Source organism: Eubalaena glacialis, chromosome 7 (genome assembly GCF_028564815.1).
Source record: "Eubalaena glacialis isolate mEubGla1 chromosome 7, mEubGla1.1.hap2.+ XY, whole genome shotgun sequence".
In the NCBI taxonomy this organism is placed as follows: Eukaryota; Metazoa; Chordata; class Mammalia; order Artiodactyla; family Balaenidae; genus Eubalaena; species Eubalaena glacialis.
This window is the reverse complement of record NC_083722.1, coordinates 91,310,429-91,529,731: the sequence shown is the minus strand read 5'-3', so window position 1 is coordinate 91,529,731 and position 219,303 is coordinate 91,310,429. Positions and strand designations below refer to the sequence as shown.

At 40.1% G+C, this 219,303-nt stretch overlaps 1 protein-coding gene across 1 annotated transcript; it reads left to right on the top strand.

Annotated features, from left to right (window-relative positions):
• Positions 1–68,410: 68,410 nt before the first annotated feature.
• On the top strand, positions 68,411–193,682 carry TAFA4 (TAFA chemokine like family member 4). Its single transcript, XM_061197482.1, has 4 exons — positions 68,411–68,424; positions 73,635–73,750; positions 176,945–177,100; positions 193,531–193,682. Exons 1-4 carry the CDS (start codon positions 68,411–68,413, stop codon positions 193,680–193,682), a joined length of 438 nt encoding a protein of 145 aa, XP_061053465.1.
• The last annotated feature ends 25,621 nt before the right edge of the window (positions 193,683–219,303 follow it).

Sequence of the window (219,303 nt, the reverse complement as noted above, 5' to 3'; positions counted from 1 at the left end):
TAGATTTGGCCTACTCTAGAGATACAGGGATGGATGATGATACCTCAGGAGCAGAGTGTATCTTGGGAATATGTACAGGACCTGTGCTGAGGATAATGCTCGAATGGTTTTGGTCTGGGTGCCTTCTTTTGGCTTGCTCGACTCTGAGTCAGAGGAATTGAGTTTCTGAGTTGAATGCAGTAGCAGCAAATAGATTGCAAGTCAGAAAAAAAAAGGAGAAAAAAAAAACCTTTCCAAGTAAGAAAGCAGAATACTACTTGGAAGGTGCTATTTTGCTGCAATCCTGTAGAAATGTGGACTTGTGTATATTTTTAATTGCGAAGTGTAGAACATGTACCACCATCATGGCTGACATTTATCATGTCCCTGGTCCTCTCCCCACTCTTCCCTCCATTCCTAAAACCCCATCCCCTCCTTCGGCAAGTCCCTGTACCTGACCTCACCTTCCCAGTTTGATCCACCACGGAAACAGTGGCAGTGTTATTCATCAACCTGAAAAATGCTACACCGAGTCCAAGGGTTGTGTGCCATGGTCATGTCAGTGGGAACAATTCATTATTCCATCAAGCACCTGACATGTCAGTCAATGAAAAAATAGGTGCTTTAGACCTGACAGCTCAAAATAGTCTTTTCAGCAACTGGCATGCCAAGATCTTGATAGTATAATGAATTATTCTTTAAACCTATCATTTCAGGCCATCCATTTGGTCATATAGACTTTTCTTTTTTGGGGGGGGGGCAGGACTAAATTATAGAAGTTATCTAAAATAACAAGCAAAATAACTGCAACCTGGGAAGCAAAGACTGGAGCTTTGAGAAGTAGAATTAGAAAAATGTTCCTTGGGGAAGATAGTGAGGTAAACACAATTACAACTCACAAAAGTATAAGAAAAGTTCCCTGATGTTCTATGAATCTTGGGCATGAAAAATAGTTCCTTCTCATTGACCACTGGAATTTCATCCTCATTTTCCATAATAAGGCACTGGGAACCTATGAGATCGTTGATTATTCTGTTTGCATCGTGGTGCAAGCTCGCTGAGCAATATAGTTCCTGATTATTTAGGACGTGTGGATATTGATGGCAGTCTTGGATTGAATTTTGAGTTCACTTGGAAGGTCAGTTTTTCCCAGTCAATCTGTATATGTAGATTCCTTTTCCCACACTTGATGTATGGTTTTTCTTATACTCCTGTGGCTAATTAATTCCATTCATTTGCAAGTCTGAGCTCTCCAAAGATCTGCACCCATCTCCTCTCTGAGTATTTTGAAACCAGGGCTGAGAAATTGCACAGCCTGCTGGCTTTATGAGGAATGTTTAAGACCTTGGCATGTATTTTGGGTGACTTCTGAACATGGCACAAAGCACGTCGAGGTTTCAGCTGGTCAAATTGCTCTCATCCTAAAATGTCAGCTTTTTTTCTAGGAGCAGCAGCTGCCACAGACATTTTTTCCCCCTCAGATATCTCCGCTGAATTGCTTGATGTCAATGGTTATTTTTCTGTCCTGTTAAATAATGCCCTGTTGCTCCAGCGATGGTCATTTTAATACCGTCACAAAATAACAGCAATGTCAATTTGTTTTCAGGATTGGGTCTTAATTGCTCACCATTGTTTGAAAATAGAGAGCAGCCTCATTAATTCACTGGAGAATATTAAGCATTTCATTAAAATATTGCCTGGAAAGGAGAGTTACTTCAAATGCCCTTTACGTGTCCTTCACGGCCAGCAAAATGATCTATTCTGCATTCTTAACTCTCAACCTGGAGAAAAATTGGGGCATCCATGACCTTTTAATTTGTGCTTCAAAGAAAACATTTCTTAACGTTATGTAATAAATCAATCATCACTTGCTTAATAATCTTAATGCATATCTTTGAAGTCAGCAACCGACCAGAGAGGCTGGGATTTTTAAAAATTGACAACTCTCTGGTCATTTGATGAAAACCGTGTTTTATTGATCAGCTGTGGAACAGTACTTGATAATCAGCTGCAAGTAAAGGCATGTGATCATGGGGAACAATGAAAAATGAAGACTATTTTATTTGTGTATATATACTGATACACACGCATTTTTATATATAGTCTCTGAAGTACATGGGAAATAAGACTTTTTAATATTTTAGTATTTGAAATTTGTCAGATAATACTAACTCCCCTTAAGTCTATCTTACCTTTGTACATGAACATCCTAACATACACAGTATTTGTATATTTCATGGTTTCTGTAATCTTGAAGTGACAGTTTTTACAACCGTATTTTTTATGTATTCTAGAGAGCCGTTGTTTAAAATGCAAATTTACCCATGTTCCTTCAATCCTCTTTTGTCTATTTGCCTTGATTTCTTTTGTTATCTGAAGAATTTTTCAGTTCAGACATTTTTCAACTTAGAAATAAATCATATCCTCGTTACTTATTATTAATGCTCTGTTTATCATGCCAAAGAAAACCCAAAAATCCAACCCTGGATTTTTGTTTCATTTTGTAGATGAGCTTCAGATAACACAGTTGCAGATCCACTGCTACTTTAATGACTAACTGCTGAATTACAGGTTTCCTGATTTGAAGTGCATTTAGAAAGAGCAACAAAATGCAATTAATCTGATAGTAATAGGAACAGAAGTTAATATTGGCCAGAAGCTAGACTGCTCATTGTAAACATCTAGCCTGAATAATTGACAGTCACAAAGGCTCACTTCTGGTTCCTGAAATGGTCCTCTCATTACTGCCTGCATGACTCAGCTTGACCCCATTCCTCTTCAGAGAATTCTACCCAGACGTTACCAAGGTCCTATCTTGGTCACTAACACAACAGTGACCGTGCCTCTCTCTGAGCTTTCCTGGTTCTCTCTTCTGTCTGTCCTGGAGAGCCCCTGAAGGGTGGTGTAAAGGGAATACCTGGGTTCATAACCTCAGCTCAAGGCTCCCAGCTCTATGGCCTTGGACAAGGCATCGGACCCCCGGGGCTACCCTTTAGGAATGCCTACCTTCAGGGGTTGCTGTAAGGATCAGCAAATCATGCCTGGCTTATTATGGGAGCTCCAAAGAGCTCTGACACCCCCCCCCCAAAAAAGGGAGGGAAGATGTGCTACAATATTTCACGTTTTTTTTTTTTTTGATGGGGGCAGCACGTCCCATTCCCAGCTCCCAGCCTTGAGTTGGGCTGTTGTTACCAGTTGCAAGGTAAATCTTCGCTTTTCTCTCTGCTCCCTTCCACATTACCTTTTCCATCATTTCTATTCAATAATTAATACTGAAATGTTTTCTTTATTGAAGCAGTGCTCCCAAAAGGTTTTTTACATCTTCTCTGGGTTATTTCATTTTCCTTTTATCTGAACTCTTGAAAGACCTTGTCTGTTATTTTTGTTTCTTTTTTGTTTCTTATGTAGCTGCTAATGTTGATTGTAGAAATATATGAAAATACAGATAGGGGAAATATCACTTAAAGGAAATCATAGTATTTATCAATCCAGACCTAGGCTGTACGCACACCGCCAACACTCCCTCAAACACATACACACAAATTGTACACACACAGGTATATAGATATAACTTTATTCATGCTAAATTATAAATACATACATATTCATGCTATGTGTATTTCTGGATAACCTATTGTTTACTAACAGGATTTAAAGGACACCTCCCCATTACCATAAAAATATTTACATCAACATTTTTAGTGTCTGCAGGTAATTTCATGAAGCCAATCTTCATATTGTTGAGCAGTGAAACTCTTTCTAGCTGCTTAATATTATTAAGGAAAAAAATTGCCATGCCTTGACTATCCTTACACATAACATCTTTATGCATCTGTCCAACTCTTAGGATAAATTCCTAGACACAGCACTGCTGAATGTCAGGACATACTCATTTTTAGAGATATGATAACATACTGATAACTTGCCATCCAGAAATGTGGCACTTTTCATCTAACCCTTCAGCAGATATCTGAATGTGCAACTACCCCACATATTCCCAACGCTGGATAAGTTGGCAGAAGGGTTTTTAAGTAGAGTTGCGGAATAGCTTTTACACAAAAACACTGAGAGACGAGAACATATTGGATCAATCTGTGTTTCATATATTGAAACAATTCTGAGCACTCTGGTTAGGAAGACAGGTTACAATCCTGGTGTTGTGAGAAGGACCATGGCTGAATAGAAAGTGTCTCCAGTTTTGGAGAGCTGGACCACGCACCAGGAACTATTGTTTTGATTGAATAGACCCGATAAAGGAGCAGTGGTGAATATTATTTAGACAGCCTAGGTGGCTGTCACTTCTCAAAGTAGGTTAAGTAAAAAAAAGGCTACACAGGTTAATTAAAAGGTAACACCATGCAGTTGGACACAGCATTGGGTAATTGTTTGTTCCACTTGGACAAGTCTGCAATGCATATTACAGGGGTCTAGGAAAAAAATAAACTTGTGTGACAAAGATGAGACACTTGTACCTAAAGCTGGAGTGCTCTTCCGATATCCCCATATTAAGGTATTTATAAGCCTGGATGCATAATGGAACATTTTGAAATTACCTACAAACACTGAATGGCTATCCTGGTAGGCTTGGGTTGTTTTTAATTGTATGAAAAAGATGACATTTACAAAACCCTTTTTATTTGATAAGTTTCAAATATACACAGAAGTAGAGTAGAACAATGAATGCCCACGTACCCGTGACCCACTCACAATGATCATCAGCCACTCTTGTTTCATTTAAATCCTACCTACTTCAGCACCGAATTATATTGAAGCCAATCTTTGACATCATATTATTTTACTCGTAAATATTTCAGTGTATAAAGAGGTGATTTGGGGTGATGGGTCTTAATTAAATTTTCTGATTTAGCATTATCAGAATATCTTTGTAAAATACTCAACCTCAGCAAAATGACTTCTCTGAGCTGCAGATTCCTGTTCTGTAAAAGGGATACTAATAAGACTTGGACACGGTAGTGGTATTGGGGAGGATTACAGAAGATAGTTCAAGATAACATCAAAAACTGAAAAACTGTTAACTCATCATCATCGCCATTGTCGTCACTGGAATTCCGGTTTTATAAATGACACGGGAGCTTTGGAAAGCTGAGCGATGAGATATAGGGGCTTAAGAGGCTGCTGGGAAAGGAGATGATGGAAAATGTGACAATTATGTCAGAAAAAAAGAAAAGCAGGAGGTCAATGAAGAGGGGTCATCAACAGGAACAGCCAGTAGCCCAGGCATGTGGGACAGTGAGGGCATGGGTCTTCCGATCACTGTGGCCACATGTCTGTGTTCCATTTTTTGGCACCAGGATAGAAACTGCGAGAAGTGAAACAGCAGTGGAAGGTGACAAGGAGGAGACAGAGAACTTGAGTTTTTAAAATGTTAAGTTCTGTTAAAGGTCAAGTCAGACCATAGTAATAAATACTGTTACAATGTAGAAGTTGAGCTATATATGGAAATAATTTTTAAGTCTTGCCTGATGGGTCCCTAATTTCCAGAAATGATTGATACTGCAAATTTATATGTGAACAGCATATGTAAGTCATCCCATGGAATTTAGTTTTGGGGGATTTCATTGACTTTCTAGCTATGCCAGTCTTATTAAGTGAAAATGGTTGGATGATTTTCCACGTGATTTTGAAATTTTGGATCAAAGGTGGCTATCTCCACTGTTCCATTCATCGAACACTTACTTTTTGACTAATATTGATCAGTAATTTCTTCATCCAAAAAATGGCATACAGGATAATTTCACAATACAGCATCTCTCCAGATGCTTGATTTTTTAATATGTACATCAATAAGTTATTTTAATTGTTATGCATTAGAAATGACTCCAGGCAAACTTTGACAATGCTTGCTTTTTCCAGAACTTACCTATCCTGTGACCTATTCCCAAAGAATTGAATAGCCACAGAGATACTTTGATGAGTGAACCCCAATAGAGGAGTTAATGGCTGATATGTTAATTGGGGCCCCTCCTCTTAGATACTGTTTGCAATTAACAGACACTCCAGATGCCTTGACTGGAAGGAATGGATGTTTGGGACTTTTTACTGGCAATGCCAGAGAGAGAAATATTTGGGGGCAGGATGGCATTTGGTGTCTTCAGATTGAATCACACAAGAACAAAATTTGTAAATCACATTAAAGAGTTTGGATTTTATCCTTAACCGTATGTCTCCCAACTAAAATGGGAAGTGACATAATCGTATTTGTATTTTAGAAAGGTCAGTCTGGATTGTATGGAAGCAGGACGGGGATGGGGGCAGGGGAAATAGGAGACAAGTAGAGATAGGATACTATCTATAGTGACAGTGTGGATGGAGGGAAGTGGGCCCATATTAGGCATTAGAATCCATAGACCTTGATTATCAATTTAATGAAGAAACTGAGGATGAAGAGGTCAAGGATGATACTAAGGACGCAGATTTGGAAACCAGGGTGGATGATTGTGTCACTTGCTGCATCAGCGAAGCAGGGAGAGAGGCTGGTTTTGGAGGAAAGATGGTGAGTTCCATTTTGGATGTGCTGAGTTTGAGGTGCCCGTGAGGTAGAGGTATCCTGTGGGTATAGGAGTCTTGCAGCTTGGCAGAATAGATGCTCCCAGCATAGAAATGGTGGTTGAAGCCTTGGGAATAAATAGGATCAAAGACAGCCTTCAATCCGCAGAGAATACAAACAAGCACACAGGTGCTGAGCCCCGCTTGCATCAGCCCTCTCAGGTTGGTGAGTGAAGCTGCTTTGGATCCTGCAACCCAGCCAACAGCTGAATATCACAGAGCGACACTTGTGAGCCCAGTGAGTGCCACACGGAGCAGAATTGCTCAGCCAAGCTCCCCCTGGGGTCCTGTCCCACTAAGTTGTGAGGTACAGTGCAATGTTTACTGCTTTAAGTCACCGAGTCTGGGGTTGTTTATTTGGCAGTAGAACACTGGAAGAGTTGTCTGTGCCACACTCCCTCCTAATCCAACTTTGAAACATGATGCTATCAGTTGAGTATTCTCTTAAGCCAAAGGGACCTATACATTGGACTAAAACCTATGTTTTCATCTGTAAATCAAGATTGATAATACCTGCAATCCCTTTTGCTCGGAATTATTTTAGGGCCCAAGTGAAATAATATACGTGAATGCACTTCATAAATTATAAAGCACTCTACAAATATAGATGAATTTAAATAGAACTGTAAAGCACTCTATCAATACAGTTTAAATAGATTTTTATTGTGGAAAGTTCTAAACTGATATTACAAAAATTAAAAATGGTATTAAATATTCAATGTTAATGAGTGTACTTATCATTTTAAGTTACATTAGGATCATCAGAATGACTTTGACTTTCCATAAATTGATCTGGAAGCTTGTAACAGTTCTCCCTGTCTATTTAGTATTTTGGTTCTTTGTAAAAGGATGGGAGTTGATTTTCAGCTCTCCTTTCATCTTGTGTTGGTCTAAAAGGCTTTATTTACTTAAGGAAATTGAGCAGATTCATTTTGGTCGAGAGCAAGGAGTAAGATTGGATCCAAATTGATACCCAGAAGGAAGAGGCTTCCTTGGATGGCTTGATACTAGGTACAGCTGACTAGCTTTTAAACATTTGTCAATTACCTCTTTAGTAAATTACCAAATTAGCATCAGTTGCTCAGCAGTCTGGTGATCTGGTACCAGTTTTCTTCAGGGTAATTGAATTAATTTGTGTAATTTAAATGAACACCAATCTTGCAATTTTTCCATCATGATGCCTTTGAGAAAGTGGGTGGATGGAGAGTTCACATTGAATTGTGGTCCTTAATAGAAACACAGGGAGGGATGCTTTCCTGGGTTTATCTTTAGTTATTTGACATATGCCTGTAATAGCCAATTCAAAGTGAAAGCAAAATAAAATCAGATGTGATGTGGGGGTCAGCTGGGGTGACTCCTGTAGACTAGAGTTTCTTAATATTGGCACTACTGACCATCTGGGGTCAGATAATTCTTTGTGTGTGTGGCGGGGGGCAGGTTGGGCTATGCTGTGCCTTGCGGGATGTTTAACAGCATCCCTGGCTGCTACCCATTAGATGCTGTAGCCATTCCCGCCCCTCGTCGCAGTCACGGCAACCAAAAGAGTCTACAGATATTGCCAAAGGTCTCCTAGGGACCCAGTTGCCCCCTGCGAGAACCAGTGCCATAGACGATAGAGTGTGTTTCTCATAGTAGGAAGCAAAAATATTTTGCCCTGTACTCCTCCCTACCTCTCATCCCCAGCTCCGCAGCCCCAACCCACAGCTTTGTGCATCACATACATTTCTGTTTAATCGGCCCATCTCCGGGGGTGCTTTCCAGGGCAGTGATCTCTTGTTTATCTCCTTGATGTTTGACAATGGACTGCTCTTCATCAGACCTGCCCGGAAACTGACATCCACGTTTGAAGGTGATTTTTTAAAGAAGCCATCCTTTAAAAGGTCATAAAACACTTGGCATTAGGTTCTTAGAATGTGTGATGAATATTTTAATAGTTAAAACGTAGCCAGGCAGCAAGGAAATGATTTAATGTTGTAAATAAATCTCTTTGTGGGATTTAATGTGCAAAAATGGACAGCAATGGCTTTAAAAAATCATTCCCCAAATGACGGGATCTATACAATGGTGCACTCTGTATGTTGGATCCATATCTGGAGACAGTGTTCACTATATCTTTCTTAGATATGGGAGGAAGGCACTAAGATCATTTTCTCTCTTAGGACCTCTATTTCTTTTTCTCAAAAGGAGAAGCCCATAAGGTCAACTTTCTGGGAAATAGTACTGATATCAGACCCCTGGAGAATGTACTCTCCATTGCACTAATCACATTCTAATAGATAATAATCACAAATCATAACACGGAAGTAGTGATAATGATGTGCTAGGCACTGATGTAAGAGCTGTATATGTGTTAATAGTCTAACAACCCTGTGAGCGAATTCAGGAGTTGGTCAACTATGGCCCCATTGGCCACATTTGGCTGCTGCCTACTTTTGTACAGCCTGTGAACTAAGAATATCATTTACATTTTTAAGTGGTTGAAACAAGAAAATCAAAGGAAGAAGAATATTTCTTCACCCCTTAAAATGATAGGAGATTCAAATTTCAGTGTCCATAAATTTTTATTGGGACAGCCACACCCATTCATTTGCATACGGTCTGGGGCTGCTTTGACAGAGCGGAGCAATTGTGACAGAGACCATGGTACCCACAAAGCTAAAGGACTTAGTATCCAGCCTTGGATGGAAAAAGTTCGCTGACCCCTGAGGTGGGTGCCATTACTGCCCTCATTTTACAGAGGTGGAGACGGAAGTACAGAGAAGTAAGTCATTTGTTCAAAGTTACGTATCATATATGTGAGAGTCAGAACTTGAAGTTGGATAGTCTGGTACCACAGTGTGGTGACAGTAAAACTTGCCAGGACAGAACTCCTCCCTTTTTTTTTTTTTTTTTTAATTTTTATTTTATATTGGACTATAGTTGACTTACAATGTTTTGTTAGTTTCATAGTACAGCGAAGTGATTGTTATATATGTATCTATTCTTTTTCAAATTCTTTTCCCATTTAGGTTATTACAGAGTATTGAGCAGAGTTCCCTGTGCTATACAGTAGGTCCTTGTTGGTTATCTATTTTAAATTTTTTAAAAAAATTTATTTATTTATTTTTGGCTGCGTCAGGTCTTCGTTGCTGCGTGCGGGCTTTCTCTAGTTGCGGCGAGCGGGCGCTACTTTTTGTTGCGGTACGTGGGCTTCTCACTGCGGTGGCTTCTCTTGTTGCGGAGCACAGGCTTTAGGCCCGCAGCCTCAGTAGTTGTGGCTCATGGGCCCTAGAGCACAGGCTCAGTAGTTGTGGCTCACGGGCTTAGTTGCTCTGCGGCATGTAGGATCTTCCTGGACCAGGCCTCGAACCCGTGTCCTCTGCACTGGCAGGCAGATTCTTAACCATTGTACCACCAGGGAAGTCCCTCTATTTTAAATATAGTAGTGTGTATATGTCAATCCCAAACTCCCAATTTATCCTTCCCCCCAACCTTTCCCCTTTGGTAACCCAGAACTCCTCGTTTTCAACAAACTAGCAGAAACAACTTCCCAGAATTCAGCTCTTCTTTATTATACTTTACGGTCTGTTCATACTTTATTTTTGTATGTAAGTCCCCAAGCAGCAATTCCTGAATGAACTGAAGAGCATTTTGTGCTCCTTAGGCTGTACCTATACAATATTCCCTTCAAACTTTCGAAGGATAGCTGTTTATACTTTTATGCAGCAGGATTCCTGTCATATAAGGAAGCGCCCCTGAGGGCAGGGTCCTGAGGTCTGGGAATCCAGGTGGGTAACTGATTTCCTGCTACACAGGAACTTGAGTGGAAGGAGGAAATGTCAAGGGCAGGAGGACAGTTTCTAGGTCTGCAGTGATTGAAGTTTTAATGTCTATGTAGAACAGTTAGGAACTTAAAAAAAAAAAGAATCTCATCCAACAGTCTGGCCCAGAATTGGCCTTACTTCATTCAATTTCTCCATTTCAGAAGGTGAAAGGCTGCATCGTCTGCCAGGATTTAGTGTCCAGTCCCAGGGAATCATTGTGTTTCTAATCTGATGTTTGGGCCATGATGCCATCCCCTCTGCCTGCCAGTCAAGATCAGTTCCCGTTTTTTGTTATATTGTTAAAAGGCCCTGGACATGGACCAGTTTCAAACAGCTTTTGGCTCCATAGGGAACCAGCTCACAGGTCTTTGGTTTTATTTTATCCCTTTTGGATTTTACAGTGGAGTTCATTCCTAGTAGCAGAGGGCTGTAATCATCCTCATTTTAAAAACACAGCCCCACACACAAAAATTAAGAGTGGGGCATGTTCTAGATCTTGACTGGAGTGATGGTTCTATCAGTGTATACATTTATCAAAGCGATCCAACTGTATACTGAAGATCTGAGCATTTTAACCTCAACCAAAAGGGCATTAGAGGGGAAAAAAAAAGTGTGGAAACCAGATTTTTTAAAAAGTGAGAATAGTTAATTATAGCACCTGTGTGAGGCTGGGTAAACCCAGAATTACTCTCTAGTAATCACTTCTAATTCTTCAGATTTCTTGAATCCCGGATCAAGGTATGTCCTTGTGGGAGGCTTAAATTCATTCCCTCTAATTTGTGTTCTGCATTCCTTTGAAGGCAGTCATTCTAAGGCCACATAAGGATAACTGATATTTATCCCTATAAACAGTCAGTGTCAGAAAGGTAATCTTTATCTTTGAATTTCTTTATTATGCCACATTGGATTTACAATTAAATAAAGATAGAAAATCTACCTGGGATAGGGGGCAGTGAGTATATTTAGTGCTTATTTCCTCCAGCTTGTGAGGAAAATGAAGTGTAAAGATAAATACGACTTTAAAATAAAAAGTCTTTGGGTGGAATCATTCATCATGCCTCCGATACAGATTTCCAGCCTTAGATATCAATATTTCAGGATCAAGATGCTTTCATCTTTCTCTGCCTTGCAAGAAGGGAAGATTGGAAACAATCTTCCGTAAAGTAAGCAGCTTTAATCACTGTTTCTAAATCAACTGAACTGTGTTGGAAAAAAAGAAGCTGTAAGAATCCTTTAATCCCTGGTTTAGTTGTAATGAAATTGTCCAGGCTGAGAAGGGAAGAGATGGATTTTGATTAATTTCTACTAAGAACCAGCAAGTATCAACCTCAATATTCTTTATAAACTTGTCAGGGTAAATGTTATATAGGCCTAAGAGGATGAAGGAAAAGAAGATATAAAATATACATGAACTTGTAACTGGGTTATGAATAGTGAAGGGGCATATGCTTAAAAACACCATCTTCCGCAACACATCAAAATTGAGATTCATTGAATCAGGGCAGTTTTTTCAGAGACCTTTTCAGATTTAATTCCTTAAAAATAAAAGAGTTTGGTGTTTTTATTTGTCTTTTTAAATTTTTCCAAGAGAGGATTCATGGCCCTAAGTATTTAGCAAAGTGAGCAATTGCATATCATGGGCTTAACAGTAAGAAGAATGCAAACAAGATTCAGAGAGCTGAGAAGCTGTACCTCAGATTCGACATTTATGATTCCAGGATGATAAGTGAAAACAAAAATGAACTTTACCAAGACATAATTTGGAATGAACTTAAGACAATTCAGTTGCCACAGTTCATTAGTTTTATGGTTGATATTTAGGGTGCCGAGGGGCAAATTTTCAGCTTCCCCTGTCCTTTTCGGGACCTTCTCACTCCTCCAGTCTGTCAAAGAACGGACTGGCAAGGGGATGCAGAGAGATCCAGAGGCTTAGAGGCTTAAATTTGGCATTCACTTGAAATTAGAAATGATTAAAAAGAGGCGAAGTGAATCTGAGGTGGCACTGGTCCCACATTCGAGTAGGGTATGAAGTGTTTACCTCCAACAGAAAATCAATAACTTGGTCTTAGATTTAAAAATCCTTCTGCTGGGACTTCCCTGGTGGCGCAGTGGTTGAGAGTCTGCCTGCCAATGCAGGGGACACGGGTTCGAGCCCTGGTCCGGGAAGATCCCACATGCTGTGGAGCAACTAAGCCCGTGCGCCACAACTGCTGAGCCCGTGTGTCTAGAACCCATGCCCTGCAACAAGAGAAGCCACTGTGATGAGAAGCCCGCGCACTGCAATGAAGAGTAGCCCCCGCTCACCACAACTAGAGAAAGCCCGCACGCAGCAACGGAGACCCAACGTAGCCAAAAATAAATAAATAAATAAATTTAAAAAAAAAATCCTCCTGCTGTCTAGCTTTGTCTTCCCAGCATCATTTTACGTGGTCCATTTCTCCCCCCTGGGCTGTGAGGTGGCCACAGACTGAGAGCAGGCTAAGCAAATAGAATCCTAACTCTAACCTTCAGTATCGTCAATACTTAACCAATGACCAATGAAAGGCGATTTGTACCATCCAAAAACTCTCAGTTAAAGAGAAAATAAGCTCTAACCTTGCTCTTCAGTACTGGGAGCAAAACAATGGGTTCTTTCTGAGAACATATAGAAAAAGTTCTCTCCTTTACAACTATCAAGTGATAGATTTACATACGGGAATGTGAGGTTTATTGATAAAGTCTCTGATTGTTGTGTCATCAGGTCCTGGAATGTGGTGAGTAATAAATGAATTCGACATTAATTCAACACTAGATATTCCATTTCTTTCTGTTGTTATCATGTCATCATAGCTGTGACTTGGAAGTAGGATCTGCTTAGGGACAAGGGTGCTGGGTTTACTGTAACAGAAGCAGGCTGTTTGGGAAACTTGACCCAAGGATCATTATTTTAACTTGATAGATAGTAGCCTATCTACTTGGGAGCTTCTGTCCATTTTCTGCCTGTTAGGTCTGTAGGTAGAAAACAGCAGAAAACAACAAGGGCCAACTTCTCCATTAAACACAGCAAGCTGAGTGCCTGGGGCCCATGATACTCTTAGAAGCCCATGAAAATGTTTTAATTTCTTTTACAACCAGAAGAAAAAAAGTGGCTGTAATCCAGCCTAGATTATATTCATCTTTATATCAATGCAGTCATAAAATAAAAATTTTTAATAGTTTTTTATGGAAGAAGGAATTCACAAAGGTGGAAATGCCAAGGTCCATAAAAGTCATTGTGTGGACCTGGAAACTGATGGCAGACTCAAAGGTTTTTCACTGAAGAGAATGAGGTGAAGGGGCTCTTTGCAAAGGTGTGGTTTGGGTTAAGAAAACCAACAAGGGGGAGCAAAGCACGCAAGGACTAGTTACCATGGTAACCATCACCACCCGTGGGCCTGAACTGACACGGGCAGGTGACCACTGGCCAAACCCAACTGGAAGCCAGAAGAAAAAGTAACCCAGAGGGTCAGTCCACATAGGTCAGCCTTGCAGGGCACAGAGTAGGACAGGCAAGAGCAGAAAATAGATTGGGGTTGGGAGATGGGGTTGTCAACAAAGAATAACCAATACTAGGACTCATATTCCAATCACTTTCTGTCTCGAGAATTTTTAAGTGGGTGTAACTCCTGCTTCTGTGTAGCAGTGACAGGATCCACACGTGAATTATAGAACAAGGAACTTATTTTGTGCTTCAAAAATAAACAGATTTGAAAGGCTAGTATCCCATCAAGTGGCAAGTGACCCAAACTTTCTTGTGCATTTGCTTTAACTAGAAGCACCTGTCTTTAGGGTTCCCATCCCTTTGCATTAAGGTCTCAACCGCCTTTTCCAGCCCAATGAGGGGGCAGTTTGGAGAAGTGGTCAAGAAAAGACTTTTGAATCAGACTGCCTGGCCCAGCTTAGTGATCGAGTAGCTATCTGACCTCCCTGTGCCTCAGTTTCTTTATATACAAAAGTAGGATACTAGTGGTACATGTTTCAGAGGGTGGTAGTGAAGATTAAATGAAATGATAGTAACAAATATTTATATTACGAGCCAAACACTATTCTAAGTGCTTTATGTATGTTAATTCACTCAACCACACAGAGAAAAGCAGAGATTAAAACATAAAGAGAGACACATTTGTGATGGTATTATTTGGGTCTCAGGATACAGCTGTGCTTGAAATTCAGCCGTCACTGGACTTTTCATATATGTGAATCAGCAAACAGTCTCTAAATGTTTGGAAGGGTTCTAAACCCGTGAAATTGAATTTATGTCACTTGCAACAAAGACCGTTTCAACAAAATAGATGCTGTATTGATATGTACGTGTATATATATCTATGTATAGTGTATGTGTTTATGTATACATAAATATATATTTGTTGGCTAAATAAATCAATGAAGAAAAATGGTAGAATTCATAGGCATTGTCTTTAAACTTTGGGAGATGTTGCTATAGAGAAACTTCCATTAAGAGAACTGATGAAAATGACCTCAAATTTATTCAATACCTATGGTGCCAGCTGATTGTGTGTTATCTTATTTGAAATAGTTTTCACAACCACCCTACAAGGGCATTATTAAAACTATGCCCATTTTATAGAGGAAAATACAAAGCACCAGAGAGCTGGAATAACTTTCTCAAAGTCAATTAGCTGATGGGTTGATTAAGCTAGAATTCAAACCCAAAGCCATGCTCTTTTCTCATCATAGGCTGCCTCCCCGCTTTGCATTCAGAATGCAGGGAGGGATGGACCATGGGTCTGAGCCAGTGTGGTTTCTGCCATCTTCTTTTGTTCCATCAGAGAAGGCTGGGATAACTCAAGCGCAAGGCAAAGGATGATGGGGTGAGAATTGTGGTGATAAACACAGTTCGTAATGATAAATGAACACCATGCATCAGCTTTGAAAAGGCAGCTATCTCTCCTACAGAATAACGGAACCGATGGAGGTTTTCTTTTACCTGTTGCCCACGCTGTGTGTGCACTACTAGCAAAGCTCTCTGTTTACTTCTGCGGCAAACCATCTTACTGTGTTATGTGCTTTGGCAACAATAGAAGAGTCTGAAGTGGTACCCACTGGCCCAAATCCAGAAGCTAATTCCTTCCTAATGATTTCTATTTGTTAACAATCTTCCTGCCCTTATTGAAACAAAAAGCCGGTCCTAATGGTGGGTGGAGCTGAGTGGGTATCTGGTGGGAGTGAATGGTATTTCCCCGGACCCAGAGCCTATAGCCCCTTGGTTCCCCCAGAGTGGGCCTGGGGTAGGGGTCAGGGGGCTGATGAGTCTGTGGCCCACTCTAGCAGGCTCCAGACTCTGAAGGAGTCAGTCTTTCTCATGTCCTGCAAATCAGGAATGAAGAATGGAGAAACATCCTCAGAATTCTCCAAGCCCAAGATTCCCATCTCTTGGGACTAACACCAAGGATTGCCCATCAAACTTTCTCTGATTTTCCTTAGCCCCAACTCTTTCCTCCTTCCTCTGTACTTCCATAGCTTTAAGAGAGCACTTATATTTTTCTCTATTATTTTTTCATTAAAAATTCTTTCCCTCTCTATATAATATAAAAAGTCATTATATGCTAGACCACTAAAAAAAGAAAATACTCATAATTCCATCATCTGAAAAGAATCATTTTTAACATTTGTACTCTCTTCCTTTATTTAAAAAAATATGTTATTTTCTAGTCAAAAGCTTGTGACTCCACGAGGGCAGAGCTCTCTTTATTTTTTAGGTGGCTAGCACATAGAAGGTGCTAGGCAGTGTTTGCTGAATCTAGCTGGTTGAGGTGAACACAGATCCAGTATTGATTTTATCTTGTTTTTTAAAAAAATTTCCAATTAGTTATGTCAAAGTTGCTTGGAAACCGCATCAGTCAACTTACACCAATGAGGAAAGAAGCTTCTCTTAGTGACCGAGGTTCCTGCACCTCTCAGCCCTCTAGGTCTTTTCTTCTGACTCCTTTCTGTCTGCCTGTTTTTTGTTTTGTTTTGTTTTTTTGGGTTTTTGTTGTTTTTTTAAAAGCTTTATTGAGACAGAATTCATATACCATAAAATTCACCTGTTTAAACTATACAGTTCAGTGGTTTTAGTATATTGACAGAGTTATGCAACCATCACCACCACTTATTTGTGGAATATTTTCATCACCTAAAAGGAAACCCTCTATCCGTTTAGCAGTCACTTCCTGTTTCCCCTTCCCCCAGCCCCTGGCTACTGATCTACTTTCTCTTTTTATGGATTTGCCTATTCTGAACACTTCAGATAAATAGAATCATACAGTATGTAGACTTTTGTAACTGGCTGGTTTCATTTAATAATAGAATCAAACAATGTTCTCAAGGTTCATCTGTATTGTAGCATGTATCAGTACTTCATTCCTTTTTATTTTTGCTCTCCCTGCATTTTCCTGTCTGTTGATTCTTCACTTTTTTTGACAGCTCCCTCCCTAACGGTATATGCTATTTGATATTTGCCTTCTTTACCCAGGCAGTGTCACATCTAATGTATTGCTTTGTTCCAGACTCCAAGGATCAAGTAAAAACCATCTTAGAGTTTACCAGACTGCAAGAAACTCTGTTTATTTCAGGTTTGTGTAATGTAAATACATGACATTACGTTAGACACAATTAGATATCTAACTATTAGAAATCAAGTATGTTTGAAGGTAACAATCTTACAGACACACACACAGAGACAGGCACATACAGAACAGTTCCTAGGACTAGATAGGTGACCAGGAAAAGTAAAATAAAGTTTATAGATGAATCTGTTGAATACTTTTTAAAAAAATAAAAATAAAAGTACAAAGTTGCAAAAGAGTTTTAATTAGCTGGAGGGAGGATTGGCATCAACCAGGTTTTAGAAAATAGAAAAGTTATATGACATTCCAAATTGTGCTCATTTTCTAGGTATTATTAGAACCGAGGGAAATTGGTTCAAGGTTTATCTGGAGCTTTAAAGTCTAGCCCTCAAATCAGTGAGTGTCAATTACCTCCCCATATGCTGCCAAAATCACTTATTATTAATGGTAGTGAAATGGATCGCTGGGATGGTAGGATAATTCTTTGTTAGGAGTTCTGTCTCTGAGTACAGTTGAGTTATTTTCTTATCATATTTCAGAGGTCTCAGATTTCTGTATCTAGAATCATCGGTTTTTTTCCTCTGCATATTATTAAGGCATTCATTAGCCTTCGATGGCACTGCAGAAGTTGGCTTTGGTTTAAAATTGTGCCCATGGTAGAAGGAATGTTTCTACAAACCACTTAAAACATTATTAAGCTGTACTCTTTTCCCCCTCAGAATCTCATTAAACCTAAAAAATGGCTAGGCAGCAGGTAGCATTTTCTTTTTTCTTTTTTGTGAATCAAAACATGGAAAAGAATGCAAGCATTAAGAGGTAATGAACACTGGATGCACTCTGTATTCTAACTGTTCATAGTAAAAGCAATATAAAATACTTAGATATCATTATCTCAAATACTTATGATGGGGTTGTTTCTCCTCAATAAGAAATTAATTGGTAATAAATCTGTGTTAGAGTATAACTGGAAGTAAAAACAGACTGTACCAACATAATTTGGCTTCAGGGATAAAAAGGAAGCAGATGTTGGAATTAGCATCTTTAAATATTATCCCTCTAAGTCAGCATTGGGAGATGAGATGGGTTGTGGAATTTTGCATGGGAAGTGGTAGATTCACTCATCCAAGACTTCATAGCCTTGACTATGTTTTGGGACCTCTGGAACCTACACAAAATTGTACTTAGAGACAGAACTCATAACCAACAATTATTCTAACATTCTAGTGCTCACAAAATTGCACATCATCTGTGAACGGGGGACATTCTGATCTTCTCTGGATTATTTCAATTTTAGCGGTATATGTTTTACCAATGTGAGCAGTAACGAAAACCCAGGGCTCAGGTGAGATGGTGTTGCTCAGGTGTTGCTAAATAATTGTGTTGCTGTAGGCAATTCATTTAACTTCCGTGAGCACCAGTTTTCATACCAGTAAAAAGGGACAATTGGTAGCTGCCTTGCATACTTGGTAAAGTGGAAAGCACTGTGGAAAGGTAAAAGCACTAGAGGAATAAAAGGTATATTTTAAATCAGTAAATTATAACTTAAACCAGTGAAATAGTAAATATTATAGATACAACCCCCAAATATCAGTTTTCTCTGTTAAGAACTTTCCTTAGGAATTTATCTTAAGAAAACAAAGGAAAATATGAAGATGTTCATCAGAGCATTACCAATGATGGTGAAATACTAGGAGTAACCTAAATGTCTGGAAATAGGGGATTGGCTAATTAGATTATGTTATGAGTATGTTAAGGAATGCTATACCTCTAAGAAAATTCATGATATCTTGTTAAGTAAAAAAAGTGCCGATTACAAAACATATGTTTATATGGACCTACTTGGGTTATGTGGAAATACATATATGTATATGAAAAATTGTGTGCAGACAAAACATGAACAATAATGATTTCTCAGTGGGTAGAGTATAGATAATTTTGGGGGGGTGATTTTTTTGTGTGTTCTTACAGTTTTCTGTATAAAGAATATACAACTTTTTTTTTTATTAGAAAGATATGTGTGTGTGTATGTATGTGGAACCTCTCTCTCTTTCTCTATCTCATTGGTTCTCACCCATGAGCAATTTTTCTCCAGTCCCCCAGGAGAGTTTTGGCAATGTCTGGAGTTATTTTTGGCAGTCAAAACTTGGAGGTACTACCAGCATCTAGCAGGTAGAGGCCAAGGATCCTGCTAAATGTCCTACAGTGCCCAGGGCAGTCCCCCCAGCAAAGAATCTTCCAGCCAAAATGCCACTAGCAACATGGTTGAGGAGCCCTGTGCATTTCCATTCTAGGTCAGACTTCTGGTTGACCTCACACGACTCAGGGGCAGCTGTCCACAGCGGTCTCTCTCGGTAACGCTCACCCTCATCTGACTTTCTTCTTTTCGAACTATCTTCTCTTCTATCCAGAAGCTAGAGGGGAGGCTATTTTTTTCTCCAGTCTATTGTTCACGGTATGTTGTGGCTTTCTGATATTCAAAAACCTGGCTTCTGAGGCTCAGAAACCCTTTCACAACTATTATCTCTGGCATGGGTTTCAGCGGCCTATTTTGAAACTCACAAGCCATGGCTTTGTCTCTTTGTTCTCCGAGTTTGGCTTTGGTATATTTTCCCCTAGGGTGGTAAGCATATTGTCTAGCTGCTCAAATTTGTTTTGGGCGAGGATGGAGGTTCACAGCGTAAAAGGAAGCAAAGGGAATATTTTAAAAATCATCTCAGAACATTTATTTATTCCTTAAAATTTATGTCACTGTGTGCTAATAACCTTACAAAATAAAGTGCTGACATGATGAATCATACTTTATTTTGTGTCGCTTTAAAAAAATCTTATTAAAATGCTAGAATATCCTCAATTCACCAGGGGCAAAATCAACTCAATGTGGAACCTTGTTTATTAAGATTGGGTGGAAGTGTTGCCTTGGGGGGTCTCCATATTCAACCTGACACCCACTACTTGAAGTTCCTCCTCATTCTCTGCCATCTGGCCCTTTAGGCCTGTGCTAATTTGCAAGGCTTACTTAGAAATTCATGTGTAAAAGGGAGATTCTCTTGAATTTTTCAGACTGGGCACGTTGTGAGGATGAAGCCACCTAAGCATGGCAGAAAAATGACCAAGCCCTCAAAAACAAACTGTTAGAAGTCCCTTTCACCTTAGGGCACCTAGAAGCATGATCACTGTTATCTCCCACAATTCTGCCCCAATCTCTCTTTTTCTGGTAGAGTGCAGAACATATAGAACCTCAAGCAGTAAGCTGAGTCAGCAACGCTCTGAACTTGTCATTCAGAAGTGGTGTGGTCCCAGAGTCAATGTTTCTCTCTGCTCTGATCTCCAGTTTCTGTAGGCTGGCTTCTTCATAGCTTTAGCTGCACATTGCCTGTAATTGTCTGTCATGTCATTTAGTTCAACTGCCCCACCTAAATGTTCAGTCTCTTGGGCTCCCATTTTCAAATTCCAGGGGAAAAGCCTGATTAGCCCATGCCACTTTTCTAGCCAGGCCACACAAGTCAAAAGTATTGGATGGATGGACAGTTCTTGGTATAGGAGCCCAAACTAATCTAATCAGCTGTTGTTGTATGGGTTGGTCCATCAGGGCAGCAGGTAGGGCAGATTCCTGCCTGGACATTAGTTTTTATTGTTCAGCACTCTCTCTTTTGGAGGAATTTATAATATGATTATGGTGGGACTGCCATCTCCTCTGCCCAAACTGGGCATGTAGATGGGCTTATGAAACAAGTTGGGCCAGATTTCTTTAACCTGAAGCCAAAGAAGAATTCTTGTTGCATTTAGGATCATTTGGCTGGAAAAATACGGCACAGAGCTGTTGAAGGACTTCTTCCCTGCCTTTGGGAAGAAGCCTCCTCTTGGTTGGGGAGAATGAGGCCCATCCATGCAAAAACAAAAACAAAAAACAAAAAAACAAAGCCAAGAGATGGAGAAGATGTGCCCTCCCTTGAGTACCAGTATCCAATAACACTTCTGGAGCATCTCAGTTATGTAAACAGACAGTTACCCCTTTCAGCCTATGTCAGTTTGTGTTGAGTTTCTGTCACTTGCAATCAAGAGTTCTGGCTAGTATGCTTTCTCAGAAGGGGATGTTTGGCAGGCAGGCAAATGTCTAGTCCTTCACTGTCTTTAAATCCATGGGATTTGAGGTCTACTGATAGATTTGGCTTCCCTGGTGGGTAAGTCCCTGATCAAGGGTGTTCCAAATGTCAGATGTCCAAGTGAAGCCTTTTAAATCCTACTTTAACATTCATGATCTTTTACTAAATAATGTTCTTTTGAGGTAGAGGCAAAAAAAATTCAAGTCCAAAATTAAAAGTCAACTGGTGTGTGGGTTTTTTTTTTTTTTTGCATGTATTAAAATAGGGCAGGTGAAAAGAAAGTTGGAATAAAACCCAATACTTATTTTTCTGCTTTGCCCAAAACTTTGCACTAGACGTCTAGGAGAGTAAATAAGACAGGTAAGGATGGAAAGGTGATTATTGTTTCTACTGTTAGTTTGCTACAGTATCAATTTGCATGATACAAACTCAGCATGCTGAGAACCCAAGCACCAAAGATATTTGACCATCTTCCATTCTTCACCACCATCCTCCTCTGGATTGTGTCTTTTCAGAAGAAGCTGAGCTGGTGAATGGGGAAGGAAGAGAGTCATAGTACATGTCATCACTCAGTGTGATGTGGGGTGGCTGCCTCTAAGAGCTGCAGAGTTAGAAAGGGAGGAGAACGTGAACATTGGAGCCAGGCTAGGCCTGTGGTGGGATATAAAGGTGACTATAAAACCTGTATTTACCCAGAATATCATTCTCATCAGCCTATCATTGGTCAAGCATTTCTGCCAATAGAGTCACTCCTATTTTTACAAATGTCAGCTCTCTTCCTGATTTTGTTAGGTCTCACCTTCCTGATTCTGTCATATGCCTAAATTATTATTGTTATCATAACACTTTTCTTCAATTGGAATCACCTTTTAATTTAGCCTCATTCTAAATAACAGTTTTCAGGAAATCACAGATTTGATATTATCATTTAACTTTTTTTCCTAATATACATTAAAATAAGTTACAACTGTTAAAATAATTCTTCTGTGTTTTAGCTAAAATCATTTTGCAAACCATCTTTGGGATGCAAGCCACATTTTGGAAAAAACTGGATTAATATATTGTTTCTAATGTTACCACAGGTATATGTTACAAATATTGAAGGGATGACAGTTAGAAGCTTTATACTTGGGTATCACTAGTAGACTTCATAAGATCGTTCGTGAAAGAGTCTAAGTGAGAATGAGTAAATTTAGATGGAGCAGAGGAGTTAGAGAAACATTAATTTCTTGTTTATTATCTTTCTCTCCTGCTAGATTGGCAGCCCTGTGAGGACTGGGTCTGTGTCTATCTTGTTCACCAATGTATCTGAGCAGGTAACAGAGAGCCTATCACATAGTAGAAACACAATAAATATTCATTGGAGGGAGAAAGTATGAACTGAGTAAGGTATTTCCATCAGGTCATCATGGTATTCTTTTGTTAAGTTTTTTGAGGTCAGGGGTTATGGATGTCTTTTACAACTGTATCTAGATTGCCTGGTACAATGTCTAGCACACACACACAAAGATTAAAAAAATTTTTTTTTGTTTACATGAAAGTGTGTTTAGTCTAAGTCTGGTAAGTTGTGATACAAATTGAATCACATCTCACATTTTAAGCTTGAAAATTTTTCCATTTTAGGTTGATTTAGAAGAATTTCCACTAGGTTTGAAAAATTTTTTAAATTGTGGTAAAATACACATAAAATAAAATTTACTCACAACCAGTTTTTAAGAGTATAGTTCAGTGACAAAGTACATTCACATTGGTTGCCACCATCATCACCATCCATCCCCTGAACACTTTTCATCTTGCAAAACTGAAACTCTGTACCCATGAAACAGTAACTCTCCATTATCCCCACCACCTCTCCACTCCATTCTACTTTATGTTTCTATAAATTTGGCTGCTCTGGGTACCTCATACAAAAGGCATTATACAGTATTTGTCTTTTTGTGACTGGTTTATTTCACTTAGCATAATGCCCTCAAGGTTCATCCTTGTAGCATGTGTAAGAATTTCCTTCCATTTAAAGGTTGGATGATATTACATTGTATGTCTATATCGCATTTTGTTTATGCATTTATGGACACTTGGATTGCTTCTACCTTTTGGCTATTGTGTGTGATGCTACTATGAACATGGATGTACACATATGTCTTTGACAAACAAAAATTTTATATGAATTAATGAAAGAATCAATGAAAGGATGAATTAATGAATGACAGCAGCAGTCTTCTGCGTAGCTTGGGGGAGTATGACCACATTGGGAGATGCTGGGTCGAAGGGATGGGGAGAAGAAAGGGTACCAAAAGGAGCATTATTTCTTTGATGATTCTACCTGAGGCTGGTCCTGCCTGGAACTGGTTCATAATGCTCCATGCACCAGCTCTTGTTCGATCTCTAAAAATGCCTTCCCACTGTGGTTTCATAAATCCTTCTTATGCTAATTTACCCTGAAGTGCTGTGCTTTTCCAAGGCATAAATTATTGAAGGAGTTGTGGCTAGCAAAGGGAAAGATAGTGAAACCCACCTGAGCCTTCCAAAGTGAACGGCCAGATACCTTGTCCGAGTTCCGGAAGTTTAGAGCAACCCTGACCAAGCCATCCCAGGCAGGAAGTCATTGAAGTGAGAAAATGGCTGCCCACTCTCTGAGCGAGGCAGGGGAATCCAGGATCCAACAAGAGATACCTCACATCTTTTCACCACTGCAAGTTCCCCAGGCTTTCTCGCTGACCGGAACTGTGGGGAAGCCACGAGAATAGAAAGCGATTCACAAAGGCCAGCTGAAGCCATTTTTAGATGTTCACTCTCAGCCAGGAGGATCTATTAGTATCTGTGTAAAGAGGGCCAGAGCTGGCATCATGCATTGTGCACAGCATTTGGTCTGGCAGGGGGCACGATTTTCTCTCTGAGTTGAGCGAGAGGAGGGAAACTCTTGGTGATGGGGAGCTGTCAGTTTATGAGATACGGATGTCTGTCAAAGTAGGCTGACCTCTGAGAAGCTTGACTCACGTTTCCTCAGAGGATGCTGAAAAGCAGACAGGCTGAAAACAAAAAGTATATCTGTCGTTTCATTTATCAAAGTTCTTGCAGTTCCCGGTTTGAAGCAAGAGAAAGCAAAGCAAATATCTGGCTAGAAAAGTGAACTTGAAAGCTAGAGGGCTGACGTGTAAAAAAAAAAAAAAGTTAGAAAACAGTGCTTTGAACATTTCAAAGACAAATGCAAAAGAATAGACAAATGCTTTTTGCTTTCAGCTCATCCACCCTAGCGCAAGCCTCACAATGAAAGAGACCAGCTCGAGGCCTAAGTCTGCAATTCCATAGTGGTTTTAACCCTGGGCCTATTACTTTACCTTTTTTGATCCCCAGTTTTCCCATCTGTGAAACGGATGTTATAAAAAGAATTTCCCTTGTAGGGTGATGGAGATAATAATCCATGGGAAGCACTTAGTAGAGTGAGCCACATTCAAGCCCCCGATTAATGTTGTTATTCTTATTAGTCTCTTAAGTAAAAATTACCTTCAGAGTACATGAGCATTGCAAAAATTTAGAACTGAAGCTTCACTTGATAATAAGAGCATTTTAAAAATAGGCCTGGGAGATTCGGAATGTTCTTTCGGAGGCACAGTCACTCATCAGCATATTGATTAATCACCAGGACATGCCTGGTCATATGCTGGATGTTATACAAATGAGGAAGATAAACACAGTGTTCAAGTCACGTGATGTCACTACCTGTAAACACAGAGGCACATCATGGGATGTTTTGTGAGAGTGTGTGTGCAAAACCCTGTTGGTACGACCTTCATGGGTTCTTACATAAGAAGATAAATACTTTGACCCCATTTTTATGAAAAAGACATTGACTGATTTTGTACAACCTCAAAGGATGCAAAATGTGTAGCAAAGAGAGAAAGGAAGAGTGTTACAGAATAAATGGCATGGACGTTTTCTTAGAAGAGGAATTATTTCCGCCTGGAACAATTTTTGTCAGATCTTTGCTTGGATGGCCTTTGTCATGGAGGTCTTTGCTCAAAAGTCACTCCCTTCATAGGAACCTTCCCTGGGCAGCCAATCAAAACTAAACCCATCACCCTGTTCTTTTAATTCTCTAGCCTTATTTTATTTTCTTTTAAGCACTTATTCTCCTCTGGAATTAGCTTGTTTATGTTTGTTGATTTGTTTACCATCCAACTCTCACCATAATGATATACACAAGTCATATGAGAGCAGGGACCACGTCCGCCTTGTTTGTCACCATATCTCAGAGCCTGGCAGATAGCAGGCATTGGATAGTCGATGAAGAAATAATTGAATAATTGGGGCTCCTTTGGCTTTTTAAAAAATATAATTTGCCTTTTCTTGTGGTGGTTTGGTTGGTAAATCTCAACTCAGATCATTTTGGCTTCTTGCTATTACACAAAAGGCATAAGGTCATTGGAAATTTGTAGATGAGTCACTTAACAGTATCATCTTACCTTAGAAACATACTTTTATTAGTTTGTTAGGCTGCTGTAACAAAGTGCCACAAACGGGGTGGCCTAAGCAACAGAATTTTATTTTCTTACAGTTCTGGAAGTAGTCATTTTAGATCAAGAAGTTGGTAAGGTTGGTTCCCTCTGAGGGCTGAATTTGTCTGTCTCCAAATCTCCCCTTTTGATAAGGACACTAGTCACATTGGATTAGGGCCCACCCATATCACCTCATTTTAACTTGATTACCTCTGTAAAGACCCTGTCTCCAAGTAAGGTCACATTGCAAGGTACTGGGGGTTAGGATGTTAACATATGAATTTTGGGGACACAAACCCCTAACAACCTTAAGCATCCAGGATGGGAAAATATGATAGTAGGTTGAGCCACACAAAATCGCTTGCATATTTTTCCCCACCAGGACAAGAAAACTTCAGTCCAGGGAAACTTAGACCTATGAAATACAGCAGGACTTAAGTAAACACACAGACCCATGCCAGAACCATGCTTGACACACAGTACTCAGTCAATCAATATTTGGTGACTGAATGGCTGTAGAGTTCTTCCAAATGAGCTGCGCTCTCAGCTCTTCCAAATCTTTGTTCCCATGTTATCTTCTCAGTGAGTACTAGCCTGACCTCTGTATTTAAAAATCACGACCTCCTTGAGCTCATTTCCCTTTCTGCACTTTATTTCTGTCTGTGACACACCTTCTACCATACTCTGTACTTCACTTATGTATGGTTTTTATTGTCTGTCTTCCCTCACTAGAAGGTAAGCTCCATGGGAGGAGGAATTTTTACTGTTTCTTTTACTTCTGTTACTTCCGTATATACCAGCACCTGCTACAGTGCCTGACACAGAGTATGCCTTCAGTTTCATTAGGTGAATGAATGAATGCTGTCAGGAGAGACCTCTGGCATCTCCTGGCATGTAATTTCAGGCTTTCCTTGGATCTGCCCTGTCCTTCGTAGAATCTCAGTGTTGAGGGACTCCTCAAAGATCAAGCCCTGCCTCTGATGCTTGAATTCCCTCTTAGACTGGTGACATCTTGATAATATGACTCTCTTTGGCTGCAGAGCCCCAACTTTGAGACTAAAAGAGCAAACGACTGAAAAGGTTAAACGATACATAAAATCATATGGCATGACGTGTGTGTTGTAGAACAAAGGCATGGGGAACAGAGGCAGGAAGCCTGCAGTAGTTCAAGCTCAGAGAAGGGCAAATATATTTTGGAGTACAACTGGGGCAAGATGATGCATAATGATATGTCAATGCAGAGTAAGAGGACCAGAAGATAAGGCAAACCAATGACAGTGAACACCACAGTGATAGAGAGCAATGCTTCTCTCAAACTTTATGCAGATAATCACCTAGGGATCTTGTTAAAACGAAGATTCTGATTCTGGGTGGGGTCTGAAAGTCTTCATTCTTAACAAGTTCTCAGGGGATGCCTCTTCTGGATTACACTTTGAATATCAAAGAACATGGATTCTGCAACCAGACTTCCGGGGTTCAAATTACACAGTTACCACTGATTAACTGTGTGATCTTCAGTAAGTAATTTAATGTGTCTGTGCCTCAGTTTTCTTGTCTATAAAATGGAGATCAGATGAGGTATTCTCTGTAAATGAATACTATTTAAGTGTCGCAGATTATTGCTGTTACTTGGGGAAGGGAGAGGGAAGAGGATTTGGTATGGGGTGTGAGGCAAAGAAGTCTTAGCTGTATTTTCCTTTTTTTAAAATTTTATTTATTTATTTTTAAATTTATTTTATTTTTGCCTGCGTTGGGTCTACATTGCTGCACGCAGGCTTTCTCTAGTTGCCGGGAGCGGGGGCTACTCTTTGTTGCGGTGCGTGGGCTTCTCATTGCGGTGGCTTCTCTTGTTGTGGCTCCCGGGCTCTAGGCGCGCGGGCTTCAGTAGTTGTGGCACACGGGCTTAGTTGCTCCGCGGCACGTGGGATCTTCCCGGACCAGGGCTCGAACCCGTGTCCCCTGCATTGGCAGGCGGATTCTTAACCACTGTGCCACCAGGGAAGCCCTTAGCTGTACTTTCATAATTTTTAAAATAAGAAAGTATTTAGGTAATAACTGTGCGGATTTCCCTCCTTTTCCTTGCAAGTAAGTTACATAAGAAGCTGGATTAGTTATGCATGTGCTACGCACAGGGCTGCTAAGGAAGCCTGTCTGCAAACTGCTTTGGGTCCTCCGATGGGGGCACCATGTGTGGGGATTGTTTTCGATTGGGAGCGGAACCCTAAATTCCTCTTACTGAAGCAGGGCTCAGCGAGGCTCTCAGTTACTCAGAAAGAAGAGCTTTCCCCAGCACCTGGTGAGTGGTGGCCACAGCGAGGCGCTCGGGAGAGGCACCGGGAGTCCAGCGGTAGCAGCAACCTGACAGATCAGGGGTACGGGGCGGGGAGAGGGCCAGCCCACGTGGACCACCAGGCAGGGCGGGGGCGTGCGTAGCCAACCAGTCTGGCCAATCAGCGCGGCCCGCGGCGGCCCGGCCCCTCCCCGCGGGTGCGCTCGCCAGGCTCTGCTCGGCACTGCTGGCTGCTCGCCATCCTGGACGGGGCGCACGGGTTGGTGCGGTGCTGTAGCCAGACCGGAGGAGTGGAGTCGAAGCCGCTGCTTCAGCAGACGTTGGTTCTCCAGATGCAGTTTTGGACTTGTCTTCAGAGAGACTTGGGAGCGTCCTTTCACAGCGAGCCTGCGGAGACGATGGGCCACTCCCGGGACATCTGCTAGGAGGCGGCATGGTGAGCGTCCTGCGGATCCGGGGCGGAGATTGGTGCCTCGCCCTGGGCGCGCAGTTCCGACTTGGCTGCCGGCTTTAGTCGAAAAAGGAAGGTTGAAAGGGAAAGGCGGGGGTGGGAAGATGGGGTTGGGGTGGCTGTGGACCCCATGCTCAGTGTACGTCTCCTGGGCAGCAGCTGCCTCTCGGGCTGATACCTGCTGGACTCTGCTCGCCCGCTCATCCTGGCCCTCTGGAGTGCGGGAGTGACCTCCTGTGCGGTAGTTGCGGTGCACCCCGAAGTTGGAAGCGGCGCTGCGAAGTGGGGATTTGTGGCACGCTTCCAACTTCGGGGTTCGTGTCTGCTATTCAGAGATCCTGGGGGTGCTCCGTGGATGGGGGGAGAGATCACTTGATGGATAGATATGAGGAGGGGGAGGGCAAGCTCTTGTTTTGGAGAAGCCAGCCTTGGGGTTTCATCCCTTAGGTCTGAGCCGGCATCCTTATTAAGGGCCTGCAGGAGGGAGCAGGTTAGCCTATACCTGAACCCCTGGTTGTTGGGCTCTTGCTGGAAGGACGCTCCGTGAGCCCCGGGCACGTCTTCCAGCTGCGAGCGCAAAGCTTCCGTGCAAGTGGTGAACTGGAGCGGGTCTGGAAGTTCCGTCTCTTCCCACGTTAGGTACCTCGGATTTGTCCACCAAGCCGGCGTGTTTAGATTTCTTTCCCTCTTTTTCAGTTTCGTCCGCTGTTGCTTTATTTGCCCTGTCAGTCCGATCCTGGAAGGGAGGGCATCTTTAACCCTGAGCTATGAGCTCATCCTCGGGGAGGATGAAGTGGAAAGTCTGATATCCCGCACCTAGGGAGGCAGCCCCAGCCAGACACGGTGCCACTGGTGCGTTTTTCTCCTGAATCAGTATCACTTAACGTTTGGGGGCTCCACGGACCCCTGTGAGAGCCTTAGCCAAGCTATGAATCAACTGCTCAGCAAGATGTATATGCATAAGTTCATGGTTACTCGCTGAAACCTACCCATGTGCCCATCCCCCCACAGGATTTAAGGACCCCCTTGGCGAAGCGTCTGTATCCCTGTACTCGGTTCCCCTTTAACTTTTCAACGGCTGTGCCTCCGAGACGGGCAAGGTTGATATGATGTGACAGGCGATCCCGGTGTGTGGGAATGACATGTTCGAAGCCTCGGTCTGATTCTTTCTGTAATATCCGTGGTCTGGGGATTGTCCACAACAACCCGAAGCCCCTACCTGTAGACCCAGATGCCCAAACTTGTGCACGCTGATGGCTTATTTTTCTGATCATAGTGGCCCCCTCCAGGCCACTTGCTGAGGGGCAGTGAGGTGAGGGCAATTTGTCTGTGTGTCTGAGCCCAGTTCAGGCAGGGCCTGGATTTAAAAACAAACAAAAGTCTAAAATAATTTAAGAATGTCCATTTCCCAATATAATCTGCATTTTCCCCTCAGTCATTGGAGGACAGATGTGTGACTTGAAGAATTCTTCAACAGTTCGTTGTGGGTTTTACAGTGAGGAGCATTTCTGCTAAGTTTGTAGTCGTAAATCAGTGTGTAAGCCCAACACTTCCTTTTGACTGGAAATACAGATCTTAATAAGGCGGTGTGAGAGCAGTTTTCAGAATCATTATGGCTAATGATGACTTACGTCCTCCCAAACTGACCGTGTGAGTTGGCATTGCTCATTTGTGCAAAAAGCTTTCTTTATCTGTGTAGACATTTCTTGATCAATATTCTCATAGCCAAAAGCTGGATTTCAAGGTTTTCTTCCTCAGTTCTTCTGTCTCAGTTTTCAGCTTTGGATGACTTTGCTCTCTTTCCTCTATACCATCTTAACTACCCTTTGACACTTTGAAATTTATTGTAAGGTTTTAAGTCACGATTTGATGTGGCCAGTTTTCCCTGTTAAAATATAAGAAAATTGCTCTTCCCAGAAAAGCAGTGGCTGCCAATTCATTTATTTTTGAATGACTAATTTTTTTACTTCTCCCCCAAACACACACACACAAAAACCCTACAAATTATCTCAACTTGATTATTGAATATTTTTCATTGGCGGCAACCTTTCCATATTTCTAGTACTAGAATGTTCTAGGTCACTTGAATTTCAATATTCTTTTTTGGCTCTTTTTGGAGAGGTGTATTGTTTGATGACCTAGTTCCATTTAGTCACACACACACACACACACACAAAGATTCTTTGCTTTGTTTCCCTACCTACTTTTCAGTGGCACGTAGCCTTTCTCTAATAGCTGCTTTTATCTGCACAGCTCATTTGTTGGTACACTTAATAAAATACTTTGTTATGTAAATGATGTGTTGGTGCATATGATATTAAAACTGCATTCACTGGAGATTAACCCATGGGTATGACATCATCACCAGCCAATCGTCTATCTGATTTGAACATGCATTGACAAAATCACATTATCATATTCAGCAAGGGTTTCTATATTGCCTGTGATGAATCAGAAAAAGAGGGAAGTCCTTGGGCTCTTCCTAACTCTCAATTAATTGCCCAGTTGGAGAGTTTTGGGGATTTCTATACTAAGAAGCTTAACTTAATAATAAAATTCTCAGATTGCAGTTTTATAGATCTCTGTAGTATTTGCATAAGTACATTTCCCCTTACGCTTTCTTCCTCTTTGGGAGTTTTTCATCCTGCATTTTGGCTCTGTTTCTTTATAGATATGGAGAGACATCATAATAAATGGACTAACCTTTTGATTTTTTTTTTTTTTTGTCCTCGAGATAGATGGAACATCTAGGTGATGGACTTATTTGTTTGTGTACATGTGTGCATTTCATCAGGTGCTGGATATAAATCTGCTAAGGATTAACAACATAACTACAAGTCCTGAAGCCAATCATAAATGACTGGGAGATCGTACAGTGTACTTTATCCTAATTTGTTGAGAAGATACAGGATCGAGGGCAGGGGGACAGGCAATAGGAAAAAGATGTCCACAAAGGGGTTGGTGCAGTGATCTTGGCTACTGTAATGACTTCATAATTATTTGTTTTGAAAACATTATTAGAGAAAGCTCATGTCCTTCCTAGGCAGCCCTTACTTCTCGACGTAGGCTTGAATGGGTGTGTGGAGTTGGGCTTTGTAATAACAGCCCACTCACTTTGTGAACTCCAGCAACCCACCTCTCACAAGGTAAAATTAACTTTGGCTTTCCGTGTATTTAATATCTATTGAAAAAATAAAAGCAACTCTTCCTGTTTTACAGTGGCCATTCAAGTTAAACCCATTTTCCTCCATAAAGTCAGTTAAGAGGGCTCTTGTGTGTGTGTGTGTGTGTGTGTGTGTGTGTGTTTAACATTAAATTTAACTGTGCAATGTGGTTTAAGGAAAGATTCAAAGGCTCATAGAATTTTAAATCTGGAAAGTACCTCAGAGTTCAGTTTTCCAGAAGACCAAGTGTAGGAGGTGTTGTGACTTGCATCCACTGTGGGCTTAGAATCCCAGGGTCCTTACTCCTAGCCCACTGCCTTTTCCAACGAAGACCTACAGGGAATGGCTATTGTGATGTGCTAGGACCCCGCATTTCAGCTGTCTCCATGGAGGAGGACCACAGCCACTTCTTACATTATCAGGGCTCAGTTAGTTAGAACATTATGCTAGTTGAACCCAGCTCCGGATTTGGTAACTGTATGCACAGGTTAGTTTCGGTCACTTCCTGGTAGCTGTCATAGTATCTGCAGTTATAAAAGAGACATTTCGCTGGGAGGTGATGGTGGATGAGGATGGGGTAGGGTGACTCAATTTGGACCTATCTGAGCACAGGAAAAGGCACAGATGATAAAATGAGACATCATTTAAGATCTGAGAACTCAGAACATTCATTTATCGTGTGATAGATTCTTCTTTCATACTTTGTACTTTCTAGTTGTTGTAAAACCGAACCAGTGATTTGGAATAAACCTCTCTTTTCTAGCATGGTTGTGAATATTGATAATGGTATCCTACCTTTGCTGAACACTTAGTGTGTGCCAGGTATAGGATTAATAAATGGCTTATATAGATAAGCTACTGATTTTCAAAGATTCATGCATTTAAAACCAGGTTGAATCTTTTTTTGGCATTCTTTTTAATCCAAAAGATGTCAGGATCTTACAGTAGCAAGTCATTAGCATGAGCATAAATAATTTTAATCCAGAGATATGGTAGTGTCAGATATTAGGAAGCTCTTGTTAATAAAATGCCAAATAAAAGGAAGATGCTGTATTTAGAAAGATAGTAAAGGTGGATAATTTGTCTCCTTTTATGAGATTGTTCTTAGTATTGTTAGTGCAGAAGAGTAAAATATCCCTTTTAGAAAGATAGGAAGATGTCTTTGTATTTTTATAAAGTAAAGAGAGAACAGCAGGATTTAAAAAAAAAAAAAATACAGCATTGCAGGAAAAATAATCTATGTTGGCTTTGTTAGTGCTGTTAAGTTCATTCCAAACTAGAAAGCAGTTGAACATTTCTGCAGCATTTCACTTGTCTTAACTAAAGGTGGAACTGTCAAAAACTAGAGTTACTATTATTATTAGTTTTGTAACAAGCACTGTGTCTGCTTGAATTCTCTTAGTTTTACATCTGTGCCATGTGTCCTAAAGTTTTCTCTGAAAATTCATGTTTTTTATTTCTTTATTCATTTTCATATCATCCTGTGCTTAATGAATCATTAAAATATTGATGTGTCCTTGTTATAACAAAGGTACTTCCTTGTGCCTCATTGAGCCTAAAACTTCAGACTTTAGACACAGCTCCTAAAATAATCAAGGAAGGTTTCCAGCAAGGAAGAAACCTAAGGATCATCTAGGGCAGTGGTTCTCGACTGGGGGCAGTTTTGCTCCTCCGGGGACATTTGGCCGTGTCTGGAGTCATTTTTGGTGTTACAAGTTGGGGTGGCGTTAGGTGGGTCTCTAGTAAGTAGAGGCCAGGGATGCTGCTAAACATCCTATAATGCACAGCACGGCCCCTGCAGCAAAGAATACTCTAGCCCAAAATGTCAGTAGTGTTGAGGTTGAGAAATGCTGCTGAAGTGCAACTTTTTGGGCCCAGAGTCATGAAATGGCTTATCCAATGTCCCCAGTGCCTTATTGCTGGCAGGGAACCCAGGTCTCTAAATACATAAGCCAGGATTCTTTTAATCACTCTAGGCTTCTGTTTTGTAGAGTTCTCTGTTTCTCTCTCTCTTTTTAATAAATGTATAAAGATAATACATGTTTGGGGTAGAAAATTTAAACACTATAGAAGGGTATAAAACGGAAAGAAAAATGAACCCAACCCTGACATTGAGACAATTCCTCTTCATATTTCAGTAAATTTATTTCCAATTCCCTCCTTCTGCTTTTATCCACATACAGGCATTTAGACCAAATCATTTAGATAAATGGGGTCATACATCATATAATCTGTGTCCTGTTTTGTTTACTTGGCAAAGGGCTACTGGAGGGCCCTTGGTGAACCCACAGCTGGGAAAGGAGGCTGACGTGGTCAGGTGACATCCACGCTGTCAGGCAAAATCCCCTTGACTGTGGAGACCTCCTGTGCAGTGGTGACCATTTTACATGCATTCGTATGAGCTCAGATATGCTCTGGGGCCATTCTAGGAAGGATGATGAATCAGTGAAAAGAGCTATATGCCATTCTTTTTCTTTTTTAAAAATATTTATTTATTTGGTTGTGCAGGGTCTTAGTTGTGGCACGTGGGCTCCTTAGTTGCAGCATGCACGTGGGATCTAGTTCCTTGGCCAGGGATCGAACCCGGGCCCCCTGCATTGGGAGCCCGGAGTCTTCATGACTGTACGTTATGCTACTTAAAAATTCATCTTAATGCATTCCCCTTTGCCAAAGACAGCAAGTTTCATGATGTTAGTGTTGGAACGAGTCCTTGAGTTCTATCTTTTTTTTTTTTTTTTTTGGTGTCCAGTTTAAGATTTAAAGTACCTTGAAGGGCAAAAAAAAATTTATACAAAGAGGTGTTTGAGGCTATCCGAAGAAAATATTATTGGGGTGAATTCTCTGCATGTATCAGTGGGGCAACAAATCACAGGGACCCCTCGATCTTGCCATCTTATTATTTAAATCATTTGGCAGCTCTTCCAGAAGCAGCCAGATTATAATGTAAACATCTGTTACCTTTTCTCTGCTTTCAGAACTGATTATGCAAGAGGGCTTCACATCGGAGACACACAGCTTTCTTCATCTATATTTTTGGATTAATTCCTTCTCTCTCTCTGTCTCACACACATCCACACACACACATCCGCAGACACAAATCAAAAGAGCCATAAAATTGGTTACCATGAGCCCGGTCCTCCCAGGATAAAACTCCCATCTTTTTTGTGCTCTGTCCTGCTCTTTGCAGACCGTCGGGTCAGCTCAGGAGCACGGAGCTCCATTAAGCAAGCTGGGGGATGGCTGTGAGTCTGTCCCTTGGTACCAGTCTCGTTCCCTACGTGTGCTGAATTTCCACCACCTCAAAGCCTAGGGGCTGATGATCAGCTGAGGAGATTTGGGAAACTGGTTAACATTTAAACATCCCCAATAAGGGCATGGAGGGGTAGGGGTGAGTGGGGTGGGCAAGGAGACATTTAAATGGAGTTGGACATTTGATAGCAAATGTCTCTTTCACTAGAGTTTTCTGCTGGTACTTGCCATCTTTACATTAGGGAATGTTTGTTAAATATTTGCTTTGTTGACCTTTCAAAAAAGTATGGTAGCAACAATGGCTATCATTTGTTGAATAAGGATGTTGCTGGCTACTGCACTGAACATTTACAAAAATTGTGGTAAAATACAAATAACATAACATTTACCTACTTAAACATTTTAAAGTATACAGTTCAGTGGTATTAAGTCCATTCACATTGTTGGGCAACCATCACCACCATCTATCCACCAAAATCTTTTCATCTTGGAAAACTGAAACTCTGTACCCATTAAACTACAACTCCCCATTTCCCCTCCCTGCAGCCCCTGGCAGTTACAATTCTGTTTTGTATCTCCATGAATTGAGCTGCTCTGGCATCATACAGTATTTATCCTTTTGTGACTGGCTCATTTCACTTAGCATGATGTCTTCAAGGTTCATCCATGTTGTAGTGTGTGTCAGAATGTCTTTCCTTTTTAAGATTGGATCTATTCCACTGTGCGTATACACCACATCTTGTTTATCCATTTATCCGTCCATGGACACTTGGGTAGCTTCCACCTTTTGGCTATTGCAAATAATGGTGCTATGCACCTGGGTGAACAAATATCTGTTGGAGTCTCCGCTTTCATTTCTTTTGGGTAAATACTCAGAGGTGGAATGGCTAGGTCGTGTGGTAATTCTATTTTGAATTTTTTGAGGACCCACCATCCTGTTTTCCATAGAGGCTGTATTATTTTACTGCACTGTCTGAGTTAATCCTCCTTCAAGCCCTACAAGGTAGCTACGGTCATCATCTCTATCCTGTGCATGAGAAAAGTGAGGCACGTTGGCATGAAGGCACACAGGTAGCTTGTGAAAGAGCCATGAGTTGAACCCAGGCAGTGCGGTAGAGCCAAAGCTCTCAGTAGAGTATCCATTCTTCCAGTTCAGGAAAGATTGACTGGACTCCTACTGTGTATGGTCCAGGAAGAACGGGGGATAAGAGCTAAGTAACAAACATGTTGATTCCAAAGAGAAGCTCTAAAAGTCCTCATCCTGCCATACTGAAGAGTTTGAGTGAGACATGGGTCAAATACTCATTGAGAAGTTGATCTTTGATCAAAATAATAAGAAGCCAGTAAATACACAGTGTGGTTGTTTTGGCTGTTAATATTAGTGAGTGCCGTCTCAAGTCCTCTGGCAATTAGTAACCATGCAGCCTATGTTTTTATAAAATGCCATGCCGATTTTGTTACTCGTTGGAGGTGGTGGGTAGTGGTGGGTTGAGACAGTACAAGGAAATAATCAAGATCAGGATAAGCCTTAGGTCAGATCTGAGTGATGCTTGAGTTTTTACTTTACAGAGACAGTGGGCAGAGGACATGGGCATTTTTTTCCCCACCAAAAACACAGCTTAATGGAGTTACTGCAAAAGAAGGCACATATAGTCACTTTAGAGAATTAACAATTGATCAGTTTTGTGGTGCCCGGGTCCTTTATAAGCACCCCATGTTTATTCATTATTGTGATTACGCAGCGGAAGCAGCTCGGCTTGATGTGATGAGCCAAAACAAGATGTGAAGACATTTAAGTGTACTTGAAATTAACGTCTGCACCAGTAGATATCTGACGGGATGTTCTAATTTGATTCTAAAAGCCTAGAAATAAGGCTGTGTTTAGGTGGGGGGGGTGGTCCTCCTGGAATCCACAGTCAGATGTGTGTAGTTCATTTGCAGGGTTTCTGTGTTGTTTGAAAGGAAACTGGCAGTGTTGGAACACATCAGCTCCACGTTTTTCATGGGGGAGTCAGGGGAGCAGAGAGTACAGTAAGCTTTGCCATCGAAACTGGTCTACCATACTGGGTTACCCTTTTATGATGGGGCAGCAGGCTCTAGTGTTCTTGACAGCAGAGGGGGGGGCAGCTAGTCCTGACATATACACGACCAAAGTTCACTAATCCTCCTACAGAAGTATTAATCAGGAAAGGAAAATACTCTTCCAGTCTGAAAGTTAAGGTCACCCTGAGGAAAAGAGCTGGCAAGATTCCTGGAAGACTCATTTCTTCAAGACATTTTGATTCCGAATTGACTCTCTTCACATTTACAAAAGACTTGGGATCCCAGGTGTAAACTCAGCTTCTGGTTTGATGTGCAAATATTTCTGAACCATAGCATAAATAGACATGAACTTAAAAGCAGTTGACTACATCCGTATATGAGTTTCAGTGCCTTCATTTACTTAGAGGTAAATGAGGAGGGAAGATGGATATCAGGTTCATGTTGATTGCAGGTTTGTTTTTGTCCTCTGCAAATTTTGGATTTTTAAAAGTCTATTTCATATTATCAATCTTGCTTGGTATGGTTGCCCCCCAGTTCTGGTATTATTGCAATTCTTAATATTATCACTTAGAACAGTGCATAAGAATGACGTGGAGGGCTTTATTAAAATACAGATTCCCAGGCTCAGCCCCAGAGCTGCTGGTTCAGCAAGTTTGGGATGGAGCCTGAGAATCTGCATTGCTGACAAGTTCCCACAGAGCTCTGATGCTACCAAGCCTCAGACCACACTTGGCTGAACACCTCTTTTTACAGTTCATTTTTCAGAGTTAGCGTTTTTAATACAAAGATTTTCAGAAAACAAGGCTATGTTGATTAGGTGGTGGGTTTCACGTTTTGTAATACATTGATAAGCTTGTCTAAGTAGAATGATTCTGAAGATTGATTTGAGTTCCTGAGCCCAATATACACATTGGAGGTTGGTTGGATCGGTGTTATGGATGAGAAACTGAGGATGATTATGTCACTAAATTTCTTTTAGAGCATAAGATGCATTTTCTGTAGTTGAGGACTTTTAAACTAAGAATTGGATAGTTCTTTAAATGGATGTTGAGGAGGGTTTGCTGAACGGAGCACATAACTAGCATATTGCCTTCTTCTGTCATCTGGCTGATGTCTATATTGACTAGGGAAAAAATCTGGCTTCTAATTCCATATACTTTTGAGTCTGACTTAAACTGTAATCCTGTCGGCAGGTGACATACAGGAATTTCGTTTTTGTTCCCGCATAGTTAAGATTCAGCAGATGTTAAAAGCTGATGTGGATTTAAGGTTTCATCCGTTCTGGGAATAATTGAAGATTTAGTCAGGACCAGAAGATGGAGTTGTAGATAGAGTTATAGGACTTCAGGGGGTATGGAAAGTTTTTGCCGAGATGCCTTGCTTCTTGTGTTCTCCTGCCACTCGAAGGAATGAATTATCTTCTGTGTTTGCTTAAATGAAAAGCTTTTGGTGGATTTGACTTTGTCTTGCACTATTTAAAAAAATGTGAAGTTTGCAAACTGAAGTCTCTTCTGAATAAAAGACAAATGAAAGGGGCTTGATTTAAAAAAAAAAATCTTTAGTCATTTTTAAAAATTGGGGTTTTGTGAGATTTTTTAGAGATAGCCTGGCTTACAGAAATGTGTGGGTGTTGGCAGGAAGGGGAGAACTGGCAACCACCAAGAAGAGTGGATGGGCTGGGTCAAAGGCATTTAACCTCCTCTGTCTCCAGAGCTGTGTTTTGATTACATAGCTGGTTTGTGGAAGTGTGGTGCTTTCTCTAAGGCTGTGGCATGTTGCATATGACTAGATTTGTACTAACATTTTCTTGGGACCCATCAGTCAGTGTTGTCCCTTCGACAGGCTTTTACTTTGGTCATCTCTGCCCAACTGTCAAGATGCTACGGCTCTCCTCCTTGGCTGCCTGCCACTTTGCCCTTTGTCCGCTCCAGCGCTCAACTCCAGACAGTTAGAAGATGAGGCTTCCAAGCTGAGTGGCAGATGAGGGCACAGTGGAAGATAGCTTACATGGAAGACTAAACAGCAGAAGCATCCAAACAACGAAATTGCCCGATTTTTTTTTTTTTTTAAGAACAAATATCCACTTAGGAAAAACACATGGCATTTGATTTACTGTAGAGCCTGATGTGTGTAGACTGTGTCCTCTGCTGGCTGGGAATGGCGGGTCAGTGTTATTACAGCTGCTAGCATTGAATCACACGGACAAGGATGCCACTAGTCGTCATACAGGATCGTAGCGACTTTGTGGAAGCCCCGCTGGGAACACACGAGTTCTAAAACAGTATAAGTAAAATTAGAGTAAGATGAAAAGTACAGATCACCTTTAAGAATCTCTAACACCTTTCTATTCTTCACTCCCCGAATTCTATTAAGAGTTTGGCTTATATTTTTCTGCACATATTTAAAATAGTTAATATGCATTATCCAAATGTGAAGAGAAAATGTACTGATGATGTCCTAGTAGACTCTCTCTAACCATTTGAAGTTGATTTGTCAATGCTCACTGATCAACAGAAGTAGGAAGCATGTCTGGCATTTAACTTTATTTAAAATTTATAATGTGGAAACATCAAAATATATTAACCTGCTCTACTTATGTTATTTAAATTATGCATGTTTATGAAAGATACAATGCTGTGTGTGAATTTTTTTGCTTAAATAGTAACATACGGTTCATCTGGTTCAGTAATTTGCAATGTTCACTTATCATTGTCTTTGAGATCTATCCATGTTGATACATACATAGCGCTTGTCCATTTCTCTAACTGCCATTAATGTTCCATTATGAATGTACTACATTTTAATTAGCTCTTCTCCTGCAGATGGGCATTCATATTTTTTTCCAATTTTTTCTATTACAGAGAGTATCATGAGAACATTCTTGAACAAATTCGTAGTTGACATTAACTGAGACCCAGTGTTTACTGTTTAAAGCCCTCTCATAGTTACACATCTCTTTGTAGCCATGTGCACATGTTTTTGTGGAGTAGAGGTGGAACTGCCAGGTCAGAGGGTTATGTTTTAGAGCATCACGTTGCTTAAGGATGAATCTGGAAAATGTGGGGGTGCAGAAAGCCTGTTTCATCATTATGTTCTCTTGGAATTAAGATGTACAAACTCCTATTTGTAATGAAGTGGATGGAGTTAGAGTCTGTCATACAGAATGAAGTAAGTCAGAAAGAGAAAAACAAATACCGTATGCTAACACATATATATGGAATCTAGAAAAATGGTACTGACGAACCTAGTGACAGGGCAGGAATTAAGACACAGGTGTAGAGAACGGACTTAAGGACACGGGGGGAAGGGGAGACAGGGACGTAGTGAGAGAGTAGCACTGACATATATACACTACCAAATGTAAAATAGCTAGTGGGAAGCTGCCGCATAGCACAGGGAGATCAGCTCGGTGCTTTGTGACCACCTAGAGGGATGGGATAGGGAGGGTGGGAGGGAGACACAAGAGGGAGGAGGTATGGGGATATACGTATACGTATAGCTGATTCACTTTGTTATACAGCAGAAACTAACACAACATTGTAAAGCAATTATACTCCAATAAAGATGTGAAAAAAAAATAAAAGAGAAAAAAAAAGATGTACAAACTCCAGAACAGGTCAGGTCCTGGACTTTATAGATGAACAATTTTATAATTTCCAGTAGAACTTTCTGTGATGAGGGAAGTGTTCTAAAATCCATGCTGTCAGCTATCATAGCCACTAAGTGACTGCCGAGCACTTGAAATGTGGCTATTGTGACCAAGAATCTGAGTTTTAAATTTTATTTAATTTTAATTAATTTAACTTTAAATTGAAATAGCCACGTGTGTTTAGTGGCTCTCATTTTGGACAGTACAAGCGGGAGGTAGTCACCATTCTAGAAGTACAGCTACTGTTTTACTTCTGTCCCAAAATGTTTTAGAAGGTGACTCATGCAGAGATGGAAGTGTAGTCTGTTTTGTTCAATAAGAAGCTTAAGACCTTTTAACTGAAAATAAAGAGATGAATAATCTAATGAAAACAAGGTGCTGCCGTTAAGATTTATCATGCATTTTCTTCCCTCGTTTAGAGACTGTTGTCTACTCTGCCTGATTAGGCGGCCTGGTGGGAGCTGCACAGTTGTAGTGGAGCAGTTCGTAAAGTGAATTGATGGCTATGTAAATACAGCCATTAACCTTAAGCACCTCGGACAGCTCCTTGGGCGCTGCAGTTCTCTTGCCCTTGAAAATGTCAGTTGATGGATGCCAAGATATTTTTAAAAAATGGTTTTTCTTTTCCTCTAACTGGTTGAAGCAGTGGACCTTGCAAGTCACAGCCGAAGGAACCAGTGAAATTGAGGGCCTACTAGGTGTAAATACTATGACAGGGGTTGGGAATTCTGTTCTTGCAGAGGGATATTTTGAAGGTTTACTATTGATATATAAGAAGTAGGACTGTGTATTTGTATGCACATCTTATTTTTAAAAATACACAAATTGAGGTTAAAGGAAGTTTATGGAAAACCTGCTATTAAAGCAAATGGTGTCTTCTACTTCTGGAATTTTGTATGTATTTTAAAATTAGGCATGCTTTGCCATTAAAACGATATCTTCTCTTTCTTCTCTTGAAAGACAGTTTTTGCAGTAGATTGAGTGGGGATGATGGAGACACACAGATTATAAATAAGATTCCCATGTTGAAAACGCATTTGGTTGTAGGAAAAGCCAAAGCTGTATTAGAGGTAGTGTCAGAACATGATGGTCGCCAGTGTCTTGATTTTCAGTCTGATGTCATCTGAGACCTCTCCCCCTTGTTTTCTTTCCTGTAATGACACTGGCCATCCATCTTTTCCCCTAGAATGCACTAAACTTATTCCTTCTTCAGTGGCTCTGTACTTACCTTGGCATGTGCATCCCCTATTTTTTTCCCTTTTCTTTTCTGGTCAGCTCCTTCTCATCTTTTAAGTCTCAAATGTTACTTTGAGTACTTAGGTCTTTTACCTACTTGGAGCAACAGCAATCTGCCCTCTGTAAAGCATTGGTGGGTGTTTCCAGTTGCTATTATGTGGAAATCCTTGGAAAACTGCAGCTCAGTGTTTCAGGATGCATTGTCATTGTTCCTGAAGTTCTGCCAGAAGCCATGTTCCTTCTGCCAAGTTGTAGTGATCTGCCATAAGGCTGGGCATTGGAGTGAAAACTCAGAGGTGCTGAATTCAGAGTTTGGGTTTCTGCCTTCTCATCCCATCTTACGTAAATGCCATTGTTTCTCTGAACTCTTAGTCTTTTCCACATTGACGCACAGGGGTGTGTCAGAGGCAGAAGGCTTTAATTCTGTTCTTGGGTTCAGTGAGATAGAAACACCTATGGTTTTATCAATAAATATCACCGAAGACAAAACCTAAAAATTTAAACCATAGAACACGTTAGTCTCATGGTAAGTGCAGTCGTGGTACTATTTACATCTGAAATCTTTTATTATGTTAACATGATAAGGAAATATGCAATACTGAGAAATCTGAGAAGAAATGTCCAAACTGAGAAGAAATACATATAGTGGTGAATGCTGCCTTCCAGGGTGTTGGAATGCAGTCTTCTGGGAGGTTTCCCGAGGTGATGAAAGGCACCATGTTGGAGAATCTACATGTCTTTCATTTATTTAATTGTTGATGGTCATACATACAAAATGGACATATACAATACAGGCTTGTGGAAGAGATGCTATTTGCCTACATCTTTGCCCCTTCCTTCATCATGGAACCCTGATTTCTAGCCAGGCACATGCTTCATGGAATCAGGACTGTGTTTTACAGCCTCTTTCACCATGTGAGATAAACATAGAAGTATTAGGTGGTATTTCTGGGGTGTCTTCGTAAAATTGCTAGGGGAGCCCTTCCTGGATCTCTTAAATCCTGGAATGTGATGTAATAGTTGGTATTGCAGCAGCCATCTTGGACTATGAGGTGACCTTGAGAATGAAAGGCAGATGGCTGAAGAGAAAAATGGAAGTAGCCTGAGGCCCTGATGTGTGGAGCTGAGGTACCTGCCTTGGCCTGCTTACCATTTGACTTAATTTTTGTAAAAGAGCAAGGCTTTATTTTTTTATGTCACTGTTACATGCAGTGAGACGAAATGATACAGGTGCAATGCAGTGACAAGTAAGGTTAGAACTATCCTTAATGAGTTCATAATGCAGTAGAGGGATTTATAGTCTGTCAATCCAGAACACCCTTTCAAGTTATGTATAGACATAGCTTTGGTTCTGGAAAATCTGATTGATGGGAAGGCTACCCTATACAACCGATTTGGAAAAGGAGGAATGAATACTACACAGATAGATCGTGAGAGCCATTTCTGGGGAGAGTCACTCAGAGATACTCTGTGGTTTAAGGGCAAGAAGTGAGGAAAAGAGCCAAGGCTATTAAAAGCCATCAGAGACTTCTCCAAATTGCCAATATTGAAGTTAGTTACAACTCATTCTCAAATAAACTGAAGCCTTGTCCGTTTGATGTGTTTTGACAAGAAATATATATCTACTGCCTCAAATGATTCCAATTGCTGAGTTCCGCACCACAGTATTTCATAAATGATTAACATTAGACAGAGCTGGTAGGAACCTCACACATTTTCTTAAACAGCATTCCACAAGAAAGAATTTCTCAAGAAATTCACAATCACAAGGTATTTACCCTGTTTCCAAAAGTACACATTCACGCTGGTAGATTTTGAACTTGTCTGTCAAAAATAGCTCTTGCTTTTGCAAATGGAGAAGTAGTCACGTAAAATCTAAGGAGATGAGCAGATAAATTCAGCATATCTTGATCAATTCAGTATTTATTGAATGAGGATCGGACTTTCTCTTACAAGTTTCTTCCTTTCTCCATGTATTTCTCAAATGCTTATTTTGCATAAGGTGGTGGGCTGGGTATGATTCTTGATTCTAATATGGATTTCATACTCAGCGAGCTTTCAGGGTAGTAGGGGAGATTTAGCTACAGTGGAGCTAGAAGGAAGGATATTCCATGTGGCGGAAATACACCTACTGAAGTTTCAGAGATGGGAAAATTCATCTTCCCTCACCCTTCGACAGTTAAACTTTCTTATCAGCCAGTTAGCACCTCAATTATTTTCTATTGGTACGTTTCCAACAACAGCCTTAAATGGTTACACTATGAAGATACACTAATGACTTGAAAACAAGAAAAGGACTCTATAGTTGGTTGGGTTTTAAGCAAGAACTAACCTGAGGGCAGAGTAAACATTCCAGGAAAAAAATGGACAGTTTTACAATGAAACTAAAGAAACTAACTCTTAATATTTGCCCATGATAGTTTGAGACTGCATTGTCTTTTGTGGCTAAGATCTTCTCATAATGCTCTAGTTGTCATTGGGTCAGAAATCAGAGTTTAGACACATGCTGTGGCTTTATAAAGTCAGAATTTGGAGCCAAGGAGCTCATTATGGTGGGTATTTGAGGACAGCATCTAAGTGAGGAAAGATTAGGAGAGTAGGCAACTTTATGGGCAGCATCAGTGGCAAAGATGGAAATTAGCTACTAGAGCCAGGATCAGCAAACTTTTTCTGTACATGGCCATGTAGTAAATATTTTAGCCTTTGTGGGCCACATGGTCTCTGTTACAACTATTCAGCTCTGCCGTTGTAGCAGGAACAGAGCCAGAGACAATATGTAAATGAGTGAGCAAGGCTATGTTCCAATAACATTCTATTTATGAACATTGAAATTTGAATTTCATTTAATTTTCATGTGTCAAGAAATATTATACTTTTGATTTCCCTCAACCATTTAAAGATGTAAAAACCATTCTTAGTTTCCATGTTTTAAAAAACAGGCAGTGGGCTGGCTTTGGTCCTTGGGCGTAGTTTTTTTCGTTCTGGGATAGAATAAAGGCCCCTTTGACTTCCCTCCATAGGTAAGATGTGTACTGCTCACAGTCTAGTGATTTCCAAATTTCAGTCTTTGCACACTGCCTTTGAGAGATTTTGGGTTTTTTTTACCATATTTTTCCATATTTTTATTGAAATGGCCTTACATTCAGTCTCATCTTGAACAATTATATATTAATGAAATAAGGCTAACTGAACCACTGCTTAAATATTAATTACTAAAATGGAACATAAAATCACGTCACATACCATACTGACTCAGTCCCTTTTGTTAATTTTAAAAATTGAGGTGTAACTTGTAATAAAGTACCCAAATCTTAACCATTAGAGCTTAGTGAATTTGCACATATGTACTGTTGGGTGGCACCCCGCAGGCCTGCAAGCCTTGTAGTTGCCCAGCCTTGAGACTGAAGAAAGAGCCCCGAGACAGCGACAGAGACATCAATGGACATCCCATTATTGGACAAAGGATCTTAAGCAAAATGTTCTGGAGCAATACGCCACCATTGATAGCAGACAGTAGGCAGGACAGGGCAGGAATCTTCTCTACTCAAGAGAGAAAGAGGCTACCATTTATAGAGGGAATTGATGCAGATTGGCTCATCCGTTACCAGGGAAACCAGCATCTGGGGCAGGGGGTCCACATGTAGGCGGTTACTGATTAAGTTGTATAATTCAGAGGATTGGATAGTCATGTGAATGAAGCAGGGCCTGGTTGAGGAGGGGAGGTACAGAGAGCAACCAACTTGAATGGCATGACCATACACATACACACTCATGAAACCACTACCCCGACAGACTGCAAAAAGGAAGCTGGCCTCTGGCGTCACTTGCCTGGACCTTGCCTGAACCTTGGCTTCAGTCCTAACTATCTGTGCAACCCTTTCAGGTGTCCTCATCCATAAAACGGAGAAAATATCATGTGAGCATTAGATGGGAAATGTGTATACAGCTCACAGCATGGTGTTTGACATATAGGAAGTTTTCGTTAGATAGAATCAGCCGCTGTGTTTATTATTGGGTTGGCCAAAAAGTTCGTTCGGGTTTTTTCCAGAAGATGTTGCGAAAAACCCGAAGGAAATTTTTGGCCAACCCAATATTTATTTTGATTGTTATTCAAAATGAGTGTCATCAGGGCCGTTTCGATGAATGACTGGGCAGCTGAAAGTCTTCCCATATTAATTCCTCCAGGACAGACAATTCCTTAATAACCCCAAGAGTTGATCTTTAATAGTATAACCTGCCTGGGGAAATATTTGGGGGCTGGGTTCCCTCCCCTACTGCCTTCAGTCACGCCTTTCCCAGCACCTAGCCTGCATTAAGAACTTGGGTAAATACCTTGAACCCACAAAGTGAGATCCACAAGTGGTTTAACATCCACCCAGAGGAAAATATCTGAGAACCCAGAGTCTTTTCCTTCGACTTTGTTAATCTCCAGTGGTTTCCTGAAGCCGAGAGAGGGTATTCGTAGGGCTTTCCAATTTTCAGGCTCTAACAGAAGAACAGGTGAGTTTGAACTCTTGGGCCTTAAGAGAACAGCCATGAATCCGAGAGCACTTGAATGGGAGCCAGCAGCACCTTGGGCCCCTGGTTTTTAGCTCAACCCATTATTAATATTATTATTATTTTTAGTATTTATTTATTTATTTATGGCTGTGTTGGGTCTTCGTTTCTGTGCGAGGGCTTTCTCTAGTTGTGGCAAGCGGGGGCCACTCTTCATCGCGGTGCGCGGGCCTCTCACTATCGCGGCCTCTCTTGTTGCGGAGCACAGGCTCCAGACGCGCAGGCTCGGTACTTGTGGCTCACGGGCCCAGCTGCTCCGCGGCACGTGGGATCTTCCCAGACCAGGGCTCGAACCCGTGTCCCCTGCATTGGCAGGCAGATTCTCAACCACTGCGCCACCAGGGAAGCCCTCAACCCATTATTAGTTCTCTCAGAATGCAGGGGCACACACAGATGAGTAAGCGTTGATTAATGGCGTCCTGCTTACTTGCTCATCTGGTCCCAAACACTTTGAAAATACAGCGGGATGGGCGTGGGGGAAACCAGGGGTGTTCATTGTGCAGGAAACAGGAAAACCGAATAAATATCGTGCTGCTCGTCCCATTTCGCATAGTCGCTACTGTTTTGCATTGAATTAGTGGTCAGTAGTTAAGTCAGGCATGTTCTGTTTTGGTTGTGTCCTTGAGCTGCTGCAGTCTTTTAATCATCCCCCCCTTTCTTTTGAGCTACTATTCTGCAGGCAAATAAAAAGCCCCAAATTTGATTCGATGGGATTGGCAAAAGTGGAAGGGGGATTTGAGTTTGCAGGTCTTTTCTGATGTTTCATGATTAAAGGGGCCTTGTCAGGTGAAGGAAAGGAAATTGGCTTGTATACCCTTTAGGAGAGGGCTTCTCTTTAATGTCTTGGGAAGTGGGAAACAGACGGTGGGGAAAATAATAGAATGGCAATAATGGAATAAATGTGCAGGAAATATTCTGCGAGCCTGGACCAAAAGAATGAAGGAGAAGGATCAGTGATTCGCTCGAACGTAGCGGATGAAACATTGATCCAAGGGAGCTTACGGAAGGAGAGTGAGGCCTTGGAGGTGAGGTGCGGAGAATTGAAATGATTTCACAGCTCCTGGGCTGATGAGCTGGGTGCTAGAGCCCTCGGCGTGGGTAACAAACATATCACTACTAATAAGGGTTTTGAGCCAAGGCAGCCCCATCTGCTGACACATACATCCCAACATACAGACACCCTCCCCAGGAAGGTTTGTGGCATTCTATTTTTCTGTTTAACCTTGTTTGACATAGTGGTATAAATTAAGCCATCTTCCTTCCCTATCCCCCATCTGCTACCCCAAGATTACAGGTGAACTTGTATTTCTGGGTCTCCTCTGTTGATTGGTTCTCTGGTTTATTTACAAGCCATGCAGCAGGTGGGGTTGTCCAGCACATAGAAGACTTTCAAACATTTGTTGAACAGATGATTCGTTTTGCGGATTCTCCTGTGCTGGAGACATGCTCTGTATTAGGGGATCCTCTTCTGAGGGTCTAGCTTGCAGCTGCAGTTTGGTGTGTGTGTGTGGCTTTGGACAAACCATGAGACCTCTCACATCTTCTGTTTCTTCAGCTGTGAAATGGAGTTGCTCATACCCTTCACCTAGGGTGGATGTGAGCTACAAATGACCTAGCATGGGGACCCCGTCCAGCACAGTGTCTGACACATAATGCCTCTGTTATTGTCCCCTTTCTTTTTACTCTCTCAGTCCCAAATCCACAGGGAATGTTAATCTTAAAAAAAAAAAAAAAAAAAAAAGCATTTGGTTCTAATTGGACAGCACCTCCTAATTGTTGACGTTTTGTCTTTGTCTTATGAGATGATGGAGGCGTGGGCGAAAGCAGCAAGAAATCTCCAAGCCAACTCTTTAAGCCAGAGAAATACTTAAGAATTCTCAACCCATCACCCATCTATAGAACTTTGATAGTTATAAGCAGAATTCATTCAACATTCATTTATTCAATACATTTGAATGCCCAGACTTCCCCATGGAGATATTCATTTTATTCCTTCCTATGGACTAGCTCAGTGATTCTCAAACTTTAGGGCTAAGCACTCTTCTATAGGGTTGTACACAAAAATATTTTATGGGATTTTTCAGAGAGTAAATCTGACTATATGTGAGTTTTCTTTTACACATTTAAACACCAAATCCCACGTACAATCAGATTCCATTGTCCCAACCTCATAAGTTTGTCCTAATAAAACATCATTAAAAGGGTAACAACGCTTGGTACCTAATCGTTTGGTGAACATCAACTCTTACCTCCCCTTAAATTACTAAGCATGTAAAAAAGATCTGATGACAGTTTTTGCCTGAAATATTTGCTCAGTTTAATTTCACATTCCCAAAAAGAGGGTTTCATTCTGGTCTAACTAAGAGTATAAGTGAACTGTATCCCTTCTCTGGTTGTAAGTTATATACTTTTGTTAATGAAACATAAGATCAAAGTAACAATTTTAGCAGCCATTTTGTATTCCTCATTTTAAATTGAAAGTCCATAAGACATTTATGAGCAATCTTTACCCGGGTGATACAAGAGAGCAGTGTTTCTTATTTCCTGTAGTTGTCTACTTCTATTTTTAGACCCAAGCCTCATATTAATATTTTGCATTTACCTCTAGAGAATTTAATTTTGTTAGCGTTTAATGGAGTGGGTACTGTATTGGAATTGTTTCAACTTTGCTTCCAACATTTCAGAATCATTGTTATCCTTCCAAGCTTCAGTTCATCCTCAGATTTGGCAACAATTTGGAATGCTGGCAACACTGGCATCCAAGTTATTGATAAGAAGATGAACAGGACTGGGCTCTGGATGGAGCCCAGTGGCATACCATTAGAGGCTGCATTCTAAATGGACATAGATATAATTAAGCAGAAGAAAACTTTTAGTGAGTTATTCAGCCTACTTATTTTCATTATGTCTAGCCTATATTTCTTTATATTTTTGCACTGGAATTTTATGAAAAACCTAGTCAGAGTATCTTGCTGAATTCTGGATTTTATGACCATAACAGGCTCTTTTTTTTGTTATAAATTTTTAAAAAAATTGAAGTATAGTTTGGTTTACGATGCTGTGTTAGTTTCAGGAATACAGCAAAGTGATTCAGTTATATGTATATATTCTTTATCAGATTCTTTTCCATTATAGGTTATTACAAGATAATGAATATAGTTCCCTGTGCTATATAGTAGGTCCTTATTATCTTTTTTTTTTGGCCACGCGGCTTGCAGGGTCTTAGTTCCCCGACCAGGGATCAAACCGGTGCCCCCTGCAGTGGAAGCGCGGAGCCCTAACCTCTGGACTGCCAGGAAATTCCAATGTTTGTCTGTTTCATATATAGTAGTGTTAATCCCAAACGCCTGATTTATCCCTCCCTTCCCTACTTTCCCCTTTGGTCACCATAAGTTTCATAACAGTCTCTTGATCGTCAGTGTCAGTGAGTATGGAGAAAGGGAATGAGCATCACCTGGTATGAATTATTCTTAGTGAATCCATGCATATTGCACGTAATCATCGCTCCCTGTCCCCACCCCCCATGTTAATAATGGCGTTTGAAGAATTTTTTGGGTGAGATTAGCAGTTGCTTACTGACTTAAATTGGCAGAACCTCTATTTTCCTTCCTTTTCATTTGCTGGTATCTCCTATTCTCCAATATTCTTCGGAGTTTGCCAACAATGTTTTTGCTACCTCCCACCTCATGCCATCAGTAGCATGGAGTTTAATTCAGCAGGGCCAGGAGCCTCAGACTCGTTCAGAGAGGGCAGGCACTCTGACAATCGCAGCACCTATTTTGGACCTCAATTCCCTCTCATCAGTGTCCCCTGTTCTCTTTATGGGAAGCATCTCACCCCTCTTGACAGAACACGGATGCAGACCAGAGGCTGGGTAATTCCGCCTACTGTCACCTACGAGCGTCACACCACCCTCTCCGAGCAGGAGACCAATGTCTTGTTGTTGTTCTCCTTGCCCTGAGCGTAACAAAAATAGCCCTTTTGTAGTCCTGTGCGTTTTCTGCTGGGCTCAGCTCATTCCAGCCTTTTGCCTTCCTGACACTCCTATCAGAAGCTGGAAGATTTTTCATTTAAGGATCAAGACATTCTCCAAAGCAGATGACTTTAAAGGAGCCAGCAAGATAGAAAGCTATTATACTGAGAATGACAGCTGGTGCATATCTATGCCTCCACCTTCGGTTCAGACAATGAGCATTAATTTCTTGGACTACTTTGGGTATTAGCGGAGGATCAATTTCTCTAAACCTTCTCTCCCTTGCCTTTTTGTTAAAAAAGAATCTCTCTCTTGGTTAAAATCACTTTACTGAGACCCTTTCATGATGGGTGCAATATACTATGGGAAGTGGTTTCCAGATAAGACACAGGGTTTTCTCTATAGGCAGGCTTCCAGCACCTTCAAAATGCCATCACCACGGAAGGTCAGCTGTACCGTTCCCACGGACTTAACAAAGCCCTAGAGCTTGTGGTTGGGAGAGGGACTCTGGAGTCATACCCTGGCTGGTTCAAATCCCGGCTTCCCTACTTATCAACTTTATGACCTTGGTCCAGTGATGAACTTTGCTGAGTTTGAATTTCTTCTAAGGAGGTCCCAACCTCAGAAAGCTGTTGTTAAGACTCACGTGAGTTAATGTATGGAACAAGTTTTCAGCATCGTATTTGGCACATAGTTAATGCTAAATAAAAGCTCTCTAATGGCAGCAGTTAGGATTTGCCTACCGAGTTTCTCAAGGCTAAAAGGCCCCGAATAATTGAAATTAAAGGGCAGTCCTGTGGCAAGATCTTCAATTCTAACGCCCGGAGAGGGACACGTGAAATCAATACCTGATTTTCTGTTAACGCCAGTCAATGTATCATCACTCAGGATGTGAGAAAGGAATGGAGATGCAGAGTTGGCTTGGCCACTTTGAGGAAGGACACTCGATCCTTTGAGATGCCTCAAGCCCACATCCTGCTTCCTTATCTGGCCAGCTGTGTACAGAGAACGTTATTTTGGTCCACGGGTGTACTGATCCCCATTTGCTCCTTATCTTCCCTTCCTCAGATGTGAAAGTACTTTATGATTTACTTTTGTTCTCTTCTTTCCCAAATGCCCTGGGACTACGGGCAGTTGGGGATTTTCCCTTTGCTTCAAGCGTGGTCAACACTGTGAAACTCCAAGTTCAGTGATCCGTGGGTGAAAATGTGGTGAGAAAAACATAAAAAGGAAAAAAGAAAAGAAACACTTCGGTTTGGTTGGGGGTCTGCCTAAAGAGAGGACCCTGGGTATTGTCTAGAGCTCGTTACCATCTGAAAAGAGATTTCCCCAGTGCTTGCTCTCTGACAGAGGAGAACTCATTGAGGGTAATAAATGCTCCCCTCACCCACCCTGTGGGGAATTGCACTCACTGGTCCTCTAACTGGCTTCTTTGTACCTCAGGGTCTTTGCTTGTGCTGTGCTCTTCCTTTGCACGTCCCAGGGCTGATTCCTCACCTTTCAGGCTCCAAATCAAAATGCCGTTTCCTAGCTACCCTTGCTAAGTTATCCTCTCTGCCCTCTCTCCTCTGCTCGTCCTTCTTTCCCTTATCATCTCTTTCTGTCAGTATCTGGAATACCCATTTTTCAGATAGCTGCTGTCGGACTACAAGGTGTATGAGGGCACAGACCTCACCTGTCCTGTCCCTGCCATGTCCTAGCACTTAGAGGCAGTGCCTAGCGCATAGTTGGGGCTCACAGACATTTGGTGAGTGAATGAATTTTAAAATTCCATGCAGACATTGGTGAGGGAGACGAAGAGGTACAAACTTTACGTTACAAAATAAATGAGTCACAGGTAGGAAATGTACAGCATGGGGAATACAGTCAGTAACTGTGTAATATCTTTGTGTGGTGACATATTGTAACTAGACTTATCATGGTGATCATTTTGAAATGTATAGAAGTACTGAATTACCATGTGGTATACCAGGAACTAACATAGTGTTATAGGACAGTTACAGGTCAGAAATAAACAAAGTCATAGAAAAAGAGGTCAGATTTGTAGCTACCAGAGGCAGGTATTAGGGAGGAGGGGGAATTGGAGGAAGGCGGTCAAAAGGTACAAACTTCCAGTTATAAGATAAATGAGTACTAGGGATGTAATGTACATATATGTACATATATATGATAAATATAATTAACACTGCTGTACATTTTATATGAAAGTTAAGAGAGTAAGTTTTAACAGTTTTCATCACAAGAAAATGTATCCATTTTTTCTTTCTTTAATGTTGTATCTCTATGAGATGATACATGTTCACTAATTGTGGGCATCATTTCATGATGCATGTAAGTCAAATCATTATGCTGTAAACTCTGAACGTATGTGGTGTTGTCTGTCAACTATATCTCAAGAAAACTCGAAGAAAAAAAAGTTAACGCAGGGGAGGCTACTCTAGGAGAAAAAAGCTTAAATTCCACCTTTGCTGTGGGCAGCACGTAGCTCTGGTACCTCGTGTCCAAGCCCTCAGCTCCCCACAGCTGCAAAGGACCGTCCTGAGCAGGTTCAGAGGTGGCTCTGTGGGGAGCTGAGGACACGGGGTACCAGATAGGATGAACAGCTCATGTTCTGTCCCTAGTATTCGCCAATCGTCTTTCCACCTTTGTCACGGGGCCTTCTCTGTTGCAGTGGCGTATAAGCAGAGGCAGTGCAGAAGAATCGGGGAGTTAATGCCTCTGATGGAAACCTGATGTGCAAATGCCTCCACCTCCTGTCTTTAGGTGGATGATTCTGGGAGCCATTCTCTACGCTTCTTGGGAGGGCCTAGGGGAATCCAGTTGCCATTACTCCCATCAGCAACCCCATTCACATGCTCTTATCTTATGTCCTTGTCTCAGGCTCTGCTTTGGGGAGAACCCACCCTAAGACCCCATTCACACGGATAATTTCACTTTGTTGTTGCCTGTCCTTTGTCACAGCCTGCATAGACATTTACAGTATAAATTGGGAAACCTTTTATGAATGCCTTTATGAATGTTTGCCTGCTTATGTGTTTTATCTCTTTCAGGATGACAAGGGTCTCTTGGACTTCTGAGACCTGTTATCCTAAAGATCTAAAAACTTCGTCTCCTTTTTCTTACAGCTGTTTACTGAGCAATCCACCGGCCCCCAGCTCTCCTAGTTTCTTGAAGACACAGTCATGGGATCCAGCTTGCTGTTGCTTTCCCATGCGTATTTATAGCACTGGCTTTTAGATGGTGGGCCAACTTTCAGAGGTGCTTGCTTTGAAATAGACTTGCTGAAGGACCTCTGTGGAGATAATGAGGCCACTTCTACACTTGCAAGTTGGAATACATTACAGATAGTGGTTGCAAGAAGTACTTGAAATGATGGTGCTTTCTATACAGGGCAAATCGGTTTTTTTAAAAACCTTCTCCAAATCATTCTGCAACTGTTATCTGGTACTTTTGTGACTGGTTTATGCCCTGCACAGCAGTCATTACATCATCCGTCAGTTTTCTTTCAAACTTCTGTGTCAGTACCAGCAGAACTGATGGGTGAAAGTTTCAGCTTATATAGGGTGGGTGTCGGGGGAAAAGGGAGAAGGCAGCTGTGATATTGCACATTGAAGGATAGGGTTTTGCCATCTCCTAGGATGTAGATCCTTTAACCTCTTCTTTGCCATGGGTTCCCTGGGAGGCTCGGTGAAGCCAGTGGATCCTGTCTCAAAATAATGTAAAACACATAAAAGAAAGTTTGTAGGATTACAAAAGGAGCCAACTCTATACAAGTGTGGTCATCAAAACATTGACATTGTTCGTGATACAGAACATGCATGCTTCTGCATGGATGCATTAAACAACACGACCTACAGGCAGATCCATTAACTCTATAATCCATTAACTCTATAACTCTATAATGAGGTTGTGATGGGCACATGTTTTGAGGTATCTGCAACAGACTGTCACGTGACTTGAAAATACCTGTGGTTTCTGTTTGTGGTCAAGTCCTAGGAAGTGCTAACTGCCCCTCTGGTTTGTTGCTGACACTTATATTTGAAGGGAGTGATGTTTCAACTAGGAGTTAGTGAAAATGAAGATGTCATTTTTTTCCCCTCATCCCAGTTCAAGAATCCCCTGAATTCTATCCAAGGACTCCAAATTCAGAAGCCCTCTTCTCAGGATTGGCAGATGCTTTCAGGCCTGTGCCGAAGCTCTTGTTTGCTAGGTGGGTGGTGGCCTTTTGCTCCAGCATCTGCCTCACGAGAGATGCTTGGCAAATGTTGGTTGAAGGAAAGCATCGCCGAGCACTGTGCGTGCTCTTTTTTTTTTTAAATTTTATTTATTTATGGCTGTGTTGGGTCTTCATTTCTGTGCGAGGGCTTTCTCCAGTTGCGGCAAGCGGGGGCCACTCTTCATCGCGGTGCGCGGGCCTCTCACTATCGCGGCCTCTCTTGTTGCGGAGCACAGGCTCCAGACGCGCAGGCTCAGCAGTTGTGGCTCACGGGCCTAGCTGCTCCGCGGCATGTGGGATCTTCCCAGACCAGGGCTCGAACCCGTGTCCCCTGCATTGGCAGGCAGATTCTCAACCACTGCGCCACCAGGGAAGCCCTGTGCGTGCTCTTGTTACAGGTCAGGTGAATGTTAATAACGAGAGTGATGATGCTCGGTTGTTATCTCTCAGGATTCCTGTCTCTGCTTTTTTTTTTTTGGTTCCTTTCATCTATAATAGAAATGGCCATTGATTGGGAGAACCAATGGTGTCTGAAATTACTTATTAGATTGAAAATACTTTGGAAAGTGATTTTACTAACTTGGTCTGTCAGGTTTTCTCAGGCAGGATCTGTTTGCTGATTACTACTCTGCAGAATGTCGTAGAGTGAACAAGCCTGCTTTTGGTTTTGACATCAAGTGTTTTTGTGTCCTTAGTAAGCTTCGCATACCCATATACAAAATCTATATCTATATCTATGCATGAGGGAAAAATATTAGAAGAGAAAGCCCAAAAGACAAGATTATAACTGGACTGTGCATACTCAAAGTGAACTCTATAGGTATCAGCTGGAAAAAATGGTGGTGGGGTAAAAGGGAGGGAGGGGTGAATGCCCATTTTTAGATATTGGAAAGGCAGTGTACCCAGTAGTTGAGAGGGCAGCCTCTGGAACCTGGGCTCAGATCCCAGCTCTGCCACTTGGTACTTGGTAGCTGACCTTGGGTAAATCCCATCACTTCCCTGCATCCAAATTTCCTCCTCTGTGAGTGGGGATAATGATAGCAAACACCTCCAAGCACGTAGAGAAGATGAAGAGAGTTAATGCCTAGAAAACTCTTAGAGCAGAGCCAGGCATTAATATGGGTTCTGGAAGTGGTCGTAAGCTGCTGCTTTATTCATTAGAACAACTCATATTAGTACAGGAGCAGTCCACGGAGCCCTTCCCTGTACCATACCTCATTTGAATCCCACGGTAACCCTAGTAGCTATTTTAAAATCCATATTCGAGATGAAGATCTTGAGGTACAGAGAGGTTCAATGATTTGTCCACTGAAATGCTATGAAGCAGTGCAGACAAGTGCCCAAGCTTTGGGATGGTGAGACATATATCCAGGTTCCAGTGGGTCCCACTGCATTTGACAGAGTGGCTGAAGTGAGCCTTTGCAGTTCGTTTCAGATTTTACAAATGAAGAGGTTCGTTCCTTCAGGGATCCAGCGCCACCTCATCCAACTTTCTGCAGTGGTGGAGAGTTCCGTAGTTGGTTCATGTGAGAATTTTATTGTTTCTGCTCCCCTGGCCCCAGTTACCAAAAATACTTTGGCATTGACTATAATTGATGGGTTTTCAGGGGACTCTGTCATTTTAATTAAAAGGTGAAGGTCCTATAGGTCACGAAGATAAATCTGCATTTTGTGCATTTTTATGTTACACAGCAGATTATGATAATCTTTGTTTTCACACGCATTTCTCCCTTCTGGGGATGAAGAGTGCATTTGTTACCTGGAAGGTATAAACTGGTCCCTGGAAAGAGAGGTCATTCTTGCTGGCCTCCTGTGTTTTTCTGCTTTGAAAGTCTCCTAGGGCTTTCCTGGTGGCGCAGTGGTTAAGAATCCGCCTACCAATGCAGAGGACACGGGTTCGAGCCCTGGTCCAGGAAGATCCCACATGCCGCGGAGCAACTAAGCCCGTGTGCCACAACTACTGAGCCTGCGCTCTAGAGCCCGCGAGCCACAACTACTGAGCCCACGTGCCACAACTACTGAAGCCCGCACACCTAGAGCCCGTGCTCCGCCACAAGAGAAGCCACCGCAGTGAGAAGCCCGCGCACCGCGACGAAGAGTAGCCCCTGCTCCCCGCAACTAGAGAAAGCCCGCACGCAGCAGCGAAGACCCAATGCAGGCAAAAATAAATAAATAAAATAAATAAAAAATTAAAAAAATACTTAAAAAAAATAAATGAAAGCCTCCTAAAGTGTGGTGCATCTCTCGTGCACTGGAATTATAGGATCATGACCTAATATTTCATTAGGTCATTAGGGAGTACTTGCTGCCAGAATGTTTCCCTGATGCCCGAATGAAGTGTGATTAGTGAATTCTTGTATAGAAATGTGAACGAGACGTAGAAATTTCTTAGAACTCAGGTTCTGACTGTAATGCATTATAAATGTGAGCTGTGTCTTATTTAGAGCCTGAATAAGAGGAGTGGCCTCATAGGCCTTTATATGAGTCAGTGATGTCAAACCATGGGAGGAATTGAAGACAACTGCTGTGAAAGCCAAGAGATTTTCCCAAATGAAGAAACAAATAATCCAGAGTGTATTGTTGTCTATAGATAACAACTTGTGGTGATACCCATAGGCCTGAGTTTTGTTTTTAACTTTCATTAATGTATTTTTTTTAATCCGCTGTATCTATAATACTGTCATTTCAACAAGTAATTAATATTAAAACTTTAATGAGGGAGTTCTTTTTTGGTTCTAAGTCTTTATGATCCTATGTGTTTTTTTAATACTTAAGAGCGCATCTTAACTCAGATGGTAAATTTTCATTGGAAATGTTTGATAGGCATTTCATTTCTTTTGTAATGTTTACATCAGAAAAAGTGGATATGTGACTGAAATTATGTGATGTATTCCTTCCTCAAATATGGCCGGTTGTTTGGGGGACTCCATCTTTTTTAACAACTCCATTTTTGAACTGGGAGACGTTTTGAGTTGGATTTTCTGTACTGTGCAAATTCCAGCCTTGAAACAGCCTTGGCTGACCACTTTACACCTCCAGCCCGCTCTCTGGTTTTCCCAGACTTTTTCCTATTTTACCCTCCCTTTTCCTCCCAGCGTGGGGAATATCCCAGCCTAGTTTGGAATCCTGGGTCCACTAACTACTTACTTGTTTTGTGCTCCTGGGTAAGTGGAATTACGTATATTCTCCCACGTTAGAGATTTAAAACAAAATAAAGTAAAACTGTCCTATGGGTTGTTCTGAGGGTTCCATGAGATGAGAAGTGATGGTGTCTGATCTAATGCTTGGCTCAGAGTATCCAGCTGCTAAATTATTATCATGATGTTAGATTCCTTGATTCTCTTCTCTTGACTTAACTAAGGTACAGAACAGTCAGATATGGCTTTCTAGTGTTTTCTATGTCCTGTGAACACTTTTCTGGATTCTTAGATTATATATAATGTGATCTTAATATCAGAGGTAGTGATTGGTTATGAATCACCGCTGGCCGGGACTGATCTTTTTTAAATGTGTGTCCTCGGGTCCCTTTCCATCCCATCCTGTTTTCCCCTTGTCTTCCTCTGGGTCCCCTGACTGTGCTCACTTCCCCGTACTGCAGGCATTAGAGCTTGTTCCTCACATTCTTACTCACCTTAAACCAAACATTACCAAGTCCTTTGTCCCATTCATTCACATCCTGCAGTCTACCGAGAAATCCATCAGTGAATCCCAAAGTGATTCATTGCTTGTTAGTTTCTAGGCTGTGTAGTCTAGATAATGTTTTTCATTTTATTATTTGGAAATAATGCTTTTCCCTGAGGCAACCATGTCAAGGTGGGAGTTTTGAGTTTTGGTCTGGCAAGTAGAATGGGTAGAAAAAGGGGAAGTAGATGAAGAGACAGGTCAAGTTGGGCCTTTTAAGGCATACGGTGTCTTGTTTATATATTCATGTATGTGTACCTGTCCCCATCAAAGCAGACTTGAGAAAACTTAAAAATATTTTATGAAATTGGAGATAAAGAGAAAATAAGGACAACTAAGCAGAAGGTTATTATATGATATGCTTGGCGAAAGGTCCTCTTCACTTACTGAAGGTGGACTCTTAGTTTGGCTCTGAGCTTCCAAGCTGCCAAAGTGAAGAGTAAAAAACAATTGAGTATAAGATGTACAGTTCCATAAGCTCAAAACTAGTATTCTTGGTACCAGTACCTGACACTTGAACCTTGCAAGTTAGTTCAGTAGTTTGACTCCAGGTGGAGGGTCTAAGATACCCAGCGGTGTATGTTAAAAGAACTCTTGCTAAAGAGGCCTGACTTCCTTAGCTCTGTGCTCTTCAGACATCTGGCCAGATTCATTCTCTTGTACTTCTAGGCTGAGACCTTAGTCTGACCCAAGCAAGCAGATGATAAAATGTTTTGCCAGTTTTTCTTTTCTTGAGGGCCTAGATAAGGCAGCAATTTTGTTGCATTTACATGTCAGGCAGACTCCAGCCCTAGAGAGAATTAATGAAGGACTAATGGGAAATTGAAACATGGGAGTTTGTTCACCTGCTCATTTAAGCACTCACTCATTCATTCACAAATATTTATTAAAACGTGTTGTATGCTAGTCTCTGTTTTAGGCATAGGAACATCAATTTTTTTTTTTTTTTTGGCTGCCCCACGCAGCTTGCGGGATCTTAGTTCCCCAACCAGGGATCAAACCCGGGCCCTGGCAGTGAAAACGCTGAGTCCTAACCACCGGACCGCCAGGGAACTCCCCACATCAATTTGTCTTTGTTTCTTTTGTCGCCATCCTGCTTCAAGCCGTCGCCATCCGTTGCTTGGACGACTGCAGTAGTCTCTCATTTTCTACTCTTGCTCCGCAGAGGGCCTTCTCCACCCAGCAGCTGGAGGGCTCTTGTGCAAACCTAAACCATCTCCTATTTCTCTCCTGCTTACAAGTCTCACATCACATTTGGAACCAAATCCCAACTCCATACTGTGGTCTGCAAACTCCCGCGTGATCTGCTCTCAGGACCTCCCCGACATCACCCCCCTACCTCTCTTTGCCTCACTCACTTTCCTCGAGCCCCTCTGACTGCCTCTCTGCTCCTGACCACATCCAGCTTGTTTTGGCATTAGGCTCCTACAGGGCCATGCTGTTTCTCTATCTGGGACGCTCTACCCCCCCGAAGTCACATCGTATTATCCGTCATCATGTCAAGAGTCACCTTCTCAAAGAGGTTTTTTCCGGAACACCCCATCCGTGCAGCCTCTCTTCCTCCAAACCCAGACAGTCTCTGTCACACTATTCACTTTTGTTTTCTCTGTCACACTTATCTCAACCCACAGTTATCTTATTCACACCCATTTACTTGTTTGTCTGTTTTCCCATGCTGCAGTGCAAGCTCCAGGGTACCCGGGACCTTACCACCACCTTCTGTGCCCAGCACCCACACAGGGCCTGGTGCAAAAGAGCTGATCAAAAAATACGTGTTGAAGGAATCATGCAGAGGTGACCTGTTGAGCGTGGGGTAGAATATGGAAGACTGCTCACCTGCTCTGTATGACTTCCACATATGGTCAGAGTGCCTTACCTACCTCCCCTCCCTTCCCCCTTACTCTGTGTGGTTTCCTTTAGTGGCCCTTTCACCTTATCCACCAGGTCAAATCAGAACAAAACAAAACAAACTCACACACATAGGCAGATACTTTCCCCTCAACAAGAACAAACCAACCAACCAAACAAAAATTTTAAAATTCCTGAACACCTCTTTACTCTTTTCCCCCCAAACACTCCTTTACACCTCTGTGTTGTTGCCTCCTCCAGGAAGTTTTCCTGGATTGCAGCAGTCCTCACCAATCTTACTCTTCTCAACATTGTTGAGGTCTTTATTTTCATTATTCCAAAAGACAATGGCAAATATTAATGACCTACTCTCTTGGTTGCCCCATGTATGTCTTTTCCAATTAGTTTGTCATTTTTGGATAGACAGGAATTAGTCTTATTCTTGATTTCCCTCAGCGTGTCTTGGTATAAAGCCAGAACTCAGTATGCTTTTGTATGTATAGGCTGTGTTTAGAGCATCTTTAAGTAGCTTGGGGAGCTTTCATAGATTGTATCATGGATTTGTGTTGTAGAAGTAACTGGGAGAACCAATAAATACTGAATCCCATTATGCTTGTGCTTATTTTGTGTAGTTTTCCATATAAATAATTACCATCTCATTTAGAAGCTTTTTACTATATTTTGACTTAACTTTTTTTGTGATGCCATTTAGTGTGAAATTGTTATTTAACTATAAGTGTCTTATGCTTATTTAAGGATAGTTTTCATTCTGTTTATAAATATGACTTTATTAAAAAAAATTAAAACGTACTTACAATAAAAACGTGTAAATCAGATTATCATGTTAGCACCGTCAAAAGACTTCCTTTTTTGGCCACAGGAGGGCACTGTTGTCAAACAAAAGATGACTTTAAGTTTGGAAATTTAATAATGGTTTAGATTAAGCTTTTAAGAAGCATTTATCCCACTAATGGATTAAAATGGCCAATATTCCCTGCGATGGGAATTGTCTTGCTGTATAATCCCATTGCAGTTGAATTTACTGTGTATATATGTTCATGAGCTGTAAGTTATCAATAGCTGCATCTTACTGTATTTTTCCTAAAATGCTCTGTGAGGCTTGTTACAGCTGGAAGGCACTTTGGTGATCATGTGGTTGAACTATATTAGTTTACAGGTGAGGAATTAGGGAAGCATAGAAGTGAAATGACCATTCATTTGGGAGTAAAACTAGAGACTTACATTTATTCATTTATTCAACGAAATGTTTTTAACACCCATGATGTGCAGGGCATTATGTTAGGGATTAGGGTAGAAGAGAAGTAAGACATCATCCCTCCCCTCAAGAGCTTTACATTCTGTTTGTAAGTGAACAGACAACCTCCACCACAGCAAGGTAACTATTCATGTCATAGAAATTCTGTTACTGATACTTACGTACAACTTACTGTATTTTTATAATACTATGTAGAAGTTAGATCATATCACATAAAATTTTTTTAAATAAAAGTTCGAGTGCTTGGCGACTTGCGGGTAGCCTCCAAAATATTATGTTGGTTATTTGTTATGCTAAATAAAATCCTTGGACACTGTTTTGATTCCTTGAAAATTGAGAAAGGAGAGGAAAATTTCCAATTAAAAACTGGTCTAATTAAAAGAAAGAAACCCTTAGCCATAAGGATAATTGGGCCTTGAGAGATTTATGGCTAAATTGCCATTACCGCTCACATTTGTTCAGCCCCAGACCTGGGCAGTTTCACTTGGACAAAGAGCTGTGGAATCATGCTGACTGTCCCTGAATTTGGTGAGTGCATTTTATTTTATGTCACTCTCAGGTTTGTTTTCTCTGTTTTGTGACTGATAATGGCTCTCACTGAACCATCATCACTTAGTGATGATTGCTTTCGTACATTTCATGGTCACTTGTAGGCTAGAGTTTTTATTCATTAACAAAATGCATTTTTTTGCCCACACTTCCATTGGAAAGGAACATGTCACTGCATGGAAATAAAGATACTGCGGGTTTGTAAGGAATTTTTCAGTTCTTGAAGTGACAGAATGTGAACCTTAGGAGATCACAGCATGTCTATTTAATGTATTTGAATCATCTCTGACCAGAAGGGCCCTTTTGAAGACCTCCACCACCTAATTTAAATGAGATGGTATTGGCAACACTTGAAATTAAAGTGCCATTTATAAAATTTTATAAAATTCTTTAACATTTAACAGACACAGTTATTGTCTTTAATGGCTCACTTAGAACATGCTTTGGCATATTGTAAAGTGAAGGAGTAAATTCTTCATTGATGTTTTTTAAGTTAAGTTGCTTTTTTAATGCTAACTTATGACATGTATATACCACATTTTGGCAGCAAAACATGTCCACTTGAACGTATGACACTGAGCATGCTCTAAATTACAAAGTAATCCCACACATCATGTGATAGTTATAAGTGATAGCTCAGCTGAGGCATCAGCCATATATCAGTGCTTGAAATACATTCACAAAAGCATCGATAACCTAGCAAGTACATTTGCTTTTCATCAGCACCCTCTTAAATATCAGACTCTCATTAATACTTGTCTTGTTCCAGCATAAATTTGTCAAGAGAGAGGTTACATTTGCTTTGCATACTTTTGTAGAAAAGCTGTTTGAAAATTTCCAGAAGACAATGCAATGTGGTTGTGTTATTTAAGCAACTAGAAATGGAAGCATCTTTCCTCCTCTCTGTCTGAAGAAATGATGAATTATTTCATGGAGGCAACTTCTGTTTCAAAATTTCCATTGGTTATCAGACAAGACCTCACTTGGGGGACCATCCTTTTAACCCTTTTCCACTCATAAAACTCTGTTTTTACTCCCCAAGCCCAGGTTGCTAACTTATGAAACACTTCTCGCTTCTATCATCTTCCGTCTTGACCGATTTGCAATTAGTGTGGAAAAATGATTTACAGTGATGTCTAAACTCTTAAGGGTATCACCTCTTACGTCATTAGCTGGAAGAATTATTCCTTACTTGTGCCCTGATACCTGAGGGGGGCTGAGAACCACAGTTACCAGATCATCCCAGTAGATCCCACTCTGGGAGGTCAGCTGAACTGATGGTGAGTCTGGAAATAGATAGTTATTCAAACATTCCCCACTCCGCAGGTGATGCAAGACAGTGCTTGGAAACCTCCTAGGTGAGTGGGCAGGCAGGAAAGGGCAGTGCTGATTGGTAGCTGGAGAACTGTCTGTTTTGTTATTAAGCCAGAATCTGCCTTGCTATATTGTTGCAAAAATGCTTCTGAATTGGAGTTTCTCAGGAAATGAGTCTGAGTGGATGCACTGAGAAAAATCCATTTTGTTTTGTTTGGATGCTGAATTCCTTCATAGAAATCGACAGAAGTCATTTAGCCTTATGTTGTGGCTCTGCTATATTTTCGCTGAAGCGTCTTTGAGGAGTTCTGAAGTGTCTTCTAGAAGTTCTGAAGTGCGGTTGTTTTCCATCTGTTTGAAAAATGGCAGCTTAAGTGCTCAAGGTCTTTAGCATTCTTGTATGTTTGGTCTTAATTTGGAAAATGACATAAGCCTTTAATAAATAGGCGGTAAAGCAGGACCCTGCAGCAAATCAGAATCACTGTTGTTCACCAGCTTCTCAGAGATGAGGCCGAAATTATTTAGGGGTTAATATAAAATAGCTTAGGCTCCAAGCCAGGGTCTGGTAGCTAATTCAGTCCAATTGTCTACACATGTGGGTCCACAGACAGAATTTTTATTTTTAGGTTGATGATCAATGTCTTGAATTCCTGAAGAAAGATAGATTTATTTTCAGTCTGTTTACTAAAGCATGAAAAAGGACAAATGCTTTTTGAAAATATTTTTACAAGAATTGAAACAGTAGGTACCTTGGTGCCAGACGGCTTGAATTTGCATCCTGGCTTAGCCACTTGCTAGCTGCGTGACCTCGGGCAAGTCCCTTGTCGTCACTGTGCCTCAGTCTCCTCATCTGTATAGCAGGATAGAAATAAATCCTACTTTTAAGTGAGTTATTATGTTAAGTGCCTGGCCCATAGTAGTCACTACATAAGTGCTTTCTATTTATTTTTATTTATTTATTTATTTATTTATTTTGGGTGAAGTAGAAAAGAATAACTTTATTGCTTTGCCAGGCAAAGGGGGCCACAGTGGGCTAACACCCTCAAAACTGTGTCCCCCGACCTGGAGGGGGGTAGTGAGGACTTTTACAGTAATGGTTCAAAGAGGGCGTGATCAGCTTGTGGACATTCTTCTGATTGGCTGGTGGGGAGGTAAGTGGGCGTCAGCATCATCAACCTTCTGGTTCCAGCTGGTCTGGGGTCTCCGTGCTTGTGGGCAGCATGCAGTTAACTTCTCCCACCTGGTGGGGTTTTAGTGTTGTCATCCTAAAGCTCGCGGGGAGGTCAAGTAAAGCAGCTCAGGTGTTGAAAGCAGTCCATCGCGGTGTGCTGTTTATCACCGCAGCCACTGCTAGTGTTGGAGGGTCTCCTGCAGAGGCGGGGGGGCGGCTGTGTCTCACCGCGAGGACAAGGACCCTGGCAGCAGAAGTTCTGGGAAGTACTCCTTGGCGTGAGCCCTCCCAGAGTCCGCCATGAGCCCCACCCCAGAAGTGCTTTTTAAATAAAAACAAAGAAACTTCCTCCGGGGCGTTGGGTGAGTGTTCAGAGAGTTGAATTAACCAGAAGATTTCAACTGTCAACTCTCCTTATTGTTTAAGATTGGTAATAAGTTCTAAATCATTTTAGCATATGTGATAAACTGAAGTCTTTTAGTGAATATCTATTGTCTTATTTTGATATAATTTCTGACTTAACGAAAAGTCAAAAGAAGAGTACGAAGAACTCCCATATAACCCTTTACCCTGATTCACCAATTGCTTGCATTTTGTTTGTTTTTATGTTCATTCATTCATTCACTCTTCCCTTCCTTCCTTCCTTTCCTCTTCCCTTTTTCATGTCTATTTTTTTCCCTCAGAAACATTTGAAAATAAGTTGGAGACATTTGCCCCATTATTCTTAAATATTTCAGGGTGTATTTTTAATAACAAGGACATTCCCTCTCCTTTTTTTCTTTGTTTTTATTTTATTTTATTATTTTATTGAAATATAGTTGATTTACAATGTGTTAATTTTTGTACAGCTCAGTGGTTCAGTTATACATATATACACATTCTTTTTTTAATATTCTTTTCCATTACGGTTTATCATAGGATATTGAATATAGTTCTCTGTGCTATACAGTAGGACATTGGTGTTTATCCATTCTGTATATAATAGTTTGCATCTGCTAACCCCAAACTCCCAATCCATCCTAAAAATAGAAATTTTTAATTGTCCCAGTAATGTCCTTTATAGCTATATGTGTGTAAACATATGTGTATATGTGTGTGTATGTGTGTGTATATGTGTGTGTACATGCAGTTCATTCTGAGAATGACTACGTGTGTATATTTTTCCTGATCTAAGATCCAACATAGGGTCACAATTTCATTTAGTTGCCCTGTATCACTTCTTTAATTTTAACAATTCCTCAAAATTTTTTTGTCTTTCATAACTTGGAAACTTTTTAAGAATATAGAGCAATTACGTTCCAGAATGTCCCTCAAATCTGAGTTAGTCTGATTTTTCCTCACGATTAGGTCCAGGTTTAAGGTCATTGTGTCTTATGGTTTTAAAAGGAAAGGTGATATTTCACCTTTGTAGATTTTTGGAATGAAAAGATGAGGAGAACCTGATGCTGCATAGATTGACATGCGTGGAGTGAGGTGGGTGTAGTAGAACTCGCATAAGAGGTATTCTGAGGATGCTTATTTGCAACAAGTAAATAACTGTATTCTCCCAAAATAATCCTTTTAGGGAATTCACTCTACTAATAGTGAAGGCAGGTAGATCAAGAGTTAGAGCCTTGCTATTTCCTTGAAAAGAAATCAAACACAGGCAGAATTCTTTCTTGTGTACAACAGAAATAAACATCTGAAGAATGGTCTCCTCTGTCTGGGGGTCTCAAAATTTCTTGGTACCAGGAAACATAAACAGGCGTCCTGCTCTTTTGTTGTAAAAGAGTGACTGTCTCCACATAAGACCAACGTGTAAGGTGAAAGATGGAAAATGTAACCTAGCATCTAAATGCTGAGTTTTTTTCATTCTGACAATGACCAGACACGTTAAAATTTATTTGTAGTCTAGATATGGGCAATGCCTTTCGTCATTATAAACACCCAGACTCTTTAAAAATGAATTACTTTATTTTTTAGTTGGAATATTTTATTTTTTATCGAAGTATAGTTGATTTACAGTGTTGTGTTAATTTCTGCTGTACAGCAAAGGGATTCAGTTATTCATATATATATGTTTATATATATATATGTATATATACATTCTTTTTTATATTCTTTTCCATTATGGCTTATCACAGGATATTGAATATACTTCTCTGTGCTATACAGTAGGACCTTGTTAGTTATCCATTAGATATATAATAGATAAATGAATGACTTTTAAAGCAAATGATAGAAAGGACTGTGCTATTGATGCGAAACAACGGAGAGGGAAGTAAAGTGACCGGAAGTAAATGCTTTTGGCGTAATGCACAAAATTACTGGTGGTCTTGAACGTACTGAAGTTTGGAAGTGACAAAGTGTTAATCCTTTTAAGCAAGTGCCTAGGGTACACTCTGGGAAAATCTGACTGAATGAGTTACTGCTCAGACTAAAATTAAACTCCTGGCTTTTTGTCTGGCATACGAACTATTGGATCACATTTCTTTTCACAGATGGATACATTTTTTTTTTAATGAATTGAAAAAAGAATCCCCAGTGGTTCCCTTTGTGTGAAGAAAAAAAGATAAATATTAGCTAGGAAAGGTCATTTTGGTTTCCAGTATGTGGGGAGTTCATTAGGATGGGTTCCGATAAATTATGCTGTGTACTTCTTTCCCATAACAGAAGGTCACATTGTGCCCTTGGGTGGACATCAGGACAAACATACTTAATAAAGTTGGAGGATCTGGAAGATGACTATTTTCCAGTGTTTTTTTTTTTTTTTTTTTTCCAAATACCTTGTATTTATACAGTTATTCAAAGCCACTTCCCTCTCATAGCGCTAATGACTCAAAGCCTCCCCTGTCTCTCCTGTAGCCCTGAAAGGATGGATCTCAAGTCTATCACCTAAAGTGGTCTCTAGACAAACATCTGTAATTACATTCAGGGGCATCCAAAGAAGAGAAGAATCTCAGCTGTGCTTGGTGGTGGATTTGTAATGGGTTCCACAGGATTCAATAGTAATTAGACTGTGTTGCAAGGATAATTTTTATGTCATATTTGCAACTTAAATATTTATTGTTGCCCATCATTGTTTCTCTCTGATCTCCACCCCTGGGAGAGATGTATTTAATTTAGCAACATTAAAAATGGGTTGTTTCGTGGTTTTTTTTTTTTTTTTTTTTCCTTTTTCTTGAGGTGTCTTTTGGTTTGGAGTCATCTGAGTCTTTCCTGAAAAATGTTTTCACTGAGTAGAAAAGTCCTTTTAGGTCTGTGCATTAAAGGACGGTGTTGAGTGTCAATTATGGTATTAACAAGTTTTTCTATATTTTGGTATGGTGTTTTATGTTGGAAAGATTTTTGATTTCTGCCTCCTATCAACATTTTTCAAAAAGCATCCTTGCAAATTGTTTTTTTTTTAAATTTTTAATTGAAGGATAGTTGATTTACAATATCATGTGAGTTTCAGGTGTATAGCAAAGCGATTCAGTTATACATATATACATATCTATATATGTATATATATTTTTGTATATATATATATTCTTTTTTAGATTCTTTCCCTTACAGGTTATTACAGAATATTGAGTATAGTTCCCTGTGCTATACAGTAGGTCCTTGTTGGTTATTTTATGCATGGTAGTGTGTCTTGCAAATTGTTTAGCATCATCAGGTTTATTTCACACAAACATAGGAACTCAGATCTTCATGCTGGCTTTTCCACTGCTCTGTGAACTTGGGCAAGTTGTAGAACTCTTGGGATTGGATTACCTCCAATTTCATTTTCATCCCATGGTTAATGAAATGAGAGTGAAATTTTGCATCATGAATGATTTAGACCCTCTGTCAACTTGGGGATGCCTTTGCTCTGGAGGGAACTTCTACTTTAAAACTATATTATGTTAACTAATATGTGGCTAGTTAATAAGTGTAGAATTCTGTATCTTCCTACCCTCCCCTCCATCTATTAGGACACTACAAATGTGGATGTGTTTGGCTGTCTACCGCTTGCCTGAAAATGCAGGCGGCATTGTAAAAAACCCACAATTTTGCTACTGGAAATCTGCATCATTTCAACATTAAAATGCTAATGGCTTCCTGTCTTTTTTGTTTTTTAAAATAGGTCTTCCAAGCTAAGATAATTTTTTGGAACTGCAGAATTGGTCCTAGCTACCAATGGGAATTTGGAGTCACTCCAAAATACATCCTGGAATAATTGTGTTTGACTGGAACCAAATCTTATGAAGTCTCCAAGGTAAAATGATTTTAACACATACCTAGAGATGATATCTTTACGAAGCATAAAGAATTTAGCCAAACTGAGTATCTTAGAGTTGATGATCCTTTATAAAAGCTTTCTTTTTACGTTGAATTTTTGGGAATTTGGGGAGTTTAAAAAATTTTAGCTCTCATCTTTGAAATTATTTCAGTTTGTAAAGCAGTGTTTCAGCTATTCAGCAGGGTAAATGGTGATATTTTTAAGGTAAACCAATTTTGTTTTACATTTGGGCAAAATTGTTCAATGTAGAAGAAATTGAGGTATCACAGTAGATGTAGTAGGTGAGAAATCCTTTTACTGGGGGAGGGGGTCCTAGATTATTGAATGAAATAAAGAATCCCTGCTCAATAGCTGCCCCCTTATCCGTAGGCATTCCTCTGGGGAATCATAGCTATTGTTAAGTAAATACTTGTTTTAGGCACTGGGAACTTGTATTCACCCCTCACCGGTACGTAGAATTGTCCATGAAGAAGAAGTTAGATCAGGAATGATCACCCGAGATTTGGAACAGTGATCCTTGAGACTTTTGATTTGGGGTTTGCTGTTGGGATCCAACCAGGAAAACAGAAACCATCCTGATAATGTGGAACAGAGGGAAGTGAATTCAGGGAACTGGTTACACACGTGATGGGAGAGTCAGAGACGTCAAGCAGAAGATACAGAGGCAGCCCAGAGATGAGCAACGGCAGGAAGCTTCTGCCATCCTGAGGCTGGTGGGACATAGGAAGGCAGTACTGCTGACCAGTGCTTAGGGGAAGGGACCTTCAGTGGGAGCTGGATCCACAGTGGGCCCTTCTCTTGGAAATTGACACTGTGGAGGAGAAATGGCCACTCCATAGAACCTACCAAGACAGGGAAGCAGGGAAGAAATACCCTGCCCTTTCCCTTCCACCCTCCAGGCTCCAGCCAGGGTCTCCTATTGGTTAAACCCAGCCAGGAGCCAGGTGATTCAGGTGGCTGGGAAATGCAGTGTATAGGTGTCACCCAGGGGAAGGGGAAAGAATGGTTCTGAGGGCAAAACAGGCCCAGGCTGGCATAGAGTTTATATTTGAAACCTCTTCCCATGACATTTTAATGAGCATGGCACAGGCTTTTCTACCTCAGAGGATGAGTCTTCTCTTGAGACCGATTCTCACAGCCCCACCAGGTAAATTATGCATATGCCCTGGGATCTTCTGTCTGAAGATGGACGGCAGTGGAGTGTGGTGCGCTGCCCAGAACCTCCTTCAGGAATGAAGGATTCATTCCCTCAACTGTTGGAAGTATTGCAGAAGATGGCCTACAGCTTCTTTGAATTGTCCTCAATTCAGAGCCTCCTTCTTGCTGGGGGACTCGCCCAACGATCCAGTGGTTAAGACTCCACACTTCCAATGCAGGGGGCGCAGGTTTGATCCTTGGTCAGGGAACTAAGATCTCACATGCCACGTGGTGTGGCCAAAAACAAACAAACAAACAAAACAAAGAGCCTCCTTGCTGAAGATTTAAGATTTTCCCTTATGTCCAAGTATAAAGGCCTGGCCCCTCACTCCAACTTGGTACCGTGGAGAAGGGGCGTCTCAGCTTTGGAACTCTCCGTAGGGTTATCTGAGGCCGTTTCCTCCTTCTGTCCTGCCTTCTTCTCGCCCCTCCCCTTCCACAGGTGATTCTCCCTAGAGCATCCTTTAAATAACCCCCTGCTCATCAATTTTCATCTCACAGTTGGCTTCCCAGGGTAACCAACCTTTGAGACTCAGATCATCTCAGACATACTCTCCAGATTTGGTAAACTCCGTTCAGACAAGTTTAGGTGATGCAGTGACTGATAAACACATGGAAACTGAATTTCACTTATACTTTAGGTGGGAGGGATTATAGCTCACCTGAAAGACCTAGTCTGAATTTAGAGACTCTAAATTGGGTGGGGCACTGTGGTTAGAGGGAGGGGAGCCAGCCCACCAAGCAGGAAAAAGTGGAGGATAGAAAAGTTAAGAAGCCAGGAGGAGACCCGTTATTTTAAACTGTTAAACTTGGCAGATTTGTTATACAGCAATAGAAAACTAGTACTCCATTCATCTGACTCCTTGAAATTTTGCTTTTTGGGCCACTAATTGCTACAAATTGGAAACCGGGGTACCTGATCCAGCTTGCAAATGTGTTTTGTTCAGTCTGCACTGTTTTTTTTTTAAAATTTATTTTAAAATCTATTTATTTATTTGTTTTTATTTTTGGCTGTGTCGGGTCTTCATTGCTGCGTGTGGGCTTTCTCTAGTTGCGGTGAGCGGGGGCTACTTTTCGTTGCGGTGCGTGGGCTTCTCATTGTGGTGGCTTGTCTTGTTAGGAGCATGGGCTCCAGGCACGCGGGCTTCAGTAGTTGTGGCATGCGGGCTCAGTAGTTGTGGCTCACGGACTCTAGAGCGCAGGCTCAGTAGTTGTGGCTCACGGGCTTAGTTGCTCCACGACATGTTGGATCTTCCTGGACCAGGGCTCGAACCCGTGTCCCCTGCATTGGCAGGCAGATTCTTAACCACTGCGCCACCAGGGAAGTTCTGCACTGTGTTTTTAAAGCAAAGAAAATGGAATTACTTGCTGACATATAAAGTGTGTAGACTGCGTATCAGAAAACGGCTTTTCTTTAAAAGTCGTTCCTGGCATCACTTGGAGCAGCTGCTCCTAGACAGGTCTCTACACTCCCTACTGTTCACCAGTGCTTTTGACCCAGGCAGCCTACACATTTATTTGGAGATATTTGAATTTTTGATCCTTGAGTAAGAGGGATAAGCCTTTGTAACAATTAGATCAATAACTGATATTGGGGTTAACAACTGAAATTTTAAAACATTATCGGTGAGATAGAGCACCTCATTCAAAAATTCAGCAAATATGGAATTCTGAACCTACATGCTTTCCCTGTTAGTAATAAATTAATAATCAATTTCCTGAAGTGAAAATATAATTAAACAATAGCACCTCAAGCTCACATAGGTTTACGTGTATATTCTTTGCCACCTTTCAAACTGATCCTAGGGTTTCTACTTACCATGTGTGTGTGCCGAGGTGGGGGAGATAGAAGACATGCTTTGTAAAATTAAGGCATGTGCAGGCCCTTCAAAGCAAAGAGACCCTATGTTTCCATGTTAGTTTAAAATTTTCAGGGTTTCCAAGGCAAGGGGCAGAAAGATGTCAAGCTTTGAGTCCCTTTTAACACCATGCTCTTCAGAGATAATCTTAGAATCTTGTCTTACTGTGGTTGCTTCAAAGGCAGATTGAGTCTCAAATCAGGGAGCAATACGAGATCTTTCAACGAGATCGATTTGACTAACTTGTGAGAGGCCACAGCCTACTTCCCAGAGTGTGATGTGGGCACCAGGTCCCCAAGGCTGTGCCTTCCCTTGAGCATGGAATCACGGTTCTGCTTGAGGCACTGTGCGGCTGACAGCCATGGGGTGGCTAGACCCTTCCTTCCAGGATTTCCTCAGAAGCTTTGCCTCTAGTGTTACCCAAACAGGGATCCATCCCCATGGGCCATGTCTTTATCGTCTGCCCGTGAGTGTTTATACATCTTGTGTATATGAAAAGGGGGTTCCTTTGATCCTCTTTGGTGGATCTTTTATCCTAAATACCATGAGACATGTGCCAGGCAGAACCTAGTATCACTGGAGTTTCAAACGCCAAGAGCTCTGACTCTTGCTTGAAAAAGTTAATAAAAAAAAAAAAAGCAAACATAAAGGTTAATCAAGTGCTATCTAATTTCCCTATAATATCAAAAAGGGCAGAAAGTTAGGGAGGGGGGTGGAATGCATACTGGCTATTTTCTTTTTACTTACTCTTTTTTTGGGGGAGGGGTTGTTTTAGAATAGACCACACAACCATATCTGTGAACTGAATTGTCTTTGAGCAATTATTTGGGTATTGCCCATTCATAGGAGGTGAAGTTTATTTTCCCAGGTTTATTGAGATGCAATTGACACATAACACTGTGTTTGTTTAAGGTGTACAATGTGTTGATTTAATATGTTTGTCAATTACAAAATGATTCTCAGCATAGTATCAGCTACCACCTTCCTACTATCACATAGTTACCTTTTTTTTTTTTTTGGTGGTGAGAACATTTTTCTTAGCAACATTCAAGTATATGATATAGTATTATTAACTATAATCACCATGCTATACATTAGATCCCCAAACTTGTTAATCATGTAACGGAAATATTTGACCTTTGACTAATATCTACCCATTTCCCTCATCCTCAACCCTTGGTAACCACCATGCTACTTAACCTGTTTCTCTGAGTTTGTCTTTTTTAGATTCCACATGTAAGTGAGATCATACAGTATTTGTCTTTATCTGACTTATTTCACTTAGCAATAATGCCCTCAAGGTCCATCTAAAATTTTGTATATGGCAAGATTTCCTTTTATTCTCATTGCTGAATAATATTTCATCGTATCTATCTCACATCTTCTTTATCCATTTATCTGTTGATACCTATATGAAGTTGTTTCTATATTCACCTGTACTTGCTCATATTCCCATCAAACTTTGAGATTGGATTAATAAACTATTCAGCCAGTCTTCTGGGCAGAGGGCATTAATAAACAGTCAGAGAAACCAGGGGAAATCTCTCGAGCCTGGTGTGAAAATTTCTGTGGTTTCTTTCAGATGCGGAAACCACATATCTTCTATTAGAATCCAGCTCTAAGTATGTCGCTTTTTAAATTTCATGCTATAAAATAGTATATAACCCCCATGTTCTATCAGGACCACTCAGGCTACACTCTAGGGATTCATAAATAGACTTCTCACCGAGGCCTGTAGCTGACTTGGAAAACTTTTACACAGGGAGATCAGCTCAGTGCTTTGTGACCACCTAGAGGGGTGGGATAGGGAGGGTGGGAGGGAGACGCAAGAGGGAGGGGATATGGGGATATACGTATGCATATAGCTAATTCACTTTGTTGTACAGCAGAAACTAACACAACACTGTAAAGCAATTATACTCCAATAAAGATGTTAAAAAAAAAGGTATTTATTGAAAATTGAGTGAATGCACAGTGCAGATAAGGTTTGATTGGCCTTCAGTTTCCTTGTGGGGGAAGAAGTCCATTGTTGGGCATCTTCCACTGCTTTCCCCACCTTCTCAGGATGGTGTTTGCTGAAAAGCCTGGTGTCACTCAGCCCTCACTAACTGCGTCCTGCTTTCTTTCCAGGATGAGAGTCTGTGCTAGGTCGGTCTTGCTGTCTCACTGGCTCTTTCTGGCCTATGTGTTAATGGTGTGCTGTAAGCTGATGTCTGCCTCCAGCCAGCACCTCCGGGGACACGCAGGTAAGCTCTTTAAGCTCGTTATGCGCCACTGAGATCAATTAATAAAACCCTTTCAAACACCAAAGCCCACATTTTATTTTATTATTTTTTTAATTTTTAAATTAAATTAAATTAATTTATTTTTGGCAGTGTTGGGTCTTCGTTGCTGTGTGCGGGCTTTCTCTAGTTGCAGTGAGCAGGGGGCTACTCTTCATTGCGGTGCGCGGGCTTCTCATTGCGGTGGCTTCTCTTGTGGCAGAGCACGGCCTCTAGGCACACGGGCTTCAGTAGTTGTGGCACGCGGGCTCAGTAGTTGTGGCTCACAGCCTCTAGAGCTCAGACTCAGTAATTGTGGCGCACAGGCTTAGTCACTCCGCGGCATGTGGGATCTTCCCGGACCAGGGCTCAAACCTGTGTCCCCTGCATTGGCAGGCGGATTCTTAACCACTGCACCACCAGGGAAGTCCTAGGCTTAAGTTTTTAAACTCTCTCATGACTCAATTGTCCTTAAGCAACAGTTTCAAGAAGACAAGAAAATTAATGATTGAAATTTTAATGAATCAGCATAAAATCAATACCATTGGCTGCTGTGAAAGTGCCCAGGGCTGCTTGGTTATTGTGCTGTGTATATTTTGATGAGCTTGCCCTCAAGGATAGAGCATTTGAAGTCATCAGTCTTATCTGTTTGATACACATCTCTTTTCTTGGGTGCAGGTAGAGAGTCAGGCTAGTAAAGAAGCAAAGCATTTCGGGGTGGGGGGTTATCACCAGCACATTTCCAGATTTCAGAGAGATTATGATGAAAAATGATTAAACTTGGAGGAAACAGGGGACATGACTGAACCTTCAATTTTTCTTTCTTTTCAATATTCATTTATTAAAAGGCATTATACTTTGATTTTTCTTCTTCCAGGTTAGATTACTTATTTTTATCACCCCTCCACACCCAAGATATACACACTGGTAGTCTTTTTTTTTTTTCTTCTTTTTAAAAAATTTTTATTGGAATATAGTTAATTTACAATGTTGTGTTAGTTTCAGGTGTACAGCAAAGTGAATCTGTTATACATATACATATATCCATTCTTTTTTTAGATTCTTTTCCCATACAGGCCATTACAGAGTATTGGGTAGAGTTCCCTGTGCTATACAGCAGGTTATTGTTAGTTACCTATTTTTTATTAGTTATCTGTTTTATACATATTAGTGTATATATGTCAATCCCAATCTCCCAATTTATCCCACCGGCCCCCCAGCCCCTGACATTGGTAGTCTTTATGCGAAACTTCACTTTTAAATCTTTGTGGCAATCCTCATTTCATACCATAACCCTTTACATTTGGAAAACGTGGAACAGTAGGGATAAATCTAAATTAAGATTAGAACTGTGTACACAAGAGATGCAGTGTCTTCCATATAAGCAAAGACTCTCCTGCAACAGGGGGGGGTGAGAAATCTGAGCAAAGCCTTGGCAAGTTTTGCTCAAGAAATGAAATTTTCATCCTAGAATTTCTAGATGATTTTATTTGGATTCTCAGCGCATTTTTGGTTTCTCTTTGACTTTTGGGGGATTCTTCCTGCTTTCGTTTTTGGAATTTAAGTCCTTCTCACCCCTTATCTTAACAAGCATCAAAGCAATCAGGACTGGTTCCTGCCCGCACGGGGCTCTGTTCTCTCACTGGGGCTGCAGGCTGCATGAAGAACCAGCTTCACAGAAGTACAGGCATGCCTCGTTTTATTGAAGTACAGGCATGCCTCATTTTATTGCACTTAGCTTCTTTCTTACACTTTGCAGACTTTGCATTTTTTACAAATCCAGCGTCTTTTGGTGCCATTTTTCCAACAGCATTTGCTCACTTCATGTCTCTGTGTCACATTTTGGTGATCTTTGCAATATTTCAAACTTTTCCATTTTTACTCTATTCGTTGTGGTGATCTGTGATCCGTGATCTTTGATGTGACCCTTGCAAAAATATTATGGCTCGTTGAAGTTTCAGATGATGGGTAGCATTTACAGCTATGGAATATTTTAAAATTAAGGTATGTGTATTGTTTTTTCAGACATAATCCTATTGCATACTTAATTGACTACAGTATAGTATAAACATAACTTTTATATGCACTAGGAAACCAAAAAATTCACGTCTTGCTTTATTGCGATATTCACTTTATTGGGCGGGTCTGGAATCAAATTGGCAAAATCCCTGAGGCCTGCCTGTACCCTTTGCATAACCGCAGATGAGGGCTCCTGAATCCTACTGTGAAGTCTTATTCCCTCGCGGGTTTCTTAAGCTGTGTCCTTGATGCCTGGAATGTAATGGGTGCTAAATGAATATTTATTAATAGGCTGATTTTGCCCATTTGTCACCCTGTGATCAATTACATAGTTTTCTCCTGGTGGTAAAAATTCCAGAAAATAATAGGCAGGTGTGAAAAGATAGGCTTTTAACTTTTTGTTGACTATTAGGGTTCTCCAGAGAAACAGAACCAACACAACCAATTTATTATTTTTTTTTTAACTTTTTTTAAAAAAATTAATTAATTAATTAATTTATGGCTGTGTTGGGTCTTCGTTTCTGTGCTAGGGCTTTCTCTAGTTGTGGCAAGCGGGGGCCACTCTTCATCGTGGTGCGCGGGCCTCTCACTATCGCGGCCTCTCTTGTTGCGAAGCACAGGTTCCAGACGCGCAGGCTCAGTAGTTGTGGCTCACGGGCCCAGTTGCTCCGCGGCATGTGGGATCCTCCCAGACCAGGGCTCGAACCCGTGTGCCCTGCATTGGCAGGCAGATTCTCAACCACTGCGCCACCAGGGAAGCCCCAATTTATTATTGATATAAGGTATTGGCTCACACAGCTATGGAGGTTGAGAAGTCTCATGACCTGCAGTCTGCAAGCTGGAGACCCAGGAAAACCAATGATGTGGTTCAAAGGCCTGAGAGCCAGAGAGGCAATGGTGTAGATTCCAGCCTGAGTCTGAAGGCCTGAGGTCCAGGAGCACAGAGGACAGGAGATGGTCAATGTCCCAGCTCAACAATCAGGCAAAGAACAAATTCAACCTTCTTCTGCTTTTTTGTTCTATTCAAGTCCTCAAGGGATTGGATGAGGCTCAGCCACAATGGGGAGGGCCATTGGCTTCATCCAGCTCAAATGCTAACCTCTTCCAGAAACACCTTCACAGACACATACAGAAATAATGTTTAAGCAGATATCTGGGTGTCCCCTGGCCCAGTCACATTGTTAATTTCATATAGCCTTCTAGGTATTGTTTTATATAGTCATCTGTATTTTATATATTTTCTATACTATTTTAGATTTTATGTATCCACACACCTATCCTTCTAGAAAAAGGCATGTATATACCAGTATGTGTGTATGCACACATGTCTCTTTGTGCACCCTGTTTTGTACCTTGATTTTTTTCTGCATTTAACAATAAAGTTTAGAGGTCTTTTCATGTGAGTGCGTGCAGACCTATATCACTCTCTGTAACATTGCATAGTCATCTATTGTATGGATGTGCCATAAGTTATTTGATCACTCCCAATTTTGGTGGACATATAGCTTGTTACCATATTTGTACAAACATATATATCCTGACTTCAGATGAATTCCTAATAGTGAAATTGCTGAATTAAAGTGCATGTAAAGGTATGGGAGTAGGCTAATTTCTGTGACACATAGACCAAGTAAATATACATAATGGCTTAAATAAAAGAAATTGTATTTCTTGCTCATGAGTGCTGGGTGGGTAATATGTCAGCTGGGTGTTCTCCTCTACTGTGGTCTTTTTGGAACCACAGTGGATTGGAGTTCTACTGTTTTCAGCCCATGGCCTTAAAGGTTGTTCTAGAGTGGTCTTCATTCCAGCCAGCTGGAAGGGAAATGGGCATGGAGGATACACCTGGGAGGTGTTGATGAACGGGGTTAGATACTGACTGCATCCCTTGAATTGTCCTGCCATTGGCTGCAGCTGAGGCCCATGGCCACACCTTACTGCCTGGGCTGCTGGGAAACATACCCTAGCTGTGGGCCCAGGTCAAAGAGGAGACAATGATTTTTGGTGAGTATCCTGCAGCCTTTGACACAACGCATTAAGGTTTTAATAGTGCAAAGTGCCCTCCAAAACTTCTGGACTTAGTTATACTTACACCAGCAGTAATAGTATGATAACTCCCGTTTCCCCAGACCCTCATCAACTCTGGGTGCTATCAGGTCTCACTGTTTTGCAAATGTGGTAATGAAAACTGCTGTCGGATTGTCCTGTCTTGCAACTCTTTTTGACTAAGGACTCAGCGTGCTGGGGGACTATTTGTATTTGTTCTTCTTTGCACTATCTTATCCTTTATCCGTTTTTGTCTTGGCTCTATTGATTGTTTACTTGTCGATTTGTGGAAGCTCTTTGAAAATTGAGGACACCCGAGTACTTTGACCATCAATCCTTGTTTCTTCCTGCTTTTCCTTTGCCCACTACTTCCGTTCTAGCAAGGCTGTGTATTCCAGCAGGCTGTGTGAGTGAATGTGTGTGTATATGTGTGTGTGTGTGTGTGTGAGTGTGTGTGAGAGAGAGAGAGAGAGAGAGAGAGAGAGAGATGGACAGAGAGGGAAATGGCGGTGGGAGGGAGGTGTTGTACATTTCTCTGATGACCTTGCAGTGGCCACGTGGAGTTTCTTCCCAGAATTGAGCTCAGCTGGTGACAAAGTCAAGGGTCAGACCTGAGAAACTCTGGTCAGATTTTTGGGTGTATCTGAAACAGCCTGAGAGCGGGAGCAAGTTGCAGAGAGTTAACTGAAGAAGCCTCTGTGCAGTGTCCAGAAGGACCCCTGACACCGTCCCAAGAGCTTTGTGGTTCATGCTGGCCAGTTAAGGAACTGTGTCCCTAGGAAACCCTAGTTGGAAGTTTTTTGGATGCTTTTAATGGTTCACATTAGGAGAGTGGCTTGTTGATGGTTGTGTATGAACAAGGAGATATTTTACAATCCTATCTCCACCCATACCTCTACAACAGAGAGGGAGGGGAAGAATGTGGGACGACACCCCTAATTTGGGCAGATGGGATGGAGTATTGTTAGGTGTGGACCGAAGTTTCATTTTAGTTCAAGTGTAAAAAACAAAAACACACCTAATTTTCACAGGATTGGTGGTAGGAATCTTTCTTTAAGGCAAATGGCATTGATAATCTTTCACAAGAGTCCAGAGGTAGTATTCTTAAGGAATTAGAAAACACAAAAGGCCACTTCGTTGCTTTTAAAATTCTACCTGCCATAATAATTGAGTAGGAGACATGGGCTTCTGTAGCCCCTATCTGTAGGAAAGGTGTGAGGGCCATTTGGTAGGTTAGTTTCTTTTAAATGGAAGCCAGAGTTAACGCTATTATTTCTTCAATTAGCAATTTGTCCTTTTGTTCCCTGTCTCGCCCCTCCCCACCCCCGTATGTAACATCATTTCCCCACAAGAAGGCAGCAAATGTAATACAGTGGAAAGATGCTGATAGGTTCAGAAACTTGAGAGTCATTTGAAATTAATTGGCTGGTTACATGATGAGTTTGGGACACAGAACACCCTACATCCTGGAGATTTATCCCTGGGAATATTTGGACACTTCAAAAATTAAAATTTTCCCCTTTGAAAACAGAAGCATAGCTACTTTTCCGTTATAGCTGAGAGAGTTGGGAACTGGGGTGCTGCTGGTTTACAAGTTCATTTGAATAGTTCCATTTCTCCCGAGAGCTTTAAGTATGACTGGTTTGGGGTGTTTTCATTCCAGCAGATGCCATGGTGCCTAGCTGCTATTTAATATACTCTGTTTTGGTGTAAAATCTCTTATTTAATATATTCTGTCCAAAGTATTAAGGGCCCAAGAAACTGGAGCACAACTGAGATTGAGGCAGCAAAGCATAGGGGGTCTGGCGTCAAACATAACCCTGGTTATGCCACATCCCAGCTGTGTGACCTTATCCAGGTCACTTAACCTCTCTGAATTTGCTTCTTTATCTATAAAAATGGAATGATGTACATGCCTACCTTATGGGGTTATTGGAATGATTAGCTAAGAAAGTAGGTGAAGGGATTAGTACATAGTAAACACTCAATAAATGGTAGCTATTTTCATATTTAGAGGCATCCAAAATGAAAAGGAGTCTGGAAATTTTCAAGGAATGATTGACAGCTTTGTATGTGTAGGGAGATGTGATCAGTGGCTTAAGGTTTGAAGCTTTATCGTGTACAAGAGAAAAAGGCTTGTTTTTCATTGTCCTAAAAGCTGACTATAATGAAGAGAATTTCTTTATGAAGACTGGGGTTTCAGCCCAACCGTAAGAAAAAAGAAATTTCTAACACACAAGGCTTCAAAAGCTGAAAACAGAGTGACCCAGGGATGCTGAGAGCCCTTTTACCTGCTGGTCTTCAGCCAGATCTTCTGTAGAGGGGGCACCTCACTAACTGGGGGCTGGTGTCAAAAATTGTGACGGGTCTGAGATTTCTTGCAAGCTAACAGGATAGCATGTCAGTTTCCTGGATGCTTGCAGAAGACATGAGATCCCTGGGTCAGAGAAGAAGAATTTATTCTCACTGCACACAAAGCAGCAGGCATCCAGGTTAGCTTACATTCTCCTTTCATACTTGGGCTGGTTACAAAACCTCTTTGGGGCTCAGTCTCTTCTTCTGTAAAGTGGGAATAATAAACAATAAAAGTCATCCTTAAAGAGTTGTAATGAGGAGTCAGTTAATACCGGGAAAGTGCTAAGAATTGTGTTTGCGCAGTAAGTGTTTAATAAATGTTAGTCATCTTTATTGAGAACTGCCTTCTCCTTTTGAGTGAATCCCGTTTTATAGAGATTCTGTAATGTTTAAATTTATGGAAATCTAGGTTTTCTGTTTTCTCTGTTATAAATGATATATGTAGAATATGAATGTTGGGCTTGTGTGCTTTGGTGCCTTGTGTTGTTTTTAACTTTGGTTAAATTGTATGAAGAGTAACTGCACCTAAGTTTGGGCTCATATTTCTGTCCCCTATAAAGGCTGAATTTTTATAGGAACGCTGCTGCTGATTTTGATTGGAATGACTATTTTAGCCCTAATCTTCCTAATAGAAGAAACTTCTATTTCTTTCCAAGCAATACAGATGGTTTTGAAAAATATTTTGTCTGCATTGCCAGAGTTCTGACACTAGGGGGCAGGCAAGGCTTAGAAGAGCTAAATAGCGAGAAGCAGGACGCTAGCCTGATGCAGCCATTGTCTAACAGAAATAGGGGAGCCACATATGTAATTTTAAATGTTTTATAACCACATTTAAAAAGTAAAAAGAAACACGTGAGGTTAATTTTAGTAATATATTTTATTTAATCTAATACACCCAAATATGATCATTTCAACCTGTGGCCCAAGCCACATTCTAAGCACTCAATAGCTACATGCAGCCAGAGGCCAGTGTAATCTGTTTAGTACAGGGTAATGAATTGGGTTTTAACATTACTTTCTGAAAGATTAGAATTATGACTTATTTGTATTTTCATGGGTCAATTCTAGGGCACAATGTTTTATCTCCCTTTATTTCACTTAATTTCTTTTCATGTTTTTGGTTTTAGTTCTATTTTAATTTTTTGCTAAATGATTGCATCTAAATTCAGGAAAAGTGCCAGGTAAGTGGGGTTTGTAGCCCTCATAAAGGGTGGCGAAAATGTTTCCATTTCCTATTGAACTGCCCATATGATCATTCTTTGCAAGAGCATATTTTTTAGGGAGAGAGAAGTAGCACGATAATTTGAAAGTGTATGTGTGTGTGTGGGTGTGAGTGATGGCTTCAGCCATCAAGTCTTTTTTAAATAAATTTATTTATTTGTTTATTTTTGGCTGTATTGGGTCTTTGCTGTGCGCGGGCTTTCTCTAGTTGCGGCGAGCGGGGGCTACTCTTTGCTGCGGTGCGCGGGCTTCTCGTTGCGGTGGCTTCTCTTGTTGAGGAGCATGGGCTCTAGTCGTGTGGGCTTCAGTAGTTGTGGCACGCAGGCTCAGTAGTTGTGGCGCTCGGGCTCTAGAGCACAGGCTCAGTAGTTGTGGTTCACGGGCTTAGTTGCTCTGCAGCATGTGGGATCTTCCTGGACCAGGGCTCGAACCCGTGTCCCTTGCATTGGCAGGCGGATTCTTAACCACTGTGCCACCAGGGAAGCTCAGCCATTAAGTCTTAAAGTTACTCCCTGGAAGCTTACTTTGACCCATAATTGGCGTTTATCCACTGGAGTGAAATCCAGTGATACAGTTTTAATATGGTTTCTTCCATAACTGTTTCCATCTTCCTGCCCTGCCCCCAATGAATGGTTACTTCTTTAACTGTATGGGTATATTTTTATGTAGGCAACTCCACAGGAATAACCTCTATTTTATAAACAAGAAAAAGATTTTGGAACGGGAGAAAAGCCTGTGGTTTGGTAGTGAAGAGGGCATCTATGTGATGATGCTTACTTGATTCTCTATCTGGGGAAATTTTCCACTAAAAAACAGGGAGGCCCTACCATATCTACGTTATATTTGAATCTTGCAGGGTGGATCCCAGTCAACTGTATTATTTAATAGTTGCCTGGTGAGTATCAGAACCACTGATTCAGAAGAACAAAAAATCAGGTTTGACTCAAGCTCTTGTTAAGCTACAGTTTGATTCCGGTGGTGAGGAGTCTCCATTTCATTCTCACTGCATGTTGCCAGGCTGAGCAGAGGTGTGTATTCTCCCTCTAACGGTGACCTCTGTATCCACCTCTTGGGAAGGACTGTGAAAATGCTTGGTTATTTTGCACTGGCAGGGCTGTTCCTGGATGCTAAAAGCTTGTACTGTGAGGAATTCCGTTGACCTCCCTTGGACCCTACATTATTTTTCTCTAGTTCCATCTTGATAGGCTCGTGGTATTCTCGATGTTTCATAAGAAGGGAAAGGAACAGATTATGTGAGGTGTTAATATTTGACTTCTCATTTCCTCGCCTGCAAGTTCAAGTCCCTGTGCCACCGTCAAGGTCAGCTTTGCAAAATATCTGACAAGTGAGTGTGCTTCACATTCTTTTTCGTGGGGAGGAAGGGTTGTTTCACTGACAGGAGAGTAAAGAATTTCAGTTCCTTAAATGAGCTTGTGAGCCACCCTATGTGGCAGAGCAGGCTTTTTCTCCTGCCCCTTTTTGTGTCTTTGAGACAGAAGAGGCAACCCACGGCCTTGGAAGAGTTCTCTGGGTAGTTAGGAAAAAGATTCTCCTTACCCTTGAGAAGGAAGTTCCTCTTTCTTCTTTCAAGCCATGCACTTGAACTTATCTAAACAAAGCCTACAATTTGGGGTTTCAAAAGCCAGGGGTCAGTATATCATCTGTCAGCATTATCTGAGGAAATAAGAATCTTTTGTCCCATATAAGGAAAATAAAATCATTTGGTAAGAAGAATCAGGAGGGGTAAAGATGGCACGGGAAGGAAAAAGAGGTTTTGTGTCTTTCTAGGTGTAGCTTGGATGCTTGAAGTATTTTGGCCCATATGGTGGTCTCAGAATAGCACAAGTAATATTATTAATAATATTAATATTAATTAATATTAATATTATTAATAATATTAATATTAATTAATATTAATATTATTAATAATATTAATATTAATTAATATTAATATTATTGAAGGGATTTTCAAAAATCCATTAAAGCGGATTACTTCACTCTGAGAAGACTGTGTTCAACAGTTAAAAACTTTTCCTCTCCTTATGCCATGTGCCATCAATGCATATGTTTTAGGGAATGTCTGAAATCAGATAAGAGCTATAACCAATTTGAACAGGCTAGGAGGGCCTGAAGGTGGGAGCATCTCGGACTGTGCTCTCTTTTCCTGTTTCTTACCTGTTGTGGAGAGTCAGAAAGGGAAACAGGAGAGAACTTTGTTTCAGGAAAAAAATAATATGGGCACAAAATGAAATAAATGAATAAATCCACCAGCAGGTCATTTTTCTGTAGTTTGTCACTAACTTTGCACAGCTACCTGCTAAAGGGCTGGAAATTAATACCAGCAATCCAGGGAGGGGGTGGGGAACTTGAACAGCTTGAACTTGGCACAGAGTTAAAGGTGTGTGTCTTCTTCCCCCAAACCAAACACAGTTGTACACTTTGCTACTGGGGAAGCGTTTGCAAGGCATTGTGGAAGTCATTTTTTGCAAGAGGAGCATTGAGAGTCTGATTGGATTTGAGCCATAGAAGTGAACTTGTTGCAGTTTTCTCTGCCTGTCCCCCTCCACAGATGTCCTGCAGTCATTAGCAGACTTCCAAACTGTCGACCAGGGGAGGCCAGCGACTTTTAATGGGGGATATTCTATGTATTTGAGCTTTTGCTGGTCAATCTTATTTGATAGGAAATAATGACTGTATGTAAAGCAAGACAGCAACAATCAACAATGTTTTTCTAGTTAGTGGACATCTAGAAATTTGAAACATTCACACTCAGCATTTTGGTTGCCAGGTGTGTGTGTGTGCTCCGGAAGAAAAATTACGGAGTTTGATCTCTCCAGGTGGGACCAAAAAGGTTATTAGCCTGTCTCTTCTACTGTATGTTGTGCTGATCTTGAGTTTGTTTTCCAGTGTGCTGACTTGGTGACTCTTGGGTGTGTGACACGTCGGAACCTGGATTGTTTCTCTAAGTCACTGAAACCTTAAATTGAACCCTATTAATTTTAGAATTTGTGATGATCCTGAATTGATAGGGTTGACATTTACCCATGTGCCGTCTACAAAAGGAGATTTGCTAAGTAAATAAATAGTGTAAATATGTTTGCCTGGGAGCTGTTGAAGTTATCTTAAAAAATTGTCAAGTGCTTTGGAAGCATTTATTTAACATGAAATAAAAATGCTTGTGCCTTGGCTCTGTGAAGTCCTAGCTATGTGAGTTATTGAATAACAGTTATTCAGTCTCTCTGAGACTTTTGCTCAGTTTGCTTTTCCTGGAAATGGGTATAACAGCACCCTCTATCTCAAAGTGTTTTCGTGAGGTTTAAATAAAATAGTTCAGAGGAAAGGTTAGGGATTACATTGGGAACTTAATGCATTATTTTGATTTTGTTTTTTTTTTAAACAGCTTTATTGAGGTGTAATTGACATACAGTAAACTTTGCATATTTATAAGTGTACAATTTGGTAAGTTTTAACATATATAATGTATATGTGTGTGTATATATATATATATATATATATATATATATATATATATATATATACACACACCCATGAAAACCATCTCCATGATCAAAATAATGAATATACCCATCACCCCTGAAAGTTCTCTTGTGCCCCTTTGTAATCAGTCCCTCTTGCCCCTACCTCCACCGTTGCCAGGCAACTACTGATCTTTTTGCCATTATAGATGAGTTTGCATTTTCTGGAATCGTGTTTAAATAAAATCATACAGGATGTATTCTTTTTTTGTTTGATTTCTTTCTGCATAGTTGCTTTATGGTTTATCCGTGGTGTCCTGTGCATCAGTAGCTCATTTCTTTTAATTGCTGAATAGTAGCCCATCCTGTGTCACACACTGTGTATCCATTCACCTGTTGATGGACGTTTGGGGGTGTTCCCAGTTTTGACTATTACAAGTAGAAGTGTTATGAACATTTCTTACAAGTGCTTATATGAACATATGCTTTCATTTCTCTTAAGGAAGTACCTAGGGAACAGAATGGCTAGTTCATATGGTAGATGTATGATTGACTTTTCAAGAAACTGTCAAACGGTTTTCCAATGTGGTTGTACCAGCTCACACTCCCACCAACAGAGTAGGAGAGTCTTAGTTCCTTCACATTCCTGTCAGCACTTGGTATGATCTGTATTTTTAATTTTAGCCCTTTTACTAGGTGAGTAGTGATATCACATGGTGGTTTTAATTTGCATTTCCCTACTGACTAATGATGTTGTACATCTTACCATTTGCTTATCTGTATATCTGTGAAGTGTCTATTCAAATCATTTGCCCATTTTTAAAAAAGTTGGATTGTTTTCTTAATATTGAATTTTGAGTGTTCTTTATATATTCTCAATATAATTTCTTCATCAGAGAAATGAATTGCAAATATTTTCTCCCAGTCTCTTCATTCTCATGACAGTGTCTTTTGAAAAGCAGATTTTTTTTTGATGAAGTCCCACTTACCAGTTTGTTCTTTTATGTACCATACTTCTGGTGTCTTTTTGCCTCTAACCTAAGGTCACAAAGCTTGTTTTCTATGAAATGTTTTAATTTTAATCTTTACATTTAGGTCTGTGATTCATTTTGAGTTAATTTGTGTATATGATGTACTTTATTTATTTATTTTTATTTATTTTTTAAATTTATTTATTTTTTATATTGTACAGCTGCATCTGGTGGCAGGCTTTTTTTTAAAGAAACCAAAAGGCAAGTAGTTTATATAATAAACATATATATCATTATGTCTAAGCTTGGGTATAGTGGTAGCATAGTCAGATTACAAATAGAATCACTGTGAACGCACTAGTTATATATAGAGACCAATAAAAATATGTTGGTTTAGGACTTAAAATGCCACAGTGATGCAACTTTCCAAAATGTTTAACTCTCTATTTACATCGTGGCTGTATTCCTGGAAAATTCAATGTATATTAAAAACATGACAAAGGAAAAAAAAACAACAAAAAACTATGGATGAATTTATATGTAAAATGTAGCCAAGCTCTGGGCCCAGGATAATAAAGATTCTTCACCAACATGAATGCCCACCAAAACATTTGTAGATTGTATGGGACACAGGACAATTGTTCATTTGGTGAGACTGCACTATGCACTGCAACATGTCTAATGTCCCAGCCCCTTATTCCACCCTCCCAATCATTGTGACAACAGAATACCCTTTCTCCTACAAATTTCCAAAGCACCTGTGGGGCAGTAATGGTCTACCATCTTTGAGCTGGCCCAGCGCTGTTGGAGAGATGGGGCCAGACTGAGTTCTCACTTCACTCTAGCTCTGCGTTTATATGGATTGATCATGTCCATTTAAAAGGCTTAGTATACAGTTGGCATTTTCTTTCAACGTTTGAAATACACAAAACTTTCACTCCAAAATTCCATTCCTAGGACTTTGTCTTTTCATTCACTCAAGCAATTCTATATACAAACAATGGATAGAAGGATATATATCACCCTTAACAGCAAATGCCTTTGAGTGAAGAGTTGGGAGATTGGGGTATGAGGTGGGGACTTTGACTTTGTACTTTCTTTTTAAAAAAATTTTTATTTATTTTTTTATACAGCAGGTTCTTATTAGTCATCCATTTTATACACATCAGTGTATACATGTCAACCCCAATCTCCCAATTCATCACACCACCACCCCCACCCACCGCTGCTTTCCCCCCTTGGTGTCCATACGTTTGTTCTTCACATCTGTGTCTCAGTTTCTGCCCTGTAAACCGGCTCATCTGTACCATTTTTCTAGGTTCCACATATATGCGTTAATATGCGATATTTGTTTTTCTCTTTCTGACTTACTTCACTCTGTAGGACAGTCTCTAGATCCATCCACGTCTCAACAAATGACCCAATTTCGTTCCTTTTTATGGCTGAGTAATATTCCATTGTATATATGTACCACAACTTCTTTATCCATTCGTCTTTCAATGGGCATTTAGGTTGCTTCCATGATCTGGCTATTGTAAATAGTGCTGCAGTGAACATTGGGGTGCATGTATCTTTTTGAATTATGGTTTTCTCTGTGTATATGCCCAGTAGTGGGATTGCTGGGTCATATGGTAATTCTATTTTTAGTTTCTTAAGGAACCTCCATAGTGTTTTCTGTAGTGGCTGTATCAATTTACATCCCCACCAACAGTGCAAGAGAGTTCCCTTTTCTCTACACCCTGTCCAGCATTTGTTGTTTGTAGATTTTCTGATGATGCCCATTCTAACTGGTGTGAGGTGATACCTCATTGTAGTTTTGATTTGCATTTCTCTAATCATTAGTGATGTTGAGCAGCTTTTCATGTGCTTCTTGGCCATCTGTATGTCTTCTTTGGAGAGATGTCTATTTAGGTCTTCTGCCCATTTTTGGATTGGGTTGTTTGTTTTTTTGTTATTGAGCTGCATGAGCTGTTTATATATTTTGGAGATTAATCCTTTGTCCATTGATTCATTTGCAAATATTTTCTCCCATTCTGAAGGTTGTCTTTTTGTCTTGTTTATGGTTTCCTTTGCTGTGCAAAAGCTTTGAAGTTTCATTAGGTCCCATTTGTTTATTTTTTGTTTTTATTTCCATTACTCTAGGAGGTGGATCAAAAAGCATCTTGCTGTGATTTATGTCAAAGAGTGTTCTTCCTATGTTTTCCTCTAAGAGTTTTATAGTGTCCCGTCTTACATTCAGATCTCTATTCCATTTTGAGTTTATTTTTGTGTATGGTGTTGGGGAGTGTTGTAATTTCATTCTTTTACATGTAGCTGTCCAGTTTTCCCAGCACCACTTATTGAGGAGACTGTCTTTTCCCCATTGTATATCCTTGCCTCCTTTGTCATAGATTAGTTGACCATAGGTGCGTGGGTTTATCTCTGGGCTTTCTATCTTGTTCCATTGATCTATGTTTCTGTTTTTGTGCCAGTACCATATTGTCTTGATTCCTGTAGCTTTGTAGTATAGTCTGAAGCCAGGGAGTCTGATTCCTCCAGCTCTGTTTTTTTCCCTCAAGACTGCTTTGGCTGTTCGGGGTCTTTTGTGTTTCCATACAAATTTTAAGATTTTTTGTTCTAGTTCTGTAAAAACTGCCATTGGTAATTTGATAGGTATTGCATTGAATCTGTAGATTGCTTTGGGTAGTATAGTCATTTTCACAATATTGATTCTTCCAATCCAAGAACATGGTATATCTCTCCACCTGTTGGTATCATCTTTAATTTCTTTCATCAGTATCTTATAGTTTTCTGCATACAGGTCTTTTGTCTCCCTAGGTAGATTTATTCCTAGGTATTTTATTCTTTTGTTGCAGTGGTAAATGGGAGTGTTTCCTTAATTTCTCTTTCAGATTTTTCATCATTAGTGTATAAGAATGCAAGAGATTTCTGTGCATTAATTTTGTATCCTGCAACTTTACCAAATTCATTGATTAGCTCTAATAGTTTTCTGGTGGCACCTTTAGGATTCTCTATGTATAGTATCATGTTATCTGCAAACAGTGACAGTTTTACTTCTTCGTTTCCAATTTGTATTCCTTTTATTTCTTTTTCTTCTCTGATTGCTGTGGCTAGGACTTCCAAAACTATGTTGAATGATAGTGACGAGAGTGGACATCCTTGTCTTGTTCCTGATCTTAGGGGAAATGCTTTCAGTTTATCACCATTGAGAATGATGTTTGCTGTGGGTTTGTCATATATGGCCTTTATTATGTTGAGGTAGGTTCCCTCTATGCCCACTTTCTGGAGAGTTTTTATCATAAATGGGTGTTGAATTTTGTCAAAAGCTTTTTCTGCATCTATTGAGATGATTATATGGTTTTTCTTCTTCATTTTGTTAATATGGTGGATCACATTGATTGATTTGCGTATATTGAAGAATCCTTGCATCCCTGGGATAAATCCCACTTGATCATGGTGTATGATCCTTTTAATGTGTTGTTGGATTCTGTTTGCTAGTATTTTGTTGAGGATTTTTGCATCTATATTCATCAGTGATATTGGTCTGTAATTTTCTTTTTTTATAGTATCTTTGTCTGGTTTTGGTATCAGGGTGACGGTGGCCTCTTAGAATGAGTTTGGGAGTGTTCCTTCCTCTGCAATTTTTTGGAAGAGTTTGAGAAGGATGGGTGTTAGCTCTTCTCTAAATGTTTGATAGAATTCACCTGTGAAGCATCTGGTCCTGGACTTTTCTTTGTTGGAAGGTTTTTAATCACAGTTTCAATTTCATTACTTGTGATTGGTCTGTTCATATTTTCTGTTTCTTCCTGGTTCAGTCTTGGAAGGTTATACCTTTCTAAGAATTTGTACATTTCTTCCAGGTTGTCCATTTTATTGGCATAGAGTTGCTTGTAGTAGTCTCTCAGGATGCTTTGTATTTCTGCGGTGTCTGTTGTAACTTCTCCTTTTTCGCTTCTAATTTTATTGATTTGAGTCCTCTCCCTCTTTTTCTTGATGAGACTGGCTAATGGTTTATCAATTTTGTTTATCTTCTCAAAGAACCAGCTTTTAGTTTTATTGATCTTTGCTATTGTTTTCTTTGTTTCTATTTCATTTATTTCTGCTCTGATCATTATGATTTCTTTCCTTCTGCTAACTTTGGGTTTTGTTTGTTCTTCTTTCTCTAGTTCCTTTAAGTGTAAGGTTACATTGTTTATTTGAGATTTTTCTTGTTTCTTGAGGTAGGCTTGTATAGCTGTAAACTTCCCTCTTAGAACTGCTTTTGCTACATCCCATAGGTTTTGGATCATCGTGTTTTCATTGTCATTTGTCTCTAGGTATTTTTTGATTTCCTCTTTGATTTCTTCAGTGATCTCTTGGTTATTTAGTAACTTATTGTTTAGCCTCCATGTGTTTGTGTTTTTTACGGTTTTTTCCCTGTAATTGATTTCTAATCTCATAGCGTTGTGGTCAGAAAAGATGCTTGATATGATTTCAATTTTCTTAAATTTACTGAGGCTTGATTTGTGACCCAAGATGTGATCTATCCTGGAGAATGTTCCATGTGCACTTGAGAAGAAAGTGTAATCTGCTGTTTTTGGATGGACTGTCCTATAAATATCAATTAAATCTATCTGGTCTATTGTGTCATTTAAAGCTTCTGTTTCCTTATTTATTTTCATTTTGGATGATCTGTCCATTGGTGTAAGTGAGGTGTTAAAGTCCCCCACTATTATTGTGATACTGTTGATTTCCTCTTTTGTAGCTGTTAGCCGTTGCCTTATGTATTGAGGTGCTCCTATGTTGGGTGCATATATATTTATAATTGTTATATCTTCTTCTTGCATTGATCCCTTGATCATTATGTAGTGTCCTTCCTTGTCTCTTGTAGCATTCTTTATTTTAAAGTCTATTTTATCTGATATGAGTGTTGCTACTTCAGCTTTCTGTTGAGTTCCATTTGCATGGAATATCTTTTTTCCATCCCCTCACTTTCAGTCTGTATGTGTCCCTAGGTCTGAAGTGGGTCTCTTGTAGACAGCATATATATGGGTCTTGTTTTTGTATCCATTCAGCCAGTCTGTGTCTTTTGGTGGGAGCATTTAATCCATTCACGTTTAAGGTAATTATCGATATGTATGTTCCTATGACCATTTTCTTAATTGTTTTGGGTTTGTTTTTGTAGGTCCTTTTCTTCTCTTGTGTTTCCCACTTAGAGAGGTTCCTTTAGCATTTGTTGTAGAGCTGGTTTGGTGGTGCTGAACTCTCTTAGCTTTTGCTTGTCTGTAAAGCTTTTGATTTCTCCATCAAATCTGAATGAGATCCTTGCTGGGTAGAGTAATCTTGGTTGTAGGTTCTTCCCTTTCATCACTTTAAGTATATCATGCCACTCCCTTCTGGCTTGTAGAGTTTCTGCTGAGAAATCAGCTGTTAACCTTATGGAGTTCCCTTGTATATTATTTGTCATTTTTCCCTTGCTGCTTTCAGTAATTTTTCTTTGTCTTTTATTTTTGCCAATTTGATTACTATGTGTCTTGGCGTGTTTCTCCTTGGGTTTATCCTGTGTGGGACTCTCTGCGCTTCCTGGACTTGGGTGGCTATTTCCTTTCCCATGTTAGGGAAATTTTCGACTATAATCTCTTCAAATATTTTCTCAGGTCCTTTCTCTCTCTCTTCTCCTTCTGGGACCCCTATACTGCACATGTTGTTGTGTTTAATGTTGTCCCAGAGGTCTCTTAGGCTGTCTTCATTTCTTTTCATTCTTTTTTCTTTATTCTATTCTGCAGCCGTGAATTCCACCATTCTGTCTTCCAGGTCACTTATCCTTTCTTCTGCCTCAGTTATTCTGCTATTGATTCCTTCTAGTGTAGTTTTCATTTCAGTTATTGTATTGTTCATCTCTGTTTGTTTGTTCTTTAATTCTTCTAGGTCTTTGTTAAACATTTCTTGCATCTTCTCGATCTTTGCCTCCATTCTTTTTCCGAGGTCCTGGATCATCTTCACTATCATTATTCTGAATTCTTTTTCTGGAAGGTTGCCTATCTCCACTTCCTTTAGTTGTTTTTCTGGGGTTTTATCTTGTTCTTTCATCTGGTACATAGCCTTCTGCCTTTTCATCTTGTCTATCTTTCTGTGAATGTGGTTTTTGTTCCACAGGCTGCAGGATTGTAGTTCTCCTTGCTTCTGCTGCCTGCCCTCTCTATATGATGTACTTTAATGCAGTTGGCGTAGGTAAGAAAATACTGCTCATTATAAATTCTCCCCGTTACCTAGGTGAAGTTGCTGACAGTACTCAAAAATAATAAAATCATAGATTTATTTTTCAACAACTTAGGCATTTTAATGAGCCAGACTGTTTGTCCAACACTAATTAGTCTGAATTAGTGAGTTAAAATAAAGATGTGCAATAATTTAAACAATACAGCTCTTCAGATAAGAATATTTTAAACAGAGCACATTTCTGGAGCTCTGAACAGTGAGAGGACCATCAACGTGGAAGCCAGGAGACCAGCTCTTCTTTCAGACTTGGGCAATAACCAGTTGTATAGACCATGACAAGTTGTTTAATCTCTTGGCGTCAGTTTCTACAGCTGTCATACACAGAAGTTAGATGAGTTTTTATGTTCACAGTGTGCAGCTCTGCCCACTAGGGGTGGGCAGATTCTTATGGGTCTTTATATTCGTCTTGGTACCAATAATTGACTGGATTGGTTAGATGTCCCTCAGCTGTGGGTAGCTCATTTTTCAAGCATGTGTTGATGGCATTTGATGAAGAAAACAGAAATTAACTTAAAAGGGCTTTGACTTCCTATTAATACTGTGTCGGGTCTACATTTTCGTAATCAAGGAGTACAGCAGTGCAACCACTGTCTGATTGGACATACAAACTTTATTCTTACTAGTAAAATGTAGTCTTACTCATTTTAGATGGGAAAACCTGTATCTAATTGATCTTCTACTAAGAGTCTTTCAAGCTTCGAGATGTAATGAGGCTGTGAGGTCCTAGTTGATCAGCATTTGTGGCTGGTGGGTTTTAGCATTGCTGAGATGCCAGTTTGTTCTGATGGTTCCAGTCCCAGGTTAGTAAATGTCTCGGCTGTCCTCACTGGCCCCTGACAGTGTTCCTCACTCTTCTCCATCCACACTGCTGATGGCTCAGAAGGTGGCATGGGTGGTGATGTATATCACTATTAGAGTATATTCATAGCTCGGGCTGAAGGGTAGAGTTAGAACCTCTCTCTGTGAATATCCTATAACATGTGCTAGCTTGGAAACCCTCAGGAACATGTTTAAAAAACAGGTTAATTAGGGTGAAATGACACATCCTTGTAGGGACTGTCGTGTGATCTATATGTTGCTCTCTGCTTATTTTTATGAACAGTTACACGTCTTTACACACACACACAGACATATCATACGTGGTATTTACAAATTGCTTAGAGTATTTTAATATAACTGATTTCCTTTGCCATCCTATGAGTTTTATTTTATGCATTTACAATATGTGTTCTGAGAGGAGGTTTGTAGACTCACCATGGCACAAAAAAGATGAGGAATTGCTGTGAGCATTTCCAGCTGCATCTTAGCCTACCTGCCCTTCACGAGTCCCCTGAGTCGGTAAGGGTTGCTGGTAGCAGAGGCATCTCATGGCTTCATCAGAGAACTCTTTCCCTACAGGGAAGTGATTTGGTGGTCACGTGGGAAGCTGCTCTATCATGACGTCAGGTATCCACAAAGATGAGCTTCCTCTCAGGCCAGTGGGGAAAGGGAACAGCAGGAGGCAGAAGTGGAATAAATTGCATCATATTGTGATGTTGGGACATGGAGCTTATATGTGACTTATTCGGGGGCCATCAGTAAAGTTGTCATTGTAGGACTTCCACCCCATCAGGTGTCCAGTATTGAATCTCCATTCCTGACACTTGTTGTCTCAATCTGCGTTTCCAGCAGGTGGGAATCAGATGACAGGTCACAGGTGGCTTGGTTTTCTGGTGAGTCCTTGTGCCCTTTTCTCTTCGTGGAGAGAGGAGCAAGTGAGTGCTTGAACATCTCCAGGGCTGTGGGATTTTCTCAGAGGCTGTGGAGCTGGGTTCCAGGGAGGTGGGCGCGCTCTCCTCCATGGCAAGTTCCAGCAGCGTGTCCTACTCTCTGCAGGCATCCTGCGGTATAGCCAGCACCTTCAGTGCTTTCCCTGCATAGGTATACACATCTTTTGTGGCCTTTATCATTGGGTGTGAGCATGATTTGTGTCAGTCTCCCTTTCAAGGCAAGAGCTCCTACAGGGTAGGCAGAGGTATCTTATTTTTGTTTCTGAAGGTACCTGGCACAACATGATTAAAAAAAATTAACAGAGTGAGTGAATATTGAATATCATAGGATATTTTCTCTCCTAAGGTAAAATTTCCCAGGGCCTATCATCTCAGCTTTTCAGGATACAAGTGGGAGAGATTTTCGCGAGTTAGTTCCTGAGAGTGAATGAAGAACAAACCAAGATTCCGGTTGCTGTGGAATATTCCATCGTGAATGTCCATCACAGATGAATTTCTTCGTTCTCTTCATAACAGACGGTTAGATTGCTCCCGCTCTCCACTATCCCCAAACAAAAACAAAACAAACAACAAGAAGAGTGCACTCATGACAACCCATGTAAATGTCCCTGTATGGACCTGTTCAGGAATTTTGGGGATCTACGGATAGGTGGGAGGGATTATTGGGTTGCCAAGGAAGGGAGTGCATACTTAACATTACAAAATACTAACAGATGGCCGGCCACAGTGGCCACTCTCCTTAACAGTCCCAGAAGCTGTGTGTGAGATGTCCTCTTTGAAAGGAAAGAATTTGAAGGCAAAAATTTTAGAAAATAATTTCCATGCTTCGCTTGATCAGTTTCATAGGGGTCATAGCCCACTGATTAGCATATGTGATTAGCATTCTGGGTTAGGGTCCTAAGTACTACGTAAGTGCTTGTGGACTTAAACTATTCTTTACAGCCATAGGATTCAAGCATTCTGCATACATAATAGGCATTCAATTTTAAATTCATAGTATTATAAGAAAATTTGGTGCTAGGAATACTTAAAAAGTGGGTATTGGCCACTTGAGAATGAAATATTAGATTCTCCTTTTGTCAGAGTTACAAGTGTTCACGCTGGTTGGTGAGCTCTTGGCAAAGCTGTGTGATGGGCCCTCTTGGTGCAGCTTTCTCTGCTCGGATGCAATGCAATTCGAGGTTGATGCATGGTTTGGAAGTTCTCTGCCTAAATTATTTCCATTATTTCCCAAGTCTCAGTCCATTAACCAACTTGGTCAAAGGCCAAGAAGAGAAATGGCATTCTCGAAAAATATTATTGGCATTTTGCAGTGAATGCTAACTACTGTACATTTATAGCCGATTAAGTTTTGCTCTCTCTCTATTTTATTATGGATTCTGACAAGGATTTTGAGACTGAGTTCTGTGAAATAATAAATAGAACCAGCAAGGTCATTTTCTACCTGACCAAAGGTAAACTTTGCAGCAGGAAGACAAGAATGAAGAAACAGGTTGAGTTAAACATCTCGGGGGGAGGGAGGGATTCAAGATATTCAGAAGTAAAGAGAATCAAACAGATACCAAATAGATGCCTGCCATGAAATGTGAATGTTACCAGTTATTTATTGCCAGTGATTTGATATATTTTTTCCCACCCAAAATTTGAGTAAGTTATGGTCTGAAGCAGAGGTCTCAACATGGCAGCCCACAGGTAAATTAGGCCCACAGATGTGTTTTGTTTGGCTCAGATTATGTTTAAAAAGTGTTTTAAAAATTGGTTGCATTGTTTGAAAATCACAGGATTTCACATATAAATCCAGATTTGGGACAACACTGGGTTTTTCTTTCTGCTTTGTAACAGTTTGCTGTAGCTGACTGCCGGCCGCTCCCAGCAGATGGGGCATTTTTCATCTTTGTCACCTGTTTCCTTCATTTATGTTGACCCCCTTGACCCTGAAATATAAGCAATTGAGTTTGAGAGCCTTGACTCACATGTTTCAAAATGAAGATAAAAATTTCAGGTTTCATGCATCTTTGTTATTTTATAGCACAGTGGTTAAGAGTTTGGGCTCTGGAATCAAAATTGCATGGAAACAAGTGCTGGTTTCTTCCAGTTTAGCTGTGTGGCCTTAAAAAGTCTACTTAACCTCTCTGAACACTAGTTTTCTCATTTAAATTGGACAGCAGTTGTATCTGCCTCCTAAGGTTGCTGTGAGGATTCCATCGGCATCTGTGTGGTTGCGTATCCATTAAATACTAACACACACACGTATACACACAAATACCACTTAGAATAGTGCCTTGTTCATGCTAACTCATCAGATATTTAGAATCAATATTTTAAAAGACAGTTTGGTTGAAAAAGAAAATTTAATTGGTAAATAAAAGAATAATTTCTCTTCCATTTCTCATCAGCTGAAAAAGGCAAAAAGTAATATTTTTTGGCTTCATGTGATGTTTCTTAAAATTTGCAGGTATGCTAGGTTGATAGTTTTGTTTTTTTTTTAAACATCTTTATTGAAGTATAATTGCTTTACAATTGTGTGTTAGTTTCTGCTTTATAACAAAGTGAATCAGTTATACATATACATATGTTCCCATATCTCTTCCCTCTTGCATCTCCCTCCCTCCCACCCTCCCTATCCTACCCCTCTAGGTGGTCACAAAGCACCGAGCTGATCTCCCTGTGCTATGCGGCTGCTTCTCACTAGCTATCTATTTTACATTTGGTAGTGTATATATGTCCATGACACTCTCTCACCCTGTCACATCTCACCCCTCGCCCTCCCCATATCCTGAAGTCCATTCTCTAGTATGTCTGTGTCTTTATTCCCGTCTTGCCACTAGGTTCTTCATGACTTTTTTTTTTTTTTTCCCTTAGATTCCATATGTATGTGTTAGCATACTGTATTTCTTTTTCTCTTTCTGACTTACTTCACTCTGTATGACAGACTCTATCTCCATCCACCTCATTACAAATACCTCCATTTTATTTCTTTTTATGGCTGAGTAATATTCCATTGTATATATGTGCCACCTCTTCTTTATCCATTCATCCGATGATGGACACCTAGGTTGCTTCCATGTCCTGGCTATTGTAAACAGAGCTGCAATGAATATTTTGGTACATGACTCTTTCTGAATTATGGTTTTCTCAGGGTATATGCCCAGTAGTGGGATTGCTGGGTTGTATGGTAGTTCTATTTGTAGTTTTTTAAGGAACCTCCATACTGTTCTCCATAGTGGCTGTATCAATTTACATTCCCACCAACAGTGCAAGAGTGTTCCCTTTTCTCCACACCCTCTCCAGCATTTATTGTTTCTAGATTTTTTGATGATGGCCATTCTGACCGGTGTGAGATGATACCTCACTGTAGTTTTGATTTGCATTTCTCTAATGATTAACGATGTTGAGCATTCTTTCATGTGTCTGTTGGCAATCTGTGTATCTTCTTTGGAGAAATGTCTATTTAGGTCTTCTGCCCATTTTTGGATTGGGTTGTTTGTTTTTTTGTTATTGAGCTGCATGAGCTGCTTGTAAATCTTGGAGATTAATCCTTTGTCAGTTGCTTCATTTGCAAATATTTTCTCCCATTCTGAGGGTTGTCTTTTGGTCTTGTTTATGGTTTCCTTTGCTGTGCAAAAGCTTTTAAGTTTCATTAGGTCCCATTTGTTTATTTGTGTTTTTATTTCCATTTCTCTAGGAGCTGGGTCAAAAAGGATCTTGCTGTGATTTATGTCATAGAGTGTTCTGCCTATGTTTTCCTCTAAGAGTTTGATAGTGTCTGGCCTTACACTTAGGTCTTTAATCCATTTTGAGTTTATTTTTGTGTATGGTGTCAGGGAGTGTTCTAATTTCATACTTTTACATGTACCTGTCCAATTTTCCCAGCACCACTTATTGAAGAGGCTGTCTTTTCTCCACTGTATATGCTTGCCTCCTTTATCAAAGATAAGGTGAGATACTGTTTTTTTTAAAATAAATTTATTTATTTATTTATTTTTGGCTGTGTTGGGTCTTCGTTTCTGTGCGAGGGCTTTCTCTAGTTGCGGCGAGCGGGGGCCACTCTTCATCGCGGTGCGCGGGCCTCTCACTATCGCGGCCTCTCTTGTTGCGGAGCACAGGCTCCAGACGCGCAGGCTCAGTAATTGTGGCTCACGGGCCCAGTTGTCCGCGGCATGTGGGATCTTCCCAGATCAGGGCTCGAACCCGTGTCCCCTGCATTGGCAGGCGGATTCTCAACCACTGCGCCACCAGGGAAGCCCGATACTGTTTTTAACTCCATTCTAACTTAACTACAAAAAGAAAACGTCAACGCTGATGGACATTATCCTGCTCTTGCTGTCCTCCCACGCAGTGAGACTTGAGGGGCTGGTACGTGTAGAAAGGATGCCAAAGCATTTTCACAAAGCATTTTGCTCATAAGCGCGAGCCTTGTTCCTTACGCGTGAATTGGGTGGCTTTAAGTGACGGCTTCCACGCTCCACCTGAGGAGGTGGAGATAATGCCAGGCTGATGGGTAAAGTGTGCAGGATCTGACAGTCCACAGGGGGAGGAAAGCAGGATCACTTTCAGAGATAGCATCTCATGGTGGTGTTTGGTGTTTGATAAGCAGGTGGAGAATCAGAAATCAGATTTAAATTACTGAATGATGGAATGAGATGGAGATAAATTGGCCTGCTTTAGTTGTTATGTCCTCTCTTGACTAGAATCAGAGCTTAATACATTGTATTTCCTCAGCTAATATGGCTTTTCCCCACCCCCCTCCTTATTTTAAAAGATGATGTTGGCTTCCAAAGCTATTTAGCGCTAAAACTAAGTGCATTTCTGAGTGGTTTTTTTCCTCTGGAGCTCTAAAACTCAAGGAAAATTAATAACATTTAACTATAGTATGTGTATATGTGTGTATATATATACAGTACATATATGTATATGAATTTACATTTCTCTTCTACATAATGTATTTTTTAGGTAATGATAAATTAGTAAAGCAATCATAGTATGTAAAAGCCATTTTTAATTTCAATGATTTGAAATTGTTTTAATGGCAGTTAAGAGCATTATATAATGATGAATGGTATCGTGATGAAAGGTTTACATCCATGGGTTCTAATTAGCTAACATCTACCATTATTTCCTGTTTATCCTCTTTTCAAATAAGTTCCATACCTTAGGGTGCAGGCATTGTGTTTCCGTCCTTCCAACACTCTGTGTATGCATAAGGTGCTTAGCGAATCAACAGGCCATGATGTTCCTTTATTAAGAGGGACTTTGTCCTTTAGCTGTGCTGTGGTACTTAACAGTTGTGCCACCAATATATCTTTGAGTTTTCAGAAATGGCTATGTGGCTACATTTTGACAGTTTGCACCAAGTGGGGGCATCGTCCAATGCCATGGGGAAACGGAATCTGATTGCCACATTTTGAACATATAACAGGTGCGGGGAGGCTGATAATAAGGATACTCAGCAATTTAAGTTTAATTCAGGAAGAATGTTATTTACATGTTGATGAGTTTAATTAATGCTAATACCTATTATGATATTCTTAACAGCCGCTGGGCCAAATCCTCTACCCTATATGCATCCCATTTGACTTACTCGAGGTCCTGGAGGTCTGCGTTGTTACCCTCTCATATTTGCACTGAGGCTCAGACTCGTTCAGTGACTGGCCCAACATCACACAGCCAGCAGTGGTGGGGCTGCGGCTGGAATGGCACCAGTTCCCCTCCAGAGCCCATATCCTTCCCCTCCACACCCCAGTGCTTCACCAGTGACACATTTTTATTTCTGTGTTGTGTCTTCACCTGCACCTCCCCGAGGATGGGTGAGGTGGAGTTATCGTTTATTCCATCCATAGGAATGCTGACAACTTCACTTGGGTTGAGTGACTTTCCCAGTACCGATGCGTGCTAGAGGTGAGAGCGGAACCGGGTCTGTTTTCCAGCTTAAGCTTCCTGCCTGAGTACCACTCTTTGGAGTTAATTTGAAAATCACGTGAAGTTTACTGCTCCATAGCTTGTGAAGTTTGTTACCCCAAAAGGCTGCCTACTGGGTGGAAAACACAGGTCAAGAGAAATTTCCATAAGACTCTGGAAGAATGTTCTAAGAGGGATTAGTCAGACAAGTTAGGTGTGTTTGAGACCATCTCAATCTTTGGAGAGGGATGCTGTGTAGGGCAACCGTAGTGGCTGTCTTACTCATTTGTGCCATGTTATTCACGGACTCTCAGAATGATCCTCTATTCTATTATTATTTATTTTTATTGAAGTATAATAGACTTTATAGTATTATATTAGTTTCAGGTGTACAACACAGTGCTTCGATATTTTTATACATTGTGAAATGATCACCATGATAAGTATAGTCACCATCTGTCATCTATTTTTTAATTAAATATGACATAAATAATACAGTATTGTTATTTTAAAACATTTAAACAAATAAAGAGGTCTTAGAGCTCCCAATCCTTTTCTCCCACTGTGCCCCTAACCCAGTTTTCTTCATTAGTTTGGTGTATGAATCAGTTAGGATTGTTTTCCTCTGCATGTAATCAACTAAACTTAACAAATCAGTTTATTTTTGCCTCCTAACAAGGAATCTAGGGGTGTGTACTCCAGGGTGGTACAACTGTTCAGAGATGGACTCCTCTCTTTCTGCCTCACCATCCTTAGTTGTGACTTTTGTCCTCCTGGTGGCAAGGTGACTGCTCTAGTTCTGGATAGCCTTTGTGCATTTTGAGCAGGAAAAACAGGAAAGGGCAAACAGAAGTAGGTGCATGGCAACTGATTCTGGTCCTTTTCGTTAGGAAAACAGTAGCTTTTCTGGAGACCATGCCCAGTGAAATCTGTTTACATTCATTGGGCAGAATGTTGTCACATGACTGCTTGGGAAAAAAATCATGTTTCTCATAGTAAGGAATATGGGACAAAGGGATGTTGGGTTGGTTTTACCAGTGTCTCTTATCCATTCATTCTTTTTCAATGAATTTATGTAGCTATATAAGTATGCATAAAATCTCTCTCTCTCTCACACACACATAAATGATGTATATTCTAGATATTGTTCTGCAACTTATTTTCCCTACTTGTCAGTTTGTTATGTTAGTAATTTATTGGGCTTCATTATAGAAATCAAAATTTCTTCGCATTACATCTAAAGTACAAGAGTAAATCAAGCCATTCCTGTCATATACCAAAACTTTGCTGATTTTAACCATTTTGCGTAGAAATCCATCTAGGTGATATTTTACTGTTTCCTTTTTTTTTTTTCTTTTGTAAATGAAAAGATACAGAACATAATTGAATGCTTTGGTGTCAGCAACTTTAGAAACAACTAGTTTTGAGTTTTTTGGGAGCACCCAGCATAGTTCTGTTATAATTTAGATTTTCTTTCTTACTTAGCTTTCATAGAGTTATCTTTTACTTATCATTGTCAGTTTTCTGGCACCTAAGAACTCCACTATCCCCTGTTAAGATTTTTATTCTGTTGGGGGTTTGGGACCAGAGGTGTTAGAATTGTATGCTAACTAAGAGTGAATAGGAGTGTATCCAGATGATTACAAGTAAAATACAGAGATTGTGTGTTAGGAAGTTATGATTGATTCTTGGAGAGCTTAGTGGAATGTTTCTTGTTTTGTTTTTCAAGACTGTTCCAGAAGCTTGAGGTTGTTGGAAAATGGACTTCTGTGAAGGTGAAATTGTTGTTCAACTTTTTTTGAAAGTTGGTTAGGAACAGAGGCAAACATAGGAAACCCCACAAAGAAACAGAACAGAGAGACAAACATATTAGAAAATACTTGATTTTTTTAAAAAACTGCATCAAACGAGAGGCGAAGATTATTTTTCCAATCAGTAAGGTTTTTATCATGTGTCTGTTCCTCGCTCCATGTGAACTGTACGAGAGTCCCAGAATTTTAAGACTTGGTACCTGCCTATAAGTAGCTCAGAGAGCTCACAAGAGCAACTAGTGAACATACAGCATTTTGACAGTTAGTGACAATGTATGTATGTGATTCTAGTATATTCTCCACATGGCAGATGATGTCACTCCCCTGCATGTAACCCTCTAGCGGCTTCCTATGATCCTTAGAATAAAGCTGTAGTCCTTCCTGTGACCTCCAAGGCCCTGTTTGGTCTGGGCCCTGGCTACACCCCTGGCATCATCTCCTGCCTTTCTCTTTCTTACTCACTTTTTCCGGCCACACTGGCCTCATTGCCCTTCCTCGCATAACATTCTCATCTTGGGCTTGTGTTCCCTCTGCCCTGAACCCTTCTTGCATGTTCACTGTCTCATTTCATTGAGGACTTTGCTTAAATGTCATCTCTTCTGGTGTCCCCTTTCCTGCTACATCTCTCTCTCCCCTTACTCTGCTTTATAATTCTTTATGGAACTCATCATTATCTGACATCCTATTGTACCTTCAATTAGTTTTCTACCAGTTATTGTTTTTCTCTCTCACTGAGACAGAGAATTTTCACAGTCACATCCCCTGAATAGTGTCTGGCACATAGTAGGTGCTCAGTAAATCTTTGCTAAATTAGTGAATGAGTTCTAAAATATGAAAAGGCACCATGCCCTGTTTATTTCTGTACTTCCTGAACCCAGGCATATGATTAGCAGTAGCGGTAACAGTAACAGCTAATGTTTACCGAAGCTTGCTACACTCCAAGCCCTGTTCCAAGTGCTTTGCAATTATTAATTTGTTTAAAGAACCTTTGAGGTAGGTCAGACTATTAGCTCTCTTTGTACAAAGAAGGAAGCTGAGGCACAGAGGTTGACCAGCTAGCCCAAAGTCAAGCAGGTAGTAAGTGGAGGATCCTTGTACTTGGGCATTCTGTGATCCCTTAACCACTTCACTGCACTGTCTTTGCCTACAGTAGACATTCAATAAATATTTATTGCATTGGAATGAATAATAAAGAGCCATGTTATGGAAAATGGATGGTAAGAGACTAAAGAAGCATGTAGAGGGGTGATAATTGTGCTGTATAAATTAGAAGTAGGGTAGGAATTAGCCAAGGTATGATCTGGGGAAAGGAAGGGTCATGACCCAACACCTCCCTCACCCCAACCCCACCTCAAAGGGGAGAAGGGGCTTACCTGGATTTTGAGAGGGGGAAATGTGGGCCTTCCAGAGGAAATTAATAAAAACGATAAATCATGCATTTAAAACATTACGTAAAATAGACTTAAAGGTAGTAGAAGGAAGATGGGTGTTACGGAGTCACACTCTGCTGTCTTAAAAACACAACGAGGTCATATCTATTAACACCTGAAGATTTATTTTTAGAACACTGGCAAGGGAGAAAATTTTTTTCCCCCTTAACTCTGTAGTAGATAATGATAATAATTAAGGCTAATAGATATATAAACATTGTGACACTCCAACTTTATATCTATTTGACATTGTAAATTCAAGTATAATTTACTTATGCAGAAATCACATTGCTTCGTACGTTCTTACCATGTACTTGCAAAAGACTCAAGGGAATCACACCTGAACCTTCGCATTTCTGTGGAATCTAAAAAGTACAACAAACTAGTGAATATAACAAAGAAGAAGCAGACTCACAGATATAGAGAATGAACTAGTGGTTACCAGTCGGGGGGGGGGCAATATAGGGGTGGGAGAGTGAGAGGTACAAACTGCTGGGTGTCAGGTAGGCTCAAGGATGTATTGTACAACACCGGGAATAAAGCCAATATTTTCTAATAACTGTAAATGGATTGTAACCTTTAAAACTGTATATAAAGTTAAAAATTAGATAAAAAGAAGCAAACAAATAAACTCATAGAAAAAGGGGAAAAAATCGTCAGATTTCCTTTGAAGGGAGAAGAGTTCATTAAGGAGGAATTATTTCAGAACACTGTTGGGAAACATGTAGAGTTTTTAGATTCAAAAGGATTATCTAGTCTGGTCATGAATATGAGATGAGGGAGTTGTTTTTTTGTTTTTTGTTTTGTTTCCTCCGCCTCCCCAACCCCGCACCCCGCACCCCCGGCTCTTCAAGAACCAAGGAGCTCAGTCTTGCTAGTTTGCTTTCTTTTTAGTCGATGACGAGGCTAAGTTGAAGGTGGACTAATAGCGTTTGGGGACTTGGTTAATGAATTTCGATGACTGAGGATCCAGGCTTAGTAAATCTGAAAGGAAATTGATGACCAGTGTGTATTGACTTTTATGCAGAAGCTGAAGCTTGGTCAGTTCAACTCAAAACTTTTAAAGTTTTGGGAGGCCTGGGAATTTGCACCCCCTGGGTGGTTCCTGGTTGAACTGGTTGAGCGAGAGCTATGGAGTCAGGCAGGTGGAGATGAGCACGCCGCCTTGGGCACTGTTCAAGCTGGTTGGATTGGAGAATGTGCCTTCACGTCTGTAGCCAGGGGAGCTTGCTAATGCTTCTGCCTGGATTAGGACTTCTCTACCCTGTTGCTGGCAGCATTGGACAACCATAGGCCATGACACAGTGAGTGAGCTGTTCAGTAGCGGATCCCTTCGGAGAAGGAGGCGAGTGAGGCAACATGAATGAAAGTTGGGGTTTTGCGGAAGGACTGGTGTTCCAGTTATTTAATGCAATATGAGATACGACTCCAAAACTTGTGACTTAAAACAACGTTTTATCGTATGTCATGATGGCAGATCAGGAATTCTGGACACTTGGTTAGGGGTGGTCTCCACATGGACTGGGTAGCTTGGTGATATTCAGATGACATCTGGCTAGTTTGAAGGATTCACGTGCCTTCACTCATGTTAATGCCACATTGGTGGACAGCTGGGAGACGGCGGTCAGCTGGGTCCCTTTGCATGAGTCTCAGGGTCTCTCCACGTGGTCTTCCCGGTGCGTGGGGGAGGTTATAGTACTTCTCAATAGTGGTTCAGAACTCAAGAACAAACTTTCCAAAAGCCAAGGAGTGGGAGCTGCCAATCTTTTAAGGCCTGGGCCCAGAAACCAGTACAGTGTCATTTCTGCCATATTCTGTTATTCACAGTGGTCACAGAGCACATCATCTTCAAAGGAGGGGACATAGACCCCCACTTCTCCCTCAGAGGAGCGGCAAAGCATTGGCGGCCATCTTTCATCTGCCACAATGACTTACCTCCACTTTTTGATGCATCTGTTGGCCAAAAGGAATTTAAGAGATCTGAGAAGAAGGAAATAAGGGTTTGAAAGCAAGAATCCTACTAGAATAGCCAGGGAAAGATACTTAACAGAAAAATGATATATGCATTATATTCATCAGCTGTAGTTTTCATTGCTCCATTTCTTTGGAAGGATAACTTGTGCTAAAGGTGGGAAATCTATTGCAGAGAGAACTTTTAGAGGAGTGTTTTTATTTTCCTTCCTAGGTATTTTTCTTTGTAAGTTGGCACTCTCCTTGGCAAACCATTCCACTGAATCAAGTTGATTTTTATATGGTGAACTAATGAGGTGGAAAGGAGACAGTCTGCCACATTCCATGTACTATGAACTGTGTGCTCCCATCCTGAAACAGTCATGCCTGAGAAAGTGGCAGAGGAGCTAGAGACCTTGGTCTTGGGGAAGAGAGTGGTGTAGTGCAGGCTTTGTTTCCTCTGGAGGTGCCAATAGAAATGATTGTCTGAGCCACGGGCACTGGGTGTGGGAGATGTTCGAAGGGCATGGGGGACGTGATGTAATTAAATATGCATGTCCATTTTTACCTTTCATCTAAGTTCATGGTACCATTGCCACCAAGTCATTGACCACCCATGGTCTGCGGAAAGGCTGAACAGTAGGATGAAAAGGCTGTTGAAAGTCTCTACCTTATTGATTTAGGCTACCTGCTTTGTAGGGGAAAGGCATATAAGTGAGAGGAAATGCCAGTTAGGTCATGTGCTTAAAAAACCAAAAAATATGAGTGGAGACCATTATTTTTATTTGCTCAAACATGGCTGGGAGTAGAGAGAGGATACTGTCCTATCTCTTGTCTCTTGTCCCGTGTCTAGAAATGGAGTCATATAGAGGGTAGAGCCTCAGAAAATGCTGGACAGTTTAATTTTGTGTGTATTCCACTTAAATATGGAGAAGACACATTTCCACAGATGTCACAAGGTGGTATAGTGGAGCAGTTAATAGCATAGATCCTGAAGCCAGACTTCTTGTGTTCAGGTCTTGGTTCTGCCATTTAATAGCTGTACACACTAAGATTAATTACTTAATCTTTCTTTGCCTTAGTTTCCTCACCTATAACATGAGGCTAGCAACAGCATTCACCTTTTGGTAGAGGTGTGAAGATTAACTACATGGTAGCATGTAAAGTGGACAGAATGCTATGAAAGCGGTAGCTATTAGCAGTAGTGGTGTTCATCTTTTCTAGAGTAATTCCTAGCATTAATTCTTGGCACAAAGTAGGGACTTCAGAATGTTAGATGAGTGAATTCTGCATGTGTTTCACTTACACTTTGGAGGACAAGGCAAAGCAGGAAGTACAGGCAAAGGTAGTAAATGTTTCCAAAACTTGCTGTACACCTGGGAAATTAATGTGAATTTTATGACCAAGTGATTTTATACCTTACTGTGCTCAAATCTACTAATTTGGAACTTGTGGCCTTTGAGAAGCTGAGTTCCTCTCAAACCCCTCTTGTCAATCAGTTGAAGGTGACATTGCATGAATTGTGTAGGGTGATAGTCACGCCTTGTGATTTAGCTCAGGGGCTGGGGGCCTTGTGCTGTCAGGGAAGAAAGGCAAGAACAGTGCCAGACAGTTGTGGAACCACAGAGACTCAATGAAAATGAAAAGGTTTCTTTTTTTGTTTTGTTTCGTTTTTTTTGGCACGCGCGCGTGCCTGTGCGTATGTATGTGTGTGTGTGTTTTTAAGATCACCTTCAATTTATTTTATTTTATTTTTTTTAAACATCTTTATTGGAGTATAATTGCTTTAGAATGGTGTGTTAGTTTCTGCTTTATAACAAAGTGAATCAGCTATACATATACATATATCCCCATATCCCCTCCCTCTTTTTTTCTTGAATTTTTGAATTTTATTTTATTTTATTTTTATACAGCAGGTTCTTATTAGTTATCTATTTTATACATATTAGTGTATACATGTCAATCCCAATGTCCCAGTTCATCCCACCACCACCATCCCCACCACCACTTTCCCCCCTTGGAAGATCACCTTCCATTTAGACTTGTCAAGAAAGGATGAAAGCCTTTGAGTGTTGTTAGGTTTTTGCACCGATTACAGTGTTATTGTCTTGACAGCTGAGGTAGGGAATGTGAGACAGGGCAAGTCCAGCATTAGAAAGAAACTACTTAGTTCACTATTTCAGGAAGTAACAGTGACTGAAGCAAGAGTCATTCTAGCTATAGTAGGGGCAACGCGCCCAGCGTGGTGTTTGGCAGGCATGGTGGCACCTACGGACAAACTATGAAAGGCTCGTCACCCAGGCAGAGTGTCTGCTGCTAAAACAACTGTGGAACTATAATTTTTCCCCATGGGGTAGGGCTAGGCCTCTATTTTCCCTTCGCCATCGCCATATTGGGTACACATAAATGTCATCTGCCAGCTTCTCAGCTTTTGTCTTTGGGTATTTAAGGAAACAGAATTTTAGAGTTTGAATTTAATTTTTAAAAGTCATGTGTGTTGTATCTCTCCAGCGTTTCCTGGGGAGACAGCTGACCTAGACGTACAAATGGTATTTCTTTTTTTTTGGGCAGTTTATTTTTGTTTTTAATTTTTATTTTATATTGGAGTTGATTAACAATGATGTGTTAGTCAGTTATACCCATACAAGTATCCATTCTTGTTCAAATTCTTTTCCCATTTAGGTTATTACAGAATATTGAGCCTGGTTCCCTGTGCCATACAGTAGGTCCTTGCTGGTTATCTATTTTAAATATAGTAGTGTGTACATGTCAATTCCGAACTCCCAGTCTATCTCCCTCCCACTCTTTCCCCCTGGTAACCATAAGTTCGTTCTCTAAGTCTGTGAGTGTTTCTGTTTTTTAAATAAGTTCATTTGTACCAACAGATGGTACTTCTAAAACCACTAAGTGGCAAGACCGTGATTTCTAGCCAGGGAAGGTTTACTGATGCAGCCCACATTTTCCATGCGGTCCTCTGTCTCACAATCTCCATCTTTTCTTGAGACTTTAGCCTAAGGGAACAAAAGCTTCTTTGAGGAGGAAAGACAGTGTCATATCACAGCTTCTACCTGGAAGCCAAGGGAGGTGAAGAGAGTCTAAGAAAGCTTTCTAACTGTGTGTTAAATCTGTGGCCAGTGCTACATTTTCATGGTGGACCCATCAAAAGTCTCTCCCATTTTCCTCCCATCCCAGCCCAGCGCCTCTGTGACTATAGCTGATGGTCTATCTGACCTATGAAACTTCCAGCTAGCTTAAGGAGTTGCTGTCTTTAGATTTTTCCCCTTAACTGTAACTTCCAAGACTCAGCAGCTCCTTTGCAACAAAATTCTGTGGTGAGGACCCATTGATCTCAAAGTTAACACTTCTAATGGATTAACAAGAGGTTGGAAAGCAGAGCAACAGGCCATTTGTCAGGGAAAGGAGGGATTAGAATGATTTTTTAAGAAGCAGGGGAACATTTCTCACTATGAAAAGGTTGTGAATTGCATCTGGCTGTTAATGAAGCTTGGTTGGTGCCGACTTTTCCAGGCCCTGTTTGAAGCATTTACTTTTACATCAGGTAGTAAGACTTTCACTTCCACCTTGACTGTTCATGTTTGTGGCCTGAAGCCCATTTCATGATGAATGACTTCTGTTTGTTTTGGACATTGTTTCCACTGTTCCCAAGTGGTGTTAACATTATTCCCCATGATGATAATTTAACGTGAGCAGGTCTTGCCATATCTGGAAGAGGAGTACACATTTCCCCACTTCATTCAAATCTCTGCTTAAATGTCACCTTCCTTGGCTACCCTCTTCTGCTGTCACTCTTTAATTCCTTTAACATTTTTCTTCATAGAACTTAATTGCTACCGTCATTGTACTGTATTTGTTGGTTTATTATATATGTCCTTATGCTAGATCGTAATCTCCATGAGGGCAGGGACTTTTATTCACTCCTGTATTCCTATCACCTGGACTAGGGATCGATAAACGACAACCCACAGACCACATCTGGCCCTTTGTCTTTGTGTACTGCCTAAGAACCAAGAATGATTTTTGTTTTTTTATAGGGTTATAAAAGGGGTAAAAAAAAACAAAACAAAAAAACAGCCAGGAGGAATAGTATGCAACAGAGACTCTGTGTGGCCCACAAAGCCTAAAATATTGACCATCTACCCTTTAGAGAAAACGTGCTGACCCCTGACCTAGAACAGTGCCTGGCTGTTGAGCCAACCCTCAACAAATGTTGTGCAATGAAGGAACGTCCCTCAATATGGGTCCCTCAATTTTGGACTCTCCATCTACCTAGAATGATGTCTCACAAACATCTGGTGTTGAGTAAAGTGTCTTGAACAAGGCTGTGAATACATGAAACTGGATTCCTGTCACTGAAAACAGTAACTGTGGTAAAATATTTATTGTGGCTCAGAGTTACGGCACTTGACCCCCTTGGTAGGCACGGAGGCCCCATGAGTCATTACTTTACAATAAACTGTAGCTGACAGATCTCCTGGTGGTATTTTAAGTATCTGAAAGAAAAACATTAATAGTGGTGGACACAAATGATGCTTCTTGATTTTGGCCCCCAACTCTACAGGATATAAAAGTCTACTCTTTTCAAGCAGTGTTTCCAGAGTGATGTCCCAGGGTCACTTGTGTCTGAATCTCCTCAGGGGGTACTTGTTTAAAAATATTTTGAGTCTTTGACTCCACCTCAGACACACTGAATCAGAATCACTGGAGGGGGGGTCCCAGGACTTTATATTTCTAACAAGCTCTATATGTGATTCTGATGTTTACTAAGGTGGAAAATCATTGTTCCGAATTCAGATATTGGGAGGAAGGGGAAGGGTGAAATTTACCATATCATTGTAGGGCAAGGATGCTGTCATCATCATGGCACACTCCATGCCAGTGTTTCCCAGGCTTCCATGTCATACAAATCACAGGTGGGGATCTTGTTATAATGTAATAGATTCTGATGCCGGTCTGGAGTGGGGCTTCAGATTCTGCATTTCACATAAGCTGCCAGGTGATGGTACCTGCATCTGTTTTTGAACCTCATTTAGCATAACAGGGGATTAGAGCAGGAGCTGTCAAATTGTTTCCCTAAAGGGTGAGAGAGTAAAAGTATTAGGCTTTGCAGGTCATAAAGCTTCTGTCTCAACTACTCAACTCTGCCATTGTAGCGCCAAGGCAGCCATAGATTATACATAAATTATAAATGGACTATGTCCCAATAAAACTTTATTTACAAAAACAGGTGGCCAGTCAGATTTGGCCCTGAGGGCCATGATTTGCCAACTCTGGGTTAGAAAATCATACCAATTATTATTACTGTTCTTCAGAATTACTGAGCACCTTTCATGTGACAGGTCATTTGGAAGGTGGTTTCATTCATTTGTATCCTGGTAGCATATGCAAAACTACTTCTTTTTTTTTTAAGTTTAAAAATTTTATTTTTGTGGGCCCATTTTTGGGTCCTCTATTTTGTTTCATTGATCTATATGTTTATTACTAAAGTAGTCTATTTTTGTGATGTAATTTAGGGATGAGTGCATGCACTTTAAATGAATTCACAATGCCTTATTTTTAAGATCAATAGTTTATGGTCATTCCAGGTTTTTCATGTTTTTAAAAACTAAGCTGATGAATCCAAAAGCTGAGAAAATGAAAATAGCTAAAATTCACTGGGAGTGTATTATTTGCCTGGAGCTACTCTAAGTAATTTTTTTTCCCGCAAAACTACTTCTGAAATGTTAATTAAGGAACATTCTCAAGGATGCACAGCTACCAGGTGGCAGAGCTGAGATTTGAGCCCTGACCTCTGGACTACAATCTGAGTGTTTTTTCTATTATACACTGTGGGTTCCACATTAGTAATAAATCTTGCTTTGGAAATAATTTTCTTTTAAAGGACTGGAGGAATGTACACTTCATGAGGGCAAGAATTTATATCTTTGGTTCTCTTGGTATCCTCACTGCCTAGAAGAGGGCTTGGAACACAGTAGGTGCTCAATAAACATTTATTGAATGAATGGCTATTTCATGATTTCCCACTTGTAATAACAGTGTTTTATGGGAAGGGATTTTTGAGGTAAAGCAATGCAACCCATAATACAGTTAGTGAACCTCATTGCAAGTCCTAGGAAGCAGATTTTTCTACGCTCAGGCTCCTTCATGCTCAGTGGTGCACTTAAGTTTGATAAATATAATTTGCAAGGACCTAAGTCATTACTGTGTAGCTTCAAACAGATACTACCCCCTCTTAATTTTAAGCCTTCACTCCCTTCTCAGCATTGGGAATAAAATTGTTTTCTCGCAAACCTCCTGGTGAATGGAGGAATGGATCAAGGACTACTCCTGGGGCAAGAGATCCCAGACAAAACGCCTATCATCTTCTCATGGGGAGTTCCTCCAAAACAAAATCAATAGTCAATTGTCACGTCACCAATCAGAAGAAATAAGGGGCCGGACAAGGGTAATACACCCTTTTCTTCTTTGTTCTCTGGAGTTTCTCGTTTTAGGACACTTAATAAGATTTTAAAAATGAAATCCACAGACCTTGCTGGAATGGGTTTCTTGGTAACCGTATTGCGTATTGCTAGAAAACACACTAAAATTTGTACAAGGTTCTTCTGACACAAAGGGAAGGGCAATTTGTCAGGTGTGTTTAAAGCATCACATATAATTTTTGAAGAAGGGTATGTGAAGAAGACAAAATGGCTGCTTAAAGCGGAATTTACTAAAGTAGAGATGCTGCTGGAAGGCTAGGAGTTGGGCTTTCGATCCTGAGGAGGCAAGAGGGAAGGCGCAGCTGCTAAAGCTACAAGGACACTAACTTGAGAAGTTGTATCAAATTCTTTAGCATTTCTAAGCCTTCTTGCCTTAGGTGACCTAATGATGTCTCCTGCAAGCCAACTTTGTGTCCATGCAAGGCTGCCACGGATGTCTGGGCTTTGTAGTGAAATTTCTTACGAGAGTGTTCTCTTTCTCTCTCTTTTTTCGGCTGCGTTGGGTCTTTGTTGCTGCGCACAGGCTTTCTCTAGTTGCGGAGAACGGGGTCTACTCTTCGTTGCGGTGCGCGGGCTTCTCATTGGGTGGCTTCTCTTGTTGCGGAGCACAGGCCCTAGAGCGCGTGGGCTTCAGTAGTTGTGGCACGTGGGCTCAGTAGTTGTGGCTCACGGGCTCTAGAGGGCAGGCTCAGTAGTTGTGGCGCATGGGCTTAGTTGGTCCGCAGCATGTGGGATCTTCCCGGACCAGGGCTCGAACCCGTATCCCCTGCATTCGCAGGTGGATTCTTAACCACTGTACCACCAGGGAAGTCCAAGAGTGTTCTCTTTGTACTGTACTTGAGCAGCTAACTTGACTAGACTACCTTCGATAGAAAAATTGAGACATTACAATCGGGGGGTTTATTTACTCATGATATTTATTATCAGACCTTGCAGAAGCCAGCTAGCAAGGAAGAAATATTTACATTTGTTTCTATCATGTATGTCGACCTCATTCATTCATTCTTTGATTCATTCGTTCCACAAATATTTGCATGCTGACTGTGTATCAGGTAGTGTTCTCATTCCGGGGAAACAAAGTCTTTGCCTTCAAGGAGTTTTTGATGCTAGTGAGTGGAGATAGGTAATCAACAAACAGAAAAAAGTGAACATCAGATGGTTACGAGTTCTAAGGAGAAAAATTACACAGGTTCAAGGGATTGGGGGGAGGAGGGTGGATGTGGGAGGTGGTAACTATTTCACATAGGGCCATCAGGGAAGGTTTTGCTGAGGTACCATTTAGATGAAGTCCTGAGGATGAGTGGGAATGAGTGTTCCAGGTGGGGTGCATGACAAATTGAAGGCTGTGAGGGAGGAGGGAAAGGAACAGAGAGTTCAATGGAGTGAATACTGCCCTTCCTGCCCCTGCATGGGAGCATAGATAGTATTGGGCCTCATAGGCCATTGTGAAGACATTGGCTTCTACCCTGAATGAGATGCAAGACTTTGGAGGGTTTTGAGCAGGGGGGACTGTATCTGACTTACACTTTAAAAGCATCACTCTGGTGGTGTGTTGATAAGTATAAGGGTGGGAGCTGGAGCAGGGAGACCAGTTAGGAGGCTGTTGAAATAATTCCTAGCAAGAAACATGGGTGGCTTGGATGAGGGCAGTAGCACTAGAGATGGCAAGAACTGAGTAGACTCTGAAAATGTTGTGAAATGGAGCCAACATGATTGCTGACAGATGGAATATAGATGGTGAGAGAGAGAGAGGGATCAAGGATGAGGCAAATATTTTGGGCTTGAGCAACCAGAAGGGAGGTGATGCTATTTCTGAGATGAGGGAGTGTATAGGAGGAACAGGGGTGGGGGGTGGACATGGACATCAGGAGTTTGATTTGGGGCATGTTGAGCTGAAATGCTGATGAGCTACTCAAATGAAGAGGTCAGGAAGGCACGTGGATGTGTGGTGGTGGAGGTCATGTGGAGGATTCGGAAGATGATGGTAGTGAGAGCTGTTAAGATTGAGTGCCTATTACCTGAGTGTATGAACACAATAAAGAACATTCTGTTTCATGTGTCTGCATTCAGAACCAAGTGATACATTGTAACAAAAACTGTACAGTTAGAGAATTGAAATTTCAACTTTATTGCTGATAACCACAGGATTAGAGAACGTGTCTATGGCAAAGTGGACTTGCCCATATTTTACTCTTGAGTCAGGTAGGCTTTTCTACCAGGCATGGTCGAGGTGGACGTTTTCAGGGGTGGGTCCCTTACTGCATGGAGGTACCAAGCAGATCAGAATGTTAGCGTCTGCTCAGGTAAGCAGATCTTAAATGAACGCTTATCACAGACAGACCTTGAAAGTCGCTTCCTTCTCCTTAAACTTGCCAAGCAGTCAAGGCATAAGTCATTCTTCTTCCTCTAGAGAGGGGCTTCTGAGGTTTGGGGAGAGAAGCCAGGGTGAGCACTAACTCTAGCTAATGGAGCATCAGGAGTTGGGAATACTTATCTCCCCGGTACCCATCTAATTGAATGTTAGATTCTTTACACTAATTGTTTCAAGTAATCTCCACATTTTTATCACCATTTTATAGATGAGGCAACTCACACTTAAAGATGCTACTTTACCTAAGATCATATAGTTTGCAATGGGAAGACCTCTGTGTGATTTGACACTTGTCTTTAGTTCCTCTGCTATGTTTTGTAAAGAAATGAACTAGCGAAGGGGAGATCATTTTATTATTATTTTTTAAACTATAGACATGAAAGCGTTGGTTTTTGTTATTGCTGATGGAGTGTTTAGGGTGGACACCAGTTAAGGGAAACTTTTATTCAAGTCACAAAAGAATTTAGAAAAGTTGTTTTTCCAACCACATTAAATATTTAGATGCAATTTAAATAAAAAAGACTGTGGACTATTCATTCTCATTGGACTTATTTTTAGCAAAACTTTTTACTCTCACTTTTTTTTCTTATTAGTTATTCATTTTATACATATTAGTGTATATATGTCAATCCCAATCTCCCAGTTCATCCGACCACCACCACCGCCCCTGCCACTTTCCCGCTGTGGTGTCCATACATTTGTTCTCTACATCTGTGTCTCTATTTCTGCCCTGCAAACCGGTTCATCTGTACCGTTTTTCTAGATTCCACATATATGCGTTAATATATGATATTTCTTTTTCTCTTTCTGGCTTACTTCACTCTGTAGGACAGTCTCTAGGTCCATCCACGTCTTTACAAATGATCCAATTTTGTTCCTTTTTATGGCTGAGTAATATTCCATTGTATATATGTACCACATCTTCTTTATCCATTCATCTGTTGATGGGCATTTAGGTTGCTTCCATGACCTGGTTATTGTAAATAGTGCTGCAGTGAATATTGGGGTGCATGTGTCTTTTTGAATTATGGTTTTCTCTGAGTATATGCCCAGTAGTGGGATTGCTGGATCATATGGTAATTCTATTTTTAGTTTTTTAAGGAACCTCCATAGTGTTTTCCATAGTGGCTGTATCAATTTACATCCCCACCAACAGTGCAAGAGGGTTCCCTTTTCTCCACACCCTCTCCAGCATTTATTGCTTGTAAATTTTCTGATGATGCGCATTCTAACTGGTGTGAGGTGATACCTCATTGTAGTTTTGATTTGCATTTCTCTAATGATTAGTGATGTTGAGCATCCTTTCATGTGTTTGTTGGCAATCTGTATATCTTCTTTGGAGAAATGTCTATTTAGGTCTTCTGTCCATTTTTGGATTGGGTTGTTTGTTTTTTTGATATTGAGCTGCGTGAGCTGCTTGTATATTTTGGAGATTAATCCTTTGTCAGTTGCTTTGTTTACAAATATTTTCTCCCATTCCGAGGGTTGTCTTTTCGTCTTGTTTATGGTTTCCTTTGCTGTGCAAAAGCTTTTAAGTTTCATTCCCATTTGTTTATTTTTGTTTTTATTTCCATTTCTCTAGGAGGTGGGTCAAAAAGGATCTTCCTGTGATTTATGTCATAGAGTGTTCTGCCTATGTTTTCCTCTAAGAGTTTGATAGTGTCTGGCCTTACATTTAGGTCTTTAATCCATTTTGAGTTTATTTTTTTGTGTGGCGCTAGGGAGTGTTCTAATTTCATTCTTTTACATGTAACTGTCCAGTTTTCCCAGCACCACTTATTGAAGAGACTCTCGTTTCTCCATTGTGTATCCTTGCCTCCTTTGTCATAGATTAGTTGACCATAGGTGCGTGGGTTTATCTCTGGGCTTTCTATCCTGTTCCTTTGATCTATGTTTCTGTTTTTGTGCCAGTACCATATTGTCTTGATTACTGTAGCTTTGTAGTATAGTCTGAAGCCAGGGAGTCTGATTCCTCCAGCTCCGTTTTTTTTCCCCTCAAGACTGCTTTGGATATTAGGGGTCTTTTGTGTCTCCATACAAATTTTAAGATTTTTGTTCTAATTCTGTAAAAAATGCCATTGGTAATTGGATAGGTATTTCATTGAATCTGTAGATTGCTTTGGGTAGTATAGTCATTTTCACAATATTGATTCTTCCAATCCAAGAACATAGTATATCTCTCCATCTGTTTGTGTTATCTTTGATTTCTTTCATCAGTGTCTTATAGTTTTCTGAGTACAGGTCTTTGACCTTCTTAGGTAGGTTTATTCCTAGGTATTTTATTATTTTTGTTGCAATGGTGAAGGGATTGTTTCCTTCATTTCTCTTTCTGATATTTTGTTGTTAGTGTATAGGAATGCAAGAGATTTCTGTGTATTAATTTTGTATCCTGCAACTTTACCAAATTCGTTGATTAGCTCTAGTAATTTTCTGGTGGCATCTTTAGGATTCTCTATGTATAGTATCATGTCATCTGCAGACAGAGACAGTTTTACTTCTTGGTTTCCAATTTGTATTCCTTTTTTTTCTTTTTCTTCTCTGATTGCTGTGGTTAGGACTTCCAAAACTATGTTGAATCATAGTGATAAGAGTGGACATCCTTGTCTTGTTCCTGATCTTAGAGGAAATGGTTTCAGTTTTTCTCCATTGAAAATGATGTTTGCTGAGGGTTTGTCGTATATGGCCTTTATTATGTTGAGGTAGGTTCCCTCTATGCCCACTCTCTGGAGAGTTTTTATCATAAATGGGTGTTGAATTTTGTCAAAAGCTTTTTCTGCATCTATTGAGATGATCATATGGTTTTTCTTCTTCAATTTGTTAATATGGTGTATCACATTGATTCATTTGTGTATATTGAAGAATCCTTGCATCCCTGGGATAAATCCCACTTGATCATGGTGTATGATCCTTTTAATGTGTTGTTGGACTCTGTTTGCTAGTATTTTGTTGAGGATTTTTGCATCTATATTCATCAGTGATATTGGTCTGTAATTTTCTTTTTTTGTAGTATCTTTGTCTGGTTTTGGTGTCAGGGTGATGGTGGCCTCTTAGAATGAGTTTGGGAGTGTTCCTTCCTCTGCAATTTTTTGGAAGAGTTTGAGAAGGATGGGTGTTAGCTCTTCTCTAAATGTTTGATAGAATTCACCTGTGAAGCCATCTGTCCTGGACTTTGGTTTGTTGGAAGATGTTTAATCACAGTTTCAATTTCAGTGCTTGTGATTGGTCTGTTCATATTTTCTATTTCTTCCTGGTTCAGTCTTGGAAGGTTATACCTTTCTAAGAATATGTCCATTTCTTCCAGGTTGTCCATTTTATTGGCATAGAGTTGCTTGTAGTAGTCTCTCAGGTTGCTTTGTATTTCTGTGGTGTCTGTTGTAACTTCTCCTTTTTCATTTCTAATTTTATTGATTTGAGTCCTCTCTCTCTTTTTCTTGAAGAGTCTGACTAAAGGTTTATCAACTTTGTTTACCATCTCAAAGAACCAGCTTTTAGTTTTATTGATCTTTGCTATTGTTTTCTTTGTTTCTATTTCATTTATTTCTGCTCTGATCGTTATGATTTCTTTCCTTCTGCTAACTTTGGGTTTTGTTTGTTCTTCTTTCTCTAGTTCCTTTAGGTGTAAGGTTAGATTGTTTATTTGAGATTTTTCTTGTGTCTTGAAGTAGGATTGTATTGCTATAAACTTCCCTCTTAGAACTGCTTTTGTTGCATCCCATAGGTTTTGGATTGTCGTGTTTTCATTTTCATTTGTCTCTAGGTATTTTTTGATATTCTCTTTGATTTCTTCAGTGATCTCATGGTTATTTAGTAACATATTGTTTAACCTCCATGTGTTTGTGTTTTTTACGTTTTTTTCCCTGTAATTGACTTCTAATCTCATAGTGTTGTGGTCAGAAAAGATGCTTGATATGATTTCAGTTTTCTTAAATTTACTGATGCTTGATTTGTGACCCAAGATGTGATCTATCCTGGAGAATGACAGTGTGCACTTGAGAAGAAAGTGTAATCTGCTGTTTTTGGATGTAATGTCCTATAAATATCAATTAAATCTATCTGGTCTGTTGTGTCATTTAAAGCTTGTGTTTCCTTATTAATTTTCTGTCTGGATGATCTGTCCATTGGTGTAAGTGAGGTGTTTAAGTCCCCCACTATTAGTGTGTTACTGTTGATTTCCTCTTTTATAGCTGTTAGCAGTTGTCTTATGTATTGAGGTGCTCCTATGTTGGGTGCATATATATTTATAATTGTTATATCTTCTTCTTGAATTGATCTCTTGATCATTATGTAGTGTCCTTCCTTGTCTCTTGTAACATTCTGTATTTTAAAGTCTATTTTAACTGATATGAGTATTGCTACTCCAGCTTTCTTTTGATTTCCATTTGCATGGAATATCTTTTTCTATTCCCTCACTTTCAGTCTGTATGTGTCTGAAGTGGGTCTCTTGTAGACAGCATATATATGGTTCTTCTTTTTGTATCCATTCTGCAATACTGTGTCTTTTGGTTGGAGGATTTAATCCATTCACATTTAAGGTAATTATCGATATGTACCTATTACCATTTTCTTAATTGTTTTGGGTTTGTTTTTGTAGGTCCTTTTCTTCTCTTGTGTTTCCCACTTAGAGAAGTTCCTTTAGCATTTGTTGTAGAGCTGGTTTGGTGGTGCTGAATTCTCTTAGCTTTTGCTTGTCTGTAAAGCTTTTGATTTCTCCGTTGAATCTGAATGAGATCCTTGCTGGGTAGAGTAATCTTGGTTGTAGTTTCTTCCATTTCATCACTTTAAATATATTCTGCCACACTCTTCTGGCTTGCAGAGTTTCTGCTGAGAAATCAGCTGTTAACCTTGTGAGAATTCCCTTGTATGTTATTTGTCGTTTTTCCCTTATTGCTTTCAATAATTTTTCTTTGTCTTTAGTTTTTGTCAGTTTGATTACTATGTGTCTCAGTGTGTTTCTCCTTGGGTTTATCCTGTATGGGACTCCCTGCACTTCCTGGACTTGGGTGGCTATTTCCTTTCTCATGTTAGGGAAGTTTTCGACTATAATCTCTTCAAATATTTTCTCGGGTCCATTCTCTCTCTCTTCTCCTTCTGGGACCCCTATAATGCAAATGTTGTTGCGTTTAATGTTATCCCAGAGGTCTCTTAGGCTGTCTTCATTTCTTTTCATTCTTTTTTCTTTATTCTGTTCTGCAGCCGTGAATTCCACCATTCTGTCTTCCAGGTCACTTATCCTTTCTTCTGCCTCAGTTATTCTGCTATTGATTCCTTCTAGTGTAGTTTTCATTTCAGTTATTGTATTGTTCATCTCTGTTTGTTTGTTCTTTATTTCTGCTAGGTGTTTGTTCTTTAATTCTTCTAGGTCTTTGTTAAACATTTCTTGCATCTTCTCAATCTTTGCCTCCATTCTTTTTCCAAGGTCCTGGATCATCTTCACTATCATTATTCTGAATCCTTTTTCTGGAAGGTTGCCCATCTCCACTTCATTTAGTTGTTTTTCTGGGGTTTTATCTTGTTCCTTCATCTGGTACATAGTCCTCTGCCTTTTCATTTTGTCTGTCTTTCTGTGAATGTGGTTTTTGTTCTACAGGCTGCAGTATTGTAGTTCTTCTGGCTTCTGCTGTCTGCCCTCTGGTGGATGAGGCTATTTAAAAGGCTTGTGCAAGCTTCCTGATGGGAGGGACTGGTGGTGGGTAGAGCTGGGTGTTGGGCTGGTGGGCAGAGCTCAGTAAAACTTTAATCCGCTTGTCTGCTGATGGGTGGGGCTGGGTTCCCTCCCTGTTGGTTGTTTGGCCTGAGGCGACCCAGAACTGGAGCCTACCCAGCTCTTTGGTGGGGCTAATGGCAGACTCTAGGAGGGCTCACGCCAAGTAGTACTTCCCAGAACTTCTGCTGCCAGTGTCCTTGTCCCTGTGGTGAGCCACAGCCACCCCCCGCGTCTGCAGGAGACCCTCGAACACTATCAGGTAGGTCTGGTTCAGTCTCCTATGGGGTCACTGCTCCTTCCCCTGTGTCACGATGTGCACACTACTTTGTGTGTGCCCTCCAAGAGTGGAGTCGTTGTTTCCCCCAGTCCTGTCGAAGTTCTGCAATCCAATCCTGCTAGCCTTCAAAGTCTGATTCTCTAAGAATTCCTCCTCCCATTGCTGGACCCCCAGGTTGGGAAGCCAGATGTGGGGCTCAGAACCTTCACTCCAGTGGGTGGACTTCTGTGGTATAAGTGTTCTCCAGTTTGTGAGTCACCCACCTAGCATTTATGGGATTTGACTTTATTGTGATTGTGCCCCTCCTACCATCTCTTTGTGGCTTCTCCTTTGTCTTTGGATGTGGGGTATCTTTTTTGGTGAGTTCTAGTGTCTTCCTGTCGACGACTGTTCAGCAGTTAATTTTGATTCCGGTGTTCTTGCAAGAGGGAGTGAGTGCATGTCCTTCTACTCCGCCGTGTTGAACCAATCTTTACTCTCACTTTTATTCCCAAGTACCTGAATGCTTCAGATATTCAAAATAATCATTACATTGGCACTGTTATTGGGGCTCCTTAGACAAGACATGGTACTATAAATGTGGGTGCCATATTTCTACGAAGTCGGATTTCAGTCATGGAAAATTCTAGACTCTGTCTCTGCATACATCTGCTGAATCTGTGATTATTCTATGGTCTTTTGAGAAGAGCTGACTTCCTGTAAAATAGAAATCTTCTGAAATAATACAAGACCTGTTATTTATTCTCACACCTGTTTGCTCTAATATTACTGAGTAAGAAAGAGGTTGGAGTAGAAAAGTATTGAGTCTTCAGAAGGAAGGTGGGTTTTCCTTATTCTTGAGTCTCTGCAGACTATACTGTGTCTCCTCTTCTCCTTCGTTTCCAGGTGATGCTCTTCTATTGGGATTCTACCCTCAAATTCAGAAGAACATTTACACAGGCTCACTTATTTTACTTTACATTTTATTTATTTTGTTTCATTTCATTTCATTTTAATCATACCACCCCTCTGAATTAGCCTTCTTATCCCTTTTTATGGACGAGAAAACTTGAGATAATCAAGTATTTGTGGTTATACAGGTAGTGGCAGAGCTGACTCCTCAAACCTCAGCCTTCTGATTCCAGGTCCAGTGGTCTGTTCCTGTCTCACCTCCTCTCTTCAGCCCAAATAACACTCTTCCCTGAGCTATGCCATGATTTCAACCCAACAGCCATCACTCACTTGCAAAACCCTCTTTGTTCTGCCGAGCTCCCTGCCTGTTCCAAAGGAAGGTCCTGCTGGTTTGATTTATTCTCTTATTAAAAGCCTCTTCATGATGCTGACCTGTAGCCTGGGTCACTGACTGTGTCCCTCCCTGTCAAATAGTCACGTTTGCACGTGACTGTTGCTAAATCAGAGTTGATTTCTGCTTATCCCTCTCTCATCCCTTATGTTATAAACAGTTTGTGAGCAGGGGTGAAAACCTTTCTGTGTCCCCATTAGAATCCAATATAAAGTCTTGCACCAGAGGGCAGAGATGGTCATTGAGTTGACCTGAGACTCCCTGTAGAAGGCCTTACAGATACTGAAAGTCAGTCCCTTCAAAGGTTGCATTTTATGAGTTATGAGGACCAAGTTCATCAAAGGATAAAGACGCTGCTAAGTGAGCCTCTCCTTTTTGCTTCCCCCCTATGCTAAAGTATGTGCGGTAAGATAATGGATGAGTAAAAGTAAAATTCAGGGACAGATGGGGGGACATGTCAGTGAAAGTACCAGCCCCCCGAGAGCCATGAAAGAAAGCATTAAACTTTGCGTCCAAGTGTAAATGAGAGTTGGTCTAGAGAGTATGGGACAGCAAGTCTGGAGGGTAAGGGATAAGGGAACCTGGATATAAACATCTGATACATAGAATGCACCCCAAAATGTCTGGTGTCTAAGAGGACTGGTTCTTGTTTCTGCCCCTTGCTGGCCGTATGACTTTGAACTCTGAACTTAAAATCTCAGACTCCTCATCTGTTACACTGAAGATGATACTTTCAAACTCATTGGATTGTTATGCCATGTAAAGCATGGCTGGAAGGAAATAGGGCCAGGGTGGTAGGTAGAATAGTAGTTCCCCAAAGAGATCCACATCCTAATCCCTGGAACCTGTGTGAATGTTATTTTACATGGGAAAAGGGATTTTGCAGATGAGATTAAATTAAGGATTTTGGGGTGGGGAGATTGTCTTGGGTGATTTGGGTGGCCCAGTGTAATCACAAGAGTCCTTGTGAGTGAAAGAGGGAGGTGGGAGTGTCAGAGTCAGGAGCTGGGATGACAGAAGCAGAGGCTGGAGTGATGTGACTGCTGGCTATGAAGATGGAAGGGGCAGTGAGCCAAGCAACGAGGGCAGCTCACAGAATTTCTAAGCTTTAGGTTCTCATTGGTACTCACGTACCGTCACTGTACTGCACCTATTTTGGTTCTTTTTTTGAGCCATGGACCCCTTCGGCAGTGCATTATGTCAAGTCTATGGACTGTTCTCATAACTCTGTTTTTAATTCATAAAATCAGTACTATGACCCAGAAATTCCATTATATTGAATTACACTTAGCAAATACTAAAAAAACCCCAAATGTTGCGTTAAAGTGATATTTGAACCTTAGTAACACATTAAAAAAGATCTTGTGGCAGACCTTAAATCTACTGTACTTTAGAAGTTGTAATGAGCATAAATGATATTTCAACACATCTCCAAAAACTGAAATGTGAGATGAAAATATTCATGATATCTTTTGGTGATAAAACCACAGGTACTGCTGATACTATTGCATTTCATTGCCTCATCATTGGAGGAACTGGTAGAGTTCAATTTGAGCTTATGGAATGAACATGTAATTTTTCCCCATCCTGGTTCAGTTGCCGTGGCTTCCAACTCCATTTCTGACTGTGGACCCCCTTGGGGTATGAATCCCTGGGAAGGGCATTTTGGAAAGACCACAAGGCAGTGTAGTGAAACTTCGAGATCTTAATACTTATATCAAGAGTCAGTGTGTATTCTGTAAATCCTTGAGGATCGAAGGGACTGTAGGTCTGTTAGGACAAGGAAATGACTGCTTTGTTTCATTTGGAAAAGGGCAAAGCCATTCTTGTAAACCCAATTGGATTTTATTTGGGTTTCATGGTTTGAAACATTATTTATAAAGCTAACTTACCAGGAGAGAAGACCTATCAAATAAACAGTAAGATAGGGTAGTGAGAGTGAAATTAATTCCATGTTAGCAAAGCATTAAACACAATGAAAGGAATGAATAGTGTTATAAGAATTTCAGTGTAGTTGCCTCTTAGAGGCAATTTTGGTTAAATAACAGTGGTCAGGAAAATTTTCTTGACCAAGAATGAGTAAGAAGGTCCATTAAACTGTGCTGACCATTGTCACTGAGCAGTATCCACAGGTGAGCTTCAACTAGAGTTCCTAAGAGGAACTCATTAGCTAGCATATCAGATAGCTTATTTGGTGAGAGTTTTGGGCTTAAATATGGCACATGGCTTTGCACATAGTAGGCATGCTCGTGGTTGTCAAATTGGTTTGACTCAAGAACATTTTACACCATATTCACTACCTGGATGACATCTTTTGAAAAGCCAGTATTTGTTTTCACTGGATAATTTAGAAAGCTATGGCAGCCACAAGTAAACACGTAGCTTTTCAAAGCTGTCCACACCTGCCATATAACAGGAGCGAGCATGATACATTTTTATTTTGTTAACATGAGGCTCAATAGGATTGCAGAATTAATACCAGTAGAGCTTTTCTGCAGGCGGTTTCCATTGCAGATTTACTGGAGGAAGGACTCGCAAGTATCTTTGTAAGTGATGGATTTGACAGCCATGTCTTGAAATAGAAGACAGAGAGTTCTTAGTTACTTACCATGGTTTAAACAGTCAATATTTTCTCATTCGTCTTTCGGATAAAAAGTTACATAGGGACAAAACACCCCAATGAAGCATAGTTATTGGGATATGTGCCCTCATGGATTCACTCTTTGTGGCAAGGTTTAAAACTGAGTGGCAGTGGGGTTTATTGTGAGGAGTGATGCCTGAAGAGCTCACATAATTCACAATGCACAATGCATCTGAGACTGATTTTCTTCTAGGAAAAAAAAAAATCAAATGGGGTTGTCTTCATGGTCCGTAAATCTACAGCCATCATATCTTATTGTTGCTTTGATACTGTGTTTATTTCCTCAGTATTATCTCTAATAGCTCAGAATTTGTATTTAAATTAACAGCATGGCATATGTTGGCAGTGGTTCAAAAGCTATTGATTTTTGGCTGCGTTCTTCAGCATCAGTGAATGTATGGATGACATTCTTAAAGATTAAAAAAATTTAATTTGTCAGTATTAACTGTTAAAACAACAGCGATGAAAGTTGGTAAAATAATTTGCAGAATTGGTTTCCACAATGCTAACAAAGTCTGTATCTGCATACCAGCTAAACTGGCGCCTTCATATGGTGTAGCACAAACTGTTTATAGTTTCCATGGCTCAGCAACTTTGAAATGAAATCCTTCACCTTTTGTTTAATTGTGAAGGGTTAACTTTGTACATATAGTGACACTTTAATAATATTTCATATCTTACTATATCAAAATTGTATATTTCAGAACTGCCAAAAAGAAGCAACCAAATTATATTGGCAACAAGTTATATTTCTAGATAAATAACTCAAAACTCCATACTGTCATAATGAACTTTAAATCCATGTCCAAATTGTTTTGTTGTACTAGAATTTCATTGCATTGGTAAACTGAGTTCACAAACAGGCAATCCAAAAGAGACACTACTGGCTGTGATTCATACTGATCCACTGTGCTTTCAGGGTTTTGATTGTACTTTAAAATGTTCAAATCCACCGCGATCATCATATTAGAACAGAATACGGGCATACCTCAGGGATAATGTAGGTTTGATTCCAGACCACCGCAATAAAGAAAATATTGCAATAAAGCGAGTCACACTAATTTTTTGGTTTCCCAGCACATATAAAAGTTATGTTTACACTGTACTGTAGTCAGTTAAGTGGCAGACAGTTATCCAGCAACCCACGTGCAGCATCGTGGTGGACCATGGTCTTGGTCAGCAGAGCAATTGTGAATAAATCAACCTTGCCCAGGACCGAATGATGGACCCAGGGATATTGGATTCTCATTATTTCACCAATCAAATCAGTTCCTCCTTTTCCCATTTGGAGGACTGAGTGTGAGAAGGCAGTAGTTTCAAACCAATTCTGTAGCAACACAGGGAGAGGAGTATTGCTCTCTGTAAACTATTCATCTCTGTATTTCTCATTATCTAGCATAGCACATAATAGGCATTAACAAATGGATGGATCTCATGTGTATTTATTTATTGAAGCCTGATAACTACAAAATATTATGGCTGTAGTTGCCATAGATATAAAGTGAGCTACGTTCATAATTCATCAGTGAAGGGAATTTTCAATAAAGATCTCTTTGGGTGGCATTTCAGGTACTCAGTTAGGCAGACAGGAACAAGGGGAAAAAAATCACAGTGCCTAGAGAAGGGTGGAAAGTTACACTTAAGCTGAAGCAAACCATCCTATTAGAGTCCTCCTTTGCAATGTACAGCTCTTCATCGTACTAGTAAGCTTCGATTTTGACAGCAAGTTTCCAAAGAAGAAAGCACTTGAAGTTCTATTTCAAGTTCTGTGTCGCGAAAATGTGGTAATTTAATTGAAAGAAAGGCTAACTTCGTCACCACGGAGCCTTTCAAAAATGGGGCTGCTCTATGCACTACTGCTGTGTGGGAAGGCTAGGTGGTGTCTCAGATGTTCTTCTGTGCTTAGAAATCATACTGTATGGGGGAAAGCTTCGCATTCTTCTATAGGTGTCAGACGGTTTTCTCTGTGGTCTGTGTAGTTCGACACTGTTGTGTTTTGGCTGCTATTCAATGCAGAACACTTCTAGGGCTCACATATTTATGATGACTTCAGGCCATGTGTTCCTCAACTACTATCAGAATGAAGAAGAATTTTCAACTTCAACAGAGCCATACTCATCATGCCAAAACACTTTCCACAGTATTCATCTTCCAGTGTACTAGATTTTGTTGTTCTAAACTCACACTGAGTTATGACTTGCTGCTTTTTTGGGGGGAATTATCCTTCCTGCCACCAAAAAAAGAAAAAAAAATCAACATGCTGCCTTTTATTTCTGGGCCAACGTACAGGGCTCTAAATACGACAAAGATTCATTTTGACCTTCTGATTTAGCATGTAAATGAGGATACTTGAAGCAGAAGGCTCCATATTTTCTTCCATTTCCTGTGTAATGCCAACAGATTGGTGTGAATCAAAATGGAACGCTTAGAAGCAGATACCATTTATAAAATGTCAATTAGAGGAGGCTAAACTGCATATAAAAGTTAGCTAACTGGCGATATCAATTAGAATAGCTTTCCGTGTTGCTTAATACCACTATTATCATTTTGCAATAGAGTAAAAATATAACGTAATCCCTACCCTGTTAGTTCGAAAAATCTTGTGAACCTAAGTGTGTATCAATATTCCTTAACTGTATTTACCTGCAAAAAACCCTGAAGCTCTCAGTGGCTGGTTTGCATCTTATATACACCATTGATTTCTGGGCTCCAGGAAAAAAAATACTACATGGATTTTATGTAAAGAATCTGAATGATTAAGGGAACACTTCAAAATTCAAATTCCAGGGTTTACCCCCCCCCCACCTATGAACAGGCTTTCTTAATTATCTAGATTAGAGGTTGGCAAAGTATGGCCCTTGTGCTAACTCTGGCCCACTACATCTTTCTGTATGGTCTATGAGCTAAGAATATTCTTTACATTTTTAAATGGTCATATTTCAAATGATTATTTAGGCATTGATATGATAGCCTTGATTCTGCTTCTTGGCCCTCAAAGCCTAACATATTTACTGTTTGGTCTCTTAAGAAAAAGTTTGCCAACCTCTGATCTAGATTGTGGTGATAAAACTCTGCCTAATTGCATTGCCATGATAGATACGTAGCAGGTAAAAAATGCCTTTCTGGGCCACATTCATGCTGCCGTCAACAGATAACTGTAGTAAGCAAAGCACCACTGCAGTTGGTGTTGTGACTGGAGAAACTTTATAAACTAAGAAGGTTCTTAATTCCAGCTTTTCACATAAGCCACTGAACAGCCATCAGTGGAAAAGAGATGAGAGTGGTCCTCAACCTAAACCTGCATATTCCCCCTAAAGGTTGCCACAAAATCCGCAGGGATTAGGGCTCATTCAGAGCCACAAGGGATGGTCAATTAGGCAAAGACAGAATGAAACAGGGATACATCAGCAAAATGGTAATTTTTGCTAATATTTTGGCCAGTGAGGATATGGGTGTGAATTTCACTTAGAAATCTACATGCCAGCGACAGTAACTGAAAACAGTATATATTAAATCTCCTAACTCCGTAAAAGTAAAACGCATGACCTTGGAAGGTAGGGGAGTAACCTTTCCTGGAATGTAAATCCAGAGCAGATCTGGCTGTGAGACTCTGGGGTCTTGAGGTCATGCAAGTTAATGGGGGGCTCTTTCGTACCAGGCAGCTGTGACCATTTGACCCTTGCAAGCCCTATTAGCTCTGCAACTATCGAAGGGGTGGCACCTGCTCTCTTCCCCTCAATACTTGCCACACGCTCATGGCTTTGGTGACAAAGCTGACGTCCCATCATTTTGATCTCATGACTTTGTCCTGCCCTTAGCCTTATTTTCAATTCCACATCTTGTTAATAATGATCTCAACTCATTTCTTCACATGCTTCAGTTCTCATTAAATTTGTGGAAGATGCACCTGGAAGAAGAACTTCCTTTTCTTTCTCCCTTTAAGCTGTGACAAGTCTTTCAAACATGCCTTAATGAAATTCTTCAAAAGCAGCCTTTGCGTTCTGGTGCCAGGCCCTGGAGAACTCAAAGCACCTGTGGAGCAAACCTGTTACAGAGATGAATGTGAACTGGGAGGCCGAGAACTCACACTTTCTGAGCTTGGCGGGTTGCTTAGACGCTCCCCGACTCACTTTTTTCCATATGAGCCAAACTGGATTTTCACAAAATCCATGCCATGCTTTCATTTGTTTAAAGGTTTGATTCTGTAAGTGACACTAACATAGAGTGTGTCTAAGAAAATGGGCTTTATACCACAAACTTAAGTGCCTAAAATAACACAAGTGTATCATTTTATAGCTCTAGAGGTGAGAAGTCCTAAAATCAAGGTGTCCGCAGGGCTGGTTCCTTCTGGATGCTCTAGGGGAGAATTTATTTCTTTGCCCTTTCCAGCTATTAGAGGCTGTCCTCATTCCTTGGTGTGTGTCCTCCCATCATTTTGCCTTTTCTCTCTCTGCTTCCCTTGTCACATTGCCTTGTCTCTGACTCTGAGGCTCCTGCCTCCCTCTTACAAGGACCCTTGTGATTACCAGAAGAATCCAGAATAATCTCCCCATTTCAAGATCATTAACTTAGTCACACTTGCAAAGTCCCTTTGCCAGGTTCTGAGAATTAGGACGTGGACATCTTGGGGGGTTGGGTGGGGCAGGGGGGGATGGCTTTGTTCTGTCCATCACATACTCCTAACATGTCTCTGTTGAAAAACCCTTCGATCGTTCCCTGTAGCCCAGAGAGTAAACTATTTTCAAGGTGCATCTTTCTTTTAAAAATAAAACAAAGACTGCAAGAAAAATGGTTATCAGGAAACTCAGTGACATGTTTAAACTTAATTGCAGTAACCATGTGGAAATTTAAATTTGCATATTTTATTATTTTCCTTGGTCCTATTTTATTTTGTGTAACTTAATTTTACTAGTTCTGCTTTTCTGGAAAGAGGTTGATGATTTTATTCTTGTAAATGAATACGTTTACAGTTTTCTATCTTTCTATCTAAGGAAAAACCCAGTTCTTCCCTATTATGTCTTTCTTTCCTGTGTGTCTCCTTTACCTTCAAGAGAATGCTTCACTTCTGACACTTCTGGTCACCAAATGTGTGGAGGTTTTTCCCCCACATCGAGCAATTCTCTGTGACACCAGCTGGGTGTCCTACAATTTAATGCAATTCTTTTCTCTAAGTTTTATTTTTATTGGAGTATAGTTGATTTACAATGTTGTGTTAGTTTCAGGTGTACACCTGGGTACACATGAATGATTTTTTCTGGGTATACGCGAGGAGTGCGATTTACAGATCATGTGGTAGTTCTATTTTCAGTTTTTTAAGGAGACTCCATACTGTTCTCCATCGTGGCTGTAACCAATTTACATTCCCAAAAACAGCGTAGGAGGGTTCCCTTTCTCCATGCCTTCTCCCACATTTATTGTTTGTAGTCTTTTTGATGATGGCCATTCTGACTGGTGAGAGGTGATACCTCGTTGTAGTTTTGATTTGGAGTTCTCTAATAATTAGCGATAGGGAGCAGCTTTTCATGTGCTTTAAAAAAAAAAAAAAGTGTGCATTAAATTTACCTCTTGAAATTGGCTTCTTGAAGGCCCTCCCTGTTTTGAATTCTTTTTCGATTACCTACCCCAGGACATTTCTTGAGGGCAGGTGTCCTTCACAGCCCCGCAGGCCTTGCGAATATGAAGTGTCCATAAGCACCTGTTGTAAAGTTGTTGTTACGGGAAATTTCCACAAGGGGGCAGCATTTCCTCATGCCCCACTAGGGTTACCCCGGCAACCAGAGCCTTAGAGAAAGTCTTGTTCTTGGGTTGTAGATTTGAGTGGAATGTGTCAGAAGAAACAACCCAGGGCTCGTGTCTCCTTACTTCTTCCCCCTTACCCTTCACCCTGGCAGACAAATCCCAACCCCTCCCAAAACCGCTATGCTGAGCTTGCTGTCGTACTTAGGTGGGGAGACTCCGAGGAAGGAGGCTGCCCGTGGGAACCCCACCACCAGGAGACTTGGAGACCAGGGGACCTTTCAGAGCTCTTCCAGCCCAGAGGGTCCACCGTCCTTTCTGTGCCCTAGGCTTGCTTTAGCTGTAGGAGGGCTCGCCTGGATCTGGAGATTGTGGTCTCATCCGCAGGGGACCAGGCACTCCAGGTTCAAGGGGGGCTCATTTGCTGGCACATCCTTGGCAGCTCCCTCTGCCCCATGACAGTCTAGCCTTGGAACCCAAGGCTGCTCCGGCTCCTGGGATGTGACACCAGCCCAGGTCACCGAGGCCTGAGGGGAATATTGTTGGCAGTTTCTTTTCTTTTTAAATTTAATTTTTATTTTATATTGGAATATAGTTTATTTGCAATGTTGTGTTTGTTTGGGGTGTACAGCAACCTGATTCAGTTGTGCATGTACATATATCTATTCTTCTTCAGATTCTTTTCCCATATACGTTATTATAGAGTGTGGAGTAGAGTTCCCTGTGCTATACGGTGGGTCCTTGTTGATGATGTATTTTATATATAGTAGTGTGTATACGTTAATCCCACCCTCCTAATTTATCCCCCTCCCACCTTTCCCCTTTGGTAACCATAAGTTTGTTTTCTAAGTCTGTGAGTCTGTTTCTGTTTTGTAAATGAGTTCATTTGTATCGATTTTTAGATTCCACCTATAAATATATCATGGGCTATTTGTTGTTCTCTGTCTGACTTCCTTCACTTAGTATGATCACCTCCAGGTCCATCCATGTTGCTGGAAAAGGCATTTTTTCTTTCTTTTTGGTGACTGAGTAATATTCCATTGTATATACGTACCACATCTTCTTTATCCATCCATCTGTCGATGGACATTTTGGTTGCTTCCATGTCTTGGCTATTAGAAATAGTGCTGCAGTGAACGTTGGGGTGCATGTGTCTTTTAGAATGATGATTTTCTCCGGATATATGCCTGGGAGTGGCATTGCCAGATCTTCTGGTAGCTCTATTTTTAGTTTTTTTTATGGAACCTCCCTAGTGCCTGTCAGCAATTTACATTCCCACCAATGGCAGAGGAGGGTTCCCTTTTCTCCAGGCCCTCTCCCGCATTGATTGTTTGTTAGCTTTCTAATGATGGCCATTCTGACCGGTGATGTGGATGTGGAGCATCTTTTCCTGTGGTTTTTTTTTTTTGAAACAGTATGAGTACAATTTTCCTCTTGAAATTGGATTCTTGAAAGTTGGCCCTGTTTTGAATTCTTTTTAGATTCCCTACCCCAGGACATTTCTTGAGGGCAGGTGTCATTTACAGCCTCACAGGCTTTGTGAATATTAAATGCCCATAAGCACTGGTTTGAAAGTTGTTGTTATGGGCAACGGCCACAAGGCGGCAGCATTTCTTCCTGCCCCACTTGGGTTGCTAGGGCTACCAGGGCCTTAGAGAAAGTGCTGTCCTTGGGTTGTCAATGAGAGTGGAATGTGCCAGAACAAGCACCCAAGGGCTTGTGTTCCATTACTTTTTACCCCTTACCTTTCACCCCCGAGAGAAATCCCAACCCCTGCCAAAACCGCTATGCTGAGCTTGCCGTTGTACTTAGGTGGGGAGACTCTGAGGAAGGAGGCTGCCCGTGGGAACCCCACCACCAGGAGACTTGGAGACCAGGGGACCTTTCAGAGCTCTTCCAGCCCAGAGGATCCACCGTCTTTTCTGTGCCCTAGGCTTGCTTTAGCTGTAGTAGGGCCCGCCTGGATCTGGAGATTGTGGTCCCATCCACAGGGGACCAGGCACTCCAGGTCCAAGGGGGGCTCATTTGCTGGCACATCCTCGGCAGCTCCCTCTGCCCCATGACAGTCCAGCCTTGGAACCCAAGCCCGCTCAGGCTTTCGGGATGTGACACCAGCCCAGGTCACCGAGGCCTGAGGGGAATACTGTAGGCCTTCCTCCCTCCCTCCCTCCCTCCCTCCCTCCCTCCCTTCCTTCCTTCCTTCCTTCCTTCCTTCCTTCCTCCCTCTCTCCCTCCCTCCCTCCCTAACTTTCTTTTAAAATTTTTCTTCTTATTTTATATTGGAATATAATTGATTTACAATGTTGTGTTTGTTTGGGGTGTACAGCAACCTGATTCAGTTAAACATATACATATGTCTATTCTTTTTCAGATTCTTTTCCCATATAGGTTATTACCGAGTGTTGAGTAGAGTTCCCTGTGCTGTGCAGTAGGTGCTTGTTGATTATCTGTTTTATATATAGTCGTGTGTATATGAAATTAATGCCATTCTGACACAATTTTCCCAGAGGTATGGTCAGACTGCCCCCTGGCTGCCCCCATGCACACCTCAGACATCAGTTGCAAGCCCAGGTTATTTTGACTAACTGGCAAGAGGTTGGAGGTTCTAACAGCCCTCTCCTTGGGTTCGATTCATCTGCTAGAGCAGCTCTCAGAACTCAGAGAAACACTTACCTACATTTATTAGTTTGTTAAAGGGTATGATAAAGGATGCAGATGAACATTCAGGTGGAAGAGATGTGTAGGGTTAGGGTTAGGTATGGGGAAGGGTCGGTGCTTCCTTGCCCTCTCCCAGCTGCTCCCAGCCCCTCCACATATTCATCAACCAAGAAGCTCTCTGAACCCCATCCTTTGGGGTTTTTATGGAGGCTTCATTATGTAGCCATGATTGATTAAATCACTGGCCATTGGTAATTGAACTCGATCTCCAGCCCTTCTCCCCTCCTCAGAGGTTAGGGGATGTGACTGGAAATTCTGACCCTCTGATCATAGGGTTGGCTCCACTAGCAACCAGTTCCATCCTATGTACAGTCCACAAGTCACCTTATTAGCATAATAAAGGACACCTTTATCACTCTCAGCACTTAGGAAATTCCAAAGGTTTGGAGAGCTCTGTGCCGGAAATGGGAACAAAGACCAAATATATATATTTCTTATGATAAATCACAATATCACCTTTCTGTATATAGATTTTAAAAATACTGAGTAGCACCCCTATTTCCTTTTTGGAAGTAGTAAGGTATTGGAACCCTACAATCAGGCCTTTGCTCCTCTATAATTTGGCCGAAAAAAAAAAATTTTTTTTTTTCAGCTCCATTCCCTAGTCACCAGCCTATAAATCTGCAACCAGCCTGTGGTTTCTTTAGGGTATGGAGGTTTTGTAAATTTGTTCATATAATTCCTCGTTTTATTTAGGTCTCTCTCCAAGTGGCAGAAACTCATCCAGTTTGTCTTGAGCAAAAGCAGCATATGCTGGCTCTTGTGAAGGCAGAGTCTGCTGTGTTTATAGCTTGATTGAGCTTCAAACAATAGCTCCAAGATGCAGTTTTTCTCTGCTTTTTGCCTCTGCTTTCTTCTGGATTTTATTTTTATTTTTAGGGTCCATGTGGTGGCAAGATAGTAGCTCAATCCTTACATCCATTCAAGTTTCGCTGTCATGGAATGGAGCAATATACTTGTTAGTTGGGTATAAGACTGGGTTAGCTCGAACTGGGCCTGCTTGGGTAGACTTGAACTCATCACTAAACCAATTATTGTTTTTGTTGTTTTGTTTTTTTTTAATGTTATTGAAGTATAGTTGATTTACAGTGTTGTGTTAATTTCTGCTGTACAGTAAAGTGATTCAGTTATACACATATATATTCTTTTTCATATTCTTTTCCATTATGGTTTATCACAGGACATTGCATATAGTTCCCTGTGCTATACAGTAAGACCTTATTGTTTACTAAACCGATTATTGTGACACGGGGGGCAAATGCAAGGCACTGACATCTTAGGTAAGGGTCATAGGATCTGTAACTGGAGCTGGAAGGTAGGGCCCCACCTGAATCATGAGATTGAAAATAGGGAAGGCCTTTTACTGAAGGAAAAACAGGCTCTTACTAGCATTGAAGGCAGTGGATGCTGAGTGGCCCCAAATCTGCTGCTGTTGGAATTGGCCCATCTAGGATGCTTTCTGCCTTCTCTGTTATTAGTATCTGCACCTGTTCTTTAATGTCTAGCTAAAACTTTACCTCTTCTCAGAGTCCTTCCTGCAGGACTCCCAGCACAAAATGATCTGAAATTTATCTGATTATTTATGACTCTATCCATTCATTTAACAAACATCTAAAGTATGTTCATCTCTCAGACCCTGTGTGCTGAGCACAGAAATGCCGATTATTTCCTCTGAGGGACTTACTATGTAGTAGAGGTGACTGGCATTTCACAGGTAATCATAGGTGTGATGAGTGTTACAGCAGGTGAAGGGGTGGGAGAATTTAACAGGAACGTTTAGTCTGGGGGATCTGGGAGGGCTTCCGTGAGGAGGTGTTATTTAACGTGACTCCCAGAATTACCTCCATGCAGATGAGGATAGTTGAGGATAAGGGGAATGGACTATTGTAGATGGGAGGAAGTAGAAAGGCCCAGAAATTGTCATACACCAAGGGTCTCAAACTCCTCTCTGTCTGGGAGGATGAATAATTGAAAGAAGCAGGCCAGGATTAGGACAATGCATGTTGGCAGGGCTGTGAGTCAAAAGGCTATTTCAAGTAGCTTTGTTCTCTCCGCTCCAGTCCAGGTTGCCAGATCTTCTGTTTTGGAAGAGTTTTTATTTCACATTTGCCAATTCAAAAATTTTGGCAATGGATTAAAATTTTAAAAACACTGTATGGGCAAAATAAAGTTCTGTGGGCTAAAGTGGTCCTTTGTCTAGGTTTGTTACCTCTGCTGCACATGAATCTGTTCAGGTAGTTAAAACTTGTAATCTCTGGACTCCACTCCCGAGAAGTTCTAACTTGAGATCACTGGGATGAAGCTTTGTTATCCCAATTTTTAACCAGTGTTCCTTCCATGAGATTCTTTTTTTTTTTTTTTTTTGTTTAATTTATTTATTTATGGCTGTGTTGGGTCTTCGTTTTTGTGCGAGGGCTTTCTCCAGTTGTGGCAAGCGGGGGCCACTCTTCATCGCGGTGCGCGGGCCTCTCACCATCGCGGCCTCTCTTGTTGCGGAGCACAGGCTCCAGGCGTGCAGGCTCAGTAATTGTGGCTCACGGGCCCAGTTGCTCCGCGGCATGTGGGATCTTCCCAGACCAGGGCTCGAACCCATGTCCCCTGCATTGGCAGGCAGATTCTCAACCACTGCGCCACCCCATGAGATTCTTTTGCCAATGTTTTTAAGCCCATGCTTTGAGAAACACCATTAAAGGAAATGAAAGAAATTTAACAGGACTAGATTGTAGAACTTGGGAAGGAAAGAGAAGCAAAGCCTGGTCCTACAGACCTTATAAGATACGGCGTGTGAGGTTTGGATTTTATCCGCAATTTAATGGGAAACCATTGAAAGTTTTAAGGAGAGAAGAGGGTTTTGCTAGAGTGGGCTTGATACTGGCTCATGAAAGCTGATTGTTCCTTTTTCAAAATTTGTGCAAGCAACTGGTTAAACCATTGGTAGCTTGAAATCTGCCATGGTGGGACTGTTTACACCGTGGAAATTGGCAAATGCCACAAGTCACTCTTCCTACCCTTGAGAGGGTTGTTAAATACTTACCATACACCATTGAGTGTGTTCATCAAATTTCTATGTTTGTATTTATATGTACATATGTATATTATATATATATTTATTTTTAAAGATGGCACTTAAAAAAATATTTATTTATTTATTTGGTTGCACCAGGTCTTAGTTGCAGCTCGCCAGCTCCTTAGTTGTGGCTTTCCGGCTCCTTAGCTGTGGTACGTGGGCTCCTTAGTTGTGGCAGGCAGTCTCCTTAGTTGTGGCTCTCGGGCTCCTTAGTTGTGACATGCGAACTCCCAGTTAAGGCATGCATGTGGGATCTAGTTCCCTGACCAGGGATTGAACCCAGGTCCCCTGCATTGGGAGCACAGAGTCTTAACCACTGCTCCCCCAGAGAAGTCCCTATATATATTTAATATATAAAAATATATTTATATAGTACATACATTTTATATATATATATACGTATGCATGTAGACTTATGTATATAATTTCAAATACCCATCTGGCTGCATTGTGGCGAGTGGATTGGCGAGGGCAAGATGGAAGATGTAATAGTCTAGGTGAGAAATTATGATGGCAGAGGAAAGAGATGAGTAAGTCGATGTATAAGCTTTTGCCTCAAAACTTACGGCTTAAAACATTAACATTTATTCAGCTCACACTTCTTCTGGACAGTTCTCTCGGTTTGTGACAGGCCATTGGTTTGATTGGGTTTGCTTGTGTGTCTGAGATCACTTGGAAGGTCAGCTGGGGGCTGACTGGTCAGGATGGTTCCACTTACTTGTCTGAGGTTGGGTGGCTGCTGGCTGGGTGAGGGGGTGAGGGGGCCACGTGTCTCTTGTCATCCAGAATTATCCAGGGCTTGTTCACAGGGCAGCGAGTTAAAAGAGCAGCAAGAAGGCAAGTCTTAACACGCAAGTGCTTTTTCAATGTTTGCTGATGTCGCATTGGCCAAAGCAAGTCACAAGTCTAACCCTGATACAGGTGTAGAAAAAGACTCCACCTCTTGATGGGAGAAGTTACCAAGTCACACTGCAAGGGCACAGATGAAAGGAGGGGAGGAATTTGTGGCCAAGTTGGCAATCCACCATGGTGGATTTATGAGACAGGAGACAGTGTTGTCAGGACATTGGTGATTGAATGTGGGAGGTGAGGGAGAAGTAAGAGTGAGGCACAATTAGTTAACTTGTGTGTTCATGTCATCTGCTCCCAACCAGAATATACATATAGGACAGAGAGCATTATAAAGTGTGAGAAACTATTGCCCAACACCTTGAACGGTGAATTCTACCTCTTAGGCACATATTTGCTGTCTAATTAAGTAAAATCATCCTCTTCTCAATTTTGTCACCTGCCTGAGTTTGATCAAGTCATAGGACCAGTTTTGCTACACATGGACCCTTACTCCATGTTCTTCATTTCCTTACAAATAAACCTTGCTCAGAACTTCCCTGTTCCGGAAAGTCCTACCTGAAAAATAACATCTACACACCCTGGTTCTTCCTGCCGTGATGCATTTGATAATCATGTATGTTAAGACCTTGCGCTTTGGCCTCGGTCCTTTGTGTGTGTACTTGTGTAGGTCAAGATGATTTGTAATTCTACTAACAATATACAGTGTTGTGATGTCCATTGTTATCTCATATTTATCCACTGAATGGAGTAGAGAAGCTTGTGTGCTCCATGGGGATGGGATCTCTTCCACTCAGAGCTGCATCCCTGGTGCTCGCACCGTGTTGGGTACACAGTGGCCTTCAAATACCTATTTGTTGAAAGAGGGAGCGCTTGGGATTTATTCTGTAGTTCATGGACTCATACATCTGGGTTTCTTCTCTAAGCAAGACATGCGGAAGCACATCAGAAAACCAGCTTCCTTTCAAAGGCTACTTCCTTTGCTCCTCCCTCTAATTCCTCAGGAATTTCCATATCTGGAGAAACACTTCTGCCAGAAAAGTGTGTTTTATGCTTATTCTTTCTGTAACCTTCAGTTCTTGTCCAAGTCACAATAAAAATCCAAGTATGTTTTTGAGTGCTAGTAAAACAATTATAGCACTCTGAATTTAATTTTTCAAAATTAATTGTGATTTCCCTATTGAAGCATAAACCTGATTCAAAAGCACAGGCTTACTTTAGGCTGTATAACTCTTGGTAGCCTATGTTTTTTCATCTGCATCAACACTTGGTTCTACAGTAGCTGTATTTTTTTTTTTTCTCTTTGTCTTTGATGGGGTCAATTCCTACTACTCTTTGCCTTAGTGGGGTTAAGTGGATGATCATTAAAAATAATAAAAAAAAGAACCAGAATCGTTGGGCCACATTCAATAAAGGGGTTACAGCATGCTTTCTGAGGGGTGGAGTGTATGTATATATATATATATATATATATCCCCACCCCTTGATTCCAAATGATTAACAAAGGCATCTTCTTGGCTCTCAGTTACCCTTATAACTTCAGGTAGGCCTAAGCCGTTCACTAAGATCAATACATAATGTGGAATTTTGAAAGAAATGTGAAGAAAGGAGGGAGCCATGGAAAGGAGGGAGAAGTGATGTGGAAATGTAAGGAGATGGGAGAGCAGACCAGTGGTCAATCGGAGGAAGAAGAGAAAGTCATCTGAAGGCCAGAGCTTTCCCTGTTATTTTTATTTAATTGCGAGTGAGGGTCTTTAAAGTTACCTGTGTTACTTTAAAATAATGCAGCATGTATTTAACATGAGTCAGATACAGTGATCTTTATACACCCTATAGCTTTTCAAAGTACAAGGTAAGAAAGGAAAACAGCCAGGGTGAAGACAGACCTCCCCGTGTTAGTGATTAGTTCTCCAGGAAGGGGTAAGTCGAGGGGAAAAAAAAGACACCAAGTAACTGGTGCCGTCTTTCCTTAGCTTGTATTCATGGATAAGTGACTCCTTATAACATGAAGTCTGTATTCTCATCAATGGCAAAATCAATTGCCATATGCCTACCAATGTTTGGTAAAGGATCCTAGAATTTTCAAGAGCACCTTTTATTCCAAAGAGAGGAGTTTGAAAAAATAACGGGTTGCACAGGTCAGGATCCTAGCAGCATCTCAGGGAATAAGAGGTGTTTATGTCCCATTGATTGGGACAACCCGCCCACTTTTATTTATTTTTTAAAGTTTTTTTTTCTTTTGGTCGCGCCACGCGGCTTGCGGGATCTTAGTTCCCCGACCAGGGATCGAACCCAGGCCCCCTGCAGTGGAAGCACTGACTCCCAACCACCGGACCACCAGGGAATTCCCTGCCCACTTTTAAATGACTCATCGGGGACAGGGTATAAGTGGAGCAGCTTCACCATTCCAGTGTCTTGACATTTTTTTTTTTTTTTGATTATGCCATTAAATACAGTGAGGCTACCTCTTGAGTTATTATGTAGATTGGCAGGTAAAGATGGCATTTTCTGAATTTCACTTTATGTGATTTGGAATCCCTCTTTATGTGCTTACATTTGATTCATTGTTATAGAGTGAATTAAACTTGCATACGAGATGGAGTTTTAAAAAATCCATAACTCAGGCACAGCAATAAAAATGGCAGCTCCCTTTTTTAAAAAACTGGCTCAAAGTCTCACTCATTCCTTTTACAAAAGATCGTAATTGTTACTCTCCGTGAAGTTCAGCTAACTGTTGCAGGAGAGCATTGGTTCATGCTAAATGTTTTTAATGTTCTCTTGCTCAAAATTAAAATGCCATTTTTGCCATTTAGCTTTATGACTAATCATTGCCTAAGTGGCAGTTGGATTTCCGAATTGGGCTGCCTATCTCTGAACCACCAAATAGCATTGCTTATCTGAAACAGTTTGCTGCAAACCCAAACCCTGAAACGAATTACAAGCAAGCAATGAAAACAGAGGGCGTTTTTCAGTAGAGCAATGATCATCTGAGTGCACTTATTGGGCCTATATTCTCTTAATTATGCAATCTGCTTAGTGGAATTCAAAAACAATAGTCCAGTCTCCTTTTCTATTTAGCAAATGTTGGGGTCATGTCCACGGACTATCTTCTTTTTTCTGAATTTTTCAAACGATCTCATCCGAAGATCTGTCTCCCAGTGGAGGTTTTGGATAAGTCAGCTTCTACTTCCCTGACATCAGAGAGCGATTAACTGCCTGTATTTGCTTGCCAAAGTTGAGATACTTTGCAAGGTCCAGAATAATAAAAGCAGAAATATAGGAAAAATGTAATCCCACTATTAAGAGACAGTATAACCCATTGATCTCACAGAAGTAGTAGCACAGCTGTACAAGGATAATGAAGAGGCCGAGGAGGCTTTTTACCTGTGTGTAGATGGCCATCAATTTAATAGAAATATGAAAGTATCAAACTCATTTCATTTTAGTGTCTGAGATTCTGCTCGAATTTAAGATGGAAGGTCTGAGTTTCATTAGGAATGGAAGCAAAGTTGTATCTTCAGGACACATTTTGTTCATTATAAATGGCATTTCTTTTAATCTAGTTAATTTGAAAACATTTTAGATGAAAATTATTGCTGCATGAAGAACAATGATTATAAAATGACATGGGCAACTTTAGAGCATTTTAGGAACCTAGAAGATTTTCATTAACCAAAATCAGGGCAAGAGACAGCATAAATCAATCTGATTTTTTTTCCTGAAACTTTGAAAGCTTTGCAGGGATTATCTTTGGGGTATGAGTGCATCATATTTTGAATTTTAAATAAAGAATGGTATCTCAGTGTTAGAAAAAGCCCTTCATTCCATTGTCTGTTGTAGACGTTTGCAAAGTTTGCTGCATGCTAGGATCATCAGGGAAGTTTTAAAAAATCCTGATGCTCAGGTCGTATCCCAGACCATGAAATCAGAAAATGTGCCACCAAAATTGAAATTTCATTTCTGTCTCTTCCAAAAAATTTCTTTGACTTATTGAAGAAGAAAATGACTGTGAATGGGTGAGTCTACATATGTAGTTGTAGCTAATGTTCTCAACCAAAAATAGAAATAAGATTATATTTGATGTTTTCTTTCTACTAATGATGATGAGTTATGGGTTTTTTGTCTATGAACCTCTATCCTTGATAAGTACTATTTAATAATGTGGTATCAGGCCAGCATTTCATTTCATGAATAAGTGAAATGAGCTTGCAAGGATGGATGTTGAAGGTATTTTTCTAAGAACAATTAAGATTGCTTAATACTTCAGAAACTCTAGACAACTAATGAAATCCATTGGTAGATTGTTGAGTTTTGAAAGTACCGTGATTTTTCTGCTAGTCTAAGGGTTTTGTTAGAATGTGAATCTCTGCATTGGGGTGCAGGGGTGTGATTGACAGGAGGGATTGTAAGCTGGTGGCTTGTGAGACATGTTTGGCCCAAATATGTGCTGTTTTCAGCCTGCACAATGTTTCAGCGTGGGAATATCATGTCAAAATCCTGATTTCTAGTTTCTATCAAAATATTAGCATATCTTCTTAGATTAGGTGGTTTTAACAGATATACATAGAACATGTCATCCAAAAGCAACAGAATACATATTCTTCTTCAGTGCACATGGAACGTTCTCTAGGATAGCTCATATGTTAGGCCACCAAACAATCATAATAAATTTAAGATTGAAATCATATCAAGCATCTTTTCCAACCACAGTCATATAAAACTAGAAATCAATTTCAGGAAGAAAACTGGAAAATTCAAAAGTATGTGGAGATTATATCACGTACTACTGAACAACCAATGGATCAAAGAAGAAATCAAAAGAGAAATAAAAAAATACCTTAAGACAAATGAAAATGGAAATACAACATACCAAACTTAAAAGATGCAGCAAAAGCAGTTCTAATGGGAAAGTTCATAGTGATAAATGCCTACATCAAGAAACAAGAAAAATCTCAAATAAACAACCCAACTGTACATTTCAAGGAACTAGACAAAGAACAAATGAAGCCCAAAGTTAGTAGAAGAAAGGAAATAATAAAGATTAGAGTGGAAATAAATGAAATAAAGATTACAAAGACAATGGGAAAGATCAATGAAAATAAGTGCTGGTTCTTGAAAAGATAAACAAAACTGACAAACCTTTAGCTAGACTCACCAAGAGAAAAAGAGAGGGGACTCAAAATCAGAAATGGAAGAGGAGACATTACGACTGATACAACAGAAATACAAAAGATCATAAGAGACTTCTATGAACAACTGTGCCTAGACAAGAGATGCTCCCATTTGTTTCTGTGCCCTATTAGGTTATATGGCTGTTCCTCTCATTTACTTTATAGTCTTTAAGATTGCTGCTTCATGTAAGGCCAGGATATAGTTTGTTTATTTTTTTCCTTGAGTGTCCGGTTCTTCTGATGGAAACAAAGCTATATTTTTTCTTCTCCTTTACCCTCTTCAAATGATGGTGTGTTCCAACAAAGAGGAATATCATCCTTTGCTATAGTAGTTTCCTAAGGCTGCCATAACAAAGTACCACAAACAGGGTAGCTTTAAACAACAGAAATTTTTTCTATCATTTCTGGAGACTAAAAGTCTGAAATTGAGGTGTTGACAGTGCCATGCTCCCCTTGAAGGCTCCAGGGGAGTGTCCTTCCTTGCCTCTTCCAAGGGTTGTCCTTGGGTGGATGCTGCAGCACTTCAGTCTCTGCCTCCATCATCACACTCTGTGCATCTCTTTCTTCACATGGCATTTTCCTCTTCTTATTTATAAGGACACCAGTCATATTAGATTAGACCTCATATTAATTTGATTACATCTGCTGAAACCTTATTTCCAAACAAGGTCACATTTACAGGTGCTGAGGCTTAGGATTTCAGCATGTCTTTTTGGGGGACACAATTCAACACACATCACTTGCATTGAACAGAGAGCAGAACCAGCATGACCAGTGGCTCCTGGGCCATAGGTAGTGAGGTGGTTAGGGTGAAGCCCTTTTGTGGACCATGTCACCTGATACCAACCCACAGTAATAGATGACTCCAGCCCAGTGACCTTGTTTTAGTTCTTTACCACATTCTTTCCTGTTTCGATCACATGTCTCTATAAGAGTCTCTATCTATACGCAGCTGCCTTATCCTCCCATTAAGCCACTGCACATATTGAGGGGTTGCCATAAATATTTCAAAAGGAAATCAGTATGCTGTTAGGGAGTGGGCATGGATGCCAGAGAGCCAAAAGTTACCAAAGTAGGATTCCTGATGTTTTCTTCCTTCCTTCATTAGTGTTGAGGTGATACAAAAGGTGGGAGAAATTCTTTTAAATTTTTTTACTGATTCTGGTTCATCCTCTCCCATTTGACCCCAAGTTTCTGAATCCAATGGTTTCAGCCATTTTGCTTTATTACTGTGCCATTGTAATAGTTTCTGGTTGGTTGTTCCACTTATGTCTAATTTGAGGTCATTTGTACAATTAATTCAGGGTATTCCCATATCTATGTAAATGTGGCTCTGACTTTCCATCTGAGAATTTACTGTGTAATGCAAGTCACCTGAGTATAGTCAGCCTTGTTCTTCGACACAGAAAGGGTTCTTCTTTGGTTAAATTGTAAGTATTCTCATTTTAGCTAATCTGATAATCTCTGTCTTTTAATTAGTGTGTTTCAATCATTTACATTTAATGTAATTATTGATATATTTGGACTTAGGCCTACCATTTTATTCTTTGTTTTCTGATTGTAACTTCTGTTTTTGTTTGTTCCCCTCTCTTGCCTTCTTTGGGGTCATTTGAATAATTTTTAATACATTCTATTTTAATCTATCAGCTTTTGGCTATATCTCTTTGCATTTTTTAAGGGATTGCTCTAAGGCTTAAAAGGTACCTACTAATCATTCACAGTCACTTTACAGTTAATATTTTGACACAATGAGCAAAATGTAGAAGGCTTACAAGCATATAGGTCCATTTAGCCTCCTTTCTTTATATTACTTTATATTATATTTATATTATATTACTTTATATATTACATATATGTACATTGAAAACCCTACCAGATAATGTTATATTTTTTGCTTTCAGAAGTCATCCACATTTTTAAAAATTGAAGAGGAGAGAAATAGACTATTTACTCAGATATTTACCATTTACCTGTTGCTCTTCCTTCAGTGATGAAGTTCCAAATTTCCCTCTGGTATGATTTCCCTTTAGCCTGAAGAATATCCTTTAGCTTTTCTTTTAGGGAAAATCTGTCCTGACAAATTGTACTCTCCTTTTAGAGGTATGTGGTCACCATGGTTTCATTGATATGTGTGAGTGTGTGTTGAATGTGTGCTTTTCTTTTGTTTCCTGATGAGAACCAAAGTTAATTTGTCCAATGGGAATTTCTTTTTTCCATGCCTCTTGTGTGCCCAGCACTGATATTCATCAGACAGTGAACAAAACAGAAAAATAACTTTGCTTTCTTGAGGCTTACATCATGTGTGGAGGGAGATAGGCAACAAATTAGCAAATAAAGCATGGTGAGTCAGATGTCATGAGTTCTATGTGAAAAAATAGAGCAGGGGTCAGAGATGGACTTTTAAAAAGGTTGGTCAAAAAGATGACTTCTCTGAGAAGGGAATGTGAGTGTAAAGACCCAAATCAGGTGAAGGAACCAGCCCTGATAATATATGGGGGAAGAATGTTCCAGGTGAGGGAACAGCAAGTGCAGATGTCCTGAGACAGAGGGTGACTGGTATGTGTGAGGAGCAGCAAGGAGGCCAGTGTGACCCTGGTAGTGAGGAAGAAGGGTGGAGAGGCATGCAGGAATAGTGCCAGATAAGTGAAGATGTGGCCATAGAGATGGTACTGTGAAAAAGATTTAAGAAAGACCAACCATTTGTTACACCACAGCATGAGACTGATGTAGGGAAAACTGTATTTTATTTTTAATACTTCACTCTTCTTGGGCTATAATAAGGGTCAAAAAACTCAAATACCTAAGACTAGTCTTGTCTTCTACTGAAATATGTAAGTGTAGGCCTAGCATTGCAATCTTCCAATTTTGCCGAACAAGCTGGAGATAGACCATTCAGTTACTTGTCTCGACTTGTAAATACTGACAATCGAAAAATTACAAATTTTTTGGAGCTCTGAGCCGAACATAACACCCATGGGCCAGAATTGGGCTGCCTTTGTATAAGTGCTGGCCTGGAAGCTTTGTCATACAATAAGCAGCTCCATTCCACCACTCTTTAAAGAAAACAGTAGTTTGTGCATAGATTATTTTAAATCTGATTTGCGCTCCTATGCCCTCTTCTGTTTAATGTTGTAGTCAAGGTGAAAAATGTTTTCTTTGCCGGTGTGGCTGTCTGTAGTGTAGATTAGATGTTTACCCCCTGGCGGGGTGGGTCGTGGGCCTCCGGTTTGTAAGTGGTTCAAGGATGAGTCCCGTGATGCCTCTGGGTGTCCACTCCACCCTTCTTTCCTCCTTACGTGGCAGATTTTGGACATTCATCTGACTTTATTGCCGAGAGGTTTACTACACTTAGCACAGCTTTCTCTACAGCCTGGTGATATGATTGTTATCTTCTCATCTTTCCTCGCTCTCCCTTTTATTAGATGAAAACCTCTGGTATAAATATGTGACAGGAAGGGCATGCATTTTTTCTTCTTCTTAGCCTAATGGATGAACAGCTGGGAGTTAATGAGCTTTTAATAGTGAGTGTAGGGGGTTAGTTTGTTGCAATTTCACTCTCCACTGAATACTCTGAGGTCTCCTTGTTTTTCTGTTTCTCTTTAACATTAGCTTTATTGGTATCTGCAAACACCTGTTTAAAATTCACTCTGCATGGAGGGAACATATTTCTCTTTGGATCACCTTGGTCTCAACTGACTCTCCTTTAATTATAAGGCTCCTGTGGAACTTCGCATAAGGTTTTTATCTTCATTTTTAAGGACCTTAAAAATGTTTTACAGGATTAAGTTTTTATTTAGCAGAGAATTTTTTAAGTTCACATGAGCATTTGTATGTATATTTTTTGACCCTTTTTATTTTTTCTACTCTGACCTTAAAGGCAAACAAGACAAAAGCCTTTTTCCACTCATATATTTTGTAGCAATGTTCTAGCCTTTATTTCTCATTTATCCTTTTCCCTTAAATTAACTTTTCTTCATACCTATCCGTTGTAAATCCTGGGTCATAAAATGATTTCCTATAGCTTAAAAAAAGAAAATCATTAGCGATAATACCCAACTTTTATGCGGTTTATGCATTACTATATAAACCTTACAAATCACTTTCAATGCATCTGCATTTTCTCATTTAGTATTCACAAATATCTTCTGAGGTGAGCCCGACAAGTATTATTACCACTTTACAAAGTAGAAAACCAAGATTGATGGTCAAGGTTAAATGGTTATAAAAGCTAGTACATGTAAATAGTAAAATTTGAAACAGTACTAAGGATACACAAGAGTTTCCCTACCTAGAGGTAAACAAGTTAACCATTTTCATGCATTTCTTCCAGCAGTTTTCCATGCATGTTCAAACTTGTCTATAGTTTTTTTTTTCTTTTTTCCCTTAATAAAGAAGATAATGTTCTCCATAGTTCTGCAACTTGCTTTATTTACTTAATTGTGTGGGTGGAAATTGAACATATATGATCACAGTTCCTGCAGCTTTCCCTCCTACATGGTGGGGACTTAGCATAGTTTATTTAACCATCTCCTGTTGGTGGACATTTAGGTTGTTTACAGTTTTTTAGAACTACAGAAGAGTACTGGTCTGAAGAGCCTCGTACATGATCTTTGCATATATATTAGAAATACACCTGTTTCTAGACAGCTAGGCAAATTCCTAGGAGTAGAATTGCTGAGCTATCAGGTAGATGCACTTAAAATTTGATGCATATTTCTAAAGGTGTCCTATTATTTCACTACAATATTTACACAGTATAACAGTGTACATGAAAGATTATACCTTCCCTTACAACTAGTCTAATACATTAAATCATAAAGCTTTTTTAAATTGACAGTCTGAGTTGTTTTAATTTGCATTCCTTTAATTAGTGAGGTTGATCATCTTTTCATATGGTTATAAGCAATTTGTATCAATATTTCATTTATAGTTCTCTGTTCTGTTATTTATGTTCTTTTTATTCTCTTAATAACTTTAAGAACCCTGTGTATTGAAGAACATATCTGTCCTGTTGCAAGTATTTTCCCCAATTTATCATTTGTGTTTTGACTTTTTTTCATTAAAAAAAAAAACCCAATTTTTATTACAAGAGTAAACATGGTCATTATGATACCGACCAGGGTTCTTGGTCTTCCCCAATCAACAGAAATTGACTAGAGGCCAGACAAGAAATAGGGGCAAGGCTTTATTGGGGCCCCTGCTGCAGCAGCGGGGAACAAGAGCAAACAACAGGTGCCCTTGCTTGCTTGTTCACTGAGGGGAGGCGAGCTTGTTCCTTACATGGAGTGAGGGTAGGGGTGTGTCCAGGGGTCGGGCCAGAGGGGTGGCTTAGGTGTTTTGCCCACCCCTTAGGTGCTGTTGTGTGCAGGGGGCATGCGCAGTACCCTGCTTTTGCTCCGGACACCCTGATTTTGCTCCAGGCTCTTCAAAAGTGGCAGTTGGGTTTTTAGGTCTCTTTGTATCTTTTGGGTCCAGAATTTGCCCCAACTGCATGCGCACAGTTATTTTTAGTCCCATGTAGTTTCTCTGTATTTTGTTGCTGGAGGAGAGGTGTGTCCAGGTGCAAGCATTGCAGCACTGCAGCAAAGGGTCCCAGGTCCCAGCCCGTCTCAATTATAAGATTAAAGTTGGGAAAATCTGAAAAGCAAAAAGAAGAAAATGGCAGTCACCATAATTCTGTCATTTAGTGACCACTTTTGTTTTTTTGTTGAAAGTTCTAGTCTTTTTCTGGTATGTGTGAGTGTGTGTGATAATTGTGTTTCAAAGTTTGTCTTCTCTTGCAGTTTCTGGAGCCACCTGGAGTGTCAAAAAACTAGGTAGGAAGCTCTGAAGCAGATCCATTAACTTGTTTGTATCACCTCCCTTTTTCCATTTTCTTTAAGAAGGAAGATCCTCAGTGCTTATAAGGATCCTTTTCTTGTTTCTCTAGGGAGGGTGTAAATGGGCCTCTCCCTGTTTGATCTTTGCTCACATCGCTGAAGATCCCAAGCTGGATGGAGCTCCTTTGTCTATATTTGTCTGATTCTGAGACTGTCTGACTTTGTTTTGGTTTGTTACTGGGGACGTAATTATTAGACTTTAGGATCACTCTCTGCCTCTCAGCTTGCCTTGTTATTGTTTTTTTTTTTTAAAAGTCAGGTTTATTAAGACATAATTTACATATACACAATTACCCTTTTCAATGTACAGTTTGATGAGTTTTGATAAATATAGTTTGTTTAATCATCATAATCGAGATACAGAAATTTTCCATCACCCCCCAAATTATCCTTGGGCACTTATGACATCTACCCTGTCTCCCAACACCCAGCTCTGATTTCTGTCCTTATAATTTTGCTATTTCTAGATTGACATATAGATAGAATCATACAGTATGTAGACTTCAGAGTCTGGCTTCTTTCACTCACATAATGCACTTAACATTCATCCATGTTGTTGTGTGTCAGTCAGTAATGAATTCATTTTTATTGTTCAGTAATAGTATTCCATTGTATGGATATACCACAGTTTGCTTATCTATTCACCAGATGATGGACATTGGGGATGTTTACACTTTTTGACTATTATGGAAAAAACTGCTATAATCATTCATATATGTCTTTGTATAGAAATATGTTTTCATTTCTCTTGGGTGAATACTGAGGAATTAGATTGCTGGGTTGTATGGTAATCATATGGCTAACTTTGTAATAAACTGCAAACTTGCTTCCCATAGTGCCTATACCATTTTGCATTCCCACCAATAATGTATGAGAATTCTAGCTGGTCCTCATTCTCAACAGCAGTTGGTTTTGTCACTTTTATGATTTTAGCCATTCTAGTAGATACCTAGTGGTATCTTACCATGGCTGTAATTTGCATTCCTCTGATAACTGTTGGTGTTGTGAATACTTTCATATGTTAAATTGTCTATTCATAAATTTTCTTTGTTGAAATGTCTCTTTAATGTTGTGTCTGTTTTTCAGTGAGAGGATGTGTTTATTTTTTTGCCTTATTATTGACTTGGAAGGGTTCTTTATATATTCTAGATAAAAGCCATTTATTAGATATGTTTTCCAAATTATTTTTCCCAATATGTGTCTTATAATTTAATTTTTAAATGTTTTTTGATGAGTTTTTAATTCTCAAGGAGTCCGTTTTATCTATTTTTGGTTCCTGGCATATAATTTTGGTGTCATAAGAATCCATTTCTAATCCACCCTTGTGAAGATTTACTCCTATGTTTTCTTTTTTTTTTTTTTGCCCTCTTTATTTTTTTTTTTAACATCTTTATTGGAGTATAATTGCTTTACAATGGTGTGTTAGTTTCTGCTTTATATCAAAGTGAATCAGCTATATGTATACATATATCCCCATATCTCCTCCCTCTTGCGTCTCTCTCCCACCTCCCTATCCCACCCCTCTAGGTCGTCACAGAGCACCGAGCTGATCTCCCTGTGCTATGCAGCTGCTTCTCACTAGCTATCTGTTTTACATTTGGTAGTGTATATATGTCCATGCCACACTCTAACTTCGTCCCAGCTTACCCTTCCCCCTCCCTGTGTCCTCAAGTCCGTTCTCTACGTCTGAGTCTTTATTCCTGTCCTGTGCCCCTAGGTTCTTCAGAACCTTTTTTTTTTTTTTTTAAATTCCATGTATATGTGTTAGCATACGGTATTTGCTTTTCTCTTTCTGACTTACTTCACTCTGTATGACAGACTCTAGGTCCATCCACCTCACTACTCCTATGTTTTCTTATAAAAGTTTTAAAGTTTTAGCTCTTATTGATTTGCTGGATTTTAAATGCACATTTACATCTATGTTTATGAGAGATATTGGTCTGTGATTTTCTTTGATTATAATGTTTTTGTTTGGTTTTGGCATCAGGGTAATGCTGGCCACATAAAATGAGGTAGTTAGTAAATGTTCCCATATCTTCTGTTTCCTGGCAGGGCTTATGTAGAATGAGTATTAATTCTTCCTTAAATGTTTCTAGAAATTCAGCAGTAAAATCATCTAACATCTGGTATTCATGGCAGGAAGGTTTTAAAATAAAAATTCATTCTCTTAATTAGGTAGAAGGATACTCAGGTTATCTGTATCTTTTTGAATGAGCTTTGGTAAGTTTGTGTTTTTCAGGGCATTCTTCTGATAAGTTATCAAATTTACTGGCATAAAGTTGTTCATAATATTCACTTATCCTTTTAATGTCAGTAAGACCTGTAGTGATGTTTCCTCTTCTGTTATTGATATTGGTATTATGTATTTTTTTCTCTTTTGTTCTTGATCATTCTGGGGAAATTTAAGAAGTTAATTGGCCTTTTCAAAGAGCAAAGTTTTGTTTTACTTTTTATCCTCTATTATTTTTCTGTGATCTCTTTCATTACTGTATGCTCTTGTTATTTTCTTCCTTTTGCTTGCTTTGGGTTTAATCTGCTTTCCTTTTTATAGTTCCTTCATATGAAGTCATAAACTTTAAACTTGAGGCTTTTCTTTTTTCTTAATACAAGCACCTAGTTATATAAGTTTACTTGAGCTAGCTGTGTCCCACAAATTTTTGACATGTTGTGTTTTCATTTTCATTCAATTCAATGTTTTTGACTTACTCTTGTGATTTATTTGACCAATTAAGAAATGTGTAGTTTAATTTCAATAGTTGGAATATTTTCCAAATATTTTTCTGTTACTTATTTCTAGTTTAATTCCTTTGTGGACAGAGAACATACTTTGCATGATTTCTGTCTTTTTAAGTTTTTAGAGATTTTTTTAAATGGCCTAGAATATAATTTATCTTGGTGAATGTTCCATGTGCACCTAAAAAATGTGTATTTTGATGTTCCCTGGAGTTGTTCCATAAACGTCAGTTATGCTAATTATTTTTTTACTGATTTATTCATTACTAGTAGTAGAGGTTTGAAACTTCTTCTTACAATTGTGAATTTTTCTATTCTCTTTGTTGCATGAGTTTTTGCTTTGTGTATTTTGAAACTTTGGTATTGGATGCATACACATTTAGAATTATTATGCCCTCTTGATATATATTAACCTTTCTATGACCACAAAGTTCCGATTTTTACTTCTAGTAATATTACTTTTTCTGAAATTCATGTGGTCTAATAATAAGATAGCTACTCCAGCTTTTCTTTCATTAGTGGTGTATTTTTGCATGGTATATTTTTTCCATCCTTTTCCTTTTAAGCAGTCTATATCTTTATATTTAAAGTAGACAGCATATAGTTGGGTTTTGTTGTATATACATTCTAACAATCTCTTCCTTTTAATTGGTGTATTTAATGATTTATATTTAACATTTATATACATGTTTGGTTTTAAATCTGTTACATTATTTTTTTCTCCTTCTTTCATATGTTTTTCTTTTTTCTCTTTTCTTGCCTGTTTTGAATTGAGTATTTTTCGTGATTGTATTTTTCCCTCCATTATTAGTAATTATCTATGCCTTTTTCTTACACAATTTTTTAGTGGTTATTCTTCACCTGGCCTACACTATCCAAATTGGTAGGCACTATCCATGTACGGCTAGTTAAATTTAATTTTTTAATTAATTAAAGTTAAATATAATTAACATTTCATCTCCTTAGGTGGACTAACCACATTTCCCGTGTGCAGTATTCACATGTGGCTAGTGGCTATTGTATTGGATAGGACAGATTTGAAACATTTCCATCATCAAAGAATGTTTTCTTATGTAGTACTGCTCTGGCGTTTAACATAGAAAACTTTAATTTCTCATAGTCTAGCTTTACATAATATACCAATCCATGTACAGTGTAAGAGCCTTACAATAGTGTGCTTTCATTTCATCCATCTTTTGTGTTATGGTTTAAACCCTTTAATATATTACTATTTTTGCCTAAGATGGTCAGTTATAATTTAAAGAGATTAAAAGTAAGAAAAATGTCTCTCATATTTAACTACATTTCTACCATTTCCAACACACCTTATTTATCTGTATGAATCCATATTTCCATCCAGTGTTAAATTCCTTCTCCCCAAAGCAACTCTTTTATTATTCTGTTTTGCTGATCTGCTGGCATTAATTTCTCTTGGCTTCTGTTTGTCTGAGAAAGTTTTTATTTTGCCTTCTCTTTTTCTTACTATTCAGGTCAAAACATATTCTAATTTTTTTCATGATTTCTTCTTGACTCAATGATTATTTAGTAGTATGTTGTTTAATATCCAAATGTTTTTCCTGGTTATCTTAGTATTATTTGTTTCCAGTTTAATTAAACTGTGTTCAGTTATCATGCTTTTTATGATTTCAATAATTCTAAATTAATTGAGACTTAATTATGGCACACAATATGGTCTATTCTGATATACATTATTTTGGACACATATGTAAGTTTTTTCTGTTGTTGAGTAGAGTGTTCTTTAAATATTAAGTCAAGTTGGTTGATAGCGCTGTTCTGATTTTCTGTGTCTTTGTTGATTTCATCTTGTTGTTCTAATAGTTGTTGAGAGAAGGGGTGAAAATTTTCACTTTGAAGGTTAGATTTATCTATTTTTCCTTTTATTCCATGACTTTGCTTCATGTATTTTTAAGCTCTATTGTATACACTTTAATGTTTTCTATTTCTCTCTGTTAAATTTACCTTTTTTTTAAAATAATGAAATGTCCCTCTTTATTCATGGCAATGCATATTGTTTAGAAATATAATCTATCTACTATTAATAAAATGATTTGAATCTTTTTATGCTTACTCTTTTCATGATATATCTTTTTTCAGTTCAGTTACTTCCTACCTTTCTGTTCCTTAAGGGGTGACTCTTGTAGATAGCATATATTTGGGCCTTGTTTTTATTCTGTCCTTTCTGAGAGTCTCTGCCTTTTAACTGAATTCCAGAATCCACTACCATTTACTCTAAGTATTGCTCTGTTTGGGTTTGAGTCTACCAGTTTATTTTTTGTTTTTTCTTGCTCCTTCTCTTTTTCTGTCCCTCCATTTCCTCCTTCCTGTCATTTTTGAATAATTTTTTGGAATTCTACTTTAATTTTCCTGTTGTGTTTTGCCTTCGATTTTGAACACAGGATTCTGGGTTGACAGTTTTTCTCTCTGTACTTTAATCATGTTGCTCCATTGTCTTCTGGGTCATTTTTTCTTGATTTCTTGTGTGAATCTCATAATTTCTTTTCTTTTTTTTTTTTTTGTTTTTTGTTTTTTTTTTTTTTTTTTTTACTGAATATGAGACAGTGCATATAGAACAGGAGACTAAGATAGACGCTATTTATGACTAGAAATAGGCCCTTCTCTTCTTCTATCAGGCCGTAAGTCGAGTCAGTCTAGTCTGTCAGTTGAGCTGGATTTGTTTTTTCTTGTTGCTCTTATTACCCTCAGTGCCTCCAAGCCTTCCCATCCCTTCAGCAGTGGAGCGATGCCACCTTATGCTTAGTGGGGGACCTGTTTTATCAGAGCACTTTTCCCCATTGTTTCTGCTTCAGCCCCAGCAGGTCCCATACACCCGTGACATGTGGCAGCCTCCCTCCCTGCTCTTGTCCCCTCCCCAGTGGTAGACTGATGGTGCTCATTATTCATGGTATGTCCTGTGGGGAGCAGGGCTTCTTGCCTCTTCGACTCCAGCTTCAGTCTTAGGCAGGTCCTGCATGCCTGAGCTTCGAGGGTGGGGCTTTGTCAAAGCCCTTGCTCCTGCTCCTCACTCCATGGTGGCTGAACTTACTCTGGTATCTGTGTGGGAAGGTTATGTGGGAGGGAGTAGGTTGCCTGCCTTTATCCTCTGCCCGCTCCGACCAGTGCTTTTGATCTTTATAGGATCCTGGCAATGAGTGGGTTTTCCTATTTTCCCCTCAGTGGCAAGTGGCTTTTGTCTGATGGCAGGGTGGGCAAGCGCACTCAGGTTTCCAACCTCCTTGATGGTGATCACAACCTTTGTCTGGGACTGCACATAATTTCTGCATAGTATGAGAGAAGGTTATAGAACAATGAGTCTTGTGTGTTCCCCAGTGACTGCTGATCACCAGTCTCACATCTGTACTGCCTTGGGAGTTTCTCTCTGTCCTAGTCTGTCCCTAGTCTTGCTCGTGAGCACCCAGTGGAGGACCTTGGAAAAGAGTGAGTGCAAATTTCCCTTGTGCCTGGCGCTCCCCGCTTACATTGGGCCTTCAAGAAATGGTTAACATTTCAGTTGTTTTCTCCTCATCTGCTTTTGTGACAGCCACCTTTTTTTCCCCCTCTTCTGACAAAAGTCACACAATTCATGTCCTCAGAGGTACTTGCCATCCTTTGGAATTCAGTTCACCCAAGTTCTTTGTGACTCTCTGATAGGCTTAGGAAACTTGTGACTCTGTAGGTGATCTGGCTTTCTGTTTTTTATGGTGGGAGTGGCTTTCTTTTGTCATTTTCACAAGCAGAGCCCCCTCCTGTGTTCAACTGTTTATTTTTGGTTTTGTCACATAATTTCCTTTTTACGCAAACATATAAGTTTTCTCCCATAGGCCTCTGAGGTTTATGTTTTGACTAGAAAGGGTGTCCCTACTACAAAATGAGAAAAAAAACCTCTCATGTTTTCTAATAGTGCATCTACATTTTATTATTTTATGTTCAATTTTTTCATCCACCTGGAGCGTGCATTGGTGTGTAGCATTATATATTAATTCAGATTGATTTTTTTCCGAGTGGCTGTCTAGTTGACCTAATACCATTTGTTGATTTCATCTTTGATCTACTGCTTCTCACACATGTGCTATTAAGGCGTGGAAGGCAGGATTCAGGTCATGCTTAAACTTTACTGGTATCCCATTTAAGCACATAGTCTTTATTTACTTTCTGATGTTGTTGCTTGAGAGTACACAGCATGGAGAGAGTTTTCCTCCCCACTAGCAGTGCCTCTGTGTTCATGGTTTTATCTTCCTTTCCTTCCAGTTCAAGAACAATTTCAAATGGGATAATACGTATTAAATACTCAGTAAAGCATAGTCTCCTACTGAAGTTAGCGGTAATTTCCACCTACCTAATCCTTGGGACAGAACGAAAGAATTCTGTAATGCTAACAATATACTGTGTTAGGCATCATTTGTGAATTCCAGTGTTTTGTTGCTGATTGAACATAACAGGTAATTCTAGGAGTGAACTCCTCCTTCCAGAGGCTTCCTTTCCAAGTATTGCCACCTCTTCTAGGACGGGAGCTTGGCAGGGAGATTCCTAATGTTGTCACTAGCCTTCCCAACGTCTACCCTAGGTCTAGAGTGATCAGTCTAGTTCATCTCCTAGATGAAGAAGCAAGGTCTATTTGTGTTTGGTTTCTCCTTCCGGATGCTTCGTTTCTGTATAAACACTATTTTTTTGGCAAAAATGTTAACAACACTATTCTATCTTAGTCCATCGCTGACTCCTTGGTCCAGTTCTCTCACTGGCTCTGTGTTCCTTCATCACTGTTCTCAGTCTTCCTTGCTTCCTCTCCTCCTTACCTCTTCTTAAGCTCCCCTACTCTTAGTCTTCCCTCTACCCCAAATTTCATTAAAATTTTAATGAAATTGTCTTTGTTACACAATATTAATTTACCTGTTGTAGTATAAGGAAGGATATATCTGGTCTTTGTCCCTGATTCCTGGCACAGAGCTTCAGAGACCCTTGGGATTTCCTGAGTGATAGGACTGTGTTTGTTTTCCTAATGAGGTGACTCATTGTGGGTCGCAAGATAACTTCAGGATGGAGACTGGTCACCAGAAAGATCAGGCATGTGATCAGAAGGTTGGAAGACTGAGCCTCGTGACCTCTGGGTAGAGGAGGAGAACTGGAGATTGAGTTCAGTTATATGGTCAGATTTAATCAATCATGATTGTGCAATGAAATCTCAGTAAAAACTTCAGACACTGAAGTTTAGAGGAGCTTCCTGGTTGGTGAACATACTGACGTGCCACGAGGGAGATGTGCCCTGAATCCAAGGGGAGAGGGTGTGGAAGCTCCTTGTCCAGGACCCTTCCAGACTTGGCCCAATGTGCGTTTTTTATAATAAAACTGTAATTATAAGCATAGTGCTTCATGAGTTCTGCACGTAGTTATGGAGAATTATTAAAGCTAAGGGGTTCATGGGAGCCCCCAAATTTGTAGCCAAGTTGTCCAGAGTGCCAGGTGACCTGGCGTCTGAAGTGGGGGCAGTCTTGTAGAGGATTTTGCCCTTAACCTGTGGGACTATGTCAGAATTGTATTACAGTATGACCCAGTTGGGGTGGAAATTGAGTTTCTGGTCTTAAAGGGACTCCTCCTTGTTATAGGGGGTACCACGTACTCTTTTGGGAATGACTCTTCAACTTCCAGCTGAAGTTAAATCTTACTTTTTATTTTAGTAGATGCTTTCTTATCTAGGTGATTGAGACCAATAGTTGTTTGGCTAAGTGAGAAAGTCACTTAGAGAAGGAATTGTTAAAAAAGGTAAAATATGCTTAAATATTTTATTTGAACTTAATACCTATAAGTATACATTCGTTTACCAATCATTTGATGTTAGATTAAGATCTTTTCTTTGAGCACAGATCTAATGTCTGAATTCCATATGGTCTTGTTACCATAAAGTTCACCTACTGTGTGTCATCTCCAAATTCTGGGTTCTTTGTAAAAATGAAGTGTGGACCTAAGATATGCGTGAAGCCTTACAAAATTAAAGAAAAAAAATCTCTGTTACCTTCTCTTACATTTGCCTTGCCTACAATTTTTTCTTTTTTTTTTTTTTGGGCTGAGCTGTGTGGCATGCGAGATCTTAGTTCTCTGACCAAGGATTGGACCTGTGCCCCCTGCATTGGGAGCACGGAGTCTTAACCACTGGACCGCCAGGGAAATCCCAATTGCCTACATGTTATTTGATTGCATTTTCACAATTTGCCTTTGAGTCTTTCCAAGCATTTGTCTTCCTTTTTGGAGAGGAAGTAACTCTTTCAGCTTACATAATATTCAATTAAGTCACATAATTCCAGTTACACTACAAATGGTATCAGTGTGTTTGGTAATACACTCTTAATTTTGATGAGTAGGCAGCTCAGCTGTTGCTCCCCCTGTGTGAGAGCATTCAGCGTGCTGTGGCGATTCATCGGAAAAGTCTAGAAAGTCATTGGGGCGTGTAGTAATCACACTTAGAACAACTTGGGACCTTTCTGCATACTTTAGGTTGACATCTAAAAATTCTTCCTCATTTGTAAAATTTTATTGGAATATCGTCTCTTCATGAGATGAATATTGGAGAGGGGACTGTCAATAACACCACATTTCAAACTCTCCTTTTATTGGGTGTTAATTCAAAAATGTTATTCCTAATCCCATAGTGAGATATGGGCTGCCCAGAAGTTATTCTTTCTTTGCAAAGTTAGAGAAGGTGAGGTGGGTCTGGAGAGCAGGCATGTGCCTTCATCATAGGCACATCCTACATTTTTCGGTTAAAAAGATGTTTGGAGTATAGCCTAGACATTGACTCCCTTAAAGCTGAATATGGGGGTACCCCTTGGAAAGTCTGTGTTTTTCTAAGGGTTCACATACCCTCATTTGAAAACTGCTATTTCAGAACATTGATTAAGAGAGCTTCTGCTTTATTGATTTCCATTTTTATAATTGATTTTATTTTCTTTAATTATAAGAATGAATCCTGGCCTATTCTAAAACTTCTCTTCCTCAGTCTCATTCCTCAGAGATAATCATTGTTATCAGCAGTGGTTTACTGTACTAGATGTTTTTCTGACCATTTCAAAACATGTTACCATCAACTTGCCCTGAGTGGTCACAAACTTCTCTACCCTTACAGCATTTAAAATGTATAATCCCACAAGTTAACCCTACTTTTACCTCTCTTTGAACTTCATTCGTAAAGCCATCATGTTTTTAGGTGGGAGCCATTTTTGACAAAGTGTTTTTACCTAGAATTTCATTAAAAGCAAATGAAACGAAACAAAGATCCCAAATGAACTAACAAATTAAAATCCAGGATATAAAAGGTTTGGGATTTGAATGTAATTATATTTGGATTTTTAAAAATGAGTCTGAATCCATGATGAGCCTAGAGGACAGGCACACAGTCTCTTCCCTGGGTTTTCATGATATAAAGATACTACTGGTTCGGTTTGTTGGCCACTGATGAAGCTTTGTGTAGCAGTTATCTTCCAGTATTAGTGTAAGCCATATATGCAAAAGAAAATTGAAAGGACGAGCTCCTTAATTCAAGAAGAACTTACTGCTTACAGTAGGGATCCAATCATGAATAAGGGAGTTGTGTTCCCTGCCCTGATGAAACTGATAGTCTAAGAGATGGTGCCCAGAAAAAAAATTAATGTCAATTAAGTATTATTTTATACTCACTGGGATTTTCTCTTTTGTCTTGGAAGTTTTAACAAGAATTTTTAGTCAGTATTCACGTAAGGAATTGTGTATGCTCACGGGTGTGTGACTGCTTAAGTAGATCTGAGAAATGCTCATAAAGATAAATTTTTCTTTTTACCTGAAAATAACTTTAGTATTATAGAAAACCTTTACCGAAAATAGAAAGCTTACTTAGACATAGTTATCAAGTGCTAAGGAGTCAATTAATGTATGTGTATGTATGTATGCACAGATGTACGTGTATGTATGTATGCATGGATGTATGTAAGGACTTAGCTATGAATGTAAGATACTGTGGCTTTGGAAATCATCTGGCTGGTTAAAATTTCAAAATACATGATTAAATTTATCAAAGTAATACTGGTGTCTATTTGAAAAAGCATCAGCCTCAGCTCTCTGTCCCTGGTCCCATTCTCCAGCTGCAAATGCTGTTTTCCTTTTTTTTTTAAGATTTTATTTTATTTTTAAATTTTTATTTTATATTGGAGTATGCTTGATTTACAATGTTGTGTTACTTTCAGGTGTACAGCAAAGTGATTCAGTTATACATATACATATATCCATTCTTTTTCAGATTCCTTTCCCATATAGGTTATTACAGAATATTGAGTAGAGTTCCCTGTTCTATACAGTAGGTCCTTGTTGATTATGTATTTTATATATAGTAGTGTGTACACGTTAATCCCAAATTCCCAATTTATCTCTCCCACCCCCACCTTTCCCCTTTGGTAACCATAAGTTTGTTTTCTATGTCTGTGAGTCTGTTTTGTAAATAAGTTCATTTGTATCACTTTTTAGATTCCACATAGAAGTGATATCATATGATATTTGTCTTTCTCTGACTTACTTCACTTAGTATGATAATCTCTAGGTCCATCCACGTTGCTGCAAATGGCATTATTTCATCCTTTTTTATGGCCGAGTAATATTCCATTGTATATATGTACCACATCTTCTTTATCCATTTGTCTGTCGAGGGACATTTAGTTTGCTTCCGTGGCCTGGCTATTGTACATAGTGCTGCAGTGGACATTGGGGTGCATGTATCTTTTTGAATTATGGTTTTCTCCAGAAATATGGCTACAAAACAGCTGCAAATACTGTTTTCTTTTTTTACATCTTAGATTTTGTTAATATCACATTTCTAAGCAATATGCATATACTATGATTTATTGATTCAACAATTTTAGATCTTATGTATTAAACTTCTAGATAAAGAATACATGTCCCTTCTTGGATAGTTTTATTTATTTGATGCATAAATGTTTTTAGCTTATGCATCATATCAAATTCCTTTCTGTTTCAGAGATCGTCTCCATTCTGGCTGCTTCTTCCATTGTGTCTAGCTGAAAGACTGACCCTCTGGCTTTGTTTCTGTTTCATCTGTCTTTTGGATTGATTTCCTTCTTTTCCCTTGTCTCTCTCTTTTTGAGCTTTACGCTTTTGTTTTTTTTTTTGCTGCAGCATATCCTTCAGTAAATTCCTAAACAATTGGGTTCATGAAAGTAAAACGTTTGAGACAATGTCTGAAAATTTATTGATAGTTTTGTTGGGTTTAGCAATCTTTTCCTTTAGAATTTTGAAAGCATAACTCAATTGCTTTTTAGCATATAGTGTTGTTTTGGGGAAGTCTAATAAAATTGTTTTATTCTTTTTCCACATGTTAGTATTTTCCCCCTGGCTTTTCAAAGCTATTACCCTTTTGTTTTGTTTTTGTTGTTGTTATTCTGAGAAGTCTAAAATTTCATGCAGATGTATGTTGGCATAGGTCTGCTCTTCATTCTGTGTTTCTGGGCACTAACTGGATTCAAGTCCTTCTGATTTGGACATGTATTGCTTTGATGATATCCTCATTACACTTTTCTTTGTTGTTGTTTTCTATCTCTGGAATAGGATATTGGGACATTTGGATTGTTTTTATAAGCACTTACTGTTTGCATTAATGATTTCCATCTCTTTATCTTCATTTTTTGAATTTTATGAGAGATTTTCATTGGTTTCATCTATTAAAAAATTCCCAAGAGTGCTTTTTCATTATCAGATTGATTTTGTTATCATAGCATTTTGCAGTATCAGATTACCTGGATTTGAGATGTGGTTCGTTGTTGTTTTTTGAATACTTGATAGATGGCTTTGTAAAGTTTTGTTTTATTCCCTTCCCTTCCCTATTGTCAAAGATTTAATGAGAATATATCTCTATCTCTATATCTCTATATCTATCTATACACATATGTATATGTTCTATAACTATGAGATTTTATATATATTATTATATAAAACTAGTAGAGGTATATTATATTAAATATTAATAAACAGACTATTTGGCACATCCTAAATGTTAATCATTTCCTCCTCCTCCTCCTTTTCTTTTGGAGTGATACTGCTACTATTCATACTCTTAGGTCTTTGTCTGTTCCTTGAATTAACTCTGTGTCCTCTAGTTTTATTTTTTCTATTTTGTTTATTTTAGTCTTTTTCATATTGGAGACTTTCTCTCAATGTCGTTCCTCCTTATAGAAGAGTGGAATCTCTGAATATGTATAGGACTTGGTGACCAGTGGAATTTGTTTTTGAGTATATTGGTGGTCAGCCAAGCCTTCTGCTTTGAGCCCCATGCCTTGAAGGACCTATTGAGGTCCTTGGAAGTGAATCAGTCTCATTCCCCCACTCCTGCTGTCTCAATCAGTCACTCCTAATTCACCTTCTTTCCGTCTCCCAAAACACTATTAAATGTTTCTCACTTGTTGATATCTCTACTTTTGTTCTTTGCTCTTTTGAGTTCAAATCTTTTGTCTTCCTTAACTGTAGTATTTGTTGGGTCTTAGGAAGGAGAGAACATCAACATAGGTGGGTGATTTACCATTTTTGGGGAATTAAAAAATTAAAACATCTATTGAAAACTGGTTCTGCTAAGTTGCTGTTAAGGAAAGGTTCATGGTGACATGTTAGGGTAGCATATCAGAATGCTATTTTATTGATAATTCTGGGCTTAGATACTTAGTGACATGTATAACATGAGAACAAAAATAATGTTTATAAGAGTTTAAATAACTGAAATATTGTTTAGGTTATGATAAAGAAACATGCAGCATTTTGCTGGAGTCTGTTTTAGTTAGAAGTAAAATAGAACAAAATTTTCTGAGGGAAAATGTTAAAAAAAATATATATACTTTTTATGTTTAAAATGTACAAGTGGAAGTTTATCACCAATTTCTACATGCACATAGATTTATTTATTTTTGTCCACTGAGATGGTTCTGCATATAAATTTAGTAGAAGAACGGTTAAGAAATCTATCCAACTGTGCACGAAGGGACTTGCAGGGACTAAAACAAGTCCTTTTGTTTATTTTTATCTTTTAACTCTCCATTTGGCTTTATTCTAACTTTAGCATATATATACACTAGTTGTGTAACAGGCTCTTTGAAACTGAACACAGCAGTTTCACTCCTCCTTCTGTCTTCTTTTTCTTTCTTTCTTCTTTCTTTCTTTCTTTCTTTCTTTCTTTCTTTCTTTCTTTCTTTCTTTCTTTCTTTCTTTCTTTCTTTCTTTCTTTCTTTCTTTCTTTCTCTTTCTTTCTTTCTTTCTTTCTTTCTTTCTTTCTTTCTTTCTTTCTTTCTTTCTTTCTCTCTTTCTCTCTTTCTCTCTTTCTCTCTTTCTCTCTTTCTCTCTCTCTCTCTCTCTCTCTCCCTTTCTCCCTTTCTCCCTCCCTCCCTTCCTCCCTCCCTCCCTCCCTCCCTCCCTCCCTCCCTCCCTCCCTCCCTCCCTTCCTTCCTTCCTTCCTTCCTTCCTTTCTTTCTTTCTTTCTTTCTTTCTTTCTTTCTTTCTTTCTTTCTTTCTTTCTTTCTTTCTTTCTCTTAGCTATCCCCCTGGTTTGTGGGAGTGCTAGGAAAGGGGCGGGGGGAGCATGTCTGGGGCTGGGAGGGAAGGTGCCAGTAAATCGTAATGTCAGTTCTCTACTTCATCAGCTACCACTATGGGAGAGGCTTTTTGCAATCTCTCCTATCTTTCTGCAATTATGTTCTCCTTTCAAAAGAAAAAGGGGCTCAGTCTGATCAGCTGAACATGGGGAGCCACTTTATTTGATTTCCTGTGCCCCAGTGATCCTGCTGAGTTTAAAACCTTTAAAAGTACTAGGCAATGATGAAACCGGGAGCCAGAGAGATAGAAACTGGAGGGCCCAGTGTAGTCCAATGCAATGGAGATGGGAGTCATGATTCACATTGTTGGAAATGCCCTAAATTTGGCAGCAACAGGCTTTTAATGGGAGAGCTAAGGGTTTAAGGAGGCATTAAATGAAAACTTTTCGGGAAATAAGGAATTCATGCACCAGGTGGGGAAAAATTAAAACAAACGTTGCTGACTATTTCAAATCTTTAATTCAGTAAATATCCGTTGGGTAAGGGGACCATTATAAGGTGGATGTTTTGCTCTTAGAGGCACTTACTTTTTCCTTATTCTGAGAAGTATAATTTTTTAAAAATGAATTGAATTCAGTTCTTTGCATTTCTTCCTAGATCTTCCCAGTTTAACAGTTATTTAAGTAGTCTATAATAATAATAGCAGTAATTTTACTGTCATACTTATTATTATTAGCACCACAAATATTTTTTAAATTTTTATTGAAGTATAGTTGATTTACAAGGTTGTGTTAGTTTCTGCTTACAGCAAAGGGATTCAGTTTTAAGAATATATATATACACATATATATATTCTTTTTCATATTTTCCATTCTGGCTTATCACAGGATATTGAATATAGTTCCCTGTGCTATACAGTAGGAGCTTGTTGTTTATCCATCCTATATAAACTAGTTTGCATCTAGCACTACCAATATTTATTGAGCACTTACTATACACCAGGCAGCATTCTTGACACTTTATCTATATTACTATTTATCCTCACATCAGACCTCTGAAGGCTTATTATTTTGCAGATATGGAAACCGAGGCAAAGAGAAGTGAAGTCACTTGTTGAAAACCTCCCAGAAGTAGAGAGATGGCAGGATAGCTATTGAAACAGAGGCACCTGGTGTCTTTAATGACTGTAATGACTTCAAGTTATTTCTCGCAATGTTAGCTAACCCTTCTTATTTGGAAACTTCTCAAATCTAAAGAAAGGTTGAATGAAAAGTACATCTTTATATCCCTTATGAGATCCTATCGTATTAGAGCTGCCAATTACATACTCCTATGCCTATGCAGCTATTCTTTTCTTTTTTCTGAATTGTTTGAAAGTAAGTGGCAAACTGCACATATTTCCCAAGGACAAGACCATTCTCCAATACAGTTTGCTACTGTAATAAACTATGTGGCCATAAACTAAGGCAGGTAATGAATTGGGTTTAAAAATCCCATTTACCATACACACACGCAGACAGACACTTTTTCAGAAACATGAATGATCCCAAAAGATTTATTTTGCCCAGTCATGTTTTCACTGTGATACCCCTTGATGTGAAGCATGTCACCTTTTTCAGTCCATGAAGTTAGAAGTAGTGAGTGACAATGTATGAGTCATCTCAGGCTGCCGTAACAAATTACCACAGACTGGGTGGTTTAAACAACAGAAATTTATTTTCTCACCGTTCTTGAAGTTAGAAGTCCAAGATCAAGGTGCCAGCACATTCATTTTCTGGTGTGGTCTCTCTTCCTGGCTTGCAGACAGCCCCCTTCTCACTGTGTCCTCACGTGGCCTGTTCTGTGTGCGTGTGTTGTAAGGGCAGGCTCTTTGGTATCTACTCCTCTTCTTATAAAAACACTAGTCCTGTTGTGAGGGACCTGCCCTTTAGACCTCATTTAACCTGAATTACCTTCCTAAAGGCCCTATCTCCATGTACTGTCACATTGGGGGTTAGGGATTCAACGCATACATTTTGCGGAGAGGGTGTATAATTCAGTCTATGACAGAGGTTTTGAAGGAATACTTCTGAAATATGGGAAGATTAAGTCTACTAAAAAGTAGCATCTCAGTGTAACATGTGAAAGTATATGTTATTAATTACAGACAGCTTTTATATTATAATTAAACTGGGAACTATTTCTAGTTTATATATATAAATAATCAGAAAGACTATATATATATATATAAAATATGATATATATTCATCTAATGATGAGATCCTCTCAGAGCATTTATTCCATGGTGCTTATCATCTTATCATCTTCTTATATGTGTCTTCTAGTTGATGGTATTCTTGACAAAGTATGGCAGAGAGACAGTAGATTTGCTTAAGAAAAGTGTGGAGGGCAAGTCTTTAGAATACATGTTTTTTAAAAAAATTTATTTCTTTTACAATAAGTTCTTGTTGGTTATCTATTTTAAATATAGCAGTGTGTACATGTCAATCCCAAACTCCCAATCTATCCCTCTTCCCAGCCTTCCCCCTGGTAACCATAAGTTCATTCTCTAAGTCTGTGAGTCTGTTTCTGTTTTGTAAATAAGTTCATTTGCATCATTTTTTTTTAGATTCCACTTATAAGCGATATATGATATTTGTCTTTTTCTGTCTGACTTACTTCACTTAGTATGATAATCTCTAGGTCCATCCATGTTGCTGCAAATGGCATTATTTCATTCATTTTAATGGCTGAGTAATATTCCATTGTATATATGTACCACATCTTCTTTATCCATTTATCTGACGAGGGACATTTAGTTTGCTTCCATGTCTTGGCTATTGTGAACAGTGCTGCAGTGAACATTGGGGTGCATGTGTCCTTTTGAACCATGTTTTTCTCCAGATATATGCCCAGGAGTGGGATTGCTGGATCATATGGTAGCTCTATTTTTTGTTTTCTAAGGAACCTCCATACTGTTCTCCATAGTGGCTGTACCAATTTTCATTCCCACCAACAGTGCAGGAGGGTTCCCTTTTCTCCACACCCTCTCCAGCATTTATTGTTTGTAGACTTTATGATGATACCCATTCTGACTGCTGTGAGGTGATATTTCACTGTAGTTTTGATTTGCATTTCTCTAATAATTAGTGATGTTGAGCATCTTTTCATGTGCTTTTGGCCATTTGTCGTCTTTGGAGGAATGTCTATTTAGGTCTTCTGCCCATTTTTTGATTGGGTTGTTTGTTGTTTTGATATTGAGTCGCATGAGCTGTTTGTAAATTTTGGAGATTAATCCCTTGTCAGTCGCATCGTTTGTGAATGTTTTGTCCCTAGAATAGGTGTATTATTTTGAATAATGTCAGAAGAAAAATTTTCTTAAGATGAATTAGGAATGCTGAGTATGGGAGATTTTTAGATATTCTCAAAACTAAGGTAAGTGGCTGGGTTGTGTTGACGTTAGAACATATTATTGTTTTGACTTTTAATCAGTTATTGAAAGATTGTATTTGTAATGTCTATAAGAATAGGATAATAATAGTTTTCCCCACAAAGACAGTGTTCCAGGTAGATGGGAAATTTTTCTGGAGGAAAGTTGTATTTTTTGAGCGCAGGTGGACGGTCTTGGGCAGGAAAGGAAAAGGTATTTGGGATATAATTCTTAGACTGGATTAGATATGGCTTTTCAGGGAAAAACTGTAACATAGTGTAATGGATCATCTTTTATTTTATCATTGCCTTTTGCCGCATGATCATAAATGTCTACAAAAGCATTCGGGAGCTTCCCCAATTTCCCCATGAGCTGCTCTTTAGCCCTTTGCCACTTCAGCCATTCTCTTTTGTGAAGTCTTTCCAGGTGACTTTCTCCTCTTTAATTATTAGGCTAAATCTGCCATGTTCCCAGTGAATGGCTTTGTGTGGTATTCAAGCAGCTCTACTATGTCACTTTCAATGACCTTATGAAATGCTTCATCCTTTGTCACATTTGCATCATAGGATGTTTTGGACCATCGCCGAGAGGCTCGCTGACAGCCTTGACAGGACAGTCCCTGGTGTTGAGTGGGGACTAGTTTTATGTGTGACTAGGCATATTTTTTTATTCTGATGATGTTAATGAATACTCACATAGCAATTAACACAGCTTCCATATAGACCATCCAGCACAAGGGTGGCACACAGAAAATTGGGAAGAGGAGGGTTATAAATGAACTGTCTGTGCTCCTATCAAATGCCTGCCTCTTCATTTAGGTTCCACCCATTACCTCCTACCTACTCAGACATCTCTCTAGCAGCTTTCCCTCTCTCTCAGATTTTTCCCAACAGCATACATGTTTACTGTAAATTCTCATATCTTAAAAAAAAAATTGCTAACATCTGTATACCCTATACAGTCTCATTTCTCTTCTTCCTTTTACAACACAATTTCTAGCTATAATTATTGTCTCCAATTTCTCACTGTATGCTTTCTCTGAAACCCATTCCAATCATGATTTGCCTCCACTGTTTTTCTGATACTTTTCTTGTGAAGGCCACCCCTGACCTTAATACTGCAATGTCCAGTGGTCCTCATCTTACTTGAACTCAGAACAGCAGTTAACATGATCACTCCCTTATCCTTGAAACCTTTGTCCCCTGGGCTTGCAGAGCACCCCACATTCCTCCTTGGTTCTTTTTTTAGGCCACTGGCCACTGCTTCTCTTCTCCCAAACTCTTAGCATTGAAATGAACCTTTTAAAAAATTCTCGAGTGACAGTTATTTCCTTGGGGATTTTTACCCAGTCTGTTGGCTTTAAATACCATCCACATATTCTAATGATGAACAGATGTCTAGCTTGAAACCAGCCTCCTCTCTTAAACTCCAGACTCAAACGTCTAATCTAACTGCCTATTTGACGTTCTTCAGTTACGAGCCTAACACCTAACAAGCAAGCTCCTGGTTTGCCCTCTTTTATTTAAGAGTCAGCCCCACCCTTCTCGTTGTTGAAGGTAACAACCTCAGAGTCTGCATCGACTCCTCTCTTCCTGTCACATCGTACATTTAACCCATCAACACATCCTGTCACCTCTACCTTCTAAATATATCCAGAATGCCACCTTTTCTTACATCTCCACTGCTACCACCTGGACCAAGCCATCATCACCTCTCCCTGGGTTATGGTGACAGGAGCTGTGTCCCTGCTTCCATCCTTGTTCCTCGTTAGTCTGTGCTCATTACAGTAGATCCTTTACAAATATTTGTCATATCCGGTCATCCTAAGTTCAGACTTCCCAGGGGCTTCCCATCCGGTTGTGAGCCTCACGGTGACCCATGAGGCTCTGGGTAACCTGCCCATTCACCCTGCATTATCTTTCAGACATCATCTCCTACTAATCTTCCCTTCTCTCACATAGCTCCAGGTAAAGGGCCTCTTTCCCTCAGATATCTGCAAGTAATAGTCTCTCACCTGCTTTAATTTCACACTGACGTGTTCGTTTCCTAGGCCCTCCCTGTTTTAAATTCCATTTTTCATGCTTTGTGTTTCTTTCATCACAAAAATACGAAAGATTCTTGAGGAAGAGGGTTTTTTTGTCCTGTTTTGTTCAGTGTTACATTCCCATGTGTCTGGCACAGAGCAAGTGCTCAACGAATATTTATTGAATAAATATGTAAACAAAAAACCCAAAGTCATTTATTCAACATCTATGGTGTAAGTAGCTCACGATTAAACACTTTTCATTCATTAAGCACTTTAATTGAAACTTCATAACCATCATGTGTGATAGATAATGTACTAGTTGTGTATCAGAAAAATGAGATTGAATTACTCAGTTGAATTCCCCAAGTGGGGAAGCTGGCATTCCATTTCAGCAATTCTGACTCCAAGCCCAGGGCTCTCCCCTTGGTTACCAACAGGGAAGAATTCCATTTCCACCTTAGGAGAATCGTTAGATATTTCCATTTGGTATCTCTACTTGTTGAGGCCAGAAGCATCTCTCTTTTTTACTACTGTGTCCTCAACCCCAGCAGAGGGCTTGGCTCATAGTAGGGGGTCAGAGGATATTTGTCTGCACAGCTAAGTTACCATGTTTGTCCAGCTGATGGTCCCATGGCTACCATAGTCTTAACTTCTGTGATGTCTCTCTTTTTGACAAAAAGCCAAGTTGGAGCTGGGATAGGGGAAGAAAGTTGAGAATTATAAGGAAGCACAACTAGGAATACTGGGCATGTTTCCCAAAGGCAGGTGACTAGCCACGGCCTCATTCTCTGCTTTCATTTCATGAAATCTTGTTTTCAGCCTTTTGTTTCCTCTGTTCTGCATCCATGGAGGGGGGAGGCTGAGAATGCCATAGAGAATACCCTGCTCAAATCAAATAAATGCCTTCTAAGATCACTGGAGTGTGACGCTTCCCTCTGAGGGTGTATTTTCTTGTGCTGGGCTGGAGGAGGAAGGGAAAAAAGGATTTAAACAAAAGGAAAAGGATTCAAGGGAAATAATAGGATAAAGAAAAAGTCACCCTAATCTGATGGCTTCTGTCTCTCCATCAGCTTTCAAGTAGTTTCAGCCGAAGAACTTTTATTGCAAATGTGGTTTTATATTTTACCTCCTTTACACTGGGAAAGCCCTGACTGCACTGGGACAAATAGTTATTTACCCTGCTGTTTGCAGCTTTTCTTAAAAGCATATTTATTTATTTATTAAAAACAATTTTTTAAAAAACATCTTTATTGGAGTATAATCGTTTTACATTGTTGTGTTAGTTTCTGCTGTATAACAAATTGAATCCGCTATATGTATACATATATCCCCATATCTCCTCCCTCTTGCGTCTCCCTCCCATCCTCCCTATCCCACCCCTCTAGGTGGTCACAAAGCACCCTGCTGGTCTCCCTGTGCTATGTGGCTGCTTCCCACTAGCTATCTATTTTACATTTGGTAGTGTATATATGTCCATGCCACTCTCTCATTTCATCCCAGCTTACCCTTCCCCCTCCCCGTGTCCTGAAGTCCATTCTCTACGTCTGCGTCTTTATTCCTGTCCTGCCCCTAGGTTCTTCAGAACCCTTTTTGTTTTTTTTAGACTCCATATATATGTGTTAGCATACGGTATTTGTTTTTCTCTTTCTGACTTACTTCACGCTGTATGACAGACTCTAGGTCCATCCACCTCACTACAAATAACTCAATTTCATTTCTTTTTATGGCTGAGTAATATTCCATTGTATATATGTGCCACATCTTCTTTATCCATTCATCTGTCAATGGACACTTAGGTTGCTTCCATGTCCTGGCTATTGTAAATAGAGCTGCAGTGAACAATGTGGTACATGACTCTTTCTGAATTATGGCTTTCTCAGGGTATATGCCCAGTAGTGGGATTGCTGGGTCATATGGTAATTCTATCTTTAGTTTTTTAAGGAAGCTCCATACTGTTTTCCATAGTGGCTGTATCAATTTACATTCCCACCAACAGTGCAAGAAGGTTCCCTTTTCTCCACACCCCTCCAGCATTTATTGTTTGTAGATTTTTTGATGATGGCCATTCTGACTGGTGTGAGGCGATACCTCATTGTAGTTTTGATTTGCATTTCTCTAATGATTAGTGATGTTGAGCATCCTTTCATGTGTTTGTTGGCAATCTGTATATCTTCTTTGGAGAAATGTCGATTTAGGTCTTCTGCCCATTTATGGATTGGGTTGTTTGGTTTTTTTGATATTGAGCTGCATGAGCTGCTTGTAAATTTTGGAGATTAATCCTTTGTCAGTTGCTTCATTTGCAAATATTTGCTCCCATTCTGAGGGTTGTCTTTTCATCTTGTTTATGGTTTCCTTTGCTGTGAAAAGCTTTTAAGTTTCATTAGGTCCCGTTTGTTTATTTTTGTTTTTATTTCCATTTCTCTAGGAGGTGGGTCAAAAAGGATCTTGCTGTGATTTATGTCATAGAGTGTTCTGCCTATGTTGTCCTCTAAGAGTTTGATAGTGTCTGGCCTTACATTTAGGTCTTTAATCCATTTTGAGTTTATTTTTGTATATGGTGTTAGGGAGTGTTGTAATTTCATTCTTTTACATGTAGCTGTCCAGTTTTCCCAGCACCACTTATTGAAGAGGCTGTCTTTTCTCCATTGTATATTCTTGCCTCCTTTATCAAAGATAAGGTGACCGTATGTGAGTGGGTTTATCTCTGGGCTTTCTATCCTGTTCCATTGATTTGTATTTCTGTTTTTGTGCCAGTACCATACTGTCTTGATGACTGTAGCTTTGTAGTATAGTCTGAAGTCAGGGAGCCTGATTCCTCCAGCTCTGATTTTCTTTCTCAAGACTGCTTTGGCTCTTCGGGGTCTTTTGTGTTTCCATACAAATTGTGCAATTTTTTGTTCTAGTTCTGTGAAAAATGCCATTGGTAGTTTGATAGGGATTGCACTGAATCTGTAGATTGCTTTGGGTAGTATAGTCATTTTCACAATGTTGATTCTTCCAATCCAAGAACATGGTATATCTCTCCATCTGTTTGTATCATCTTTAATTTCTTTCATCAGTGTCTTATAGTTTTCTGCATACAGGTCTTTTGTCTCCTTAGGTAGGTTTATTCCTAGGTATTTTATTCTTTTTGTTGCAATGGTAAATGGGAGTGTTTCCATAATTTCTCTTTCAGATTTTTCATCATTAGTGTATAGGAGTGCAAGAGATTTCTGTGCATAAACTTTGCATCCTGCTACTTTACCAAATTCATTGATTAGCTCTAGTAGTTTTCTGGTAGCATCTTTAGGATTTTCTATGTATAGTATCATGTCATTTGCAAACAGTGACAGTTTTACTTCTTCTTTTCTGATTTGGATTCCTTTTATTTCTTTTTCTTTTCTGACTGCTGTGGCTAAAACTTCCAAAACTATGTTGAATGATAGTGGTGAGAGTGGGCAACCTTGTCTTGTTCCTGATCTTAGTGGAAATGGTTTCAGTTTAAAAGCATATTTAATAAGAAAAAAAGATATGTATTTAAGCAGATAAAGTTAATCCATCCTCTATAGCAATCCCAAAGCAATCAATTTTTTTTTGTAAGGATTGTCATAACTCTTTTAATGTCATATACATCAATTATTCAGGTGAGTGAGGAACCAGGCATCTTAAATTTTACAATTCTGCCAATATTAATTTTAAGTCACCTTTTTTGAAAAGAACATATACAACCTGACTGCAAGTTCAGAAGTGTGGAAAGGAATCAAGGAAGTTTCAAGTTTCCCCACTTATAAAATATGTCTCCAAGAACACTGAGAATAGTGTCTGCCACATAGTATACTGTATGAAAGTGTTGGGTAAATAAATAGAAATAAATACGCTTCCATCTACCTGCCCAGACAAAACTGGAAGGAAAATGGCCCAGAAACTGACAAGGTTAACAGCAAAAAAAGGACAGTTTTTTTTTCCCCCTCTTTGGCCAGTTTCTGTCCAGTGACCCTGGCTCCACTTCTGGATAATTCATTCGTATATACTCCAATTCACACCCTGAAGCTCTAAAGTAAGAGAAATGAGAGATTTCAGCTACAACTTCTCACTTACTGCACAGGTCTTATGTATATGTATTTAGCTGTAGTTTTCAAGACAGAGCACCAACTGAAATGTTCCCTGCTGTTTAAGAGAGAAAATGCATCTTTGTTTTAAGTGAATTTACCTGAAGTGGCCACTTTCTGGTACTAAGCTTATTGAACAAGGCATTCCTTTTGTGTGTTTTTAGAGAACTAAGCCACTAGTTTCTTGTCTGTTTTCTACTTTCATTTTTTTTTTTTCATCCAGCAACACTATACAACATAGCTGTATGATGTTTACGATGGTTACATTTATATGTCAACTTGACTGGCGGGGTGCCCAGTCACACATTATTCTGGGTGTTTCTGTGAGGGTGTTTTGGATAAGATTAACATTTGAATCTATATATTGAGTGAAGCAGATTGCCCTCCCTAACGTGGGTGGGCCTCATCCAATCAGCTGCAGGCCTGAATAGAGCAAAAAGCCTAACCTTCCCCTTGAATAAGAGAGAATTCTTCCAGGCTTTGAACTGGGATGTATCTTTTCCTGTTTTTGCACTCAAACTGAAACATCAGCTCTTACTGCATCATGAATCCGTCCACCCTTGGACACATCTTGTTGGCTCCCTTTCTTTGGAGAACACTGACTAATACAGTGTTAACACATGAGCTGCTCAAGCGTGTATAATCAGTGATTTCTGTGCATCGCCCACACTGGATCCCTGTCTTCTGCCATCATTCCTTCAGCAGTTTTAAGTGCCTGTTTCTGAGAACCCATCTCCTGTGCCAGGAACAAAGATTACAAAGAAACGAGGCACATCCTTATTCAAAGATTATTGTCACATGTCAACAGTACACACATTTCTAGAAAGACTGTCTAAATGGAGCCACACAAACATTGTTATCAAGTAGAAAAGATGTTTATGTGGGAAACTGAGCCATATCTTGTGACTTGCTGAGGTAGAGATACTATTTTGGCTGTACTTGGTGAAATATTAGCTACCATAGCTACTACATTTTCTGCTGTGAGAGCATAGACACTGCCTGGGTTTGAATCTCTTTCTATTTTCTAGTTGTGTTAACTTGGGCAAATAAATTTCTGGACATTTTATTAATGTAAAATAGGAATAAAAATAGTGCCTGTATTGTAGCAGTTTAAAAGATTACATAGAATATTTGTAGAAAGTTTAGAAGAGTGCCTGCAACCTACCATATTTTATCAAATCTAAGATGCTGTCAATTGTGAAATATATTGCTGTTTTGTGTATTTCAAAGAAAGAAAAGCAATGCCAATTATAATGGTAAGATGCTATCAGTTGTGACACATCCTGACATGTTAAAATATGTATCTTAAAATCAATGAAGTACCATAGTTGGTGCTATATAAATGAATAAAATTCTAGACCAGGCAAGCTGATTATTCAGAGACAAGATCGAATAGAAAAAAAAAAAACTATTTGCATTTGTGGATGGTTATCTAAATAGCAACAAAATTCTAAGCAAACTATAATATTAATGAATGTTCACATCACTTCTTGACTATTCTAGGACGTTACTAAAGCATATTTCTTTTATTTTCTTAATGAGGTTTAGAGCTGCTTTCATTATAGACTCTCTAGGGCCATTAAAAATCTAATTAAGGCATGATGGCTGTTATAGACTGAGTGTTTGTGCCCCCCCCCCCGCCCACCAAATTCATATGTTGAAGCTCTAACCCCCAAATGTGACTGTATCTGGAAAGAGCGTCTGTGAGGAGGTGATAGAGGTTAAATGAGGTCATAAGGTGGGCCCTAATTTAACAGGGCTGGTGTCCTTAGGAAAAAAAGGAGGAGACACCAGAGCTCGTGCTCTCTCTCTCTCTGCCATGTGAGGACATGGTAAGAAGGAGGCTGTTTAAAGCCAGGAAAAGAGCTCTCACCAGGAATTGAATTGGCCAGCACATTGATCTTGGATTTCTGGCTTCCAGAACTCTGAGAAATCAATGTCTGTTGTTGAAGCCACCCAGTCTGTGGTAGTTTGTTGTGGCAGCTGAGCAAACTGAGACAATGGCCAACAGGGAGGGTGGTCACTGAGAGAAGACTGAGGATGAATTCATCCCGGCCACCCCTCTTCCCCCTCCGTGGCTACTCATTACCTCTCCAGGACTGTTTGACCTGAAGTGCTTATTTGCAATTGGAAACTACAGAAAGGATCTCCCCATGAACTCTTCCCAATCCTCACTTTTCTGCTTACTTGGTGCTAAAGTCCCATGCTACTTTACTGACATTGTAATTACTCTTTATTTTTTACTTATTTACAATTGTACACAACTACCTATGGGAAATCAACACTCTTCTTTCGAACATTTAATTAGGTTTATAGTTGTAATTACTCCTTTCATATTCATGTTTTCCTCTGTAGTGGATTGAAAACTTTCTCTCATGCTGGCGATTTGACTCTCTGGGTACTGGTTCCGCTTTTATGTATTTTACAAATGAAACTTTGCCTTAGTGTTTGTTCTCACCATTAATTGGATTTTGCTTCCACCATTTAAGATAGTATGACAGGGAAGGGCCAGAAAAAATTCACCATGATATAGAGGTTACTTTGTAGAAGGTCTATCTTTATGGATTAAAAATCTGAAATACAGAATTTTAAAAAGGAGCTTTGTTATTCGAAGCACATACACCAAACAACAGAAACCAAGCAAAGCATTAACCTGTGGGAATCCTTGGGGAAACCTGTTTTAACGAGTAGATGAGATTTCTTGTAATTCACAGAACAATTTATACGTAAATGGTGTATCTGAAAATCATGAGGGTGCTCGAGGGTGCCTGAAGCTTGCCTTTCATTAATAATTTCTAAACATTGCCTCTACAATCTTGTTTCCATTTTTTTTTTTTTATCAGAGCACAGGTAAGTCTTTCCATCTTGGTATAACCAGAGTTGGCGTATTAGTTATCCATTGCTGTGTAACAAATTAGCCCCCATCTTAGATGCGTGAAACAATCAACAAACAGTTGGCTCTTGAACAACATAGGTTTGAACTGTGCAGGTCCACTCTACTCTGATTTTCTTCAATAAATATGTACTATAGTACCATACGACCTGTGGTTGGCTGAATCCATGGATGCATAACTACAAGTAAGGAGGGCCAACCATAAGTTATACTCAGGTTTTCGACTGGGTGTGTGGGGTCAGCGCTTTTAACTCCTGCATCATTCACAGGTCAACTATATATTATTTTACACAGTTTTTGAGCAGCAGGAATCTGGGAATGGCTGGTGGTCCAGACTCAGGGTTGTTAGATTGCAGTTGAGCTGTTGGCTGGGATTGTAGTCTTTGAAGCCTTGACTAGGGCTGTAGGATCCACTTCCAAACTCACTCATGGCAGCACACTGCATGATTTCCTCCAGAGTGACTGATGAGCAAGCAAGGGACTGCACCACTGTCTTTTATAACCTGACTGTGGAAGTGATAAACCATCACTTCTGATGTATGCTACTGGCACTGGCACACAGACCAATGCTTGTGCAGCGTAGGAGGGAATATACCTAGAAGCTCACTTACAGGGTTGTTGGCAGGGGACTTCAGTTCCTTGCCACAAGGGCCCCTTTATAGGGCCACTTATCCCATGGTTTCCTTTGAGTGAGTGATCCAAAAGGCACAGAAAGGGTGACCACCTAATTTTGGAAGTGACATATCATCATTTCCTCTGCACGCTATTGGTCATAAAGACCAACCCTGGTACCATGTGGGAAGGGACTGCACAAACGTGTGGACAGTAGGAGGCAGGGAGCATTAGGGACCATCTTAGATGGTGGCTGCCACAGCTGACATGACCTTGAACAAAACGACAGACTCATGGAGTGGAATCATTCCCTCAGGTCCAGCCATGAGAATGGGTCCACTTAATGTTAAGCTAAGTTCTCTCTTGGTTTTACAATCTCCTGATAATTTTCCAATAAATTCTCTTTGGCTTAAGTGAGCTTAGATCACTTTCCATTGTTAAAAGACTCGTAACTGATAAAATGAACTCCAATGTAAATTAAACGTAAACCATTTTCTGTTTGTTACAGGACTATGGAAGTCAGTTTTATCATTGTTGGTGATGGGAGATAGAAATATAGAATTGTGGACAGAGCAGTGAGAACCTGTGGTGCTAGGATGGAATTGGAGATGCCAGTGTGGACTTATGCTGTGGACTTATGCTGTATACACACACACACACACACACACACACACACACACACACACACACACACTTCCTAGGTCTATCTGCACTTTCAGTCCCAAATCACTCCCTGGTAGCAATGAATAAACCTTTGTGCCAAGGTCCTGGTTTCTAAATCTGAAGCCCCACTAAAAACAATCAGGGCTGCTTGGAGAAAAATGATGAGGGCAGGGAAAATCTGGCACATCTTTTGAGCCAGAAAGTTAGTTAAGATCTCAAAGAATAATGGGGATATGTCAAAATGACACAGCTGCCAGTATGAAGCGGCTCCTCCTGTCTAGATCTGAGATAATTTGAATATTAATATAGAATCAGTTTTGCAACCATAATATTAACAATTGGTTCTGGTGGAAGTCATCAATGGATGCTAAAAATAGTGGGTCAGAGTTTGAAGAGTGGGGTGTTTACATAGTTTGAATATATTTCCCCTTAAAATGCTTATTAATTACAAAGGGCAAAATAGTACCTTTAGAAATGGAGAAATCTGGCAGCCACCACCTTAAGCATGTGATTAAAAGTAACAGCACCAAAAACTGGATAAATGACATTATGTGCCTCCTGATATGATGCACTGAGAAGAACATAGTGTCACTTCTGGGGTAATCTGCTAAAAGTGCATTACCTGATTCTAATCAGGAGGAGACATCAGACAAATCCAAACTGAGGAACATTCTACAAAATAACTGACATGTATTCTTTAAAAATGTCAAGGTCAAGAAAGATAAAGGCTGAGGAATAGTTTCTGATTAAAGAAGGCTAAAGAAATGTGAACTAAGTATAATGTAGGCTTCTGCATTGGATCCTGAGCAGGGGGGGAAATGGCTCTAAAGGACATTTTTGGGACAAGTGGAAAAATTTGACTGTAGATTGTCAGTTATATAATAGCATTGTATTAATGTTAAATGTCCTGAATTCGTTAACTATGTCAGAGAAAGTCTTTATTCTTGGGAAATACACAGTATTTAGGGGTGAAGGAGTGTCATGTCTGCAACTTACTCTCAAATGGCTGAGAAAAATATATGAAAGGGAGTGAATGATAAAGCAAATGGGGTCACATGTTAACAATTAGGGAATCTAGGTAAAAAGTCTTATATCGGTTTGCTATTGTTGCTGTGACAAATTACCATAAATTTAGCGGCTTGTTTCTGTAGGTGAGAAGTCTGGCACAGTTTGGCTGGTTTCTCTGGGTTAAAATCAAGGTATCCACAGGAGAGCATTCCTTTATGGGGACCCTGGGGAAGAATCTGCTTCCAAGCACATCCGGGTTTTTGGCAGAATTCAGTCCCTTGTGGTTGTAGGACTGAAGTCTCCATTTCCTTGACTCTTGGCCCCTCCATTTTCAAGCCAGCAGTGGTGCTTTGAGTCCTCCTCATGGTTTAAATCTGAATTCGCCTTCTGTTTCATCTCTCTGCTTTGAAGGGCTCATCACCTTAGCTCTACAGGGATAATCCAGGATAATCTCCCTCTCTTAAACTTAACCAATTAATAATCTTAATTACATCTGCAAAATCTCTTTTGCCATGTAAGTAACATAACATAGCCCTTGGTGTGATACCAGGGGCTAAAGGTCCTGGAAGCCAAATTTCTGTCTACCTCAGTTTTATAGGAGTTTTTTGCACTATTCTTGCCACCTTTATGTAAGTTTAAATTTACATCAAAACAAACAAACAAAAAGGATTCATAAACATAGTATACATGGAATTGGGAAATGTAGTCATGACATCATTCACGGCCTTGGTACTTTCATTTCTTCCTAACAGCACTGGGTCTGTTTTGCTCCCCTGTTATCCACCAGGTCACCACCAAATCAAGCAAGGGACCTGTGAGGTGGTCGCAGTGCACAGGTGCTGTAACAAGAACCGCATAGAGGAGCGATCACAAACGGTCAAGTGTTCTTGCTTCCCAGGACAGGTTGCTGGCACAACTCGGGCTCAGCCTTCTTGTGTCGAAGGTAAGACCTTTCTGGTCAGTTTCACTAATGTTGCAAAAGGACCTAACACTAAAGAACCCCCTTCCTTTGTTGTCTTTGCAACGCAAAGAAAACTAGGGCTGCACCTACGTCAACTATGTCAGTGTCATTTAAAAAATGAACATAAATATAACCCCACAAATTTCTTAATGAGTAGGGTATTAATGATGTCTCCCAAGAGGTACCAATGAGGAGTTCTGTTACTGGACAATCAGGAAGATATGCTTTGATTTCTGCTTGCCCAACTCTCTGTCCAAATATCACCCACTGGAGCAGTTTCTTCCCTAGACATGCTCTTCTGCCTCCTCTAAAACTCTATTCAGAAAGTCAGCAACCTGGTTTTCTCACCTCGTGTTTGATGTTATAGACTAATATTCTCATCATTTCTAGTTTACTATTTATACAACATCTTTGGAGCAAGTTCCCTGAGAATAGTTTGGGATATCATTCATTTGTTGTTTCCCTATCCCCTAGCAGAATACGGTGCCAGTGGTTTAGAAAAAAAATGAATCAATGTTGATGGTTGTAGGTGGAGGCCTGGGATTGATTCCTTTTGATGCCCCCTGGCTCCTTCCAGCAGACACCTTGTTAGAAACAAGTATCAGTGCCCAGGGGGACAGATGCATGAGGTTAAGTCTTGTAGCAGTTTCTCTACAGTGGTGTGAAACCTCCTTGAAAATGAACACTTCCTGTCTTATCTGATGCATTTCTAAAGGTCAGCAGTTAAAACACACACACATTCTTATCTCTAGAATCATACAGTCGACAATAATTAACCACATCCCACCTGCCCTACCAAACAGACACACATTTATAGACTGTATGGTGTACATGTATTGTATACATACCAGTGCTATGTATCAGCATGATCTCAGCCACCTGTCAAACTGGAAAGTGAACGTGGAAAATTTCCCATCTAGAATTCCTCACCAGAAACCCTGGGGGCCAAATGTGTTGCTGAATTCAGATTCTGTCAGATTTAGTTAAGGCAACATAGTGCATATGCCTATCTATTACCTAACAGACCTAATGTCTTCTGCAGTTGCACCCCATAATCACAGATATTAATATTTATACAGTAAAATATATGAATATTCATGCCGGATGGGATAAGGCAAGATGAAGAAGCTCATGTTAATTCAAGTCAGGTATTGCTGCCATTCTAAAGAAATTCTTGCCATTTTCAGAGCTTTTTGGATTTGGGGCTTAAAGATAAAGGATTGTAGGCCTATAAAAAAAAGGTAAGGATCTTTAACATTAAAAAAAAATTGCTAAGTTTGTCTCCCCAGCTGGGACAGTTTAGTGTATATATTTGCTCCATTACTGAATCCAGATCATACTCATTTTGTCTCCTTGCTCTCTCTCAAATCAGTCCACTCTTCTCTACCCCACTGTCACCTCCACAGTCTAAGGGCCTAATTACGTTCTGCTGAGCTTACTACTCTTCGTCTTCCAATTTTCACGCTGTAGCCAGAATGATCCTTCTACAGAAACAGAACTCATTACGTCACTCCCATATTTAAAACCACACTTCAGTGACTTTCCACTGTCTTTAAAATGAAATCCAAATTCCTTACCATGGCTTGGCTGATGAAGCCCTGCGTAATCTCGTTCTGTCTTACTTTTTTCTTTGAACTACTGTACCCCAGGCAAACTGGAGTCTTTTCTGTTCCCTTTCATCTCTGCACTTCACCTTTCTATATCCATTGCCTGAATCGCTGCCTTCATCCCCCCAACACACATCTGTCCACTTAATGCCTAGTCTCCTTTCAAGTCTTCTATATGTTCTTGTATCTCCCCATACTTCCAGTTCATGATGTGCATCTTGTTTTGTTGTAAAAACTTGTCGAATGTATGCTTCCCATTAGTCTGCAAGTTGCTTGAGGATGGGAACTGGGTCTCTTATTTACATCTCCCCGCAGTGGCTGGCGCATGATGAGTTTTAGCACAGGAGAGAATGAGTTCATCTTCACTAATCACAGATTCATTTCGAAAGGTAACAACAATGGTTGCTTGCCTCTGTAGATTTTATTTAATTTTTAATTAACAGTTGTAAAGACTTTTAATGTTTTTATTGAAGTATAGTTGACATACGATATTATGGTAGTTTTAGGTGTACAACATAGTGGTTTGACATTGATAAACATTACATACTGATCACCAGGATAAGTCAACCATCTGTTGCCATACAAAATTATTACAATATTATTGACTATATTCCCTGTGCTGTATATTACATCCCCATGGCTTATTTTATAACTGGAAGTTTGTACCTCTTAATTCTCTTCACCTATTTTGTCCAACCTCCCACACTTCTCCCCTCTGGAGACCACCAGTTTTTTTTCTGCATCTGTGAGTCTGTTTCTGTTTGGTTTTGTTTGTTGTTCTTTTTTTTTCTTTCTTTTTTTTTAGATTCCACATATAAGTGAAATAATATGTTATTTGTCTTTCTTTGTCTGACTTATTTCACTTAGCATAATACCCTCTAGATACATTCACATTGTTGCAAATGACAGAATTTTATTCTTTTTTATGGCTGGGTAATAGTCCATTGTATATATATACACCACATCTTCTTTATCCATTCATCTGTTGATGGGCAGTTAGATTATTTCCATACATTGGCTATTGTAAATAATGCTGCAGTGAACATAGAGGCGCATATTTCTTTTCCAGTTAGTGTTTTTGTATTCTGTGGGTAGATAGCCAGAAGTGGGGTAGCTGCTGGATCATATGGTAGTTCTATTCTTAGTATTTTGAGGAATCTCCATCCTGTTTTCCATAGTGGCTGCACCAATTTAAATTCCCAACAACAGTGTATGAGGGTTCGCTTATCCCACACATGACTGTTTTCTTAATTTTTCTTAGTTTGTTATTAGTCTATGGAAATACAATAGATTTATGTATATTGATTTTTGTATCCTGCAACTTTACTGAATCCACTTATCAGTTTTAATAGTTTTTTGGTGGAGCCTTTAAGGTTTTTTTAATATTATACTATCATGTCATCTGCAAACAGTGACAGTTTTGCTTCTTTTTTTCTAATTTGGATAACTTTTATTTCTTTTTCTTGTCTGATTGTTGTGGCTAGGACTTCCCACACTGTGTTGAGTAAAAGTCATGATAGTAGGGATCCTTGTCTTGTTCCTGATCTTAGAGGAAAAGCTTTCAGCATTTCACCATTGAGTGTGATGTTAACTGTGGGTTTATTGTATATGGCCTTTATTATGTTGAGGTACATTCCCTCTATACTCACTTTGTTGAGAGGTTTTAATCATAACTGGATGTTGAATTTTGTCAAGTGCTTTTTCTTTATCTATTGAGATGACTGTATGATCTTCTCATTTATTTTGTAAATGTGGTGCATCACATTGATTGATTTGCAGATATTGAACCATCCTTGAATTCCTGGAATAAATCCCACTTGATCATGGCATATGGTCTTTTTAATGTACTCTTGAATTAGGTTTGCTAATATTTTGTTGAGGTTTTTTGCTTCTATCTTCATCAGGGATGTTGGCCAGTAATTGTCTTTCTTTTTTCTTTTTTTGGTGAAGAGTCTTTGTCTATAGTTTTAGTATAAGGATAATGCGTTTGGAAGCATTCCTTCCTCTTTAACTTTTTGGAATAATTTGAAAAGGATAAGTATTAACTCTTCTTTAAATGTTTTATAGAATTCATCTCTGAAGACATCTGTCCTGGACTTTGTTGTGAGGGGTTTTTTTGTTTTGTTTTCTGGAGTATAGTTGCTTTACACTGCTGTGTCAGTTTCTGCTGTACAGCAAAGTGAATCAGCAATATGTATACACATATCACCTCATTTGTGGATTTCCTTCCCATTTAGGTCACCACAGAGCACGAAGAAGAGTTCCCTGTGCTATATAGTAGGTTCTCATTAGTTATCTATTTTATACTTGGTATTGATAGTGTATATATGTCAATCCCAATCTCCCAATTCATCCCAACCCCCACTTCCCCCTTGGTATCCTGTTGTGAGTTTTTGGATTACTGATTCAATTTCAATACTAGTAATCGATTTGTTCACATTTTCTACTTCTTCCTGATTGTCTTAGAAGAATGTATGTTTCTAGGAGTTTATCTATTTCTTTGAGGTTGTTCAGTTTGTTGGTATATAATTATTTCTACTAACCTCTTATGATTCTTTGTATTTCTGTGGTGTTGGTTGTAACTTCTCTTTCATTTCTGATTTTATTTATTTGGGCCCTTTCTTTTTTTTGCTTTATGAGTCTGGCTAAACGTTAATCAATTTTGTTTATATTTTCAAAGAACCAGCTCTTAGTTTCATTGATCTTGTCTATTTTCTTTTTAGTCTCTATTTCATTTATTTCTGCTCTAATATTTATTTTTTCCTTCCTTCTGCTGACTTTGGGCTTTGTTTGTTCCTCTTCTTCTAATTCCTTTGGATGGTAAGTTAGGTTGTTTGAGATTTTTCTTGTTTCTTGAGGTAGGCCTGTATCACTAGATTTCCCTCTTAGAACTACATTCGCTGCATCCTATAGATTCTGGAAAATTGTATTTTATTTTTATTTGTTTCGAGATATTTTCTGATTTCCTCTTTGATTTCTTCATTGACGAATTGTTTTTTTGGTAACATGTTGTTTAGTCTCCACGCGTTTGTGTTTTTTCCAGGTTTCTTTTTGTAATTTGCTTTCTTGTTTCATACCTCTGTGGGTGGTTGAAAGTGCTTGATTTCAGTTGTCTTAAATTTATTGAGACTTGTGTTATGGCATAATGTGATCTATCCTGGAGAATGTTCCTTGTGCTCTTGAAATGTATGTGTTTTTTCTGCTTTTATAGGAAACTGTTTATTTTATTTTGGAGTACAGTTGATTAACAGTGTTGTGTTAGTTTCAGGTGTATAGCAAAGTGATTCAGTTATACACATACATGTTTCTACTCTTTTTCAAATTCTTTTCCCATCTAGCTTATTACAGAGTACGGAGCAGAGTTCCCTGCTGCTATACAGTAGGTCCTTGTTGGTTATCTATTTTTTTTTTTAATTTATTTTATTTTTATTTTTGGTTGTGTTGGGTCTTCGTTTCTGTGCGAGGGCTTTCTCTAGTTGCGGCAAGCGGGGGCCACTCTTCATCGCGGTGCGCGGGCCTCTATCGCGGCCTCTCTTGTTGCGGAGCACAGGCTCCAGACGCGCAGGCTCAGTAGTTGTGGCTCATGGGCGTAGTTGCTCCGCGGCATGTGGGATCTTCCCAGGCCAGGGCTCGAACCTGTGTCCCCTGCATTAGCAGGCAGATTCTCAACCACTGCGCCACCAGGGAAGCCCGGTTATCTATTTTAAATATAGAGGTGTGTACATGTCAAGCCTAAACTCCCAATCTATCCCTCCCCCCACCCTTCCCCCCAGTAACTGTAACTTCGTTCTCTAATTCTGTGATTGTTTCTGTTTTGTAAATAAGTTCATTTGTATCCGTTTTCTTAGATTCCATATATAAGCGATATTATATGATATTTGTCTTTCTCTTTCTGACTTACTTCACTTAATATGATAATCTCCAGGTCCATCCATGTTGCTGCAAATGGCATTATTTCATTCTTTTTAATGGCTGAGTAATATTCCATTGTCTATATGTACCACATCTTCTTTATCCATTCATCTGTTGATGGACATTTAGGTTTGCTTCCATGTCTTGGCTACTGTAAACAGTGCTGCAATGAACACTGGGTGCTGTATCCTTTTGAACCATGGTTTTCTCTGGATATATGCCCAGGAGTGGGAGAGCCGGAACATATGGTAGCTCTATTTTTCCGTTTGTAAGGAACCTCAATATGGTTTTCCATAGTGGCTGTACCAATTTACATTCCCACCAACAGTGTAGGAGGGTTCCCTTTTCTCCACCCCCTCTACAGCATTTATTGTTAGCAGATTTTTTGATGATGGCCATTCTGACTGGTGTGAGGTGATATCTCATAATGTTGATTTGCATTTCTCTAGTAATTAGTGATGTTGAGCATCTTTTCATGTGCCTCTTAGCCTTCTGTATGTCTTCTTTGGAGAAATGTCTATTTAGGTCTTCTGCCCATTTTTTGATTAGGTTGTTTGTTTTTTGATACTGAGTCACATGAGCTGTTTGTAAATTTTGGAGACTAATCCCTTGTTGGTCGAATCATTTGCAAATATTTTCTCCCATTCTGTGGGTTCTCTTTTCATTTTGTTTATGGTTTCCTTTGCTGTGCAAACGCTTTTGAGTTTCATTAGGTCCCATTTGTTTATTTTTTGTTTTTATTTCCATTACTCTGGGAGACGGATCGAAAAAGATATTGCTGTGGTCTGTGTCAAAGAGGGTTCTACCTATGTTTTCCTCTAAGAGTTTTATAGTATCTGGTCTTACATTTAGGTCTTTAATCCATCTTGAGTTTACTTTTTTTGTGTGCTTTTTTTTTGGTGGACTGTATCTATTAAGGTCATCTGATCTAATGTGTCACTTAAGGCCAATGTTTCATTATTGGTTTTCTGTCTGGATGATCTGTCCATTGATGTAAGTGGGGTGTTCAAGCCCTCCTATTATACCTGTCAAGTTCTACCTTTATATCTGTTAATATTTACTTTATGTGTTTAGGTGCTCCTCTGTTGGGTGCATAGATATTTACGAGCATTATACCTTGTTGGATTGATCCCTTTATCATTAGGTAATGTCCTTCTTTGTCTCTGTTTACAGTTTTTGTTTTAGAGTCTATTCTAAGTATTGCTACATCTGCTGTTGATTCCCTTTAGTGTATTTTTCATTTAAGTTACTGTATTTTTTTTTTAATCAGAGTATAGTTGATTGACAATGTTGTATTAGTTTCAGGTGTACAGCAAAGTGAATCAGTTATACATATACATACATCCACTCTTTTTTAGATTCTTTTCCCATACAGGCCATTACGGAGTATTGAGTAGAAGTTACTGTATTCTTTAGTTCTGATTTTTTTTTGAAGTTCTATCCCTTTTTTGAAGTTCTCACTGAGTTCATTCATTCTTCTCCTTTGCTCAGTGAGTGTCTTTATGACTATTACTTTAAACTCTTTAGCTGGTAAATCGGTTACCTCCATTTCATTTAGTTCTTTTTCTGTGTTTTTTCCTGTTTATTTCCATTTGGAAGGTGTTTTTGTCTCCTCATTTTGGCTAACTACACATATGAGGCATGTCAGCTATGTCTCCCAGTCTTGAAAGAGTGGCCTTGTGTACAAGGTGCCCTGTGGGGCCCAGTGGCACAGTCACCCTTGGTCACCAGAGCCAGGTGCTCCAGAGGTATCACCGGTGTGGGCTGTATGCACCCTCCTTTTATGGTTGAGTCTTGATTGCTACAGACACACTGGTTGGTGGACAGGGCTGACCCCCAGGCTGGCTGGTTGCATGGGTTGGCCAGGACTGTTATGGGGCACGTTGATGTGTAGAACTCTTCTCTGGCACAACTGGCTGTGAGGCCTGATCATGACTCTTGTGGGACTGCTGGTGTGTGGAGCTCTCCTAATGGGAGCTGCTTTAGAGGGACACCAGTGCCAGCCAAGCTGCTGGGTGGGGTAGGGGGCAAGAACCATTTTGCAGGGGCACTGGTAACGGCTGAGGTGGCCCAGCAGGTAGGGCAGGAGCTACTTTGGAGGGACTGATCACAGCGGGGTAGGGTCTTAGGGGAATGCCGGGGTGGGGCACACAGTGTTAGCTAGGTAGATGGAGAGTTACGGAAATGGTGCACATCAGTGCTGGGCAAGCTAGGTAAAAGGAGAGTTAAAAAAAAAAAAAAAAAAGGGTTCCTGCCAGCACTTCCGTCCCTGGAGAAAGTTCCACCGGATCCCTGCCCCTCTGGCATGTGTCCTAAATTTAGTCGATGAATTTCCTTCTTGTGTCACACAGGCACTTTGCAAGCTGGTGCCTCCGTACTGGGACTTGGAGCAAGTGAGTTTGTGTGTGAATCCTTCAAGAGTGGAGTCTCAGTTTTCTCCATTCCTATAGCTCTCCTAGACGTAAGCTCCACTAGTTGTCAAGGCCAGATGTTCTAAGGGCTCATCTTCCTGGTGCAGGACCCCCGGGCTGGGGCAGTTGATGTGGGGCTCGGACCCTTTGCTCCTCGGCAGGGAGCTTCATGGTTGTGATATCCCTCCTGCTTGTGGGTCCCCGCACCAGGGGTGTGGGTTCTGACTAGACCACATCTCTGCCCTTCGTACCTGTTTGGATGTGGCCTTTATAGCCTCAGTTGTAGAAAATATGTTCTCCTAGTCTCTAGGTCATGCTCAGAAATAGTTGTTCTATAGGTATTTGTAGTTTTGGTGTGTCCATGGGAGGAGGTGAGCTCAGGATCTTCCTAGTCTGCCATTTTATCCAGAACCAACATCGCCTCTGTATATTTTAAACTTCTACAGGAGCTCAAGAATCATAACAAACTGTATTTATATTGTCTAGTTTAGAATATTTGGATATAAAAATCTTAGATATCTAAATAATGTTTTACAATACTCAAAGCACTTTTATTGATGCCTGGAAAGTACAGATAGGGTAATAGTTCCTATTAGCATCTGTCTCTTAGTAAAGGAAGTACTAATACCTTATCATAAACTAGCTTGTTTTAAATTTTGTATATGGGAAAAATCCCTTTTGGCCTCTACCCTATGGGTACCCTATGGGTTTGGTCAATATATTTTCTATCTACTTGTGTATTTAAGACAAGTCTGTAGAAAATGTGGTAGATTTCAGTATGAATGTGTTTTACACAAACGGCTATCACTCTGGATATTTCTTAATCCAATGTGCATTATTCCTATTAGTATTAGGTTATGGACCTCTTTGTGGGCTAGTACCTATTGACCTGTTTTTTTAATTGCTCCACAGCATCCATTATATTGGACAGGTTATAATTTATTTAGCTGTTCTTCTACTGAAAGACATTTTGGTTGTGTCTCTGGCAAAGGAAACACGCTCACAGGGTCCATGATTGCCCTAGTGTAGAGGATCAGTAAGTGATGGAGACCAATTATTTGGTGTCGGGGCAGAGTCTGTACAGTAGAATTTCTGTGGTGATGCAAATGTTCTTTCTGTATATCTCCCTATCTATATGGCATGATGTATATGTGTCCAGTATGATTGGTTGCCGCTAAGCTCAAGGTGGCCCTTGAGCATTTGAGATGTGGCTAGTGTAAATTTACATGGGAACTTGTGACTAGAAGCTTCTATATGGGGCAGTGCAGGAGAAGCTTTATGTAAATCTGTAACTTTAGTGCAACATTTGGTGGCCAGAGCATACCAAAACCCTGAAAGATGGGATTGTAATTGTGTCTTCATATTTGTGTTCCCTGCACTAGCATTGCTTGGCAAATAGTCGGTGCTCAGTCAATGTTTATTGGCTCAAAGTCACGGAGGAGGTGTAGGAAGTTGTAGTTTAGGCTCTAGTTAGGATGTATGTTTGTTTTCATATCTCCCTGATCATCTGTTCTTTATCTGAATATGTTTTGATTAGGGCTTTTTAGCTTTACCTGCTTAATCTTTATCCCATAATAATTATGCAGTATCATGCTGCTAATTGGCATGTAGGAAGACCTAGTCTCTGCTGATATGTTCCTTTTATCTTATTTGTCACTAAGAATAGAGAGGATCTAAAATACAAAATTTACTTGAATTTACATTTAGATTAAAACCAAGGCAAGAAGACATTGGTGGGGGCACTTATTAATGTTGGTGTAGATACTGGACTATCTTTATGCATTTTTGTTAATCCACACCACAGATACTTATCTGGTGTTTTTTGTTGCTTTTCCATAAAATCATAGCTTTTACTAATAGCTTTTTCCCCTCCCATCAGGCTTTTTTGTAATAATTAACTTATGAAATCCCCCTGAATTATTGAAATGTGTCTGTAATACACATTTGGGAGAAGGGATGGGGAATTATTTGATTAAAGCTATGATTACTTGGATCCTAAAACAGAAACTATTTAGCTGTTAAGCATTCTTGCTTTTGACTCGTCTACTGGCATAGACAAGGCTGTTTTGTGGTAGGAACCGTATTCTACACATTTATCAAGAGATAATGCTGAATCGTTTTAGGATAAAATGAGATAAATGTGTAGTACAATGAAACTTAATTTATTTTGTCAAAGTGAATGCTTTCGAAACATCGGTTTTAAAAAAACTTAAGACGAAAGCCTAGGAATGGAAGACAGTTACTTTTTAAAGCTATTTTTTTTTTCCTTTCATTGATGCCCAAATATCTTTTCTGAGATGTCAGATTTCACTTATTTAAGGACAAGAGTTACTGTGTGTATTGCAGACATCTTTCATGGCTTTATGGATTGTGCGGTGAGATGCAGGGTCTGTCTTTAAGTTGTGAGTTCACAAGGTTTTGTTACCAGTTATGTTCTCTGTGCCACCTGACAGACGAAGCAGTTTTCTGAGTTCTTGTCAGTGTTGGTCAGGTAAACGACAATGAAGTATCCTTTACAGAAAGTACTTTGGAAGTTGGAAGGACATGCCCCTTGCGTACGTTTGTTCATTTATCAAGTTTTAATTTAGTGCATTTGTGCCTGGCATGTCCTAGATGCTGGAGGGTAGCATAATAATTAGACTCAGGTCCTTCTTTCAAGGAGCCCAGAGTTTACTCGGAAAGATTGGTAATTAAACTCTAGTAAATGAAGGGCTCATGGAGAAAGCAGACGAGGGGTCAGCGGTGGTGCCCATGAGAAGCCATCGGTCTGACTTTACCAGGTAGGAAGGAGCTAGGGAGGGCAGGCGCGTAGAGCACCTGAGAATGAAGGGGACAACCTTGGGAAGCGGAATCAGCTCGTCTGGCTCAGAAATGGTAGAAGACAAAGCTGGAGATGTAAACAGAGCCTGTGATATTAAAGGCCTTAGAGCAAATCAAATTTTAGGACTTACTGCGTGCCTTCTGGGAATTTGTATTCAAGGAGAATGGATGAAGCAGACTCTGCCGATAAGAAAGGGTATGAAGTGCTAGGAACAAAGTGCATATAAAATACCCTGAGGTTTCTGAGCAGGAAAAATGCGATCTCTGAATCTGACAGGTCACATAGACTGTCAGCATAGTGAGCCCAGGATTAGCCAGGATTTGTGTGTGTGAAAGAGAGATACAAAGGTTAGACTTGTGGAATCGCCCACAGTGGAGGGAGGACGGAAGCCATGGAATAGAGGTGGCATGATGATATTTACCATGAATTAGTATTACTTTCACCAGCCAAAGCTTTGATGAGGTCTGATGATCTAGCATAGCCTCTCATGTTGGGCCGAGTACATCTAAATCATCACCATAGATAACCACAGATCAATGTTTCTCAGCCGGGGGTGATTTTTCTCCCTGCACCCCGGGGGACATTTGACCATGTCTGGTGACACTTCTGGTTGTTATGCTGGGGGAGAGGGTGCTACTGGCATCTAGCAGGTAGAGGCCAGGGATGCTGCTGAATATCCATGGTGAATGCACAGGATAGACACCCCCAATAAAGAATGATCTGGTCCCAAACGTAGGTCAAGAGACCCTGCCTTAGCGGTCTCTGCCAAATGTGCATGTGTTTGTGTGAGAGGGCATTTAGCTGGGAAGACAAACCTGGATCACAGAAGAGCAGTCTGTATGTCCTCATCCCCAGCCTCCCGCCGTACTCTGTGCAGATGACAATACTGTGTCATTTGTGAAATGTGGGAACAAGGAAAAGGTTCCTTAAAAAAGTCATAGTCTTCTCACTACTGCTTTTATGCATGTTACCTGGGTCAGGTTGGAATGGCTTCTTTTCTTTGAATAACCAGAAATATAAATTGGCAGGGCTTTCCACCTACCTACCTATCTTAAAAGTTAATAAAAAATGGCTTAATTTTTAAAGAACACAGTGAGTGTCTTGAAATAACAGTGGTGAGAGCAAAATAGCTAAAGATACAGTACGTTAAAACCTCAGAACCTATGCTTGTGACTGTTCCCATTTTCTAGATGATATATATTCCCAGAAGATGTGTTCTTAATCTCTCTGTCTGTAGTTTCAGGGTAAAAATACACTTTTCTTTAGAAAAGCCTTAACGCTGTGTAAATACAACCACACTAAATCCACAAAGGAGATGCCTGCTGTTGAGAAGTGAGCCTGTTGGTCTTATTCGAAGGCGGGCTTATCTGAATAGCTATATAAATACATATTGTGTTTTATTTAATAGAGTGGTATTTATTTGGGACAAGGGCTAGAAACAAAAAACCTCCATCTATTTCATACAACAGAGAGTAAAGAAAATGCACCAGGAGCACAATAGCTACTTAGTCACCTTACATTTTCACCTAAAAAACAACATTATAGAAAGTACTAGTTGCCTGTCTTTTTTTAAGTTCGTTTCTGCATAAAGCTAGAAATTCGTTAGAGCTCGGCAGCTTGGAGATAGACAGATAGGGATATTTTGTATTTTCCTAAGGCAGGGGGCTTTTTAAAGAATTTCATTTTAAAAATAGAAGTGACAAGACACTTTCTCATGTAAAGTATATTATGGTATTTGGCACCAGGAAAAAAAACATGTATGCCTCCTACAAACTTATTTTCCTGTGGAGGCAAGACTCAGTTAAGTGGGCAGATGTTCTCAAGAGTTATTTTAATAGAATCCTACTTCTGAGTCTTTTGTCTCAGCTCATAGCCCTACCCCGTATGCACTCAAAGCTGAAACTTCCGGGCTGTTTAATCACCTTAGTCATTGTCGGGTCAAACCCTCTGTTGGTTTTCAGCTTAGCCGGGAGTTCCTTAGTCAATCCTTAACTCATAAAGGAATTTGAAACTTGTATTTTGGCTACTGGGATGCCTCTTATCATGTCTCTCTTTTCTGAAAGAATATTTGCGATTAAGTCTTTCATGAAGAAACTTTACCTGGATAAAGTGTCTACTTATAGGGCTCCTCACTCAATGTATTCTATCAAATATGAACATGAAGTCTTTTTTACAAATAGAAATATTTGAAATTCCAGGGCAGCCTGCTATTTTAAGGAGTCTGTTGTGAATCTGTCTTTATCGCTCTGTATTTCCCAACGAAATGAAAGGACAGTGGTAAATAGTTTCCAAAGGGCTTGATTGTGTATGCTTCCTTCTTGTATTTATTTAAATAAATTATTACACTTAAATCCTTAAACAAAATACTAGGCAATGCTGTAGTTGAGAATTGGCATATTTTTCTGTGATGAAAGCGTGAATCCATCATTTTCCCCACCTCAAGCTCCTTTTCTAGATTTGGCATCAGGATTATTTCAGATTCCCCTGAGTCCAGTGAGGAGGTACTAGCGTTTCTCTGCTGTGAAGCTGAGATAATATCTAATTCAATCTATTTCCTCTACGGAGAGTTTATTCCCAGATTTCTCCCCTCACTCACACCTCAGTTGGTCTTCCCTGTCAGGCACCTGTTTGTTCTAAATTCTTTCATCGTCCCTGCCAGACTCACCCTTCCAGGGACATAGGTTTTCCTGGCTTGTTGCACTACCTTGCTCAGAAACTTTCCATGGCTTCCCACTGCTTAGAGAATCAAGTCCTAAATTGTCCTTGACAGTCCCTCAAGTTTGTTTCCCAGACCACCTTTCTCAGCTGAACGCCCACTGTTTCCCTGCTGACCCCTCACTTGAGCCACGTGGGTCTCCTGGCTTCCAGGTGGCCGTTCACTGCCCCTCCTGCCTTCACCTGGACAGATCACTAGCCATCTGTCAAAGCTTCTTTTGAATCATCCATGTAGCTCTGATACCTGTCAAGAGTACATACCTTTCCACTGCTGAGTGGAAGAAAGTTTGTCTAAGGAACAGTTTTAAAGACTTTTTAAAAAGTATCTCAGCTTCACTTTCAACTCTGTGCAAATATAACTAAGCTCTGTCAACGTTTATATAACTTTTCCAGTCCTGAAGATGGCATTTTAAATTGAGGGCTGGGAACCACCTCTTGTTTATCTTTATATCTACTTGGGGCCAAACTAAGGTACTCAGAAAATAATGAATGACTGGTCGGCCCTATGAAGATGGTCAGTTTTGTGTAGCACTTATTAATCTAAACTATTACTGCAAATTGTGGTATACGTAGAAAGACTGATGGATACAGAGTCTCGATTCAAGTATTACTCACTTTGTGGGAAGCTCTGGTTTTTGTATCTGGAACCCTCCACCTCCCCTTCTTGCTTCTGAAGGTTCTTGGGACCATCACAAGGGAATACAGTATATAAAAGTGCTTTGAAAATGACACAGCTCCATACAATTTGAAGGTGAAACCGTTGTGATGTCGGGGGCTGAAAAGAATGTAACTTTGTCAGACATGGCCCCAGTGTGTCCGTCCACTCAAGTGCAGTGTCAGTCTCTGACAAAATAAATAACCCATTTAGCTACGTGCCTTTCTCAGTGTTGGCACTTCCTGATTTAAATAGCACTTGGTTATTCTAGATCACAAATCTGCCTGACTCATGTACTATTGGTTTGGATGAGACTCACTGGATACATAGCTCAGTATTTGGCCAGAATCTGGAACGGTGGCTGCATGTGGAGAAAACACAGTATCTGGTTACTTCGGCCAATAATGGAACAATCCTATGCCCTCATCCTGCCACATCGCATTTGCCTGACAGGAGAAGAGTTTGGAATGCACCGGCTTCCTCCGTTACCTACTTTTGTCATTGCCTCTAGTAGAGATCTCTGCTGTGAGGGAGTGGGTACATACTAAGTGTTGGCAGCAGCGTTAGATTGCCTCTGTTCAAATGCTGCTTGGCTACTTGGAAAAAGGGTGACTCTGGGCAACTCACTTAATACCACCAGACCTCAGTTTTCTCCTGTCTGTAAAACGCAGAAAAAAAATAACCACTTTGAACCTCAGAGTTGTAGTGAATTTGAAATTAGCAAATGCAGGCAGGACATTTGGCGATGTGTCCTGCACTCAAGAAAAAGTAGCTCTTAGGATTTACAGTCATACCTCATTTCATTGTACTTCAGATACTGCGTTTTTACAAACTGATGGTTTGAGGCGGTGGTCTATCAGTGCCATATTTCCAACCGCCTTTGCTTACTTTGTGTATTTGTGTCACATTTTGGTAGTTCTTGCAGTATTTCAAACCCTCCACTGGCAAAAAGAATATGACTCGCTAAATGCTCAGGTGATGGTTAGCAATTTTGAGCAATAAAATATTTTTTAATTACAGTAGGTACACCGAGGTTTTTTTTTTTTAGATATAAGGCTACTGCACCTTTAATAGACTACAGTGTAGTGTAAACCCAACTTTTCTAGGCACTGGGAAGTCATAAAATTGGTGTCACTTACTTTATGGTGGTGGTCTGGATTTCTCCAAGGTGGGCCTGTGGATGGCTGCTTTTTCTTGAACTTTAGTTTCAGACTTCTGAGGCAGTGGTAAAATCCATTGGGGTATAATTTTTTTTTTTTTTAGTCAACGTGTTACTGTTTTGACCCCAAAAAAAGAAAAAAGGAAAAAAACAAGGCTAAACTACCTCCACCCCCAATCCACACATACTATCCCCAGCTTTGGAGCTTTGTCCGATACCAGCCTGCAGGGTGGGTTCACCTTTAAAAATCAATCAATCACAATCTTTTTTGTCCTTTGAAATCTATGGGAATAACCATCAAGGTGATGGTTTTTTCTTAACTTCTCTTCATCTGCCTGCAAACCCAGAGATCTGGGGTGCTAGTTTCTGATTCAGAGGCTTAAAACATCAATCATTTTATTGGCAGACTGCTGTGGGGATGGTGAGATGAAGAGGAAAGGGAATTCACAGGGAAGCTAACTGACTAGTCGAGAATGTAGGCATGTGAGGGGGTGGCCCGCCCCTCCCATCTTAACTTGCGTCTAGTAGTTGACTCAAGTGGTTACCCACCTTGCTGGAATGGCGTGGAGAGATGAGGCACCCTGTGTGCTGAAAATGTTGACTGTTCTTAGTCTCTGCTGTTGAAAACAAAAGAGTATCAAACACAACTGCAGTATCCGCGTCCACCATTATAACCTGCAACCAGAGACGGAGACCACGATAATAGTGAACATTTTCTGACAACATAGTGACTGGTCCAAAGTCAGCCAAGACTTTCACACGGATTGGCTTTATCCTCTTGCCATCTTCTGGCAAGGTTCTGTTTTTATTCCCATCGTACAGATGAAGAAACTGAAGCTGAGGGTAAAAAAGCTAGTCCAAGGTCCTTCAAAAGTAGCACAGCCAAATTCAAACCCGGGCAGGCGTACTGCACAGTGTGAGATCTCACTAACTACATCATAATCGGTTAGCCAGCTGCATAAAAAGAAACAGTTTTTTTTCTGTATAATATATGGCTGATTGGATTCTTTACTTACAAGATTTCACCATAAGCAATCTTGGAAGCCAGTGTACTCATCAATGTTGAGCTTTATGTTATCTGTATTTGGAGGAAGAAACAATGTCCCAAATATTATTTGGCTTTGTCTTCCAGCTTCCATTGTGATTCAGAAATGGTGGTGTCACATGAATCCTTGTTTGGAAGGAGAGGATTGCAAAGTGCTGCCAGATCACTCAGGTTGGTCCTGTAGCAGTGGCAATAAAGTCAAAACTACAAAGGCAAGTACAGACAAAACCCAACTGTAATTTACAACCTCAGTATATCATTACCTGCGGGGTCTCCCCCCCTTCATTTCATCCTGCCATCAAGAGGACAGCCTTCTTTTATGTTGATAAACCTGCTTGGGCAGGGCCCCTCTATGACCTTGGCCCTTTGAAAAGCCCATTTCTCAGCATCACCCTTAGCTTCAGATTTTCTAGAGCAGTGATTTGATGGGGAAACACATTATTTTAGGCAGGGCTACTGAATTCAGTTCAGCTCCTTCACGGGCCGATTTCAAGTAAAGGTTTCAGAGTTGACAGTCCTGTGTATCAAAGCAGTATGGCAGGAATCCACCTCCAGATGATTCACTCAAACAGAAAGACCTACTGCCTAAGAGGAGATTTAATGGTTGAAGACTCTAATTCAAGCCTTCTGAGTCAATAGTTTCCTCCCCAAATCTTCCTCTTTCTGGCTTTGAAAGACTCCATTTTCCACCCGGTTCTTGAGCCAGAAATTTAACTTCTTCCTCATCTCCTCCTGTCCAGTCTATTATTTTGTCTTTGGGATTGTTACTCCCAAATCCCTCCACGATTCTGCATCCCCATGGTTACATACCCCCTGAGGTCCGCCATTGTGTCTCATCTGGATGACTGAGGTTGCGGCCTCACATCCGCTCTTGATTCCCTCCCAGTCTGTTCTCCACAGGATGACTCTAGTCGTTTTTGCGAATTGCAGATCTACTAAGCTAGTCACCTCCACATTTTTCAGTGGCTTCTCTGGGTTCCTTAGCTAGCCTCTGCTTGTCTGGCCCTACATAAATAACCTGGCAAACTACCTACCTCCCTTCCTTCTTTCTGCTCCAACCGTCTCGGCCTTCCGTTAGTCCTTCTTTCTGTGGTGCCTTTACAGTTGCAAAGGAATGTGCCTTCCGCCTTTCTTTTCTAGTTCACCGTTATTTCTTCAGGGAATCCTTCACTGATAGGATTCACGCTCCCTGTATCTCTGAGCACGGTACTATAGTTACATTTTACAGGGAGTGCTATACTTATTTGCTTCATACTGACAGCTTTCTGTCTAGGAGGAGAGCTGTGAAGTCAGGGCCCCTCGCTGTTTTGCTTACCCAAATCGTCCCGGAGCCAGCTGAATGTCTCCGCAACTATTGCTCGAATGGAAATATTAATAAAACTGGTCATTCTAGGATTCTAATGAGCTAGGCACACTGGAATGGGATGACTGTTTAGTTCTGGTTGCTGTGTCAGCTTTGGCCCCTGAGGAGGTATAACATCTCTTGAAGCGTTTCTCATCTTGCTTACAGTTTCCCCTTTATGAGTATTTGGAATTACTCGTGCTCTCAATCATTTTCAACCCCTGAGGTCAAGAGCAGGTGAGTTCTCCTCCTATGTGTGTACGTGGGGTATTATAATAAACAAGATTTTATAAATAATAAACAAGATTTTATAAAATAAATATTTAAACATGTCATTAATAAAAGATTACATCTACAACATACGATTATAAAACAAGGTTTTATAATACATTTTAAATGTAGATTTTAGCTGATATTTGTCATACCCCAAATTACCAATAGTATATAGTAAGTGATTTGATTAGTTCCTTATTATCTAGGTAAAATAATTTCAAAATCGCGACCATTTTAACATTAATTGCAATTATCAACTAACGTGTCCTTGTTAGTGATAGCATGATAACTAGGTTAAATGACCTGATCTATGCTTTTATGTCCAGGGCAGTAGAAGCTCGTGGAGGTTGCTGGAGGGGGAAGGAGGTTAGCACTGCCATCCTTTTTATCAGCTCTTCTTCTAACCAACTCCCCATACACTTCCAATCTGTGTAAACCCAAGTGTGCTTGTTAAGCAAATCCTGCCTTAAGATGATTCCACCATCCTTCCCCAATGCGCCCCTTTCAAGCCCTTCTTCCCTCACCCCCTCCTAAATCAAAATCTTGGAGTGGCCAAGGAGCCAGGGTCTTAAATCCATCAACGATAAAAAAAAAAAAAAAATGTCCTTCAACGTGTTTCTTGTCGACTAGGAAATTATATTTTGAAAGATTATTCTTGTATTGACTCTTACATATAAATATAAAATAAGGACACGAGCACCAGCCAGCTGTGGTCCAGAAATGAATGTGTCTAAGGGGTCCCCTGCTCCAGCAGCTCCCTCTCTATTTATGTGCCGAGAGCGAGGGCAGTTGCAGGAAGCAAACCTTGAGGGCCATTTTGGCTCTGTGTGCTGGGGGTTAGAAGTTAGCTCAAGCTACATGCTCAACGGTAGTGACGTTTCATTTAGCACTTGGGAAAGTTGTAGAAGCATAATACAGTTCCCCCAGCCCTCATGATACGTAGCTACTTTTTTTTTTTTTTTTTTTTTAAGTGACGATACAGCACTGGAGGATAATCTCTAAGTCATAAAACTTTGTTTCCTTTATTAATCCAAGTCAGTGTGACTTGAACTATATGAAACATTTTACGTCTTTTATGGAGCTTCTGTACATAGAGTAACTTCCTTTGTGGAGCCGTGACTGGCTTCAGTGAAGCGCTTGGTACTCACAGAAGCTGTACCTTAAAATCGACACTGGACCTTACACCCCAGGTGAGACAGCAGTCCTATAAAGGTAGAACAATTACCTCCCTCGAGGGGGGTATTAACTATATAACAACAAAATAGTTTCTATTGTCCTTAACAGTTGATGCACAGCAGCATCAAAACACAGAAAGCCTAAAAAATCAGATTATCTGCAGTAAGCCATCTAGGTCCGAATTTTATTTTCCACTTAAGTGCAAATGTGACAAAGTTAGCAGTCAACTTGAGATATTAATAGCCTTAGATGAAGATGATAGGAATGCGAGAGGAGACAATTCCCTAACCAGGAAGGTTGGCATTGAGTTTATTCCGCTGGTATAGTTTTCAGTATCCCCAGAGAGGGGGCAGCTACTGCTTTGTGGGAAAATATAACTGACTCTCTGTCATCCTGCCTCAATTTTCCTTAATTCACTTCTGAGTTTTATTACCTCCACCCTGCTAAATGTGCCAAATCATTTCTCCCTATTTATTTGAGTTGCATTAAGTATTAAGGCTCCTAACACGTGTGCAATGTCCTCTTAGCACCAAAGGCAATGACTTGCCCGGGCTTTTTGTAGTTTGCAAATGTAAGCAATTCACATTGAATTTTGAGAAGTTTTAGATTTTTCAATGTTCCTGATTTTAAAACGTCTACTAAGAGTGAAGAGGTATGTGTTTAGAGCGGTAATTCTCAATGAGGGGCAAGTCTGCCCTCAAGGGGACATTTGGCAACGTCTGAGGACATTTTTAGTTGTCACACGTCGGGGAGGGGGCTTGCCATGGGCATCTGTGTGGGTAGAGGCCAGGGATGCTCCTAAAATGCACAGCACAGTGCCCACAACAAAGAGTTATACAGCCCCACACGCCAGTGGTGCTGAGGTGGGAAAACTGTGCTTTCTAGAATAGGGTCGTTTTCTTTAGTAGTTGTTTGTAAGCATCCTACCTGATTCTTTCGTACTTCCTTTTGTTCTTCAAAGTTTCTATCACGTGTCCAGTTGTTTTGTTTCCAATATTTCGTACTGGAAAACCTAGACGTAGGAGGTAAGAAATTAAACAACAGGCTTTCTCTTCAAAACCTCCCTCACCCTCAACGTCTAAGATGACCAACGTCCTTCTAGTATCTTCCTCACATGACTCAAATCGATACCTTTGTCCTCTGTCTCTTGGACTACAGCGACGGGTCATCCTCATCCTCTCTACCACGATGTTAAATTACTTAATGGTGTCAGTGGCTACAGGAAAATCATCATGGGAACTTGTCAAAAACAAACTATTTTGAGCCTCGTTATAGGATGTTTCTGGATGGGGCTTAAAAAACCATACTTTGAAGAAATTGTTCTTAGGGTGATTCTGACGAGCAAGCAGTATGCTGGGATCCCTAGTTTTCTGAGCTCCCCACCTGCTCTCTGTTCTTGCCTTTAACTGGCCTTTACTCTGCTTTCTGTGCCACCAGGGTAAACTCCCCGCCCAGGTTCCTCCCTGGTGGAGACCATCGATGGATCCCCCTTGGTAACTGGTAGAAAATATAGAGTATAAGCATCTTGGGATGGGCTTTCACGGCCGCTCACCAAATAGGCCATGTATTTCCATACCCCATGGCCTTCCTCCTCATCTCCTCCCACTTCTAAAATTTTACCTGCTTTCAAGGTCTAGCCGAGATGACTCCTTTATCCTGAACTCTTATCTTCTCTGATCCCTAGAGCCAGAGCCTGAACTCCTCAGGGTACCCTGTCACATGAGACTGGAGCTAATAGTGACACGATAGCAACTGTTTATCCACCAAAATAACAACGAACCTTCCATATACAATCAATCAGCACAACAAGTATTTTAAAAGAAACTAAATCGGAAAGTATCAATGGCTTATCAGCCGACCTTCGGTGCAGAGAGGCTCCAGAACAAGCTGGGCATGGAGAATGAGCTTCCTCTCAAATAAGATGCTTTTGAGAAGTACATCCTAGATGTAGATTGGTAGTTGGCTGGCTATAAACATGGTTGGGTTTTAAATAGATGCATGAAAGAAAGATCCAGAAAGAGCTAACATGACAAGAGCCACCATTTCCTGAACACTAACCTCATGTGCTTTCCATTCCCTTTTCACTACAACTGAAGGGGGCCGATGCTACTGTCCTCCACTTAGCAGATGAAGAAGCAGCTTAGGCGGAGAGAGAGTCCCTCCCAGCTCAGAAAATGACCAGCTTCATCATCTGGTCGCTCAGGCCAAAGACCTTGGAGTTGTCCTTGCTTCCTCTTTCTCTTACACCCTTTATTTGTCACAAACCCTGCCGCCTTCCTCTTTTATCACTTCAGCCAAAGGGATCCCTTTAAGTGGATAGCCTGGCCCTGCCTCCCTTGTCGCATCTCTCTGCCTCAGTCAGAAAAAGGCCGAAGTCCTTGCATTTACCTCTCCCTGGAAAGTTCTTCCCCCAGAGAGTCAGGGCTGGCTCCTTTCCATCAAGTACCTCCATAAATACCTCCTTCCCTGACAACCCTCTATGAAACACTAGGCTTCTCCCCTCCCTGCCCCAGTATTGGTCTCCAGAGTATTGCTTTTACTTTCCTCCATAGCTCATATCACCTGTTGACATACTATTTACCTATTTGTCCAGCCCTTTTCCTCTAGAATAGGAATCGGCAAGTGATGTCTTGCAAGCCAGATGCAGCCTTTAGCTCACAGGCCATTAACAACAACAACAAAAAACAGAGGAAGAAGGAGCTTTGCGTTTTAAATGGTTGGGAAAAAAAAGCAAAAGGAATATATTTTATAACACATGAGAATTATATGAAATCCACATTTCGACATCCATAAGTAAAGTATTACTGGGATAAAGCAATGCCCATTAATTTATGTATTGTCTGTGGCTGCTTTCGTGGTATAAAGGCAGAGCTGAGAAGTTGTGATAGTGACTACATGGCCTGCAAAATGGAAAATATTTTACTGTTTGGTCTTTTAGAGAAAAAGTATACCAATCCCTGTTCTAACTAAGTTCTATGAGGACAGGGATTTTCATTTTGTTTGCTATGTAGTCTTCCCCAGCACAAACAAAAGAGCAATTGTAGTGTAGAATACATAAATCAAGGCCGTCTGTCAGTTAAAACATACCTGAGGTTTGAATAAATACCTGATTGGGTCTAAAGCCCAGGCGTGATGACTGTGTGATCAAATAATATAGTTTACTTTAAAAGTATTTTGATGGTGTAGACATGTTAAAGTATTATGTTTTTATTTATGTATCCACAGCTGGTGTATTGATGATCTAACCTGTACAATTTCTTACATGATGAAATCAAACTATAGAAACCGCAGGCCTGTTGCCTTAGATCCTAAGCCATGATGAGCCTGGGTGCTTAAAAATGGAAGAAACAACACACTTTTTAATGGATGTATGTTTCCAGTAAATACAGTAGTTTAATAAAATAACCTATTTTTGAAAAAGAAAGTTAATGTAAGTTAACAACCTTAAAAAAAAAAATGAAGAAAGGCAACATTCTGATCTTGACATACACTGATTTAAATCAGCGTTCATTTGGGCATATTTTAGCCCCATTAACAAAGCATGCTTAGCATGCATGAGTTAACTTGATGGGCAATGAATGTACCTAATCTGATGGGATTTTTTATAACTCACCAAGATACAGAGCTAGGGCGCTAATACCATGTTGTGGAAGGCTTTGGGTGTGTTTTTCTTTGCAACCTAAAAGCAAGACATGTAAAGAAGAATTTGATTTGAACAGCTGATTTGGCGAAGTTGGTTACAGATAAAGATGCCCACTATTAAATTCTATGCATGTGACACAGACAGGGATTTATGGGTCCGGTAACAGGAAGGGTTATCTTTGGTGGGTATGGGGTGTCGAATGCTAACTTTTAAAATTCATTTTAGGTAACACGGTAGCAAAGAGAGAGGTGTGCTTCAACCCTGGAGGAGCGACAGGATGCAGCGCTCTCTTGTTTGGACTGCTGTCCTGGGCCCTTTGCAGGAAATTGTCTTGGATTTCACCCACATCACATTTGCATATCTGTGCTCTGAAGGGTGGCATTTACTTAACTGTCCCAGCCTTCTCTGCTTCCTGATTTTATTACAGTGAATTATACCTATGGGCTGCCGCACACACAACTGACATCCTATCTGGATTACTAAGGAACATACCTCCAAGAAGCTCTGGAGGCACAAACTAGAGGTTTCAGAATGGATCACCTCTGAAGGAATACGGGGTCTTCAGTTTCTTTCTACATTTACAAAGGAGCACGGACCTGTTTCCGAGGATCTCATTCTCTTCCTCTCTTGAACTTTACTTTAACGCAAGGGCTGAAGGAAATCTGAAAGGGGTCCAAATGACAAAACATTTTGGCAGAACATTTTGGCCTATATAGATTAAAGAACTCTGATTAACTGGTGATGAAAATTTATTTTATAAACCTGGAAGAATAGAAGGACTTATACTGGGGTTGTTGTGTGTGCAGTTGTAGTATTGCTTTTGACGATCTAAAATCTTTGCATTAGAGGTTCTATTGGCAGGTTAGCAGAAATAAAATGCTCCCATTTTAACTTCTGTGCGCCGTTTTACCGAGTACGAAGGAAGGGTATCAATTCCAATATTTTATAACCAAAGCTCTATCATGACATATCCACAACAGAAAGAAAACCTGTTGGGATTTTTATGGCTGCAGTGTAGTCAGAGAGGTAAATCAATCATTGAAAATATAAAACAGTTTCTGTTTAGATCAAGGGTGATATCTTAGATCCAGTTTATGGCAATTATATTACAGTATTTTGTTAACTCCAAGACAAAAGCCTTTAAATGCAGAATTTTTAGACTGTGATTTATTCCTAGCTCCTTCCCTACTTATGTGTTACTCATCTTCTTTCTTTAAGTGTAAGTAAAACCTGAGTCATTTTTTTCTTGGTTTAATGATTTTGCAGCAGACGTGTCTCCACATATTCGCAGATGCTGTCATGCAGAAACATATTACAGATGAAAAGTAAGTGACCCAGATTTTAAATGCATAATGTTATTAAAACACATACCATTATAATAATATGGCATACATTTTATATACTAAGAAATGCCAAAAACATACTTTCTGCGCTGTTGATTATCTGCGTCCTTTCACAGTTACAGGGGAAAATAATACTATCATATTGTTTGTAGCAGTAACAATTACATCTATTTGATTTTATTCTTGCAGAAGGAATGGGATGAGGTGATAGCTATTTGTTTGAATTTGACTGACTAGACGCTTACCAGAATTGTTACTCTCATGTTAGTAAGTAAAAAATTCATTTTACTGATGGTGTATGGCGTATATGTTTTTGTGATTATTTTATGCCTTAAGACTTGGTGTTAACATTCTTAGGCTTGCAAATTTTTATTATAAATGTGGAAAACAACTTTACACAAAGTTTCATGTTGGGGATGTTTACTATATGTCAAACTTGGCATTTATATATAGATTACTACTTAGTTTCTTCTCCCAAACCTATCTAGCAGTAAGTAGAATTTAAAATGTAGGAAGATTTTATTAAGTTGAGGCACATTCATGATGTTCTACGTGTATTCTGCTGCCTTTAGTGTATAAGACCTTCCACTGTAAGAAAGCGAGTTAAAAAAAAAAGAGGAGATTTTATGGCACATGAAATAATGTCTTAGTTTTTCAGCCACACATCTCATCTCGTATCCCAAATAAGATCAAGTAGAAATGACACTGCTTCACCGTGAGGTTCGTTTCTAGGATATAAACTACTATCAGGGAATAAATAGTCCATTTGGGAAAATGGCAGGTATCAAAGCTGCCATTTCATCCATTATTGCTTCCAAGTGTTCTTTTTACCTAGTTCACAAGTTAGCCCTGAAATGGGGCTTTCTTTGAGAAGCATTTTAACGTTATCATTCCTTTTCTTTTCCTGTAGGGGAGTAGATAGGAGACTTTCCTGTATTTTTACAAAATTTAAAGCAAAGATACCAAAGGAGGATATCAGTCATGTCAGGCTCAGGCCCTCTGATTGTGGCACATGTGGTCTCAATACCCGAGAGACATTCAGTTCTTCTATCTTAGAACTTTCAGCTGCCCAGCTAGGCTGTGGACTCAGCCAGGGTCTCTCCAAAGGAACCTGCGACCTCCTTGATTTTTTAGAGAACTCTCTCAGGTTCTGATCTGCTGCTCTAAAACATATATACCCTTTTAGCACACGCCCTTGGAAAGGTGGAACTCTGTTCACACTTTAAATTCGACAGCACTTAATAAACCTTCCTAAGACCCCCTCGGAGTTGTTGGGGAAATTGTCCACCCTTATACACAAAAATGTATCTATCTGACCCTTTGTGTACTATACTATTGAATTTCTACTTGAGTTTAAAAGAATAACTAACTGTATTCTTTTTTATTTATTAAAAAAAGACTATTGGAAACCCACAGCTAACAAACATCATTCCCAGCAGTGAAAAACTGAAAGCATTCCTTCTGAGATCAGGAAAAAGGCAAGGATGTCCATTGTCACCACTTTTATTCAACATAGTTTTGGAAGTCCTTCTTTTTCAGAGAAGAAAAAAATAAAAGGAATCCAAATCCGAAAAGAAGAAGTGTCACTGTTTGCAGATGACATGATACTATACATAGAAAATCCTGAAGATGCTACCAGAAAACTACGAGAGCTCATCATTAATGAATTCAGTAAAGTTGCAGAATACAAAATTAATACACACAAATCTGTTGCATTTCTGTACACTGACAATGAAAGATCAGAAAGAGAAATTCAAGAAACAATCTGATTTACCATTGCATCAAAAAGAATAAAATACCTAGGAATAAACCTACCTAAGGAGACAAGAGACCTCTACTCTGAAAGTTATAAGACACTGATGAAAGAAATTAGAGATGACACAAACAGATGGAAGGATATTCCATGTTCTTGGAGTGGAAAAATCAATACTGTGAAAATGACTATACTACTCAAAGCGATTGACAGATTCAGTGCAATCCCTATCAAATTACCAATGGCATTTTCCACAGAATTAGAACAAAAATTTTTCACAATTTGTATGGAAACACAAAAGACCCCGAACAGCCAAAGCAGTCTTGAGGGAAAAAAACAGAGCTGGAGGAATCAGACTCCCTGACTTCAGACTATACTACAAAGCTACAGGAATCAAGACAATATGGTACTGGCACAAAAACAGAAATATAGATCAATGGAACAGGATGAGAAATCCCAGAAATAAACTCATGCACCTATGGTCAATTAATCCACAACAAAGGAGGCAAGAATACACAATGGAGAAAAGACAGCCTCTTCAATAAGTGGTGCTGGGAAAACGGGACAGCTACATGTAAAAGAAATTAGAACATTCTCTACCACCAGCCACAAAAGTAAACGGACCAAAGCCCTAAATGTAAGGCCAGACACTATAAAACTCTTAGAGGAAAACATAGACGGAACAGCCTTTGACATAAATTGCAGCAGTATCTTTCTTGATCCACCTCCTAGAGTAATGAAAATAAAAACAAAAATAAACAAATGGGACCTAATTAAACTTAGAAGCTTTTGCACAGCAAAGGAAACCATAACCAAAACAAAAAGACAACCCACAGGATGGGAGAAAATATTTGCAAACATAGTGACCGATGAGGGATTAATCTCCAAAATATACAAACAGCTCATGCAGCTCTATGTCAAAAAAAAAAAAAAACCCATCAAAAAAGGGGCTGAAGATCTAAACAGACATTTCGCCAAAGAAGACATACAGATGGCCAAAAAGCACATGAAAAGATGCTCAACATCACTAATTATCAGAGACATGCAAATCAAAACTACAATGAAGTATCACCTCACACCAGTCAGAATGGCCATCATCAAAAAGTCTACAAACAATTAATGCTGGAGAGGGTGTGGAGAAAAGGGAACCCTCTTGCACTGTTGGTGGGAATATAAATTGATACAGCCACTATGGAGAACAGTATGGAGGTTCCTTAAAAAACTGAAAATAAAAGTACCATACGACCCAGCAATCCCACTACTGGGCATATACCCTGAGAAAACCATAATTCAAAAAGAGTCATGTACCACAATGTTCATTGCAGCACTACTTACAATAGCCAGGACATGGAAGCAACCTAAATGCCCATCGACAGAGGAATGGATAAAGAAGATATGGTACATATATACAATGAGCTATTTATTAGTCATAAAAAAGAATGAAATACTGCCATTTGCAGCAACATGGAAGGACCTAGAGATGATCGTACTAAGTGAAGTAAGTCAGACAGAGAAAGACAAGTATCATATGATATCACTTATAGGTGGAATTTAAAAATTGATACCAATGAACTAATTTGCAAAAGAGAATCAGACTCACAGGCTTAGAAAACAAACTTATGGTTACCAAAGGGGAAAGGTGGGAGGAGGGATAAATTAGGAGGTTGGGATTAACATATATGCACTAATATATACAAAATAGATAATCAAGAAGGACCTACTGTAGAGCACAGGGAACTCTACTCAACACTCTGTAATAACCTATATGGGAAAAGATTCCGAAAAAGAACAGATATCTGTATATATAGAATGGCATCATGTTGCTGCACACCATAAACACACACAACATTATAAATCATCTGTAGTACCCACCCCCAATTAATTAAAAAAAATAAAGACATGCCTACCCTATTCCCCTCAGGCCTCAAAAAACTGGGCGGCTGTCACATCCCTGGAGCCTGAGTAGGCTTGGGGGTCTAAGGACAGTCCTGGTTCTAAGGGAACTGGGGAGGATGTGCCAGCAAATGAGCCCCCCTTGGACCTGGAGTGCCTGCTTCCCTCTGGATGGTACCACAATCTCCAGATCCAGATGGGCCCTCCTACAGCTAAAGCAAGCCCAGTGCACGCAAAGGATGGTGGAGCCTCTGGGTTGCATTAGCTTTGAAATGTCCCCGGGTCTCCATGTCTCCTGGTGGTGGGGTTCCCACCCTCCAGCCTCCTTCCTTAGAGTCCCCTCACCCGCACAGGACGGCACCTTTGCCACAGCGGTTATGCAGGGTTGGGATTTTCCCCGGGGCAGGGTGGCTGGTGAAAGGCAAGGGGAAAGAAGTAATGAGACACAAGCCCTTGGGTGTTTGTGCTGGCACCTTCAACTCTAAGTTACAACCCAGGAACGCTAAGGCTCTGGTTGCCTGAGTAACCAGAGTTGGGCATGAAGAAATGCTGCCGCCTTGTGGCCATTTTCCGTAACAACAATTTCACACTTGAGAGTCGCAAGGCCTGCAGGGCTGTAAAGGACACCTGCGCTCAAGAAATGCCCTGGGGTAGGTAATCCAAGAAGAATTCAAAACAGGGCTGACTTGCAAGAAGCCAATTTCAAGTGGTAAATTTTACTCAAACTATTTTTTTAAAAAAAGCACATGAAAAGATGCTCGTCTCTAATTATTAAGGAAATGCAAATCAAAACTGCAAATCAGAATGGCCATCATCAAAAAGTCTACAAATAATAATTGCTGGAGAGGGTGTGGAGAAAAGGGAACCCTCCTACACTGTAGGGGAAAATGTAAATTGGTACAGCCACTATGGAGTTTCCTTAAAAAACTAAAAATAGAGCTACCATTTGATCCAGCAATCCCACTCCTGGGTATATATCCGGAAAAAAACCATAATTCGAAAAGATACATGCACCCCAATGTTCACTGCAGCACTATTTACAATAACCAAGACATGGAAGCAACCTAAACATCCATCAACAGAGGAATGGATAAAGAAGATGTGGTGCATATATACGACGGAATACTACTCAGCCACAAAAAAAGAATGACATAATGTCATTTGCAGCAACATGGATGGACCTAGAGATTATCATACAAAGGGAATTAAGTCAGACAGAGAAAGACAAATATTATATGCTATCACTCATATGTGGAATATAATTTTTTAAAAGTGATACATATGAACTTACTTACAAAAGAGAAACAGACTTACAGATATCGGAAACAAACTTACAGTTACCAAAGGGGAAACATGGGGCGGGGGGAGGGATAAATCAGGATCTTGGGATGAACACATACACCCTTCTATACATAAGATAGATAACCAACAGGGACCTACTGTATAGCACAGGGAACTCTACTCAGTATCCTGTAATAACCTGTATTGAGACAAGAATCTAAAAAAAGAATGAATATATATATATATATATATATATGTATAACTGAATCACTTTGCTGTACACCTGAAACTAACAACATTGTAAGTCAACTATACTCCAATAAAATTTTAAATAAAAAACAAAGAACAATTTAAAAAAATACTGTTGGCCTGGGATAAAATGATTAAAAAATTGAACTGCTCATTACTATGACTTAGACCGTAAGCAACTATAAGGTTCCATATACCGCTGTGCACACTGGCAGAACACCAGCCCTTCTCCACGTAATTTTTAGTTAGAGGCTGCATAAGGGCAGATGCATCCCAGGTATATGTTACACGGATTTTGAAGGTTTCCTGAAGATGCAGTGGCACTGAGCCCATATTCTTCCACGTCAATGCTATTGGGTGGAGGGGAGACGGCAGCCCCTTCGATGGGTATGCACAACCCACCCCCCCGGTCCAATGCCATGACTACTTGGCCAGCCCCCCTCACTTGAATTTTTGCTCATACTATGGAATTTTGGAAAGAATTTGTTGGTGCACAAGGTTGGGAATTGACTCCTGCCAATACCTGTGGAAACAGCCTCATCAAAATGTCTACGTCATAGATAATTTCTCCAAGGTTGGAAAATGTTTCTGCACAGAATTCCTAGTGATGGGCAATTAGGGACTCACTGACCAAGGATGAATCCACAGCTAGTCTGGTAACTACCTTCACCATTTTGGGTCTCTCTGAAATAGGCAAAGCATTATTAAGAGTTGTACCTAGAGGGAGGGGCAAGATGGCGGAAGAGTAAGACGCGGAGATCACTTTCCTCCCCACAGATACATGAGAAATACATCTACACGTGGAACTGCTCCTACAGAACACCCACTGAACGCTGGCAGAAGACGTCAGACCTCCCAAAAGGCAAGAAAATCCCCACGTACTTGGGTAGGGCAAAAGAAAAAAGAAATAACAGAGACAAAAGAATAGGGACGGGACCTGCACCAGTGGGAGGGAGCTGTGAAGGAGGAAAGGTTTCCACACACTAGGAAGCCCCTTCGTGGGCAGAGACTGCGGGTAGCAGAGGGGGGAAGCTTCGGAGCCACGGAGGAGAGCGCAGCCACATTGGTGCGGAGGGCAAAGTGGAGATTCCCGCACAGAGGAGCGGTGCCGACCAGCACTCACCAGCCCGAGAGGCTTGTCTGCTCAGCCGCCGGGGCGGGCGGGGGCTGGGAGCTGGGGCTCGGGCTTCGGTGCTAGCCGGGAGGGAGTCCGGGAAAAAGACTGCAGCTGCCAAAGAGGCAAGAGAATCTTTCTTGCCTCTTTGTTTCGCGGCGCGCAAGGAGAGGGGATTCAGAGCGCCGCCTAAACGAGCTCCAGAGACGGGCGCGAGCCGCGGCTATCAGCGCGGATCCCACAGCAACAGGGACGCAGAGGGAAAAACGGAGAGATTCCCGCACAGAGGCTCGGCGCCGAGCAGCACTCACCAGCCCGAGAGGCTTGTCTGCTCGCCCGCCGGGGCGGGCGGGGGCTGGGAGCTGAGGCGCGGGCTTCGGTCGGATCCCAGGGAGAGGACTGGGGTTGGCTGCGTGAACACAGCCTGAAGGGTCTAGCGCACCACAACTAGCCAGGAGGGTGCACGAGAAAAAGTCTGCAGCTGCCGAAGAGGCAGGAGACTTTTTCTTGCCTCTTTGTTTCGCGGCATGCAAGGAGAGGGGATTCAGAGCGCCACTTAAACGAACTCCAGAGACGGGCGCGAGCCGCGGCTATCAGTGCGGACCCCAGAGACGGGCATGAGACGCTAAGGCTGCTGCTGCCGCCACCAAACAGCCTGTGGGCGAGCACAGGTCATTCTCCACACCGCCCCTCCCGGGAGCCTGTGCAGCCCGCCACGGCCAGGCTCCCGTAATCCGGGGACAACTTCCCTGGGAGAGTGCACGGCGCGCCTCAGGCTGCTGCAACGTCACGCCGGCTTCTGCCGCCGCAGGCTCGCCCCGCCTCGTCCTTACCGCTCCCTCCCCGCGGCCTGACTGAGCCAGAGCCCCCGAATCAGCTGCTCCTTTAATCCCGTTCTGTCTGGGCGGGGAACAGACGCCCTCAGGCGACCTACATGCAGAGGCGGGTCCAAATCCAAAGCTGAACCCCGGGAGCTGTACGAACAAAGAAGAGAAAGGGAACTCTCTCCCAGCAGCCTCAGAAGCAGCGGATTAAAGCTCCACAAACAACTTGATGTGCCTGCATCTGTTGAATACCTGAATAGACAACGAATCATCCCAAATTTAGGAGATGGACTTTTGGAGCAGGATATATTAACTTTTTCCCTTTTCCTTTTTTTTGTGAGTGTAGATGTGTATGCTTCTGGGTGAGATTTTGTCTGTATAGCTTTGCTCTCACCTTTAGTCATAGGGTTAGGTCCGTCCGTTTTTTTTTTTTTTTTGGCTTAAAAATTTTTTTTTTCCCTAATAAATGTTTTCTTAATAATTTTTTCCTTATTTTCTATTTTTAAAAAAATTTTTAATAAGTTTTTTCATATTTTTTATTTTAAAAAATTAAAAAAATTTTTTTCTTAATAAATTTTTTCTAAATAATTTTTTTCTTTTTAGTATAAAAAATTAATAAATCTATTTTTAAAAATTAAAAAAAATTTTTTTTTCTTAATAAATTTACTCTTAATAATTTTTTTTCTTATTTTTTATTATAATTGCTTTATTTTATTTTATTTTATCCTCTTTTTTTCTTTCTTTCCATTTTTTCTCCCTTTTATTCTGAGCCGTGTGGATGAAAGGCTCTTGGTGCTCCAGCCAGGCATCAGGGCTGTGCCTCTGAGGTGGGAGAGCCAACTTCAGGACACTGGTCCACAAGAGACCTCCCAGCTCCACGTAATACCAAATGGCGAAAATCTCTCACAGATCTCCATCTCAACATCAAGACCCAGCTTCACTCAACGACCAGCAAGCTACAGCGCTGGACACCCTATGCCAAACAACTAGCAAGAGAGGAACACAGCCCCATCCATTAACAGAGAGGCTGCCTAAAATCATAATAAGGCCACAGACACCCCAAAACACACCACCAGACGTGGACGAACCCACCAGAAAGACAACATCCAGCCTCATCCACCAGAACACAGGCACTAGTTCCCTCCACCAGGAAACCTACACAACCCACTGAACCAACCTTAGCCACTGGGGACAGATACCAAAAACAACGGGAACTACGATCCTGCAGCCTGTGAAAAGGAGACCCCAAACACAGTAAGATAAGCAAAATGAGAAGACAGAAAAACACACAGCAGATGAAGGAGCAGGGTCAAAACACACCAGACCTAACAAATGAAGAGGAAATAGGTAGTCTACCTGAAAAAGAATTCAGAATAATGATAGTAAGGATGATCCAAAGTCTTGGAAATAGAATAGACAAAATGCAAGAAACATTTAACAAGGACGTAGAAGAACTAAAGAGGAACCAAGAAACGATGACAAGCACAATAAATGAAATTAAAAATACTCTAGATGGGATCAATAGCAGAATAACTGAGGCAGAAGAACGGATAAGTGACCTGGAAGATAAAATGGTGGAAATAACTACTGCAGACCAGAATAAAGAAAAAAGAATGAAAAGAACTGAGGACAGTCTCAGAGACCTCTGGGACAACATTAAACGCACCAACGTTCGAATTATAGGGGTCCCAGAAGAAGAAGAGAAAAAGAAAGGGACTGAGAAAATATTTGAAGAGATTATAGTTGAAAACTTCCCTAATATGGGAAAGGAAATAGTTAATCAAGTCCTGGAAGCACAGAGAGTCCCATACAGGATAAATCCAAGGAGAAACACACCAAGACACATATTAATCAAACTATCAAAAATTAAATATAAAGAAAACATATTAAAAGCAGCAAGGGAAAAACAACAGATAACACACAAGGGCATCCCCATAAGGTTAACAGCTGATCTTTCAGCAGAAACGCTGCAAGCCAGAAGGGAGTGGCAGGATATACTTAAAGTGATGAAGGAGAAAAACCTACAACCAAGATTACTCTACCCAGCAAGGATCTCATTCAGATTTGATGGAGAAATTAAAACCTTTACAGACAAGCAAAAGCTGAGAGAGTTCAGCACCACCAAACCAGCTTTACAACAAATGCTAAAGGAACTTCTCTAGGCAAGAAACACAAGAGAAGGAAAACACCTACAATAACAAACCCAAAACATTTAAGAAAATGGGAATAGGAACATACATATCGATAATTACCTTAAATGTAAATGGATTAAATGCTCCCACCAAAAGACACAGACTGGCTGAATGGATACAAAAACAAGACCCATATATATGCTGTCTACAAGAGACCCACTTCAGACCTAGAGACACATACAGACTGAAAGTGAGGGGATGGAAAAAGATATTCCATGCAAATGGAAATCAAAAGAAAGCTGGAGTAGCAATTCTCATATCAGACAAAATAGACTTTAAAATAAAGACAATTACAAGAGACAAAGACGGACACTATATAATGATCAAGGGATCGATCCAAGAGGAAGGTATAACAATTGTAAATATTTATGCACCCAACATAGGAGCACCTCAATACATAAGGCAAATACTAACAGCCATAAAAGGGGAAATCGACAGTAACACAATCATAGTAGGGGACTTTAACACCCCACTTTCACCAATGGACAGATCATCCAAAATGAAAATAAATAAGGAAACACAAGCTTTAAATGATACATTAAACAAGATGGACTTAATTGATATTTATAGGATATTCCACCCAAAAACAACAGAATACACATTTTTCTCAAGTGCTCATGGAACATTCTCCAGGATAGATCATATCTTGGGTCACAAATCAAGCCTTGGTAAATTTAAAAAAATTGAAATCGTATCAAGTATCTTTTCCGACCACAACGCTATGAGACTAGATATCAATTACAGGAAAAGATCTGTAAAAAATACAAACACATGGAGGCTACACAATACACTACTTAATAACGAAGTGATCACTGAAGAAATCAAAGGGGAAATCAAAAAATACCTAGAAACAAATGACAATGGAGACACGACGATCCAAAACCTATGGGATGCAGCAAAAGCAGTGCTAAGAGGGAAGTTTATAGCAATACAAGCCTACATCAAGAAACAGGAAACATCTCGAATAAACAACCTAACCTTGCACCTAAAGCAATTAGAGAAAGAAGAACAAAAAAACCCCAAAGCTAGCAGAAGGAAAGAAATCATAAAGATCAGATCAGAAATAAATGAAAAAGAAATGAAGGAAACAATAGCAAAAATCAATGAAACTAAAAGCTGGTTCTTTGAGAAGATAAACAAAATTGATAAACCATTAGCCAGACTCATCAAGAGAAAAAAGGAGAAGACTCAAATTAATAGAATTAGAAATGAAAAAGGAGAAGTAACCACTGACACTGCAGAAATACAAACGATCATAAGAGATTACTACAAGCAACTCTATGCTAATAAAATGGACAACCTGGAAGAAATGGACAGATTCTTAGAAATGCACAACCTGCCGAGACTGAACCAGGAAGAAATAGAAAATATGAACAGACCAATCACAAGCACTGAAATTGAAACTGTGATTAAAAATCTTCCAACACACAAAAGCCCAGGACCAGATGGCTTCACAGGCGAATTCTATCAAACATTTAGAGAAGAGCTAACACCTATCCTTCTCAAACTCTTCCAAAATATTGCAGAGGGAGGAACACTCCCCAACTCATTCTACGAGGCCACCATCACCCTGATACCAAAACCAGGCAAAGATGTCACAAAGAAAGAAAACTACAGGCCAATATCACTGATGAACATAGATGCAAAAATCCTCAACAAAATACTAGCAAACAGAATCCAACAGCACATTAAAAGGATCATACACCATGATCAAGTGGGGTTTATTCCAGGAATGCAAGGATTCTTCAATATACGCAAATCAATCAACGTGATACATCATATTAACAAATTGAAGGAGAAAAACCATATGATCATCTCAATAGATGCAGAGAAAGCTTTCGACAAAATCCAACACCCATTTATGATAAAAGTCCTGCAGAAAGTAGGCATAGAGGGAACTTTCCTCAACATAATAAAGGCCGTATATGACAAACCCACAGCCAACATTGTCCTCAATGGTGAAAAACTGAAACCATTTCCACTAAGATCAGGAACAAGACAAGGTTGCCCACTCTCACCACTATTATTCAACATAGTTTTGGAAGTGTTAGCCACAGCAATCAGAGACGAAAAAGAAATAAAAGGAATCCAAATCGGAAAAGAAGAAGTAAAGCTGTCACTGTTTGCAGATGACATGATACTATACATAGAGAATCCAAAAGATGCTACCAGAAAACTACTAGAGCTAATCAATGAATTTGGTAAAGTAGCAGGATACAAAATTAATGCACAGAAATCTCTTGCATTCCTGTATACTAATGATGAAAAATCTGAAAGTGAAATTAAGAAAACACTCCCGTTTACCATTGCAACAAAAAGAATAAAATACCTAGGAATAAACCTACCTAAGGAGACAAAAGACCTGTATGCAGAAAATTATAGGACACTGATGAAAGAAATTAAAGATGATACAAATAGATGGAGAGATATACCATGTTCTTGGATTGGAAGAATCAACATTGTGAAAATGACTCTGCTACCCAAAGCAATCTACAGATTCAATGCAATCCCTATCAAACTACCACTGGCATTTTTCACAGAACTAGAACAAAAAATTTCACAATTTGTATGGAAACACAAAAGACCCCGAACAGCCAAAGCAATCTTGAGAACAAAAAATGGAGCTGGAGGAATCAGGCTCCCTGACTTCAGACTATATTACAAAGCTACAGTCATCAAGACAGTTTGGTACTGGCACAAAAACAGAAATATAGATCAATGGAACAGGATAGAAAGCCCAGAGATAAGCCCACGCACATATGGTCACCTTATCTTTGATAAAGGAGGCAAGCATATACAGTGGAGAAAAGACAGCCTCTTCAATAAGTGGTGCTGGGAAAATTGGACAGGTACATGTAAAAGTATGAAATTAGAACACTCCCTAACACCATACACAAAAATAAACTCAAAATGGATTAAAGACCTAAGTGTAAGGCCAGACACTATCAAACTCTTAGAGGAAAACATAGGCAGAACAGTGTATGACATAAGTCACAGCAAGATCCTTTTTGACCCAGGTCCTAGAGAAATGGAAATAAAAACACAAATAAACAAATGGAACCTAATGAAACTTAAAAGCTTTTGCACAGCAAAGGAAACCATAAACAAGACCAAAAGACAACCCTCAGAATGGGAGAAAATATTTGCAAATGAAGCAACGGACAAAGGATTAATCTCCAAGATTTACAAGCAGCTCATGCAGCTCAATAACAAAAAAACAAACAACCCAATCCAAAAATGGGCAGAAGACCTAAATAGACATTTCTCCAAAGAAGAGATACAGATTGCCAACAGACACATGAAAGAATGCTCAACATCATTAATCATTAGAGAAATGCAAATCAAAACTACAATGAGGTATCATCTCACACCGGTCAGAATGGCCATCATCAAAAAATCTAGAAACAATAAATGCTGGAGAGGGTGTGGAGAAAAGGGAACACTCTTGCACTGTTGGTGGGAATGTAGATTGATACAGCCACTATGGAGAACAGTATGGAGGTTCCTTAAAAAACTACAAATAGAACTACCATACGACCCAGCAATCCCACTACTGGGCATATACCCTGAGAAAACCATAATTCAGAAAGAGTCATGTACCAAAATATTCATTGCAGCTCTGTTTACAATAGCCAGGACATGGAAGCAACCTAGGTGTCCATCATCGGATGAATGGATAAAGAAGATGTGGCACATATATACAATGGAATATTACTCAGCCATAAAAAGAAATGAAATGGAGGTGTTTGTAATGAGGTGGATGGAGTTAGAGTCTGTCATACAGAGTGAAGTAAGTCAGAAAGAGAAAAACAAATACAGTATGCTAACACATATATATGGAATCTAAGGGAAAAAAAAAAAGCGGTCATGAAGAACCTAGTGGCAAGATAGGAATAAAGACACAGACCTACTAGAGAATGGACTTGAGGATATGGGGAGGGGGAGGGGTGAGATGTGACAGGGTGAGAGAGTGTCATGGACATATATACACTACCAAATGTAAAATAGATAACTAGTGGGAAGCAGCCGCATAGCACAGGGAGATCAGCTCGGTGCTTTGTGACCACCTAGAGGGGTGGGATAGGGAGGGTGGGAGGGAGGGAGATGCAAGAGGGAAGAGATATGGCAACATATGTATATGTGTAACTGATTCACTTTGTTGTAAAGCAGAAGCTAGCACACCATTGTAAAGCAATTATACTTCAATAAAGATGTTTAAAAAAAAAAAAAAAGAGTTGCACCTAAAGCCTGTGGGTTCTTCTATACTAGGGGTTGGCAAACTGCGGTCACATCCAGCCTGCCCGGGTTTGTTAATAAAGGTGTGTTAGAACACAGCCATACCGTTCATTTGTGTAGCATCTGGAGTTTTGCACTACAACAGCGGAGAAGACTAGTTGTGATAGAGCCCACGAGACCCACAAATTCTAAAATATTTAGTCTTTGCTCCTTTACAGAAAAGTTGGCCAATTTATGTTCTATACAATGGAAGAACATGATGTTGTTGTATGAGTTCACTGGAACCTGGTAACAGAATGGCAAAGATTTGAGGCTCTGGAGGCAGACAAATCGAAGTATGAATATGGGCTCTGCTACTCATCTTTCAAAGCTTTCTACTCCATCAATTGCAGTTCCTTTATAAAATGGGGATATCGGGATAATGATGTATACACCCCGCAGGAGTTTTTTGATAAGAATTTTCTATCAACAAACTCTTAGCATGGTGGTGAGCAAATAATAGGCAACTCTTGATAAAGTTGTGCCTCTGTTATGAGTAATTCATAATCCAAGTAGTCACCTCACACAAAAAGAGAAGCAAATGGCAGGCCCTGGGCTCAAAACGGGGGTGTAAGGTTTAAGTGGACACCACTGACAGAAACTTGGGGCCAGATAAGACTAGATCTTAAAGTGTTCTCTCCCTGTTTTCAAGTCAGTAAAAACTCTGAGAAAGCAGAGCAAGGACAAACTCGGCAAACAAGTCAAGGAACACTGCTTCCCCTTAACCTTGGCTGTCTATTTGGCAGAGAACTGAAGACGCTTATGCTTTCTGCATGGACAGGTCAATGTCTTGAGTCTGTAATACCTACCTGGTAGATGTCAGAGCACCACTGCAAAGAAAGATGTACTACACAGGGATGCTGATTTAAATCTGCAACCCGAGGTGACAGATGTAGGACATACACATGAACACCGTTCTTTCAGGTTCATCGTGTAAAAAACTCAAGCCCCATCCAGCAGCTACATGAAAGGAAACAATCATTTCAAGTTACAAAGTAATCTTGTAAACAGAAACTTTGAACAAAAGAGCTCCTTAAATAATTGATGAATAGTTACTGAAGCATATTGGACAGTCTTTGTAGTATTGATTTGGGGCTGTGAACAAAGCAGGGCACTTGCAAGCTCATGCTTGAGATTTTTTCCTCTCCTCTTTGGTGCTATCAATATTCATAGCCTGCTTCCCTGTGAGGAATGTGCAGTGGTATTTCTTTCGTATTGTTCACCTGGACCTTTGCTCTCTGCGGATAGGGTCTGTGACCTGTCCTTTAATGATCAGCTTTGATTTTCTTAATGAGGAGTTATCACAATAGTTCAGGACACTGAATTATTAATTGAATAACTGTAATTAACAACCAAGGAATGGAAGCAAGCAAATGAACTTGGGTCCTCTACTTCCAAATCTGAAATCCTACTCTCGGGAGTTCAGTCTGCATCTCTGAACCTGCCTACCCTCTTTCTGAAGTGCATCTTCACCCTTGCTTTGTTACATCTATTAAGTTCAACATTGAGTGTTTTACAGCCCCTTCACAGACGTCACAGAAAATTTAATCATGCCCTTACTATTTCAGCATTGCAATAACGGAAAAGAAAACATAAAAAATAATTCATACTGTCTCTCTTCACACACAAATCAATAGAGTGGACTGCTTAGGTCAGCTCAGTGGGGGCATGGGTTGAAATAGGAATCAGGACAATACTTTGGAACATTTAAATATTTATGAGCTCCATATATCTGACAGAGGGCTGAAACGGATCCTTAGTGCCACAGTAAAGAAACGGGAGTGAAACCACTAAGTCTCAGCCGGAGGAAAAGTTAGTGACAACTCTTGAAACTGTCCGAGTCAGAAAAATTGGTATTTGATGCTGCCATATGCTATTTCAATCACTGTCTTTTCTGATTCGCTACTAGAGCACAGATGAAGAGTGGGAATAGAGGAGGGGATCTTTAAAAGATGCTCTGACTGATATTCTCGAGGGGAAGGGACTTTGCCTGTGTCAAATCAGTACAGATGGCTCTGCTTTGGTGATGTAGGCACTTGGGCTGTGGTCAGAGAGAGTAAAGTAGAAAGGGGTTTGCGTGTGCTTTTGGAGGGCTCTTATTTGACTTCTGATTAGATAGAAGACTGGTGTAGAAGGTCTTCCCATTTGTTACTCCATTCATCTTCCTGTGCTTTAAAGAGAGCTGTGTCAGTTTCTCTTCTCCCTCCTGCCATTTCAAATGCAAAAAGGGGTCAAAAGGGGGAAGGGAAATCTCTTCAGGCTCAGAGTAGGACCTGGAAGGCAGATCTACTCAACAGGAAAAGATTTGTAGAAATTGATAGATTTGACTCCATACAAAGCAAAACTTTGTGCATGACCAAACCACATAAACCCAACTAAAAGTCAAACTGGGAAAAGTATTTGGAGCTTATATAGGCAGACAAATATTAATATCCATACATGCAAAACTTTTACAAACTGGTAAGCAAAAGATGAGCACCTCAATAGAAAAGCAAACAAAAGGTGTAATAATTCACAAAAGAAGAAATACAAAAAGGCCAAATGGTTGTCAATTTTTGATGAGTAGTTGAGATTGAACAGTCTTTCAAGTCAGTTTGGCCGATATTAAAAGGAAAGAATATCTAACAGGAGTTGCAGGGGTGTGATGTTACCCTGTACCTATTGCATCAAGAGGCTTAGCAGTCAACCTTCCTGACTCAAGGTTTCTACTTGCAGGAACATAAGAAATAAAGAGGCCAAGTGGCATGAGCAAGAATATAAATCCCAGAGCTGTGCATAAGGGCAAGCAATCAGAAATCCTGCATCATCATCAAAAAGGGCTGTACTTCTGGTTCTGGGCACAGTGCTTCCATTTCACTCCGGCTGATCTCAACAGAAATCCCTGGACAAAACACATTAAAATCCTGGCAGGGTCAAAGATGGACGACAGGCAGACTAGCTAGGGACCTTGGGACTCAAGTGCCAACTAAAAATTGTCACTTGCCATCTGGTTATGTAAGAATGAAGTCACTGGCCACTGCAGCCACTAACCTTCAATACACCCTAAAGGAGTTCAGGGTGGAGATCAGGAAGGAGGCGCTCTGGGCTCTGGGAAAAACTGGCAGAACAGGACTTCAGAGAGTAAGACATTTTTCAGGAGAAGATTTTATGAGCCCAAATTCTTGCATCTTCTCAGATCTAGAAAAGCACTAAAATCATTAATGGAGATATATGCTCCTCATGACTAGCAGCAAACTTCTTGTAACCTTCTGCCAAAGTGTGTGCTTGACTGCATGTACCCCCCTTCACCAAAATCACCGTATACTGACCTCCCCCCTACCTCTGTGGAGCCGTTCCTCAGAGCTATCTGAGAGGCTGTCTCCCAGACTATAGTCCTCATTTTGCCCCAGATAAAACATAACTCACAACTCGCACGTTGTGCTTTTTTTTTTTTTTTCAGTTGACACAAGTAATAACCCAGGAGTGAGGTTCTGGAGTTGTTTTTTTTTAATTTCTTGTGTTCTGTGTAACCCAGCTGGGTGCTGGAGAAGCCTGCAACCCAGAAATGCCAAAGGGTGCAGACAAAACATAGCCCCCCTAAAGAACCTGCTTTCTTTCACGCCAAGGACTGAGAAAAGGGCAATCCAAAAGAGCAGAAACCATTAGCCGTATCTGCCTGTTCTTGAGTGAACACCATGAAAACCCTCTGTAGCCACTCCCTCCCCAAATGGGTACTGCAGCTGGGGGATCTGCGGGTGGAACTCCGTCCTTCATTCCCATCTCCCAGTGTTGAGCGTGTCCCTCCCCTGCAGGGCTGGGGGATGAACTCACACTTCCTCCACTTTCTTGTGGTGGGAACAGCGGTATACCCCTCTCCTTTCTAGCCCATGGGCAGAGCCCTGTCTCCTGCATTCCTTATGGTAATCAGACAGCACTCCTTCCGCATAGAGCCTGCTGGCAAAAATCTGAGCCTGTTTTCACCGTGGAGTGGAAAATAATAAGGCAACTTTCCTCTTCTGTGGGCAGAACTCTGACTTGTACCCTCATGCCACCATGGTGATAATGAGGGCAGACTTTGGCCCCGTGGAGCCTGTGGGCAAAATTTTGATTCAATCTTCTCTTCAGGAACAAGGTGACCCCTCCTGCCCTAGGTCTGCCACTACATAAGACTCTGTCCTCTTTCCCCATCCTGCAGGAATGATATATGTCTCTCCCCTTCCCACCTCCAGCCACCACTGGGGACACTATAGGGTGGACTCCTATCATCTAAGTAACACGCAAGTGAGGGCAACAGGTTTATAAAACCACTGCACAGGTTTTATAAACTAAACTGATATTTGAACCATGAACCACAAGAGTGAACCGGGATATGTCTTTAGAACCTAATAGGTTGATTAGAAGATTTAAATAGGATCCAGATTCTAATAATGTAATATTCCAAAGCCTAGGATGCCATCCACAATTACTGATCATACCAAGAAAAAGGAAAATCTCAACTCAAATGAGAAAGTGTGATCAACGGA

Bases quoted from the DNA above. Each gene is read 5' to 3' on its own strand.
- TAFA4 (XM_061197482.1), top strand. The intron at 73,751-176,944 runs GTAAGCTCTTTA...GTTATCCACCAG, and splicing joins GCACCTCCGGGGACACGCAG to GTCACCACCAAATCAAGCAA. The intron at 177,101-193,530 runs GTAAGACCTTTC...TTTGTCTTCCAG, and splicing joins TCAGCCTTCTTGTGTCGAAG to CTTCCATTGTGATTCAGAAA.